Source organism: Felis catus, chromosome D1 (assembly GCF_018350175.1).
Source record: "Felis catus isolate Fca126 chromosome D1, F.catus_Fca126_mat1.0, whole genome shotgun sequence".
NCBI lineage: Eukaryota > Metazoa > Chordata > Mammalia > Carnivora > Felidae > Felis > Felis catus.
The window spans coordinates 18,711,877-19,000,234 of record NC_058377.1 but is presented as its reverse complement, the minus strand read 5'-3'; the positions used below and the strand labels follow the sequence as shown (position 1 = coordinate 19,000,234).

Below are 288,358 nucleotides of genomic sequence, written 5' to 3'. Positions count from 1 at the left end.
CACATGTTCCTTTGTTTGGCCCGGCCACGTGCTCTGTTTGCACAGCAGCATGTGGTACCACTGGAGGAAATCGAACCAACACTGAAAGTTCAAGGAACAGCCAAGCTCTGCTGGGAAGCGGCTGGGCCAGGGCCGGGTGGAGGGATGGAGCGGGAGGCAGGCCCGGCTCCCTCGCGGAGAGGCCCAGGCGGAGCGAAGGGGGGATGCGGTTGAGGAATGTTCTGGGTGAAGGGGACTGCGGGTCTCCGCAGAGCACGCGCGCGGTTGGGGGGGGGGGGGACTTTCTGCAGTCGCCGGCCAGCCCTGCCTGGGGTGGGACGTGGACTTTGATTATGATACTCATCTCTTGAATTTACAAGAGCTTCATGGCTGATAAAGGCTTCTCACAACCTCCATCTCAATCCTTACAAAAACATACGATGCTAAAGTGCCTCCCCTTCTTGGGGGGAGAGGGAGAGAGGGGAAAGGCCGCAACCCCTGAACTCTTGACCGAGTGGTCTGACCCTCCAGGCGGCCAGTGAGTCAGCCCCAACTATGATGGCAAAATGCATAAGACAGTGATCATTTGTCCCTCTCCCTCTTGCTCCCTCTCCTTCCCTCCCTCTTTCCCTCTCCCCTCTCTCCCTCTCCCTCTCCCCTCTCTCTCTCTCATTACCGAACAATATACATTTGTGGTTAAAAAACTTTTAAGCAATTCATAAATGTGTGAAACATAAGTGTACAATGTAAAAAGGGAAAGTTTTCCAAATCCAATTTCCCAAATATAGTCATGGTTAAGATTTTCAGCCATTTTCTCATTTTTCCACGCATGCCTGAACATAGTTTTGCAGTTTATAAATGCTTGCGTCTTTTTTTAAAAGAAAAAAAGGAGGGGGGATCTTACTACACATGCCATTGAGCTAAATCCGTTCGATTTAACACTGAATCAAGAAATACATCTTTCCCAAGCAGAATATATTCATCTAGACCATTGTTCTTTTTAACAGCTGCATAGTATTTCCTTATATGAATGTATCATTATTTAATTGCATAATCAGATGGTTTTCCATTTTTGTTTATTTTTAAAACGCCAAACTAGGGGCGCCTGGGTGGCGCAGTCGGTTAAGCGTCCGATTCAGCCAGGTCACGATCTCGCGGTCTGTGAGTTCGAGCCCCGCGTCGGGCTCTGGGCTGATGGCTCAGAGCTTGGAGCCTGTTTCCGATTCTGTGTCTCCCTCTCTCTCTGCCCCTCCCCCGTTCATGCTCTGTCTCTCTCTGTCCCAAAAATAAATAAACGTTGGAAAAAAAATTTAAAAAAAAAAAACGCCAAACTAAACATATGACATACATGAATATACATCTTATGTGAATATATATCCGTATATAAATATATACTGTGTATTGTCAAAGTATTATTTTAGGATGAGTTCCTAAAATTTCTAATTCAAAGCAGTGTTTTGAATCAAAGGTAAGGCACGTCTTAAATTTCAACAGATATGGCCAAATTGTTCAATAAAAATGTTACACTGATGTACAATGCATGTAACAAAGTTGACTATAAAGTGTTTGACTTTACTGTATGAAACCTAACTGCCTTCCACTCATACCTGACCTGAACATTTATACATTTTTTTCAATTCTTGCTAATTCAACAGGATAAAAATCTAATGTTTTAAAAAGTGAACTTGAGAATATTTATTATAATATGTTTACTGACTGCTTTTTTTTTCTTCTATGAGTTGTATCTTTAGCCCGTTTTTCTATTGGTTTACTTATCTTTTCTTATTGACTTGAAGAAATTCCTTTGAATGCTTTGCAAAGATTTCTCCCAGTTCATTTTTTACCTTTCGATTCTTGTAATACAGAAATGTTAAATGCTTAATGTAGTCAAATTGGTCAATCATGATGGCTTATAGGTTTCATGCTATGCTTAGAAAAACTTTTTCAAACCTCCAGAAAATGAAAATACTCTCCTATATTTTCTTTTAACATTTTTATGATTGTTTCTGTATTTTATTTAGCAGATTTTTATTCAGCAAGTCACATACACCAGAGGCTCTTTGAAGCTGGATATGTAGGGTGCCTGGGTGGCTCAGTCGATTAAGCATCCGACTCTTGGTTTGGGCTCCAGTCATGATCTCGCGGTTCATGAGTTTAAGTCCCACATTGGGCCCTATGCTGAGAGTATGGTGCCTACTTGGGATTCTCTCTCTCTCCCTCTCTCTTTCCCTCCCCTGTTCACTCTCTTTGTCTCTCTCTAAATAAATTAATTTTAAAATTTTTTAAAAAAATAGAAGCTGGACATGTACACATAGTTCCTAAATTCATGGAGTTATATTCCAGAGTTGGAGACAGACAATAAGCAAATGAATGAATAAGCAATTACAAAATTCAAAGCACTATGACAAATTAATGGAGAATAACAGAGAGCATGATTACAAAAGGCAAAATTTAAACAAGGCTCTGAAAGACGAGCAATAGCCAGTCATTGAGGTGAAGATCATTCCAGGCAGAAGAAAAGGCCCAGAGGAGGAAAAGAACTTGGACTTTTTTTAGGAACTTAAAGGAGGCCAATGTGACGTTAATACTGTGAGCAATGTAGTGAGTCAGAAGATAAAGGGCCTTATAGACCAAGATGAAGGTGAAATTAATGGGTGCGTTGAAGACCCAGGTAAGGAATCAATTTTATTCTAAGTGCAGTGGGACACCACTGAATAGATTAAGGTGAAAAAGTATCTGACGTATCTGAGTTATTTAAAAGAATGTTCAGGCTTTCTTGAGAATGATGTAAAGGAGGTAAGAGATGAAGCAGGGATCCAGGAAGGAGTCTGAGGGAAAGGATGCTGGCTTATTGGATAATGATCAGGGTAGATAGGGAGAGGGGAAGATTCAAGAACCATCTGAGAGGACATTGACATGACTTGTTGATGGAGCAGATGTGGGTGATAAGGGAGAAGTAAGAATCATCTTGACCTCTACGTTCTAGTTTGAGTGATTAGGTGGGTGGCGGTGCTATTTCTTGAGAAGTATAGATTGGAGAAAGATGGGGGGGGGCAGGGAGTCCAACAATCACTTTCAGTGATTATCATGAGTTTGAGATTATCATGAGACATTCAAGTGGATTTACCAGGTAGGTACAAGTTGACCAGCGGTGCAACATTGGAGCTGGGGAGAGAAGACTAGGTAGGAGGTAAAAATTTGGAAACTGCTGGCCGTTATGCACCTGAGTCCAGGAGCAGAGTATAGAGAGAAGAGCAGAGGCCCTGACTATGAGCCCTGAAGAACTCAAGAGTGTTTGGGAGTTGAACTAAGAAGCAGCCATCAATGTAGACCGAAGAGCATCCATTACAGTTGACAGCAAAGACCTTTACTGATGATATTGGCAAGAACGGTGTTAGGAGAAAAAGGAGGGATTTAGTGGAATAAGAAGTTGTAATCTGAGAACCATGGCAACTCCCTGAGAGAAAACTGAGAATTTCATGGGAGACTTCTGTAGATATACAGCCTTCATCAGGTGTTTCTCAAATTTTGCTGTGCATTAGACTCACCTAGTTAAACGTACAGTTGCCTGCGTCCCAACCCCAGAGCCTGACCCTGTGGTCCCAGGGCCAAAATTTTAATTCAGTTCTTCAGACGACTCTGATACATAGCAAAGTTTGAGAATCGCTGCCTGAACCCAAGGCTTCTCAAAATGGAATTTCAGATTCTACGTCTGAGGGAGAGAGGGAAGATGGAAGGACAGAAGGCCTTTCGGTATCTTTCAGATCATATCACATAAGCAAGCTGCCTACTTATACTTTTATGAAAACAGTGACCGTACAGAAAAATACATCACTTGGCCTTACATTGAGGTGTTTTAACCTGAAAATAAATTAGACTCACTGCATACAAGCTGAACTCCCTACTTCCCCTGCCTGTTTGTTATATCCAAAGATATAACAGAGTTGTTGACTCAAATAGCACTCACAGGTGAAATTCCACCACCCCCCCCTTCTTTATTTTAATCAAGACCTACCCAGAATTCAAAAATGTCTCGTATTCCATCGTTCTTCTAACCGACTAGATGGTCTAAGACTGAGACCATCTCCTTAAAGGCAAATCAGCCTCTGGTTTGGGAATTCGGTCACCTCCCTTTGATTCAGCAACCCCACTCCAGGCAAGCACTTTTACGTACATTAATGAATCCTCGGATGAACCTTTTGAGGCAATTACTTTTATTTCTAGTTTATGGATGAACAACTGTGACTAGAATAAATGGAGCTGAAATAAGTTATTAAAGATGTCTCAAAAATAGCATTCCTTGGCTCTGTGTAGACCTGACGGTCTTATCCCTATTATGGAAGGAAATATGGGTGGTTCATTGCCCATGTGATTCTGGTATTTGTCTTTCCTGCCACTCTTGGCCCTGCTGTGTAGATCAGATTATTAACAGCCCAGGCTCCACTATCAGCTGGATTTTTATTCTTTGCCAACGTGGACGAGGAACACGTTGTCATGAAGTACATGAGCATGAGCTCTAGGGTTCAAACCCTGGCTCTGCCCCTTTGTAACTCAGTATCCTTGGACAAGTCATGTAGCCTCTGCAGGCTTCATTGTCCTCATGTGAAAATCAAAGGGCTCTCAAAAAAGACGTTGTATTAAATGATATATATCTCAATATTCAGTAACGATTATTTATAACAAACCCCATTACAGCCCTCAGTCAAACCCCAATCTTGCCCAAATGCCCCATAGGATATATTCCTAAAATATTTTGGGGGGAAGGTACTGCTATTTCTTATTCCTCTCTAACCCCTGATGGTGTTATTTCAACCATGTTCTGCCTCTCTTCTGAGTTCCTCATAGCCACCCGCCTTCATAAGCTCTTCGTTTGGGTCCTGAAAGAGAAGCTGTGTTCAACCTCATTTCTTTCTAAACCCAGCATCAATATAGACCCAGTTACCCAGGAAAATTGAGGAAATGGAAGAACTTTGCCAAAATTAACCAACTTCATAATGAAAACATATTCAAACCTCTAACATCTAAAAATACAATCTTTTCCACAACATCCCTGCTCCCTTGTCGTGTCAATAATGGTTGGGTACTTCTGGAGTTGGAAAACTCCAGAACATTCCATAGCTCTAGCTAGCAGAAATGTCTTCCTAATGTCCATTAAAATCTCTGTCCTATAGTTTTCATCCTACCCTTAAGGACCATGAAGAACTTAGCCTATCAAATATCTAGCAAAAGTTGGGAGAGCCTTCTTGAGTCTTCTCTCTCCCAGTTACATATTCCCAGTTACCCCTTCCATAACAAGGTTTCTGGTTTCTCCATCATCATGTCTGCCATCCCCAAATACATTATTCATCTCTTCCCCTCGCGAAGTGGGCTACCCCAAAACTAAATGCAAAGTGGGGTCTAACCAGCACAGAAAGCAGGTTTATCCCAACTGTGTTTTTTCTTTTCTTTTCTTTTCTTTTCTTTTCTTTTCTTTTCTTTTCTTTTCTTTCTTTTCTTTTCTTTTTTTTAATATTTATTGACTTTTGAAAGAGAGACAGAGACAGAGTGTGAGCAGGGGAGGGGCGGAGACAGAGAGGGGGACACAGAATCCGAAACAGGCCCCAGGCTCTGAGCTGTCAGCACAGAGCCCGGCGTGGGGCTCCACCTCACGAACAGTGAGATCGTGACCCGAGCTGAAGTCGGATGCTCGACCGACTGAGCCACCCAGGCGCCCCTACCCCGCCTCTGTTCTAAACCCAGATTCCTTTACCCAGTTAACATGATAGGCATTTAGATACCCCCCCAAGATTCGTAAGGTGGAAGTGAGGTGAAATCCATTTTCCTACATTCTGCTGTTGCCACTAGCAAAGGACAGCAGTGGAGACTGGGATTATTCTGCAACAGAATCAAGTTTCCTGATCACCAGCTTTAAGGGTCATAGAGACAACTATGAAGACATCTGGAGCGGCTACCTGATTCCAGGGGTAGCCTCCTGATTCCTCTCTGATTGACACTCCCTGGGTGGACCAATCGCCCAGTTTTATTCCTGGAGGCCCACCCTACCGTGTGATCCTGCAGCACATCCAACAATTCCAGAGGCACCCAAGTCCTTGTATTAAATCTCTTACTGCTTAAATGGATGCAGTGCCTTCCGTTCCCTGCAATGGCGTGCTAACAATTTGGGCCAATGAAGATCTCAGAAGACAGAAAACATTATAGCAACTTAAAGTGTTGCTTTGGGAGCGCCTGGATGGCTCAGTTGGTTGAGCGTCCGACTCTTGATTTCAGCTCAGGTCATGATCCCAGGGTCATGGGATGGAACCCTGTGTTGGGCTCCATGCTGAGCGTGGAACGTGCTTAGGATTCTCTCTCTCTCTCTCTCTCTCCTCTATGCCTGCCCCCCACTCACACTCGCTTGCTCTCTCTCTCTCTCTCTCAAATTAAAAACAAATAAAATTTAAAAAAAATAAGAATAAATCAATAAAATGTCGCTTTGTACTCACATGTATGTGATCCCCATGGGACCGGAGCTGGACGGGCTGATGGTTGGACCTGTGGGTAGATGAACATGGGAAACACTATCCATGGGTTTATCCCATAAACTCACAGGGTACCAACACTGATTCCATCTATATTATTGATTGAAATATCTAGTTTGTCCACAATTCTAAACCCTGCTGTTTCGGCCAGGACTTGTGGTCACAAGGGACAGAAACACAACTCAAAACAACTTAAGCAAAAGAGGGGGGGATTAATAATAATCCAACAGCATAAAAGGCAGGGGCAGACATGGCCTTAGGGACAACTAAACCAAGGATCAAATGTTCTAAAAGGTCTCTCTGTTCATCTCTCATTTCTGCTTCCCTCCGAACATTAGATTTATTCTCTCAAACTATCTTACCTAACAGACTGGCATTTATGGCTGCTGGCTACTCCAACTTTGTATCCCAAATGCTCTAAAACCAGAGGTGTAAATAAAGGCCCTCTTCTCCCAACCGAAATTTGAAAAATCCCCCGACAAAAATTCTGAACATGGTTTTGGATCTTTTGCCCATCCCTTGGACCAATCACTGTGGTCTGTGAGTGAGGTACTAGGAACGGCCCGCCTGGACCACGTGATCACCACAATCGCCCTGTGGCCAGGGGTGCAGAGTTCATTGGCGAGGGACAGCAGGAGAATAGGCACTGATCGGACAGCAATATTCACCCCCAGTACGGAACCGATCTGAATGACTCGCCAACTGCAGCTGTTAGGCTTTTCATTTTTTTTTAAGTGTATTTATTTATTTTTGAGAGGGGTAGAGGGGCAGCGAGAGGAGAGAGAGTGAATCCCAAGCAGGCTTGCATTGCCAGCACGGAGTCTGATGCGGGGTTCGAACCCACAAAACGTGAGATCGTGACCTGAGCCAAAATCAAGAGTCGGTTGCTTATTCGACTAAACCCCAGGTGTCCCAGCTGTTGTTAGGCTTTTGGATGCTAACTCTTCTCAGAGGATTTAAAACCACCGACCTAACCACTACATTGAGAAGTCCAAGGAACACGTTTCTGAAAGATTTCGTCCATGGAGGATTTTGAAAATAAGGCACTTAGCTCAAAGTCAGTTATTTGGCTATATCAAACATTCAGAATCTAGAAATAGGAAAAAATAAATAAACAGCCTTTGAATAGTTACGAGAGATGTTTTAAAAATCAAGTTGTAGTGATGTTGGAAAGTTCTGGAAATACGACACTGGTCATGGTTATACAACATTGTGAATGTACTTAATGCCACCAAATTATAAACTTAAAAATGGCTAAAATATTAAATCTTACGCATATTTTACCACATAAAAAAATAAAGCTATGTATCGAATTCATTTATCCACTCATGAATTCGCTTAGTCACCATTTATGTTACTTTGGTCTCAGAGGATCTAGAATGTAGGGACATACCTATGGAATAATGGGATCAAAAATGGTAGGATTTGGAACGATCCTCAATGCTCTCAGCCCACCAAGAAGAAACCCTTTGTGCCACTTAATTCTTGCGTTAAAAAGTGTTAGCCCAGACCATCTAGTTAATCCTCCACTTGTCACTAAAGAGCATTTCACTCCATCCATCCAGGACACCTAATTCATCCCAGACACAGATGCTTCACCTAGTTTAGAAACATCACTGACAGTAATTGCTCTCCCCCGGCTTCATAAGCAAAACCTAGGTGTGGCCCAGACTGGAAAGAAACACTCATGTGAAGGATGTTAGTACAACGCCCCCACTCCCTGCCACGTCATAATGAGCCAGGAGGTATTTTCCTCTCAACTTATAGAAGCTCATTTAAAACAAAAATGAAGACCTTCCATACTCTTAACCTTAAGAACCTGAGACTGTGCTATAAGAACAAAAAGGAGGGCATAATGTTTTTTCTTCCCCAAATAACAGGCAATGCTGAGCTCAGAGAATGCTAAGATGAACTGATAGACCCTTCCAGGGACCATTTGAAGTTTTAGAAACAGAGATTAGAAATCAAGTACCATGTGTCCGTTTCCCTCTACCCCGGCGCTAGGCTTTCAGATAAGCATTCGTTTCTCCATGAGACAGAGGCTGTCATGGAAAAGCTACTCTGCCAGAAAGAATTTAGGACACTTGTACAGAACTGGGCTAAATCAGAGATATTCTCCGGTCAGCTGGCCATAATCTGCCATTTTCAGATCTCTTGAAACTGAAAAGATGTTGTGGTTGATGGTTGATTCACATGACAAGGAAACAAGAAAGTGGGTGGGATGAGGAATGAAGTAAAAACTCCCATTATGCATTCCTTTAATAGGTATTTATGGAAGGCTCAATACACGCCAGGCTGATGTTACAGTTAGTTATCTATTACTATGCAATAAGCTATCTCAAAATGTAGTTGCTTCGGCAGCAATTTAATTTTGCTCATGAGTTTTGAGAGTCAAGGATTTGGGAATGGTTGAGCTGGATGCACTTGGCATTTGTTGGCGTGGTGAGCTGGAGGGTTTACTTCGAAGGTGGCATCTTCCCTCAAATGTCTAGAACCTCAGGGCTCCTTGGCCATTCTCTATCTCTCTCTGCCTCTCTACATCTGTTTCTCTATCTTGCTCTCTCATTCCCCCTCCCACCTTCCCCCACAGGATGTGTCATATTCTGAGGCTTCTCCACTTTGCTTGGATTTTTCACAACATGGCTATCTCACAGTATTTGTAGTCCTTATGAGATGACTAACTTCACCGTGGCAAGTGTTCCAAGAAACCCAACTGGAAGCCTTAGAAGTCCCTGCACATCACTTCTACCACATTTTCTTAGTCAAAGTGAATCATTAAAGCCCACCCAGATTCAAAGTGAGGGAAGGAATAGGCTTCACTTTTCCACAGGGGGTGTGGCACGCAGATACAGGAAGGGAAGGACTTGATGGTGGCCATCTTGAAGAGAAACGACCACATATAGATAAGGATCTAGATACAGTCTGTCCTCCCAGAAAGAATGGATGATACAAACAAGTAAACAGGCCCTTACAATGATACAAAAGGTATACTGTGGAATAGGAATAGGAGTTGAAGGAGAACCCAGCTCAGACTTGAGAGGTCAAGAAAGGATTTCTGGAGTAGAAAATATTTAACGTGAGACCTGGGCCAAGCTTGAGGTGGTTGTGCCAAAGGGAGGACAGAAGAGACAGTGTTCTAAGTTGAGAACAATGTTCTAGAAGACCCAGGAAAAAAGAGAGAAAGAGCATTTGCGTAAAAACAACCCTGAAATACCCCCAATATGTCAGAACAGTAGGGTGAAAAGATATGAATGTTGAAAGATGAAATTGAAGAGAAAAAAGAAAAACGAACATAAATCCCCACTCTTTTCTATGTAAAGGTAGATATGCGTTAAAAATACGCTCTTAGAGCAGTGCCTGGGTAGTTCAGTCCATTAAACCTCTGACTTTTGATTTTGGCTCAGGTCATGATCTCATGGTTGTGAGATCGAGCCCTGTGTCCAGAGCCTCCTTGGGATTCCCCACCCCCCAACTCTCTCTCTCTACCTCTGCCCCTTCCCCACTCATGCTCTCTTTCTATCTCTCAAAAAAAAAATACATTTTTTAAAAAATGGGTCCATGCCATTCATAAGGTTTTGTGGTACACCTTTCATCACTTTATGTTGTTAATGTCTTTTCCTTCTCAGTAAGTACACTTCTAAGACACTGCTTTAAATCTGTGTATAATATTCATTTATTGTCTCTGTTACTTTATTTACTCAATCTCTTAATGTGGGATAATTAGGGCATTATTTCCAATTTCTTTTTACATTTCTCCTTATACTTAAATCTTCATCGTTTTGGATGATAATTTCCTAGATACACAAGTTCTGAGTCGATATATAAGAACACTTTTGGGGCGCCTGGGTGGCGCAGTCGGTTAAGCGTCCGACTTCAGCCAGGTCACGATCTCGCGGTCCGTGAGTTCAAGCCCCGCGTCAGGCTCTGGGCTGATGGCTTGGAGCCTGGAGCCTGTTTCCGATTCTGTGTCTCCCTCTCTCTCTGCCCCTCCCCCGTTCATGCTCTGTCTCTCTCTGTCCCAAAAATAAATAAATGTTGAAAAAAAAATTTTAAAAAAATAAAAGAACACTTTTTTAAGGTTTTTGATACACAGTACCAAAGAGTTTTCCAGAAATTTTTATTCATGTTTAACGTCCCACAACAAGGTGAGAAAGTGACGACTTCCCTATACACTTCCTGCCAATAGGAATAATCATTGGGTTTCTAGTTTTGATCAATTTGATACGTTTCAGTTTACATTTCTGTCATTACTAGGGAGACGGAAATTTTTGATGCCAGTAGTTCTTTTCTTATGTCAGCTTCTGAAGACGACAAACTTATCAAAACTAGATGTGAGTAGACTTCAAACCTGAAAATGCTATAAGACGTAATAGGCAAAATTTAATCCACTAGTACATTTCGATGTCTTTTGATAATACCTCTGTCTGCCTCTCTTTCCCCTTGAATGCTTCTGTGTTTGAGCTGTTCTGAAACAGCCACAGCAACTTTGTAGAGAAAGGAGGAGAGGAAGTCAAGGGTTGTGACATATCAGAGACCCGGACTAAGTTCAATTCCAGTTAAATAGGGTGAAGTGGGGTGAGTGGGGGCCTTATTTCATTCATGATAGCTCACTGGCTCCCTCCTTTAATGCATTTAATGGTCCTGTGAATTTAATGACCATTGCAATTAAAGTCACCCTGCTTAAGCATTGTGAATTACATTATGCTTGTTAGTGGCTGCCTTTGATAAAACATAATAGCAAAGTCATCTCTTTTACATCATAAGTCATTTTAAATATTGCTTTTCTGTATCTGTCCTTGCCCAATTGATTTATTACCTGGTACTCCTAAGAAGTGCAATAAAAAGAAAGTTAGGTCTTGAGTAATTCTTCCGGTGTCTGGATAAACAGGCAGCCAAGGGGGACCATGGCCTTCTGATTGGTTAGCCTAAAAATGAAGATGGAAATGAGGGTGGCAATCGGGAATTAAATTAGACGAGTTGTACAAAAGGAAAATATTAGTTTTTTGTGGCCTCTTTGCTCTTCTCCCCTTAGGATGGAAACTCAACAAAGCTCACGTCTCTACCAGGAAGACTTGAGATACAAACGTATTCAGATAAGCCAGGGAAGTGGACCAGAGAGTCAGGAATGGGGACAGGGGACAGAAATGGTGCTAGAAATACGGCATGCCTGCTTTTGTCTACTTAACTTTATGAATGAAAATTTCGACAGAGATATTTGTAACCAAAACGGAACAAGAATCTGTTGAAGTCAATGTTGATTACTGAAGCAAAAACAAACAAAAACAAAACAAAACAAAACAAACCACCTCAAAAAGCCCTCATGTTGCTGTGTCATTAAGTACCTCAACCCTAAATCATGCGAACTATTGTCATTTTCTTCTTCATTTTGCTCCAGGAAACCAGGTCTCAGCCTTTTGGTCATTCAGTCCAAATAGCTTCCTGGAGACAAGCCCACCGATGCCTAATGTTCATGTGAATCCATAACCCTTTCATCCAAAATCTTTGTCCTTACTCATAACATTCACACTGGATGCATTTGGAGAAGGTAAGGTAGCAGTTGTGTTAAATATAACAAAGCTCAATGATTCAGTGCGTGATTTCACTCTGATTAGTCCAAATGACAACGCAGAATTACCAGTGATAGAATGTCTTTTGGGGTACACCATCAGGATCTCGGAGAACAAGGGAGGATTCTCACCTGGTACATTATTTTGGTGCTTCCTTAGCTCCAACCGGCTGTTCTGTGATGTCTCCATAAATAATAGAACCAAGGGTTCTCCATTCCGCACACCCAGCCAAAGTTCTTGAGGTGACAAATATAAAGAAGAGTTCACAAATCTCCGTGCAATACCATCTGCTAACAAAATTACTTGTTGAGAGACAGAGTGGTTTTGTAGAAAATACACTACACCTGAAACAGGGAGACCTGGGTTTGAGACCCATGTCTGGACCCACCCTGCTCTCTTTCTTTAGATGAATTATTTTAACTTCAAGAGACTTCAATTTCCTCATCTATAAAAAGAAGGGTTGGACTATACTATCTCTAATTCCCTCTTGCTCCTAAGGACCGTGATTCCACTTTGCTGTCCTGATCACTTCCACTGGATTTTCTGATATAAATTCAGTGGTTTGGGGGCACCTGGGTGGTTCAGTCAGTTAAGCGTCTGACTCTTGATTCTGGCTCAGGTCATGATCTCCCGGTTCGTGGGTTCAAGCCCCACATCAGGCTCTGCACTGGCAGTGCGGAGCCTGCTTGGGATTCTCTCTCTCTCCCTCTCTCTCTGCCCCTTTCCTGCCTGCACTCTCTCATTCTCTCTCTCTCTCTCTCTCAAAAAAAAAAATAAGTAAATAAACTTCAGAAAAATTTTAAAAAATAATAAATTCAGTAACCTTTTTTTCCTCTCAAGATATTTTTTCCATGAAGATACTCATATTCATTCAGAAGGCAGTGGTCCCCTTATGACCTGGAAGAAAAGAAAATAATGACATAAAAGCTTTAGAAGAAATACAAGTAATAATAATAAATGGATACAGACACATGTAATAGTGTATATGCACACACACACACACACACACACACACACGCACACCTTCAGTTTTGAGTTGCTAATTCACCGCAGGCAAAAAACATTGCTAATATAGTTACACAATGGGCTTGAATCTCCTCTCTCATTTTTAATAAGCGCTCGATTTATCCTTCAATTTTAGTCCGCGTCCTTACATTGCTGTGTTTACCGAAGACTGTTTCCACCCTAAATTGCTGCAGTAGACATCTTCTTAGATCTGTGAGTTGCCTCAATTCTATTGTTTCTTGGGAAATAATAAGAGCCACCAGCACAAAAGGGCATACTTGCATACCACTTTAAGGTTTGTATTATTTAGAGTTAACGTCATACCCACCAGGATTGTATTAGTGGCACCGCACATCAATTCAGAAGATGACATCTATCATTTCACCAAAACAACCTTCCAGAAATAAATGACTAACATTAAATAAGTATCATGTGTTAAAACAAGATTGATCCAGGGTGCCCAGAGGGGTCTGTCCGTTGAGCGTCTGACTCAGCTCAGATCATGATCCTGGGTCGTGGGATCGAGCCCTGAGTGGCTCCACACTGAGCAAGGAATCTGCTTGGGATTCTCTCTCTCCCTCTGCCCCTCCCCCATTCGCCCTCCCTCTCTCTGTCTCTGTCTCTCTGTCTCTCTCTCTCTCTTTCAAAACAGAACAAACCACGGTTGATCCAAAACACCCTCTAAAAAAGTTGGCCAGACAGTTGAAGTAATAAAATGTAGAGTAAATACAATGAAATGGGCACTCTAAAACCCATTAATGAAAATAGATGTGATTGTTTCAGTCTTTCTGGAAAATAATTTGGGAAAATGCACCCAGAGGCTTAAAAAAAGTTTGTGCCTTAGTGATTTTAGTTCTATTCATGTATCCTAAGGAAAAATGTGAAGCACAAAGATATTTTTAAATATATTCATGTACGAGGGGCGCCTGGGTGGCTCAGTCAGTTGAGTGTCCGACTTCGGCTCAGGTCACGATCTCTCGGTCCGTGAGTTCAAGCCCCCCGCCAGGCTCTGTGCTGACAGCTCAGAGCCTAGAGCCTGTTTCACATTCTGTGTCTCCCTCTCTCTCTGCCCCTCCCCCACTCATGCTCTGCCTGTCTCTCTCTCTCTGTCAAAAATAAACATTAAAAAAACTAAAAAATACATATATTCATGTATGAATCATTTATGATAAATGAAAATTGGATCTAATCTAAATGAGCAATAGAAGGTAATGGTTTAGTAAATTATGGCCTATCCATATGATGGAACATTATGTAGTCACCAAAAATATACTTTGTTAGAATTTTTTATTTTTATTTTTTAAATTTTTTTTTCAACGTTTATTTATTTTTGGGACAGGGAGAGACAGAGCATGAACGGGGGAGGGGCAGAGAGAGAGGGAGACACAGAATCGGAAACAGGCTCCAGGCTCTGAGCCATCAGCCCAGAGCCTGACGCGGGGCTCGAACTCACGGACCGCGAGATCGTGACCTGGCTGAAGTCGGACGCTTAACCGACTGCGCCACCCAGGCGCCCCTGTTAGAATCTTTTAATGGCACAGAAAATGCGTCTGATATTCTATTAAGTGAAAAATGTCATAAAATTATATGTTAGAATTTAATCTCAAAACTTTCATACCCAGTAAAAATAGAATACAGTATCTCAATATTGTATTATTATTATTATTATTATACTCTTCTTCTTTAAGTTTTTTGTAGTCTCCAAATTTGCCAAGTTGGGCGTCTGCTTCTTTTAAAGTCAACAAAATACCCAGAGACATTAAAGATGATTTGTATTGAGAAGCCTGGAGTAGCCAGAATGCTCAGGGGAATGAACTATTTTGGTGGATTTAATGTTGTGACAAACTACAAATTAATTAAGAACCCCTTTCTGAATCTCTTTGGTGAGAAGCCCATCGTCAGCCACCAATTGTTTTCTGAATCCGTACCAAATCCTTGATTCAGGGCCCTGAAGGCTACCATGTGGCCCAGACCAGGCACCTTGCAGAGATTCCAAATCACTACCATTTGGTATTCACCAAGAAAGACTTCACAAAAAGTCTCCACTGACGACACAAGGGAGTCCTGCAGACCGGACAGGATTATAGCAGAACCTCCCCACCCCACCTCCAGGCTGAAGAACTGGGTGGACCAAAGCACAGAGGTGGAAGGAAAGTCAGGGATCAAGAAGTCAAGAAGAGATCTTCCTAGAAAGAGCCAGGGTCTTTGAGGGAGTGCCGGGGCACGGTTTCTCAAGGTCATCAGTTCCCTTTCTAAAACAGTAACTAATGGTCATAACTGAGTCTTTGCTTAATTACTGTAGATATTGTGGTTCCTGGACCATCCATGGGAACATTAAAAGCCACAACATACTTCATAAAAGCCCATGTCAAAGCCACAAGATACTGTTCTAAATAACAACTGTAATCCCTTACCTTCATATAGCGCCTTTCTGTTTACAAAGCTTATCACCATTTCACCGATAAGGAAACACAGTCACAGACATCTGATGAATCATCCCCATTACGCCGCGCACGCAAGTGACGGTTGGGTTCAAATCTTGGAACTCCTTAGCATTTCTTTCTGCCCCCAAGCTGCCTCTGACCCAGGGACACGCCCCCTCGAAGCCCACTTCTCCTCTACCTCTTCCCCAGTCTCATTTTAATCATTGTCATTGTCGGCTTTTTTCTTGGATTATAAAGTACAGGGGGTTCTGTTTAGACTGGGTCTGGATTCTTCAAAGCAGTTCTCCACTTTCAAAGTGCTTTCACACCTCATTTATCCTTACAGCTTCTCAGGTAATTCCGACAAATTGAAAACTTTACTTTCGTCTGAATACACCGAGGACAGAATGGGACGCGGTGGGGGGGGGGGGGGGGGGAGCAGGGAGGGGGGCGCTGGGGGGGGCAGGAAGGGGCGGCTAATTTACACACGCTCGGATTCCCTCTGTGCTGCACACACTGAGGCAGAAAGGGCCCTAGGTCCTTGGACCCTAGGACCCTAGGACCATGCACGTTGGTCCTTCTCAGGTTGACAGGCTCCTCCTGGAAATGTCAAAGGTATAAAATCCCCCTTTACAAATTCCATTTTTTGTTGTGCCACTTTTCTACCAAAGCCTCTTTCAACAGTCGGTTCCATAAGAAAAACCGCTCTGTCATATGGTTTCAAGTAATCTTTACACTTCTAACATCGAATATGGCTGCCAAGTATTATTGCAAGAACTAAATAGATGACATCTGGAAAGAAGAATGTAAAAACCCACTGTTTCATGACCCCCACCTGTGTCTTTCCAGGCAGCGTGAAAAGGAGAGGGAAAGCAAGCAGCCAAAACGGGATTCTCAGCAACATCCTCCGGAGGGAAACAGGGAGGAGGGACACATGGTAAAAATCGGAGCTATCATCTGTCTGTGTTGTCCTGATTTACCAAACGCATTTCAAACACTGAGGGTGAAGCAGAAGGTTGCATATTCAGCCAGTCAGTTCAGGAGATTTTCCCAGCCAGTCGTCTCTCCCAAGAACCTATCGCTTAAGACATCAGACTGGTGGCGGAACCGAGCCCGGATTTAGTGAACAGATAAATCAATGATACTGACTGAGCATCTCCGATCGCCCTGTCCCGTAGAAAATATGGGACAGTGTGACTTTGGGCGAAACATTTTATGCTTCTTAACTCCAGGCTACCCTGTCTGGGAAATGAGGAAACTAACGACACCGGCTCTTCTAAACTGACAGAATTATTGTGAGGCGCAAATAAGGTAATAGATGCGTAAGCTCTAAAGTGCCAGAGAAATGCAAAGTAACATGATTATATATACAATGAACCAGTAGGTCTGCCCCTTGCTCGCGCGGAGCTTGCAACCAATCTGGAGGAACAAAGCATCAACATATCCAATGTAAGTACCAGCATAAGGATTACATTAGAGAAGAGACAACGTGACAAGTGGTTTGGCAAGATAATATGCAATTATTTGCAAGTGAGAGGTACAGACAATGAGATTTATGAATTTTAAATAGGTGACGATCTCAGCGAGCTGGAGCGATGGGGACAGGCTGTGTGGCAGAAACAACTCGCGATCTGGCCTTGGAGGGTGAGTAGTAGGTCGGGCACGAAAAACACGTTATCGTCCCTACAGCCAACCTGAGCTCCTTGCCCAGACCCAGGTAGAGACATGCGGAGATAGAATTCGCAAACCACGTCAGCCCGTGGTCTACTGTCTGAGGCCAACTGGGTAAGACTCCACCATCATCAAGAGGCAGAGTGAGCTTCCGAAGAAGTCCCTGAACATTACCATAGAAGTTTAACTTGGAATTGTTTGGCTGCCCCATAACCAAAAACCACCCAGACCCTCATACTCTTCTTCGCCACCCCCTTCTCATTCAGATTCGTCTTGCCTGTTAAGACTGCAGGGTGTCTCGCAGGAAGACGATATAGTCAGTCACCCAGCAGTTGTGTTTCCGACGTGAGGCGGTCACAGCGTGGTTGGCTGCGGTTGGCCAAGAAATTCCAAGTAGGAAACACAGACGCAAAGATAGCAAACACAAGATGGGCCTCATTTCGAAACCATTCACTTAGCAATGACCGTGTTAGAAGTCTTTTTATCTATGAGGATGCATGAGGCCACAGGCCAAAAGGGAGTGGGGGTGGGGGGGAGGCTGTGAAGTGTATCTGAGTTGCTTGGAGCAAGGTGCTAATGCGACCAAGTGCAGAGGTTTCACCTCCCACCCATTCAGTTCACCGACCAAAAAGCAGCAGGCACACTTTGCTGGACGTAGGATGCAGTAGAATTTCATCCAGCCATCCCACTGGTGCAAAGTGTGGGTTGTGACACAGTTCAGAACAAGGTGCAAATGGCTCCATCCAACACATTTGCTATGCCTCGACACCTGGACAGCAAGTCAATGCCCAAGGCGCGATCCGGTCCCTACTTCCTTCTTCCCAAAGGCTTTCGCCACTGGTCCGGCCACCATCATCCGGTATGTCGAAAACATTTCCCGATCCACGTCTGTCCTCAAGCTGTCTCTCCTGCCCTGAGGCCTTCCATGTCCCTCCTGCACAGCATCGATTCAAACCTGCTTCCTCCACAGGGCCACTTCTGGTGCCCCGATTTTCATGGTCTTCCCACTGCCTGAATTCCTGACATAGCCACGATGCTTTTCATTTTGGCCCTTGGGCTTCAGCACGGTATTTTGTACACAGCAAGCTCTCCTTTAAATGCTTAAGTAATAAATTTCAGTTACAGACGGTAGAGTAGGGGGTGGTTCGAAAGAGCAGGAGAAAACGTCTCTGGACTTACCTGTTTGGGGTATAAATGCCTGGTCTTCCCAAATAGCACATCAGCAACAGTATCAAGGACAGCAATGGAAGTGGAAACCCAAGGAAGCAGAAGAGAGATGGTGGTAGTCCTTGACTCCTTAATAATATAAGACAAGACGAAAACGTCTGGCTCTAAATAGAGAAGAACTAACTACATGATAGAAGCCATTACCTGAGTAGTTTAAGTCAACGCACTGGACAGGGACACGTGCAGATCTGTGGGGCATCGAGATGAGACAGTCATCATCTCCCGGCCCGATCTATCCTTTTTCCTCTTCAAAATCCAGTAAGTACGTCATTGGTCTGGTTCGTTCACCCTCTAAAATGTCCCCCACATCTATCCCCACTTTTGGATCACCCTCAAGCTCTAGGAGTATCTTATCTGGGACAAGCCTGGAAAATTCTCTTGACCTGAAACTCCTGGCCATTTTTTCTGATTCATGGGCTTACTTCGTCTTCGCGATAGTACCTAGAACACTCTCTCCTTAGGTCTCCTTTAATACCACCAAAGTACCACGAAGGCAACCTAGTAAGAGGGAGGGACACTGGATGATGCGTCCGGACACATAGCTTTTAGTGCCACCTTATCCGCTAATTAATGGTGTGACTTTGGTCAAGACATGTCCTCTCTCTGGGTCTCAGTTTCCTTTCCTACTGTCAACTTGGAGGAAAAAAAGCCCTCGTCCAGAGAAGCCTCTAAGAAGAAATACCTTTTGAGCTGGTCTTCTACCAGAAGGTGGTCTCCGAGGAACTTTCTAGGTCTAACGCTCAGGCTCCAAATTTCCATCCTTCTGTCTTTCCTGCTCCCTTGTTTTCCCACCCTACTCCCCCCCCCCCCCCCCCCCCCCCGCCATGGCATGCCAGTACCACGCCTGACCAAAGCCTCAGCATTTTATCAGAAGTTATTTCCATTCTGACCTTCGCGTCAAGATCCCCAACCAGAAATAGGAAGGGTGAATACAAAAGACCTCTTTCCTTTCCATTGTGTTCCCGGCCCCCTCCACGTTCTAGTGAAAATGGCCTATTTGGAGAAGCCAAAATGCCTCGGAATTGAATTCACCCAAGTAATATACACAAGGTTTTAATTTACAGTTTGGGGGTCTCTGGGCCCCTGCATATGAGTTCTATAAATGAGATGTGTTGCTACAATGAGTCCCATTGGGAAAGGCTGGGCTGAGACTACGAACAGCTGTAGAGCTATAATCCAACAACGTCAGCTTCTGAATCAGATATGAATTATTGGTTCAGTCACAAAGCTATGGATATGCTTTCCCCCACAGGCACTCGCATATGGCCTTTGGCAGAAATGAAAACATCTTTTCCCTCCTTTACTGGGTTTGGTTAATAAGGAACCTTTATTCTGAATACTTTCTTATGTCTTAACTTCCTCTCTCTTTGTTCTCATTCCGATTTCTGCGTCAAGGCCTCCAACAGCCCCCTGCACAAGGTGAGGCCAACAAACAGCTCTTGTGAACTGTTTAGAGCTAACGGAGGCCGAGACATCCCAGAGAGTGGTTCTCAGCCTTGGTTTTAGTACTGGGAACACGTGAGGCTATTTCAAAAACCCCAGGGCGGCCCGCACCGCACCCCCAGGCCAACTAAATTACGAATTCTGGAGTGGGACCAAGGCATCGGGAATTTTTAAGCGCTGAAGTGATTCCAATATATAGTCAACATTGAAACCACTGCTTTAAAGTCCATTCTGTCTAAAACACGAACAGCCTTTCTCTCGACCCTCTAACAATGCGTAGGAAATCTGGACACAGAAGACTTTTTCCTTGAAGCGGAAATTGGTGTTCAGTTCCTAAAACCAAGACCTGTCTTCTAAACCAAGGTGGGTAGCCAAAACTTCAAACCATTTTACCCAACTGCCATACCTTCTGGAGTGTCAGCTTTCTGATCCTGAAGGCATTTGGTTGTGAAGGCTGGAGGAGAGCAGGGAACAATGAAAAACGTACAAGAGCTGAGTCGCAGGAAGGCTGGGGTGGGGGAAGTGTGTTTCTGGTACTACAGTTACTGGGGAGCAGTCCATTCAAATTTAGGGGTTCCGTTCTCTCATCTGCAAACTGAATTTGGAGGTTGGTGAAATACAGCCTCTGAGTGGCTTCCTCCACCATCCCCCTAAAGTCATCAGATTGATCAAAAATATATAAAAGACTAACCTTTGTTAAACACCGCCCATTTAGACACAGCCACATGCTCTCAGTATAAACGTAACAGTGATAAAGAAATACGTTTTGCCCTTTCCAGAACTGCCAGATATTTGGAGAGAAAACCAGAGGGAATTTGGAGGGAACCCTCACTTTAACACCGACTAGAATAACAGAATGACCACTCTGTCATTCGAGCCATGACGGGATCAGAAATCTTTCTGCCCTGGTAGGAAACCCAAATCCCTCTAAGCCCCTTCTTCTTCCTCCTTTGTGAAGGACTGAGCTCACCCAGCACAAGTTTACTGCAGACCTCCGGTTTCTACATGACCACCTTTCAGCCTCTGTTGCTACCCTGTTAGTTCTGAAGCCTTCCGACTGGCTTGGGCATGACCCACGCGTAAGCAGTTACTTTTCCCTTTTTCTGAATAACAAATAGATTGTGTTAAAGGTGGAAATATCATGCTTTCCTTCCTGAGTCACTGGGATAATTCGTGCTGGATTTTTCTCTCTACCTTGACCTTCACATACAATTGTTTCTCTTAATTCTACTTTTCAATAATCCCTTAAACCTCTTGAACCCACTCCTCCCTTTCCATCCCCTTGCCACTGACCTGGTTCAGGTCTTCCACTCTTTTTTTCTTTTGAAAGCACGGAGCCTGACTCAGGGCTCAATCTCACAAACTGTGAGATCATGACCGAAGCAGAAATCAAGAGTCAGACGTTTAATCGACTGAGCCACTCAGGTGCCCCTCAGCTCCTCCACTCTGGGGGGGAAGCTGTGCTTCAAGAGATATCTGTGGACAGGCAGGTAACAGAGGACGTGCCCACTTGACCAACCGATCAATCAATGCAGAGGGGATGGGTTTTGAGAGAGGTGAAGCCCAGATCTCCCTCTACCTCATAGTCCAGATCTTTGCCATTTCTTCCCCGGGACAACTGCAGCCTTCTCCTAATTGGTCCATTGTCCACTCCCACCCCAAAGTCTTTCTTGAATAAAGGATATGTAGGAAGCATCTTGAATAAAGGATATGTAGCTAGGACTACAGAGACAGATCCTCCTGGGCCTGGGTTCAAGCAGCTCTCAATCTAGCAGATGACATACATGTAAGAAAACCATTGCCACGATCTGGGAAGTTTCTGGCTATGGCAACAGAGAGGAGGATGTAGCAACTCTGGGCTAGAAAAATCAGCGAAGGTTTGGAGCAGAAGTGAATGAACCTGAGCTGGAAGCCATTCCCAAAAGAGAGCACGGCGTGTGCAAAGATCTGAATGTAGGAAAGATGACGATTCATTTTTGAAACCACAGCTCAATACAGCGGGCATGTCAGGAAAAGGGGCTTAAAAGGGGGCAGGGACCAAATCATGGAGACACCCATATCTGCACTGCAGTGATGAATTTGGGTTGGTCCCATAGTCTTTGAGGTGCCACTGGAGGATTTTAAGTAGGGGAGTCACAATATCATACCGTAATTTCAGAATGCTGTCTTTGATAGCAGCTTGGGGCACGTGGGTGGTTCAGTCGGTTAAGCATCTGACATCGGCTTTGAACCCCACATTGGGCTCTATGCTGACAGCTAGAAGCCTGGAGCCTGCTTTGGATTCTATATCTCCATCTTGCTCTCTGCCCCTCCCCCACTTGCGCTCCGTCTCTCTCTCTCAAAAATAAATAAACATTAAAAAGAGAGAGAGAGAGAGAGAGAGAGACAAAGCTTACAGGCAGGTGAAGTTGATAGAAAATGTTGCAAAAGTCCAGGTGAGATTGTGGGTCTAGGCTGAGGTGGTAACAGTGGGCCCAGAGAGGAAGTAAACCTTTCTGCTTTCTTTTTATGAAGACATAACCGACATATAACATCGTATTTGTTTCAGGCGTGCAACATAACGTTCCGACGTTTGTAGAGATTGCAAAAATGATCACCACAATAGGTCTCGTTGACATCTGTCGCCATACGTAGTTACAAATTTTAACATACACTGTCTTAGCAACTTTCACATATGCAACACGGTATTATTAACTATAGTCATCGTGCTGCACGTTATACCCTGAGGACTTATTTATTTTATAACTGGAAGTTTATACCTTTTGACCCCATTCGCTTATTTCATCCACCCCCCCCCCCCACCTTCCACCTCTAGGCAACCACCAATCTGTTCTCTGTATCTATGAGCTTGGGTTTTGGGGGGTTGCTTTTTTAGATTCAACATATGAACTCATATGGTATTTGTCTTTGACTTATTTCACTTAGTATGATAACCATCAAGGACCATCCTTGTTGCAAATAGCAAAATTTTCTTCTTTTTTATGGCGGAGTAATACTGTATATATTATAGATGTACCATATATCACATCTTCTTTATCCATGCATTCCTTGGTGAACACATAGGTGGTTTCCATATCTTAGCTGCTATAAATAATGCTGCAATGATTGTGGGAATGCAGATATCTCTTCGAGTTAGTGTTTCTGCATTCTTTTCTTTTTTTTTAACGTTGATTCATTTTTGAGAGACAGAGAGAGACAGAGCATGAGCAGGGGGAGGGGCAGAGAGACAGGGAGACACAGAATCTCGAAGCAGGCTCCAGGCTCCGAGCTGCCAGCACACAGCCCGATGCGGGGCTCGAACTCACGAACTGCCGGATCATGACCAGAGCCGAAGTCGGACGCTCAACCGACTGAGCCACTCAGGCGCCCCCATGGTTTTGCATTCTTTGAATAAATACCTAGAAGGAGAATTGCTGGATCACATGGCAGTTTTAAGTTTTTGAACCCGATAGTTTGGCATTTTGCAACTGGGTTGTCTGCGTTCTTTATACGTTTTATGTGTAGTAACCCCTTATCAGATATATGATTTGCAAATTCTCATTTTGTTGGTGTTCTCTTCTGCCGTGCAGAAGATTTTTAGTTTAACGTGGTCCCACTTGTTTACTTATGCTTTTGTTGCCCAGGCTTTTACTGCCAAATCCAAAAAATTATTGCCACGATGGATGTCAAGGAGCTTACCCATCTATGTTTTCTTCTGGAAGTTTTGTGGTTTCGGGTCTTACACTGACGTCTTTAATCCATGTTAATTTTCGTGGATGGTGTAAGACAGCGGCCCAGTTTCATGCCTTTGCATGTGGCTGTCCAGTTTTCCCAACACCATTTACTGAAAAGAGGAGGTAACTTTAATTTATATCAATGTTTAGGGGCACGGTTGAGCGGCCGACTTTGGCTCAGGTCAGGATCTCGCGGTTTGGGAGTTTGAGTCCCGCGTCGGGCTCTGTGCTGACAGCTCAGAGCCTGGAGCCTGCTTCGGACTCTGTGTCTCCCTCTCCCTCTCCCTCTCCCCGCGCTCTCAAAAATAAATAAACATTAAAAAAAAATTTTTGTTTTAATTATGTGAATATTTAGCCTGATTTCCTCCTGGACTTACAATCTTGTTTTTTGTTTATTGGTTTGGTTTTTATTTTTATTTAATTTATTTATTTATTTTGGGAGGTAACTTTATTTTTTTATTTTTTTATACTGTGCTATTCCATTCATTATTTTTTTCTTTTTTTTAATATGAAATGTATTGTCAAATTGGTTTCCATACAATGCCCAGTGCTCATCCCAACAGGTGCCCTCCTCGATACCCATCCCCCATCCTCCCCTCCCTCCCACCCCCCATCAACCCTCAGTTTGTTCTCAGTTTTTAAGAGTCTCTTATGTTTTGGCTCCCTCCCTCTCTAACTTTTTTTTTTTTTTAACGTGAATTAAGTAGTCCTGTGCTTTCATTTACATCAATTAAGATTCAAAACACCCCCTGAAAAATACGTATTCGTATCTCAGTTTTACCAGTGAGGAAACCAGCTCAGAGAAGTTAAGTAACCTGCCCAAAGCCACCAGCTGGCTGGTGCTCAGATTTTCTGCCAGAAGTCAAGGGCTCTCTCTCTTGCCTTTCCACTAAGTAGCCCCAGACTACTTCTTGCCCTACTTCTTTTCTAGGCCAGACTGAAGCCGGGCAATTAGACCATTTGCCTGGACATAACGTTGGAGGCTCTGAATGCCGCTGTGGCTAAGAGCCCGGCTTTGAGTCCAGGTAACCTGGGTCTGATTCCCAGCCTTGAGCAATAACTCTCAAGCCTCTCTCCCCATCTATCACCAGAGGGGCAATAACATCACCCCGCTGGGTTGTGGTACGGATGCTGTAAATGAGGTCAAAGCTGCCAGCGCTATGCCTGCTACATCGTCTGTTCTCAAGAAATGGTAACAATTTTCCCCCAGAATAGCCAGGATAGAGTCAAGCTATAACCAGAAGACATGTCCTATATTTGACTCAGACATATGCTAGCAGATGGGGCACCTGGGTGGCTCAGTCGGTTGAGCGTCCCACTTCAGCTCAGGTCATGATCTCAAGGTTCATAGGTTCGAGCCCTGCGTCAGGCTCTGTGCTGACAGCTCAGAGCCTGGAGTCTGCTTCGGATTCTGTGTCTCCTTCTCTCTCTGGCCTTCCCCCACTCCCTGTTTCGATCTCTCAAAAAATGAATAAATGTTTTTTAAAAATTAAAAAAAAAAAAGAAATATACTAGTAGAGGTGGGACACAGACATAAACCAGGATCTAAAAAAAAAAAAAGAGAGATTTGCATGGTTTTAATATCTCTCCTGTCACCTCAAAGACAATTCTTTCCATTTCCACTTATGTCACTGAGATGATGGCCAAAACACCCCCTAACACCCCTCCCAACACGCACACACATACAAGCTCAATATCAAGCCCAGGAGATCCTTGTGCTAAGCTACTTCACTGGGGTTTTCTGTTCTTCCCCCGCCCCCCCTCCTTTCACGCTAGAATTAAGAAACCTGTAACTTGCTGCTTATCTCATTATCTCCTGCCTTGCATTTTAATGTGTCTCCTCTAAAAAGACCTCATTGATATTCCGGTTATGTATGTGTTTGTTTGTGTCTCTTGGGAAAATTTGCTACCGATCTTCCAAGTGGAGCACCAGCATCCTTACAGCTCAAAGTTGGATCTCTCCTTTGTGAAGGAAAAAAAAAAAAAAAAAAAAAGGAGATGGTTTGAATATTTTGCATCGACAAGAAGCTGTAAATAGAACAGCCGAAGAGTCTCCATCCAAATCCATGCACAAAACGGCAGGTAAAGAATTGGGTGTCTTCCCGGGATGCTGGGTTCTGTCGATGAATAATTCAAGCCTAAAGGCTCTTAAAAGGACACAGTTACCTGGTTTTCCGGATAATTAGAGGCCCCCCTGACAAAAAGGTTTTAACCTAATTTAACCAGATAATTAACCAGATCATCCAGAAAAGAGCAAGCTTTTTATCCTGCCTAAATTATCCAGAGCTTTATCATTATTAGGTAACTGACAACCTTCCCCACTAACCATAACATGGAGTCTACACTGTGGGAGGAGCGGAATCAAGCCTCGAGTTAACAGGTGACACGAACAGGATAATAAGAAATCATCTTGTACAATCTAGCTGTTCTCTTTTCAAGATTGCAGATCACGGCTACCTCCATGCAAAATACACCGGGAAGCTTAGGGCATTATCTAGAACAAAACAAAAAATCCTGCTGTGAGAAAGAACAAGACGTGGTAGAGACCTGATTGTATCGACTTTTTACACACACTGAATTATTTAAATAAGAGCTTGCTTCGTATCACCGTGCTTACGTATTGATACCAGGAGATAGAAGTGGATGCATCCTTTTCCGTGTGTCCGATGTTACTGCATCTGATGAAATTCTCCCATTTTATTCATCATCATTATTTATTTATTCTACTTCCCCCAAATAATCCACTGAGATCTTTGGTGAGGTACCACTGCTCATACTAATACAACGGTCTGAGTGCCAAATATACGCCAGGTCTTTAACATCTATGATTTCCTTTAAATATAGAAAATTCCCTTCGAGGTGGATTTTTATTTATTTACTTATTTTTGAGGGGGGGAGCACATGTGCAAGTGGGAAAGGGGCAGAGGGAGAGGGCGAGGGAGAACTTTAAGCAGGCTGAGCGTGGAGCCCAACTTGGGACTCGATCTCCCGACCCCGAGATCAAGACCTGAGCTAAAATTAAGAGTCCGACGCTCAACCGACTGAGCCACCCAGGCACCCCGACACAAGCGATTCTTTAGCGATAACCAATGATTTGGATAATTTAACTTATGACGATGAACGTCAATATAGCTGGGCAGCGTTTAAAGTGCTCTGTCCACGTTAACTTGTTTAAGTCTTGCAATCACTCTCTGCGGTTAGCAACGATTATGATGCTATTTTACAGATGAGGAAGTCACTTAAACTCAGAAAAGTGGAGGGGTCAAAAATCAGGTCCAAGTTCACACGGGTAGTTTGTGACCGAGCTGGGATTCAAACCCGAGGAGTCCCACTCCAGAGTCCATATTTCAGCCGCTATACTCCACTGCTCCCCCATCTGGAGAGCAGGATTTTTACTCACGGCTACAAGTCGGTTCCACCACCCTGACCATGACTCTCTGTTAAGAATCCTGGCTTCCCTTATTTGCCAGCACTTAAGCTTCGTCCACCTTTCAGGGTGATGATATCTATGGAAATTCTGGCGGTCATTTCTTGGGATTAACTATTTTATTTTTGCTCCCTGTACCAGCTGAATCGATAGCAAGAGGCAAAAAATATTTCTACGTAACCACGGATTCTAGACATCCATGTGGTTGCTACAGGATATTAACAAGGGAATCTACTTTGCCTTGACAAGAAGTCGTGGAAGAGAGCCAGATGTCCCATTAAAAGTCCTTTCTAACCTAAATGAGTTTGTGACGATGTGTGTTTATATGTATGAGGATAAAACATACTGTGAGCGTCGCTTCTCCTAGCGGATAAGCTGTTATCGGAGAATGAGGCACTTCAGGAGGCTAATTGACCACTGGAGGCTGTCTACACAGGCAGAGCAGAGGGGCGATCTGGGGCCCTCCCCAGCCCTGTTCCCCCCCCCCCCCCCCCCCATCCACCCACCCACACTCAAGAAAAACCCTGCTAAATTATCCAGGCCGGCCAATTTCATCTGACAGCGAATCAACATAAACGTCTTTTTGCCTCTGTAGACAAAATATTTTTACGTTTTCAGGAGCCTGGGCTCTCTGATGCCCACAGAGATCTCAGCTGCCCTACCCTGTAAAATGGTCCTCACCGTCCTCCTGGGGACACTTGGGCTCTGCCCCCTGAGCCAGCTCAGACTTCACCACTGTACCCCCAGCCCCGATTTCCGGAGCCTTCCTGTGCCGGCAGCAGCCATTTTGTCACTTAAGAGCCAACGTTTGTAAGAAAAATAAATAAATAAATAAATAACGGTGAGAGAGACCCATGCTAAAAGTCACCGCCATATTTTGTATCAAGATGCTATTTCTTTTAATGGTTATTTATTACCGTTGGCCTTTTCGGATTAATTATGGCACCGTTTTTATAAGGGGCAGAAGCAATCTGTCACCCAGGATTACACAGAAGGCCACCCAGGCTCCGTGTTTCCTGTTATCCTGCTGTAAATCAGTATAACGTGCAGGAGAACAGGCCACAAGGCACCGACGGCCGGGCCGTCCTCTGGCCCGATCACGCAGCGCCCACCACCCCCTCTTGTCACTCCCCAAAGGGTCCCTGAAAGAGAGTTTGTCCAGGGACGCCGCGGCCCCGCAGCGTGCTGACTTTATAAAGAGACGAGGTGAAGTAACACTTTTCTTTTTAATACCCCGTGGTGCCGAACCGAAATTGCAGCCTGCTTCTATTTTCAGAGGCCTCCTTGGTAAGAGAATGTTTTTATCTGGAGATACAATGACCGTGGCCCATGCTCCGCAGTTCCCATGAAGGCCTTGCCAAAGTCCATGAATGCTCGCTTTATGCATCGGTTTTGCAGGTGTTCAGGGGGGTATGTAATCACTAATGAATAGTCGAAAAACACAGAAACTCTCTGCGAGCTCTGGCACCGGGAGCTGCTGGGCTTTATAATTCTGTGAGAAAACACACATGCATCTAAAGCATTCCCTAGGCTCCAGCATTGCCTGAGGCCAAATATTCGTCACAGTCCATCCCTGGGCTGGTGGTACGTTCCAGAAAAGAAGGGATTTGTAGCTGCCCTGTGGACTCAGAAGTTTGTGGCTCTTACGTGATTTTCCTGTGCTGACTTGCTACAGGCATTGCCGGGGCCAGGCTCCCGTCTTTGGCACACGCCATTTACCGTGGCATAGCAGGCCAGACCACCTGGACATTTTAGGAAGGCTTTATGGACCCAGGCCACGGACTGGCTGCCCAGGGCAAGAAGGCATTAGAAGGTCAAGACCGAATGACCTCAGATAATCCTCACGGATTCTCAAGCAGGGCAAGGACTAGAACTGTGGGGCGTCCGGGATATTTTCTCAAGCGGGCTGGTTGAAGGGAGAAGGGGACTGGGAAAGAAAAAGAGTGTTAGGGGCCCATCGAGCCAGAGGCCTTACATCTATACAGAATCTGTCTTTTCCTCTCCACCCAAGAAAAGCTACCTGAGAATCAGTGATTGTGGGAAAAGGGACACTATTCGCTAATCTACCTTATCCTTCCCAGCCGCGGTCCAGAGAGAGCAGAGATGCGGAAGGTTGTGTTTGTTGTTTTCCTCACTCCCCCCACTTCTCACTTCCCCCCTTCTCACTACCAGGGGCCCTCTCTAGCTAGGACAGGACCCCGATCAGCTCTCTAGCCCCCTTGAAGGTTGCAAAAGATCTGGAAACTTTGCTGAGATCTCCAACTTCTCTGGCACTTTGAAGGGGTAGTGAGATCTCTTTACCAGCACAGACACAGGCCATTGGAGAAAGACAGAAGCCCAGTATGGGGAAAACGGGATATTGGGCCATAACAGGTGGCACCTCCCAGCAGCCTGCATGGCCAGGAGCAACCCCAAACCGAGGCCCCACGAGCCCCCAAAGCCACCGGTGATGGCACCTTGGCCCTGGGAGGGGGACTTCTAGTCACCCAGCACATGAGACACCAACTCTACTCTCTCATCCAGAGCTAGCAAGGGTGGCCCCAGAGCAGAGCTAGAACTGGGGATCAGAAGCTGGGCTGTCACCGGGGCGCCTGGGTGGCTCAGTCAATTGGGTGTCTGACTTCAGCTCAGGTCACAAACTCACAGTTCATGGGTTTGAGCCCCACGTCGGGCTCTGTGCTGACAGCTGAGAGCTGGAGCCTACTTTAGATTCTGTGTCTCCCTCTCTCTCTGCCCCTCCCCTGCTTGTTCTCTCTCTTTCTCTCTCTCTCTCTCTCTCAAAAAAAAAATACATAAATAAAATAAACATTTAAGATAAAAAGAAGCTGGGCTGTCAAGACCACCCATAAACATCAAAAAGGTTAACTTTGTGCATTCGGAGTTGAAGGAATTTTGAGATAGGGGAGCCACAAAGATACCAGACTTTCTCACAAAAACCCACCTTCCCTGGGTTTTCAGACCTCTCCTAATACACATTCCTCTAGCATTTCCATCCCCTACCCTGACACCTAAGATGCCAGTCTACCTTTTACAGTTAAGCAGAAGGGGAAGTCTTTGAATTAGCGATATTTCAGAAACACAAGAGAAGAAATTTTATTTCCAAAAATATTTCCCAACTTGGCCTCTCACACCAAAAATTCCACAGTTAGAGACGTATTCCTTTGGTTTAAGCCAAACTTGAGCTACCACAAACATTAATCTTTTTGGAAAAATATCTCCCGAACACCTTCTTTGTACACTCCCATGTATGTACTGGGCATTTGATAAAAGGGGCAACATAGAGAATAACATAGAGAAGATTTGTGCTCTCGTGGCCCTTACATTAATCTGTATCAGATATTTAAGAATAAGTTTATCAAGTTATTTCCGGAAAACACATTTCAATAGTAGGAGGGGATTATAGTGAGTCCATTTAAAGGAGAGCAGGGTGGGGGCACCTGGGTGGCTCAGTCAGTTAAGCGTCTGACTTCAGCTCAGGTCATGATCTCACGGTCCGTGAGTTCGAGCCCCACGTCGGGCTCTGTGCTGACAGCTCAGAGCCTGGAGCCTGTTTCGGATTCTGTGTCTCCCTCTCTCTCTGCCCCTCCCCCATTCATGCTCTGTCTCTCTCTGTCTCAAAAATAAATAAAACGTTAAAAAAAATAAAAAATAAATAAATAAAGGAGAGCAGGGTGGTGATAGGTTGTCCTTGAAGGGAAAGACAGAAGGATAAAAAAGTAGTGAACTGGGGCGCCTGGGTGGCTCAGTCGGTTAAGCGTCCGACTTCGGCTCAGGTCACGATCTCACGGTCCGTGAGTTCGAGACCCGCGTCGGGCTCTGGTGCTGACAGCTCAGAGCCTGGAGCCTGCTTCAGATTCTGTGTCTCCCTCTCTCTCTGACCCTCCCCCATTCATGCTCTGTCTCTCTGTGTCTCAAAAAAAATAAAATAAACATTAAAAAAAAGTAGTGAACTGTAAGGGCCATTGAGGATAAACTTTCACCTACTTCATTCATTCATTCATTCATTCATTCATTCATCCAGCCCACAAATATGTCTCGAGCATCTCCGTAAAGCCAGATACTGTGGATATATTAGTGAACTTCTATCAGGGAGCTTATATCTAGTGTGGGGGACAGACAGGCAACTAGACAGTCACAGTTAAACATGGCCAGTGCTAGTCAAGGTGGGCACTCAAGGGGCACGCATTAGGGGCAGGCAAACTAGACTTGAGGAAAGGGGTTGATCAGGGAAGGCTTCTTGGAAGGAGTGAAATCACAGGAATGGGGGCTGAGGGGTCAGCATTCTTGAGAGTGGGAACAGTATATGCAAAGTCCCTAAAACAAGGGTGTCGTTGTGCTCCCCAGCTCCACAGTTGGCAGAGGCAGCATTAAGGCACAGTGGCGGTCAGACTACACATCACCTGTGGGTCTAAGCTGGGGGCTGGCCGACTTTTCCTGCCAAGGGTCAGAGAGTAAATATTGTAGGGTCTGTGGCCCCTGTGGCCCGTCGCAACCACTCAACTCTGCCATCGTAACAGGAACTAGTCACGACAATACGAAAACGGATGGATGCAGCCGTGTTTTGATAATACCTTATATACAAGAAACAGCAGTAGGCTGGACGTGGCCCACAGGCTGTAGTTTCCCAACCACTGGTCTAGCCGGGACTTGGAGCCAAACAGAGGAGGCTAAGCCAACCTCATCTGCTGGGGTGGGCCTCCCTAGAGAGACAGAAAACTGGGGGCAAAAGAATACCAGGAAGGGGGCTGGGAGATCTGACCTCAGATCTCTAGGATACTGTCTTGCTCTGCGGTAAAATGAAAGAGTAGAATCGGACAGTCTCTGAAGTCTCTTCTCTGAGAGTCTAGAGCAGGGGCACCTACCTAACCTACAGTACAGAGAGGCCCCAAGGAGCTGAGGATAATATTGGGCAGTCTATGAGCTTGCATGGAAAAACATGACATTTCTAGTTTCATCCATTTCCAGCTGAATTGTAGAGTTTATGTTCAATCACAAGTGCAGGCGACAAACCACAGTCATGTGAGCAGTACCTGTGACTTTGTCTCCATTACAAATCACAGATCTTTCATATCATGTTACCGCTGTGGCATATATGTTGAAATATCATCTATATTTCACTTCTTTGAATTAATGGTAGCTATGAGCCCTGCAACTAGACTGTGTTATTTAATATGTTAATAGAGACACACATACGTCTATATTGTACATTGGAGGTTTTTTGATATTTGAGAACTATATTTCAATATAATTAGTTTTCTTTGTGATCCCATGTAATTTATTCTGCCTGTTAAAAAAAACAGTGTTCTGAGAAGGAGTCCACCCCCCCCATGACTCCCAGTCTAGAGCAATAAATTATTCATTTATATCTATCATACTGGCAAGGAATTTCTTTCTTTTTTTTTTTTAATTTTTTTTCAACGTTTTTTTATTTATTTTTGGGACAGAGAGAGACAGAGCATGAACAGGGGAGGGGCAGAGAGAGAGGGAGACACAGAGTCGGAAACAGGCTCCAGGCTCCGAGCCATCAGCCCAGAGCCTGACGTGGGGCTCGAACTCACGGACCGCGAGATCGTGACCCGGCTGAAGCCGGACACTTAACCGACTGCGCCACCCAGGCGCCCCAAGGAATTTCTTTAAAAAAAAAATACCCTTCTGGAGGTATAGCAAAGGAGTACTTTCTTACACAGCTGATGAAAATGAGAACTGTTACAGTCTTTTCAGAAAGTACTGTGACAGTATTATTAAAATTTAAAAGTATTTTAATGTTAATAATTATTATAAATAAATATATTTATCAATAAATATAAAATATAAAATTATAAAAATTGTAATATTTATTAAAATTAAAAAGTACGTATATACTCTGTAATCTTCTCCTGGGAACTTAGCTAACATAAATAAAAACACCCGTACCAAAAAAAGGAGGCATAGGGACACACATTGTTCAAAAGGTCAATAACGAACAAACAAACTTGGGAACAAACAGGCATATTGCTAAGGAGAAGGTTAGGATACGATGATAGATCCACCCAATGGAATATTATATAGTCACGAAAAAGAATGATTTAGAGCTCTGTGTCTTGGTGGAATTTCTGTGCAGTACCATTGAATAAGGAAAGCGATACTATTTTATTCCATTTAGTTAAAATACACCTCGACAAAAGGAATGCTATGTGCACCTGATGTGTGTCTGTGATTATATACACACAGAGAAAAGTGAGGAAAGACCTCTGTCAGGGTATCAACACGAGTTACGTGGGAGAAGGCAGTATTAACGGACACAGTGGTTGGATGAAGAAGGACCCAAGCAACAACAGAAAGGAAAGACCATGCTACCAAGGCAAACAAAACATATATATATATATATATATATATATATATATATATATATATATATATAAAACATGATTGCATTTCCGTGTTTATATAACATTATGTTTGCATGGTAATTACGGAGAAGTAATTCCGTCCAGCCCCTCAGAAAAATCTCTGGTATCAGACACATGTAGGCTGAGTTCACCTTCTCCAGTTGCCTACCGATACATGGAGTACCTTCGGAATCCCGCTTTGCTCCAAACTGATGCCTGACATTTTCTGGCAGCTTTCTTGGGAATCGCAGAGAGAAATCACAACACCCCAAACCATTTTATTTTACAAATGAACGTGTCTATTTTGACACAAACAACCCATTCATTCGTTCATTTGCAGAGATCCACGAGTGCCAGGGACGAGGCTTGGCTCTGAGGATCAAAAGGAGGCGAAGGACAGGAAGGGAGGGAGTAGTTTACATTCGTCCCTATTTCTGGCTTCTTTATTGTTGTTGTTCACTAATATCAAACACGGGATTTTGGGGCGCCTGGGTGGCTCAGTCGGTTAAGCGGCCGACTTCGGCTCAGGTTATGATCTCACGGTCCGTGAGTTCGAGCCCCGCGTCGGGCTCTGTGCTGACAGCTCAGAGCCTGAAGCCTGTTTCAGATTCTGTGTCTCCCTCTCTCTGACCCTCCCCTGTTCATGCTCTGTCTCTCCCTGTCTCAAAAATAAATAAAATGTTGAAAAAAAAAGGTTTTTTTTAAACAAAAAGAAGAAACACGGATTTTTTTCTTCTCTTTCCTCTATTTCACTCCTCTGCTGGCTCACCAAATTCTCACAAAGATCAGATCAATGCCCAGTACATCCTAGAGAGGCAATGAATGTGAGTCCACTGGTCACACCTTTCAAGGTCAGGAGGGAGTAGCATGGCTCCGGCCAGTCGCGATCCTGCTCAATGACCTAGAAGCTCAGGAATCTGATCAGGCCACTTTGCAGAGGCCACCCTCCACCAACTGCCCATCAGTTTCAGTTCTGACGGCCAAGAACGAGAACAAAAGAAGTGAAAGGCCAGCAACCCTCGGTCTCCTTCCCCGGTTCGATGACCTTTTTGTTTTTTACTCCCCCAGTTCTACTCTGGGAACTGTGAACCCAAAGACAGTCCGGTTCTCTCAGACCGCTGTTCCTAACTCTTAGGAAGGAAAAGGCTCTCTGGCTTCTCTTTGCACGGGGTGGAAGATGAGAACTAATCCTAGACATGCTGGCTTCTCTATTATAGGTGGCAGCCGTTACCACCTTTTATTCTCATAAAAATGAGAATTCCTTACAGCCAGCGCCACACATTTCAAAGCGTTCCCTTCCCCATATAAAATTTCATGAGATGCAGGAAACACAGGCAGTATTATTAGCACGAGGTGAAGAAGTCTGAAGCTAGGTAGAGGCAAGAAACAAGTCACACAGGAACTAGAAGTGTGGGTCCAGGCCTTTCAAATGCGAACAGGGGCACTGGAGCAATCTGCATTGTAGAGAAAATAAATTGGTGCAGCTCAGCACTGCCCAACGGGAATAGAACGCCAGCCACACGGGTCAACGTTTTTCCAGTAGCCACATTAACAGAGTAAAAAGAAACAGCTGAATGTCATGGTAATTTCTGATGTAACCCGACAGAGTTTCAATATTATCATTTCATCGTAATTAATAGGAAAAAACTTAACGAGCTAGTTTACCTTCTGCTTCGTACCAAGTCTTGGAAACCCAGTGTGTTTTTTACGCACCGGAGACATCTGAATTCGGACTAGCCCCATTTCGAGGAAGCAATAACCACATGTGGCTGGCTACAGCACAGGACAGCTCACAGACAGAGAAAAAGGGAGACAGAGAAAAAGACAGAGAAAAAGGGACAATAGATTACATTTACAAATCGAGCGAAATTCGGGGAGCCTGGGTGGCTCCGTCGTCGGGTTGAGCATCCGACTTCAGCTCAGGTCTCACGGTTTGTGGGTTTGGCCCGTGTCGGGCTCTGTGCTGACAGCTCGGAGCCTGGAGCCTGCCTCGGATTCTGTGTCCTCTCCCTCTGCCCCTCCCCGGCTCCTGCTGTGTGTGTGTGTGTGTGTGTGTGTGTGTGTGTGTGTGTGCGTGTGTCTCAACTATAAATAAACATTAAACAAACAAACAAAAATACAAATCAAGTGACATTCTCTCCAAAAAGACAGTTGTGGTGTTTTAGCAGCAAGGGAGCTGAGGACAGCCAGCGCCAGCCCCAAACCGGGGAAGCCCCCAATCGAGGCCCTGATGCTGCGCGTGGCTTCACAGGTGACCCCGGAAAAGCATATCTAGCCCTCAATGACAGAAGCAAGGCTTCAGAGGTTGTGGCGAAGCAGCTCCCTCCAGGCTGGAAGCCGGAACAGACATAGCGGGGGCTTATAAAGCCTCTGTCAATAAGAAACCGGCTCCACAATAATTTTCAACCATAGTGAGCCCTGACAGGAAACTGACCTAGTAAACCAGACAAATTACCGCTGCAGCCAGGCCTGCCTGCCTGCCACTCCATCCCCCAGTGAAATTCGAGCTCTTTGCAAGCTTCTGCTCCGCTTACTGGAGGGCAAGAGAGGGAAGGCCCCAGAGAGGCTTTGAGTGAGTGTTCTGACAGCCCCAGCCACAAGCCCTGGAGTTCTAGGTCACGATCACATCCGGGCGAGAGCAAGAAGGGAGGGAGTGCACTGGGGGGTCGGGGTCAATCCTGCCCTGCATGCGTGCCCCTTTGAGCCGACTGGTCCCCCTCTCTGAGCTCTCTGTTTCCCTATCAGGAAGTGGCCATAGTGACACCTGAGCACCTGGGACCACATCCGTTCAGGTGCCGAGTTCCTCAAGTAGCAAAAGACCATTCGTTGCCGTAATATTTAAGCTACATTTGGATAAAGTGGCCCGTGGCGGTCACATTGGAATCCTTGAGACTTGGTTCCCGGCAAGGAGGCCAGAGGGACCCAGGAGAGGCCACCAGCGAGGAAACAACATAAAAGTCTGAAGCCTGGGGAAGGGATCTTGTGTGAAAACAGGTTTGGGTGCCACCAGGACCGCCCACGAGGGTAAGAACCAGCCTTTGGATTTGGAGTTTGATGCCATTTCTCCGTCCCCTTTGTAGGCAGGACGCCTGTGTTCATAAATGACAATTACAATCAGCAAACCAAACTCAGAGATGGTGTCAGATCAGCCTGTTGGTACAGGGCACCTGGGATTATTCACATCACGCTAGACTGGTGTGTGAGGAGCAAGCAGCCCGAGCCCCTCTCTGACCCCCGTTACAAAACAAGGCAAGACGCCTCCCACCAGGGATGTCATCTGAATCTGCTTCCGAACCCTCTGCCCATTCTGCATGCACCACAGGCTGTAAAGCACACACTGAATGGACAAGTCAGCACATTGCACGCAGCACAGCCAGGTAGCTCTGTTAGGATTTTCTCCCGACTCTCGCTCAAGATGCCAAGGTGCTAGAAAGCCATTCTACAGGAAGTGCCAGGGAGGCGGGTGCACGTTGAGGAAAGAGAGAGCTGAAGATCCAGGGCCTCATCATTTAGGGAGCTCCAGGGATTCGCTGCCCCAGGTATGTCGCGCCCCCCCCCCCCCCCACCGCCTGCCACGGGCACCTGTGTCCCCAGCACCAGCATTTGGGTTCCTTTCAACCCATTTGTGTCCCCTCCATCTGCGGAATTTCTCAAATGCTCCACATTTTCTGGCTGGTTTAACAGCCTTATGGAGGGGTTAAAATCTCAAATTTAAACTGTCAAAGCTGTTTAAGGTCAAACAAAGCCTCAGTGATCTAACTGAATCCAGGTTCCTTTCAAAGATGCAACTGAACGCCATCGCCATTTGGTTTTTACAAATTTCCCCTTTTCTATTGATGTTAAGAAACCCTGACATAATCCTAGAAGGCAAGTAAACATGCAATGAAAATAAAGGCAATGCAATTTCTTAGTAATGCCTCGCACTCAAATTCAAATCCATCATGGAAACTCAAGGCAGTGGTTCCGGGAAGAGGGGCTGCTCGACCATAACGTGTCGGTTCCACACTGGGAGGGGCCGTCAGCACACCTAACCTTTCTCTTGTGTCTTCACACAGATTTCTGACGTAAACTTGAACAGTCTTCTTGAATCTCTGAGTCTCAGTATCACTACCTATAAAATGGAGAAGGCGGCTTCTTTTCTACCTAACAGCCCATATGAAGAATATTGGAGGGGGCACCTGGGTGGCTCAGTAGGTTAAGCTGCCGACTTCGGCTCAGGTCATGATCTCACGGTTAGTAGGTTCAAGCCCTACGTCGGGCTCTGGGCTGATGGCTCAAAGCCTGGAGCCTGCTTCGGATTCTGTGTCTCCCTCTCTCTCAGCCCCTCCCCTGCTCATGCTCTGTCCCTCTGTCTCTCTCTCTCTCAAAAATAAATAAACATTAAAAAAGGGGGGGGCGCCTGGGTGGCTCAGTCGGTAGAGCATCTGACTTTGGCTCAGGTCATGATCTCACGGTTTGTGGTTCAAGCCCCACATCGGGCTCTGTGCTGACAGCTCAGAGCCTGGAGCCTGCTTCAGATTCTGTGTCTCCCTCTCTCTCTCTGCCCCTCCCCTGCTCATGCTCTGTCTCTGTCTCTCAAAAATAAATAAGCATTAAAAATTTTTTTTAATAAAAAAGAATATTGGAATAACTCTGATTGGGAGTATAGATTTTTTTTCTTTCCTTTATTTTCCAACAATTTTGAAATTTGACTGCATTGCTTAAAGAAAGGAAATTTAACTTATTGTAAAATTTAACATAAAGTAACTTGAAATTGATGAATTCCATATGAGGGCAAATCACAGTCAATTCTTTCTTTCTTTCTTTCTTTCTTTCTTTCTTTCTTTCTTTCTTTCTTTCTTTCTTTCTTTTTTAGAGAGAGAGAGAGAAAGAGAGAGTACGAATGAGCAGGGGAGAGGGGCAGAGGGAAGAGAGAGAAAGAGTCTCAAGTAGGCTCCACACTCAGCACAGAACCCTATAATAGGGGACTCGATTCCACAATCCTGGGAACATTTCACCTAAGCTGAAATCAAGAATCAGATGCTCAACCGACTGAGCCACCCATGTGTCCCTCACAGTCGATTCTTAACTACCTGTGTGCCACTGAATTCACACAGTGTTTTGTCTACACTCAATTTTTTAAATCCAAGTGGAACTCCCCCGGCCATTAGGAACACCTCTGAGGCCACCTCAATCAATCAAAAAATGTAAATGTACGTGTTTATTTTGAACTGTGAGTTCAGCATTGTGGGAAATGCTTGGGAGATCGGGAGCACTCTGGTCCTGCCCTGAAGAAATTCACAATGATGTTAGAAAAACAAGACCAGGAGCTCGTATTTGCTGGTACCTACTACTCAGGTATTTGCTGATACCTACTACTTGTATTTGCTGGTACCTACTGCTGTTGGGACTTCGCTTAAGTAATCTTGTTGACGTCTTACAAGCCTATGTGAGGAGCTATTCTCAGTATCCCCATTGGACAGATGAAAAAACGGAGCCTCAGTTACCATGCTATGTTCACAGGACAATGCAGGAAAGTCTCTGATTATAGTAGGACATAATGTGACATAAATTAGAATAAAGAGGGGTCAGTTGACAGAAAGCTGTACTGTTCACGGGGCGCCTGGGCGGCTCATTCAGCTAAGCATCCGACTCGGTGTCGACGCAGGTGTTGATCTCACGGTTTGTGAGTTCGAGCCCCGCATTGGGCTGACACTGCAAAGCCTGCTTGAGATTTTCTCTCTCTTTCTCTGCCCCTAATCCCCCTTACTCCCTCTCTCAAAAATAAATAAACACTAAAAAAGCAAGCAAGCGAGCTGTGTTGTTCAATACGGTAGCCACAAGCCAATATGCCCACTGACCGGAGACACATCCCGGGGAACTAAGGAACTGAAACAGAGTGAAATATTTTCCTGTTAAACGCAACCGTACCGCTTGGTAGGGCTACATTGTACTTTAGCCACTGAAAATTTAATTCCCAAACTGAGATGTGTTATGAGCACAAAATACACACTGAAATTCAAACACTTGAGTGTGAAAAGGGAATGTAAAATAATTCATGAATAATTTTTATAGAGATTAAACATCAGAATGATAATATTTTAGATGCATTCAGGTGAAATAAGATATAGCAATAAACATGTTTCAGCTCTTTCTTTTTACGTTTCTAATGCGTCTACTAGAAAATTTTAAATTACAAATGTGGTTCTCGTTATATGGACAGTGCTGGTAGAGAGCCTCAAAACCCTGGGCATCAATAAAAGATACGCCACGAGATTGTTTTTTTAATTTTTTAGTGTTAGCCTGAGCTCTTATCTCCTTAAACTAAGAATTAAAACACATTCCAAGTGATTTTATTTGGCTGCTGTTTAGAATCATCTGTAACGCTTTTATTTATACCTTACCCTTTGCAAAGCACCGTCACATGTGTTATGTAAGCTCCCACATCTTCTTTACAGACAGTGAGACAGAGCAGGGATATAATTATCCCATTTCACAGAGCAGGACACCAAGGCAAGCTACTCCCATTGCTAGTGAGGGGCAGAGAAGGCTTCGGCCACTTTCCCAGCTTCAGTCCCCCATCCTTCCTTGGCCAGAGGCTGCCTCCAACACACACTTGCCCCCATCCCTCGCACTGGCAAATCCAGAGGCCACCAGCCCAGGCGGCAAAATTGCTCAAAAGAGGAATGCCGTACCCGGATGCTTGCCTATGTGGGTCCTGATGCAGCTGCACAGCCCCTTTTCCATACTCCAGGGAGGCATTTGGGAGCCGGCCGTTTGGCTCCAACAGGCTGTTAAAGCAAGTACCTCAAGACAGCAGGAAACCACCGGCAAAACGTATGTCTTCTCTACATAAATTGGTAATAACCCCAGGCCCGCTCAGATGCGAACCATCCTCCTGACTTTACCTGGAGGCTCTGATTGCTTGCTCAGCTCTTTGCCTCCCATGGCACCCTATCCATAATCCCTTGCACAAAGGGCATGCTTAATAAAGGTCTGCTTAGACAGCCGGGGGGCGGGGGGGGGGGTGGGGAAGGGAGGGTAGATCGAAGCCAGCACCTTCTTCCTACTATAAATCCGGGGAGGCTTCCTGGCTCCGACAAGGCAAGAGAGGCCATGTTGCCTAATGCTATGCGTGTGGCTTCCAAAGCTAGAGAGAAAATTTGCGTCAAGTTTCTGATTCAGCCCCTCGGTACACGTGCGACCGGGGCAAGCTACGTAACCTTTCTGAGCTATGCTGCCCATTTTTATTTAAAAAAAAAAATTTTTTTTAACATTTATTTATTTTTGAGACAGAGAGAGACAGAGCATGAACGGGGGAGGGGCAGAGAGAGAGGGAGACACAGAATTGGAAGCAGGCTCCAGGCTCGGAGCCGTCAGCCCAGAGCCTGACGCGGGGCTCGAACTCACGGACCGCGAGATCGTGACCTGAGCTGAAGTCGGACGCTCAACCGACTGAGCCACCCAGGCGCCCCATATGCTGCCCATTTTTAAATTGAGGATGATCATAGGGGTCGGAGTTGATCCCTAGGGCCAAGGAGGTGAGGTGGGGCTGCAATGTAGCTTGTACCATCCCCAGGCCATACACCCTTCAGGGCAGGGTCCCCAGAAAAGAGGGTCCCCGTTCTCTAAACCATTCAGCGATGCTAACTGCACACCAAGCCGGCGCCCGAAAGGCCAAGCCCACCCAGATGGGGAGTCTTTCTTGTTGCAAAGACTCACCGTGATCCATAACCCATAGCGTACTTGGTCAGAAGTGACTCCTTCAGGATGCTGCCGTATAGGAGCTGATGAAGTATTTTCTGTGTTCATGGAACTTTCTCTCCCTCTCTGAGATAATGGAAAGGAGATGACAGACAGGGTTCCTATCCCGGTTCACCCTTTTCATTTGTGCCTGTTGGGCCTCAGTTCCTCATTTGTACACAGGAGCGACGGTAACACGGTAACAAGACTCTTGCGAGAATTACTGAAGGGTGTGCAACACAGTGGTGGGCACATGGCAGGCCCGCGGCAATTCTGAGTGACCTTCCCACTTCCAGAGAGAGAGGGAAGAAAGCAGCGAGGGAGGGGGGCCTGAGCATCAGACCGATTTCCCTGACTCGGCCTCCTTTACCGAATTCTCAATTCCTATCCTTACCCCCAGCTTGTGGGCAGGTGAGAGGCTTACTCCTTTGTATTTGCCTGTTGGAGAATTCAGCCACCGTTGCGGTACAGCTCCCACAGGTTTGCACACGGCACCCAGCTTCCTCTCAAGTGAGACACCCCCTCCCCGCCACGAGTTGTAGTCGCACTGCTCTGACCGCCTGTCAAATAGTTTCATTTGAGAGATCAATCAGCTCGTCAAATTCAACGCGAGCTAAACCAAAATGACCACCCTCCTTCCCAAACCCCCACCGTCCCCTCCCCCCCTCCTCTAGCCACTGATTTTGCTTTTTTTTTTTTTTTTTAATTTTTTTTTCAACATTTATTTATTTTTGGGACAGAGAGAGACAGAGCGTGAACAGGGGAGGGGCAGAGAGAGAGGGAGACACAGAATCGGAAACAGGCTCCAGGCTCTGAGCCATCAGCCCAGAGCCCGACGCGGGGCTCGAACTCACGGACCGCGAGATCGTGACCTGGCTGAAGTCGGACGCTTAACCGACTGCGCCACCCAGGCGCCCCAAGTGGTGATTTTGCTTCTTACTTCACTGCTATGGCAGCAATCAAAAGCGAACTTCTGCAAGGCCACCACCAAATTCCCACACCAAATCTATTACCATAATGAGCTGTCCCCACTCCTGCCTCCATGGCCAACCCCTTCCCTTCTCGCCCTCACTCAGCCAAACCTCCCCTTTCTCTCCCTAAAAGCCCCTTCTCAAATGGGCCATTCCCATCGGCCAAAAAGTTATGAACAAACTGGAACATCTCCCCCGCCATTAAAAAACTCCCTTGACCCCACATCACCCCATTCCTCTGCTTCCTTTTACAATGGGAGTCCTCAAAATAAGTATTGATACTTGCTGTCTCTCCTCTTCTCTCATTTGTTCCAGAACCATCTTCTGCTAGGCTTTCCGGTCACTCTCGTCCAAGCTCTTATTGTCCTATTGTTCTGGTCGCCAGTGACCTCTGTGTTGGCAAATCCAGTAGCTGCTTCCAGTCATCAGATTACTCAACTCACACACACACACACACACACACACACACACAGCCTATTTTCCCCTGAGATATCTCCATCTCAGTAAATGCCGAAAACTGGTTTGCCGGGCCAAAAATTTTAGAGACAACCTTGACACCCTCTCCATTTCTCACACTTCAAAACCAGCTCATCAGTTCTACCATCAAAAAATATCCAGCATCGGGGGTGCCTGGGTGGCACAAGCAGTTAAGCGTCCAACTTTTGATTCCGGCTCAGGTTATGATCTCACAGTTTGTGAGTTCGAGCCCTGCATCAGGCACGACACTGGTGGTGTAGAGATTGCTTGCGATTCTCTCTCTCTCTCTCTCTCTATCTGCCCCTCCCCCATTTGAACTCTCCCATTTGAAAATAAATTTTTCTTTCATTTGAAAATAAATAAAGGAACTTAAAAAACTTTCTCTCAATACCCAGAACCTAATTTTCACCATTTCTGCCATCATCACCCTCATCCAAGCCACCGCCCTCTCTGCACATCAGCCTAACAACTTCCAACAAGATCCCTGCCTCCCTTTTATATTTTATTTTCCACCCGGCAGCAGGATGACAGTGGTAAAAGAAGTCAGGTCATAGCACCCATCCAAAAATGAATATCCCCTGCCCTGTGCCCCTTGAAGATCTCACAGTTGGCATCAGCCATTTGGCATTCAGCACATCCTGTCATCATTCATTCATCCGACAAAATTTATGTTATCAGGCTTCCATCACATATTGTCAATATCTTCTTCCCATACTTGCACCTGACCTATTCAGTTACGTTATAAACCCTCTGAGAGAGAAAACCAAGACCTCAAACTTGTTTGAATGGTCTATGCAATTTTCTATGTATAGGCATAATTACCGATCAAAGAGAATGTGGCCCGTTTCATGCCCCCGCATGGTTATACATGTCGTTCCATCTACCTGAATGAGCTCCCTCTCCTCCCGCTCTTTGGATTCCCATCTGTCAGGCAAATTCTCACCTTTCTTTGGGTGAGGCTGATCTCACCCTCCGTTGGATATCCCCTAACTCCAACACACTGTCCTTGTCAGGTTTCACGGTTTTCTTGTCTGTTTTGTTTGGTGACTAATTTCCTCTCCTAACACCACTGCCAATAATATTTTATGATATATTTAAGAGTTTTACACTCTTCGCAGGAAAAGCCCTAATGAAATCCATGCAGATACCACAGTTATTGTTGGGGCATGCATCTAGGAACTTTAAACGCATATTCTTGTTAGTAGTACCTTATGTATGTAAAATGCATTTCCTCCTTTTTTACCCTCACAACGTCCACGTGGGCTGCTATGGAACCTCGCCATGTTGCATTTGAATTAACGAGTTCTGCAGTTCCTTGCTTCTGCTGTTCTACATGTCGCTCCGTTTGCCTGCAATGTCCTAAGAGTAGAAAGAGATTAAACGAATTAATCAATAAAGCATACCCGATATGCACTGAAGGTCCCCATACTATTGCTCATATTTGCCATTCCTTGGGTATCACAAGTGATATTAAGAAACAAAGAAGGATTGGGGCACCTGGGTGGCTCCGTCAGTTAAGCGTCTGACTTGGGCTCAGGTCACGATCTCACCCCTCACGAGTTCAGACCCCGCGTTGGGCTCTGTGCCGACAGTTCAGAGCCTGGAGCCTGCTTCGGATTCTGTGTCTCCCTCTCTCGCTCTTTCCCTCCCCTGTTGGTGGTCTCTCTCTCTCTCTCTCTCTCTCTCTCTCTCTTTCAAAAATAAATAAACATTAAAAAAAAAGACAGGGGCGCCTGGGTGGCGCAGTCGGTTAAGCGTCCGACTTCAGCCAGGTCACGATCTCGCGGTCCATGAGTTCGAGCCCCGCGTCAGGCTCTGGGCTGATGGCTCAGAGCCTGGAGCCTGTTTCCGATTCTGTGTCTCCCTCTCTCTCTGCCCCTCCCCCGTTCATGCTCTGTTTCTCTCTGTCCCAAAAATAAATAAATGTTGAAAAAAAAAAAAAAGACAAAAACAAAGAAGGATAAAGACGCTTTATCATGACACAAATTCTGACAATCATGAAAATTGAGAAAGGTGACAGTAAAGATAGTCTGATGGATAAACTGGCATTTTCTTTTTCTTTTTTAATTTTTTTAACATCTGCTTATTTTTGAGAGAGAGACAGAGTGCGAGCAGGGGAGGGGCAGAGAGAGAAGGAGACACAGAATCTGAAGCAGGCCCCAGGCTCTGAGCTGTCAGCACAGAGCCCGACGCGGGGCTTGAGCTCCCCAACCCTGAGATCATGACCTGAGCCGACGTCAGACGTTCAACTGACTGAGCCACCCGGGTGCCCCTAAACTGGCATTTTCTAAGTGAACCACCTTGGTTCAAACGTCAGCTTCACCTCTTTCTAGTTGTGTGTCCTCGGCGTTATTTCACATCTCTTATTCTCAGTTTCTTCATCTACTAAATGAAGATAATAGAAGAAACTAACAGTATTGTGATGATTCAAAAGGATGATGTATATAAAATACTTAGCATGCTGCCAGGAACGTAGTAAGCAAGCACTCTATACACAAATAGGGATTATTTATAAACATTGTTGTGTCAAAAGACCAGAAATAGATACATGCTTTCATACTTTAAAAAACAATTCTGGAAACAGCTTAATAGTGAACATAATATACTCTCGCAGAATCCTAGAAAATATTATTGAACAGATGACTTACGAAGAGAAAGAGGGAGTATCTTTAGGTTAGCATGGGTTCCTTGAGACTAAGTAAAATCCACTAATCTTATTTCTTATATGGAAAAGATTATGAAACGGGTGAATTAATGTGATTATACAGAGATAGTATATCTTCATTTTTGGTAATGTGTTATACTCTCTTTGGTGATTTCTTTAGGAGAAATATAAGCAAAATGAGAATTCTGTTAGGTAAGCGAGTTAAAAATATATAATGGCCGTGATGGAATAACTGATACAAGGCCTGCCTTCCTGTGGTAAATAACTAGAAAACAAGACACAAGCAATGAAACTATGATTTTTAGACATAAAACAGGCAGTGCTTGAGTGTGATCCCTGAAAATAGAGATGCAAACTAGATGAGCCTTGTGATAGGCTAGGTATTTCGTCTGAAAGTATTTCCAAAGCCATAGTACAGGGGGAAGCAGTCCAAGCACAGCATAGTGGTCTCGCTGAATTGAGGAGGCAGAGATCAAAATTTGAGCAGGTAGAGTCGGCTGGAATTTGTGGAATAGAATACCGTACAGAAGGAATCTATACAGGAAAAGAGATCCAGAAATCTGCACAGTGATCCCGTTGAGTCTTTCATTAAGTACTAAGTTTCACATGCTCGGGAAGAAACTCTGTGAGGCCAGGCAAATAACAAATACTGAGAATCTGAAATGAAACATTTCTAGAGCTCACATGGGTCTGGGAAATGGCCAAGTTCCAACCAGCCAGCATGGAGAGAGTTTGTTGAACCTTGGGGCATTTTGTAGAGAACCCAGAAGGGTCACACCTTAGAAACATGGTAAAACTACCCCAAGGGTAAATGCTCTTCTAGATCCATCTTTTAAAATTATTTAAAGTCTCTAAAGGATCAGACTGATTCACAAGCAACTTAGTGGCTGCTGAAACAATAGTCACCACTCTTTAAAGGAAGACAACAAAATCTACACACTCAACAATGTTACAATCATAATCTCCAATGCCACCGGGACACCCGACACCACAAAGTGCTGGATATGTAACCCCTAACCAGTTAAGCAAAACAAAACAAACAAACAAAAAAAACCAAACGGGAAAAACAATGGCAGAACATATAGAAAGAATGGAGGTAGCAGACAGAGGTTTTTAAATGACGAGTATACAGATGTTCGAGGATTTATTTTTTTTTAATGTTTATTTATTTTTGAGTGACAGACAGAGCACGAGTTGGGCAGGGGCAGAGAGAGAGGGAGACACAGAATCCAAAGCCGGCTCCAGGCTCTGAGCTGTAAGCACAGAGCCCGACGCGGGGCTTGAACTTGGGAACAGTGAGATCATGGCCTAGGCTGATGTCGGACACTTAACTGACTGAACCACCCAGGCGCCCCCAAATGTTTGAGGATTTAAAGGAAAACATAAAAGTAATGAGATAAATTAAAGATATAAGGGAAAAAAGCAAAATGAAACTTCCAGAGCTGAAAAATTATATCTGAAATGAAAAATTCACTAAATGGACTTCCTTAATAGCATAGTAAACACTGTAGAAAAAGAGACCAAAGAACTTTTGGACGATCAATAGAAATGATCCAAACTGAAGCCAAGAAAGAAAAGCATTGGGAAAAAAATGCTCATAACATCAGTAACTTTTAAGACAATATAAAGCAATCTAACATATGTGTAATTGGAGTCCCAGAGAGGAAGCATAAAAGAATATTAAACAAATAATAATTGAAAAATTACCAAATTTATGGAAATTATAAATTCAAAGACCCAAGACACTCAACAAAGAGCAAGAATAAAGAAAGAAAACTAGACACATCATAATGAAATTGCTGTAAGTCAAAGGTAAAGAGATTATTAGAAAAGCATCCAGAGAAAAAAGACATATTAAAAACAAAGAAGCAAAGTAACAATGCCCATATTCTTCCCTCTGAAATAATGCAAGCCAGATGGACACCTTTAAAGTCTTGAAAGAAAACCAATCAACCCAGAATTCTTTATTCATTGAGTATATTCCTCAAAAATGGAAGCAAAATAAAGACATTCTTAAAAAACAACAAAACAAAACAAAACAAAACAAAAACTAAAAGAATTTGTTGCCAGTAGATCTGCACTTAAAAAAAAAAAAAAAGCTGGGGCGCCTGGGTGGCGCGGTCGGTTAAGCGTCCGACCTCAGCCAGGTCATGATCTCGCGGTCCGTGAGTTCGAGCCCCGCGTCGGGCCCTGGGCTGACGGCTCAGAGCCTGGAGCCTGCTTCCGATTCTGTGTCTCCCTCTCTCTCTGCCCCTCCCCCGTTCATGCTCTGTCTCTCTCTGTCCCAAAAATAAAATAAACGTTGAAAAAAAAATTATAAAAAAAAAAAAAGTTAATGAAGTTGAAGCTGAAGGCAAATGAGCAGGGAAATAGTAAATGTATGAGAAACTATAAAATATATTTAAATACATTGAATTAATAAATTGAAACCTTCCCCCAAATAAACTCTAATCCCATATGGTTTCACAGGTGAGTTCTAGCCAACCTATAAGGTAGAGTGATACCTATCTCACAAAAATTTTCAGAAAAGAGAATAAAAGGGAACATTTGCTGACTCCTTTTACGGGACAGCAATACTATGATGCCAACACTAAATAACGAACTTATAAGAAAAGGAAATTTCTAGCAAATATCCTAAAACAAAAATCTTAACAAAATATTAGCAAATTAAATTCATCCACATATAAAAATGATGATGCATCATGACCAAATGGGATTCATACCGAGAATGCAATATTAGTTTAACATTTGAAGTTCAACCTCTGACATTTACCATAACAACAAAATAAAGAAGAAAACCACATGATCACCTACATACTTTGTAGAATCTGACACACTGATTTTAAAATTTATATGGACAGGGCACGCCTGGGTGGCTCAGTCGGTTAAATGTCTGACTTCGGCTCAGGTCATGATCTCACGGCTCGTGAGTTCCAGCCCCACGTCGGGCTCTGTGCTGACAGCTCAGAGCCTGAAGCCTGTCTTGGGATTCTGTGTCTCCTCTCTCTCTGTGCCCCTCCCCTGCTTGTGCTGTCTCTCCCTCTCTCAAAAATAAATAAAAAACATTAAAAAATTTTAAAAAATTAAAACTTATATGGAAATGCAAAAGACCTATAATATATATAACATAATTTTAGATAAAGAACAAGGTTGGAGGATTCATATTATCTGATTTCAGATTTATGATAAAGCTACACTAAACAACATAGGGTGTTGTTGACATAGGACAGGCATACAAGTCAGGGGAGAGCACAAAGCCTCCAGAAATAGAGCCCCATATAATTTGGTCAGTTGATTTTTGGTCAGTTTTGACATTTTGGTCAGGTAATTCACACAGTTGATTTACCAAGGTAATCCAATTGGGAAAAAAACAGTCTTTTCAAAAAATTTTCACTTTACCTTCATACACACACAAAGTAACTCAAATGGATCATGAAACAAAACCTAAAATTTACAACTGCAAAACTTCTAAAAGGAAACAGGAGAAAATCTTTATGATTTTAGGATAGCAGTGATTTCTTAGGGCAAATAAAGCATTAGAAGAGAAACTCGGTAAGTTAAACTCCACGAAAGGTTAGTATTTCCGTTCTGTTCCTTGAAAGATATGGTTAAGAAAATAAAAGAAAAAGCCACAAGCTGGGGGGAGGGGGAGGGGGAAATATACATACTTCTTGAATCAGACCATATATACAAGTTTCCCTATGTGTGTAATAAATACGTATATAAGAACTTTTACAACTGGATAAGAAGATGCACAGAAACAACCAACTTAAAAATGGACACAAAGGTAGGAGAACAAAATGAGACCACGCCTTCGAAAACTGACAGTTTCTAATGAAGTTGAACATACATTCACCTTATGGCTTCATAATTCTATTGTTAGGCATTTACCCAAGAGAAGGGAAAGATATGTCCACACAAAGACTTATAGACAAATGTTTGAGACTGGTTTAACCATAATAACTCAAGCTGGAGATAATCCAAATGTCCACCAACAGATGAATATATAAAGATATTTTTATTTATGCTTGTCATGGAATACTCCTCCTCACTAAAAAGATCAAACTACCAAAGTACTCCCATGTGCTACCATGAATGAATCTCAGAAACATACTGAGTAGGGGCGCCTGGGTGGTTCAATCGGTTGAGCGTCTGACTTCAGCTCAGGTCATGATCTCCTGGTTTGTGGGTTCAAGCCCCATGTCGGGCTCTGTGCTGACAGCTCGGAGCCTGGAGCCTGCTTCGGATTCCGTGTCTCCCTCTCTCTCTGCTCCTCCCCCGTTCACGCTGTCTCTCTCTCCTTCAAAAATAAATAAATGTTAAAAAAAAATTTTTAAAAACATACTGAGTAAACATAACCAGACAGGAATAATACATTCTGTATGATTTCTTTACACGAAATTCTAGAACAGGCAATACCATACTAATCAATATTGACAGAAACAGATTTATGGTTGCCTGGGTCCAGGGAGGGTTGCAGATTGCTTGCAAAGAAGCATGATAAGTTATGGAAATGTTCTATATCTTGATGTGGTGGTATATTTTAACATATGTAATTTAAATATAAATTATAGGGGTGCCTGGGTGGCGCAGTCGGTTAAGCGTCCGACTTCAGCCAGGTCACGATCTCGTGGTCCGTGAGGTCGAGCCCCGCGTCAGGCTCTGGGCTGATGGCTCAGAGCCTGGAGCCTGTTTCCGATTCTGTGTCTCCCTCTCTCTCTGACCCTCCCCCGTTCATGCTCTGTCTCTCTCTGTCCCAAAAATAAATAAAAACATTGAAGAAAAAAAAATTTTTTTTAAATATAAATTATAGGCACGCCTCAAAGATACTGCCCTTAGGTTCCAGACCACCGCCATATAGTGGATATAGCAATAAAGTGAGTCAGATGAGTATTTTGGTTTCCCAGTGCATATAAAAGTTATGTTTACCCTATACTGTAGTCTATAAAGTATACAATAGCATTATGTACTAAGACAATGTATATACGTTAATTTTTTTTAATTTTTTAAATTTATTCTTGAGACAGAGAGAGATAGAGCATGAGCAGGGGAGGGGCAGAGAGAGAGGGAGACACAGAATCCGAAGCAGGCTCCGGGCTCTGAGCTGTCAGCACAGAGCCCGATGCGGGGCTCGAACTCACAGACTGTGAGATCATTACCTGAGCCGAAGTCGGACGCTCAACTGGCTGAGCCACCCAGGCGCCCCTATGCCTTAATTTAAAAATATCTTATCACTAAGGTGTCTGGGTGGCTCAGTCAGTTAAGTGTCCGGCTTCGGCTCAGGTCATGATCTTATGGTTCGTGAGTTCGAGCCCCGCGTCGGGCTCTGTGCCGACAGCTCGGAGCCTGGAGGCAGCTTCGGATTCTGTGTCTGTCTCTCTCTCTGCCCCATCCCCACTTGCACTCTGTCTCTCTGTCTCTTTCTCAAAAATAAATAAACATTAAAAATAATTTTAAAAAATAAATAATGAAAAAGGTTGAAATATTGCAAGAATCACCAAAATGTGACCCAGAGACACGAAGTGAGCAAAATGCTGTTGGAAAAAAATGGTGCCAAGAGGCTTGCTCGATGAAGGGTTTGCTACAAACCTTCATTTGTAAAGAATGCAATATCTGCAAGTGAAATAAAGCAAAGTGAAATAAAACGAGGTATGTTTGTATGCCTCAATAATGTCGATTTTTAAAGAATCAAAAAGGATTACATAAATTGAACTAAAGTACAGGGCTTTGCTCTCAACCTCACTGGATTCTACATTCATATATAGCAAGAAATTATATATATCAAGTTCACGGGTGGCACATAGTTGGGAGAGTTTTTATGTATTTACCCAACAAATATTCTTTAAGCACCCACTATATGCTAGGGAGTGAAGGTTATAATGGTGAAAAAAAATGAAGTCTCTATTCTTACGGCATTACAGGCCTCGGGTGAGGCAGACACTAATCAAATAAGTGGAATGTGCAATTCGAAGCCAAAGGAAGCTGTACTGCTCTATGTGACCACAGGAAAAAGGAACGTGGCTGAGTCTAAAGCGGGCAGGGTAAGGGGTGCCTGGGTGGTTCAGTCGGTGGAGCATCCAACTTCGGCTCAGGTCATGATCTCACGGTTTGTGTGTCCGAGCCCCCACGTCAGGCTCACTGCTGTCAGCTTGTCAGCACAGAGCCTGTTTGAGAGCCTCTGTCCCCCTCTCCCAGCCCCTCTCCCACAGGTGCTCTCCCCAAAATAAATAATAAAATATTTTAAAGAAAGAGAGAGAGAGAGAGAGAGAGAGAGAGAGAGAGAGAGAGAGGAAGGAAGGAAGAGAGAAAGAGAGAGAAAGAAAGAAAGAAAGAAAGAAAGAAAGAAAGAAAGAAAAGAAAGAAGAAAGGAAGGAAGGAAAGAAGGAAGGAAGGAAGAAAGAAGAAAGAAGGAAGGAAGGAAGGAAGGAAGGAAGGAAGGAAGGAAGGAAGAAAAAGAAAGAAAGAAAGAAAGAAAGAAAGAAAGAAAGAAAGAAAGAAAGGAAGGAAGGAAGGAAGGAAGGAAGGAAGGAAGAAGAAGAAGAAGAAGAAGAAGGAAGGAAGGAAGGAAGGAAGAAGGAAGGAAGGAAGGAAGGAAGGAAGGAAGGAAGGAAGGAAGGAAGGAAGAGGGCAGGGTAAGACTCCTCGAGGCTCCCATCCAGTTGAAAGTTTAAGGACAAATGGGCAGGACTTATCTAGTTGAGGGGTGCGTTTTGTATTGTAAGGCCCCAGTGGGGGAGAAGAAAGCATTTTGAAGGAACCAAGGGAAGGTCAGTGTGGCAGGAGCCCTCAGTGCAAGGGAGAGAGTGAAACAGAAGATGAAGCCTGGAAGGTCAAATCCATGTCCTGGGAGGGGAGCAACTCAAAGGAGCCTGAGCAGGAGTGATGAAGTCAGACCTCGAATCGATCGGCGGTGGGAGGAGGACATGAGAGACATACCCAATCTCAAGCACCTGGAGGACACTCACCTGGAAAAGTCCTGAAACGTGGAAGATGTGGGCTGGAGCTGTGGTATCGCGGCCATCAGGGAGGGACAAATCATCAAAGACTCGGGGAGGATGCGATGGCATAAGCAGAGGTACCAGGGCAGAAGAGTAGGGGCCCAAGACAGAGCCCAGGGGAGAACTGACAATCGACGCCCAGCCAGAGGACACAGGTGCCACAAACCACAACGGCCAGCAGGACCTGGCAGGTGGGAAGAAAAGCAGAAAAGTGCTCCACCTCAGAAGCAAAGGAGGCGTAGAGAGCACTTCAAGGCGGATGCAACTGGGGACGGCACCCCTTCTATCTCAAGGTTCTAGATCCGTTCACGAGGCCGGTGGGTGGTGATGATAATGAACGTCTAATGTGATTGGGTACGCTCTAGAGCCTGTTCTAAGCACTTTGCGGGTGAGTCATCTGACCCGATGCTCCAACAGCAACAAGGGTCGGAGAGGGGAAGCTCTGCTCTAGATGGATCGCCCTGCCAAAGCCAGAACTCACAGGGGACACCCAACCGCCATCCCAGCATTCTTTCCCCCTACTGCCTTTTCACTGGCCTGGCTTGCCTGGCTCTCTATTTCTCCAAAATTGCCCCTCGGGGCTAGGGGATCCAAATTCTCTCTACCAGGGCATATGATATACGCTAACCTATTTCAGACTTTGGACTTCCGGGTCTCCTCCCTGGCCCGCCCTGAAGCCAGCTGACTCTCACGCCAGAGGAGGAGACAGCTGCCATGCACGCCCCCAGGGAAAGAGCATCTATTCCTGCAAATGCCTGGTACAGCTGCCCTCCTACCCCTCCCCGCCCTGTATTATTTCTTGATTATTCCACAGTTGGTCGCAGAACTTCTGCAGGAGTTATGATCCCTGCTGCAACTTGTGGAGGGGGGATGGATAAGGGGAACATCTCCAGCCCAGCCCCCTGCAAATTCTCTCCCCTCCCTTGCCATCCCATCCCTCGGGTTGGCACCCTTCTCTTTGCTTCCCGGGCCTTATATAGTCATGCGGTTTCACAAGTACCAAGGCAGACTGTCAGCCAGCACCTCTAACCGCTCCGCTGCCAAGGCGATGGCTGAGGCGAGCTGCAAACTCCCGAGTCTGAGCCAGACACCAAATATATCTATTTTCTGCTTCTCGAGCAAGGCACCCGAGACGGCCTCCGGGGCCCTGGGTCCCTTCCCACCGGTGCCACAGGCACTCCACAGACGCTTACAAGGAGACCAGGGTGCCAGGGTGCGTGGGCCTCAGCACCTAGCACTGGGGGAGTCCGGGGTACGCGGCTGGCTGTGCTCGGTGCACGCGGACGCGAGCAGGTGCTAACCACCGCCCTCTCCCTCTGCGGGCGCGCGCAAGGCTGCAGTTCTTTGTGTCTGCGCCTCACCGCTCGCTGTCTGCGCTAGACTGGGTGGGGTGGGGGAAGCCGGAAGCGGCAAATCAACGTCTGGGTCTTGAAAATTGCCTTGAAGGGTGGACATTTTCATTAGAAACCCCTGCACACTCGGAGAGAACGAGCCTGCGTGCGCGGCAGCCTTTTCCTCCCCGGCCCCCGCCCTCCCCCGCCGCCCCTCCCCGCCCCTATCGCCTCACCTCCCCCTCCTGATTCCTCCACCAACCTCCTTCCTCCCTGGTCATCTGGATCTCGTTGTTCCTGCATTTTCCCCAGCTGCCTGTCTGCATTTGCAGCCCTGCACGTGCACAGACACACACGTGCTCACGGCACTCCCACCCTGTAGCCCCTCACCGCGACAACCCAACACCTTTCAAAGATTCATAAGGCAGTTCCTAACCTGGCTCCAAGACCCCCTTAACAGAATGAGCCCTTTATTCCAAAGAGCCTTGGGTATAGTTAACCGCAGAGAGAGGAGCCACCAGGAAGGGCTGTATTTTCGTACGGGAGAGTGGGTGGGCAACTTCTGCGGCTTGGGATATTTTAGTCACTTCCCAAAGAATATACTATATGAACAATCTATTTCTCCACTCCGAGGGCTTCCCTGCAAGAGGACTGTTAAAGGGATCAGGAAACACAACTTATGAAACGTTTTCCCCTCGCTTCACCTGAAGACCTTTCAGTACATTTAATTACTGTTCATTTTATATTGTATATGTTCACCGATGTGCTGGAAACACGCACACGCACACACACACACACACACACACACACACACACACACAGGCAAAAATCCAGGACATTGTCGCTTTAAGAAACTAGACGAAAACACCTTAAATGAACTCTGCAGCAGATGAAAAAAAAAAAAAAACCAGAGAGAAAGAAAGAAAGAAAAAGAAAAAGAAAAAAAAAAAGGCCCTTCTCTGGCCCTTGCTGCTTTTGCCATTATTCATGATGTAATTTTTCAGGTGTTAGTTTGGCAGAGAAAGATTGGAACAGGGCTTGTTGCTAGGACATGAATGAAGAAAAGGAATCCCATTGGTTCTCTGGAACTCCGCAGGAGCCAATGAGAATGAAGGGGTTGGAGGGGGGGGGAAGCCACCCCCCCCCAAAAAAAAGACTCTGGCTGGACTATTATTGTATTTGCTATGTTAAAGTAGAGTGGGGTACTGTAAATTTACGGGAGGGTTGTTATTTTTTTTTTTTTTGGTCTATTTTTTTAAGTTGTAGGTGGGTAGTATTGTCCGATGGACTAATGCTGAAGAATGAGCACATTAGAGGCAGCTTTGTTCACACTGTCCTGGGTTTCACTAATAGCTCACTGTCACCGGCAGTCTGGAGCAGTATGCAAACGAGACCAGGCACATTTCAAACCCTCACCCTGCCACACACCGTTCAGGAAACGTAATTATGCTAGGGCTTCGGGGTGGGGGGAGGCTTTGATGCATCCTCTAGTCCTGATCACAATCGGGTGAACCCCAAACAACCTTTTGCAATGTAAGTGAAACGGACGCCGCGTGCGTAAACCAGGGGCTCAGCATGTTCCCTGCCTAAGGCTTGGGAGACGCCTCCCAGCACGCTGCCCTGGCATCTCTGTGGGTCACAGCCAGATCTGGCCCAGCGAAACCTCCGGTTCTGATAACAACCACGTGCGTGCGTGGAGAGGCAAAGAATGTCACCCCCGGGTTTCCAGACCCGGGCAATAAAACGTTCACCCACTTAAGCCGTTTGAGTCTCAGCCTCCAGGCTAGGAAAGTGAGCAGTTCTGTGTGCCAGTCATGCTCAGCTGCTGGGTTCTAGAAAGTTCCTTGCAAACTTGGGCAGGAAGACAAGCTTTGATCCCTGCAGGCCCCCTCTTTCCCTCCACTAACGTGTAGAGTTGACAATCATCCACCTCCCTTGCCATATTCCATTGTCTGGGCTCCGGCGGTAACCCACACCTTTTCTTTAATAAATGTGCAGGGTTTGGGCAGGGTGACTTGAAACACACATGCAATAAATTGACTTCTTATTGGGTTATAGACCTGGCCAGTTTATTTACACCCCGGAGGGGGCTCAACCTCTGCCAGATTCCTACTTCAGAGATTCCGTGGCTGGAATCCAGCAACATAAAAGGATTTCTCCTTGTAATCGGAGCACTTCCTAAGACCACAGGCAGTTTCAACCAATTAACATCTCTGATTGCAGTAGAAGATTTTAGGAGACCCAGAAGGACCAAGAGGGTTTTCAACCACAAGCCTTTATTGGATCCATGGCGAGAATTGATCCGATTATCAATTTCTTTCTTACAGATTTCTGTTGACTTCTGAGCTTATTGGACATTTGAGGGGATGGAAGGTGGGGCATGAGCAGAAAATGGGAGGAGATAAAACAAAAAGAGAGACTTTTTAATCTGCCTTTCTTTTTCTTCCTGCCAAACAAATGCCAGTCTCTGCTCACGTCCACCCCTCAGCCCTGATAGAAAACACAGCTCCCAGTGCAGACCCTAATTGCACCCTTCAGGTGACAGGTAGCGTGTGTATGCTCCAGTTCAAAGCCGAAGTCGGGGTTGAGTAAATCTGATTTCGGTCAGCATTTCAAAATAAAAGCATTCAACCTTGAGCCCCAAACAGGAGGCCTCCTTGCAGCCTTTTACCAGGAATCCTGAGAGTTGTACTTCACACAAGGTCTCCACTCAAACCTCACTTTGTCCTCAGTTCTCATAAAGCCTCACACTGCTTACAAAGCCGCCCCGCCTGAACCAAGCGGAGGCTCCAGAGAATAGTGCCGGGGAGTGCAAAATGCATGGCAATGATGTTGCAGGCAGCCAGCCCACACTGGGGAGTGGGGGGCCAAGCAGCCACCAAGGGGGACATACTGGTCCCAGGACAGATGAAGGGAGGTTACATGGTGACTTCTCTCTATATATCTTAACATAGGAACCAGTTAAGTGCCCTTCTCCATTTACTGGGGAAATGGATACAAATCATTAGGTGTCCGTTTTGTGGGGAAGAGAGAGAGAGAGAGAGAGAGGGAGAATTATGGGGCAAGTTGAAAAATCAATATTATAATACTGTCATTTAAGCGCTACAGATTGTATTCAAAGCCAGGCTCTAAATTTAAACCTCTAAATATGCAACTTATGTATTATTAACTCTGTAGAAAAGCATCGTCACTGCTTGGCGCAAAGAACTAACAAAGGTCCCCAAAGTTAGGTGATCTGCTTAGTTAACCCCAGTCAGCCTGGGGCAGGAGCCAGGAGGGGACATCCCCCACTCTCCACCCACAAACAAACTTCAGAAATGAGCACATTTTCATTGCCAGTGTGTGAACTATAGCTAATTATGTTTTCCTGCAAGGGAAGCAAATTATATTGATTGTACAATAAAAGCTATTGTCATTCCCAGTATATTCATCATGACTCAGAAAGATGCAAAAATATTGACTTGCTCTAAATAGCATTTTACTTTTGTCTCCAGACAGCAGTTTTTAAGGCACGGAATGACCAGAGATAGTTTTGTTAACCGGTCACGGTCAGGGAGCGTGACAAAAGAGACAGGAGTTTGGGGTATAATCTCACCCATCGTATGAGAATGACAGAGTGCTCTAAGCAGAAGGACGCACATCTCAGATCTCATGAAAGGGTTAACCTGTGCTATTACACGTATTATTTTTTAAATTTCTTAAAACTCCCGGCAGTACCTACAGTAACCAGAAAATAAGGAAGGAAGCCCACTGACATCTCTGAAAAGAAGGTGATTAATTAAAGTAATTAGGCTCTACTGAATTATTAAAATACAGAGTCTTCTGTAGGGACCATCAAAAAAAGGCGGAACATTTTTGCAGTTCAAAAATTAAAACCATATTCCGGTTCATTAGCCGAGACGGGAACTCACACGTTTTAGCCTACAATCTTATTCACAGATGCGTAAGTGTCTAATATTTCACACCTTTGCAACGGCTCTTGTAAAAATTAAAAAAAAAAAAAAAAAGAAAGAAAGAAAGAAAAAAAAAAGAAAACAACAACCTGACTTCAATTATTTTATGGCTTGTCGTGCAGAGATCTTTTGGAAGAATGACAATGAGACTTTCGGGTTTACTTTAAAAATGCCCCCAGGCTTTGAAATGCCAGGTGTCTTAGGGCCTGTACTAGAATCGGGCTGGGGACAGTGAAGGGCACTAGGGCTCCTCTTAACACATTCTTCGGCTGTGTCTTCAAAGCAGTCGGTGTCTCCTTCCTTCCTACTAAATGGGTCTCCTTGGCCTGACTTTCAAATCTCTCTTATTCACCATCAGTGGCCCCTGACCCAAAGGCCCTTTATTCCTCTCCGATGGGCCCTCGTCCCCTCATCTCTCAGAACTCAGCTTCGGGTACTTCTCCACAAAGCCTTCCCCCCCCTCTTCTCCAGCATCTTCACACTCGGGCCTTAGGACATTCGTGATTTCATTGCCAACCTGATTATGTCGCTGCCCTGCTTGAAACCCTTCAATTGCACCCTCTGCCTTCAAGATAAACGTTCGGGCACATTGGCCTGGTGTGCATTGCCCTCTGGGATCTGGCCCTGGCCTACTTCTCCAACCAGTGGTCAGCGGTACCCACTCTGGAGCCGGAGAGCCCAGAGGAGGACCCCAGCTCTGCCACATGCTCGTGTGGCCTTGGCCAATTTCTTCTGTCTTTGAACTTCAGTTTCAACAAAGGGTTATTGAGATGATTGAAAGAGTTAACGGATGTGACACGCTTAGAACTGGGCCTGCTATATACTTGGTGCTCAGCAAGTATTTCTTATTAACATCGTCATTAATGTTATTTTTCCTCGTCACAAATCCTGCCCTCCTGCTCACTACCCTACTTTGCTTTTCTGCGAATATCCATGGTTCTTAAAGTCCATCAACCCCGGGGGCGGGGGAGGGGGGGGGGAACCACTCTAATGCCACGTTCTCCGGAATCGTGTCCCGGATTCAGCCCCCAAAATCTACCCAGCCCCTAAACTTCGTCAGCACTCCATCGTCCTCTCTCTGATGCCGTGTGGCACTATCTGCTTTGTTGTCACAGTTTTGCACAGTGATCGAGGGTAGGGGCTCTATGTTTCCCCACCTATGGCAGAAGCTGTTAGCGGTCATCAAATATTTCATGGGTCCTGTATTTCCCAGTTTCCCTTTCATGACCTTAAGGCCATATGACTAGTTCAGATCAACAAATTATGAACAGAAGTGGCATATGTCACTTCTGGGCTGAGGGTTAAAAGCCAGTGTGCCCATCCACCCTTCTCTTCCCTTCTTTGGAAACCTCAGAGCTCACATGTCCCCAGAAAGTACAACTACAACATGGAAAGCTTCCATCCGTGTGGGCCTCCAAGCACACGACTCCTGACCACACTTGTTGGGTGTGTTTGTTACCTGAGCAACCAATGGAAACCTATGTTGTGTTAAAGTTCTGGAATTTGAAGACAGTTGTTACTTCCGTATAGCATAGCTTATCCTGACTATTATGCCTCCCCACCTTTTCAATGCTTGATAGAAGAGATTTAGCACCCAGGAGATATTTAGTACTCAATGCCGAATGAGTAACGTACGGATTCTTCTTTTTTATAAACGTGTCTAGTAGTGTCATGTGGCTCAATCCAACCTCGAGCCTTTTATTTGGACTCCTTACCTCGAATGCAAACTCCTTGTGGGCTTTCTCTGTTGGCCAAAGGACCTAGCATAACACTAGACGTGTGCTTAGGAAGACTTGGTGATTAATCAAGGGTCAGCCTCGGTTTACCCATTCACCAGAATGCACTCCGTCTGAGACCACAGTTTGGTAGTAAGGGTTCCAATGATGGCTCACTCCTCCAGAGCTATTTCTGACTCTGCGACTGGCCGGGGGACAGTGAGATGATGGCTGAGCTGTGCAGTGGCCGTCGCAGCTCCAGGACCATAGCTCTCCAGGGGAGATCGAGGACAAAGCTGGTTTCCAATGTTTTTTAACCCTAGCCTCATTAGTCAAGTTTTCATTAGGGCTTTTGCTAAGTGGTTTGTAGTGTCAGCATTCAATTTCTAAAGATGAAAGTATAATGAATATATTTCTGGAAAGTACCCCCTTTTTCCCTCCTTTGCCCACTCTAAAGATTCTGATATACACCAGATGGGCAGAGATCTAGCTGGGCGCCATTTTCCACCACCTTCATCCCAGAAGGATGAACCAGGAATCACATGTGACTCCTCCCACCCTGTGGTGGGAATGTGAAGAGCCAAGTTCAAGTCCTAGATCCACCTTGGGGGTAACTCATCATTTCTAAGTCTGAATTGCCATCTGCAAAAAAGGGGAGGAAAAAAGACTCCTCTCTCTTTCCTTCCCCCTTGGGATTGTAAGGGATACAGTGAGGAAATGCATTTTCTCGCTGGCTTCTTAATCAAGGCTCCTGTTCCCTAGCACATTCACACAAACGTGCTGGACAAATCTACCTTCCAGAGCTGTCACCCAGGGAAAGACTAACATACCTCTAGAACAGAAGCAACTCAGTTCAGAAAGACAAGGGTAAATCTGGGGGGGGGGTTCTCTATTGACTGGGATTTCAGAAAAAAAGCATTAGTTAAGAGGAGGCAAATTGGGTCACCTCGGCTGGGGAAAACTCTCCACTCTGGGATCACGCCATAAAACCAAGATGCCATAAACCCATTAGCCACCTCGCCCACTTGAAAAAGGAAAAAAAGGAAGCTGAACTCCTTTAGAGGGAAGATAGTTGAAGAATAGGCATCACTGGGGTGAGATTAATCAACTAGAGTGGGATCCCTTCCAGGATATAAGAACACTATACACAGCATCGAGGACTCAGGTAATTACCCTCATCCCGACTTGGAAAGGCCACCTGTGGTAGACTATGCCACCGGTCCCAGGCAACTCTCCACTGCCCTCTTAATTGGTTTTATCTCGTGCCAGTTACTCTCAAAGCCTCTAACTGCCAGTTTGTCCTGTGGGGGCACTGCCCGCGAGTGGACAGAACTAGCTGAGAGGTGCCAGGACCACCAGGCTGTCAGACTGCTCCGAACCCCTAAATGGGCGAATTCGGGACATCTCAGAGCAGAAGGGCTGGCTAAAAGGCAACCGAAGGCGACCTCAGCCAGGAGAGACGGGTTCATAGGGTCACAGCTTAAAATGCAACAAGGAAGCAAAGCTGGCCTCTCAAGCCAGGTGGGAGCCAAGGATGGTAATTAAGAGGTAAGTGACGCCGGAGCCAGTGGGCTGGGAATCAGCTAAGCAGATGGTGGGGGTGGACGTGCCGTTGCTTTCCCAGCCAAGTGCCCTTGTGCGCAGATGACATTGCTGCTTAAGTGTCCTACCAAGGCTCCAGCTCTCTGACATGGCAGCGCAACAGCCCTGCGTCCTGCCGAATGGAGACCTGTCCTGTCACACCCGCTCCTACACGTCGCCCAAGCGCGTTAGAAACGATGCTGATCTCCGCCATAGCGGTCTCTGCCTCCAGGGCATTTTATTCTCCTGCCTGGCCTTTGAGATTTTTTTTTTCCCATTCATTCCATTATGAGCAAGTACTGATTATGTGCCCAGCTTTGTGCTACGTATATCCTGGTGATTCTAAAAATAACTGAGACAATGGGGCTCCTGGATGGCTCAGTCAGTTAAGCGTCTGCCTCCTGATTCCAGCTCAGGTCATGATCTCGTGGTTCATGGGTTCGAAGCCCGCATTGGGCTCTGCGCTGACAGCATGGAGCCTGCCTGGGATTCTCTCTCTCCCTGTCTCTCTACCTCTTCCATTCATGCTCACTCTCTCTCTCTCTCTCTCAAAATAAATAAATAAACTTTAAACTAACTAAGACATGATTGCTGCACCTAAGAAATTCAGTCTAACCAGAGAGACAGACGGGTAAACAAGTACATTAAGGTGATGCAGTCTGTGAGAGAGAAACTTCACACGTCTGGCCACTGATTTTCTCTGAACACCATCATCTAAGCTTCGAGGATCCACATTCACCTGGTTTTCCTCCGAAATCAGTTTCTACCTACCTACGTTTCCTTTACTCCATATCTCTACATTTCGAGAAGCCCCAGGATTCTTCTGTGGTTCTCTCCCCCTCCTTGGGTGACATCTAACCTTGCGACTTTAGTACCGTCTACATACTGACAGTTCCCAAATTTATATCTCCAGCCCAGACTTTTCCCTTGAGCTCCATTTCATATATATACAACTGCTCACTGGCATCTGTATATGGATGCCTAATAGATATCTCCAGCCCACTTCCTGTTTACCTATCAATTCCCCTCTCCCCAGTTGTGCCCCCACCTCCCTCACCAAAATCGCTCCCTCAGTACATGACAGGACATCTACCCAATTGTTCCAATAGAAAACGCACGAGTATTCTGGCTTCTGCTCCGACTGCGATCGTCGTCATCCGGTCCATCAACAAATCCAGAATCAAATCCAGAATTTGCTGCCTTTTACCACGTCTTCTGCTCTGACTCTCATAGCGGTTGGGGGACCCTACCCGCAAAATGTGCACATACGCAAACTTTTCCCATACAGTTTCAGAAATGTCATAAAGAGAGACAGTTGTCAATAGGTTCCAGGCTAAGGACCCACGTCATTGACTGCTATAAATGAGTGTTTATATCTGTTTAACAGTTTTAGATGTTAAGCTACTTAGGGACAGGAATCCTTCATGTAATTATCTCAGTAGGACACCTGGCACAGTGCCTCCTACAGCTAATCCCTTTATTAAATCTTTTCGAATATAATATGGAGAACAAAATTAACCACTCATCCAATAAATATTTATTGAACACATACCATGTGCCGTGCCCTGTACTGGTTGCCATGGGAATACAAAGATTGAGACAAAATGTACGGAGAAAGGGAGTCAATAACACAGAGAAAGGAGAAGCCAGTTCTAGCTTTAGGGTCCAGCATTAGCAAAGATGCGGAGGTGGAATAGGGCAAGATGGGTTTGTTGAAAAGCAAAGCAGTCCAGTCCGGCTAGAGCAAAGGGATTGGTTCCCCCAGAGGCTTAGTGGAGCCACGGTTGGGAGGAGAAAAGTGGTAGAAACAATGCTCAAGCAATACCTTTGTATGGCTGAGTTGGCACAAAGGACAATTTGGCGCTATTCAAAACCCATTACATCATCGAAACGTGCCAGGCAGCCTTCTTTATTGCCCCATTTTTATGTTGGAAGAAGGAATGTGGGTTAGGTCAAACCCTTTAGAGAGCACTGGGCATTGAGATACTGCATAAGACCCTGGGACATTGGAGAACTTATGTGGGGCATCGGAGCATTGGGGTACTCAGGCCACTGGGCATTAGGGTACTTGTAGAGGGCACTGGACATTGGGGTGTTTACAGAGGGCATTGGGACCCTGGGGAACTTACGCATTGGGGTACTCACAGGGAGCATTGGACCTTAGGGTACTCGTCGGGGATGCGGGGCACTGGGCATTGGAAACTTTCACAGGGCACTAGGTTATCGGGTACTTACAGAGAGCACTGGGGCATTGAGAAACTTATTGGGGTACTAAAGCATTGGGGTACTTACAGGGGGCACTGGAGCATTGGGGTCCTGACAGAAAGCACTGCGACATTGAGGTGTTTAGCCATGTGCTAAGTGTAAGTGTTTCACACGTGTGTTTCATGGCCTTCTAGCATGACTGTAAGCTCTTTGAGGGTGCCTATAACAATAATGGCTATCATCAGCGCAGTAGTTAAGAATCAGGAAACACTCTAACATGCATTATCTTGCTTAAGCCTCAAAACCTCCCACCGAAAGAGCTGTTATTCTCTCTACAAACAAGCAAGTGATGCAACCAGTATTTGAGGATGGAGCCCCCTTACCTCTAGCAAGGAGTGCGATGCTTAGACACCCAGCAGATATTTAATAAATACAACTTAAATCGGTGGGACAATGGATGGCAGAATTAATAGCGGGACAAGTGGCTTTTGGGAAGCCTCTTCATTACAGCACAAAACACAGAACCTTCTAGAGTCCCAGTAACTCAAGAAAAGGCCCCCGCAGGAGAGAACTCTGGAAAACCTGAGCAAAATTAACTTCAGACTTAGCACTCCCTTTTATCTAAGGGGGCCTGAGAGCTCATAGATAAAGCTGACCTAGCATCTTCTTTTAGACACTTTGAAAACTTTCCTTGCCCAGCTCCCTTTCAGTGGGTCTTTACCCAGTGCCCACAGTTTCAACTCTCCATTCTGATGGCTGTGGACCCTTGGCACCAGAGTCGAGGGAAGAGAAATGTACTCAAATAATGAAAATGGGGGCGCCTGGGTGGCTCAGTCGGTTGGGCGGCCGACTTCGGCTCAGGTCACGATCTCGCGGTCTGTGAGCTCGAGCCCCGCGTCGGGCTCTGTGCTGACAGCTCAGGGCCTGGAGCCTGCTTCAGATTCTGGGTCTCCCTCTCTCTCTCTGCCCCTCCCCTGCTTGCTCTCTGTCTGTCTGTCTCTCTCAAATACTTCCTGGGATCTCCCTCCCCTATGCCAATTTATCTAATAGAATCTGTGGATGAAATCAGGTCTGTGGTCCTACAAGAATTGGAGTAGAGATGGGATGTGTAGATCTAGAAAGCCTTGAGGAGAAGAATCCGTGTCTAACCTATGATACCATGCCCCTGTCGCACCTGGTATAGTGTCTTATTCATGAGAGTTGCTCAATAAATAATCACTGAATTTCACTGAATTGAAATCAGCCAAAATGGTTCTATGAATAGCGCTCAGAAGAGGGTGTGGCAATGTGATTCTTTGGTCACAGACTTAGTCATTTGCCGGGGGAGGATTCTTGTGCTTCTGGTTTAAGGAGATGGAACCCAGAGTCGAGAAGCCCTCGCTATCGTAGGGCCAAGTCCCTGAGCCCAGCCAGATCGCCCGTGTCCATTCGTCGTCAGCGGAATCCGTCACCAAAGCCACTCCAAGTTTCCCTACGTGGGATTTAAGCTGCTCTTTGATTCAGCGTGAAACCTGTCTTTCCTACAAGAATCTCTTGTAGGAGCGCGGTCAGCTCGGCCCTGCAGCATGAAAGTAACTGGAGACTCATCTCCTACCCTCCAGAGAGAGGGGGTAGGGAGATAGGAGGGTGGGGACAGGGATGGAGAGAATATTTTGAAAACAGTAATCAAGGAAACACTGCCAGGACGAAACACACAAGCCAACACAATTACCCGCCATCTGTTATATGGACTAAGGATAGTTATTTAGTGATCAGAACAGACCCCATGGTTCCTGGCCTGGTCTCTTCGTGGAAACCGCTTTGTGTTCTGAAGTTGGTGCCTTTGACTCTCTACACACAGTTTACTGGCGTGTGAGACCGTGGTGACACGGCCATGCCCCTGTGGATGTGATGAGAATGCACTTCCCATACAGGCTGGACAGGAACACTGCTCTAGCAATCTGGTGATTTAATTAGTGTTTGCCGTCTATTTGCTGGATCTGCTGGTGAAAAGGGCCACATGTAGGAGCAAAGTTATTATGATTATTATGGTTTATGACTCAACTCCTTTCCCAAGCTCCGTGTTGATACATTTTGAAATCCCACTGTGATTTCAAAGGCAGAGTTGATCTCTTTTACATGCATCCGATAAACAGCTTCCCACTAGAGACTCTCACTGTCTTAGGGGGCCATATTTAAAATTCGCACTAATACAAATAAACACAGAGACGACGCTTCAATAAGGTAGACTCTCTGTGACCTATTTATGGCTGTCGGTTCCTACGCAAATCGTCAATTCTCAATTAGGCACTCAAATAAGGAACTAATGGGGCAGACGCCTGACTGGATGCGAACGAAAGATACTTCTCTTTCTGCCCATTCGTTTACCCACTCATTTTGCAGTAAGCGTTTGCTGAGCACCTACTAAGTACCAGGGAGTGTGCTAAGGCATGGAGATTCAAAGGCGACTCAGACAAGGTACTTGCCCTTCAGGAACTCGTGATCTACTAGGGGAAATGGACAAAGGAAACGCTCGCAGCACGATACGGTAAGTGCTGTGGACAGCAAAGTTACGCAGATTGGCTCTGAGAACACGGAGGACTGGCTGTTGTCGAGACTGGCCTTACGTGCTCCCCACAACAAGGGCGATGAGTGTGAGTGAGTTTCAAGAATGGGAATGGAAAAGGCCAGGGCATCTAATTCTATCCGCAGAGATTGGGGGAAAATTTTAGAGAGGAGTCATGTATGCTGGTTTTAAAGAACCCACAGGCCTCTGCTATAGAAAAATCATTAACTAGACAGCTGAGTGTCGATGGTTATACAGCAGACAGCTGTGGATGCAGAATAAAGTATATGTTCGGTTGCTCTCACTTTGAGAGAGCCATAGTTTGAATTTGTTTCCTACGTGGGATTTAAGCTGCTGTTGGATTCGGCAGGAAACTTTTCCTTCCTACAAGACTCTCTGGTAGGAACATGGTCAGCTTGAACCTGCAGTATGAAAATGGCTGGAGCTCATCTCTTATCCTTCAGAGAGAGGGGGGAGGGGGGTAGGAGGGTTGGGGGCAGGGACATTCAAGGCCACCCATCATCAGACAACAACCAATCTTTAAATCCTGGTGTATCCCTTCACCTGCCAACGATCTTCCGGTTACACCGGACTAATCCCTGTTCCCCAAACAATCTCAGGCTTGTACTTTGCTTCTATTGTCCCCTCAGCCCGAAATTCCCTTCTGGCCCTTTCCCTATGGACACAGTACATACCTCTCTATACCGAACCCAAACACTGCCCCACCTGGGAAGACATCCCTCACCACCACCACCACCCCAGGGAAGATGAGCCAGTCTTTGTTCTGAGCTTCCCAAATGTATTACTTACACCTCCACCGGCCAGCCTTTCTGTTCCGCCTTCGATTAAACACAGTGATTCACATGCCTCCTTGCCCATTCTGGCAAACAGGAAGTGGTAAGTAAAGGGCAAGCCCCTCGAGGACAGAGAGACCTCCTTTTGTGTCTTGCTTTCTTATTTTGGAAATGTCCTATCTACAGAAGAGTTGCATAACTACTCAACAAACACCAATACGCTCCAGCCTTGATTCATCAATTGCGAACACTCTGGCACACTGGTGACGCTGTTGGTGTTTTCTCCCAAGCATTTCAAGGTTAAGTAGCAAACCTGACAGTCAGCCTGACATATTTCGGCATGCCACCAATGATAAGGACTTTCTCTATAAAACCGCAATATCATGATCACATCTAAACAATCATCAGTCGTCCCAGTCTGCAGTCTACACGTAGATTTCTCCAATTGTCTCAGAAGCGTCTTTTATAGCTTTTCTCCCCTTGGATCTAGGACCCAGTCAAGGTTCACACACTGTATTTATTATAATGCTTCTTTGGTCTCTGACTGAAGATGGGAAGGTCCCAGAGAGCGGGGCCTGATTGCCACATGGAACGTCAGAGCTGGAAGAGAAGCTGAAGCTTCCTTTCAAGTTTACCTGGTCACCATGACGATATCTGGATTCTCTGTCTCTCTTGTTCCCGATGACTTAGGGGCAGTTGGCTCAACCTTCAAGCATCGAAGATCTCAAAGTATTCAAGGCAAACCTATTCTCAGAAACCCTATTTCACAGGGAGGAGCCAGTGACTGTTCCTTGCCTGGGCAGGATGGACTTACTTTGGAGGGTGCCTGTTGCCTCCCGTGAGGAAAGACCGAGAAGCAAACTGTGTGTAGTCCTGGGAAAGGGTGGCAAGAGGAAGGCTTGGAGCTCGGGGCTAAGACAGGTAGGATGTCCCACGCTCGCCTCGCCTCTGCCATTTTACCCAAACGTGTCACTGAACGTTAATAGGACCCGCTTGCCTCACCCATAAAACCAGATCATTTCGGACCCGTTGTCACCATGAGAGGCATTTGCAGGTGTGAATCCCTCTTGGAAACACAAGCGATAAATGAGGGAGATCGGTGAGGGGTGGTTCTCATTTCTAACGGAGCGTAAGCATTTATTTAAACCAGAAAAAAAAAAAAAACACCTGGAAATTCCTCAGGAAGCATTTGTTCTTTCCAAATTTCTCAGAGGCAACAGCAACACAGGTGTGTGGTTGCTGGAGAGCCACACCGAACGGGAGAAACTGCCTAGAGGAGGTGGCTCGACTCAGTCCCTAAGGATTTGGAGATTGAGGAAGCGCTCAATCACCACGGAGGAGCCAGAGGTCTTATACAGAAATTCCAGGTTTGGACTTGAACTTGTGTGACCTTGGCTGCACCCCTTAACTCTTGGGAACCTCATCTGTAAAACAAGAGAAGTTGAAATAGAATTGCAGTGATTTATTATTATTATTATTATTTTACGTCTGGACGTACCTTATAATCATCTGGTTGGGGGAACAGTGGTTTAAAATTACGATGCCCATCCCTCACCTCATTTCCATTCTGATTTCAAAAGCTCTGGAGTAGGGGCCAGGTGATTCTTAAGTAGCCAGGGTTAAGATCCTCTGAATAATAGGATCTGAGAAGCTGATACTCCAAAGTGAATGAAGTCAGTGTGGCAGCGAGAAGGAATATTGGAATTGCCTAACTGTCCCTGCTGTAAGGAGTCCGGGGTACGTATTGTGAGCACCTCGCCTGCTGGATCATTCCTCCAAAGTGAGCATCCCCTAGGATCGAGGCGCACTCCTACCACGGGCACTCAGCATTTCCCCAGCAACCTGTGGGGACACATGTATTTTTCTAGCTGGAAGGAAAACGGCAGGAGGCTTGGATCCCTAAACATTCTGGAGGTGTTTGGCCAGCTGTGCGGAGGTCCCACCACCCTTCCTACGTGTAATCCAGGCAGTGGGGTGGCCGCTGGAGGGGGGAGGAGGGGAGAGAGGGCCCAACCACATCCCCCAAGATGGCCGATCAGTCCGCCTGCCTGCCTGCCTGCCGCCAGCGCCAGCCACTGGCTCCCGACGCGCAGGACTAGAAGCATCTGCCAGACGGGTGCCGGCTTTCGATCAGGACCATGTCAAGCCAGAGACCTGCGGGGAAACGGCCAGGCTCCCTGTTGTTGGCTGGCAGGCAGCTTGCTGCAACCTTGCGAGAGGAGCTAGAAGAATTTGTGCACGGGTTCCAAAGTGGGGTGCGAGCAGGGGGAGGAGGCCTGCCCCACGGGGACTATCTCCTGACGCCAGAGTCTTCCATCTCAGCTAGAGGAGGCAAGATGCCCTTTCCTAGCTGGTCGTTGGAGCAGATTCCGGGACTGCCTCTGCCTATTTTGCTACCCCGCCCCAGGGCTCAAAGAGCCTTTCAGCCTCAGCTGACACATTTGAAAAGCCCCGAGACCACCAGAGAGGGTCCCCAGCGTCCCCAATGTCAAGCAGCAGGGCGTGGCGGTGCCTGACGGCAGCGGGGCCGTTTAGAAGACACTTGAGGATTCGGCAGGTCCACTGGCCAGGAGCCTTAAGGAGGGCCTCTGTCTTCTAACTGGGTTCCCCTGGGGCCTTAGGCTGGTGTCCTTAGGAAACCTGGTCTGCATTCTCAGCAGGGAGACTCCCGGGCACCCCTCAAAGCTGTGTGTTAAAATAGGGCTGCCCCCCACCCTCTTCCTGAGCAGCCGGGCCCAGCAGCGGACAGATAGTGTGTGTGTTATGTCTGACAATGGCAGCTACGTGACTTGAGGGGCTCTTCTCTTAGAAAGCCAAATGCCCACCAGTTTTGCTTATTTGCTCTAACGTTCAAAGAGCCCAGAGGTCCCTTCCTAGTTCAACAAATAAATCCAGTTCCACTCTAGCGGGCTCCAGCCCACAAAGTTCTATTGTTACGCCTTCCCTGAATTTCCCCTTTTCGCTCCCTCTCGGGCACCCCAGCCCCAAGCAGGCTCACCCTTCTTTCGTCGTTTTTTTTTTTTTTTTTTGGATAAATCAAGCTCTTTTTTTTTTTTTTAATTCTTTCAAAGGGTACGGAATGTTGACACCCCCTGAAACATGCCTCTGATGTCTGGTTAGACTTCAGACGGCTGTATTTGAACGTGTGCTGACGCAATCGGGCAGATTGGGTTAAACCAAATATTACAATTGCAAGAACTCATCTGGAACTAATAATTTTGAGGCCACCGAAAGTAAAAGGGCCCTGCTTTGGGGCTGGCCAGCGGCGGAGGCCAGCCCGGGCCAATGCTGCCACCTGCCGTGGGCGCAGGGAACAGGGCGCGCCGGCCCGGCCTTCCTGTTTTGTTCAGGACGCACTGGCTCCCACGCAGACGCGTTCGCCAGCCAGCCAGACCAGGGCTATTTTAAAAAGCTAGCGCCTCTCCCCAGCCCTTGGTGTAAAGATAGCTAGTCTGGCTGCCCTGGCTTTTCTCTGGAAGTGGGGGGGAAAAAAAAAAAAAGACAACCTCCCAATTACAGGGCCAAGGCGGGCTACAAAGCCGGTTGCAGTTGGGGAGCCCGATTAAACATGTGCCCCCTTGGATTAAACAGATCATGTGTCAGTGGCTCACTTAGGAGGAAGGCTCGTTGAAGCATTTTTATTTTGCGGGCGATGAGGAGAACGCACAACTCTGGGTTATGTCGGCACACTGCTGAACTGCAAGTCACATGCCAGATCCAGAAATGATGAAAACATCTGTTTTCGCTTTAGACCAGCGAGGCTCTGGCCGCGGGGAGGGGCGGGGGAGGGAAGGGAACGGCTCTGCTCACCGGCGCCATCTGCTGAGCCTGGTGTAGAAACGCGTGCGTCCCGAGCACAATGCAGGTTGCCGCTCACCCGGGGAAAGGGGGAGAGCAACAGGTGGGGGGGGGAGGGGGGGGGTCTCTGCCCCGGCGATCACTCTTCGTGGAGGACCGTCCCGATTTTGCCCCGGGGCTTGTGCACTTCCGTATTGTCTCGGGTGTTCACAACAAAGAGCTTTGTCCCTGGGGACTGCTCTGGGGCAGAGGAGGAGGAGAGAGAAGCAGCAAATGAATTCCCAGGTTGGGAAGGACGAGGTGAAGGCGGAGGGAGTAGCTCGTTGGTGGTTTGCAGACAGTAAAATTTGCTGTTCCTTCTGGCTGAAACCTACCAGAACAAAGAAACCGCACCGCGTCTCTAGGAAAACTCCCAGCTGCGCTTCCCCCAGCCATCCCTCTTTCCTGCTCCGATGCCTTTTACTCAGCATGTCTGAGAATGTTCCAGTATTCACAGAAACCATTCTGGTCAGGCAGGGCTTGGCCAACCCTTTAACGTGAGATCCACCCAGCCTCCTATGAATGGAGCGCTGGGGATGGATTCTGAATATAAGAGCCATACTGACAGCCAAGCCACAGCCTTCTTGCAACGTTCAGCAAATATTTACTGCCTGCCTGCTAGGTGCCCAGCACTCACTCAGCGCAACTATTTGTCATACAGTTTAAAAAAAAAATACAAATATGTCAGAGGAAAATGTATGTTGAATGTCAAGGGAGCGTTGGAGACAATGACAGCTGTGAGTTCAGAGGCAGAGAGAGGATTCCAGACACTGATCCGGCCCTTTCTCGGGGTTTGGGGGCATTTCTGAGAAGTCTGATTCTCCCAGCTACCCCTCCTGTAGTCTAATCCCCTAAATAACCGCTTTCAGTCAACCTGCTTCAGCCTTAGCCTCTCTCTCCCAAGACCCAACAATTCAGTCCTTCTCTCTAGTTTCTGGGGAGCTCCTTGCCAGAGGAAATCACCACTAAGGGACCATCCAAACTGTATCCTATAACCCACAACCAGAATTGGGTGGGTCCTGTACTTGACTCCCTGGGTCAGAAGCAAAATTCTGAGACAGACCCTCAGGAACAGTGCTTTCCCAAACTCACAGGCCGTGAGGGGTTAATCTAAAGGAAAAAGAACTTGGTCACATGAAAAGGTCCAGGCTGGCAGATCTCGTTAAGTCCCTTTACCTCCCTTTGCGTTCATCTGTCGAACATAGCCTGAGCTCTCTGCTGGCCACTTCTGAGGTTCTCAGAGAAGTCTACTCATTTGACCTGAAGTCAATCTGTCCACTCATTTTTGCCCACCTAACCAAAAACTCCCCAGTTCAAAGGGAAACTGAGGTTCTCTATCGGAGCCCATTTCCTTCCGTTCTCCCGTTTTACCCCCACATAAGTATAGCAAGAGCTGGCCTCTGGGTGGGTCTGGGAACCGAACTATCATCTAAAGGATGAGTCAGCAAAAAAAAAAAAAAAAAAAAAAAAAAAAAAGATTTATTCCCATTCTACAGCTGGACAAATAATATGAGACCCAGCTCAGTCCTTATGGATTTTGACATACACTAGCTGTACCCCCAGTGCCCACATCGGTTTTGATAAGACGCAAAGTTCTTCCATTGTTAGCATGTAATCTTCAAAGCTGCCTCCAGGTCCGCCCGTCACCTGCACTGCCCTGCACAAGGTTCTGGAAGATTACTAGGTCAGGGGAACCATGCAAATCAATACAATCAATTTCAGGTCTTGTTTCAGGCCCTAACGGATTAAAATAGGAGACTTCATTTTACTCCGGTCTGGTATTGATCTGCCCTGGAGAGTTTTGATGAATTTTCTTTGTTTTATAAACTGAGGAAATCTGGCCACTGACCCATATGTCTTTTCTGGATCTTTTCCCTGACCCTTTTTCCCATTTCTACCTGGTTTTGCAACAGGTCCGTATTTTGATCCCCAGGGGGCTGGAGGTGGAATTTTTCGTGCTGCATGGACATCTTTGAACTCAGAAGTTAGGGTCACTTGTCAACATTCAGCAAAATAAAATCTCTGAACTAGACTCAGACAATAGGGGAGGAAAAAACCCTGACGGCAGGAGAAAAGAGGTGGCATGAACATCAACAGTTGTGACTTTGTGCTCTAGTAGGTGGAAAGTGCCAACCTTCCACACGGTTCTTCCAGTCCGACCTCAACTCTCTTTCCCTCATTATAAAAAGAAATTCTGTGGCCCCACTTCACTCCGTATATCTTGGTGTGATTCTCTCCACGCAGAGAAGTAACCTTTGTTCAAAGCTCTGCTCTCCTAAGCTGTGCTGAATTCTGCAAGATCACTCTCCACATACAAGATTAGCACCTCCTTTCCAGCTCCAAATAGACTATAATCCGAAAGCTGCTCTTTTAAATAGAGGTTTCTTTTATGCTTAAATTCCTAAATAAAAGGGACATCAATGCTATTGCTACTCTCCCCAGTTAAATCCGATTTGCAAGAAATGCCGCGTGCTCAAAAATCTGGGTGTGAGCTGAAGCCGGGGCTCCGGAGCATATTTGGGATTCTCCAGTCATTCTCTATCTGGAGGGCCCTCCAGTGGCCAAAATAATACCTGATATAAACAAAGACCAAACAACAAACAACAAAGGCAGGGGTGGATTCTAGGCTATGTCTAAAATGCTGCGTGTAAGCCCCACGTTTTGCCCCACAGGGGTGTGTCTCATTTAAAGAAAGCCAAGACAGAATCTCTGCTCACGGAAGGGAGACGTTATTTGCATCACAAAAGGACCCTTCACTTGCTAAAAAGAGGCAGGTTTGAACTCCATTAAATGACAACTCCCTCTCATGTCTTTAAGATTCTATTGAATTTGAAAAAAAACAAAAAAAAACAACAATCAGATTGACACAGAAATTTCCAGAATGTGTCTGTGCATAAAACGTCGTATGTTTGTACTCGATCGGCACTACTCAGCCCACCCCTCCCACATTTCCATCTCAGAAAAGCTCATAAGCACTTCGACCATAAGACGCAGAGAAGGTGGATGGAGGTCAGAATGCGTGATGGTGAGATCTGAAGGCTCGGGGTCATGGTCAAGATCCTCTGAACCCAGCGTTGCCTCTCTGGACTTCTGTGAGAATAACAGGAAGTGGCTCCAACACGCTTCCCTCTGGACTTGGAGGACACTTGTGGTGTTCTAGAAGATGTCACAAGAGGGTTTTCCCCACTAGGCAAACTCCTACTGGTTCCACGTGACCCAGGTCTGACGCCAACTCCGCCCAGATGCCTCACCCAATTTCCCCAAACATAAGGCTTGTTTCAACCCCTCTAGGTTCTGTGTGCCTCTGCCCCGGTCACACGTCTTGGCAAAGTCGATGCCCTCTGGCCTGCAGATCGTGGATAACCTGGTGCCTCCTTTGTCTCAGGTCACCCTTGCTTAGTGTGGGGGCTGCTGATTAGATGCAGAATCAGAAGGGCTGCTCCTGAGAGTAGAGCTCCTCTCCCTCCATTCCCTGCCGATGGGGCCAGCGATCCCTCCCCCAAGCCCCCCACCCCGACCAGGGTCCATAGCATGCCACAGCCAGATGCCGGGAGGTGCAGAATGGGGGTCTCTCCCCCAGCAGCTCTGGGAAGCACAGAGCGGGATGGCCTCCTAGCTAATGCTGTTAGTCACGGCATTTGACGTGCATTATCTAATGCGCCCAATTACCTAATTTAATCCTCACAGCATCCCTGTGAGGTAGGTGCCAAAGGATCCTTATTTACAGGAGAGGAACTTTCAGTGCAAAAAAGAGGTTAAGACACACCCCGAATCTCCAGCTCCCCAGTCCGGATTTGAACTCAGACTGTGATCCCAGAGCCCAGAACCTTGACTACATGTGATTCTGCACAAAGACAGCGCTGAAATTCTGCGTGAAAGGCTTCCTGGTGCCCAGGAAGTGCTTGGCTGACCTTGGTCATGGGTTCCCCCTTGTGGTCCATGGTCCCGTAGCCAGAATTGCAGAAGCAGGCTGCTACCTCAGCTCATGGGCTCTCCCTCTGAGGGAGGACCTATATGACCTGCCCCTCCCCCAACCCCGTGGACTGTTGTTCTTGAATTTTTCGTTTGCTTTCCTTTTACGTACCAAAGACGCTGTGTGGCAAAGGCCCCTGTGTGGCCAACATCCACCCTCGCCTTCCTCCTTCCAACAAAAGCCCTCCGTCATTGGAAATGGCGACGAGCCAGGGACAAATGAACTACCTTTCCCAGACTCCTTGCAGAAAGGGAACATGACCGTTACTTGTTAGGTGGAGATGCGGAGAAAGTTCTCTGAATGGAGCCGGTGCAGCTCTGAGGTTCTTTTCTGTCCTCCCCTCTTCCTCCTTCTCGCTGCCCGAACCTCAGACGTGACGGCGAGAAGAGGACCCTGGGTACAGACTGCAGGCCACGAGGAGACCCAAAGAGAGAAAACCAGGCAAAGGACGGCGGCGCAGAAAGCCAGGACAACCCTAGGTCTTTCACGGCTGAAGCTTCCACGGCAGCACATGAGAACTAACAAACGTTTCACACCACGACCGTGTGGGATTTGGGCCGTTCTCTGCTGTACCTCATACTCATGGATTCATTCTTCGAGAACAGGTTGACTCATGCCTTCACTCAACCAGCAGATTGACTAAGTGTCAAGGAATGTTCAAGGCTCTGTGGACATACAACAAAGGAGGAGCCCCAGTCTCAAAGATTCGGTATTTTCTGCCTCTTCGCCTCCACGCTGCCCCACGTGTCACCAGGACCCAGGATGACGGATGATGGGGGTTTTGCTCCACAATGGCCCACCTGCTTTTTGGTGAGATCCCCGGGCCTCGCTCCGGAGCTCCCCCCTCCAGGCTGACCGCCAACAGGAGGAGGTTGACTTATGTCCCTGAAATGGAGAGTTCACGTTCTGTGCATCCTCTCCCACCTGGGGAGGGGGGGGGGCACTCCCACAGCCACTTCGGGCCTGTTTATACCTTTGTGCAAAGAGCCAACCCGCCTGAAATCGGAATGAGCGAGGCCCCAAAAGATGGCTTCCGTCTGGCCCTTATTCAGAAAGTTTGCCACATCGTGGAGATACGTCCACACTCTAACGCGCGCAGCAGCTCTAAGGAGTATCAACTTGCGTAGCTGCCTTCTCCTTCCTGTTTCCCTCCCCTCTGGGACCACTGGGGCTCTGAATACGGGAAGCGCTAAAAACCCCACTGTTGATTCCACACTTGGGACCATCCAAAAACCAGTGTAGTGGGGGGTTAAGACTCTCGGGGTCAAACAGACCTCTGCTAAAAATGGGCCTTATTTTCTTCTGTGTAAAATGAGTGGAGATTCTCTTCACTTCAAGGCGTTTTAAGATTCAATGAAATGGTGGAGTCTGGCATACAATTAGTCCTCAGCAAATGGGAGATATTATCCACTCATCCATCTGTCCACCGAGCAAGCTTTTCCAAATAATCAGAGCAGTGTGGTAAATGCGGGTAACAGAAAAGAAGTAGACAATATGGCCTTTAATTTTAGAGAACTTAATCTTGCCATCCCAGATAGAAGTTATGGGACTTTTTACCAAGTTCAGACGGCAAAATGGATTTCCTTTCAAAGGGTTCCAATGGCCAAGGATCTCTGCAAACAGAAAATTAATTGTCTAATGAATCCTGTAATGTGATTTATCTTAGCAATAAGCCGTCTCATGCCTGAGGCCACAGGTATGTGTCATTTCCTCACATAGCCCTCCCTACCTGGAGATTAGCAGAGAAGATCTGCTCTGTAAATTAAGCATTCTTAATTTAGAAGAAAATGCACATGGCAAAAGGCTAGCCTGGACCCAGGGATATATTTCTCACCCTCTATCCTGCTGGGTCCCCTGTCTCCAAAGTTGACAAACATTCAGGGAAGGAGTCCATCGTGACCCTCCCGGGGGTCCTGCGGGGAATGATGCTACATTCACAACAGGCCCCCTGGGTGTTAGGATGCGGCTGATTTCACCAATGTTTCCAGGGCGAAAAGGTGAGGTGAGGGGAAGAAATCCCACCATGGGGTTCAGACCAAAGACGAAAGGGCACCTTGTTCGTTTATGTTTTAGAGGCTAATGTTCAGTATCAGTTAGTATGAATTGTAGATTTCGGGATGAAGTGTTTAGGATAGATGTATCTGCACTCCATTATCTCTACTAAAGGAAGAGAATTGAGAAGCCCTGGGAAAATTTTAAAAGGTGGGCTATTCAAAATTTCAGTCTCTGGCTTTTGTAAATACAAAGATTGCCTACTTTTCATATGTTTTGCTGACATTATTACAATCAGCCTTCATTAAAAAAAATTTTTTTTGAAAGTTTATTTATTTTTGAGAGAGAGAGACAGAGGGCAAGCGGGAGAGGGGCAGAGAGAGGGGAGACAGAATCCGAAGCAGGCTCCAGGCTCCGAGCTGTCAGCGCAGAGCCCGACGTGGGGTTCAAACCCACAAACTGTGAGATCATGACCTGAGCCGAAGTCAAGACGATTAACTGAGCCCCCCAGGCGCCCCAGCCTTCATTTCTTGAGTATAAAAGAATAAAAAGCACAGTGTTAAGTTACAGAACAGTATCTGGGTCCTGGCGTCCTTTTTCATTCACAGTCCCTTCCATTTAAGGAAGTCTACATGTAAAAAGCAATAGCCACGAGGAAACAATGCATCACATAATTAATACAACCTAGGTAAGCCTCCCATGACACACTCTCCTACCCCCGGTAGAGTTTCTCTTAGAAGCTGAATTGGAGCCCCTGGCTGAGGCTCAGAATCAAACTGGAGCCTCCTGCCTCCCCCAGTGTCGTCATGAGATGCACAAGAACAGGCTTGACTTCAGACTTTTAGACTAAGGCTGATTAGCCAGCTGATAAACCCAACTCTGAGGCAAGTCACATCACATTCTCCGCCTCAGTGTCCTCTTGTATAAAATCACTGAGATCCTCTACACAAGACTCAGGACGGCCTCGCCACGCAGGGGCTCCATCCTACGTTGTGCCAGAGGGCAAGAATCCTATCTGCTATATTCTACACTGTTCTTCCAATGGCCAATACAGGACCTCAGACGGAGGACGGGCTCAACAAGGACTTCCTGAATGAGCGCTGCTCTAGGATCCAGGAGCCAAGGAGGTGCCTCACTGACCAGGAAGGTTTGCATCTTGCCAGCCGGGAGCTTGAGACCTGACATTAATCTTTAATTTCTTCAGGAACTGTCCCAATCCTCAGAATTCTCTGTCTTCCTCCTGCTTGAGACCTCTCTAGCCTGGAGAGGGTAGATATTTGTAAGGGATTCCAAAAGGGGACTCACGCCACATTTTTTTTTTTTTTTTTTTACCGTCTAGCTCTGCCATTATCTATACGCTGCAATTTAACACGTAACTGTCTTGCCATTTAACACATTCCCTTTCCAGTTGAGGTGGAGAAAAAGTTCACCCTCCGACACTAAATCCTTCCAGCACTGTTCCCAATTCCCTCTTTTCCTTCCCTACGCGGGTCACGCAGACACAGGCAAACCACCTAGGCTCTAGCCATCTTCAGACCATTCCCTTCTCTCTCTTAGAATCCAGACACATCCCTCTTGGCTAGCCAGATTATTCTGTACCAAACATGCTTAGTGTGACAACCATGTTTGCAAACCATTTTCTGCTATGCATCTGTCTTACGCTCTCCTATGTCGGTTCATGCTATTTCCTTTGGTGGGAGGCATCGATGGCTGTTTCTCCCATGTTTGGAAACTAAACGGTGAACGGGGAACCCTTAGTGAGCCAGAGATAATGAAGTGACAATTTGCCGGTTCCACATTTCTTCGGAGTAAGTCTCTGTCAAAACTGGTTGCAGGGACAGGGGCGCCTGGGTGGCTCAGTCAGTTAAGCATCTGACTTCAGCTCAGGTCATGATCTCGTGGTCCGAGAGTTCAAGCCCCATGCCAGGCTCTGTGCTGACAGCTCAGAGCCTGGAGCTTGCTTGGGATTCTGTGTCTCCCCCTCTCTCTGCCCCTCCCCATCTTGCACTCTCTCTCTCTCAAAAATAAACATTAAAAAATTAAAAAAAAACATTAAAAAGTATAATCCCCAATAGAGTGTTATTTAAAAAGGTAAACTAGCTGGTTAAAATAAATCCGAATGTAGACATACCCAAACTGGGCTATCAGAAGGGACACTTGGGAGTGGCTGTGTGAAATAACTAATAACACAGACTCTGGAGCCGGGCTACTTGGGTTCAAATCCCAGCTCTGCCCCTTACTAGCTGGTGTGAACTTGGGCAACTTTCTTTATCTTTCTGTGCATCAGTCTCCTTATCTGGAACATAAGAATAATAATATCCTCCTTAAACGATCGGTGTGAGGTTTAAACGAGTTAACGTATAAGAAACCCCCAGAACAATTCCCACCGGAGCGCAATTTGGCTTTGCTACTAACATTCATCGTCAAGTCCCATTGTGGCTACAGTGTATTTGGAACAGGGGCACCTGGGTGGCGCAGTCGGTTAAGCGTCCGACTTCAGCCAGGTCACGATCTCGCGGTCCCTGAGTTCGAGCCCCGTGTCAGGCTCTGGGCTGATGGCTCGGAGCCTGGAGCCTGTTTCCGATTCTGTGTCTCCCTCTCTCTCTGCCCCTCCCCCGTTCATGCTCCGTCTCTCTCTGTCCCAAAAATAAATAAACGTTGGCTACAGTGTATTTGGAACCACCTTTGGGGGCAGCGTATTCAGGGTCTTAAGCACATCCACCGGAATCACTGCAACGTGCATACGTTGGGATACAATTTCGTTCAACGGTAGTGCTGATTCTCGGGAGCAATCAAGCTATTGGGGGTTCAGAATGAGGTGTGCATGCAAAGTCAAGAGCGTGATGCTCCTGCATTGTTCACCTACCGCCTATGAAGAATTCCATAAAACCCACATGCACACACCCCCAGACAGTCCAGCTCCGTCTGAGGCTTCATCAATCCCGGGGTAACTAACAGGTTCGGCTTCTGCTAGTGAGAGGCTGAAAACGGAATTTTAATTATGAGATCTTCATTCCGTCGATGCCGAGGGCTTTCCTGACTGGTCTCCAACCAATGGGCAAGTTTCCTAAAAAGCTGATTTACATTTAAATCCAAGCCTTTTCTGGTTTTTTTTGTTTTGTTTTGTTTTTTCTCCCTCAAAGTTTGCTGATGCCAAGTTTTAAGTATGAAATGTCATTGTTTTCATACAAATATTCCCAAACATTACCAGTTGTCATTTTGGTATTAAATAAGGTTGCAGCTCTAACAATGGTACCATTAGCATTTTTAAAAGCGTTAACATCATTGTTCTTCTGTAAATTATTGCAGGCTCCAGTTACCCTACACAGAATCTTTAAAAAAAAAAAAAATGAATGGGGCACCGGAATCAAAGCCAGTTAGGGATGGATGAAAAGAATGGCAGTTACCTGTTTTTGCTGGGACCATAATGGTCTCGTGCTAGCCCGATTATCACCCCACTGGAACATGGTGCAATGGTGTGCCCCACCGTGTACCTAAATAACAGTGAAGAAGACGTACGTTAAACATTCCTTCCCCAAGATGCCTGGGATTTTGATAGAATCGCACTGGGTTGCCACAAAGGAAAAGAATTCTCTGTGGTTCTCAGCGCTGGATTCTTTACAAAAACATTTTCCAGTTTTTCTTTTCTTAAAGAAAAGGTTTCATGGATCTAGCATCTTGGGGAATATTGTGTTGCACATATATGATTTTGCAAAGAAACTGAAGTCTATCTCGTCATGTCTCCAAATGTCATCCGTAATCTTCCCGGGGGAAATCCTTTAAAATTGTATTATATGTGCCCTTAAGTTCCCTAACCACATAGTATTACTATTCTAGACCTCTAATATTGAAACCAAAAGGGCAAAGTAGCACGTGAATAAGAAAATAAATTTAAGAATGGAATAAATCCAGATTCAAATCTTGACTGTTGCCACTTACCACACGTGAGATCTCGGTTACTTCCCCTGAGACTAATGTAACTCACCTTTTAAAACACAGATTCGGGGGCGCCTGGGTGGCGCAGTCGGTTAAGCGTCCGACTTCAGCCAGGTCACGATCTCGCGGTCCAGGAGTTCGAGCCCCGCGTCGGGCTCTGGGCTGATGGCTCAGAGCCGGGAGCCTGTTTCCGATTCTGTGTCTCCCTCTCTCTCTACCCCTCCCCCATTCATGCTCTGTCTCTCTCTGTCCCAAAAATAAATAAACATTGAAAAAAAATTAAAAAAAACCCCCACAGATTCGTATCTAAATCACAGGATCACTTTTAAAATTACAAAAAGCTGTTTCTAGAGTTTAGCAGTGAGGGGCAAAGCATAGGGGTTCAGTAGAAGGGCCCTGTTATAATGCTAATCCAGTGAGCTACTTAATGTATAGGACTGGCCCTATGGGGTCTATAGGGCTTTTTGGTAAATGGCCTCGAGTTGTCGTGAGAGTTCCTCTGTAGAGGTTTTTGGGTAGTCTAACTGTAAGGTTCTTTCTTAGTTTTTCTTTTAGAGTCAGGCTATCTGCCTTTAGCAGTGCCTTTCCATTTTTAATTTGCTGTCAACTGGGGAACGAGACATAGCTGACAGATGAAGTCAGAATTTGGGGGCTACCCTGAGGTGGTCCCCCAGACTCCAAAACAACGCCCTCCCAGAGTTAAACTTTAAAACCAACATATCATAGGCAGAATAATCCTACAGGTGCAATGGCTGTCAGGCCAGGATGATTTTATTGTAACCCAGTCAGGGTTCATTAACATTAGCTATATAATGTTTTAGTGAAGGGGTGGGGGGCGGGGAACTTGCTTCACCCACAAAACCCAAAAAAAGAGGAGTCAGTGGCAGATATGGGCGGTGCCCAAGCCCTGGTGGAGGGAACCTTTGGCGAAGGGACATCAAGGATCAAGACCCCACTGGCAAGACTTTCCTCAGAAACGGACAGAGTTGCAACCCAAAGGTTTCAAATACTAAGTTCATATGGAGTACATTATTCTTGTATTGGCATGCCAATCATTTGTTCGTTCATTCAATATTTATTGGGCAACCCCTATTCTCACCTGGATCCCTCCCATTTGCTTTCTTCTGAGTCCATGTTACTAAGCAACCTTCTAGTTGTGTCTGGCTTCCCGGGCAGAGGGCCCTGGAAGGGGGAGAATGCACCGGCCACGCTAACATTCTAAGTGACAGGACTGCTTCCCGTGATGAGCTACTCAATGGGCATTATTTTGTCGCAGATCAGTCTCAGGAGCTTGGTTAAAGTGCACCTGCTCACGAGAGATGAACTCACTAACGTGTTGACAAATTATCTAAACCTGGAGACCCAAGGGCTAGGTCATGACCAGGTAAGTTCACCGTTGGGATTCCTCTGGGTGTGACGTGTTAGACTGTGTTCTGACGCTGAATGGTGACGGGGGTGGGGTGGGGTGGGGGGTGGAGAGGCAGTGTGTGGGGTCAGAAATTCTTGGCACTGGAGGCTGGTTCTGCCATTCATGCTCTGGTTTCCCGAAGCCAGTTGCTTAGCCTCTCCGAGCCTCTGTTTCCTCTTCTACACAACAGAAGGACAGTCCTTCGGGGTTCTCTTTTGGCTCAATGTTTAAACAAAAGCGACAAACCAGCAGATCTGTTGGATTAGAAACACCTGCCTCCCCTTCTCTCCCGTTCCATATTCTCCAGGCCTGACTGATGGGCCCACCTGCCATTCATTTACCCATCAGAGGGGCTGGCAGCATCCTTCGCACGACCCCACTGCCCACGGGAACCTCCTCAAAGTGCTCTTTGACAACACAGCACATCACACTGCTGTGCTTTCTTCTCGTAAGACTTGAAAACTGCCTTCTTAGCCAATGGTGTCTCAGCAAATGTAGTGACAGCTTTAAGGAAGTCACTGCCCCTGTGGAGTAATTCTATTTACTGCGAGAACAGCTGCCTTGACGTCTCCCCGCTCCTCGGCCAACACTAAGGCATCGTGTTCTTCAAGGATCCACCACGCGAGACCACCTTGGTCATAACAAGATTATCCCAGGCCTTCGTGTTCTCTCGTCTATCCAATACACATCCTTCCAAACCAGGCAAATCAAAAGGGCGTCCGGACACTGTGCAGACCATCTTTATTGCGCTCAAAAGAACAACTCAAGACACGCGTAGAGAGTGGGTTCTCATATAGGTGTCTCCTTCACCCAGTTAAATTTTTATTCAGTGAAAAAAGTTGACATTGAGACAAAAAATTATCGTAAAACTGTGCAACAATATAGTAAAATCTTCAGCATAAATTGGTGATTTGGAAACGCATCAAGGCAATCGAAATCATAAATGCCTAATGTCACCTTGGAGAGAAACAAGTATACGGTGTTTAAATGAGAGCAGAGTAGGCCTTTATTTTGCTTCCAATGCTTTCGATTTTGCGTAAAGTTTCTAATAATTTGTAACAAGAGTCTTTAGATGAGAAATGACATGGAATATCTGAGAATAATGTTCATACTTATTCCATTTGCGTTATTGTACATGAGACAAATACCATTCTTGGGTTACTTGGCTCTGAGGATTTAATTCCTAACACGGCTGCTCAAAATCGGTGGGCAGGAACATACGCACAGCCTACCCTCCCTCAACCCACGTTCAATGGTGGTTCCCATTCCGAGAACGTGCTCGTTGTCCATGTACCCGACTACGCGTACCTCTTGCTATCTATTCCATATCTCAGTCTTGCATAGAAAGTAGTCTATATGAACTTAATGCACTGGCTTTTATTACACAAAAATTGTACCTGAAAGGCAGCACACACTCCAGTTAAGAAAAATAACATGCTAGGAATGTCAAGATACAATCTCAACAAAGTGAAGATTCTGCACAGGGTTTGAGGGTCAATTTGGAAAATCAATATGGAGATGGTATTCGGTTGATTTATCTCCCGGACCCCTTGAGTGAGGGGTCTCCCAACTCTGCCGAAGGAAGAGAAAAATCTTCTCGGAGATTCACCATGATCCCCTTAGTAGGAAAGTGACCACCCAAACCTACCAAGATGAGGTTTCTGCCCTTAAGGAAGTACCGGGACTATCATCTTATAAGATGGAGTGACCACCGGGTGGATGTTTGAAGGTAAGATTCTCCCGGGGGAGGTGGGTGGTTATCTACAAGAGCCTCACCACACCATCGCCCTCCCCAGTTGCCCCAGAATGGCCGCTATCTGAGAAGGGTTACGTTCCTTGACAGGCTGAAGCGTAGCTTAATCTAGTAGGCCAGGGTGATGGGCAGGAGAGAGCATGTAGCTCTGCGTCCCACACCTGTTCCATCCAAATATCCCTACAGATACTAGCAGAGATGGAACCCCAGGAACCTCTGTCCCCAAAGTCCCAAGTTTCCACCAGTTTCCCGGCATCGTAACCATGTACCCAGTATGCCGGGGCAGCCAGGAGTTACTGGAACTTCTCACCTGTCTGGAAATGCCTGCATAGACGTGGCTTCTCCCCAGACTCCTCTGCAGAATTCTACTCTTTGTCATGTCATCCGCATGGACCCGTGTCTCCTCAGGCTCGAGGGGCATTCGATACCCATAGGGGCAAAGTCAGCTTCCGGAGAAAACTCTGTACACGGTGCCCCTGCCTGCCAAATTTTAGCAGTCCGTTCGTGGTCCGTCGTGGTCCACGTGCATGCGGGCTGCTGACATCCTAACGTCCGCGCTGGGAGAGAAGAGAACTCTTTTCCTGTACGGTGTGAACTTTTGAGGTGGCATCTCCAACGAGGTACAAAGGCCCTTCTTCACAAACAACCAGGGGCTCCAGCTGGTCACAGTGAAGACAATGATCTGGTCACGTTCAAAGGCTGCACATAGTTTGCGTTCTCATTTCCTATGGTCACTCCAACCTCTGGACTCCTGCAGACAGCGTATAGACACCACAACCCCACAAAGCTACGCGGAGGGAAGGAAGAGTGGGTGCTTCAAAAGTTCATAAAAATATACAATTTGCACATAGCTGTATCTACCTAGCTTAGTCTTCAGAAACTTAGCTCTTCTGTGTATATAAAATACTCTAGCCCTAAAAGGCTGCTTTTTCTCAAACAGCACAGTGGCGTTTTCCGAGGAGAGGGGTGATGGCCAGTCTATACAGTACTGTGCACTAAGCACTGGGAGGCGCTGGAGACGAGAATTGGAAGCTCAGGTATATATCTCAAGTTGCCAACTGGAGACACAGGCCCTGTAAACAAAGGCCTGCCTACAGAATAACTGAAAATAAAGTCTCAGAGCCTTTTATATCAGCTTTCACAAATGCCACCAAAAAGTTGGCCGAAAAAGAGAAGAAGAAAACATACTTTCTAGGGGTTCAATTAAACGACTTGCCTCCCACCAGACTGTTCATCCTTTTAGCTACTAAAAGAGCTTCACTTAAAGGGGTGGGGGTGGGGGGTAGGCCTTGGAGTTCTGAACAAAACCCCAAGACAACACGAGATAAAACCAAAGAACTTCCATTCTTTGAAAAAGTAACAAAGGAGAGAGAAAGAAGGGAGAAAATGTGGAAGGAGGCTCGTCATGACCACCACGTGTTAAAATAAAAGGGAGCCTTACCCACGCAACATGCTACATGTCTATAGTTTAAGACACTCCTCCCTGAAAATATATACATATATAAATTAAAACTTTTAGAACGAAAAAAATGGAATTGGCTCTTTGTTTTCCAGACGATCACTAGCTAGAGCGAAACTATATTATCACCCAAGAACGATACTTTTGGTTAAAAGAAAGCAAATACTTGTGAGAAGGTGATGTAAAGCATCCCAGAGGAGATGGGGTTTTTACAAAGCTCGCACGTAAAGGACACACATTCAGAAACATGACTTTGGACTATCCCCAGAGCTCACTGCTTCTCGGCTGAGAGGTTCTGCAGTGAGGTCCGTACGGTAGGAGTCACAACAACGCCGGACATTGGTGCCTACGACACTAGGTCTAAAGGGCGGCCATCAGTCCACAATGGATTCCACGTACCTATCAAGTGGCCATGAACTGAATACTAGGGTGGCATTTAAAGGCAGAAGAAGAAAAAAAAAAAAAAAAGCTCAGCTTGTTCTATCTACAGAGAGAATAAACTCTAGTCTTGTTCCACCTGCAAACTGGATAGAACGGTCTCGGATTTGTCGATCTCCTGTATCTCTGTTAAGAGCGAACAGGACTCTTTAAACTGGGCAGGGGTAAGGGGGAAGCAGGTGGAAGGAAACAAAAAAAGAGACAGAGAAAGAGAGAGAGAGAGAGAGAGAGAGAAAGAGAGAGAGAGAGAGAGAGAGAGAAGGCACTGACCCAATTCAAAATGACTGCATATATCAGTGTAGATTTTTAAAGACAGTAAGTGGCCACCTCAACACAAACACAAAATTTTACATTCGAGATTCTTCAGTGGTGAGTAAAAACAAAAAAGCCAAAAAGGACAAAGCAGGTACTATGTCTGCCAGTGTATCTATCATGGCACAGACCTAGGATTCTCCCACAACCGGGTGATTTTTTTTTTTTTTTTTTGCAAGGGCCATGACACCGGGGTGTAATAAAGCAGGGTTATCGTTTTTGTAGCTGTGAAAGGCGCATATAGTAAGACTCCCTCAGCGTCAGAGAAGAAACTGCTGTTTGACTGAAACGGAGCAACGACTCAATGCGCTCTCCTGCCAAATACCATCAGGTGACACACGAGTGACTAAAAATGGATTGCTTCCGGAATGGCGACAAAACTACTGCGGCTCCCCACCCCTCGACCCTACAAGGCGAGGGGTTCCTAACGGGCAGTGTTGGTGTCAGGTGACCGCTAAAGCCTTGCCTTATACAGAGTCCCAATAAATTAACAAAGTAACAGGAAAGAACCTTCCCCTATCACACACACACTTTCATGTAAACTGAATCTGAACGAAATTTAAAGTTCGAGCACACCTTCAAGGAGGAGGGAGGGATCCCACCCGTCACCCTCTCTTGAAGTTTTTCTATTAAATACATTTCTGTGTCTTAGAAAAATAAAAAGAACGGCCAGTTTATTGAATCAAAATGATCTCACAGACTTAAAAGCATGCCCAGCAAGCACAGCCCTGTAAGACTACATTAATATGAAATTAAAGCAATTTGGTTACTAAAATCAACCTGGTTGGAAGTTCACAGTTGATGACTACAAAGTGTACTCATTCCTTTCTTTCCTTTTTTTTTTTTGTTTTTTGTTTTTGTCTTTTGTTTTTGGCCCATATAAAAATAACATATTGCAACTCAAAGTGCATCTTTTTAAAATAAACCATCAACTATCTTTATCAAATAAAATATTTACACCATTTGGTTTCTAGTGAGGAAAAGCTCTTTCAGGCTATCACCATGGGGACGTCGTCTGAAAATCCAGTTATCATAGGAGCATCTTCGTCATCTTCCCCTAAAGGCAAAACAGTCGGTCCTTGGTAAGTTCCAGAGCACTTGCACCCAACCCCGACACCCACCCCTCCGCCCCAGCCGCCCCCAACACCGTCGCGAGCCCCAGCCTGGAAGATCGGTACCACGGCCCTCTAGGCACAGGGGTCTAAGCCGAAACCGAGCTCAGCTGACCCTTGACGCTCTTGGGTCACCTTCTCCCCGTCCATGGGTGACCAAGCTTATTTTAATGGTAGCTTGAACTTAACCAAAGAAAGAAAGGAAATCATTTAGGAAGGAGAACCTTATGACCTATCCAAAAGTCCAACGGGTGACTTAGGTTCCCTAATTGGAGTTATCCACACCCTACAACGACACTGTGAGCTTCTTTATCTGTTTTCTCCTCTGAACCCACACTGCTCTGAGGCAAAGGACCTCAGAGGGGTTGAAGCTATCTGAGGGCAGCTTCCCAGACTAAAGGATGTCCCCTCGTGGCCCCCGGTACAATCCTGTACAACCAAGTCACGATCAACCTTCAGTGATCACCGTGTGGTACCATTAACTTCTTTTGCCCCCCAGTAACGGAAGCAGAGAACCCACCCCATTCACGCAAAGCAGACCAAATACTTGTACTAAGCAAGACAGGAAACTGAGAAGAGGAGGGAGCAAAGCTAATATCAAATGATCAGTGATCGGGGAATATACAAATACCTTTATAAACAAAAAAATATTATAGCTGGTTTACAGGGAAAAAACTAGGTATGTAAAGTCACAGTCCACATGTCTGCGCTCGGGGACGACCCCAAAACACGCCTAACTTATGATATCAAGCGGTCCACCAGCTCTACAGCATTTCGTAATTATAATGAGCACGTAGACGTTTTAAAAGAGGTATTTCTTTCTTTCTTCCATACCACGTTATGGGTACGTAAAAAGCAGAATGACTGGGGAGGTGCCCCTAGCGATCGGAAAGGGGCACAGCCAGATGGAAAAGGCTTCTCTGGACGGAAGTCAGTTGGGAAGGCGTGACTCCTGATCTTGACCGGGCTCTTCAAGGACGCTGGACCTCCGGGTCCGGGAAGGATGGAGAGGGGTTGGGAATTCCTGAAAACCTGCTGACACCTCGGGGGTATCGAAAGCCCAGGGCCTATCGATCGACCCTTCCGTACTTCCTACTCAGGCCACCGGCTTGGAGGGGGTCCGCGCGGGGAGGAAGAGCCAGGGCACCCGCCCCACTCACCCAGGTCGTCCCCGGAGGAGAAGATGGCCGAGCCCAGCCTGGAGCTGTAGTGGCTGTTGGCGAAAGCGGTAAAGCTGCTCCGCAGCCTCCGATGCTTCGTGTACAGGACGGCAAACCCCACCGCCAGGCTCAGCAGTATCAGGAACAGGATGGGTACCACCACGGCGGCCACATCCGTAGACCTGGCCGCCCGGGCCGAGGACGCACCCGCACCTGCCAACGTTAAGACAGCCACGCATGAGCCCCCTCCGCAAAGGCAGCAGAGCCGCCCGCCGAGAGAGCGGGGAGTTTGCCGAACGGTTACCCGAACCGCCCGCCCGGTGTGACGAGTTCCTGCCCGTGACGGCCGGCTGGGTCCCCACGCCGTGCCACGAGCCGGGAGACCACGGGCCTCGTGCATGCAAATACGGTAATTACGTTAGACTCCTAATCACTGCCTTGTTGTTGATTTAGATAATCTCCTGGAAGGGAGACCTTTGTTGGGGTAGCAACACTGATTTCGTTAGCGTTCTCACTTAAGACCACTCGCTGGCCTTACATAAGAGGATGTGAAATCAGACCACTAATTAACGAGGTTGCAATTATTTCCCCCTACTTGGCACCGAAGTCACTCTGAACTGCAATTACCTGAAGCTCCGTCGAGTGATACAAACGAGATCCCTTAACTGCAACACTGACTTAACAGCTCATGAAGTTTTATGAGGTTTTTTTTCCTTACTTAAATAAGAGAGAGAGAGAGAACCCTTCCATATACGTTTAACATTTTAAAAATCCACTTGGCAAAGCCATTTAGGTGTCTGTAACCTGACAATGATGCCCACTTCCCACTATCTTAAACAAATTCTCACTTTATGATGATGTATAGATAGATTTGTACCAATAGGGCCCGAGGGCAAAGCCATCCCCCTGCTGGGTTAGGGCCGGTCTTAAAAATCCCTGGGGAGGGGGCGCCTGTCGGTTAAGCGTCTGTCTTCGACTCAGGTCGTGATCTCACGGTTCGTGGGTTCAAGCCCCGTGTCGGGCTCCGTGCTGACAGCTCGGATTCTGGAGCCTACTTCGGATTCTGTGTCTCCCTCTCTCTGCCCCTCCCCTGCTCGTGCTCTGTCTCTCTCAAATAAACAAACGTCAAAAAAAAAATTTTTTTTTTTAATTCCTGGGGAAAGTCTGAGTGAGGCAGGAAAATGGAACTTGGGAGTCCGTTTTAGCTAAGGAAGCAAAGTGGACCTTCCCTGTCCTATGAAGAGTTGAGGCAGTTCCCTGGTTTGGGGCAAGGTGCTGTGGCACAGGCCTGTGCCTCAGAGGGAACGCTCAGTAGCCACCCAGGGGTTCATCCCAACAAGGTGCTCAACCAGATGGGCCAGGGAACAGCCATTTCTTGCGAGCCTAATCTAACAACTCAAGACGCAGGTCTTTAAATTCTTTCGTTATTGACCTACGGGGAAAAGCCGTAGCCGAATCTTACTTCATACGTCCCAACGTAACCCCAGCTGTGAAGTGGTAAACTAGGGCAATGCTCCTGCCTGGAACGGTTAAGAGGAACCAGTGTGGCGGAGGAAACAAGAATGAGTGGGCCCTCACCTCCCCCACCCTGCTTCTGTGGTGGAAAATGGAGGCCTCACTGAGAGATTCTTTCTGCTGGACGATTTTGGTTTCATAAAGGCAACAGTTGTTTTCCCCCCAGAGTCTATTTCACAGTTGCTAATTGGTTTTGCTTAAAAAGGAGGCTCTATTTAGGAACTGCTAGGTTAACAAGACTTCTGTTGTGTGTTTTCTGTTAAGACCTTCTCAGAACCTCTAATACGCTATGATTCTCCAAAGGGGACACGGTCTGCAAGGTCGTCCTCCCTCAGGGAGGTGCCTGGGAAACATGACATGACAGAACGCACAACAACTCTAACGCGAGATTTTGGCTTAAGCATCGGCGAGCTCCTGGCTGGGAGTAAATGGAACTGAAAAGACCAGTGGCAAAACGGTGGCTGAAATGCTGACCAAGCTACTACGATACAAGCAGCATTTCTGTGCAAATGAAAGGTTCCTCTCCGCTGCCCCACCTCTGCCCTCGGCATGACCCAACACTGGTATCTGTGAGTGTTTGTAAGACAAGATGCCAGGCCAAATTCAGGTTCTGATCTGGACTGGCGGCTAAGACGAAGGGGGAGGCTATACAATCGGTCACTCTATGGGAAGGAGATTATCTACTGACTTGGAAGAATCCCAGGGAATATTAGCATACTAGAGGCTCTGAGAAGTCCTGCAAACAACAAGCAGTAGCACTCACACTAACCTAGTGTTTCCCAAGCAGAATCTCCTTTTTTTAACAATACCTACTGCTAACCTATGCCCTTTTCTAGGCTCTACATTCAGAATTTGGTCACACGGTAACTCCAGCTCCTCACCCCATGCCTGGCTTGGGAAATATTTGTTAAATAAATCAGTGCCTGATTACACGGATGCACAAATGACTTTTTTGAACTGAAAGAATATTTTAAATTTTTTTAACGTTTATTTATTTTTGAGACAGAGAGAGACAGAGCATGAACAGGGGAGGGGCAGAGAGAGACGGAGACACAGAATCTGAAACGGGCTCCAGGCTCTGGGCTGTCAGCACAGAGCCCGACGTGGGGCTCGAACTCACGGACCGTGAGATCATGACCTGAGCCGAAGTCGGACGCTTAACTGACTGAGCCACCCAGGCGCCCCTAAACCTTGAGTTACCATCTTAACAAAAGAAAGAAGAGGGGCGCCTGGGTGGCGCAGTCGGTTAAGCGTCCGACTTCAGCCAGGTCATGATCTTGCGGTCCATGAGTTCGAGCCCCGCGTCAGGCTCTGGGCTGACGGCTCAGAGCCTGGAGCCCGTTTCTGATTCTGTGTCTCCCTCTCTCTGCCCCTCCCCCGTTCATGCTCTGTCTCTCTCTGTCTCAAAAATAAATAAAACGTTGAAAAAAAAATTTAAATGTGCGTAAGAAAGACCCATATTCATCAGACCACGCCACATCCTTCATCTGTTTCCCCAGAAGTGAAGATGGAAAGTGGCCACACGAGCGACTCACCAGACCCCAGTTCGTCATACAGCAGGACAGCAGGCTCCCCACAGATCTGGCTGCCAAAAAGGCATCTTGCTTGCACAGTGAAAGTGTAATTATGACCCAATTTCAGGTTGGAAATTTTAAAGAAAGTGTCAGTAGTATTCCCAAGGTAAGCTGAGATATTCATGGCTCCATCCAACATGTGTATCTCATAGCCCTGAAAACAAAGACACGAGAGATTGTGCAGGAAGTTAAGTAAGGAACCTGACAGCTTCTATTACTGGTTCCAACTTTATGTGAGCTCCTTACTGCAGGCTTTTATAGATGCGAAAGCACTTTGGGTTTCTTACTAGATCTTTTTACATTACCACTGAGATATTGGATTCAGAAAATGGCAATTTTCCCATCCCAAATAACTACCACGCCCACTTGTGAGCTGCAAAGTGGAAAAGTATAGCCCTAATGAAAGCCATTTTAATAAATATTTTGGTACACATTCAAAGTTCTGGTCAAGCGTCCACTCATCGCAAGCAATCTGAAATGCAACAAAGAATCCGGACAATTCAGCGACAGTTTGCTGCAATGTAATGGGATTTGACTCATGATAAATCCGGGTCGTGGTGGGACTCCAGCAGCGGGGCTGGAAAAGTCAGGACATTTCTAGGGAGAACAGTGTGTGGGAACTTCCTTGTCAGCCCACAGCTCACTCCCCAGCTCCTCCCTTTCTAGCTCTTCCAGGCTGATGGTGGCCCCAGACCAACTTGGCCTTGACTAGAAAGCACCTCAACATTAGGGTGGGGGCAGAACGGACTCCTGGACTTCTCCGATAATCTCCCAATATTCCAGTGTCAAAGCTACCAACTCCCACCCCACCAGCACCAAAAAAAGACCTCCTCTCTTAGCTCTATCCACATACTGGGCCCCACTGCATACTCACGGACTCTTGGTCCCCATTCCATTGACCTGTCTATTCTCTGAACTCTAAGCCAGGGGGAGAGAAGAAGGATGCGCTATATAGGCTTATGCCAGAACCCTCCACTGGGAGTCAAATACTGACCTGTCACCTCCACCTAAAAGCTGGGCCATGAGGCGGACCACTGGCTGCCAAACTGGGCCTCCCAATACCCCCTACCTGGAATCCCGTCCCTCCATTCTTCTTTAGAAACTAGCATTGATTGCTTCTATCTAGCACGTATTTGCTGTCGAGAGCATGCAACATACATAAAGGTGTAAAGAAAAACATTCAAATGATACAAACGTCGGTCATTCACTTAATTAACTATTAAACATCCTCTTCTCTGAGACACTAAAGTTATTTCCTCTTTCTTGCTATCAGAAATAAAACAAGGCCCTCAACAGAGCCTTGTACATAAATTCTTTATGCACATCGTTTCCTGAGAATAAAATCCTGAAAGAATTGCCGGGCCAAAGGATGCGAACACTTTTTATTTCTGACATGTATCACCAAAGTGCCTTACAGAAAGGCTGAACCAATTTGTATTCCCAGCATGCTAATCTCCCCAACTACGGCTCATTCTGGTAATACTCTTCCCCCCCTGCCAAACTTAGCTGATTTAATGTTGAAAGGGTCCTATCTTTGTTGTTCAGATCACCAGTGAGATTGATCCTTTTTTCTTTTGCCCACTGCTGCTGGAGTTTTTACTGTGTTACCGGTACCTTTTCCAGAATCAGAATATTAGTCTTCTGAACTGCTTTGAAAGCTTTCTTTATATTTGAGTTTATTAACCATGTATAGGTCCCGGCGGGGAGAGTTGTGAGGATGTCCAAATTTTACTCTAGCTTGGCTTCTGGCATTACAGGGTGACCATTTACAACCCCAGCGCCCTTTACCGACGCTGTGCCGCGAAAGAGCCACAGTGGATTTGTCGTGTCTCCGTTCAGCTCGTGCTTTGCTGACAACGGGGACAAGCCAGGTCCGCTCAAGAACCTGTCCACCCTTGGGTGACAGATCGGCAGATCTACTCGCCCTCCTCCTCCCTCCCATCTCCTGTTGCGAATACAGTCATGGGTCTGCCAGTGACAAAACAAAACAAAACAAAACAAAACAAAACAAAACAAAACAAAAGTCTTTTCTGTATGTTGACGGACTATCTGCAGGTACTTCTTGCTCTCGGACATCACCGGAAAGAAACCGCGATGCCACGGCACGGATGTAGCTCAGTCCCCGGCACTGAAGCCACGGCCCTGCTCTGGGACTGTCAGAAGGCACAGGGGGGGCTTGGCCCATTCCCCTGTCTTGCGGGGCGAAAACAAGTTCAGGAATGAAAGGTGCTTAGTGCAGGGCTCTCTTGAACGGGCAGGATGAACCTCTGAGTAATTAGCGAGCCCACAGAAAATGGCCCTTTTGTTCTCAAGTTCGCTCCCGTGCCCTTTTCCTTCTCTCTCCCCCTATTGACGCGCCAGCGGGCTGGTAACGAGCCCATCTCTAAAGCTGCATTTCAATTAGACCCCCGAAGTCATTGTGGAGGAGGGAGGAACTCACCCTGCTTTCATTGAAATGCTTTTCCTTCAAAGCTAGACTCTTCCAAAACAGAAGGACGTGGTCGTTTTCTGTTATGATTTTTAAGGCATCAGGTGCGGACAATGAGACTGAAAATTAAAGATTCAGCAGGATGCGGTTAGTGGCTATGTATTGGAATCGCTGTTCTCTCTGGTCAGAGGGAGATTAAATAACGCCAACTTGAAAGGCTAGGTCAAGGAAGAAACGGAACCCATGTGTTGCTTAGTACAGAGCCTCACACAAGGTAGACGCTCCCTAAGTGGCATCTCTCTTGTTGCCGTTATAATACCTTTGGCCAAATCTGGATAGCACCTACTCTAGTGGCCCTCAGAGCCACAGATGGCCGAAAACAAATTGGGTCGGGGAGAAAGGGAGGGGGTGGGACGGACCACGGTTCCAGAGCCTTCCTGGACTTCTGCTCTGGCTGCAGTCTGCTTTCCTGTCTCCCTGGTCCCGCCCCAAGACCTGAGGAGCCTGACTGCTCAGTGAGGGGCCAGGGGCTGTACCCGACAAGAGAGCCCTGGAGTGACACTGGTGTCAGGCCCTGACCCGCTGCTCACACCGCCAGCCTAGTGGGGCCTCCGTCGCGGACGTTCTGACACTGTCTGCTGCTAGCCAGGTACCTGAGCTCGTGACCTGCTTTCTGAACTAGAGTCTGACGGCTGAGCCAGCCCTGGACTGGCAGCAAGCCCCCTTTAATACGCTGCCCAATTCTTAGTCTCCCTCCTTGGCCGCAAGAAACCACTGTGATTTCAGCCTAGGTTCCCATCCTCGGCTTTCGTGGCAAAGGCTGTTTCACTTCCTACCTCTTTGGGGCATTCCTGCCCTTGGCCCCTAAAAATGTTGAAACCAGCTAGGCAGAAGGAGAGCGAAAGCGATGCAGGATACGGAGAATGACAGCCGCCCCCCCCCCCCAGGCCACCACCCTGTAGCCCAGGCCCTGGAACCCTGCCCTGCCCGCCAGGTGTGGATACCGACACTTCCCGTGCAGTTCCTGAGAGATGTTGTGTGTCTACGGGCTTCCTAGCAGCCCTGTGGGTACCTTGCTGTGCGAGAGGGCTCCTCATCTCTCTCCTGTTTACCTGTGGTGATTTTTATACTGGAATCTTTGCTCATGTTCCCCAGTTGGACAATGACGTGGTATTTTCCTCCAGGTTCCAACTTGTTAAGGGTGTATTCCACAGTACTGTTGCGGGATCTTATTTTGTAGCTTCTATCACTCTTCCTTATCAGATCTTTAACCGCAATTGCATACAACTAGAACAGGAAAAAAGAGACCTTAAGGGTAATCAGAAACCTGGCATTTTTTAACTCTTTGCAATTCGATGGTGGATGACAGAACGTAAGCACCATCAGTGGCTGCGACCCAGAGCAGCGACGTTTTGAGCCCCACAGTCTGACTCTGCTCTTTGGAAAGCCTTTGGGGGTGGCCAGGTCCAAATCCGGAACAGGTATTTGTTCCCAGAACTGTGCACAGAATTATCAATTCAACCCAAAAAACAAGCCTAGGGAAAGTTACATTTATTGTGGCATCAGCAAATAGGTTGGAACAGGCAAAAAAAATCCAAATTGAGTGTTCAGAGCATCTCCTCAGCTGTGATAGTTTCGGGATGTTGTCAGAGGAGACAAAAGGACAAAACGCTCTGCTTATTCTCTCCCCCAGATTGCTTCTTACATATATGGAGGCAAGAGGAAAAGACAGGGCCATGTGGTAAGTGCAGGAGATTCCATCACCAGGAAGAAGCTGAGAGTCAAGGAGAGCCTTAGCAACAGAGCATCTAAAACCATCCACCCCAGGGGTGCTCAGTGGGTTAAGTGTCTGACTTCGACTCAGGTCAAGATCTCACGGTTTGTGAGTTTGAGCCCCACATCTGTGCGGACAGCTCGGAGCCTGGAGCGTGCTTCGGATTCTGTGTCTCCCTCTCTGTCCCTCCCCCACTTATGCGCCCCCCCCCCTCTCAAAAGTAAATAAGGGATGTCTGAGTGGCTCAGTCGGTTGAGCGTCCGTACGACTTTGGCTCAGATCATGATCTCATGGTCCGTGAGTTCGAGCCCCACATCGGCTCTGTGCTGACAAGTCACAGCTGGAGGCTGCTTTGGATTCTGTGTCTCCCCCTCTCTCTGCCCCTCCCCACTTGCGCTCTGCCTTTCTCTCTCTCTCAACAATAAACATTAAAAAAAATTTTTTTTAATAAATAAAACATTTTTTAAAAATTAAAAAAAATAAATAAATAAAACCACCCACCCCTGGGATGACGGAGAGGGCAGCCTGGAGCAAAGGAAAACAGAAGCTGTTTTTCAGAATTAATGCCTCTTCTTTTAGACCAGGGGCCAGCAAACTTTTTTGTAAAGGTTCAGATACAAAATACCTTTAGGCTTTGAAGGCCAAATGGGTCTCTACCAGAACTATTCAACTCTGCCACGTGTCACATGAAAGCAGCCACAGGGAAGATGTACACGAACGGTAAGAGTTTGGTTCTAATAAACTGTATTTACAAAAGCAGGCAACGACCTGGATTCGGCCTGCAGGGATTTGTCTGCCAACCCTGCTTCAGAGGATCAGGGGAGGGAAGGGGAGAAGTCAGAGAAGAAAGAGGGACCGACCAATATGGCAGCTGGAAATCATGGAGACGCAACGATTAAGAAGAGGCACCTACAAGGACCCCGTCTTTGGCCGGACAGAAACGGGGGGAGAGACCTCCTGCTGAGCTCCCGCCACCAGGGCTGGCTTTCCTGGTCCCATCACAGGACCCCCTCTCCGCTCCCAAACCATGCCAAGAGCACGCATGGCCGGCCGAATGCCCGGCCCGCTCACCAGGTCCTGGTCAGGAGAATCATACGGGGATTCCCACTTGATGACAGCCGAGGTTTTGCTGGTGCGAACCACATGCAGGTGACGAGGTGGGAGCCTGTTGTCCGGGATCATCCTTACCACAACGTAGTCGGAGGACGGCCCTAGGTAGGGCACCACCACCCGGACCTGAAACAAACACCCATGGACGCACGCAGTCTATGCTAAGACTTTTTTTTTTTTCCCTCCCCCCACAAAACAGTGACACACGTACCCAATTATGATTCAATCATGGCAAAAGAAGACACAGAATGTAAGAGAACTCCCCACCCATCCCAGATCTCTAATCCATTTTCCCAGAAGTATCGCTGGAAATGGTCTTAGGTGCTTCCTTCCCGGTGTCCCGTGCACACGTTAAGCGTAGATCTACACACGCGTGCCTCCTACACATGCGTGTCTACGTGTGTGTGCGTCTAGGTAGCCTCTTCTTCTTAATTTTTTTAGACAAATGAGAAAATGTTACACGGCTCGTTAGGCTCTTCGCTTCTTGCCATTAATAACAGAGCCCAGAGATGTCTCCCCCTCGATACAGGGCTCTCTGTCTTTTGAAGGGTTGCCCTGTAGTTCATTGCAAGGATCAGCCACGCTCTTCTTAACCAGCCTTGGCAGCCACGTGTTTCAAACCTTCTGCTGTCACCAGCAAGAGCGCACCAGACACCTTTCTCCAGAGATCTTGGCACACATGACACAAGTATGTGGGCTAAGCTCCTAGAAGTGGAGTCGGACAAAGTGGTGTGTGTTTCTGTTCCTGCTGCGACCCATTTGCCGGGTTCGCAATCCCCCACCAGCGAGCTGCGGTGGGTTAAGGGGTCATTCGTTCTGTTTTTCAAGCAGGAACTTGATGCTGCCACAGAAGAGGAACTACCCTCTCCTCACACACTCAGATCCTGGAGTCCCGCGTCCAGCTCCCCCGGTCTCGGTCGGAGCGAGGCGCCCAGGATCTAAGCCAGCCTTAAAGAACAGAAAGTCCTCTGGACCCCCTGGTACGGGAACCTTACCAGAAACAAATACTGCTCATCCCTCCTGACAATGACTGTTTTGTTGTGGAGTGAAGTAGTCAAGCTCTTCGGACTGCGATACAGGTCAAGGAAGGATGTAGCGTAGAAAATGCCATAAACCTGGTCAAGAGGATGGAAGAGGACATCAGCTCGGTGGCCAGTGACTTCATTCTCTTGAAATCCCGAGTTTATGCCCTGCTGCAGGGGAGCTTAGGAGAGAAAAGTCTTCACGTAGCATGTATTTCATCGGCATTTACAGAGCAGGCGCACTGGGGCTGGCAGCGAACCCACGGCCACCAAGACGAACACGGCGGGTGCTCTCTGTCCTCCAAGAGCTCGTTTTTTTTGAGGAAGGAGGAGCAGAGAAGAAAAACAGACACGATTATAAATGACAAGCTGCCAGTACAGAACAGGGGATGCTACAGGGAGCGACTGCGCGAGGAGCCGCGGAGAAGGGGGCGGTGGGTCCCAGAGAGCCGGGGGCATGCTACCTGAAAAGCAGGGATGGAAGAGGGGAGCTGAGCGGAAGTGCTGATTGCGGAGGAAGCGAGTGCATTTGTAGGGGGAGGCGAGGAGGGAAGGCAGCAGGGCGGACGTGGGGCGCTGCCCAGAACACACCCATTCTTCGTCTCCCCCTTAGGAGAATCCTGGTTTTTAGTGAGAATTGCCACTGGAAGAAAATCTGCACTTCCCACTTCCCCGGAAGCTGGGAGGCCAGGTGACAAAGTTCTGGCCAATGAACTTTAAGCAGAGATGTCACGTGGGGCCCGAGTGACGGGCTCATTAACATAGGGGGAGGAGCCCTTCTTTCAGCTCTCCTCCCGCCTGGAACACAGATGATGGTGCCTGGAACCCAGATGATGGTGCGGCTCCAGCCCTCCAAGACCCTGAGGTGACCTTGAAGATGGATGCCACGGGCAGCCTGGGTCCCGGCTCAAACCGTGCTGCTGCTGTACAAACCCAGGGCCGCTGAAGGACTCCACCTTCCCTGTAAAAGCCACTGTCACTTTCAGCCCTGTGATACGCAGCCACTCTGAACCCCGGCTGAGGTGGGTGGAAAACTGGGAGTTTGAAGCAGGGACGGGGGATTTGATGGGCTTGGGGTAGGGGATGGCCTCTGGGGGGGTTGTAACGGGGAAGGGGCAGTGAAGTGCCCAGGAAGCTTTCTTAGGCAGCATGCAAGCACGCATGGGCAGGTAAGACGGGGGCTTGGAGAGAGCTGTACAAGTCTGGAGAGGAGGTGGGGCCCGAGGGCATGGCCCAGGGACGTGCGCGGGGACTTCCGAGGCCCAGAGAGCTTCAGTTCTGGCGAGCCTCCTCACCCCTCTGGGCCTCAGTTTCCTCACTGGTAAACTGAGAACACGGACCCCAGGGAGCTGATGAAAGGATCGAGTGGGAGAAGGAAAAAAGGTTCTCGGGGTGTCTTACTTCCCCTTTCTTCAAGGCCGACCTTACAATTACGTGCAAACCTTGGTTCATTCCCCATCGCTCAGTCCCGCTCCAGATGCACACCGGAGACGCCCTCAGAAGACAAGACACGGGCTTCCACGCTCACCAGTCACGGTGAGGACTGAGTCTCGCCTACAGATTTAGTTCTATGGGCTTCTCCCTTTAGCAAACACAGAAACCCTTCAAGGAGCTTACAGACTAGTTAGGGAGATAATAATGCACGGAAAATGTCAACGAGGATAAAGCGGTATCTAATGAGACAGGTCTCTGAATGGCACCAACTATACACTTCTCCGGAGTTCATACGGGAAAAGCATCAAGTAGAAGACAGTGGGATTGGACTGCAGACCAGAAGGACAGAAAGACTCCAGGAGGAGAAAGAGCATAAGCCAAGGTACAGACGCAGGAGCGGGTGAAAATGTGCCAAGAACCTTGGGAAGACCCACCTAAAAGCAAAGGGGAGGTATGGGGAATGAAAGCCACATTCAAAAAGGAAGCACAAATCTGATCATAGTGAGTCAAAATGCATACATAATGACAAAAAAAAATGACCTATGTAACGTGCAGCAGGGACACTGGGATGAAGGGGGAGGGGGGAGGCACATGTGGGAGGAGCAGCCCCGGGGGCCGGGGTGCAGGGTCAGGCGGTCACATAGGTGGGGAGGAGTTGGAGGGTCTTGTTAGTGCTGCTAACATGTCACCACGCCCATGAGCCAAGGTGGGTCCCCCATGACAGGAACATGACCCCCTCTTGAAACTCACAGTCTATTCAACAGCAAAGAGCATGCGCATTTTCTCTCGGATGCCAGGTGAAGGTGTGGAAAGGGATGCTGGGGCTGGGATGGCAGGTGCCTCTAGAAGGTAATCCAGAACTGACCAAGAGAGCGGTCTGTGTTTGGGTGAGAAATGAGGAAGTGGTAACAGAGGAGAAAGCCCTCGGGCTGCTGCCTAGCCTCCCATCAGGGCAGGGTCCATCAGGGCAGGGTCCATCAGGGCAGGGTCCATACTGACGCTGCAAAGGTCACCCTGGCTGACTTACCACATTCCTGGGGCCAGTCCAGGTGCATTCCACTGCAGTCTGATTGATGGCCTTGGCTTTGAGGCTAGGAGCAGGTGGGCGGACTCCTTTGGTCGTGACATGCTCAAACGCCAGAGGGCTATCCCCTAAATCAGTCTTGGCCCAGGCAGAAATCTCATAAGATGTATGAGCGGTCAGATTGGTAACTGAAAGGGACAAGAAGACGTCAGGAGGGAGCTGGAGGTATCAGTCAAGAATCTGTGTCTTGACAAACCAAGAAAGAGACGCTTGACTACAGAGAACATACCGACATCACCAGAGGGGAGGGAGGGGGGTGCTGGGTGAAACAGGTGACGGGCATTAAGAGCACACTTATTGTCGTAAGCACTGCGTAATGCACAGAAGTGCTGAAGCACCATATTGTACGCCTGAAACTAATATAACACCGGATGTTAATGACACTGGAATTAAAATTAAAAATTTCCTTAAAAAAAAAAGAATTTGTTACTTGGTATACAACAACCTATTTTTTAAGCGTTTTTAAAAAAATCTCTACCCAGTGTGGGGCTCAAACTCATGACCCTGAGATCAAGAGTCATATGCTGTTCCGACTGAGCCAGCCAGGTGCCCCGATACCCTATTTTTTTAAGGCAATCTCTCGGTTTAAGTGAGCCCCACATGCTGTAGGATTTTCATCGTTTTGCAAGTTCATCCCAGCGTTAGTTACTGATGACTCCTACAAATAACACACTTGCATGGGCGCTAGGTAGTTTCTTTAAAGCTGACCATCTGAGGGGCGCCTGGGTGGCTCAGTCGGTTGAGCGTCTGACTTCTGCCCAGGTCATGATCTCGTGGTTGGTGGGTTCGGGCCCCACATGGGGCCCTGTGCTGAAAGCGTGGAGCCTGGAGCCTGCTTCGGATTCTGTCTCCCTCTCTCTCCGCCCCTCCCCTGCTCATGTGTCATCTCTCTCTCAAAAATATCTCCCTCTCTCTCTGCCCCTCCCCTGCTCATCTCTCAAAAATAGACATTTAAAGAAATTTTTTTAAAAAGTTGTTTCTAAGAATATTTAATGAGACTAGAAAATTCTTACAACTTTACGTTAAGTGGAAAGGGCCGGATATAAGACTACAGCTGCCCCTTGAACAACACAGGTTTGATCCTGCATGAGCCCACCTGTACATGGGTTTTTTATTTATTTATTTTTATTTTTTTTTAATATTTTTATTTATTTTTGAGAGAGACAGAGACAGAGACAGAGCACGAGTGGGGGGAGGGACCAAGAGAGAGGGAGACAGAATCCGAAGCAGGCTCCAGGCTCTGAGCTGTCAGCACAGAGCCCGACGCGGGGCTAGAACTCACAAACCATGAGATCGTGACCTGAGCCGAAGTCGGACGCTTAACCGACTGAGCCACCCAGGTGCCCCTGTACATGGGTTTTTTATAATCTGGTACTATAAATGTATGTTGGCTCTTCCCTATGATTTTCTTAAGAACACTTTTTTTCGGGGCGCCTGGGTGGCTCAGTCGGTTAAGCGTCCGACTTCAGCTCGGGTCACAATCTCGCGGTCTGTGAGTTCGAGCCCTGCGTCGGGCTCTGGGCTGATGGCTCAGAGCCTGGAGCCTGCTTCCGATTCTGTGTCTCCCTCTCTCTCTGCCCCTCCCCCATTCATGCTCTGTCTCTCTCTGTCCCAAAAATAAATAAAAACGTTAAAAAATAAATAAAAAAAATTAAAAAAAATTAAAAAAAAGAACACTTTTTTTTCTAGCTTACTTTATTGTAGAAACACAGTATATAATAGATACGGCATACAAAATGTGTGTTAATTCACTGTTCATGTTATTGGCAAGACTCCTGGTCGACAGCAGGCTGTTAGTAGTTAAGTCTTAGGGGAGTCAAAAGTTATATGCAGATTTTCAACGGGGTCAGTGCCCTCTAACCCCCGACTGTTCAGGGTCAACTGTATGCAAACGAAGTCCATTTCCTTGTTTGTAAGACAGAAAAGAACAACTACACTTACAGCAGCTACTATTCCAAGGATTCAAAAATAAAATGCTTAAAAAAAAAAAAAAGCATTCGGCAGGGTGCCTTGCATCTAGCTAGCCCTAATATATTTCAGGCAAGACGATTACTGTTTCTGATTCTGCCAATTTCTATCGGTGCGACACTGAGACAATGAGATCATAGCCTCAGAAATCAGAAAGTTGCAGGTTCTAAAGCTGCCACCTTCCGAGGGAACTACTTTATCTCTGAACCTTGGGTTCTCACCCATGAAATGAGCATACCCCATAGATTTATTACGGGGGTTGTATAAAATGCCTAGGTTACAAAGAACGCCTAGGTAAATGCCTGCGCACAGTAGGTGCACACATATAAGAGGGACTGGGGTACCTCCTTCCCTCCTCCCTTAGCTCAGGTCGCTTGTCCGTCCATTCAACAAACGTGCCCTGAATACCAACGATGCACCACGCCCTGTGGACCTCGCATTAGCAAAGCAGGAGCGAACCACGCCAGAGAAGAGGTGCAGGTAACTCACTCCCAGAACTTTCTTTTGGAGCTAAAAAATCATCGGTAGAGGGTTAATCTAGCTTCTTTCCAGTTTTTCCTCTTTGAAGCCTCCAACTTCCATTAAGAGCCAACAGAAGAGCCACCAAGCTAGAGAAGGAGGCTGACGAGCCAAGTGGACCACCCCCCACCCCAAAGCAGGGGTCATTTACAGTCTCTTCGCTCTGCCCACCCAGAACAGCAGGCAGGGGAGAGCCTCCCTTTCCAGGCGGCCCCCACACAAACTCTGCCACCAGGAAGTATCGATCTCCTTTCTCCTCCCTGCTCACGTGCCAACTAGCTCCAAGGTGTTACCTTTGTGCGACAAGATGTTCCCCCGGAAGTTCAAAGTTATCTTCTCTTGTTTGTGGGTGTCAAATGCCCAGAAGAGGTTCACCACATAGCCATTCACCTGCCGAGAATGAAGAAACAGGTTACAGGAACAGTACACAGTCAAGGGAGCACAGCAAACACAAAAGGCACCCCTTGACGATGGTTGCTTTCGGCATCTCCTTTCTCACAGCAGACAGGTTGTTTCTTTTGATCTTTAGGCTGGTTCCAAGTGTGCGATCACTGAATATTTAGTTACCTGGCACCTAGTTCTAAAACCAGGGGAGCGTGGGTGTCGCAGTCGGTTAAGCATAAGACTTCGACTCAGGTCACGATCTCATGGTTCGTGAGTTCGAGCCCCACGTCGGGCTCTGTGCTGACGGCTCGGAGCCTGGAGCTTGCATGGGATTCTGTGTCTCCCTCTCTCTCTGCTCCTGCCCTGCTCACACTCTGTGTGTGTGTGGGTGTGTGTGTGTGTGTGTGTGTGTGTGTGTGTCTCTCTCTCTCTCTCAAAATTAGATAAACATTAAAAAAAAGGAGGGGGGTGGGTGCCTGGGTGGCTCGGCCAGTAGAATGTCCGACTTTGGCTCAGGTCATGATCTCACGGTCTGTGAGTTCGAGCCCCGCGTCGGGCTCTGTGCTGACAGCTCGGAGCCTGGAGCCTACTTCGGATTCTGTGTCTCCCTCTCTCTCTGCCCCTCCCCCCACTCATGCTCGGTCTCTCTCAAAAATGACTAAACGTTAAAAAAAAAATTTAAAGGGGCGCCTGGGTGGCTCAGTCGGTTAAGCGTCTGACTTCGGCTCAGGTCGTGATCTCGCGGTCCGTGGGTTCGAGCCCCGCGTCGGGCTCTGTGCTGACGGCTCGGAGCCTGGAGCCTGCTGCAGATTCTGTGTCTCCCTCTCTCTCTGCCTCTCCCTGGCTCGGGCTCTGTCTCTCTCTCTCTCTCTCTCAAAAATGAATAAACATTTAAAAAAAAAATCCAAAAAAAAAAAAAATTTAAAAACAAACAGTAGACTATGTAGAATATAAAATATGGGCTTGATGAAATCAAAAACACTGATGCAGAATAAAAGAACAAGAGCCAATTCACAAAGGCAGAAAGAGGAAAAACTTTAAAGATAATTACGTTATGATAATTAAGGATAAATCTCAGCTCAGGCGATCCTTGCAGTCAAGGCCAAGAGGTCGCTACGAAAGGGGCTCCCTTTGAGCTCTTCTTGTCTAACAGGAGCAAACCTATCCGTGTATCAGGAAAGCCTACCTTTTCGAAGTCCTGAGCTCATAAAGGAATTTGATCTAAAGACCTTTAAATATGGGACACCAGCCAAAAAACGCGTGCAAGACCAAAAACCATCATACAGACAGGGTTTATATAAAGGCCATTTCTTACACCAACGGTCTCTGAAGCCAAGGGCATGTGCCCCCAAACTGTAGTCCCGTAAACGGCACAAGGGGCTCTGAAGGCTGTTTGTCCCACCACCGCTCCACGGACAGGGAGGGAAACGAGGCAAAACAGGCAAGAGCGCTACGGAAGGTGGACCTCAGCTTGGAAAACCACAGGCAGGCAGAGAACCCCGGGTGGAGCCGGCTTTGCAGACAGGCCTCGCAGAGCGGACGGGGGCGCTGGAAGGGGAGGGGGCGCGGTGGCTACAAGGGGGCATGTTTCTAAGGCATCCGACTCTCTCTTCCCCTGTGGGAACCTCTGCATTAGTGCTTAGCACCAGGAAATCCAATAAAGCTGAAAATTACAGGGCATACATATTCTGTTAACACCAACTCTTTATTTGCATTGTAGCTGTGAACCATTTAATTATACGGTTTAAAAAAAAAAAAAAGGGAAAAAAAGGCACCGGGCTGAGGCAGAACAATTACGTGCAAAGACTCACGTTGCTCCTCGTCGGGGTATTTTGGGTTTACTGGATCAAATCCCTCGCTTTCCTTCATCTCATTTGGCCCAGGCGGCACCAGCTCCATACAAAGGAGAGCCCCACCCGCCGCTGTTTGGAAATCCCAACGTTACCTTGACGTCACTATCCATGGTCAGGGTGAAGCTTAGAGAATTCTCACTGTAGCTGTCAATGCGGATATCTGGTGGTGGGATCACTGAAAACAAAAAGGAATTCAGAAAGAGAAAGCACGTGACGAAAAGTGAGGAGGGCAGGGCCGGACAGTTTTCAACTCGACAGACAAAGCGATCTTTTTTTAGTCGGGGAAGAAAGGGCATTTCTTGGGCTGCTTTCACTCGTCTCTTTTACCGCTGTCGTCCTGCAGCGGAGGTTGGGTCCGCGGTTGCCCGGCGAACACGTAACCCTCTCGGCTCAGCCCGCTCTCCTGGCAATCAGGTGGAGCAGGAAAGTTCCACTGTGTCAATGCCCCCACACAGCCCAGCGGCGGTCTGGTTCTGAAAGCGGGGATCACAGAAAGCGCCACCTTTATTGGCACTGAGGAGGTCTCGGCGGCCTCACGTCCTCTTCAAAAGTTGAGAGCGGGCCAGATCGTAAGGCAGAAGTCGTAAATGCACGTGTGGCAAGATGGAAACCACGTGGCCTCTGGAGTCTGGCAAACCCGAGTTCAAGTTCCCGTTTTAGACACTTAACGACTGTGTAACCGGGGGCACCTTACCTCCCTTCATACTAATGTTAACTCAACCAATGTGCCTTTTCTTTCCGTGTCCAGTAAAGTCCCACCTCGGACAGAGGAAGGAACTAGTAAGTCACTGGCATTCTCAAAAAGGCCAGAGCCCAAGCTGAGAACTGGGGGCAGGGAGGGGTGTGTGTGGGAAAAGAAAGTGGCAGAGGGAAAAGACCCCTCTCAGTGCAAGCGATGAGCATGGTCCTTGACGTTCAGAAGGCCTGCCCACAAGATGGCGGATGGTGCTCTGCCAGCCGTAATCCAAAGGGCTTAGTGGGATAACTATTATCAGAAGACAGTATTTAAATGACAGCTTGTATACTTGACTGTCCTGTGTGCTACGTCACGAGGACACAGGATCACGGACAGGACGCAACACATACTTTCTGATTCAGCACACCGTGACCTCCTGCACGTGCCTAAACCAAAACCTGATATGAGCCGAGGCTCACCAACAAAATCACACAAAAGAAGTTTAAGACACTTTCCAAAGCAGGTGTGATTTGCGTTGAGAGAATTCAAGGCACATGTTTTATTGCTGACCTTCCAGGGTCCCTCCTTTTCCATACGTACGGCCAGCATGCTTTGATGGGTTTTGTAGAGGGAAGTGACAACCCAGCAAAAACCCTAGGGGAGTGTGAACTCAGTCCGTGTTTTTCTAATTACCCAAGAGCACCCTGCTACAGAATGGCTGGCTTCACTAAGTTTGCCTTCCTCTTGCCCTGATCTCAAGGAGCCCCAATTTTAAAGGCAACCAGATAGTGACTCTCCATAAACCACAGCCTGTTTCTCACTGGCGCAGGCTCAGGTTAAAGCCCCCCAGTCGTGTCCCATAGGACGCTTCTGTCCAGAAACGAAAGCCGCGAGTGCCAAGGCTAAGATCAGGAAACCGCCGAGGAACATGAGGCTGTAATCCGCCTCCCCCAAGTATGCCAGAAGCCTTCATTTGAATCGCTTTAATTCATTCCTTCCTCAATTATTTCATTGGCTCGCCCTCAACACCAGGGACATGAGGGCGGAGGAAACCAAGCCGGGCCCCCCTGCCCTCGCGAGGACACGTGCAAGCGGGACAGGGCAGCGGGAGCACGCGTCTCGGCCCAAGGGGAACAGAGCAGCCCAGCGCCTAAAGGCACAGGCTTTGGAGCCAGGAGGATCAGGGTCTGCTCCCAACTCTCTGCGATTTACTGACCGCGTGGGAGGTGACTTTGCTTCTTTCTACTTCCTTATCTGTTCTTACATCCGTGACATGGGCTGATATATGCCGAGCAGCAGGTGCTCCCGAGTACCCGGCTCTTGGCGGGCAGTCAGCTATCACTAGGGTCAACTCTGGTGCTAGGAACTACCACCTACACACGGTTTGTCAGCGCCGCTGGGGAAGACACAAGGGTCAGCCTGGGGGGATCTTACAAACACCATAAATGGACACGGACAAAATCCTCTGTACCCTTGGCGAGAAGGAAGGAGTCCTTCCTGATTTTGGATATTGTGCATGAGTATAAGAGCTGGGCGCGATGGCCTTCGGAAATCCCTCTTGTACGTCTGCATCCTTAGAGATGCTCGGCTCAGGGGCAGGAGGACATTCAACAGGCACCCGAAGAAACTTTGTAGCTAAGGCAGTATGGAAACACCTGGAAACGTGTGCATGTTGGGCAGAAGGAGGATGCGTGAAGATTTCTCCTCTACGCTTCTCCATTTCCCAGTCATACTGTAAGTTATTTCCGAAGCGTTTCTCTCTCCTCTAAATCTGCGAACGCTGGAATCATTTACCTTTGCCTTTGACGGTGGTAATGGATTTAGAATCGCTCCAGTTTCCCACTCCACGGCTAGTCACCGCAGCCACCTTTTCAAACCAGAGCGTGAATTAGTAGAAGATAAAGGCGGTACACCATATAGCGAGGGTCCCCAGTGGGCTACGGGGCTGAGACCCTGGCAATGAGGGTGGCAAACGTTCTACACAGGGGGATCCGGGACACTCAGAGGCCCCAGCATCTGAAACAAGGGGCTAATAAGAGGAAGCTGGGCAAAGGGGGTTGTGACAGTGCAGACATGACGGCATTCGTGTGGACTGATGGACGTCAAGGGCAGGGGTGGGGGGGGTGCGTGTGCGCGTGGAGGCGTGGGGCCGTTCAGACACACAAATGAAAAAGGGTAATGGGGAAACGATCAGGGTCATGGAGTCGGTGTGCGCCCTTAAGGGTCCCAACAAACATGTTCTGCACAAAATCTCTCTCTTTTCTGCTAAAGGTATTAATAACATATTGCTTAAGATCCCTATGATATTGGCTTGTAAATGCCAGTGACCATAGCTCTGTACCACCCTGCAGCCAAGGATCGGCAGAAAGGTGGCAAGCGTAGACGTATGGGAGCTGAAACACGAGCAGAAAATCGGGGCGAAAAGCAGGTAAAGCTGCATTTACCATAAATTCTTGGTTATCTGAGGGAAGTCTGATTTCAAGTTCTCTGTGGCACTGATTTAAGAGACTGAAAAAAAATGATGCCTCCCCCCCCCCCCCCCCCCCGGAGCAAGGGGCTGGGTTTTTAGCAGACTATTCGTAAGTCGTTCATAAAGCCATGCTCTAAGGCCGCCCGGATGGCCGAAACGGGTGCTAACACTCACTCGGACGGTGTACGGAGTGTTAACCAGTAAATTCTTTATTTCCGTGAAGTTACTGGCAGCCCTCTGGGACGCCCACATCCTGGAAGCATTCCTGCTGTATTCCACCTGAAGCGAGAAGAAACAATTATCAGCAGGGCATCCAATGGTCTGGGACATCCTGATACCTGACGAGGAGGCAGGAGGAGAGAGGGAGGTGATATGTAAAATCCTCTAACAGGTGGGCCACTATTTACCAGGCTACCCCAAATCAAGTGCTCGTCACACAGAACACCCCGCTGTGCTGGCAGACCCAGAATCTCCTGTTCACACAGTCGCACGTGAAGATGCTTACAATGTACTCTCGAATGAGGCCATGCGTGTGGGCGGGAGGAATCCAGTGGGCCACAATCACGCCTTCCTCTTCCCTGTGGAGCGACAGCTGGAGATTGCGAGGGGCGTCTGGCACTAGAAGAGAGTCAACGCAGGGTTAAAGCCCATCTGCGTGTTGGGTGAATGGGAGGAACTTCCCTGAGACTGACCACAAAGACCAGAAAGAATCTGGAGCCAGCATTGGCAAGAAGCCACCAGGAAAGGCCGTGAGCTTGGCCTTGGCATCGACAAACCTTTCCTCTCTTCTGGAATGTGAGGTGTGCTGTCCACACGTGAGATCACGGCTTCGTTGGTTGTGGTGTAGGTGTGAGGCTCACACGGGCTGCAGGACAGAATCACCTGCAGGCACTGGGCGTTCAATGCTGAGATCCTAACCGCCAAGCACAGCACCTGCTGCCTCGACTTCTCATAAACCCTCGTACCACGGGCATGACCACAGAGGAGTAAGACTTTCTAACGGCGCAGAACTTCCGCACCCGAATGAATGGGATCACCTTCAAAGCAGGCTGTTTAACTACTTTCCTTTAATTACACGGGCATGGCCGGCACATTTCTGGATCTTCTCTCTTGTGACTGCCTTCAAGAGCTGGGTGAGACGCCAACATACATGAAAACCAGCTACGATACCTTCTGGGCAAACTTCATTCTGACTGCAGCGTACTTATCCACGTGGATAAGCCACAAATGTTGAATATTATGGGCCCTCCCATCCCCCCTTACACACCCACACACAGGCGGAAGATACTATCCGCAAACCAGAGGGACAGAGGCCTCAGAAGGAAAATCCCTGCCAGTACCTTGATCTCGGACTCCCAGCCTCTAGAACTGTGAGAAAATAAATTTCTGTCGTGGAAGCCACCCAGTCCACATCACTCTGTTATGGCAGCCCCAGCAAACCGATGTGGTGAGCACTCATCAACAATCGGTGGCTGGCAAGCCCTCCAAGGGCAGGACTGTGTCTCATTCACCCGAAGCTCCCGTATCTAACCTAACACCTGAGCCATACTAGGTGCTCAGCTAATTATCTGTGGAAAGAAAATCAACGAATGGGGTATTTCAAAGATCGCTCCGGGGCGCCAAGAACTTAGCCAAGGTCCTCCTCAGCAGTACCATACTGCTGCCTGAGCCTCCATTTTGTTTGGCCAAGCGGCCTGCAGACGTCTTCCACTGACACCAGCCCCTCACGCAAGCGTGTGCCCCAGAAAGCAGCCTGCAGAGCCACAAGCAAATCTGAGCTCCTGACACGACTGATCAACGTGTGATCAACGGTCTCCCTTGCCTCCCCGGACCTTCCCCTGGTGTGCTCCACAGAGCTTTACCGCCTGTTTTTGGCTTGAATGGACCGATGCGGCCTCAGCACAGGAACCCCAATGTACTGCACCCGGGAGCCCTAAAAAGGGCATGTGCCCAGGACCCGCCACTCTCTCTGCCTGCACCCTGCCTTCCCCTGCCCATGTGGCCCCTCGGGTGTGCTGTGGCTCTTCCTGGGGAACCTGCAAATGATAAACCTCTCTGTTTCGATTTTCCTTTGTGGTCTTCCGTGGACCATCTGGCACCCCAGGGGCTCTACTGAACAAACGTTAATTTAACAAAGTCATAACCCACACACGCACTTCCTTGCTTTCTGTAGGCTCATCTCCTCTCTGCCCCGCCCTAGTGCTGGAATCAACGGATTCTTCAAGGAGCCCTCCTTGAAGGTCTTCCTTTTTTGAAGAATGGCACAGAAGCCCAGGTCTTACTGACAGGTGCGCTCACTGCTACTGTGGAGTCCTCTCTCCGTCTGGGCCTTCTCAGCTGACAAAGCGTGCAAATATACGCGTGTATACCAACCCGCCTAGATACGCCTATCTGAATCTATTTCACATGTCAGCATCTGCACGGACATGAAGACCAGCGTTGAGTTCACAGTGATGTCTCCAACCATAATCTAAATGTTAGCACGGGCACTGGCAAATGAGACGTTCGCAAAACCTTGGGAAAGAGGATCACTGGAATGCGCGCACAGTCACCCAGTGTCAGCCACCGTGAGAGGGGAAGAAGCAGGGAACCCTCTAGGACACGTGAGTTTCGGCAAATTTCTTTACCACTTAGCCTCAATAGCCTTGGCGTGCCTCATGGTTTCACAATGATCTCACAATCCCGAGTACCGGGAAATACCTGGAGATGGAAGGTAGGGACGGGAACAAGATAAGAAATGCAAAGGAGGCAACGGTGGGCACAATCCGAAATTAACTTCTTAGGGTAGAAAAACATTACGTGACGTGATAAGGAGAATGCATACATGGTCAACCACTCGGGTGGGACCGTAAACTTTCGCCACAAATCTTCTGCATGTGTGAGGCACGTGTAATTATGTTCCCACGTTGCCAAGCGTCCCTGAGAAACTCTGAAAACCCCACCTAAGGGCTTGTGCGCTCCATAAAAATTAACTGCGACACTCACATCCTTCCGGCGTCCTCAGAGTCACAAAGTCGTTGGTGTTGTGCACCTTGCTCAGGCACTGCACTTGGACTTTAACCTGATACGTGGTATCTGGCTTCAAGACTTTCAATATCATGCTTGTTTTATTGCTGTGGGTCTCCACAGTCTTCCATATGCCCTCTCCAACCACCCTGGCCAAAAGAATAAAGATACCGTCACGTCAAAGCAGCATGGGGTTGCTGGGATGCCTGCCTCAGGGAGCGGGGAGCCACGCCGTGCTCGCCACAAGGGTTTACAGAACATCCAGTGGTGGTAAGGACACGGTTTTCTTCTCCCGAGGCAAAGACGGGACCCACCTGTAGTAGACGTTGTAGACACAAGAAGCGGAGGGCATCTTCTTGGGCCGTATCCAGGTCAAAGTTACATTCCCAGAGAAGTCAGCTGTCCACTGGAGATTCTGTACTTTGTATACAGTTAGTTCATCTAGAGAGATGGAGAAAAAGGGATGGAAAGTGGTATCCTTGGATTCCAAAGGACCCAAGAGGTCCTTTGATTTTTAGGCAGACCTATCATGATCCACATTGTCAAGCCACTGTCATCATCTTAAGACCTTCCAGAAAAAGAGTTCAAACCTTCCTACACAACCTCTCTCGGGGTCTCCTAAATATCCGGTCACGAAATTTTCATTATATTTCGCCTCCTTGTCTGCACTGGGGTAAGCTGTTTCTCAACAGAAAATACTGCAGGTTCAGGGACAATGTCATAGCACGATCCATTGCCGCTACAGTAGACTGAATGTTTGTGTCCCCCCCACCCCAAAATTCATATGCTGAAACTCAATCCCCAACATAATGGTATTAAGAAATGGGGCTTTTGGGAGGTGTTCAGGCCATAAGGATGGAGTCCTCGTGAATGAGATTAGTATCCTCATAAAAGCGACCCCAGAGAGCTCCCTCACCCCTTTCCCTGTGAGAAGGCACAGAGAAGGCGGCCATCTATGATCCAGGAAATGAGCCCTCACCAGACACGGAATCTGCGGGTGCTCTGATCTTGGGCTTCCCGCCTCCAGAGCTATGAGGAGGAAGTTTCTGTTGCTTATAAGCCATTCGGTCTGTGGTGTTCTGTTACGGCAGCCCAAAAGGACTAGGACGATTTCCAGACACGTTCTCTACACAGAAGGACTGAGCTCACCCCACCACGAAGCCTGAGGCTCTGGGAGCATGGTGCACCCACACGAGGTGGGACGTCCACAGAAAACAAATCCGAGACCAGTGTTTCCCTCACGGGGATGAGTTCAAACTACCACAGAGGCAGGACAAGCCTCACTTCACCGGGTGCTCCAAAACTGGGCAAAAAGCGGTTTCCTCTTCAGACTGAGGAGGCTCCCAAGGGTTCCTGCTGGAGTGGGGGAGGGGAGAGCTGAGGCTGAGCCCAAGTCCGAGGGGTGGCACTCACCGCTGCAGGCCCTCTCGTCACTCTCGTCTGAGCAGTCCAGGAAGCCGTCACAGCGCTCGGAGAGCACGATGCAGGCCTCGCCGTCCTCACACTTGAACTCCATGCTCATACAGGTCAAGGTGCTGTGTGTGGCTGCAACACAGGGGAGGGCTACGTTGTGGTAACGGTTTGTCGTGTTTCGGAAAAGGGATCTGCATTCTCCGAACTAATCAGCTTCTGATTCAAAATACGCCTCTGGGGGCGCCTGGGTGGCTCAGTCGGTTAAGCGTCCGACTTCGGCTCAGGTCATGATCTCACAGTGTGTGGGTTTGAGCCCCGCGTCGGGCTCTGTGCTGACAGCTATGAGCCGGGAGGCTGCTTCGGATTCTGTCTCTCTCTCCATCCCTCCCCTGCTCGCTCCCTCTCTCTTTTTCTCTCTCTCTCAAAAATAAATGAACGTTAAAAAAAATTTAATAAAAAAATACGCCTCCGAGATGAGGAGTGGTAACTCCCCCACAATGGCACCGTGATGCCTCTTTGACGGTAACCCCTGGACCCTGCCTTCAGGAAGAGCAAAAGCTTTGAAGTCAAGTGATCTAGAGTGCATGCAGTCATTTACAAGCTCCACAGCGATTCACTAGAATTGGCCAGGGTTGAATACTTCTGTTCCAGAACAAGGACAAGTAATCCCATTTTCTACCTGAAACACCGCATCGACCTCTGACAACCACACCTTGAGACGCAGGTAGAAAGAACGGATAAGGTTCTCACGAGAGAACCAGGATGGCAACGGGAATGGATAAGGGATCGACAGAGATGTTGCTAGAGATGAAGAGATCCAGGGGCTGAGGCGGGGTAGAATGTCGTAACAACCATCCTCAACTGGCGAATTAAAGATGGCATGTCTCTAGTGTGGAAGTATAGACTGCAATTAGCTACGCTTTCAAAAGAGCTCTCTACTAGAGTAATTCGCAATGAAAGAAAGGAAATGTGAGGTTTTTACCAACTATAATCCCCCTTCTCCTGGAAAACCACTGTATTATAGAGCTCTGTTATATGCTAAGTAGAAACTGGTTTGCTTTGGGGAAGTTGCAAGGGGGGCTTGGTTACAAATAAAACTGCATTAGAGCATTTAGAAAATGTTTGAGACCCACTAGTATAAGAAACTCAAGATGGAATTCATCCTTCCATCTATCCATCCACCTACCCACCCACCATCCATCTACTCAACATCCATCCATCCACCCACCCACCCGCCCATCTAGACACCCATGTATCCATCTACAAACCCACCCATCCACCCCTCCATTTATCCCTCTACCCAACCATCTACCCAACCGGTGAATATTCACGGAGGGCTACCATGAATCAGGCACCGTTCAAGATGCTAAGACTATGGTGATGTGTAAAACAAAGGACCTAACCTCATAGAGCTTACTTTCTATTAAGAGAAACAGCAAACAACTCTGGTATTTTAGACAGTGATTAACAACTACAAAGAAACATAAAGAGAAGAATAATAACAGAACGCTGGGCAGGGGTCATTTCATATAGAACGGTCAAGGAGAAACCCTGTGAAAGGCATTGTTTTAAGAGACTGCTAAGATCCCCAACACAGGATTATCCCACGTGGAAAAATATAATCAAACAACAGCTTATTAAACATGTCTCAACATTTTTAAAGTGGCAAAATGTAGGTTTTAGAAACTGAGAATCTAGTTGCTATTAATCTGTGAAGATTCCTAAACTGATAACTCAACAAATGATTAACAAGCACTTAGAACAGAATGCAGTGGCCTTCAGGGGCCAGCTTTTCTGAGAAGAATCATGCCATACTAATCTCATTTCCTTTTTTTTTTTTTTAAGCTTATTTATTTTGAGAGAGAGAGAGCATGAGCAGAGGAGGGGGAGAGACAGAGGGAAAGAGAGAATCTCAAGCAGGTCCTGTACCACCAGCCCAGAGCCTTGATGCAGGGCTCCAACCCACGAACCATGAGATCATGACCTGAGCTGAAACCAACCATCTCAGATGCTTAACTGACTGAGCCACCCAGGCACTCCTCCTTTCCTTTTTTGATAGGGTTCTCAAATTGATGGATTGAGGAAAATTGGAGACGAAGCACATTTTTATTTTAAGGCTCTTAACTAGGCAACATCCTTATGAATAAGGCCAATTTGGAACAGGTTAAATAAACTTATTTAAAGAATACCAACGAGGGGAGGCCTGGGTGGCTCAGTTGGTTGAGTGTCCAACTCTTGATTTTGGCTCAGGTCATGAGCTCACCATTCATGGGATTGAGCCCTGTGCTGGGCTCTGTGCTGCCAGCGCAGAGCCTGCTCGAAATTCTCTCTCTCCCTTTCTCTCTACCCTTCCACCCCCCTCCCCGACTTGCGTCAGCACTCTCTTTCTCTCAAAATAAATAAATAAACTTAAAAAGAAAAAAAAAGTATACCAATCAATGAGTTAATCTCACCCAGGAGGAAGGTCCTATTGCACTTCTCTGTTAATTATTTTCAACGTTCATCTTACCGTGTGGTTGTTTCATTTGGGCCGAAACGTTCCTGCTATCATTTGGGGGAGTGTGGGATTAATCTGCCCTGTTCTTTTCATGTCCCAAAGGCCCACCTGCATTTTACACTATTCCCTATTTAGCGTCTCCCTCTGAGACTACTCACGGCAGTTGGCCTCGTCCTGGCCGTCCTGGCAATCCTGGTGGCCATCACAGCGCTTCCAGTTGGGGATACACTTCTTTGGCTGGCGGCACTCGAATTCAAATCGGTCACAGCGCCCACGCTGAGTGGGAGTAGAGGCAGCAGTGACATTTGCTGAAAGAAGAGGTTGGTTGTTTGTTTGTTTTTTTAATTCACTTTTCAGTACCGAGGGACCCGGTCGGCAAGAGCAACCAACTCAATGTGTTAGGAAATTTAGGAAATGACAGTGCTTTGGGAATTACGATGGGGGCCTGGAGACAAAGGTGAGCTCTGGATATGGAAGGCAGATCGACCAGACGTGGGCATCTAACTTTGGAAGCTGGATGTAGACAGAGAGTGGTAAGTGACCCAAGAGACCAGATGAGGCATACCTGAACTGGGAGAGAAGAGGGAGAAAGACAACAAGGGAACAGACTAAAGATTCCCAAGTCCCCTGCTCCTACTAACCCAATGAGACAATCACCCCGTACGTCACTCCCACAGAAGACTGGAGGATTGTAATGTGCAGGGTAAAAAGGGCTGGTTAGGCCTAGCTAAGAGCAAGAATGCTGTACTGAAGAAAGGGGTTAAACTCACAGATTGCTGAAGGCGAGGACCCTGGTCCCCTTCCTCATAAACCGTGGCAGTGACACCTTTATTCTCTAGGCAGTAGGTTACTGTAAAAACTCTTCTCTAGGGCAACTGACCAGCCTCGGGGACAAACCCTCAAGTAACCCCAACTCTTGTTGGGGATCAGGAGTTCCCCAAAAAACAGCCCAAGCATGAAACTCAAAGCTGTGGGGAGTCTCTTGGCAGTGTTTTCGTCCCCAGCCTTAAACACAAGCAAACACCCCAGGATTATGTGGGCAAAACCTTTGACATGAAGGACAGAAACCAGTGCGGACCCTCTTCCCTCTTAATAAAGAAAATCTGGAGGAAACCGAGATTTTGTAAGAAGAAAACTTCAAAAAATAAATATCCTTAATACGCTCAGAATGAAAGAATATAGATTTCTGCATGAAAAAAGATGCCACGAAAAAGGAACAGTACTAGAAATTTTAAATCTCTTAAAATTAAAAACCATGGTAACTGACATGGAAAACTCAGTAGTAGAGCTGAAAGATAGGGTGAGTCTTCCAGAAAACAGAAAAAGAGAGAGAGAGAGAGAGAGAGAGAGAGAGAGAGAGAGAGATAAAGAAATTTAAAAAAATAGAAAAAGAGGACCACGTCAGTAGATCTAATGCATGAATGACACGAGTTCCCGGAAGAGAAAACAGAAAAGAAGATACCATTAATGGAATATTTCAAGGAAAACTCTCCAAACTCAAATACATAAATCTGAAGAATAAAAGAGCCTATTAGCGTCCATCCACCACTCTGGATGGAAAGGAAGCTGCATCAAAGCACATCGTTGTGAGATTGCAAAACACTGGAGCCAAAAGGAATACCTTAAAAGCTTCCAGAGAGTTAAAAAACGAACAAACAAACATGCAACATGTAAAAGATCAAAATCAAAATGACTCTGAATTTCCCAAGAGCGGTTCAACGGCAGGGGAGCCAAATCTTAAGGAGAATTACCGACAACATAAAATTCCAAACCCGGACCAACAATCGTCAACCACATCTGAAGACAGAAGAAAAACACTGTTAGATAAGCAAGACCTCAATGATACCTCCCACGTTCCCTTTCTTGAGAACGTTCTGGAAAATGTGCTCTACCAAAAAGTGGGATTGAATGGGAAAGGGAGGGGAGGGGAGAAATCTAGGATACAGAAAATAGAAGCTCCAACATGAGAGAAGTAAAACAAGTCCTTAGGATGGAGAAAACATGTCCCACAAGGCACCTGTGGCCCAGGCATCCACAGCAACAGGCACAACAAATCCAAGCAGCAAACTCAGGGGACATACACGTTGAAGGCTATCCTCTCTGTGTCCTCGGCCACTGTGCCACCACATGCATCTGGCAAAACTACCAGAGGGTGTACTCCAACAACACAAGGGAGTAAACCGAGAAAAGCAAAACACGAGACCCAGGAAGCAGCGAATCTAAACCAGGAGAAAGGCAAAGAGAATCCCAAGGAGGGCAGTGAAGGCCCAGGGGAGGGGCACGCAGGGGGCCTGGAGACGCCTGGGCCCAGAGAGGGAGATCTAGGCCATTAGAAGGGAAAACGCCCAGAGAAACTCTGGGGCTGAGAAATCACTGATACGGTGACCTTGGGGAGAGTTACCCTCAGAGGTCATGAAGAGAGAGACAGCGTTAGCAAACATCACACGATAACCTGAGCTAACAAACACAACAACAAAAACCAGGTACTAACTCTGGGATATTGGGCTCATTCCATGGTTTTAACTGGGTTTTCAAAGGGGCCTCTCCTACCCCCAGAACCACTCTGCGAAAACAGGGTGCATGAGGAAAAGCAGTAAAATATGAGGCTAGAAAGCCAGGCCAAGGCACATCACAGCACTACTGCCTGGACAGTGAGGGGGCCGCTAGAAGGTTCCAAACTGGGGAGGACAAGATCATGCATCAATATACGGCCTCTCGGAAGGTAGACCGAAAACGGGAGAGACACAAGACCCCGAGACCGGTTAGGAGACCCGCAATAAAGAAACCAGATCTGAGAGCTGGTGACAACCTGAATTAAATTTGCCCTGATGACGTACATGCAAAAGAAATTACAGAAGTTGAATGGAAAATCCAAATAGGAATCTGCTCACGGGATTAAGCAGAATTTGCTACAGTCTGTTAATACCCTGCTCAGAGTTCCGATAACCAAAAGACAATTGTGAGAGAAGGAGAATCGAGACACTCACTAACCAGATAGCTGGGTCTTGGGGGCCAAGGACAGAGATTTAAAAAATATCTTTTTTTTTTTTTTACAATTTGTTTTGAGAAACGTTTTTGGGACACTATTTGCCTATTACTGTAATAGGCAAAGTGGGGATTCCAAGCGATATGCAGCATGATCCCCAAAAATACAAGGTCCACAGAATCGCTTGGGGAGGAAAGATTCCCACACGTGAAATGACCAGGAAGCAGCACATGACAGATCACGGTGAGGGATCAAAAGGATCATCATGGGACGGATGAGTCTTACAATGGGTAAATGTGAGACTGGAAAAGAGATCAATATCAACTATATCAATTACAGGACTCGGTGAAAGCCCCATGGTGGTGGGCTTGTGACGGAAAATGATGGTGTACTTGTTCCAAGAATCTCAAACTTTAGTGAACCTACAGGTCACTTGGGGAGCTCCTGAGCTCCACACAGAAATCCTAATTCTGTATTTTTTACAAACACCCCAAGTGCAGGGCGCCTGGGTGGCTCAGTAGGTTGGACGTCTGACTTCAGCTCAGGTCATGCTCTCACACCTCTTGAGTTCGAGCCCTGTGTTGGGCTCTGTGCCGACAGCTCAGAGCCTGGAACCTGCTTCGGGTTCTGTGTCTCCCTCTCTCTCGGTCTCTCCCCTGCCCATACTCTGTCTCTCTCTATATATCTCTTAAAATTCAATAAACATTTAAAAAAATTGAAAAATATATTAAAAAAAAAAAAACACCCCAAGTGATTCCCTTACAGGTGGTCTTTGTTCCATACTTTCTTTGATAAATACGGAGGGCGTATCAAGGTCTTCTTTTAGCTGCAAAATCCATGCCTCCCTTTGCCGTGATGGATGGTGGGTTTCATGGGGGGTGGGGGGGAGTAGGAGGAGGACAAGGTCAAGGAGGACAGAGGTCTCTGGTGAGGCAGAAACCCTGCTGAAACAATATCAGCAGAGAAGAAGCAGGTCTTTCCAGAGAGGATGAGAAGGAGGAACCCAGCTTGGCAGAGGTGCGAAGAAATGGCAGGCAAGGAAGGGCCTTGAAAATAAGACTCAAGGACAATAAATTTCATATATTGAAAAATAAAAAAAATAAAAAGAAAAAAAAAGAAGACTCAAGGGTTGGGATCTATCTTCGGGACAAGAGGAAACCACTGATGATGTTAAACAGTGAAGCAATGGGACGGATGAGTCTTAAAGGAGGAAAATCAGTGTTGACCTAGAGGTTTGCTAGGAAAAGGATTTGCAAAGCATGGCGGACAACTGTCTATTTTCTTATTATAAACTGAATTTGCAACAGAATCCGGTTGAGGAAAGAACACAGCACCCTTACCTCTGTCCTGCCTGCAGTTAAGGGCATGCACTAGACAGGGGGTCTCAGGGTTTACCCCCGCCTCCAGCAACATGGTTTACTGCCCACACCTTCAGAGGCCTCTCTGCGTTGGGCCACTAGATGGCAGTGCTTACCCTCCTTTAGTAGGAGGGCCTCCAGCTAGTGGGCAGGAAAGTCGGACTCTCCCCCGGAGAGTGCTGTTAACCCACACAAATATTTTCCCTATAATTCCCATTCTAATTTCCTGTGTAGAAGGAAGCAAAGGTGGCCCAACCACAGCCAGGGTGGGAAGCAAGGTGGCTGGCCTCTTCGTGCAGGAAGATCAAAAGGCGGTTATAGGAGATGAGACACTCCAGTCACAAGTTCCACGGGTCTCCCTGCTCTGGAGGTGAGCAGCAGCCTGGCCACCGAGCACAGGGTCCCAGGAGGCAGGGGAAACCGAGCCCGGCGACGCCGCGCCCAGGGCGTACCCCTGAGGCCCTGCTCCACAGAAGCAGGTGCCCCAGGAGAGGGCAGGGCCGGCACTCACCAGGCGAGGGGCAGGCTTCCTCGTCTGAGCCATCTGCACAATCTCGGTACCCATCACATACCCAGCTGTCCATCACGCACGCCCCACTGCTGCAGCGGTAGTAATTGGGCAGACACGTGGAGGGCCCGGGCGTCGGGGAGGGAAGAACGTGTGAATCTGAGCAAAACACAAGCAAGCGAGAAAACCCAGAGTGTTACAGGAAGCCGTGACCTCAAACCGCACATTGATACTGGGGCATCAGAACGGACGGCGGTCTTTTCCCTTTGTTGAGGCCGATGCACCTATCCTATCGTGCTTGCTTTGGGCTGATATTCGAACGAGTTTGCTCTTACTCAATAGGGGCTCAGTGCCTTTGCAGGCTGACGGAGGGCAGGTGACTCGGAACGCACAGGGAGGGTGAGACAGCTCATCCCACAGAGGCTGAACGCTGTTCTGGTGAAAAGTCAACGACAGCACCCCCCTGAGACCCAGTTCGGACGTGAGAACGCCAGAAGGGAAGGTACCGAGCTCGCTTGCGTTCCACACCAGTGCTTCTCAGATGTAGTGAGGCACACTCGTCACCCGCAGGCCTTGTGAAAATGCAGATTCTGACTCAAAGGCGGCCTGGGGTGGGGTCAGACACTGCATCTCTAACAAGCCCCAAGCAGATGCGGAGGCCGCTGGTCCGAAGACCACACCTGCAGCAGCCAGGCTGCAGAGCGCTTTCCGGGGGGCCTGCAAAATACCTAGAAACCGGAGAAACCAGCCACACTGGTTTTCAAAGTGGGAGAGGACAGAAAAGAACTCAGAGAGTTATTACCCAACCCCCACCCCGGATCACTGAACCGGCCTGACAGTGAGGAGACAGAACGACATTTTGTGCAGAAAGGTGGAAGGCAGTGTGCTGGTGACTCCTGGGCATGGGGCTGCCTCAGGACCCTTACCTCCACAGTCCTTCTCATCAGACCAGTCCTCACAGTCGTTCTCCCTGTCACACTTCCACCTGTTGGGGATGCAGTGGCCATTCTCACACTGGAACTCGAAGTAGCGGGAGCAGTTTGGGGCTTCTGTGGGGTTTTCTGGGGGAGAGGAACCACACAGTCAGTCACTAGCCCGGCACCAGGTGTGGACATAAAGGCCAAACAGATACCCAGGTCCCAGGGCAGCCTGCACAACCCTACCAGATACAGCGGGGGCGGGGGGGGGGGGGGCAGCCGAAAAGATACATATCCGCAAACAGAAGCCCGTCTTCCCGGATCCCAACTCGTGCTTCTCTGAACTAGGCTTCTGTATCTTACAAATAACGCCCGACTTTTTGACACTTTACCAAAGGGATGACCTAACTAGTGACGACGCCCCAACAAGGACAAAGACTCTATTAAGTTGCAGAATCTGTTCACTTATACGTGGAACTTAAGACACACGACAGATGAACGTAGGGGAAGGGAAGGAAAAATAAGATAAAGACAGGGAGGGAGGCAAACCATAAGAGACTCTTAAATGCAGAGAACAAAACCGAGGGTCGCTGGAGGGATTGTGGGTGGGCGGATGGGCTAAATGGGTCGGGGGCATTAAGGAAGACACTTGTTGGGATGAGCACTGGGTGTCACGTGTAAGAGATGAATCACTGGGTTCTACTCCTGAAGCCAAGACTACCCTGTATGTTAACTACCTGGAAGTTAAATTTAAGGAAAAAAAAAAAAAAACCCAAAACTGTGAAATCTCTAACTTTTCCTGGGGAGAGAGAAGCGCGCTCTGAAATATTTACCATAATTCCTCTACCATATTCCTTAGACATAATGTGAACTTCCCAGCTGGGGAAAGAGAAGGAATGGGCATAAACATTCTCCCCCCAGCCCCGACCCCGATCCGGCCACCGACACTTCCTGGGGGGCAGGCTGCCCCCTCAAGACTCGATTCCTTACATGGAGACTCGCTCGCCAGCTGGCAGGAACGAGGGCTGAGGACGGAGAAGGCAGAGCCTGCGTGGGAGTGTGCTGAGCGTGGCCCTCCTTGACCACAGGAGTCGCCATGACCCGGAGGCTAGGGACAGGAGGCTGGAGGCCCGAGATCTTACCGCAGTTGGCTTCGTCAGAGTAGTCGCCGCAATCGTCCATGCCGTCGCATTTCCAAATCAAGCTGACGCACACTCCGTTTTGGCACTGGAAACTGAACTCATCGCACACCTTGTGGAACTCGGGGTCTTGGGCTAGGTAGGGAAGAAGGTTCCAGGTTACTGCCACACCGACGAGTTCGAAGGAGTGCCCCCACTTGGAAACAAGAGGGAAGGGCAAACGTCCTCCTCCAAGAGACAGACCAGCCACCGGGCGCCTTGACAGCAAAAGCCAACCGATGGCCTCGCCCCCCACCCCGCCTGCTCAGACGGTGACTGTACTCGGAAACGGGGTCTTTGAAGAGGTGACGAAGTGAGGGGCGCCTGGGTGGCTCAGTCGGTGGGGCGTCCGACGTCGGCTCAGGTCATGATCTCGCGGTTCGTGAGTTCGAGACCCGCGTCGGGCTCTGTGCTGACAGTTCAGAGCCTGGAGCCTGTTTCAGATTCTGTGTCTCCCCCTCTCTCTGTACCTCCCCCCACTCCCACTCTGTTTTCTCTCTCTCCCTCTCTCTCAAATAAATAAGTCACATTAGGAACACCTGGGTAGCTCAGTCAGTTAAGCGTTCGACTCTTGATTTCAGCTCAGGTCAGGTTATGATCTCATGGTTGGTGAGTTCGAGCCCCACGTCAGGCTCTGCACTGACAGTGTAGAATTAGAATCTGCTTGGGATTCTCACTCTCTCTCTCTCTGTCCCTCTTCCCACTCGTGCTTGCTCTCTCTCTCTCTCTCAAAAATAAATTATTAAAAAAAAAAAAAAGACGTGATGAAGTTACAGTGATATCATTAGGGTGGACCCTAATCTACTAGGACTGGTGTCCTTATAAGAAAAGGAAAGCAAGACAAGGGTAGGCACGGTGAGGAGACCACGTGAGGGAGAAGGCAGCCATCAGCAAGCCATGGAAGACAGCCTCAGAAGAACCAACCCTCCTGACATCTTGACCTCAAACTTGTGGCCTCTGGACGGTCAGAAAACACTTTCCTGTGGTTTTGAGCCACCCAGTCTGTGGGCTTCTGTGATGGTGGCCAGAGCTGACTAGAATGAGTACCTACCACGGGCAGGGCCCTGTTTTAAGAAGGGGGCTACAGGGGCACCTGGGTGGCTCAGTCAGTTGAGCGCCTGACCCTTGGTTTCGGCTCAGGTCATGATCTCACGGTTTGTGGGTTCAAGCCCCGAGTCGAGCTTGGGATTCTCTCTCTCTGCCCGCCCCCCGCCCACTCGCACTGTCTCTGTCTCTCTCAAAAGAAATACACTTAAGAAAATGGGGCTACAGCAGTGAACAAAACAAAGGCCCTGTTCTCGTGAAGCCCACATTCCGGCAGGGAGAGACAGGCAGGCAAATAAATACACAGCGTGCCAAGGGCTGACTAGTGCCGGGAAGGCCACAGGAGCAAGATAAGGACGCTACAGAGCGATGGGGCGTGGGAAAGGCCTGTCGGAGAAGGTCCCGCTTGGGCCAAGACCTCGGACCTTCGGTGTCTCCCCCTTATACGTATACCAACGACCAAGAAACAACACTTCTGAAGCCACAAAGGTAAGTCTTTCTCAGGAAGGGCAAGATTGGGCACTCGAGCAAGACCTGTAAACCTGAGTGGCCCGCTCCCCCCAGAGTGTCTCCAGTGGCTCGGGCACCTCCCCATCCAGCCCACTCACAGCATCCTGCGAACGTCGCGTCCTCGTCTGAGCCGTCGCGGCACTGGACGATCCCGTCACACACCATCGAGTGGAAGAGGCACTGCTGGCGGTTCTTGCAGACAAAGTCCATGAAGCGCGTGCACAGGGGCTCTGGAAGGGGCCCGGGGAGGGGAGAAGGCGTCAGCAGTTCAGAACTGGTGGGGCCCTCCCCGGCCCTGAGCAGATGCTCCCGGACGCGCACGCATTCGGGAAACAGTCACAAGAGGCATCATTTATTGGGCACTTCCTGTGTGCCAAGCCCTGGGTGAGAGCACCTGACACGGGAGTACATTAAACTCTGAGGACAATGTCATGAGAGATTTTACTGTCCTGTTTTCCAAACGAGACCAGAGGGGACGGCAGCATTCAACGTTCGGCCAAGAGCACACGGTTAATGAGAGTGGAGCCAAAATGGACACCCAGGCCTCTCCGACATCAATGCTCGAGATCTTCATCACCACACAGAACACGGACTCTCGGGGCGCCTGGGGGGCCCAGTCGTTTGAACGTCCGACTTCGGCTCAGGTCATGATCTCACGGTTGGTGAGTTCGAGCCCCACATCGGGCTCTGTGCTGACAGCTCAGGGTCTGGAGCCTGCTTCGGATTCTGTGTCTCCTCTCTCTCTCTCTGCCCCTCCCTGGCTTTGTTCTCTCTCTTACCAAAATAAATAAACATTAAAAAAAAAAAAAAAAAGAAAGAAAGAAAAAAGAATACGGACTCTCTACTACTTTTTCTGTAAAGGACCAGTGTTATGGATGGAATTATACCCCCGACGATGCGTATGTTAAAGCCCTAATCCCCGGTGTAACTGTATTTGGAGACAGAACCCCTTTTAATTGCCTTTAAAGAGGTCATTAAGGTCAAAGAAATTCATGTGGGTGGGGCCCTGGCCCAGTGTGGGCGGTGGCCTCCTAGGAAGAGACACCAGGGAGGCAGGAGCAGACAAAATGCCATTGAGGACACAGCAAGGAGATGGCCTTTGGACTTGAACTGCAGCATCAGCCTGTCCCTGGGTCTCCAGTCTGCCAGCCTACCCTGCAGATTTCGGAACTCACCAGCCTTCCAAGCTGCATGAGCTGATTCCTGAAAAGAAATCTCTCTGTATATGACACACACGTCCTACTGGTTCTGTTTTCCTGGAGAACGGGGAGCGGCACAACCAGGGGGCAAGCTCTCAAGGTTCTGAGAGTCATACAGTCTCTACCACAACCACTCCACTCTGCTACAGCTGCATGGAAGCAGCAGGAGTGTCTGTGTTTACAGAAAACTTCAGTTAATAGGACAGGCCACGTACGGGCTGGCTTTCCACCCCCAAGGCCCGCCTGCCACCCCTCCACTGTTACATCAGTTCTGAACCTGGACTGCCCATCACAAACACCCGGGGCACTTTTTAAAGGTCCTGATGCTTACGGGGCGCCCTGGTGGCTCGGTCGGTTAAGCGTCCCACTTCGGCTCGGGTCACGATCTCGCGGTTCGTGACTTCGAGCCCCGCGTCGGGCTCTGTGCTGACAGCTCAGAGCCTGGAGCCCGCTTCTGCGTCTCCCTCTCTCTCTGCCCCTTCCCTACTCATTCTCTCTCTCTCTCTCTCTCTCTCTCTCTCTCAAAAATAAATAAACGTTAAAAAAAAAAATCCCCACGCTCAGGCCATGCTCCAGAATTACATCAGAAATCTAGGGTTGGGAGGGATGGACCCAGGCAAAGCATACTCAGGCAGGAGCACCAGTGACCCGCGACAACCTCTACGAGTGGAAAGGAAACGGAGGGTAAGAGGGTCCCCCGACCAAAAATGGTACCCGAGCGATAGTCAGCAACAGGGGAGTAGGAGAAGTAAGCGTTCAGTTCCAAACAATGGGCCAATCCCCAAACACACTGCGAAGAAGCGACAAGGTTCGCCGAGCTACAACCTCTTCCACGATCGCCCCGCCGCTGCCGGGAGGGGACTCACCGCAGTGCTGCTCGTCGGAGCCGTCCGAGCAGTCCCGCAGACCGTCACAATGCTTGCTGGAGGGGATGCAGGTGCCGTTCGGGCAGCGGAAGCCGTTACACTTCTTCTCTGAAATGCAATCCGACAACGGAGGGAAATGACGGAGAGGAAACAGGCAGGCATGCACACCCATCGTGGTGGGGGGGGAGAAGGGGACGGGTCTGTACCACCCCTCAGGAGGGCGGGAGATGGGCAATGGCTGTCCCGATTGCAAGTGTACATGCGCCTTGAGCCGGCGATGCCGTTGGAAAAACGCCATCTGCCCACACAAGTGGAAAATCGGGTAGGTATAAGGCTATTCACCGCAACACTCTTTGCAATACCCTGAGGACCACGTACGCGTCCCTCAACAGGGGACTCTGTAAGACCTTGTTGTACGTACAACTGGAGCACCAGATTGTTACAAAGGGACTGAAGAAGTAGTTAGTACTCTGTAAAAATGTGTCCTAGATACACGGCCGTGTGAAAAAAAAACCAAGGTGAGAAACAACACACATAGCATACGACTCGTGTAAAACAGCACAAGAATACACACTATATTTAAATGTGCACATACGCACAAAAACATCCTACAAGGGTCTCCCACCAAAGTTTCCTACACGGACAGGGTGAGAGTCCGGCAGATGGGGAGAGAAATGTTTACCCCCACACCTCGTGATACTTTTTTCCATCTTGAACCTGTTACCTACTCAAAAAACGGAGTATATGTTTTCAAGAAAAGCTTCGGTGAATGAAAAAAAAAGAAAAGGAGTTGCTGAATCCTGATTATAAACCCTGGTCTTTTAAAGCTCTCATAAATCACCATCTTAATTCTTCAGGAATTCTAAGCCAAAGCCCTTTGGACAAAGTCCATCCTAGAAATGTTAAGAATCTTAGGTTTTACACTTAGCAGAGAATTCTTAGTATGAGGTAACCCTTTCTCATGAACACAGAGCTGCTGCTGGCCACTAGGCTTAAATGTAAGTTCTAGCACGTGAGTCACGGGCCACTGCAAACCCAACTCTTAGGAGAATGGCTCCGGGAGGGGCATGTGTAAGGCAAGAAAATGTGTTTTCATCCCCTAAAAAGCCATCATGCCTAGGAAATTATTCTAAGGACATCAAACAGAAACAGTGAGTGAGCACCATGAGTCAGGGAAATATTTAATGCCACTAACTATAAAAGCTTTCTATAAAAGTATAGAATTAAAATTACACGAGACAAACTCCCATTCATTATTACATTAGTGAAAACAACTAAAGAGATAAAATGTAAGATCAAGGGAGACTTGGGGAAACATACACTATGTTACTGATAGAGATGCCTCTGGCATAATCACTCGGAAATGCAATATGGCGACACTTAATGAGAATCATGAAAACACATCAGAACCCTTGACCCAGCAATTCCATACTGAGAAAACATATCATAACGAGTACCTTCAAGAAAAACTAAACCTTCGTTTCCAAAGATGTGAATAATTTCACTACGTGTAACAGTGTAAAATTAAAAACACGCTCATGCCCGACCAGGAAGCAACCAAGTAAACCACGTCAGAGAAATACAAAGTGAATATGCATCTGCCATGGAAATGCTAACTACAGAAAAATACAGATAGAGGCAAACATCTTTGTTTAATATGGTGACATGAGAGGAACAGAGCATGTGACGTGCAGACAATGACTACCATCCCATGAAGATCCGGAACGTATGGTGTAAAATAACAGGAAATATATAGATATATTGGTCTCTGCCCCTGGTTAGTGGCACAGAGCTCTTAAACCTGTATCATTTCCTAGGTGACAGGAGTGTCCTTTGCTCTAATGGGGCAACTCTGGGTAGACTCCTGTGTAGCTTTAGGATAGGGGCTGATCACCAGAAAAACCATGCCATGACCAGAGGCTTGCAACTTTGAACCCCACTCCCCATCCTCCAGGAAGGGCCGAGGGCTAGAGACAGCTAATGATCAGTCATGCCTATGCCGTAAAGCCTCCATAAACATCCACAAGTATGGGGCTCAGAGAGCTTCCAGGTTGCTGAGCACAGAGAGGCTGGAGAAGTGACAGGTCTGGACAGGGCACGGAAGTTCCACATCCCTTTCCTATACCTTGCCCTATGCGTACCTTCCATCAGGACGTTCATTCTGTCCTTTTTCAATCAAGTAGGAAATGTGCTTCCCTGAATTCTGTGAGCCATTCTAGCAAATCGATGAACCCAAGGGAGGGGACGTGGGAATGTGGATTTATGGCCGGTCGGTCAGAAGTTCAGGTGGCAATTTGAGGCTTGTGACTGGCATCTGAAGTCGGGAGGGACGGCGTTGGGGACCAAACCCTTCCCCTGTAAGGTCTCACACTATCCCAAGGAAGACAAAGTAAGGAATGAATTAACTGTGGGACACCCAGCTGGTACTGAAGAATTGCTTAGTGTGGAAAACACACATTCGGTGGCCAAGAAATGTTGAAGTATTCTGTGAGCAGAATACTGAGAGCAGAGGAGAAACACGGGGGATTGGTTTCTGACAGACATTATAGAGAAAGGATAAGGAGAGAGAACCTTAAAGATATTTGGTATAAAAGAGGATTTCATACGTTGTGTTCGTGTCATAGCTATTTTGTGAAGGTAACTGATGACCTCGGAATTCTCTTCTAAATCACTTTTGCTGAAAATGTTCTACCTTCGGGGAAGGGTCCATTTTACCAAAGGACCATAACAGAGAACTCTCAGTCATAAAATAGGCTATTTATAGAGAAACCGTTGGCTAACTTCTGGCAGAACCCTGGCAATTTCCGTCCTTGGTGACTGCAGTTAGCACTCTGGGTGCGCTCATTGGTTTCCACTGCTTTGCTTCAAAGTTGCGATGGAAAAGCAATGAGGCCAAACGGCTTGCCTGACAATCAAGACCGTATCACACACCCCTCTACGTCCTGCGCGATGCCATACGGAACCTGGGCGGGCTTCTTTGGTTGTCAGAGTGGGCACAGCAGAACGGTAGAGCGGAACTCCCCGGCCCATCTGTGGCCTCTTTTCCCGACCAGCAGATACCGGGGAAGCTCCAGGGGAAGGCTGGAGCGTTTGCATTTACCGCACTTGACGGGATCCTCATCAGAACCGTCCTGGCAATCCATGTCGCCATCACACGCCCACCGCTGGGGGATACAGTGCCCGTTGTGACACTGGAAGTTGGAGGCTTCGCAGGTGTGGTAGATGGCTGCCGGCAAAAGGGGAGAGAGAGTGCGTGAATGTCGCCCTCACTGCCGCTCCCCCACCAACCACCCAGGGGCTGACTAAAGAGACACCGCACTGGGTCAAAAGGTATGCGTGGGGAGCACCCGAGCTCCTCCCTGGCCAGGAGCTAGGCACCTGGGGCCGCCCTGAAGGTGGGGGGGCAGCCTCCTGATGAAGCAATCGCTTGGCTCTGTGGGTCTGGAAATGTTATACAAGTGCAGATGTACACGTTAAAAACAACAACCAAAAAAATCATTTGCTTTTCACAACCACCTACGATGGAAGGATTATTCCCCGTCCACAGGTGAGAAACAGCCTCAGAGAAATGAAGAAACTCACCCACGTTCACAAAGACGATTAAGTAATGGCTCCAGGGCTATCCCAGCCCACAGCCTGTGCTGCCCCTGCTCCGTCTTGCCACTTCATCTTCTCCCATAAACCCACCCACTCATGCAGATTCTGTGGGACAAGGAGGGGCGGCGGGTGCTCAGGAGACTGGCCCTAGACCCGGTCCAGCCACCGTGCGGGGGCCTCAGTCTCATCATCGATGCTGACACATAAGGACCCTGGTCAGCTCTGACAGGCTGTCATTTTAGAATTCTAAATCAACTACCCAATTTCAGATGGGGAAAACCTCAGCTCCAAAGGGCACAGAAGATTTATCCAGGCTCACAAAGAAAAGGCCCCGGGACCTCCCAGACTCGTCTAACTTTCTCGACAGTCAGGAGTGACATCCACCAGCCAACAATAAATACGTGGTGTCCCCGACACTCATTTCAAAAGAGGCAAGTAGAACAGAGCTATTGTTATAACCGAACAGCCCTAGCTGCATACGTGGGCTGAGGCCACCTGGAAGTCCTTTAGCAACTTCTCGAAGCCCCGATCAAAGGCTGGTTCAGACGCAGACTGGGTGCCTTGAACCCAACCAACACGACTAACCACCTTCTCCATGAGAGTTGCCCTTCCTCCACTGAAACAGAAAGCCGCTTGTGTCTGTTCATAGCCGAATGAAAGCCAGGCCTGGCCTTTTTGACAACTGACATAAAATAATACCACCGAGATAGATGAGCCCTCTGTTAGTTGAACTGTGTGGACAGGATGTCTGCGCAACCCAGGAGGCAAAACAAACAAAAGTGGGTTACTGAGTGCATACTGTAGTTATTTATGCAATCAAGATGGTTGGCAACTGCTACTCAAGGGTTGGGAAAATTGGCTTCCAACGCCCTCGAGAATTTCTACTGAATTTGAGGCTATTTTTTGCAGCAGTCGGAAATACAAAGAACCTGATCTTTCAAGCCACTTTAACACAAGTGGTGGTCCATTATCTGCTGTCTTCCTCTCTCTCTGAAGATCAAGGATATATGCGTAGCATGCAAACAGGTCTACAGGAAGTTTCAATATTTTACAACCTTTGGTACAAGGAATCCATTAAACATCTTTTTTTTTAAATATATTTATCTGGTAAGAGGAGTAACAGGGCACATGATTTTTTGCCCCAGTAAACAGCCATTGCCTGGAATACTTCTTGATCTGTTGGTTTTCCAAGTCTGACAGCCCTTGAAAATATTCCTCAGCAAAGCCTTGCTCACTTTCATAAAATATGCTGTTGCCTAAGCTCATTACCATACTGATCTACTTGTTATTATTCAGCTTATGCATTTCACTTTTAATTGAAAGCAATTTCAGCGTGCTAATGGAGTTTCCAAATGACCATTCTGGGAGGCATGTCTGAGATCTCCAAAATCTATCACAGGAGCTGCGCTCAGAAAGGCTCATCAGTTTGCACAATTTCATTTTAAGTGGCCAGGTATGAATGCAATGCTTAACACATTCTCTTTCTCTGAATTTTCCCACCTCCTGAGTAACTTATTAGCTCTCTGACACTAAGTGTCTAGTAAATAATACGTGTTCAATTAATACTTTTTTTTTTTTTTTAATCACAGGGATAGAAGAGATGGACTTTAATACAGACTAAAGAATTGGGGAAGAAAAATAGGAATCCTTCACACGGCAGGATTCACTGTGACTCTAAGAATGGATGGGCTAATGGGGTAAATGACCATGAAGTTAGAGCATCCTGGTTTCTAATAGAGGCCATTATCCCACACCTTACTCTCTGACTTGGACAGATCTTCTATGACTCAGCAGGACCCTCTGGAATACCCAATGGAAATTATTAACCAAATACAAGTGGGGGGCAGAAGGGATGAATGAATTAATGCGGTAGGAAAGCACTGCCACATTCAACACACAGCACTGGACTATCGGGAAGAGAACGAGGGAACACAAATGAGAATATCAATATAACTTCAATGATTAGTGAAATAAAAGTAGTAACGTAAAGCATAAAGAAAAGAGACAGAAATTCTAGATATAAAAAATATAGTCATGGGGTGCCCAGGGGTGGCTCAGTCAGTTACGTGTCCAACTTCAGCTCAGGTCATGATCTCACGGATCGTGAGTCTGAGCCCCACATTGGGCTCTTTACCGTCAGCACAGAGCCCACTTTGGATCCTCTCTCTCTGCCCCTCCCCTGTTTTCTCTCTCTCTCTCTCTCTCTCAAAAATAAGCTTAAAAAATGTATATATAGTCATGGAAATAATAATAGCTCAGTGGATTTGTGTAACAGCCCATTAGATTTAGCTGAAAAGAGAACTGTTGAACTGGAAGAGGAGTCTGAGGAAGTAACCGAGACTATAGATAGTCACAAAGAGTCATAAAGAGACAGGGGATACAAAAACAGGAACCATGAACAACAGAAGGGCACAGTCCAACAAAATGGTTTGACAGTAACTGCTGAAGACCAAAGCAGAGAAAGTAGCAAATAGAGCTGAAAAGATCATGGCTGTAGTTCCCCAGAATCGATGAAAAACAGATCCTCAGACCCGAGAAGGAAAACAAGTCTCAAGAGCAGGACAAATAAAAATAATTCCACACCTAGATGGGGGAAGCTGCACACCAACCACAAGACAAGCGAATCAACAAGAACCTACAGATAACTCGAGAGGAAAGAATGTCTGATTGTTGTTTGAACAGATCACCCGACAGGAGAAATCAAATCAACACAGAAGAGGCCAGAAGGAAACAGAATGATTTCGTCAAGATACTTGCGGAAAATTACCACAAACCCAGAAACCCAGATCCATCTGAATTCAGGATTTGAGAGCAGCAAAATAAAGACACGTTTATATAAACAAAACTTAAGAGTTTACCACTCATGGACTCCTGCTGCAAGAAATGGAGAAGGATGTACTTGGAAGGGAGGCATCAGATACAAGAAGCAGTGATAAATGGTTACTAAAATATAATAGCAATGGCTAATATTAGGATTTTTAAAATGTGAAACTAAAATACTAAGTATTTACTGAGTCTGTTAGTCTTGGGACCATGTGCAGAGACTGGAATCCAGGCATTCTGAGGAGAGGTGGATGCTACTAGAAAGACACAAGACGTCTAAGTGTAACCGCTAATACAACAGAAATCAAGTTTAAGTTCAAAATTCCATTCAGGGAGGTGGGGAGAAGGGAATAAAGGAAATTCAATCCCATGAAAGGAAAAAGCAGGGGGGGGGGGGGGGGAGAAGAGCAAAGACCTTGCACGCAAGCTGAGGCCGACAGGAAGTCAGTCGACCCCGATCTATTTTCCCTGGCTTTGCAGATGACTTAATTTGTTAGGTCAGGAAATGAAGTGACACGCCATACATCCTAACGAGCTCACAGCTGACCGCCATCGATTCGGAGATGACAGGGAAGGAGAATCATCTTTAAATAGCTTTGGAAGAACAGCCATGGGGACAGGGGAGCAGGTGAGGCGCAAACACTCTACATTTTCCCCAGACAGCCCTGCCAGAAAAAAATCACAGAGGAAAATCAGGAGTCTACGGTGAGCCCACCCATAGAAACGGGTTGGTAATTCATCCCGGAAGATCAGCACATGCTGCTGAAACACAAAATTGACTAACGCGGTTGTGCTAACAAGATGTTCAATCATTTTGCAATTTACAAACTGCAGTGCCCAAGTGCACCCCTCTAATTTATTACCCAATCATCCACCCAAACCCACAGCTTCCAGACAGCACTCGTGGTTCCTGGGCTGACGGCAATTCCTTCACGGACCTTGGTTTTTCCTCCTTCTGCGGGCCATGCTCATGTTTGGAGAGAAGCATTTTCCTGCAGTGCCCCCAGAACAGAGGTTCAGACACCGACAGATCACACCAGAAAGGACAAAGGGCAAGTTCAGGGTAAGTTTGCAAGGGGACAGAATTTGGTAACATCACAGATCATCCTGTGGGACGACAGGGCATTTGGGGAGGGCCATGTATTCCGTAAGGCCACAGGAGGTCACCTCGAAACTAAGATGACTACAGAAAAGCAGTTGTGTAAATTACCAAACTGACAAAAGTTCCCTGAACAGGCACTCTTCCCAGGGGCTGGGCAGTGGGAGAACACAAAGGGGTCAAAGATCATTTCTCCCCTACAGGAACCAAATCTAAACTAAAGCATCACGACACAAGTTGTCTCTATTTACATTTGGGATCTGATCACATAACCTTCTTTTTATTTGCTTTTACACACTCGTAGGCATGCTTCGAGCTCCCAGATGCTGGGCAGTGTAGGAACCGGTGGAGCACATGGGGGGCGAGGGAGATTAAGACAGGGGCCTTGGAAGTCCCGCCACAAGAGCCATGATCCACACCGCATGAATGACAAGTTAATGCAGTTAACAGTGAATTGAAAACCAAAGCCAAGAAGCAGATCTGCCCTCACCACGACGAAATGGGTACGTGAAACCACCTTAGCCCCATCACTGGAGAGATTTAAACGTAGAACTGAGTGAATTTCAAGAAGTTGCAGAGAAAATTTACTCATCAGACAGTGGGATCAGTCTTTGTTTTCCCCCTCCACAGCGTTCCCAATTCTTTGTTCTCCTCCACTCCACCGTAATGTAAATGGGCCCCATTCATTCATTCACTCATTCATTCATAAAAAGTAGTATAATGAACATGAGTGAACCCATCACTCAACAGAAGAATTCAAACATTCCCTCCACATCACACCGCCCAGCCTTTCTCTCATATCCTCATGCTCTTTCCAACTTTATTTTTCATAAAATCTTGCCCCAAACGGGTGCACAGTACACTGTAGGCTTTCACTGTTGGGGAATTCTCTGATGCTCCCCATTCAAAAACCTGAGCTAGGAGCGCCTGGGCGGCTCAGTTGGTTAAGCGTCTGACTTCCGCTCAGGTCGTGATCTCACAGTTCATGGGTTCGAGCCCCGCGTCGGGCTCCTGTGCTGCCAGCTCGGAGCCTGGAGCCTGCTTCGGATTCTGTGTTTCTCTCTCCCTCTCTCTCTGCCCCTCCCCCATTCATGCTCTGTCTCTCTCTCTCGCTCTCTCTCTCAAAAATAAACATTAAAAAAAAAAATCAAAACCACGAGCTAGTCCAGTGCCACCCCATGTAGGGTCCCCAGACAAGGGACCAAGTCTGTCAACTGTGTATTAACGGTCAAGAAGAAATAAGCTTGAGCCAGAATGTGAACCGACTGTATCAGGATACCCGTTTAGTCGATCCTTTTTTCACAGCAAGACCTTCTCCATGAAGAAAGCAGGATGTTGGTTTACCCGTCGGCACAAGCTCATCACAGACCAGCTCTCTGAGAAGCAGCCAATTGGCTGATGTCTACGGTCCAGTTCTCAGAGCCTAGAGTCTACGATCACGTAGGGCTGCGAGGCTAACCAGCACACATACAGACAAGTGCCGTTCAGGGAGAGCAGGAAGTACTGACCGGTGCAGTTGGCTTCATCAGACCAGTCTCTGCAGTCATTGTCCCCGTCACACACCCAGGAGGAGCGGATGCACATGCCCGAACTGCAGTTGTATTCGTCACTCCGGCACTGGTGCATTTCTGCAGGAGAGACCACAGACACACAGCCGTGGGGACAAAGCCTCGCTCATGATTCCATTCTGGCGCCAGAGCCCCTAAGGGTTAGCAGGGCACGCGTTATCCGCATTATCCCCCGTTATCCAGACACAGCACGGACTTGCACCGGGGATTTGCAAGGCCGCTGAGGATTGATTCCAGACAGCGTGCTGCAAATGGGGTACGGGTGCCCCGAGATACTCCTGTTGCTGGTTGCCTCCAGGAAAGAACAGGGTTATTCTCGGTGCACTCTGCAAATATTACCACTGTCTATGACTGCTGCGATGGGAAGGTTGGGGGTGATGCTCTAGTTGTCCAAAAAGCAGAATTCTCAAGAAACAGAAGCCTTCTAGTATCAGCCTGTGGTTTCAGAAAGGGGGTAGTGAGAACTCCAAGGGGGCTGATTAGGATGCGATGCTCAGATAGGGGAACGTGAGGTCAGTGCTGAGCTCCCGAAACACAGGAAACTGGGGAGCTTCTGTGGGCAGAGCTCCAGGGATGTTGGCCGGCCGGCTGTCTCTAGAAAGGTGGGGTCCTGAGGCAAATGAGCCCGTGCAGCCTGGCCAAGACTTGCAAGCAGGCTTCCCTGGCAACACCATTTACAGGCCCTGGGACTATCCTTTAAAACAGAACTTTCAAATGGAATTTAAAAAAAAAAATTTTTTTAAGTTTATTTGAGAGAGACAGTGAGAGCGAGTGGGGGAGGGGCAGAGAGAGAGAGGGAGAGACAGAATCCCAAGCAGGCTCTGAGCTGTCAGCGTGGAGCCCGACATGAAGCTCGAACCCACCAACCGTTGAGATCGTGACCTGAATCAAAACCAAGAGTCAGATGCTCAACTGACTGAGCCTCCCAGGCGCCCCTGAAATGGAGTTTTATTTTTTTTTAATTTAAAAAAAAAAATTTTTTTTTCAACATTTATTTATTTTTGGGACAGAGAGAGACAGAGCATGAACGGGGGAGGGGCAGAGAGAGAGGGAGACACAGAATCGGAAACAGGCTCCAGGCTCTGAGCCATCAGCCCAGAGCCCGACGCGGGGCTCGAACTCACGGACCGCGAGATCGTGACCTGGCTGAAGTCGGACGCTTAACTGACTGCGCCACCCAGGCGCCCCTGAAATGGAGTTTTAAAAATTGTACGTGGGGCGCCTGGGTGGCTCAGTGAGTTGAGCATCCGACTTCGGCTCAGGTTATGATCTCATGGTTCATGAGTTTGAGCCCCGCATTGGGCTCTGTGGTGATGGCTCAGAGCCTAGAGTCTGCTTCAGATTCTGTGTCTCCCTCCCTCTGTCCCTCCCCTGCTCACACTCTGTGTGTGTGTGTGTGTGTGTGTGTGTGTGTGTGTGTAAAGTAAATAAACATTAAGAAAAAAAAAGATTCTATGAAAACAGAGGTAGCCAAGTCTGAGTTGCCCTCATTCAGGAGACAAGTTGAGGGTGAAGTTGGGGATTCAGATATTTAAGAGGACCTGGCTCTGAGGATGTCAGGGACTGAGACCCCAGGGTGGACTCAGGAGACACTAGCATGAACAGGCTCATGAAGGGAGAATCCGGCCATCGGATGGTCACACGTGTGCCCAGTGAGTGACACCACTGGGGTCTCCTTCCTACCAAGCTGTGCCCTTCACCCCTCTGAGGGCGCTGAGGAGGAGATGGGAGAAATGCAGGGAGAACAGCACTGGATCCCAAAGACTGCTTTCCAGAACTTCCTATGTTTACAGAGATGAGGGAAAATGACGTGATCCCACAAAATTCCTCAGAGAGCCAGGCTAGGAGCATTTCCCCTGCTCTCCTCATTTTAGTCCCTGGGGTCAAACTGCCTACTGGTGAAAATAGCAGGCCCCATCTGTAAGCACAGGCACAGCCTGACCGGACCTGCCCCGTGGGTGGGCAGAGAGAACTGGCACGGCCATACCAACTCATCACGATGTCTGGGGGTCAGCGTCTGGCCTCCGTTCTCACTTCCCTCTCATGGCCAGGATCCCTCCAATCTGGTACACTGTGCGCACTGTGTAATGTCTCCTCCTTGCACAGTCAGCGACGCTGAGTTGGGTACCAGAGCCGTTCACCAAGACAGGCCTCGTGAACCGGGGCAGGGCCGGTGCCGGGCAGCAGCGGGGGCGGGGTGGGAAACAAGGCTCCGGGTTCCTACTCTGACACAAACTCATAGCGTCACCTGAAATATGTCCCTTGGGTCATTTAATTGGAAACTGAACTTGAACTAGAGAACTCCTTATCACGCCTTGCAATTCCAACACGCTAATTTTTCTAAATGTAAAAATCTCCATTCGGGAAACAGATGTTCAAACAACGTTCGTACCATCTGCTGGGCTTCTAACAGAGTTTACGGAGTTAGATTGGTTTTAAAAAACGTTGACAAAGGTATTGATCTGTGTGTTCGGGAGGCTAATCTCACAGCCGCCCAGATGTGTGGGCCAAGTCTGTTCCGCACACAGCTGTTACGAACCGCCTAAATTCATTTAGAAATCTTCCTCACCATCATATCCATGCTTACAGCGCCTCTGCAAGGCACAAGCAGCGGCTGTTATTTTTTGAATGAATCATTCCTACCACGGTGGTCATGCAGCTGGACTATCATAAACCCAGAGACGCTTTCAGAAATCCTGCATCAGGGCGCCTGGGGGGCACAATCGGTTAAGCGTCCAACTCTTGATCTCAGCTCAGGTCATGATCTCATGGTCTGTGAGTTCGAGCCCCGTGCGGGGCTCCGCGTTCGTGGCACAGAGCCTGCTTGGGATTCTGCATCTTCCTCTCTCTCTGTCCCTACACTGTTTGCACGCACACTCTTTCTTTTTCAAAATAAATAAATAAATAAACTTTTAAAAAATGTAAAGGAAAAGAAAAGAAAAAGAAAAAGAAAAGAAAGGAAAGGAAAAGAAAGGAAAAGAAAAGAAAAGAAAGGAAAAGAAAAGAAAGGAAAACAAAAAAGAAAAGAAAAGAAAAGGAAAAAGAAAAGAAAAGAAAAGAAAAGAAAAGAAAAGAAAAGAAAAGAAAAGAAAAGAAAAGAAAAGAAAAGAAAAGGAAAAGAAAGGAAATTCTGCATCTGTAACCCACAACAGCCCAGTGAGCAAAGAGAGCCACCCTGCTCAGGAATGGGGCTCCTGGACGTCGTGTCTCCTTACCACAATGACTTTCATCGCTATTGTCTCCACAGTCATCCTCGAGGTCACATTTGTAGGAGAGGGGGATGCAGGTCCCGGACTCCTGGCAACGGAACTGGGTATCCAGATCACAAACGGTAGTGGCTAAGATGGGAGACACAACATACTCGTTAGGAACAATTCATTCCCCCTGCCAAACACAAACATTTCCCTGGAAAGCCAACCAAGGGGGGGAAAAAAAAAACCCATGAGAACCTGAAATTTACAACCAAGGGAGATCAGAGCGTGTCTTTCGGTAGACAGCTTCCAGATGGGAACCGGGCTGGGAAAGAGAAACCACCATCCAGCTGGGAGAGAGACTGATGGGCTGGACTACCTCCTACGATCCGCTCCGACAGGGAGGGGTCTTCCTAAGCAAGTGGCAGAAACACCTTCATCCAGAAAAACTACCATTAAGAAGCCCGATGTCGCACAAGAAGCTGGAACCTCCTCGTCTCGATGACACAGGGAGTGCTGGGCAAGGATTCTGCAGCGGGCACGCGGTCCCCGTTGTCAGGCTTCAAGTCCTGGCTCTGCCTCTGCCTCAAGCAATTAACTTTAACCTCCTTGAGCCCGTTTCCTGCACAGCAGGAAGAGGATAAGGTGATGGGGCCAAGTGCTGTGATGACAGAAAGACTAGATACGGATCTCTCGGTTCTGTTATCTACCACTTACTTATGTAACCTAACCGTCCTGTGCCTCTGTGTTCTCCATTGTAATGTGGAAATCGTACAATACCTACCCTGTGACAGGCTTGTGAAAATAAATAAGGAAACAGGTTTGGGACCAGAGCCCATTAGACAGGCTGTAAAATAGAAGAGGCTCCCACCAGATGTCACGTCTCTTCCTTGTCCTTCCTCTGCCCGACTGCATCCGAACGGGTACAGATTCCTCTCCCTCTTTGGAACAGAACTTATTTGAAGGTGAGCACAACCCCCTGACCCCAGCCAAAGACCCTCCAGGAAAGGCTGCTCTCGGAAGCAGCTGACACACAAGGTAGGATGTGACAGAAGAGAATCCTGGGGCGGAGGGTGGGGCTGTGCCGTGAAATGAAAAGCCAGCGCTGCCGTGACACATCCCCAGCAGCTCTCATTTGAGGCTCCATTTCTTCTCTGTAATTGAGCTCATGGTGGGAGGCAGAGGATGAATGCAAAAATGACAAGGCTGCAGGGGATTCATGTCAAAACCCAGAGCGCCTGACAGCTACCCAGCACAGGAGTGTGTGTGCGCAGGAGGGAGATGAACTGACAGGATGCCTCCCTGCCACACCCCCTGGCAGCTGACGGGATGTTGCATTTAACTTCCCAGACAGGACTGCCCAGCCACAGCCTGCCCCTTTCCTGCAGCCCTGCCCTCGGCCGGGGCGCCTCCACCATCAGGATAAGCGAGGCTCTCCTCCTCCTTGATAAGGGAGCCGCTTGAGCAGGCACAGACAAGCACCACTCTCTTGGGTGCCCTGTCACCCCTCCCCTCTGCCACATCTGACTGGTCGGGACTTGGGCCAAGTGGAGTGAATGGAGAAAGAACAGAGCAGCAAGTAAGTCCCATGGTCCCGGGAAGGTCAATCCCAGCTGATGGTGACACCAAAGCAGGGCGGGTTCAGAGCCAGCTGCCAACTTGACCCAGAGGACGAGTGTGAACTCTCTGGAAGCCTGTGAGGCCCGTGCAGAGCTCACGGGCTGGGCGGGAGAGCGTCAAGTCCTAAACATGGAGGGAGGCCCTTCCCTCCTCACGCTGAACCAACACAAGACCCCGGCTTATCCGTCGAGTAGACACCAAAACCCAGGGTAGAATCCCCATCACTGGACACAAGGTCATCTAGTTTAAATCTCTCTGCTTCCACCAAGCCTAATCATATCTTGGCAAACTTCACCCAACGTGCCAACTCTAAGAAGCATCTCCTCTCCCTCCCCATTGTGTAATAAAGTCCTTTCCGAGGTAGGCTCCCCTGTTGTTCATGTGGACAGTTTTTAAGGAGCTTTGGCTCTTCCCCCACAAACACCACACCTTCCTGAGACTCTGGTAGAAAAGAAAAGAAGAAACACACAGATAGCCTAATGTTTTCCCAAATCTGCTGTTCAGTAAGCTCTTCTCCCTGGGTGTGAATGGCAACCACTGAAACCAAGGAAAAAATCATTAAGAAGAGGTTTAGTAAAAACCTCCTGTGAGCCAGGAAGGGCAATACGTAGTTTTATCAGCGAATTGACTGCTCCTGAGGTTACTTTCTGGATGGAACAGCCTGGGAACCTGGCACAGGCCCCATAGGTGGCTGGCTAAGTACGTCCACCAGAGGCCAGAAGAGTATATGGAGCCAGGAGGCACCCATCGACCTGTTCTTACAGCACAAAATGGTCAAGGAGCTTTTGGATTTCCAATGGGGAAATATTTGAAAGCGAAGCCTGCGGATTAGTTTCTGGCTTGCCTGCTCCTGGTCTGCTTCCGCTCCAGTGCATTCTTCCTAGTCCTTATCTTTCCAAAGACAAAAATCTCATCATGTCATTTCAACGGTTCCCAACTGCTCCTCTGAATTAAGCTCACAGGCCCTTGCTGCTCTGGGGACCATCCCTAGGCCAACTCTCCATTCCTGTCTCACCGATGCCCCACACCACGCACTCTGACCTCTGGGTTTTCATACCTGCGGTTCTCTTGCCTACCACGATATTCCCTCCACCTCTGCTTGGTTCACCTCTACCCACCCTTCTTCAGGGCTCTCCATAAATACCTACCCAAGTTTGACTTGTGTGCTCTTCCTGGATGCATATGGCACGTCCCCATCACAGCACTCATAGGCTCCTCTGTAACTGCCTCTCTATTTTTCCAACTCCCCTACAGACTGTAAACTCTTGATCCACCTGTCCACCTGATCACCTGAGGCCCAGCACAGAGCCAAGCACAGAGCCTAGAACAAAGGAGTCCTCAACAAATACTTGCTGACTGAATGTCTGAACGTATTACTCACTGTCAGAAGGCAAAGCACCTCCTTACAAGGTAATGTCGAAGCTACTAAAAATTAAAAACTGGAAGTAAATCAATTACCCATGATACGCAGTTATCTGTTTGTCTTTAAACCTTGCTAAACACAATCATATATTTTAGTTGTTACCCTTAGAAAGTATACACTCTTTGGAGTGGATGTTTCCATGCACACCTATCAACAGCCCTGCATTTCATTTTTTTTTTTAACGTTTACTTATTTTTGAGACAGAGAGAGACAGAGCATGAACGGGGGAGGGGCAGAGAGAGAGGGAGACACAGAATTGGAAGCAGGCTCCAGGCTCTGAGCCATCAGCCCAGAGCCCGACGCGGGGCTCGAACTCACGGACTGTGAGATCGTGACCTGAGCCGAAGTCGGACGCTCAACCGACTGAGCCACCCAGGCGCCCCAACAGCCCCGCGTTTCAAACCAAACCAGGCATCATCAGTCAATTAGGACGATCACTCTAGAGCCTGGCAGGCAGCTGATATCCGCCGATTGGAGTGGCATACAAAGTAAAACCTGTTTCCAATCTCTGAAAAGGTTGAATTTACCGATCAAGGAATGTCACCTGGTCAACAGCTTTATCACGGTAGTAGGGCCACAGTTACAGCCCAGGCCGCCCCACGCCCCAGGCAGCTCAGTTTCAGCCACGCGATGCTTCTTGGTCAACCCCTTGTAGTGAGCAGTTGGGCGCCTCACCTGTGGGCGTTGGGTGTTAAACAATAACCTGTATCTAAGTGGCGCTGGAGACATGTTCTTCTCTGTTCTCCAAGCCCCATCAGCCTAAACGGGCATCGCTGATCATGAGGGGCCATCTGGGGTGGCAGGTCCCCACCTGGGAGGAGCTGACCGGCCTCGCGAGTAACCACAAACGTGTAACATCCCAGACGCCCGGCCAAGCTAAGAGACTCACGGCAGTTTCTCTCGTCGCTCATGTCGCCACAGTCGTTGTCAAAGTCGCACCACCAAATGCTGTTGATACAGTTCCCGTTGCTGCAGCGGTACTGGTTACGGAGACAGGTGTTCTCTGGCCGCCGGCGGCAGGCAGAAGAGGAAACGAAACCAATATTATTCTTACTGCTGGACCGCAAGACTCTTCTCTTTTGAGTTCCCACTTCTCTTCCTCAAATAACAGGCCTTAAATGGCCAAGAGGGAGGGGGTGGGGGGTGCCAAGCTCACCTGCATTACGATAGAGGCCTCCTCATTTCCTCTTTCAATTACAATTACGGGGTAAGAGGGAGCTAGAGAGGTGCCGGGGGTGGTTACAATAATGAAAAAGGACAGTGATGGTGTCCAATGGGTAGATACCAGCCCATCAACGTTATAAAATATTAATCATCCAAGGAACTGCTTAAGGGACTATGACTACACAGTATGAAAACATACATAGTCAATATAGTTATAGCCATCTATATTCTGCATATACTATTATACATATTCATAGATCTTCAAGTTTTCAGTCAAGTAGGTACCAAAGGATACACAATACTCTGAGGTTTTTTTTCTACCCGTGACACACAGGAGAAAGAAAAACGCGTTGTTTGGTAAACTGAGTCTAGAACACGTGATGACTGGCCTCTTGTTTGGGTAACCAAAGGCATTCTAATGGAAAATATAGAAAAGCCTTTCCCTCTCCTCTTGGTTAACTTAGCGTTAACTTTGTTTCTTTCTAAAACAGATATAAGAGGATGTCCAGAGCCTGAAAGAGAATCTCCCGGGTCTAAGAAGGGCAGGGTCATCTTTTTTCCATTTATATATTTTTTTTTTTAACTGTATTTATTTATTTTTAGAGAGAGGGAGCAAGGAGGGTAGGGTCAGAGAGAGAAAGGGAGTGAGAGAATACCAAGCAGGCTCCATACTATGAGCACAGAGCCCAATGCGGGGCGCGAACTCACAAACCGTGAGATCGTAACCTGAGCCGAAACCAGGAGTCGGACGCTTAACTGACTGAGCCACACAAGCACCCCTCCATTTGTATTTCTTATGGAAGAGGGACCCCAGGGCCGCTTCGTGTGTTCCCCTGCCCAGGACTAAGAGGCTGCTATAAGGAGGGAGGTCGTGATTACAAAGCAAATATAACCTTGGGAATGAAAATAGCAGGGGTTCGGACGCTTCCTGGCAGGGCCCCCTTCCAGAGGTTCCCCTCACTGACAGTAATATACAGGGCCGGACTGCGGAGGTGATAAGGGCACAAATTAGACAGGAAAGCAAGACGAAGACAGGTTTTCAGAGGAAAAGTTTTAGAATCTACGTATTCACATTCAAAGAAAGAATGGATGGGGTTGTTAGAGCCAGTTGGTCACGGCATGAGGTAAAGCCTCAAGACCCTCTGCGACGTCATTCTGAACACTCTGGACGTTTCTGGGCTAGTGTTGGGGGGGGGGGGGCAGGGTGTGGGAAAGAGCTGCTGCTGAGCCCAGGTGAGCTGTGAAGGGGTCCGATCCGTCCTTTCTCCAAGTCAGGTTTGGTCCAACTGCCAGGAAGCAGGAGAAGTTGAGAACCCGGATGTGGAGGGGTGGATGAGGAAAGGAAGAGGCAGAACGAAGGGCGTCTGGGTGGCTCAGTCGGTGAAGCGTCTGACTTCGGCTCAGGTCATGATCTCACGGTTCGTGGGCTTGAGCCCCACGTGGGGCTCTGCACTGACAGTGCGGAGCCTGCTTAGGATTCTTACTCTCTCCTCTCTCCCTCTGCCCCTCCCCTACTCGCTCTCTCTTTCTCTATCTCAAAATAAGTGAAAATAAATAAATAAATAGATAAATAGATAAATAGACAAATAAATAAATAAATAAATAAATAAATAAATAAATAAATAAATAAATAAATAAATAAATAAAAATGAGGCAGAAGGAGACAAAGAGGGGACTCCCACTGAGGACTGAAGTACCACAGGCCTCAGCCCCTGAGCCGGGATGTCTGTATGCATCTAGCGGATTTGATCCTTACCCGCGGCAATTTCAATAACCCAGCAACGTGGGGAACACACAGCACTGGGAGGGGGGAGGAGGAAGGAGGGTAGAAAAGAAGAAGGGACGCACCTTCTTTGACGCAGGTGCTGTTCTCCCGCTGATAGCCCTGCGGGCAGTCGCACATCAGGTCCCCGGACGGGAGGACAGTGCTGGACACGCCCTCCGGACACCGGCAGCTCTTACTGTTGTTGGCCCTGGGCAGGCAGAGCAGGCTGCACGGCCTGGACACACAGGCGTTGCTTCCTGGAGAGAAGGCAAGCGGCGGCCACATCCGGGTTAAAAAAAACATCGAACGGGATACTGACATCAACACAACCTGCTCATACAGACACACGACGGCGCGGAGCGCAGAAAGAGAGAAAGGGGAAGGGCCGAGTGCGGGGGCTCGAACCTCGCCGACAACCCCTGCTCAGGGCCGGGCGTCCGCTGTTCCTCCTGGGAATTTGGAATTGGGGTGATGGAAAAAACAACAGAGCAACTGGGGAGCCCGAGCCGGGAGAGAAGTCACACGGCGTGGGTGTCAAAGGTGAGGCAGGACAAACCAAACCCCGTGCAGGTCAAGGCTGTGCAGAAACAGACTCCAGAGAGGCAGACGGGAGAATACGGCAGACTTCCAGAGGGGAGGGGAAGGGCCACACCAGGGTCCCAAAGGGAGAAGGAGAGAGAGAGAGACAGAAGTGGTGTCTTTACCATTTCCTGCTCCTGTCCCCACAAGGCTCACCTCTGTTTCCTCTCTTTGGGTTCCTTACAGTCTCCCTTTATGCTTTCATTAGCACTTTTTACTTGAGTTAGCTTGACTGGGTTTCTGCTCCTCTGACCCAAGAGCCCTTAATGAGAACATGCACCTGAGTAATGACAGGACCCAGACGAACACCCGGGTCTCTGCTTTTCAATTCCTCTGCGCCCGAGTGCAGCGGCCGAGCTGAATAAAAAGCCAGCCACGGTGCCCATTAGCCTCAGTGCTATCTGTCATGCAATAAATCCACACAAGGACTAGTTAACATCGATCTATCCCTATTTCCAGTCTTTTCTCTGGTTCAGCTTTCCACAGAGAGGGCCAGACGAAAGTCCACAAAATCCTTCGCTGCATTCTGGAGAGAGAACTTTTGTGGATGAACAATGATGGGAAAGGGATTTTCCTACCCTCCACATCCCTCTGGCAAGGCGGGAGAGGATGCACACACCACTGGGTAAAAGCCGGAAACACGATACAACTATGGAGCACCATAAAAGCCACATAAAGTATGAAATGTAAGCGTGTTCTTTTGGCTGTGACTGTCCATCATCAAACTCGGGGGGAAATACACATAAACGCTCTGATAAAACTCAGCTGATGACAGTCCTTCAGCTGTGCTATCTCACGGACAGACAAACCCACCACAATCACATCCAGGTAACCTGTTTCCATGCGGGAAGATTTTAGCCATGTCATTGCCTATACTGACCTGCAGGTTGGAAAACAGGGCTCGTTAATGACTGGTATTAATATGGGTGATGATATGCTCAGTGGCTTTGGATGTGCTGGCACTTCATCAGTGTTTAACTAGCACACGCATAAAAATAAAAGTCACAATGATATAGCAACAGTGTTGTTGAGACGCTAAGGACCGGAGAGTACGAAGCATTACCAAAGACACGAAATCCATTCACAGAGGAGAATCCATATGATGAAACATTCAAAAGGGTTCTACAAATATTTAACCAACTCTACAGGTAGAGTTTCCACAGCAGAATAACCGGTTGACTAGAGCAGAAATGCCAGAGATCAGTTCACCCTGATCTGTTCCATGAAGAGAGATTATTCCTTTTTCAAAATACACATGCTCTAGGCTACAGGGAAGAACACAGAGCTGTCACTAATGCAAAACAACTCCAAAACGATCTGGATGTTCTTTGTATTCAGAGGACAACACAGCATTCAGTGTTCCAAGAAATGGAACGGTAACAGAATACTTACAAAAAAAATACTCCAGGACAGGATGATGTTTTCACATGGGCTATGTCTGTAAAAGAACATGACTAACACTTGCACATGTGGAGCAAAGGTTCCTACCCAAGGAAGCAAGAGCCAGAAGCACCGAACCCAAAATGGGGTTCTAAATTTTTTTTTTTAATGTTTATTCATTTTCGAGAGAGAGCGTGAGCAGGGGAGGGGCAGAGAGAGAGGGAGACACAGAATCAGAAGCAGGCTCCAGGCTCTGAACTCTCAGCACAGAGACTGACTCAGGGCTCTAACTCGTGAACCCCGAGATCATGACCTGAAGCTGAAATCAGACATTCAACCGACTGAGCCACCCCGGCGCCCCCAAAATGGGGTTCTAGACAGAGATGTATACGGTCCGAGAGGCAGCGTCCAGAGGCAAACCCCAAACCAAGCAGACCCAGTCACTGACCCCAAGAGGTACACTGGGCAGGAGCTTATGGGGTGCTACAGAGAAGCCGGGAGAGCATGGAAGGAGTAGTCAGCAGAATTCCACGCCCAGAACATGGCCACGGACTCTATACAGGAGGCTGCAGTCTTGCATGGGCAAGGAAGACAATACAAAGACCATCAATCTGATATAAAGAGTGGACAAACGGCAGTCATCATCTCCAAAGATGTCCCCTTCAAAGACCAAACAGCCCCATGATGCCTTCATTGGGCAGATTCAGAACATATTCAGATCTCCTCTTTGGAAAATTCCTCTAGAACCAGTTTAGGACACAGAAATGCTATTATCTTGCTTAATTATCTAAACGTTTGACAATGATCGAATCAAATCCACCTCAGAGAGTGTTTGCCCTCACTACAGATATTTAAAAGCCTTAGATTACTGAGACTCCGAAGGACCATTCCAAGAGCTCCAAAGTATTTTAATCCATTGCAAAATCAACTGAAAAAAATCAACAGCCTTGTAAACTAAGCTCTTTAAAGAAAAAGCACTCAGGGCGCCTGGGTGGCTCAGTCGGTTACGCTTCTGACTTCGGCTTAGGTCATGATCTTGCAGTTCGCTGAGTTCGAGCCCCACGTCGGGCTCTGTGCTGACAGCTCAGAGCCTGGAGCCTGCTTCGGATTCTGTCTCCCCCTCTCTCTGTCCCTCCCCTGCTTGTGCTCTCTCTCTCTCTCAAAAATAAATACACATTTAAAAAAAGAAAAAGAAAAAAGCACTCTTTGTGGAGAATAAATTCCAGTAACCCTACATGAAAACTAATCAGGGACAAAGATCAAGAAAGGCGTCTGGTTATAACCAAAATCGCCCAAATGCACAAATGCTCGGAGTGAACAAATTTTTATCACGAACGACAACCAATCAACATCTAGGACTTCCATATCACCGTCATATACCAGGGCACTGCTATTCCAACAACAGATGATAGAGGGAGCAGAGCCTAACAGTTTCGTGGAAGTCAAGCTTGGAAGTGAATTAGGCCACGGTGCAAATTCTTACCACTTAACTATACGTATGATACAGAAACATGAACCTGACTTTCATGTTCTCATCTACAAAACAGAAATATTAATAGTACACAGGATTTGGGGAAGGTTAACTGAGGTCATTCAAGCCCACAAAGCACATTAGCGTGATACTGATAACACAGGAATCCCTAAATAAATGTAGGTTATCATCTCAATTATTATTTTACACTTGGCTAATAGTCCTACGTGTGCTAGGAGCTGACACTAAAAATAATAAAGATTGACTAGCACCAGGGGTCACGAATGTGCAAAACAGGGTCCAAAAAAATCAGGCAGGTTAGAGCAAACAAGTTCAAGGCCAAGAGGCACCTGCTGCATACAGGCAGTGCTGGCAGCCAGATGTCATTTCCAAAGTGCTCAGCTCAGCTAACCTAAACTAGCCCTGAGAGATCACAGACTTGCTTCTCCGGCCCTGTGTCTGTGGGCAGGAGGCCGGCTGCAAGGATCCTGCTCACACAAAGGAGAAGAAGGAAGTCCGAAAGGCAAATGGAGGAAGGACCAAAGAGAAGGCAGCGACCGGTCCTGAGGCTGCAGGCCCGAGTCTGTGTGCTACCCACCGGCACACATCTCCGTCCAGACCCCAGCCAGACTCCCGGAATTACTCTGGATGGTTTAAATGAAGAGGGCTCGTTCAGGCACAAAGGGGAAATCATGCCCAAGGTGAGGCTCACAGGCCCGTGTGCACAGCCCCAGGAGACCACCTATGCATATGCTTAGACCACAAACTCGCTCCCCCAGCACACCACCCCCACCCCCCGGGACCTGGCGGTGACTGCACATCAGCTGAAATGAAGCAAGTGACCAGCCGAGACCGGGGAGGGGAGAGCCCAAGGGTCAGCGGTTCATCTGAACGCTGCTGTGTGCTCACCAACACGTGCTTACAAGCGTCTGTCAAAAGGCAGACTTGCTTTCTAGAAGGAGTGCTAATCCAGAGGAATGCTGAGGACTCACTGGGCTTGCTACCCACGCCCATCAGCAGGGGTGGGGGTCCTCCATCAGACAAAGGCCCTGAGTTTCAGCCCCTGGAGCTGAGAAGCAGTCCTTCATCTCTCCCTGTTTTAAAACAGGCACCATGTCCGAGAAGAGAGTGACCCCTAGGTTCTGTGGCAGAACTGGAACAAAAGCCCGGCTCCTAAACCAGCGAGGGACCTTTGAGAGAGCGAATTCACAACATCTGAGATGTCGTTCCCTAATCTATGATCCATGGATCCCAGTACCGCCCCCGCCCACGTCACCGGCCAGTCGCAAAGGCAGGACAAGAATACAGACTTACATTTCCAGCATTCCGTATGGTTCCCTAAGGGTGTTCTCAATGCTATCTCCACTGATCTCCCCCAAATAACAAGGGTATCTATAACCGTATTATTTCCCTTTGACAGTCTTCTCTTAGCACAAGGCCAGCCAAAACCCACCAAACAATGTCAACATTCTAGTTCAAACCGGGAAACCTAGCAGTTTGTCACTAAAGGAGAGTCAGCAGACCCAGGGTGCCATTTAACCCTGCTGAGAAAAATAGGGTGCTTCTTAAAAGGACTGTTCTTCCCGGAGCATCCTGCCGTCTCTTCTGGAGAGCCAAGCATACGGGTGTCATACAGACAGAAAGGGCAGGAAATAAGGAAGGAGGCTTTCTCCAGGACCAGCGGGTCACAGGCACCGGAGCAGCTCTTGAAGCCTCCGCCAGCCATCTTTAAGACAGCTACGGGGGCGCCTGGGCGGCTCAGTCGGTTGGGCGTCCGACTTCAGCTCAGGTCATGATCTCATAGTCTCTGAGTTCGAGCCCCGCGTCGGGCTGTGTGCTGACAGCTCAGGGCCTGGAGCCTGCTCCGGATTCTATGTCTCCCTCTCTCTCTGCCCCTTCCCCTGCTCATGCTTTGTCTCTCTCTGTCTCAAAAATAAATAAAAACATTAGGAAAAAAAAAAAAAAAAAAGACAGCTACTGTCTCCATCCACTGGCTGGCAGCTCTTCCTTTTCCATGACCTCTTTCCACAAATACCGAGCCCTACTAAGTGCCAGGCAGTGGCAAAACTGTTGAGGCCAGAAGGGAAAAAAAAAAAAAAAAAGAAAAAAACCACAACCCCCTTCTTCATGGGCCTTAAGAGTTGCAGGCGGGACACATTCATTAATGCATCATATAGGTAGGCGCTCAATGAGCAACAGGTCATCGGGGCAACCGGAGAACAAGACGCGATCCCATCAGGAGGCAGCGACTGTCTGCACACCCAGCACGGCGCTGGGCCCTGTAAGGTTGCCAAGTGGGGATTAAGCGCCCGCTGGGACTCTCCAGCTGCAACAGAAGCCACACCACCAATCAGTCAGGGGCCAAAGGCAGGGGAGGGGGGTGTAATTACCCACCAAGTATCACACGCTAGGCAGGCAAAAACACGCTGTCTTCCAGCTGTTTGTGTACCATTAGAAAAGAAATTAAGATGTCATTAGGAAGAAATTAAATAATGTGCATGTTGTCGTGACAATAAAGATTCAGGCTGCCAGATCCCGCCTGAGCAGGGATTGCCCACACCCAGCCCCTCCTAGAGATCCACGAGAGACAGAGCGAGAGAAAGATGAAGCGGGGCACACTGCCTTACCAGTCGTCTTCCCCTTGTAGAAAATCTTCATGTCCATCAGCCCCGTGAGCTGGCTCGCCAGAATCGCCATCTGAGAGCCAGTGTATTTGGAAGCTCGGAAGATGCTGAGCTGCGACCAATCATCCCAGTAGATTTCATTCTAAAAAAAGAAAAAAGAAAGCTGTGCTCGTTAGCGTAGTTCCTTGGTCTCCTGTTCTGGACCCTCCGTGAGAACAGGGGTTCGCCCGTGCGGGGCGATGCCTGACGGTCACTGGTGAATGACCAGCCTCATCGAGATTCCGCCGAAATGCAAGGCAGCGGTTTTATCCAGACCTCACCAAAGAGCCGCACAGAAGGAACCGCCCGAAAGAAACTATCCGATGAGCAATCAAGTTTGCCCACGGTCCTGCCCTTCGGTTCGAAATCTGCTTCCCAACGTCGGGGAGAAGCGACCATTCTGTTTTCTAGAGTCGAAGCAGGAGCAACGGGCAACGCAGCTGGTACAGAGCTCATCTGAAGCCATCAGGGCACGAGGCGGACAAGCCTCACAGGAGATGACACGGAGCCCAGACTACCGGCACTCAAGGGCAAACGGGGATTTTTCTGTGAAACAACCTCAACCTTTAATCTTTTGAAATGTGAACAGTGAGCAGCCCGGCAACTGTGACATCCATAAAGGATGTCAAGGAAAGGAAACTGTAAAGGAAACTGTCTCAAATTCAGAAATGAGTCGGTTTTCTAGAAGTAGACAAGCATCTCTGTAAGACAAGAGCAGCTCTTCACCTCGGTACACTCTTCCCCAGCTCTAACAGACCGCCCAAGGTGGGAGCAAAGGAGGCCCCACCTTAAAGACGGCGATGGCGTAGGGGTGGGGGAGGTTGTCCAGGATGACGGAGCGCTGCTGGCCATCAAAGGTGATTCGCTCGATGCAGTCCAGGTAGGCGTCTGTCCAGTAGATCCACTGGTCATCCACAGCGATGCCGTTGGGCCACTTCACGTCCTCTGACACGAGACGATGCACAGCAGAACCGTCCATGTTGCTCCGATAAATTCCTGGCTTCAGGTCTCCCCAGTCAGTCCAGAACATCACCCTGGTCAAAACCGGGAAAGAATGCACATCACATCAGACCTGGGGAAAGGTGGGGGGGGGGGGTGGGGGGTGGTCACATGCTACCCCAAGGAGGTAAGAAGCCCATCGACAAACATAAGGCCAGTTCGTTCAGCATTATTGTTATAATCTGTAGTTGTGATACTTAAGATACTTAACTTCTTGACCCAGGAATTCCTTTACTGGAATTTAAACAGATATAATCAAGTTACGTGACTGCAATATACAAAGCTATTCATCACGGCATCATTCTTACTAGCAAGTGCGTATACGTATACATATGTGTACACGTATATGTGTTATGTGTGTATAGATACACACACACTTTTAGGTGGATATATATGTATACACACCAAAATGTCAATATACAGAGAAAGTGACAGACTGTGGTATACACAAAAGAGTATTACGAAGCCTGAAAAACCTACAAGTGCTCACATGAAAACGTCATCTTCAAACCACGTTAAATATTTTTAAAACATGCAGAACAGCAAATGTCCTCCGATTCTGACACACGGGCATGTACATGTGTTTTAAGGATATACGCTTGTATACAGGTAAAAGAGAATTCTGAAAGCTACACAAGAAACCACTAATCATGGCTACCCCTAGGATGCGTGAGCGAGAAGGGTTAAGAGTGAGAAAGGAGGAAACAAGTAGTTTTCATGTCATAAACTTCTGCTCTCGTAACGTTTTTAATCAGGTACATATACATTTTCTTCTCTTAAAAAGCAGATCGAATTCTGTATCATAAATATTAGAAGGACTGAAAACCTAATCCAGAATTTCCTTTCAGCTATGTTTCCTTAAGTTAAGAAATTAATAAAAAGCACCTTTGCATCTCCCAGGTGCTTACAAATTGTTAGTAAGAGAACCCACCCAAGCTTGGGGGGGGGGGCACAGGAAAAAGATGGACAGGATCAAATGTTTGCATCATGCCTCAAACTCCAGGTAAAGATCCTTACGGTATCCAACCAGGCCTGACCACGTCTAACCAAGAGACTTGCTTTCAATACCCTTCGTTGGAGAAAACACCCCACAGATGTGAGACATCTGGGTGCAGAGACTCTGATGCTCGGGCACGGAAAGGGAGTAGAGTCACCTGACCAGATGACTGAGCTCTGGCTTCAAAACTCGAAGTCAACAGGTTATTTCAACCACAATCATCAGAAACAAGTTTGTGTCCAGCAGTTTGCATTTCCACGAAAATCGGTCTGCTGTAGCATCCGACACGTGCTGACTTCCTCTGGGGCCACACTTACCCGTCTTGGGGCAGGAGGACCAGGGCCCGGGGCCGATCGAGCACAGAGGAGTTGACAATCGTGAGTCGGAAGTCACCATCTGGATTAGCTACCTGACAAAAAAAAAGGAGGGGGGGTGGTGGGAGCCGTGGGTGGAAGGCCAAGATGGATGTGAGCTCCTTGAAAGGCCCATGTCACAGTTTCCCGTGGGGCTGCTGCCTACAGAGACGCGTCTCTATGGCTGCCTGATTCCCCTGCAGGCGCCATCTGGGAAACTACCCGGCGGAATGAGCTGTTCCCTCCTCCGGTCATGGGACAATTCTCACGTGGTCTGACAGAGGAGCCACACGGCCGCCTGTGCCCCAGGTCTGGGGCGTGAAGATCTGCACAAAGCAACCCACCTACGTCACTCCAGGCTCCAAAGCCACCAGTGGCTCTACGTTGTCCACAAAACAAATCCTCAAAGTTCCCGCCTCACGATTAAGAGTCTCCACACGGGCGCCTGGGTGGCCCAGTTGGTTAAGCTCTGGCTTCAGACCGACTTTGGCTCAGGTCATGCTCTCACAGTTCGTGAGTTCAAGCCCCGTGTCGGGCTGTGCCGACAGCTCGGAGCCTGGAGCCTGCTTCGGATTCTGCGTCTCCCTCTCTGCCCCTCCCCTGCTCGTGTTCTCTCTCTCGTCTCTCGAAAGATGAATAAACATTAAAAAAAAAAATTAAAAACAAAAAAGGAGCCTCCACAGACCGTTCATTTTCTTTCCTCCATAGTCTCTCTCTTCCACGTCAGCCCCTACAACTCTGGTGGGACTGGCCTCCTCGTGGGTCTCCAAGCCTGACGTACTCCTCGTCCTCGTCTGCTCTTACCATATCCCCTCCTGGGCCTGTCCTCTGCCCCATAATCGAATCGTGTCTCTCCTTCAAAACTCACCTCCAGGCCCACTTCCTCAGCTTAACGCCTCTGACCTGCCTCGAGCAACAAGCATCCGCACTTCCTGTCGGTGACTCCCCTCACCATTCTGCACAGACGGGACCTGAGTTGTATGCTGTGTGGGGGCTTACGCTTTACTGCATCCTTCCAGCACCTGGCAAAGCGCTGACCACACATATTAAAGAAAGGAGAGGAAGGGCAAGGCAGACGCACTACTCAGTACGTCCAAGGCACTGGGCGCCTTCTTGTTCACTTCCCCCAGCCGCGCTGTGGGGTGGACGCTAATCACCCCGTCCTCAGGGCTCCGCTCAGATGTCACATCCTCAAGGCCTTCCTGCCCACCTCGTGGCATGCCGCCTGACTGTGCAGTCACACGATCACACTGCCCCCCACCCCCCGGACATTCTCTGGAGGACGCATCGCTGACGGAACTGACAGACTTCTTTCTTCATTAGTTCGCCGCCTCCACGAGAATCTAATCTCGATCACAACAGGAACCTGTGTCTCGCCTACTGCTGTCTCTCCACCACCTCAAACCATACCTGGCACATAAGCACGTGAGGAAAAAGCACCCGTCCACCCACTGAGTGGATAAATGAACCTTCGTATCGCAGACGAGGCACCCGAAGCTTCGGTGGGTAAGAAACTCGCCTGAGTCACTCAGCTTCCAGAATAAAGACCGAACCCAGGTCTGGCTCTCGACTTGGCGGGTCTCGTCTGGCAACTTCTCCCGACTCTCTGAGCCTCCCTGCCTCTACTGCACTTCCTGTGCCACCCGCGTGCCATGCTGCCACATCGGCAGTACAAAGAGGGCTGGGGACGATGGGCCGCAGCCGTGACGTCCAGGAGGTGAGCGTGCCTATGAGACCATGACTTTGGTGCTGTCGAGGCCATTCCTGACCCTCGCGTTGCCTTAGGTAGCTAAGGCACAGACAGGTAAAAATGGGATAATAAGAGTACCAGCTGTTGGGACGCCTGCGTGGCTCAGTCGGTTAAGCGTCCGACTTCAGCTCACGTCATGACCTCGCTGCTCGTGAGTTCGAGGCCGCATCGGGCGCTGTGCTGACAGCTCACGGCCCGGAGCCTGGAGCCTGCTTCAGGTTCTGTCTCCGTCTCTCTGCCCCTCCCCCACTCATGCTCTGTCTCTCTCTCTCTCTCTCTCTGTCTCAAATATAAATAAAACATTAAAAAAAAAAAGTACCCAATGTTAACAGGGTTGTTGTGGGAAGTGTATCACATAATTCATGCAAAGTGGTTCCAGTGGGGCTTGGCACCCAGGGAGTCCTCATTGCCTTTAATAATAACGATGGTGATCATGATCGTGACGTTGTCTTTATGACTCTGGTCGACAACAGTCATACTAGAGCAGTGATACTACGGCACGATAATCATGCTGTGGCGTTATTATGATTATCATTATGGTTACTCCCACATGCTGCCGTTAGCCAAAACAGAACCATTCAGGGCACCTTCGTGAAATCTCGGTCAGGTGGGTCCAGGCATCCTGTTCTCACACGGGCCCTTCATGGCAAAGGGCAAGAATGCTGAACCTTCCCCCTTTCCTTCCCTTTCCAGAGGCTCCGCTGGCCCATTCTCTGGAATTCTCGAAGAATCTCCAGAGAAGTGGGTGGGACACACTAGCTGCCACCTCGGTGTCAAACGTGACTCCAGGCCCAGGTGCACCCCCTGCTCACTTAATTACGGACAGCACGGGACACACGTACCTCAATCTTTTTAAAGCCAGAATCCACCCAGTACAATAACTGGCTGAGGGGTTCAAAAGCCAAGGCCTCTACGGTCTCCAGGCCGGAGTTGATGATCACCTCTTGCCCTGTACTCCCATTCAGACAGAGGCGCTGAAGAGAGAAAAAGGACAAAGGCTGTGAAACGCGCAGACGACCCCGCGCCAGCTCGGTCCCCCCGATGGTAACCGTTTCCTCAACTGGCTCGGCTGGCAAGGGATGCGAGGTTTTAGATGAGTCAACTTTCCACGTGAGCGAAGCCGGTTTCCGGTCAAAGTGTTCTAGAACATGTCACCGCTTCCTGTTTTCAGCAGAACACCTAAACACAACGTAATCATCTGTATGACTCTGCATTAGCGTTACGAACACTGGTTACTGAACGATGCCGTATCACAATAATGAGGTCGGAAATTACTGAGAAGCAGGATTTTGTTTGCTTTTAAAATACATGAAGCCAGACTGCTGTTATCTCTGAGTTCTTGGGTTAGTTTTCAGAGGCTCTCCTCCCTTGGGATAGCTCCACCCACCAGTCCCTCCCAATGCCCATCCCCCACCCCCCATCTCCACCCTCCTCAAAACCTGGGCACAGTAAAATTGGGTTGGAAGACCCGAGAAAGCTTGTTGGAATTGCTTTTCTAAAAAGGATTAAGTGGGCAATGAATAAAGATCAAATAGCTCTCCTTTAAAATGCATGGGTTTGAGTGTAGATGGCTATCTATCTGGCCTGTGTGGGGATCTTTAGAGCTCACTTCCCAGTTCTTGACTGTGTTCGGAATAGCTTAAGTGGATAATTACGTGGACTGCAGAGAAGTCAAGTATTACCGGGTCATGGCTTCGGCAGAAGGACGCTTAAGAGGCAGCTGGTGCGATAGTGACTAATAATCCTATGCTGCTAGTCCTAAAATCTTCCCAGCAGGAAAAGTGAGGCTTCCCTTATAAGCCAGACTGCCGACTTGGGCTCCCTCTGTCCTTCCTACAAGGACAGAAGTAGGCAGGGGGAGAAAATGCTCAAAGAGAAGACTGAAAATTCTCATCAGCCAGCCCTGAAATGAGTTACCACGTAAAACCTCTAATACCCATTTCTGATACCTGTTGGGAATTAGAAGTGGGCCATTTGGAAAGAGGCTTATCGGGACTGGGCGATCACGAGGCGTAGCCCCCTCGAGCAGACCGAAGGGTTGACGCACCTGGATGATGTCCAAGGCCAGGTCAGACCAATACAAGCAGTTCTGCTCATAGTCAAAGTCCAGGGCCACTGCGGCCCGCAAGCCAGTGAGAGGCAGCTGCTCCGTGGCTCCTGAGGCCAGGTCATAGCGGTGGATAGACTTCCGCATGGCGTACAGGATGAACTCATTCTCCTCTGCACAGACACACAAAGCAACAGAGAGGGTGGGCCTGGGGGGTGCTGAGGAGGTCTTGGCATGCCTCCCCTGTTCTCTTCTCATGCCTAAGCCTCAGAGCCACGGGCCCGTGGCGTGGATCTAGTGGCAAAGCACGGGAATCGAGATGTGGAAAGCAGAATCACCTTTCCACTTGGGACAAGCTACTTCAACCCCTATAGATCCGTTGTCTTGTCTGCAAACCGTGTCCCTCGTTACATTTGCTCTTTTTTATCTGGGTGCCCCAGTAGGCATGCTCCAACATCCACGCTTCTGAGCTCGACCTAGAAGTCTTTCAAGTTGCACATGAGAACATGATGACCCCACGCGGCATGCTCTCCCTCGTCACAGGACTGTATCACACGGCACCGGAATCATGCTGACTGGAGACCCCTCGTCACGGAGACTCGTAGCTAATCTGTTTGCTCACCCATCCAACGTTATTCACGATGACACAGGGCAATTATATCAACCTAGTGTGTTTCCAAAACAGTAAGACTACATTTGTTCTCGAATACTTAACGAAACGTCTCACCACGCGATCATTCCCGAAGATTCTATCTCTACTTAAATACTTACACAGTGTATATACCACCTTCCGGCGTTTGTTTCGTGGGCGTAACAACTGCCTGATGGAAGCATGACTGTTAGCTCGATTTTATACATGAGAAAACCGACAGCAGAGAGGTTGACGCACTCAAGGTCACCCAACTCGGAAGTAGAAGAGCCACGGCTTGAACTTGAGCAGTCTGGCTCCAGGACCTACATTTTACCCACTACACAATGCTGCCTCTTACAATGGAGATGCTCACGTGGTCGTTTTTTGAAGACACAGAAATAGAGGCCCAGAGTGTTTGAGATGACTTACTTAATGTCAGACAACCAGTCACTGGAGGAGCTGGCATTCTCTCTCTTCTACTTAGGGAACGGCCTAGAAAATATTCAGATTTTCCCACAGCGATGGACACGAGCAGCACAGCCCCGTCCACGTCTAACGTGTCCATTTGGACGGTATGCTGTGTGTGGGACCAAGAATCTCTCTGCCGCAGGCCTGCAGGGTGACCGTTTTTCGCTCTCTCTTTTTCCCTTCATTCAGTGAGTTCACGTGGACCAGCTGCCTGCTTCCCAGCTAGAAGATAGATAATGCACCCCCCCCCAAAAATCTACCTACAATTTTTTTTTTAAGATTATTTATTTCGAGAGACAGCACGCAAGCAGGTGAGGCAGAGAGAGAGGGAGAGAGAGCGTCCCAAGCCGGCTCCACACTGTCAGCACAGAGCCCAGCGTGGGGCTCGGTCTCATGAACCGTGAGATCGTGACCTGAGCCGAAATCAAGAGTTGGACACTTAACACCCAGGTGCCCCTACATGCAATTTTTAATTTTTTTTTTTTCAACGTTTTTTATTTATTTTTTGGGACAGAGAGAGACAGAGCATGAACGGGGGAGGGGCAGAGAGAGAGGGAGACACAGAATCGGAAACAGGCTCCAGGCTCCGAGCCATCAGCCCAGAGCCGGACGCGGGGCTCGAACTCCCGGACCGTGAGATCGTGACCTGGCTGAAGTCGGACGCTTAACCGACTGCGCCACCCAGGCGCCCCCTTTTTTTTTTTTTTTTAATTTTTTTTTTTCAACGTTTTTTATTTATTTTTTGGGACAAAAAAATTTTTTTTTTAACGTTTATTTATTTTTGGGACAGAGAGAGACAGAGCATGAACGGGGGAGGGGCAGAGAGAGAGGGAGACACAGAATTGGAAACAGGCTCCAGGCTCCGAGCCATCAGCCCAGAGCCGGACGCGGGGCTCGAACTCCCGGACCGCGAGATCGTGACCTGGCTGAAGTCGGACGCTTAACCGACTGCGCCACCCAGGCGCCCCTACATGCAATTTTTAATAAAGGTTAAGTTTGCCTACTTTTCCTTTGGGCTCATTTTACTTCAAAAATATCTAAGCCGCCACCACGGGGTAACTAATCTCTTCTGGTTCTCAAGGGAAGCTTCCCACTGTAATTCCCAGTGAAGGGGGCCGTTTAGACGAAAACTGCCAAGCCCGTACGTGACAGGGAAGTCAAGGACTCTCGTCGCAGCTGCCACAGGGGGTCGTGGAGGACACGTTCACAGCAGCAAGCTTTCCACCCCGCATCTCCAACATCTGCAAACCCCATGCTGGGGCTTTGGTTTTCCTTCTAACCACCCGATGCCTTTATAGCAGAGCCTGAGTCCAGAAAGACTTGGCTTAGGATTAGGGACAGAGGAACATTTCCCATTTCTGGTGTTCAGTGCTTAGGAAAGGAACAGAATTCTTGACCGATCCCAGCCTGGGAAGAGCCTAGACATCTGTGTTATTACAGTCATCACAAAGGAAGGAAGACGACTTCATTTTTAAAAAGGGTGCCCAGGGGTGCCTGGGTGGCTCAGTCAGTTGAGTGTCCGACTTCAGCTCGGGTCATGATCTAATGGCTTGTGGGTTCAAGCCCCCACGTGGGGCTCTGTGCTGACAGCTCAGAGCCTGGAGCCTCTATCAGATTCTGTCTCCTTCTCTCTCTGCCCCTTCCCCGTTCATGCTCTGTCTCTTTTTCTCTCAAAAATAAACATTAAAAAAAAAAATGATGCCCCGATGCCCAGATTACCTCAATCTTTACAAAGATGCTGTGGTTCCCATCAGCCCTAGGAGACCATCCTTTCCTTTCCTGGTATGCCCCTGCCTTCTGTGTCATGCGTCTTTTTTCTTTTTCTTTGTCTTTTCTTTTTTTTTACATTTGGGAGGTGGTCTACACTACAAACGTGCTTTTTTTCTACTTGGGTCCCTGTTCTATTTTCTCCTCTCAGCAAAGAAAACAGCTCTCTTACCAGTTCAGATGGTTTTCCACACACTGTTTTGTCCCTCACAGAAGTACCTTCAGAAACGTTTATTATGAAAGTATGCACTCCAGCCCTTGAGAGCAACCACTCCAACCCTACTAACCCAAACCCTCATCAGTAACAGCTCTCGTGAGGAGCATATTTGAATATTATCTGCTCGTTTACAGGAATCTGCTGAAGCCGTGTTCTTTTGAAGTCTCCACAGCGAGGGATGTTAATGACTCTGGTAATGATGGAAGATTAAATTAAGGGACTAATGAGCTTAGCATGAAAAACACCGGGGCAAACGCTGGCAAGCGGTGAGCAATGGAGGGGGGCGCTCTGCCCCGTCCGCGGAGGGCCATGCGCTTCTCGTGATTCAGCGGGGTGCCGATGGCTGTTCCATCAGACCCCACCCCCACCACCACCACCACCACCACCACCACGGGTCCAAGCAGCCCCAACCATCCACCTTCACCGAGAGGTAAGAGCAGGAGGAAGGGCTCACAGGGAATAAGGAAGTTCTGCAAGAACAAGAACTGGAAATAGGAGGGAAGAAAAGAGAGGCCAGGAGGTGAACTCTTTGCAAGGGGATCATCGTTTCCTGCCTGGGTTGCAAATACCTGTGCCATTACTGCTCAGTCAACGCACGTTTGGACCAGTCAACTTAACGCACGTTTGGACCACACTGTCCCCTTACAGCGCAAACACTCGCTCCAAAGAACGCTTTCCCAATGAGCATGCACAATGGTCACCTAAAATAATGCGAATGACACTCATCTGCCACTGGGGCGATGTCCAAGGAAGGGCATGGGGCTTAAGAGTCTGAATTTGAACTTTGTCCCTTACCAGATGCGTGACCTCAAACAGGTCGATTCATCCTCTCCTCTGAACATGCTTCTTCGTTAAAAAAAAAAAAAAAAAAAAAAATAGAAGCGGAGCTCATGATAGTATCTGCTTCATTGGGTGGTGATAAGGGTTAAAATGGCAACACAAGGAAAAGTACATTAAATGTGTGAAACTCCATTCAAGTATTCGTTATAATTATCATCATAAAAATTAAGATAGACCGCTTCGCTACTTCCCAAAGAGGCATAGTTTCTTTACGTTCCAACTCTGACAAACAGACCAAGGAACACACACAAGACCCTCGCCATGCCTAGGACACAAGAGACGCCGAATAAACATTTTTCAATGACCAAAAGGGATTTCCCTCAAAAAACTACTCTCTATTCCTATGCAAGCATAAGGCTATAAATAAATTTGGTTTGGATACCAAGGTTAGAGGAAAAGGGGAGGTCTGTGATGCTTGTAATTTCTATGTTTTTCCACCACTGAGTTAGAAGGGCCACAAGACTGGACCAGTGTGAGATCATAAGGACACTACAGTGACGTCTCAAGAACTCAAAGGCAAGAAACCACCTCTTACCTGCCAAGGGACACGGGACCAGTTCTCCTTCCAGCCGTGTTTCAACGTCTCCTCCACTACAAGTGTCCCCAGAAATCTTCCGATAGCTGTCACCCCCCCGCCCCAAGAGCAAGAGGTCAGACACATCCAAGAATAGCCATTAAGTCTTCATACCTGGAAACCTATTTCCTATCCACATCCATCTCTTCATTTCCCTATAGAACGAGAAGGATGTTTCATCATTCTCAATTGGTTCTGCTTATAATTACACCGGGAAGCCCAGATAACAGGGAAGACTGTCCCGGGCAAGGGTACATGTATCCCTTCCACGAAGTCCTATGACGATGTGTCCTTGCTGAAGTTTATGACTTAACATATAGCTAGAGCTACAAAGAAGCTTACGGGTTTGCATTTTTTTTCTCACAGAGGGTAGAAGCGTTTGTAAACATCCTAATTCTAAATATTGCCCAAGCTACCTGAGACCCGCTAGGAATCCAAGCAGTGGGAGTACGAAAGGAGCCCAGGTGGCTTTCTCTGCTCTCTCAAACCCGGTGCAGACGTGTCCCCAGCACGTTGGGGTACGTACCCTCTTGTTCTCCTGTATGTAGAACCCACAGGACAAGGCACAGGAGGGGAGTATGACTTCCCAGAAAACTCAGGATCCGGAACACAGACCTCTAATGCCAGATCTTCACTCATCTTGAAGCCAAAGTCACTGCAAAGGTAATCGGGGTTTGTTAGGGCCAATGGCTTGTGTACTTGGGGCATGTCAATACCAACTCTTGTGACTTCTCCCATACCGCCTACCGACTTACTGTGTTACTAAACATGTCCCTTTGAAGAACACTCCCTTTTTTATGCTAACACACGTTCAATAGAAACTTTGTATCTGAACCACGACTGGCAAACCGCGATCATATGCCAAAAACAAAGGCAATACAAATCATTACACCAGAAACAAAATAATATTACTTTTTTTTTAGCTGGATCTAGCTCCCCACCCAAAGGCCCTGGGTCTGCCCTCTCTTTGTTAAGAGGGACCAGCAAATGTTAAAGAGTTACCAGCACTCAGTGATCCTTTCTCCTTGACATGCTGACAAGCATTAGAAAGGAAATTTAAAAGAATCACCTTTTTTAAATGAATGATTCAATGTTATTTAAGATCATGTCCATGCACTACCTAAAATCACCGTGGGTGTCTCATCCTGTACTTTAGGACACAACACTTTGGCCCACGAGACCTTCCACAATTTGGGGGCCACATCTCTGCCAAAATACTCAGCTCGGGGGCAGGGGGTGGGTGGGAGGAGCTGGAGTAGGAACCAGGGACACCAGGTCTAGTCCTGACTCTGCCCTTTACCGCAGTGAACAACCCCAAGAGGAGGCAGTTACACTATATACGTCCCAAAGCCCGGCCCAAAACCGAAATTCGAATTCAAAGAGATTCTCCACGTTGACATGCTCTACTCGAAAGGCTTCCTTTACTCTATTCAGACCAATGAATTACTTATTAAACACTTTCTCCACGAGAAGTGTTAACAGGTACGGGCTGAGTGGTTTGTGGGTTCCTTACGCCACAATCGACATTTAGCAATTTGTAGGAATTTTTCAGAAGGGAAGAGTTTTATTACTGTGTGGAACACGTCTCATTCATTAAATCAGGTCATTTTTACCGAACGGCTGCATACGATCTTTTTGGGGGCTAAGTGGAGCATTACCTAATTATTTACTTGCCTCCAATGGCAAAGCACCTGTTCTTAGGCTTCTGCAATCTGTAGGTCACGGCCTAATAGGCCGTGAACATACGTTGGGAGGGTTAAGCCCAGCTTCTGAAAGAAACTAACTCTGCAATCAAGGAACATATGGGCCAGTGGCTGGGCTTCCCAGAGAGGTCAGAAAGGACCGTCAGAAGCAACCAGACTTTCACATGTAGCTGTCACTTGGCAGCTGAACTAACGCACGGAAACCGTAAGCTCACTCATTCTCATTTCCCCTCCTACAGTCCTCCCTCAGACCATCCCGTCCTCACTGCCTCGGTCCAAGGCCCCCACACGTTTCCAGGAGCCACACAGTCCAGCCAGCTCCTTTCTAGCAGATACACGATCAGAGGCCTTGAAATCAATGCATCCTTTATCATTTTCATGGGTCATCATCCTCACGATCTCATCTGGCCGAAAGCCCAACTCTGTGAGAGGCAAGACAGGTGGTTTTCCCTGTCGAAACTGAACCCTCAGCCCCTGGTGGGTTTCCACGAGTCAGCTGGGATGGGCGTGGGAGACCAGTGGGAGCTAAGCCAGTTTACCAAGAAGGCATAACAGCCTCTGTCGTGGTTTTGGTAGAAAGGGAGCAGATTTTAGAGAAAAAGCACGGCAGGGGTCTTTAAGAAAAAAAACCAAAAACAAAGGAGAGTTGTTAGGGTTTCTTACATGTTTATTACTTCCTTTTGTCTTGAAGTAGTTAGGATAAAAGAGAGAAGAGAGAGAGCCTTATAAACTTTTCCATGATTAGGGCCTCTACAGTCAGGGGACCTCAGGCCAGCAAAAGCTCTCAGATTAGAATTTACAATTGGGGGGCATCTAAGAGAGAACACAAGGTAGCAAAGGGGCACCGAACGGACAACCCTGGGAACGTCAAACAGCTCTGTGGTTTTACACTGCAAGGCTCTATGCCGTTATCTCAGAACCACACGGCTTTCAAAGAGAATGCGCGTCCTGTACGGTCTAAAACCCGGCTGTTCAAAGGATGGGCTGGCAGATTAGCGAGCTCAGATCACCCAGAGCAGGGCACCAGCTACAGAGCCCCTGAACTGGAGTCAGAACTGGCATTTTAACAAGATCCCAGGTGATTCATACGCACGCTCGAGTTTCAGAAGCATGGGTCTAGGGCAGGAGTTGGCCAGATCTGGTTAGCTGTTCTTGTAAACAGAGCTTTCTGGGACCACAGGCATGACCATCCACCCACGGCTGCTTCTGTGCTCCCACAAACAGCCGCCAAGCCACCATCATGGACCGCAGGGCTCGCAAAGCCTACGGCATTTACCCCATGTCCCTGTTCCAACCTCAGGCTAGAACGTATCAGAGGCTTCTGGCTTTCATCGAGATAAGTGTGGCTTCCTAAAGCACACTTTAGCTGTTCTGAGAATGGCAGTGGCTGAGAAGTGAGTGATGTGCTTAGTTCCATACCCACGCTCTCTACTGACAGCCCCGCCCAGCCTGGGGTGATTTCATGCCGGATTACCAGGCACCAGGGACTGCCTACGGGCTCCCAGACCCTATGTGTTTTACTGCTAGAATCATCTTCCAAAGCTAAGCTCTGATCAGCGACTCTCCTCAAAAGCCTTCAAAGACCCTCTGCTGCTTACAGAATAAGGTCCACACCCCTGTCTCTACCCTTACCTACCAGCCTCAGTTCCCCTCACTGACCCCACTTCATACCGACAAGGCCTCCAAACCAAACCACCAATGACCTCCCCACCACCCCTCCGCCTCCCCAGTGCTGCCACATCTTCTCAGAATGCTCCCATCCACAAATCCAGGCGTTTTCGTCTCTAACAGTGCCTCCTCCAGGAACTTCCTGATTTCCAAGCCCCAAATCAGTCTCCTCCTTCCTGCCAACAATCACAATAAAAGCACCCCTTCCTCCTCCAAGGTACGTGCGGCTTTCCCTCCCTGGCCACAGTTATCTGTGGGCCTGTCATTTCTTCCGCTGTCACCATTCTCAGCCCTGCCTTGGGTACATTGCTCCAGGACTGATGAATATACAAATATAGATGCACTGACATCCCCTCACTGCAGATAAAGAAGCACACTCCCAGGGGCACCTGGGTGGCTCAGTCGGTTAGGCGTCTGACTTCAGCTCAGGTCATGATCTCACGGTCTGTGAGTTCGAGCCCCGTGTCGGGCTCTGTGCTGACAGCTCGGAGCCTGGAGCCTGCTTCAGATTCTGTGTCTCCCTCTCTCTCTGCCCCTCCCCCATTCATGCTCTGTCTCTCTCTGTCTCAAAAATAAATAAACGTTAAAAAAAAAATTAAAGGGGCGCCTGGGTGGCACAGTCGGTTAAGCGTCCGACTTCAGCCAGGTCACGATCTCGCGGTCCGTGAGTTCGAGCCCCGCGTCGGGCTCTGGGCTGATGGCTCAGAGCCTGGAGTCTGTCTCCGATTCCGTGTCTCCCTCTCTCTCTGCCCCTCCCCCATTCATGCTCTGTCTCTCTCTGTCCCAAAAATAAATAAACGTTGAAAAAAAAAATTAAATTAAAAATTAAAAATTAAAAAAAAAAAAGAAAAGAAGCACACTCCCTACAGGATAGGGCTTCTAAGGAAAAGGAGTTTCTTACACAGGAACCTTCAGTGTGTTCCCTTTGGAAGCCGCCCTCCTAGAAATAAATCCCAGAGTGATCCATTCCTAAATAAACTATGGCAGCTTCCCTAGGCTGTAAATCCTCTCCCACATTTCGTAGCTATAAGAATTAAATGGAATAACCTATATAAAAAGTGCCTAGCACCATTCTTTGGCACATCAAAAATTCTTAAGAAATCTTTATATCTGGGGTGCCTGGGTGGTTCATTCAGTTAAGCGTCCAACGTCGGCTCAGGTCATGATCTCACCATTCGTCGGTTCGAGCGCTGCATCGGGCTCTGTGCTGACAACTCAGAGCCTGGAGCCTGCTTCGGATTCTGTGTCTTCCTCTCTCTCTCTGCCCCTCCCCTGCTCACACTCTGTCTCTCTCTCTCTCTCTCTCTCTCTCTCTCTCAAAAATAAACATTAAAAAAAAATTTTTTTTTTAATCTTTATTTTTGAGAGAGAGAGACAGAGTGTGAGTGGGAGGGGCAGAGAGGGAGGGAGACATAGAATCTGAAGCAGGCTCCAGGCTCTGAGCTGTCAGCACAGAACAGAGCCAGACGCGGGGCTTGAACCCACGAACTGCAAGATCATGACCTGAGTCAAAGTCGGACACTCAACCGACTGAGCCATTCAGGCGCCCCCCCAAAAAAATTTAAAAAAAAAAGGAAATATATATTTCCTATGATTGCCTTCTTTCCCTCAGGGGAAGGGACCATGCCCTAGTCTGTATGTAACACTGCTGAGGAAGACACAACCCAGTCCCCAGGCATCCAGGAAGAACCCACCATTCATAGTCCTCTCGGGTGCAGGAGCAGTTGGACACGACCACGGGCCGGTCAAAGTCCTCTCCGTTAAAGCACGTCGCGTGGGGAGTCCTCCGTTTGAACACAGTCTTGTGTCCCAGCAAACACTCGTTGCCCCGCTCATCAGACGGTGACCACAGCTTGTAGTCATTCTCCGTGCAGGGAACCCCTGAGGAAAAGGAAACGCGGCATGAAGCGTCCGAGGGACACCCACATGGGCCTTCCTGTCCTCCCCGCCCCTCAGCCCCGCCACCCACGTCCCGCTCATCCCGGTGATTCTCAGCGGGCACGCAGACCTCGGGAACTGTCCCAAGCCTCTGATCACCTTGCTCTGATGCCAGAAGGCACCCAGGCAAATGAAAACGGTACCGCCTGAAACACAGACGTTCGTCTGAGAAATCTGGGAAGAAGCAAGCCACCTTTGGCACCCTCTAAACTTCTGAAATATTTTAGCAGATTCTGCAGTGCCTTCTAGAAATGGGTATCAGAGGTGCCTATCCCCCAGGGAGTTACACCGAATCGTTGGTAGATGGTGTCACCCAGGGGTGTTGTCTCCTGCCTTTCTGGGGGGGTAGGGTGGGCACACCTGGAAGGAATGGCCCGAGAGCAACAGAGTCCGCTGTCACTGCTTGGAAGAAAGTTCGTGGAAGATTCACGGAAGGAGGGGCTGAGAAATGGTAAGACAACCTGGACGGTCACTCCATCCACCCGTACTCACTTGGAATTTAAGCAGAGTGGCTTCTATGGGAATTCCAAAGTATACCTACGTTTATACTGGTACTCTGCGTCTTTTTTATAGATGTGTCAGATTGCATGCTGCCTGAAACTGATGAACAGCCGTCAACTCAATGCCATTCAAATCAGCAACTACTTATTAATCCCTGGCCGCAAGGCTCTCCCCGCCTGTTCAGTGGGCGGAAAATACAGAATGCACAAGACACGTTCTTCTTTCTAAGACCCTTGTAATCTAGTCGATGGGGAATGATATAAACAGGGTGACAGACACAAGTTTTAATTCACAGCGTGAGGGGTGGGCTTATGTTCTGGACACGGACGAGAGGCGGCGGGGGGGGGGGTCCTCTGGCTGGGATATTAGCGGCCAAGTGCATTGGATCCTGAGACCGTGAAAAGGATCTCGACTAGGAGAAATGGAATGGGTAGCAGAGGGGATGTTCCAGATAGTTGGAATGATGTCGGCTGAGGCAGAAGGGGGAGGAAAGAGTAGGGCTGCAGAGGGAACGGGGGAGGAAGAAAGACTCTGGATTACACTTCTCCCTGCTTACTTACACATCCTGTGCCTACACTAGCAGACGGCAGATGAGATCCTAGACGGCTGAGAGGTCCCTGCATCATGGGGCACACTGCCATTCACACGGGAGTCACCCGCTGAGTCTGTCAAAGCAGAACTGCTGATGTGGAGGGATGTTTTTCATTTACTCACCTGTTCAACGCACACACACGCAGACCTACTATGCGCCAGCGACTAGACAGGAAGTGAGGATACAAGACATAACACCTGCTCCTACTAAGAACTGTCTGAGTAACTACCTCTGTATTTCCCAACTGGTTACTGCATACGTGTCCGTCTCCTTCAACGGCTACAGACTCTCTCGAGTACAGAGTGTCGAAGCCGATGCCCTGGTCAACAAATATCTCCATGAAGAGGGCCGAGGAGGCAGCGGCTTACCCAAGGCACCCGTGGCATTGACCTGCAGGATCAGCCAGCTGTGCACATTCTCCTTGTTGGAGCCAAAGATGGTGAAGACAGTGCTCTTCTCGCCGGGTTCCGTGAGGAGCCCGTACACAAACACTGGGCTCTCGGAGAAGATGAACGTTTTCCAGGTCTCCCCTTCGTTGGTACTGTATCTGCCAAGGACGAGTAAGAGGATTCTTACTTGCAGTTAAAGTCTCTAGGGCAAGGGCTTGGTTTCCAGGTAACATTCACTAGTGATAAGAGCCAGGACTCTCTGGAGGAACAGCCGGAGCAGGGAACCTTCAAGGCTGTGCCAGAAAGCAAGGACGTGCTAAGAGACTAACGGAGTCAGTGCAAAGGGACACAGCAGCCAGCCTGATGGAGCTCCTACTGGCCAATTTGGGAAAATCTGAACATAAAAACAGAAAAATGACAGTAACAGATTATATACCCAATAGAAATACGACAGGGGTCTCCGAATGATGCTGAAAGAGAAAAGGGAAGCAGGAAGATGTTTTTCTTATGTTACAATGCTACCCGATGCATATTGAAAACAATGACAGCATGAGAAAAACGACCATCCCATAACCCGCACTGTAATGACCGAGTCAGGCAAAGAAGACCACTGAATGCTACAACCACATGGTTCATGTGGGGACCACGGTGTTCGCATCAACCCACAGATGAGTCATTCGCTGCAAATGGGGAAATGCAATCTTACAATGGATTAAGAGTCACAACTGTCACCAAAGTTAGCGTCACTAACAATGGGACAACCTGACGTCACGTGCCTCCCGGATAAAGCGTTGAGAGTATCATCTACGTGCCGTTCTGTCCAACCGGACAAATCCAGAACGTGGGACGGTCTCCGTGGCCACTGGTCGGGATTCCTCCGACACAAAACTGAGGCCGTGAAAAACTTAACAAACCAACCAGGAAAGGCGGAAGGCTGGTTACAAAGAGACTAAAGAGGTGTTAACGACCACACGCCATGTGTAAACCTTGACTGCATCCCAGACCGGTGGGGGAAGGCAGCTGTAAGCAGCTTGGGACAACCGAGAAAATATAAATACAGTGTGTAAGGGACACTGAGCTCATGTGAATTTCCTTAGATGTGAGAATGGCATTCTGAGTGCATAGGAAAATACCCGTACGTATTGGTGATACATGTTTTAAATATTTAGCTGTGAAGGGGCACGATGGCTACAACTTTCTTTCAAATGGCTCAGCAAGGGGCACCTGGGTGGCTCAGTAGGTTAAGCGTCCAACTCTTGATTTCAGCCCAGGTCATGATCTCACAGCTTGTGAGTCTGAGCCCCGCATCAGGCTCTGCACTGACAGCATTGAGTCTGCTTGGGATTTACTCTGCCCCTACCCCGCTCATGTTCATGCTCTCTCTCTCAAAATAAATATTTTTTTTTAAAAAACCCACAAATGACAAAAGGATAAACACATAGACAGACAGGCAGGTAGGATGAATAGATGACAGAAGTAAAGCAAACTGGCAAATATTAGCAACTGGTGATTCTGGGCAAACTTCTGTGGGTGTCCTTTATACAATTCTTCCGCCTTTTCCCGCGGTCTGACAGATTTTTAAGGTGGAGGAAAAATATGTCCAGAGAAAAGTCTCCAAGGAGGACTTGTTCTTGCTAGAGCCGAACGAGAAAGCAAGCTCTTTAAAGAAATAGGCAGCACTGACATAACTGTGCTGATTTTTCATGATCTTTTGTATTGAGGGGGAGGGGAGGCGCAGAGGGAGATGGGGAATACCTAACACTTGCTTCGCCTCCCAGGAAGCTGGCCAAGATGCTCAACATGAGAAACCGCTCAGTTAGAGCTCTCTTCAGTGTCAGCTCTCGCTTCTCTCTTAAATCCTACGTGCAAAATTTCTCTTTCTTTCACGTTTCCTGTATTTTTGAGATTTTAGTTTTTCTTCCTCAAAGAATGCTTGACACAAATCTTTTCACAACATCATACAATCCAAACACTCTCTCCCAAATCGAGATGACGACAATGGGTACTTCTGCAAGAGGCCACGGGTTAAATGGGAGGTGGGGAGCGGTGTACAAGGCAACATAAATAAAGAAGGTCAACGAGGACCAAGTGACTCCCCTACGGATCTTCCAAAGAGGAGAAATCCTCATCTGGTTGAACTGCGTTTGGTTGAAGCTGATTTTGAAGCAGATATAGGGATAAGTTAACTCATTCACTCTCCTTGCACCAGTGTGATGAGCTAACGGCTGAGTATCACTTTTAAAGGAAAATGAATGGGAAGAGCTGGCCTATTATCCAGACAGGATGGGAGCTATCAGGGATAACGTTGGAGGTCCATCCATTTGCACACTGCCCCGTAATTCTATTTAGGAGCTCCTTGAACCCCCGATAACCTTAGGAAATGAAGCACCCCATTTCTTGAGAGGTTCCCAGATGACTGATGGGATGACACTTTGATGAGACTGATAAGCAGGTACATGGCCAAGCAGAGCCTTGTATTTGAGAATAAACTGCGCATTTAGAAAACGGTGCTTTTTCCGAGTTTCGGGGAAGAAGCAAGTCACATTACCACTGCAACAGTTAGGGGGACATCTACTCTAGACCAGGTTCTGATCCCCTAAAGAAGAAGATGTATTGATGGGGTGAAAATGACAACAGCCTTGCAAGAAAACAAACCAAGTCACCTGTGTATTCCTACAGTCAGGAAAGACCATCAGAGCCCTAACCTTCAGGACTGGAGGATTCAAAATGTTCAGATAAAACTACACACATAGGGGTGCCTGCGTGGCTCAGTAGGCTAAGCGTCCGACTTGGGCTCAGGTCATGATCTCACAGTTTGGTTTTTTTTTTTTTTTTTGTCTTTTTTGTTTTTTTTTTTTTAATTTTTTTTTAACGTTTATTTATTTTTGAGACAGAGAAAGACAGAGCATGAATGGGGGAGGGGCAGAGAGAGAGGGAGACACAGAATCAGAAACAGGCTCCAGGCTCTGAGCCATCAGCCCAGAGCCCGACGCAGGGCTCGAACTCACGGACCGTGAGATCGTGACCTGAGCTGAAGTCGGACGCTTAACCGACCGAGCCACCCAGGCGCCCCGATGAACTCAGATTTTTAAACATGTTCACAATAAGAAAAGAGCCATACAACCAAAGGCAAAAAAAAATTAAAGAGCAGTACTTATCTGCTAGTTAATTCCCGTTATAATTCTGATGGCAAGTAATCTGCAGCAACCGTGAGCAAACAAACCCAAAATAAGCCAAAGATTATGCTTCAAATTGTAACAATTAGTGATAGATTCGTGAGTCAGTGGGATGGTGGGTGGGTTGCCTAGTAAATTCTACAAAGTATTAGCAAGAAATTCTATAAAGAACCAGAAAGGGATCATCCTTTTGATGGTCACTAGTATAAATAGTAACAATAGAAAGGAGAGAAAAAAGGCAGAACCACTCAATTTCTATTTTGGTTGTATCTTTACCAAGAATGATCTTCAGACTGGACAAGGCAGGAAAAAAAAGACAGGGACGTTAAAAGAAAATGAGTACAAAAGAGAGAACGTTCTAGAGAATAGAAAAAGTTCAAAATATGATGGCAGATAAGAATCTCTAAAAGAATCACAAAGAACAGAGATTCTTGAAGCCCAGAGGAGGAAGAATAGTTTTACTTTCCTAAAGAACATAAAAATGGGGGCGCCTGGGTGGCTCAGTCGGTTGAGCATCCGACTTCAACTCACGCCATGATCTGGTGGTTCATGAGTTCAAACCCCGGCATCAGGCTCTGTGCTGACAGCTTAGAGCCTGGAGCCTGCTTCAGATTCTGTGTCTCCCTCTCTCTCTGCCCCTCCCCCACTCGTTCTCTGTCGCTGTCTCTCAAAGAATAAACAAACATTAAAAAAAAAAAGGAACTAAAAAATGGTTTCAAGAATGGAAACAGCTGATCTGAGAGACCTTAGAAAAGAAGGAAGTCAGGGCTGGGACTCACATGGTTTCACACCCAAGTCACAACACAACAATCGAATCCCACTTCTTTTTCTCAAGGTAATCCTTGATTTGAAGAAGAGGGCAATGATAGAGAACGTTCTTTTTTCATAAGGATCTCTATGGACCACACAGCTAGATAAAATTCACCGCTGGGAAAAACAAGTCCCCGTGTGCTGATTGCCGACATATGGCGTGAACCCAACCCCAAATGAGATCCCTCGTTCCCACACTGCTCCCTGCTTTAGTCAAAGACATGAATAACAATATGGAAGGTCAACCCATCAAATGTGCAAAGCCTACAAGGCTAATTGGACTGATAATGGAATTAATGCCCAAACAGGATTCAAAACACTCTTATCACATCAAAAGAATAAGCAAACATGAGAAAAAAGTTCCACATGTTGTTTCAAAAGCCTACCTGCTCAGACCCAAGATGCAGAAAATCTGGTCTTAAATACCATACAATTTCGCTTCTATGTGGAGTTTAAGAAACAAAACAGGGGCGCCTGGGTGGCGCAGTCGGTAAGCGCCCGACTTCAGCCAGGTCACGATCTTGCGGTCTGTGAGTTCGAGCCCCGCGTCGGGCTCTGGGCTGATGGCTCAGAGCCTGGAGCCTGTTTCCGATTCTGTGTCTCCCTCTTTCTCTCTGCCCCTCCCCCGTTCATGCTCTGTCTCTCTCTGTCCCAAAAATAAATAAACGTTGAAAAAAAAAATTTTTTTTTAAAAAAAGAAACAAAACAGACTGAACACAGGGGAAGGGAAGGAAAAATAAAGTAAGATAAAAACAGGGAAGCAAACCATTAGAGACTCAACTATAGAGAACAAATTGAGGGGTTGCTTGCTGGAGGGGTGGTGGGTGGGGGATGGGCCAAATGGGTGACGGGCACAAGGAGGACGCTTGTTGGGATGAGCACTGGGTGTTATACGTAAGTGATAAACCCCTAAATTCTACACCCGAAACCAACGCTATACGGAAGGAAAAAAAGTAGTGATAATAAAACTACTCTAAGTCGAGATAATGCACTCCATTATTTGCATCAATTACCTTGTGTAAATTACCACGTTAAAAATACCGTGAGGCGTTTCCACGGATGAGAAAACTGAGTCTTCATAAGATAAGTAATTTGCTGAGGTTACCCAGCTAGTGAAGGGTTATACTGCCTTTATCACGAAGTTGCAATACGATTCAAACTGGCTTGGAGGTAAAATTAATTAATTAATTAAAAGAATGCGTTATTTCATGAATGTGAGCAGTCCAACGGCACAAGTCCCCTCGGTACGGCAAAGCTGTCGCTGGGATTCAGTCTGTTTTCTCCACCCCTTGATCATTTTTCCTCTGTGGTCTTCATTCTCAGGCTGCTTTCCTACACGATAGCAAAGAAAGTCACGGGCATCCTGGGTTATGTCTGCGGAGACAGACAGCTACGTACCCCCAGAGGTGCAAGGAAAGGAAAGTATGCTGCATGTTTAACTACCCTAGTTTCCTTCTGGAGTTTCCATTAATGCTGAAGGTGGCATTTCCACCCTACACGCACCTATTCAAAATAAAATCTCATGGCGTCTGGGTGGCTCAGTCGGTTGAGGGTCCAACTCCTGATTCCAGCTCAGATCAAGATCTCACGTCTCATGAGTTCGAGCCGGGCCCCACCTTGGGCTCCACACTGACAGCACAGAGCCCGCTCCGGATTTTCTCCCTCTTTCTCCGTCTCTCTCTCTGCCCCTCCCCTGCTTGCCCGCATGCTCACTCTCTCGCTCTCAAAGTGAATAAACTTTAAAAATACCACTACTACTACGGGGGCATCGGGGTGACTCAGTCGGTTGAGCGTCTGACTGTGGCTCAATCTGTGAGCTCGAGCCCCGCGTCGGGCTCTGTGCTGACAGCTCGGAGCCCCGGAGCCTGCTTCCGATTCTGTGTCTCCCTCTCTCTGCCCCTCCCCCACTCGCGCTCTGTGTCTCTCTCTCTCTCAAAAATAAATGAACGTTAAAAAACTTTTTTAGGGGCGCCTGGGTGGCTCAGTTGGTTGAGCGTCCGACTTCGGCTCAGGTCACGATCTCACGGTCCGTGAGTTCGAGCCCCGCATCGGGCTCTGGGCTGATGGCTCAGAGCCTGGAGCCTGCTTCCAATTCTGTGTCTCCCTCTCTCTCTGCCCCTCCCCTGCTCATGCTCTCTCTGTCTCAAAAATAAATAAACGTTAAAAAAAATTTTTTTTAACTTTTTTAATAAAATAAAAGTACTACTACTAAATATAGTCTCAAGTCAATGATATTACAGTAGTGTGGTATAGTGACGAATGGTGGCTACACTTGTGAGCACAGCAGAACATACAGAGATGCTGAATCACTACGTTGCACACCTGAAACTAATGTAACATCGTAGGTCAACTATACTCAAATAAAAAAATTAAAAGAAAAAAAGAAAAAGAAAATCATGCCTTTAATAAAATCCATAAGAAAAAAAAAATAAAATCTGTAGGTTTCACGGTGAAACTGAACTTAACCTACCGGTAGAGATCACAGCACAGATAGGATCTCAAAAATATGATGCTGAATAGCAGAAGCCAGATAAGAAACACAGGAAATTCTGCTAGCGGCAGAAGTAACCTACAGTGATAAAAATATAATCGGACCATCAGTTGCCTCTAGCTGGGGTGGGGCGGTGGTATTGGAGGAAGGGGCACAGAGGGATTTTCTGGGGTGATGGAAATTTTCTGCATCTTGACGAGGCATCCTCCAGCACTGACCAAACAGTGGATTTACAATCTGAGCATCTCATGGCGTGTAAATGGATATCTCAGTTTCTACAAGATGATTTAGTAGAAGCTAGAAAGGTAGGGAGGCGGTCAGAAGTGTAAAAAGAGTCTTGGGTTCTCACTGGCAGAAACTGGGTGTCCAGAGCTGCGTTGGTGTTCATCCCTGCATGTTGGGGTCAGATCTGGGCCCCACATTTGAAAGCACTGACATCGTGAGGTGGGCTAAAGGAGACCCGGATGGTGAAGGGTCGGGACCCCACAGCATCAGAGGACAGGAACCGGAGCCACCTGCCACGGAATGGGAGACACACAGGAGGCCAGGGAGGGGCCTCAGATCCTGAAAGGTGTTCAGGGGAAGGAGGAAAGGGCCTCTGTGTGCGTCTCCTGGGGGCAGAACTAAGCCTACTCGCTAGAAACCGGAGAGAGGAGAATTGGGGCTCTCTCCGACCTGAGAACCTCCATTCGTAAAGGAATAAATGGATAAAAATGGTGAGCGAATGGAGACATGAACAAACTGTCCCAAAGTGAAATGGAAGCCCCTCGTGATCTGGTAAATTTCCCGTGACTCAAACTATTCAAGGAAACACTGGTGGACTTCCATAAAAATGCTTTCAAGCGCTGGCGGGAGGCCAACCCAGATGACGGACTACGTCCAGATTCCTGCTGGACATCTCCCCTTGGACAGCCCAGAGCAATGCAGCCCACCGTGTCCAAACCCACATTCCTCTGATGGCCTTTCAGGGCCTGCTCCCCTCACTTTCCCCTGCGCCTCTACGAAGGGTCTGATCAGCGTCCCCCGTCATCCTAGTCAAAAGCAGTCCTGCAGACGTTGTCCCCCAAAATGCTCAGTCCCCCCACCAGCTTCCTCTCTCACGTCCACTCTTGCTTCTTTAACGTTCATCCTCCTCAGCTGGCCAGAGCCATCTTTTCCATAACGTGAATCTAGCCCTGTCATTCCCCTACTGAGAACCCTCCAGGCGTTTTTAGGACCCCCGACTTTGAAAGGCAAGTCTGATCTCTCCGGGGAGGCATGGAGGTCCTGCGGCCCCCAGCCCCTACCTACACCGACCTCAATCCCCATGTCTCACGGCCCCCTCCCTGCAGTCTGCATTCTGTTACTACTCGAGCTTACACCTTCCACCCTGGTTCATGCCGGACCTTCTCTGGCCAAGGTCTTTCTAACCCTGAAATGGCACACCAACCTCGCTCAAGCTTCCTCTTCCTTCTCCTTCCTTCTCCCTGGCCCCCATTCTGTGTTCCCACAGCACCGTGTACTCCTTCTACCTTACCCCGCACTCTATTTTCATGACCTGATGTTGTGAGCATCTTCGAGCAGACTGCCCTTTGTCAGAAACGAGCCCTCCTCCTCACTTTCCCGCCCCTGGCAGCTGGCACCTTTCCTGGCACACAGAAGGGGCATTAATTAACATTTGCTAAAGGAAAGTCAATGAACTGCACTGTATTCTTTGAACCCCATCACTCAGTTTCTTAACAATTAACAGGTGATAACACGGGCTTCACTAAAACCCAAAGGCCGAAGAGACCACATGAGGGTTAAAATGAAGCAGGTAGGGATGGCGCTCTCTGCAACCGTCCCAGTAAGTGGTACCCACCCCCCACCACCCCCCCCCGCCTTAATGCTGCCACAAGTGTGCGGGCTAACTGCCATCTCCCACATTCTGGAACCAAAGGGCTGCTTCCAGAACTCAGGTCCAGAAAGACAGCTGCACTGCCGGATGTAATCTTTGCACTGTCTTTTCGGGGCTCCGGGAGGAAAGCCCTATTCAATCAAAAATCTCCTATGAGAGGGGCACCTGGGTGGCTCAGTCGGTTAAGCTTCCGACTTCGGCTCAGGTCATGATCTCACGGTCCGTGAGTTCGAGCCCCGCGTCGGGCTCTGAGCTGATGGCTCAGAGCCTGGAGCCTGCTTCAGATTCTGTGTCTCCCTCTTTCTCTCTGCCCCTCCCCCGTTCATAGTCTGTCTCTCTCTGTCTCAAAAGTAAATAAACGTTTAAAAAAAAATTTTTTTAAAAAAATCTCCTGTGAGGAAAGACGCTTTTGGGCGAGTCCAAAATATTATTAGTAAACTACCAAGAATAGCCTTTTGCTGGCAGGTAAACCTGCCTAGAAGAAATGGAAAATGATCTTGTCCTTCATGATCAAGTCAGCAAACCTGTGTTTGGGTTTTTGTTTTGTTTTGTTTTGTTTTGTTTTATCAGAGTGGAAGAACACAGCAGCCCCTTCTCTGAAAAATACACTGATTATACACAAGAAAACCGTGCATCCCCTGAGCAGGTTCACGGTGACAACGTGCTGATCGAATGAAGCTGAATCCCCAGAAGGGGTTCTTATTTATTCATTTCAGACATGCAGACACAAGAGCAAAAAATACAGGGTTCCACTTCTCGCTCTCAGTTTCAATTAACAATAACAAAGGTAACAGCCTCAGAGGAGAGTCCAGGCAGAAGCTGAACAAGTAATGGCCAACTCTTAAGTTATCTGTGCTAATCAGGGAAAGAAAGACGTGAATAGTTTAAATTTTTTTAATGTATATTTATATTTGAGAGAGAGAGAGGGAGAGAGAGACAGAGCGCAAGCAGGGAAGGGGCAGAGAGAGAGGGAGACACAGAATCTCAAGCAGGCTCCAGGCTCCCACCTGTCAGCACAGAGCCCGACGCAGGGCTCAAACCCCCTGAACCATGAGATTATGACCCCAGCCGAAGCCAGACACTTAAACGACTGAGCCACCCAGGCACCCCAGATGTGAATAATTTAAAAGAACCACCATCAAAACAAGACAAAACAAAAACCTAACTCTTACATTAAGCAATGTTCCAACCTCTGTCCCTACTGAAACTCTTACGAGAGTTCCTGTTGTTCCTGATGATGGCTTTCTTCCCTAAGGCTTTGTGTCAGGAAGCTCCCTTTCGAAACAGGTCCTTCCCCTGGCCTCTCTTTGTAGCTGGCTCAGAGACATAACAGAGCCACAGTGGGCACAGGCAGCTCCTGAATGATGCCTCACTCGCCTCTGCATCCTCCGTACCTAGAACCGCGTCTGGTTCATTGCACGTGTTCAACAAACGTTCGCGTAATTGACGTGAAATGATTATCTAACAGAAATATGCTCGAGTTCCAGCTTGGGCCCTAACTATTGACAAGTCACATTATTTCCTTATGTGAAAAGTGAGGAAGGTAGACTGGGCTAGCCCTGATGCCTCCACCCCCTGCCACTCCTACTTGAGTTCCAGCCATTGCTATTTAGGCAGAGCACTGCGGGAGCGGTCCCCTCAGAGCCGCGCACCTGCCACAGTCCTGCACCCCTTCTGGTTTTATAACTCAGTAAAGAGGGGCGCCGGAGTGGCTCAGTTGGTTAAGCGTCCAACTTCAGCTCAGATCTCACAGTTCATGGGTTCGGGCCCCGTGTCAGGCTCTGTGCTGACAGCTTGGAGCCCGGAGCCTGCTTCGGATTCTGTGCCTTCCCCTCTCCCTGCCCCTCCCCTGCTCGTGCTCTGTCTCTCAAAAACAAATAAATGCTTAAATAAATCGGTAAAGAAATAGGCAATCTTGCAAGACTAAGTGTGCATGACCTATTTATTGAACAATCAAACACTGACTAAGCACCCGCTAGCCTTTACAGAATAGAAATACTGAGCAAAAGACCTTGTTAATGAGTTGAAAAAGTCAGGCATGTAACGAAAGGGTAACTAGCGAGGGACGTCCATATGTGATCAATGCCCAAATAAATAAGACAGCCAATAAATGCTGCGAGACTCAAGGAGAGCGATCACGGTGGTCGGGGAGGCCAGACTTGAAGGGGCCCAACACATCTAGACCTGCAACAGAAATCCTCTGTTCGTGCTCAGGTATCACAGTAAGTCGACACTGCAGTCTGAGGATATGAACTAACTATAGTATCATTTCCTGCTTCTCTTCTGATGAAGCTGATGGCACAGGGTGACAGGTCAAAAGCAAAGAAACAGGAGAAGCAGAAAACAAAACAAAACCACCACTACAACAAAAAACCCAAAAACCAAACCAAACCAAAACAAAAACCTCTGAAAGCAACATCCTAAGTAAATGCCAGGTGGCTACAGAGATTTAGGCCAAGCTCAGACTCATATTCGGGACACATGCACCTGTCACTAGGAGGCCTGAAAATATTCTCGTATTTGCAAGTGCTTTATTTGAGCCACCCATACAGATGCCTCCAAACAACCCGGAGCAATACAAAGGTGCCACAGTGCCCACAAACCCTCAAGTCCACAACCCCGCGGTCACTTTTAAGTGTCTGGGGAAGGCACGGTGATTTTCTGGCAGCAGGTTTATTTTCCTGACCGTGTGCTGCTCCTGCTGGTGCAGCAATGACACTGCGTTCCCGGAGCACGGGTGCACCGACAGATGGTGTGAGAGGACCAGAGTCACGCGAACGGCTTCCGTGAAGCCAGCCCGGAATGCAAATGGAATCTGCAGAGAAGTTAACCTAGGAGAACCAGAAACTGACTCTGCGATCGGACTGCCACTCAAACAATGGCATGGGATGCACAGGAAGCCAAACTGTGTCCCCTACCATATGTCTCACACAGCAGTGCCCCAACCGTCACACCGTTTGTTGGCCTGGGGATCTTAGTCCTGGAGGATGGACTCCTTCCGAGTGAGGGGAAACATCTTATTTGTTTTTAGAGACTCAGTACCCGGCACGATTCAGGTTTGCTAAGCGCGTGAGATGCGAACTGATAATTGATGGATAAATAAATAAGTGGACGGATAGGTAAATAAATGGCAGCTCAAATGTGGGAAGCACAGCGCTCGGTGACTGTCCTCATGGGAGCAAACATCAATCGGAATGCGAAGACAGTGCTGCGCACAAACAGGGCTTCTGCCTCTTGGCTCGAGAGAAGCAGCCGACCAGGGCCATACGGACTGGAGAACAGCCAGACGCCAGGACTTGGCTTCTCTCTGCTTCTTTGAGGCCAGGCTCCTCAGCACAGGGCAAATTCACCACAGGGGAAACCAGACGCTAAGGCCTCTTTTTTCAAACCACCCACCTCTCTCTTGCCGCTGAACCCTGTTTCTAAAAGGAGCAAAGGAAAAGAAGGCTTTCTTCTTTGCATTAAACAAGATGATTAGTGAAGCCTCTCCACCTCCGTTGGTAACACATCTTGTGGGTTCAGCTCAAAACTGGGAGGGCGCCTGGGTGGCTCAGATGGTTGAGCGTCCAACTCTTCATTTTGGCCCAGGTCATGACCTCACGGTCTGTGGGTTCAAGCCCCGTGTCAGGCCCTGTGCTGACAGAGAGGAGCCTGCTTGGGATTCTCTGTCTCCCTCTCTCTCTGCCACTCCTCAATTAGCATGCGTGCATGTGCGCTCTAGCTCTCCCTCTCTCTCTCAAAATAAATAAACTTTCTTTTAATTTTTAACATTTATTTATTTTTGAGAGAGAGGGAGCATGAGCATGAGCAGGGGAGGGGCAGAGAGAGAGGGAGGCGCAGAGAGAGAGGGAGCTGTCAGCACAGAGCCCGATGCGGGGCTGGAACTCACAAACCATGAGATCATGACCTGAGCTGAAATCGGATGCTCAACCAACTGAGCCACAGGCTCATTTTTTTTTAAATAGGGAGAAGTGACAGCCCGTGTGCCCTGACGTAACGTTAACAAAACTAACTTTTGTCCCCACTCAGACAAAAATAATCCAAGTGGTTCCGATAAAAGCAGACTTACGCAGGCAGAGTTTACAGACCCTTGACATTTTTGCTTTTCGGAGCAATACATCTGCAAAGAGTACAGAATGCAATTTAACATGAGTACCAGTCCGGCCTGTCACTAACAGATGTGGGAATCCTTGGCAAGCTACCTTACCTTACTAAGCCTCAGTTTTCTCATTTATAACATGAAGCAGTTAACCCCAAATGTCCCTTCTAGGTCTGTTCCTATGAATCCCAAAACCAAACGGATCACAGCAGAAGTCAACTGATTACCACGTAGAATGCATTCTGAAATGACTAGTCAGGTACTATTATCATTTATCGACTGTTTTTATTATCACTCATTCTGTGTCACACACAGAGCAAAGAAAGACAAGTTAAAGTCCCTAGTTAATTGTTTGGTCATTATTAATTTACATTTATAGAGAGCTGTCCTTTGTAGGCTCAATAAAATTATTTCATCTGTTCCTTATGATACCCCCTTGAGATAGGAAGGGCAGATTATCATCCCCCTATTAGAAATGGGGGTTTATTACGCTGAGGTCATAAACTGTGCCGTCAACAATCTAGGGCTGTAGAGAGATAATCCGCTTATAATCACAGACTTAAATTTTGGGGAGTACAGCGTGACGTTAAAAGAAAAAGCTTCATCGGAAACACTTACTTCAGCTCATTGGTTTCCATGCCCTGGGCGATGGCCATGATGATGCCGCCATGATCTCCCCAAGTATAGTAGTGAGGTCCAGGAAGTGCCTAAAGAGGAAAAGCCAGCGCTGATGCCACCGCTGTGGAGGTGACTGGGCAGAAACCATGCACGCCACACAGGCACACACATACACGGGCACACACACTGAAAACGCAGCAGCAACACCAACCACTTGAATACAATGTTTTGGTTTTCAGGGCACATTCACATCCGTTACCTCGTTTGTTCCACGCGACCCTGGGATAGGACAGCAAGTTCTCATATCCTAATTTTTTTTTTTCGCAAATGAAGAAAGTAGGGTTCATATTAAAGGGGCTGACTATAAACAGTAGAGGCAGGAGTCAAACCCAAATCTACTCTCACCAACCAGAGATTAAAAATTAACCAACTGGAGGGGCGCCTGGGTGGCTCAGTCAGTTGAGCGTCCAACTGCGGCTCAGGTCACGATCTTGCGGTTTGTGAGTTCGAGCCCCGCGTCGGGCTCTGTGCTGACAGCTCAGGGCCTGGAGCCTGCTTCGGATTCTGTGTCTCCCTCTGTCTCTGTCCCTCCCCTGCTCACGTTCTGTCTCTCTCTTTCTCTCAAAAATAAATAAACATTTAAAAAAAATTTAACAATTAACCAACTGGAGTTTGAATTCTACCGTGATTATATAAACCCACAGCACTCCATCGTCCCTGCCAATTACAACTGAAAACTTTGAACAAGACACAAAAATCAGCTGCCCAAGGATGCTGAAAAGTAAACAAAATCAGGTGGCTTGTGTAGGGGACTTAAAAACCTGAGAAGCTACCATAAGGTTGGGGTTCCCTGGTATGGCTTTGCCCCAAGGGAAAGTGCCAGTCGTGGAATACCTCAGTCCCAGATGGATGGTTAAACCTTCAGGAGAAACTGTTTCTGCCTAAGGAATCAGGAAACGAAGCCACTACAGGCATGGGAGAATGTGGATGAAATCCCAGAGGGGAAAGTGTCAAACAAGTAAATCCTCTAATTCTGTGTATATGAACTCATGCCCAACCCCTAAACTAAACATGTGTGCAGCAGGACCTAAACCAGCACAGCAAAGGTTTAGCGAATGGAACGGAGATTTTAACTGCCACCCTCAGAATACAAAAAGGAAGCTCAAGTCTGAATCTGAGCAGATTTACTACATGCTAAAACAAAAATATCGACGTTCCTCCAGTAGATTTTATTCCACACATCTCATTCACATGTCCAGCACACAATCCAAAATTAATCAACATGCAAGCATACCGATAAAACGCGTCCAATTCTCAAGGGAAAAGACAATCAACGGGGCCAACACCAAGGTGATTCAAATGCCAGAATAACCGAAGACTTTAACGATCATAACTCTATCTCATGAGTTAAAGGAAAACACACTTGAAATGAACAAAAGACATGAATTCTTCCCAGAGAAGTGGAAACTCTTTTTTAAGGAAAGAATTTTAGAACAGAAAAATCTAACATCTGAAGTAACAAATTCACTAATGGGCTCAACAACAGAATGGAAATGACAGAGGAATTGGTGAACTTGACAATAAGTATAGAAGAGTAGAAATTATGCATCCTAAAGAGCACACCAGGGGCGCCTGGGTGGCTCAGTCGACTTCGGCTCAGGTCATGATCTCACATCTCGTGAGTTCGAGCCCTCTGGCAGGCTCTGTGCTGACAGCTCAGAACCTGGAGCCTGCTTCGGATTCTGTGCCTCCCTCTCTCTCTGCCCCTCCCAGCTCGCACTCTGTCTCTCTCTCAAAAATAAACAAACATAAAAAACATTTTCAAATTAAAAAAAAGAAAAGAACACACAAAAAAAGATTGAAAAGAAAAAAGCTTCACAGACAGGGAGGACAATAATAAAAGGTCTAAGCATGTGTAACTGGAGTCCAAGAATAACAGGAAAAAGGGACTAGAGCAGGGAAAAAAAAAATTGAGGAAATAATGGCTGAAACTTTCCCATATGTGGTGAAAAACATACATTCACATACTCAAGATCAGCATACCCACACAGGACAAACGCAAAGAAAACCACATCTAGATATATCACAAGAAAACTGCTGAAAACCAAAGATAAGGAAAAAAACATTGAAGCATTTACACAAAATGACGCATTGCATACAGGAAACTGGAAACTAAAATGACTACAGATTTCTCATAAGAAACCAGGGAGGCAAGAAGATAGTGGCACGTCTTTAAAGCACTGAGAGAAAATTACTGTCAAACCAGAATTCTATATCCAGCACACATATCCTCCAGGAAGGAAAGCGAAATATAGAGATTCTCAAATGAAGGAAAACCAAGAAAATGCGTAGCCAATAGGTCTGCTCAACAAAAAATGCTAAAGGAGTTTCTTGAGGCCGTAGGGAAACCTATCAGGGGCTTACAGGGATTCTCGGGAATGAAGAAAGGGTAAAAGAAATAACCTGGGTAAATATGAGAGACTGTTTTTTTCCCCCTTGAACTCTTTAAAACTGGTATTAAAACTGGTATTTAAAAACAACTAAAGCAAAAAGAAGCAAAAACACTGTCTTACAGTGTTTTAATGTATCTCGATGGGATACACAGAATAATAACAAAAAGGTCAGGAAAAGAGAAAGGGACTTACGTGCTTACAAGGTTTCTAAATTTTAGGTTAGGTGTAACATTATGTTAAGAGCAATGTTAATTCAAAAAAGACCATGAAAGATTAAATATGCATGTTGTCATCCTCAGAGTAACCGCTAAAAAAATACAAAGAGAGGCACCTGGGTGGCTCAGTTGGTTAAGAAACCGACTCTTGCTTTTGGCTCAGGTCATTATCTCATGGTTCCTGGGTTCAAGCCCCACGTCAGGCTCCACACTAATAGGGTGGGGCCTGCTTGGGATTCTATCTATCCCTCTCTCTCTCTGCCCCTCCCATGTTCTCTCAAAATAAATAAATTATTTAAAAAATATAAAGAAATATAATAAAAAAGACAATACCTAAATAAAAGTAGAATGCCAAAACTATCTAAATAATATTAAAAAGGCAGTAAAGGAAGAACAGAGAAATAAATAATAAAGATCATATATACATACATAAAATCCTGGACCTAAATCCAACTATATCAATAATTATGTTAAATGGTAACAGTCTTGGGCACCTGGGTGGCTCAGTCGGTTAAGCTCGGGTCTTGATCTCAGGGTCATGAGTTCAAGACCTGCATTGGGTTCCACACCCAATAAATAAAATAAGTAAATAAATAAAATGGTGAACTTTATGGTATGTGAATTACATCTCAACTTTAAAGGGGACCATTAAAAAATATTCTGAACTGAGTGACAGCAAAATTATAACATCTCTAAAATTTGTGGCCATAGCTAACAGAGTATTTAGAGGAAAACTTACAGCTTTAAATGTTTCTATTAGGAAAAACATCTAAAATCAGTGACCTAAAGTTACACCAAAAAAACTACAAGAAGAAAAGCAAAGTAAATCCAAAGTAAGTAACGTTAAAGACAATACTAAAGAGCAGAAATCAACAAAAGAAAGAACAGAGACAAAGCCAAAAGCATGTTCTTTAAAACGATCAACAATATTGACAAACCAGTAACTAAACTAATAAAAGCAAAATAGAGGGGCGCCTGGGTGGTGCAGTCGGTTAAGCGTCGGACTTCAGCCAGGTCACGATCTCGCGGTCCGTGAGTTCGAGCCCCGCGTCGGGCTCTGGGCTGATGGCTCGGAGCCTGGAGCCTGTTTCCGATTCTGTGTCTCCCTCTCTCTCTGCCCCTCCCCCGTTCATGCTCTGTCTCTCTCTCTCTGTCCCAAAAATAAATAAACGTTGAAAAAAAATTTTAAAAGCAAAATAGAAAAAACACACACACATTATCAATATCAGGAATGAAAACAGGTTATCACCACAGATCCTACAGACATTTAAAAAAATTAAAAAATACCTTGAGTCATTGTAACCCAATAAATTCAGTAACTTAGCTGAAACTCACCAAGACGGACACAAGTCGTAGAAAATCTGAATAGTTCTCTATCTGCCAGAGAAACTGAATTTCTAACCAAAACATTCCCAAGAAGTCTCCCAAGAATAAAAATGTGCTACTAAAAATAAATTTGAAAAAAATTTAAAAAATAAAAAATAATAAAAAAAAAAAAACCACAGAAGACGACTCTAGGTCGAGATACATTCACTGGTTAATTATTCAAGAAAAAACAACACCACCACTTTTACATAAAAGAGGAATCACTGCTCAACTTGTTCTATGACACCAGCCCAACCCTAATTCCAAAACTTGAAAAGACATTAAAAAAAAAAAAAAAAAAAAAACAAAGCAGACCAATCTCTCTCTCGTGAATAATGTAAAAATCTGTAACAAAGTATTAGCGACTCAAACCTAACCTTATATGATAAGGATAAAATATCGGGGCGCCTGGGTGGCTCAGTTGGTTGAGCGTCCGACTTTGGCTCAGGTCATGATCTCACGATTCATTAGTTCGAGCCCCGCGTCGGGCTCTGTGCGGGCAGCTCGGAGCCTGGAGCCTGCTTCGGATTCTGTGTCTCACTCTCTCTCTCTCTCTGCCCCTCCCCAGCTTGCACTCTGTCTCTCCCTCTCTCAAAAATAAATGAACATTAAAAAAAATTTTTAATCAGGATAATATATCATAATGAAATCGAGTTTATCCCAGTAATTCGAGATTAGTATAATACTCAAGAATCAAACAATGTAAATACCATATCATATATGTGATGGTACGATAATGAAAAAAATTATGTACTTTGGTCTTCATTCCCAGCTCCTGGTCAGAGCTCTTAAAAACCTTGTAACTTCCTGACTGATGGGAGTGATGTGTATCTTATATATCCTATATCCCTTAGAACTTCCTAGATGATAAGAGAGTCCTTTGTTCTAATAAGGTGACTCTCGGTGGACCCCTGGACAGTACAGGGGCTGGCTACCAGGAAAGCTAAACACGATTAGAAGCCTGAAACTTTCAGCCCCACCCCATCCCCTGGGGAAAGGACAGAGGGCTGGAGAGTCTAAGTTCATAATCAATCATGCCTAAATGATGAAGCCACCATTAAAAAAAACATCCCTGGGGCTCCTGGGTGGCTCAGTCAGTTGAGTATCTGACTCAGGTCATGATCTTGCAGTCCATGAGTTGGGAGCCCCACGTCGGGTTCTGTGCTCACAGCTGGGAGCCTGGGGCCTGTTTCAGATTCTGTGTCTCCCTCTCTCTCTGTCCCTCCCCCGCTCATGCTCGCTCATGCTCGCTCTCTCTCTCTCTCTCTCTCTCTCTCTCTGTTTCAAAAATAATGTTAAAAAAAAAACAATTTAAAAAAAAAAAATAAAATTTAAAAAATCCCCTAAACTGAAAGATGTGAAGAGCTCCCAGGTTGATGGAGACATCCACATGCTGGGAGGCTGGCACATCTCACCTCCATGAGGACAGAAGCTCCTAGCTCAGGACCCTTCTGGACCTTGCCCTATGCACCTTTTCATCCAGCTACTCATCTGTAGCCTTTGTAATATCCTGCATAATAAACTGATGGACGTAAGTAAATATTTCCTTGAATTCTGTCAGCCATTCTAGCAAATTATGGAACCCAAGAAGTTTGCGGGGCGGGGGGGGGGTGGTTCATAGGAACATCCTATTTATAAGCTGCTCAGTCAGGAGAATAAGTGACAACCTGTACCTTGCAATTAGCATGAGAGGTGAGGTGGGGTGGGGCTCAGTCTCAGGAGACTGAACCCTTAACCTGTGGGGTCTGTGGTGACTCCAGCTAGCTGGAGTGTAGGACTCAAGTGTAGGACATGACTCAAGTGTAGGACATACAGTTGGTGTCCAGAGAATTGGAGAATTGCTCCTTGTGAGGGGAAACTCCCCCAACGTTGGGTGTCACCAGTATTCTGAGGGGCGCCTGGGTGGCTCAGTCAGTTAAGCATCTGACTCGTGATTTTGGCTGGGTGATCTCACAGTTCATGGTTTCAAGCTCTGAGTCGGGCTCTGTGCGGACAGTGTGGAGCCTGCTTGGGATTCTCTCTTTCTCCTTCTCTCTCTGCCCTTCCCCTGCTTGTGATCTCTCTCTCTCTCTGTCTTTCTCTCTCTCTCCCTCAAAATAAATAAATAAACTTTCAAAAAATGGTCCTTCAAATCTCTTTTTAAAAAGTATTCTGGGACACCTGGATGGCTCAATCAGTTAAGCATCCGACTCTTGAATTCCGTTCAACAATTAAGTAATGGCGCCAGGGCTATCCCAGCCCAAAGCCTGTGCTGCCCCTGCTCTGTCTTGCCACTTCATCTTCTCCCATAAACCCACCCACTCATGCAGATTCTGTGGGACAAGGAGGGGCGGCGGGTGCTCAGGAGACTGGCCCTAGACCCGGTCCAGCCACTGTGCGGGGGCCTCAGTCTCATCGTCGATGCTGACACATAAGGACCCTGGTCGGCTCTGACAGGCTGTCATTTTAGAATTCTAAACCAACTACCCAATTTCAGATGGGGAAAGCCTCAGCTCCAAAGGGCACAGAAGATTTATCCAGGCTCACAAAGAAAAGGTCCCAGGACCTCCCAGACTCGTCTAACTTTCTCGACAGTCAGGAGTGACATCTATCAGCCAACAATACATGGTGTCCACTATAATCATCAAAAAAAAAAAAAAAAAAAAAGGCAAGTGGGACACGTGGGTGGCTCAGTTGGTTAAGCATCTGACTTTGGCTCGGGTCATGATCTCATGGTTCATGGAGTTCAAGCCCAGCATCGGGCTCTCTGCTGTCAGCGAAGAGCCTGCCTCAGATCCTCTGCCTCCCTCCCTCTGGCCCTCCCCAGCTCACGCATGATGATCTCTCTCTCTCTAAAAAATAACAAAAACATTTTTAAAAATTTTTTTAGGGGCACCTGGGTGGCGCAGTCGGTTAGGCGTCCGACTTCAGCCAGGTCACGATCTCGCGGTCTGTGAGTTCGAGCCCCGCGTCAGGCTCTGGGCTGATGGCTCAGAGCCTGGAGCCTGTTTCCGATTCTGCGTCTCCCTCTCTCTCTGCCCCTCCCCCGTTCATGCTCTGTCTCTCTCTCTCCCAAAAAAATAAATAAATGTTGAAAAAAAAATTTAAAAAAAATTTTTTTAATTAAAACAAACTAAAGTAAAATAGGTACAAGATGTGAACACTGCACAGCATGATTTTTAAATAGCCAATGAGCATATGAGAAGAAGCTCAGCATCATTAGTCACCAAGGAAAGGCCAATTAAGACCATGATGAGGGGGATGCCTGGGTGGCTCAGTCAGACTGAGCCTGACTCTTGATTTTGGCTCAGGTTATGATCTCATGGTTCATGGGTTCAAGCCCGCATCGGACTCTGTGCTGACAGCATGGAGACTGTTTGGGATTCTGTCTCTCCCCCTCTCTCTGCCCCTACCCTGCTCATGCTCTCTCTCTCTCTCTCAATCCCTCTCTCAAAAGTAAATAAACATTTTCCAAAAACTGTGATGAGACATCACTGCATACTCATCAAACTGTCTAAAATTAAAAAGACTGACCATACCAACTGTTGGCGTGGACCTGAAGCATTCAGAAATCTCACACACTGTTGGTCGAAATGTAAAATGGTACATCCACTTGGGAAAACAATTTGGTAATTCCTTAAAAAGTTAAACATAAGACCCACTAAGCTGTCCAGTCATTCCATTCTGAGGTATCAGCCCAGAAGAAATAGAAATATGTAGCTAAAAAAAAAAAAAAAAAAAAAAAAAAAAGCACGCGATCAAATGTTATAACCGCTATAATTTATAATCGGCAAAAACTGTAATGCCCATCAACAGACAAATGGATAAACAAATTGTAGAATATCCCTACAGTGGGACGCTAATCAACAACAAAATGGGAAAGAGCCCTTGATACATGAAACTGCATGAATACACCTCAAAATCACCATGACGAGGGACAGAAGCCAGGCAAACGGGTGGCATATTATGAATCCATTTATATAAAATTCTAGAAAACGCTAACTAATAATCTGGCAGGGACGAGGTCAAGAGAAGGATGGACTGCGAAGGGGGAAGAAAGATACTTTGGGGAGGGACAGAAACGCTTGTTGTCTTAACGGTGGGGTCGATGACGGTTTAGGGATGGTGACCAATTCTGATCAAACCGTACCCTTTCCTATGCAGAGTTTACTGTCCTCAACAAATAAAGGTAAGGAAAGACAGCACAGAAAAGAACTCGGGATCGGGGAACTTACCTACTCATGAGTACCGGGAGGGGAACGAGAAGTACGGTCACCAATTTTCTGGGCAACCTCTAACCACCGCATCTCTATCTCACACTTCCCCTGTCACCACCCATGCCCTTCAAACCCCCAGACTGTCCCATGCGAACACCGCCTGAGTGCACTCAGATGCCCACTCGCACAGACGCAGTCTCAACCCTCCTCTCCCCTCCTTCCAAAAATAAGATCCCTTGTGCAATGGCTGCTCTTGGCGGGCATGAAGCATGCCTGGCAGGAGGCACAAGAGTGGCCCCAGCATTGGCCAGATGACACTGCTTTGCTGGAGGACGAACAAGCCACTGCTTTCTACCCTGAAGGAGAGCACTCGCAGATGTTCAAATCCCAGAGGACACCGACATCAGAAGGTCCAAAACAAACCACAAGCCTATCCGCTGAGGAGAGAACACCCCGTTTGAAAAGGAAGGTCTGGCTCCCCGGAAGAGGAAAGCCAGCTGTTTAATCCTTCCCAAGGGGGCGGCGCAAGGATGCCCCCCACACTCCAAACTGTTCACGCTTTTTGACTCCTGGGCCTGAATGACATCTTTCACCCGAACACGGAGTTATGTTCTCCGCCATCCTGGATGGTTCTTTATTTACGTGCACACACGACGTCTCGGTCCCAGATCCCTCAACCTGAAGGACGGTAAGCCCTACCTCGTAGGAGAGAGGTGCTAGGTCTCTGTAAACTGTACAGAAGCCAAACAAACGTCGGGTATTATTGATGCTTCACATAGTACATATTTAAGTATAAATGTGTACAGGGCGCCTGTGTGGCTCAGACAGCTGAGTTAGGCTCAGGTCATGATCTCACGGTTTGTGAGTTCAAGTCCCACATCGAGTGAGCTCAAGCCCCCCATTGGATAAACACGAGCCCCACTTTGGGTGAGCCCTGCCTTTCTCTCTCTCACTCTCTCATTCCCTCTGCCCCTCCTGGGATTCTCTCTCTCTCTCTCTCTCTCTCTCTCTCTCTCTCTCTCTCTCTCTCACTCTGCCCCAGTCTCCCCCTGGATCACTTGCACCCTCTCTCTCTCGCTCAAAGAAAAAACAATAAAAATAAATAAAGAAGTAAATATGAACGTGTACATATCACATTCCCCAATAAGCAGCACCGTGAGGATGCTGGCTCTTCTGAGAACGCTACATCCCTCCTGACATCATGCGGGACGTACTCAGTTAAATTCCTGCCCAGTAGTCTGTTGCGATCTCCTGGTGGCTCCCCACACGGGCAGGAGAGTGCCCCTGAAAGCCACCCCTTGGCATGGGAGGCTGCTAAAAGCGTTGTTTTTCGTTTTTTTTGTTTTTTTTTTTTTAAACAGGTTTGGCAATTCTCTAATGTCCAAGGCTGGATGAACATTTTGGGACTATAAAGCGAGTCCTACTTTCAGAACTAGCATGATCAGTGCCTAAGGACCCAAAGTAGCTCTACGAACTTAAGGTAAAAACAGTCTTCTGTGGCACCTGGGTGGCTCAGTCGATTGAGCGACTCACTTCGGCTCAGGTCACGCTCTCCCAGTTCACAGGTTCGAGCCCCGCGTCGGGCTCGGTGCTGAGAGCCCAGAGTTTGGAACCTGCTTCGGATTCTGTGTCTCCCTCTCTCTCTCTGCCCCTCCCTCGCTTGCACTCTCTCTCTCTCAAAAATAAACAAACATTTTTAAAAAGTTTTAATGAAAAAAAGATACAAAAATAAATAAAACAGCCAGCTTCACACCAGATACCCACACCGTCCTTTGCTGACAGGGTCTGCAAACGTTATGCTGAGTACCCGCCCCATGCCAGGCCCTGCAAACTGGGCATTGCTTTGTCCTCTTGGGATATTTAGTTACATTTACAAGGCAGGGGGAAGAAAAGGTCTGTTTTTGATTCAAAAGGCTATCTTTCAGCAAAATCACGAGCCCACGTTACAAGGTGTGGACACAAGTCAGCGCAGCAGGCGCTCACGTGTGGCTCTGGGTTCCCCTCTTTATTTCGTAGTCATACTTGGTGCCATTGACCTCCACCTGAGGCCACAAGTGTTCCTGAAATGCTGAGGCCCAATTGTGTTCTCAGACAAACAAGAACACGGGCTGAGGCTGGGGGCAGGGTTGGGGTCGGGGGGGGGTGGGGAAGGGGAAGGGGTGGAGCTGACCTCTCGCCATCGGGCTCCGGCACTGCTGGAGATGTACACGTTCGTCTTGCTTGCCAAGTTCTTTCCCACTGACCCTGAAATGCAAGAGGAATAATGACTTGCAATTTCAAGAATATGTCAGATACCCGCCTTGCCCAGCTAGGAATCCGAAGTGGTATTTAGCGACTGAGAACGTCTCAAAACCACAAACGGCACCTGCCGCGGCAGGTGTCCGTGGTCACCGCGTATTCGGCTGCGTGTAACCAAAGAGCTCAGGGCCTAAGTGAGAAGCAGCAACGCAGACCTACCAGTGGCAATGATGAGCCCGGGAGCGGACTCCTTGGACAGGATGGGCATCCTCCGGAGCTGAAGGTTGAGCAGCTGGCTGAGCCGCTGGGCCAAGTGGAGGGAACAGCCCTGGGCGAGCTACGGGACACAAGTTCCAGACCCCATCAGCACGTGACAGGATGCCTCCCGCTCCCCCAAAACACGGAGGCCCGTGTGAGGACACTGCGGCCACACACAGCGAAAAGGGAATCTGGCCCAGAGGAAACCAGGACTCACGCCCCAGCTGTCCCCACACCGTCCCCCCTCCCACCCCAGGTGGATGCGATTATCCGAACCACACAAATGCCTCCCGCTGAAGAAAAGAGAAAAATAAAATTAAAACATTCCTTCGGAGACTCTCGGAGAATGGCAATTAGAAATCAGTGTCAACTCAAATAGATCGAAAGCTATCACTCCCTCTAGATTACCCAGAGATAACTCTCACGTGATTTGGGACCGAAGAGAAATGAAATGATTTCAGGGCACTCGTTGTTTAAGTCAGGAGAGATCAATTGCAAATAGGATTTACGCAACGCCGTCAGAGGAAACACCAAGGATCAGAAGTCATAAAGCTCCCAGATGTACAACACATGAGATCTAAAAATCCACATGAAAACAATTGTGATGCAGTCTGCATTCGTCCAAAGAACCAGCCCTGCGATGAACGTCCACTGCAAAACGAGTTACTCAAACTCGCCTCCACCCCTTCCCTTCACATTCGGATTTTAATAGTTCTGCAAACAAAGCCGTTTGCTGTGTGGTCAGGCCTGGTTCCCTTGGCCAGAATGTGATGGTCGAATGTCATTCGGCCACGTCTGGTGTTCTAGACGGGGTCACTCTTGGGTGCGCTCACGTTAATAGGTAAAAGTTGACGTGGTCTGCAAGATACGCTGGTTTTTACAAAAAAGGATCTAACACACGTCCACCTTGCTGGCATCGCAGTTTCGCAAATGAAAACTGGAGCAAGTTAGGCTGGGTCTCCAAGAAAGATGCGCCGACCAGCCTGTTCCTTCACCACCTAAACTCACAAGCAGAAGCGAAAAGCTCGACCAACTGTTGTACAACTCCTAACTAAACAGATCAGTCAGGGGAATAAGCTGAGCTTCAACACCACCATTAATTCTATACAGCTAGGGCTCAGACCCCCAGCGGACACTCAAAAGCAGCCCACCCCCATCCACACAGACTCACGAAACACTCCCCAAATCTAGAAGACGCTCCTGAATAAAGAAGCACCTGCATGTTTGTCCCTTATCTACTTCTATCCTGCCTCTTCCCCAAGTGAGACTCCATGCGGTAAGCCGAAACCTGTTGCCAAATAGGGAAGAGTAACCGAGAAGCCTGGGGAAGCAAGAGCCTCCAAAACAAATTTCCCAACGGCCACAGATACAGCATACAGTAGAGTCGACACAATCGTGGACAAACCAAATTCAAAAACCCAGAAGACCAGGTGACCGTCGAACTCTTACGGTTTTTCCGAGAACTGCTGCCACTCGAGTTTTTCTGAGTTCCTTCTGCCCACCTACTTTATATACCCCAGATCCCTTGTGCAAGGCGAAAGGGGAGGTGTGGGATGTCACATAAGGCCAAGGAACTCAAAGCCAAGAACGCACTGTTCTTCCAAGAGACAAGAAAGGAGCCACCTAGGGGAGGGGGAACCCTTTAGCGAGACCAACTAATACCTTTCATATTCTCAGCTTTTCAGATGGAGCCACTGATTGGGAAAATTGTAGAATCCTAAATTCTATTCAAGAAAGCATTTTTTTTTTTCAAGTTCCACATCAATGTGGGACTTTAAATGTCAGAGTTTCCAAAACTTTTCCGGTTCACAACATAATTCGTAGCCCCATGAATTTTTTATAGCAGCCTCAGGCCAGAAGAAATACCAACACTTGGTTTTTAAGTAGTTAAGGCCAAGCAACTTAAATAAGTATACATGTTCTAATAACTTAGTAGCAGCTCAAAAAAATATATATATATACATATGTATATATACATGTACACACACACACACATATATATATATATATATATACACAGAAAGAGAAAGAGAAAGAAGACAAAATTTCTATTACATTCTTAAATAACCACATTTGCTTAATACGGGATATGTGCACCTGATGGGTACTACGTAACTTCTCAAAGTTTAGAATCATACCAATGTCATTTCCTGCTCCACCCTGAGTTTCCCACTTGCTTTTTATCTTATCACCTGCTAGAAAATCCAGCTTCACCAAGGAACGATGCCTCCCAAAGAAATACAGCATGAAGTAATGTTGAAACTAGGAACTAACTCAAGACAGCATTTCACAGGGTGACAAACAAATACCACGTTGTCATGTGTTTCCCTTAAAAACTTAAAAACATCCCAGGTGCCCCTGGGAGTTCACCACGGCAGCCCCGGGTGCCTGGGTGCTGAGTTTGGGAACTGTAAGGGCAGATCGCCACATAAAAATTTGTATTAAAAGCCCAAACAAGATGAAAGCATCGATACCTCACAATTGATTTTTTCTCCATATCCTGTGAAGGCTGGAGCCTGAAGAAATTCCCAGGTGCCACCTTTGTCAAAGGTGATGACTGATCTCATGTTCTCCTCATTCATAGAACCGTTAATCAGAGTAGCAATGTAGACTCCTTGTAACCCTTCCACTCGGTGGAAGTCAGCGAATGGCTCATTTGCAAAATACCTGCGTAAGAGAAAATAAACAGCTGCGAACCAGAATTGACATTTCCTTGGTATGTTTTTATTGTAAATAACATAAAACTTAACTGTTTCAAAGGACAGAACTCAATGGCGTGAAGTACACTTGCAACGTTACGTTGTACCAGCATCACTATCTGGTTCCAGAGCCTTTCCAGCGTCTCAGAAAGAAACCCCATACCCATTGGCAAGCACTCCCCGTCTCCTTCCCATCCCAGGTCCTGGCAAGCCCTCGCCACTCGTTTGTTTTCCTCTCTCCAGGTCTGCCTATTCTGGATGTTTCATTATCATCGGAATCGAGCAACATGTGGCCTTTTTCATGGTTACTTTGCCATGTTTTCAACATTCGCCCACATTGTAGCACGTAACAGCACCCCGTCCCTTGTCACAGTTGAATGATCTGTTGGTTTTCTGTTTTTTTTTTTTAATGTGACTTTTTTAACCTTGAAGGCCAGGACGCTGATCCCCTCGGTAGGGAGTTCAGAATGCTGAGTACAACACAGAAAGCTGATGAAAGGGTCCCACCCAGTTCTTCACTAACAAATTCACCGCAAATCCTCCAGTGAGCCTCGGCCAACGGGAAACAATAAGCTGGTCTTGCCAGACGCCAACAGAAGAGCTGGGGCTTTACCCCAATCTGCAGGAATACGGTGTGACAGCTTACACAGCCTTACGCTTTCGACTAATTATCCAACACGCTGATCGGACAGAAGCCCATAGGGTTTCTGTCAGAAAGCAGAGCAGAATCCCTACCATATCCCTACCAGGAGGCCATATGCAGAGCGAGGATGGTTCTAGAAACTTGAGGTTCTACTTGGTAACAGCGGTGCAGAGAATAAGCCCCCCCAGGCCTGAAGTGCCATGCTAGGACATTGATTTCACTGGAAAGTAGTTCTGCACTGAAAAGGTACCACAGGATTCAAATGCGACAGATCGCGGAGAAGCGCTAACCAGACTTCACACGTGGCTTTCAAAACTGGAAGTGTGCCCTTTATTCAGAAGGGTTCTGAGCCACTGGGCTTTGTTTAAACACAAAACAAAACAAAACACGGAAGTGCTTTCTTCCATGATCTGCTGTATAAATCTTGAGCTGGTTGGGTGCTTGGCCTCCTCAGACAGAAAGAAGCACGCTCCAGGCTCTGAGGCAGACGAGGAAATTTTTGAAAAATCTTTTTTTTTTTAATTCATTTTTTTTTATTTCATTTTTGAGAGACAGAGACAGAGTGTGAGCGGGGGAGGGGCAGAGAGAGAGAGAGAGAGAGAGAGAGAGAGAATCCGAAGCAGACTCTGAGCGGTCAGCACAGAGCCCCATCCAAGACTCGAACTCCCTGGTCGTGAGATCATGACCTGAGCCCAAGTCGGACGCTTAACCGACTGAGCCACCAGGCGCCCCTGAAAAAGAACATTTTTAAAAAGCACTGACAAAGCTACCTCAGGGTGAGAGACGGAGCACAATCCTAAGATACGGGTGTTGAGACCACATATTCTGACATGTGGTTTCCTTAGGTCTACTGGAGTTATGTTTTGGTTGCTGCTTTGGAAATCGGTTCAAGATCTCTCATCTACCTGCTCTCTGTTTGCCTCAGCAATCCGGTGTTGGATTCCATCATCATGAAGCTGCCGCCGTCAGCTCCAATGGCTTCCTTCACGCATATGGGAGGTCTGGGTTTCTCTCATCAAAAGAGCCCTGCTTGTTCCCTCTGGTCATTCCCCTGGAATTTTGGGCTCTTGGATCCAAGCAGAAACCTGTCCTCTGTGCCTCACACGCTCCCCAGACTGTCCTGTCGGCTCCCCGTGGGCCCTGCGACAACTCACCTCTCCCCGAGCACCCTCTGTTCATCCATTTTCCGACATTTCTTCTCGTTAGCCCTCACAACAGCACCTGCCCCTGCTCCCCGGCCACGCACCAGGGCCACTCGACCACCCTCCCTGCAGAACCCAAGGCCGCCTCGCCCTCATCTGAGGTTCTCCTCAGTTGCCCCCCGCCAGGCCTGACATCTCCTCTCCACACCTGGTCCTCCACCCAGACATCACTTTCCATGACATTTCTGCTCTGCCCATCCCCCCAGTGCCAGGGTCACCCCGTTAGGAACTCCTTCTCCAGTTCTCAAAGCAAGTTAGGATCGGTTCTTTGGCACTTTTCCTATTGCGTTCAAAGAACAACTCATTTCAAACACCACAGAAGTGCTGTGTTTTGTTTTCCTTTGTGTTGTGCTGTTTTTCTTAATCAGCCTGCCCACCTAATCCGCTCACTCACCCTTAGCCCATTTCATCTTGCTGAGATGGAGAAGTGGGGGACAAAACTGGACTCAAAAAGCTTATCTGAAGATCTCCAGTCGTGAGATAAAATCTGAGGAGAGCGACCAGAAGGCTGAGCCTGTGTTGGTCTGTGAGTGTATACATAAATCTGTTTCCAATTTCCGAACTGGATCGTATGCTCAGGCAGGGCGGTAGTGACCTTTGTGACCAAATAAAGGACCGTGCGTGTATGTGACAGGGACATATGGTCACATAACTGAGCTTACTGCCTCCTGGGGAGCCGCTCTCCTCGGCTTCTGGCTTCAGCTCTGCCCTGAGATCTCTACCCTGATTACCTGACGAATGTGGAGGATAAGGAAACCTTCCGCAAGCTGTGATTTACCTGCTCCACAGCCAGAGGCTCTCAAAGGTGAGGGGGCAAAAAAAACCCAGAATCTATAAAAGGCCTGAGGAATAATGGCTTATAGTTTTAATTATAATAAAAGGAAGGAGGGGCGCCTGGGTGGCTCAGTCGGTTGAGCGTCCCGCTTCGGCTCAGTTTACAATCTCATGGTCCGTGAGTTCGAGCCCCACGTCGGGCTCTGTGCTGACAGCTCAGAGCCTGGAGCCTGCTTTGGATTCTGTCTCCCTCTCTCTCTGCCCCTCCCCCCACTCACTCTCTGTCTCTCAAAAATAAACATTAAGGGGCGCCTGGGTGGCGCAGTGGGTTAAGCGTCCAACTTCAGCCAGGTCACGATCTCGCGGTCCGGGAGTTCGAGCCCCGCGTCGGGCTCTGGGCTGACGGCTCGGAGCCTGGAGCCTGTTTCCGATTCTGTGTCTCCCCCTCTCTCTGCCCCTCCCCCGTTCATGCTCTGTCTCTCTCTGTCCCAAAAATAAATAAACGTTGAAAAAAATGTAATAAATAAATAAATAAATAAACATTAATATATATATCGAATATATATGTATCTGATATATATGTCAAGGGTAATACGTAAGCTAATGTTATGTGAATTCCACCTCGATAAATTATTTTAAAAAGAAAACAAAAAGGACACAGGGACCAGGCCAAAGAGCCTGCCACTGACCAAACCAGAAAAATCTGAGGCTGAATCATGGTAGGAATGGTTTCGAACACATTAACACACACTGAATAATAAATGACTCGTGAGTTTATACTGGGGGGCGGGGGGGGGAGTAAGGCATAAAATAGGACACACCTCCAAAAGAGCCGAAACAGGGAGTGGAAAAGCACTATCAGAGACCACGTAGAAAGGTCTCCCCGTGGGCATCCAACAGGCACAGCCGACCTGGTGAGTCCAAATCCGAAGTCTTGCTTTTTTCCCCCAACACCTGCCCTTCACCCAGCCCTCCCTGACTCCCTGACCCCACACCAGGCATCATTCTGCCAATGGCCCAGCCCAGGCAGCAGTGGGCCCCTGACTCTCCAGAGCCGAGCAGCAAATCTACCAGCAAAGGATCAGAATTTGCCCATTTCCCTCATCTCCGCCACTACTGCCCTGGGCCCAGCCCACAGCAATCCCCACTTGGCCTGGATTTCTCTAACACTGCTTCCCAGAATCTCCCCATTCTGCTTCCCAGAATCTTTCCAGAGTCTACGTTGCACACAGCATCCAGATGGCTTCTTTCAAAGATAAGTCACAGGAGTGTTCACCTGAAATTATTGATAACACTGTCCATTTATGTTTCGTGTGCTCTCCTCTATATAATGCAATTCACAGTGTTTAAAATGGTTTTTAAAAATATAATGGGTTACATCAGACCATGTCCATCTTCCGGACAAAACCCTCCACATTCCGCTTAGAAAGAAGAAAAAGCAAGTTCTCTGCATGCTCTCGAAGTCCTTCTACAATCTGAGCCCTGCTCTCTTAGATCCCATATCTTGGGTTCTCTCCCTCCTCCTCCAGCTATTGGATCCACTCTGGCCTTCTCACCGCTCCTAAAATAAACCAACAGCACCCAACCTCACAGCCTCTGTGCATGCTGTTCCCTCTGCCTGCAGTGCCCTTCCCCAGGTACCTGCCTCTTCCCGTCCCCCCCATAACTCAGGCACCTGCTGAAATGTCACTGTCCTAGAACAGCCTTCCATGACCAGCCTATACGAAATAACACGCTCATAATCCCGTCCTCTGAACTTACTTCACTTTGCTTCCCAGCACTCCCCATCACCCCGCAAATCACATATCCGTCTAGGTTCTGTCTTCCCCCAGTGGGAACAAAAGCTCCATGGAACAGGGGCCCTGTTTTGACTTTTCGTCACTGGTCACGTGAGCTCACTGCGGTGCCTGGAACAAGCTCTGGCCCAGAGCAGCAGTGTCCTTGTTGAGAGAAGTGGCGACTACATCAATCACCAGCCTGATGAGAGACCATGGACGGCAATCCCAAGCCCTCTGACCTGGTGGTCGTGGCCTCAGAGCCAGACCTCGCTGCCCTCCAGCCAGCTTCACCAGACGGGTCCCTTTCCATAGACACCCACAGAGTAATGTTTGCAATTACAGTAAGAAAAAAAAAAATGTCTATTAACCTGAGTCACTTGGAGGCCAGGCCCCATGGCTACCCACACCAGCCTACCCATGACAGCTTGACATTTTCCAAGTGCTTCTTCCCACTGACTCAGAGACCACAAAGCCAGACAACTGAAGGACAGGAACCCAGGGAGGGGTTGACACATGCTCAGCCTTGGCATCACATCCAAATCCCCCCGAGGGCTTTTTAACATCTTCATACCCCAGGGGCGCCTGGGTGGCTCCGTCAGTTAAACGTCTGACTCTGGCTCAGGTCGTGATCTCGCTGTTCCCGAGTTCGAGCCCCGCATCGGATTCTGTGCTGACAGCTCAGAGCCTATTTCAGATTCTGTGTCTCCCTCTCTCTCTGTCCCTCCCCCACTTGTGCTCTGTCTCTCCAAAATAAATAAACATTACCCCAAAATTGTTTTAATCTCCCTACCCCGGCCACACCCCAAAGTGGTTAAACAGCACCACAAGCCAGGCATCGGGCTTTCCAAAAACTCACCAGGTGAGTCCAAATGCTCAGGTAACGTTGAAAAACACCCAACGTGATGGTGGGGGCTGCAGCGATGTAAGAAAGCAGGGGAGGGACTCATCATCTTACCTCACCAGCGTGTCACTGCCCGCCCCTCCTGGGCTGTAATACAGCACGTTCTCCAAGGACAGGGAGAATTTCAGCCCTTCTGCCTCCGAGATGTACAAGTTGGTGCGGCTGTTACTATGACTGACGCACACAAATACCTGGTCCTCGGAGGCATCTGCGATGTAATATTCCTTTGGAATCAAGAACCAAAAAACGCACAAGTCAAAAAACACACCCGCGTGGTGGGCTTTCCTTATGGACGCTAAAGTAATGACTTCCAAATGTCCCAAGGACAGGCGTAGGCCCGGAGCCCATGGACACCTTCCAAAGCTTGGTGAAGGCTTGGCCAGCTTTCTCCGTCGAGGGGCTGAGGATGCCCTGTAGCTGGAGTAAGCCCCTTACTGGCAAATGGGGCACGAAAGAGTGGGCCGCCGGACTCCGTAAATGACCTTAGAACCTCTTTGTAGTTAATAATGTCTCCTCCCTCTTTTTCTATCATTAGTACAAAGCACGATACACATTAATGTGCATTTCCTTTCCTTGCATTGTCTCTAAGGTACCAAAGGAAGGCGGAACCCATAAAAAGCAAAGAATTGATAAGAATGTTCTCCACCTGAGCTACCAGCCTGCCACCACGCCCGCTGCTAGAGGCAAGGCCTTCAAATGCCACCTCCCGGAGCGCGTGGGCGTCTCAGTTGGTTGTGTCCCACTGGTTTCAGCTCAGGTCATGATCTCAAGGGATTGAGCCTGGCGTTGGGCTGTGCATGGAGCCTATTTGAGATTCTTTCTCTCTGCCCCTCCCCCACTCAGGCACATGCTCTCTCTCTCTCTCTTTCTCGAAATAAATAAGCATTTAAAAAAAAAAAATGCCACCTTTGGAGCCTGGGTGGCTCAGTCGGTTGGGCACCCAACTTTGGCTCAGGTCTTGATCTCATGGTCCGTGAGTTCAAGTCCCACGGTTGAATATCCGACTTTGGCTCAGGTCATGATCTCACAGCTCATGAGTTCGAGCCCTGCATCAGGCTCTGTGCTGACAGCTCAGAGCCTGGAGCCTGCTTCAGATTCTGTCTCCCTCTCTTTCTGCCCCTCCCCCGCTCATGTTCTGTCTCTCTCTCTCTCTCTCTCTCTCTCTCTCTCTCAAAAATGAATAAACGTAAAAAAAAAATTTTTTTTTAAATGCCACCTCCTGCCTGTGGTCACCTCTCTGATGACCCCAGCCGACGCTGATCATCCCTACTGATCTCTACGTGCTAACACACACATGTGGGAGTCAAGCGTTTGACTACATATGATTTCCTCCTTGGCTCGATTCTCCGCATGTTCAACCTGTGTGTTTCTAAAAGGGTGGGACCCAAATCTTATCCTGTTTTGGAACCCGGCCATCTGTAAGCAACACAGCAGGTGCCTCATCAATAACTGTGGTCACTAGCTCCCCAATCCTTCAGTACTGGCACACTGAGCCCACGGACTCCGGTCCCAAACCTCCCTGCCAATCCCTCTCCACATAAAGCAAATGAAGGCTCCCGTTGAGTTGTGCTTCAAACAGGGAAGAGGGAGAAAACAGACCAAGATGACCAAAGCACAATGGTTCTTTCTAGAGACCCATCTAGCAAGTGAATGCAGGGGGATTCCATCCAACGCCTACCCAGAAGGACATTCCTCCAACACCCTTCCCCCGAACCCTACATGGGGACGATACACTTCTTTCCACCCCCAAGCGGACCCCACTCACATTAATAGGATGTCTTGTGACAAACTGGGCCGCTCGCATGGGCTTCCGGCCAAAGGAGACCCAGAGCTGGACAGAAGACGGCTGCGGACTGCCCAGGAGATGCTGTCAAGGAAAAGGAGGGGGGAAATGTCAATTGTGCCACGTTTCAGCCTCTCAAAATAAGCGAAGAAGGAAAATGGAGAAGTCAGGCCCCTCTATTTCTACCAAAAGCACAAAACACAGTGTGACTGCAAATGCACATTTTTGCAACGTTTGTGTTCAGGCCACGGCTCAGGCTGCATGACCTTCATCCCAGACAACTGGTCTCCGACAGGTACTAGATACTCCCTAACACCAGATAAGGAGGAAGGGAAGATGGTCCCGCGGCTGAACCTAGGTTTGGGAGTGGGGGTGGAGGCTTAACCCCGACAGCTCCCCCAGTGCAGCACAGGGTGAGGTCAGCCACACACCACGCATATAAAACCTATTCCCTGGGGCGCCTGGGTGGCTCAGTTGGTTAAGCATCCAACCTCAGCTCAGGTCATGATCTCATAGTTCATGGGTTCGAGCCCCACGTCGGGCCCTGTGCTGACAGCTGAGAGCCTGGAGCCTGCTTCCGGTTCTGTGTCTCCCTCTCTCTCTGCCCCTCCCCCGCTCGCACTCTGTCTCTCTCTTAAAAATAAATACACATTGGGGCACCCGGGTGGCTCAGTCGGTTAAGTGTCCAACTTCAGCTTAGGTCATGATCTCACGGTTCGTGGGTTCGAGCCCCGTGTCGGGCTCTGTGCTGACAGCTCAGAGCCTGGAACCTGCTTCAGATTCTGTGTCTCCCTCTCTCTCTGCCCCTCCCCTACTCAGGCTCTGTCTCTCCCTCTCTCTCTCTTAAACAGTAAAAAAAAAAAATTTTTTTAACTTATTCCCTGTTCTTTCCCTATTTTCAGGTTACAGATTCTAAAGGTCAGAGGATTCATTTAGATTACCCTATTTATACCCCTATAAATATATATGAACACACAGATGTCAGTGAAACACACCCTTTTATACTTTATATGTTATTACTTCCCACTGTGGTTGTACCTTAAAAAGGAGCCACTTTTCAGGCTACCTGGGCGGCTCAGTCGGTTAAGTGTCTGACTCTTAATCTCGGCTCAGGTCGCGATCTCACGGTTCATGAGTTCAAGCCCCACATGGGGCTCTGCACTGATGGCGTAGAACCTGCTTAAGATTCTGTCTCTCCTTCTCTCTGCCTCTCACCTGCTTGTGCTCTCTCACTCTCTCTCTCAAAAGAAATGAACAAACTTTAAAAAAAAAAAAAGAAAGAAAAAAGAAAGTAACTTTTTCTCAGTGACACCTGGCTTTAACTTGCACAGAGTTGAGGAAATCTTCACTGCTCCTATTTTTCAACCTTTTAACACTTCTCACTGATGAGCGTTTTTGCCAGGATGTGTTGTCTTGGGTAGAGCACCGGGCATTTCCACAGGACATTGGCCACAACGCACTGTGTTTTAGAGACACCAAAGTGCAGCTGTGGAATCTTGAAAATGTGCATGAAATCACTATCAGGAATTCACTCAGTTTCTCCAGGTCTCAGCTTATTCATCTATGAAAATGAGAAGCTGCTCAGCATCAGGACTTCTCTGTCGACGGGATTAAATGGTCCAGGAACCTTGTAAACCCATACGCGAATAGTTTGCGTAGATGCTGTCATTTACTCTACCAGGGAGATACACGCTTTTTACCAGGTTCTCCAATGAGTCAATGATTCAAAAAAGGAGGACCACTGTAGAGGCTCAAGGTGGGTTTTTTTCCCAGCACTCAAAGCACGGGACTGAGCACTGACAGCAAATGTCGCACGTCTATCCGGACAGAAATGGAGACGTGCCCTCCGTGCGGACGTAATCACGCAGATGACGATTGAGCTCAGCGGAACGGTGGGATTCCCCAGCCAGAAGGGGTTAATTCGGCTTCGTTTACCTTTGGCTATGTTGCTACTGTTTATTACAGACTTTAAACTCCTACAGAGTAAGAAACATACCAATTACTCTTAACTGTAACAACTGAATCCCCTGTGCCAATATACGCCCAATAAACACCGCTGGAAAAGCAAGCGGCTGGACACGAAGTTATTCTTGATTCATCGGAGCCATATATACAACTCATATGTTCAAACCACACCGAACAAATGGTTGAAAATAGTTTGTTTTACAGAAGCCAGGTACGGAGGCTCAAAACACCGCCTTTCCAAAATGGCACACTGGAAACCATGTTAATGGCTTGTACTCCATATGGGGCCACAGGAAACAACAGGATCGTTAAAAGCGCAGAACATATTACCTGAACGAGGAAACAGTGCCCAGCAAAACCATTAGGCATAAATTCCAAAAGCCCTCCTTGAGTCAATAAAATTTTATAGCTATTTATAAAGGTCAGAGGATTCATTTAAGTTACCCTATATAAATCCCTATTAATATACATGAATACACAGATGTCCGTGAAACACACACTTTTATTTTATGCTTTATGTTTTACTACTTCCTCCTGTGGTTATACCTTACAAAGGAGCTACTTTTTTCAGTGACACCAGGGCCCATCATCAGGTAAGCATTTTTTTTTTAAATGTTTATTTAATTTTGAGAGAGAGGGAGACAGAGAGCGAGTGGGAGAGGGGCAGAGAGAGAGGGAGACACAGAATCTGAAACAGGCTCCAGGCTCTGAGCCGTCAGCACAGAGCTCGACGCGCGGCTCAAACCCACGAACCGTGAGATCATGACCTGAGCCGAAGTCAGATGCTTAACCAACTGAGCCACCCAGGTGCCCCCGGTAAGCGTTCTTAATGCGCGCTGTTGGTCAGCAGAATTGAGAATTCATACCAAGCCCAGTCTTACTCCATAAATGCAGTAAGTCACAGAATACAAAGGTCACAAGAAACCTCAAAACACATCTGTCCCACTTCCTTCTGGGACCATAATGATTCCTAAGCCTGGACATTCCGGCTTGCTCCTCAGGTCCTCTTAAGGAGTTACCGTAATACTTTCCTGCCACCAAGAAACACATTAACAATGAAACGGTGGCACACTATGGATTATATAGATGATCTAATACTTTCCTTAATGAACCATGGGTTTCTGTGGTTGTTGAGTTTCTCTTTACCACAATTGTAGAAGTAAAACGTGCTCCTGAGAAAGAAATATCCAACAGTACAGCCGGCTATAAGGTAAAATGCAGACACTCTCCCTCCCCTCACTCTCTCCTCCTACTCTGCTCCCCAGGGTACCCAGTGGTAACGGGCTCTCATGGGTGCTTACAGAGGTATTCTGTGCCATCATGCCTGAAAGCATATTTATATAGTGACAGACCCGGCTACACTTACCCAACACCCATGATTCCTTTCTCCTTAGCACCAGGACCTTGACTGCCACCCCAAATAAACCACTAGGGTTCTCTGCCTTTTGCGTAATCTCATGTGGCCATGTGACTGTGTGCTAATCGATGGGTATAAACAGAAATGTGGTATTGGGTTTCTCGGAAGGCTGCTTAAAGGGATGGAATCAGCTGGAAGGGGTCCTATTTTGGCCTCTCTACCTGTCCTCACTCTTCCTAACTCCCACAAAGACTTAAAGGCTACTCCAGATGTCTCGGACCAAGAGGGAACCTTGAGAATGGAAATCATTAGGCAGGTTGGTGGAAAAGGAAGAGAGAGGGCTGGGTCCCCCATGACAGCAGGGCACCGACATACCAGCCCTAGATTGCCAACCTCGAGGCAGCACTGATGCGAGAAAAAGAAGCCTCTGTCTTCATTTCTAGTCTGTTACCAGTATCCAAACACAATGCAAACTGGATACATGCAATTTTATTTTCTATATACAGAGGAGATTGTGATAGAAATACTGTTATGCAATTCAACTTTTTTTCGTTAACAGAGGCTCTTAGACATCTTCCATTTAACAGCTCACGGGCACTGGTGTTATCTCCAGAAGTACTTTTCGGTGACTATGCTTGTATATATTCCCTTTTTCAGAACTACATAAGAATATATGTAGGATGCCATTCTTAAAGCTCCTAGGTCAAAATTTTCATTTTTGACAGAAGAAATAGCCTTCCTGAAAAGCCCACAGTTAATGCATCTCCCAACACAAACACTTGCACCAGCATCCGGGGTTACTTAAATGTTTCAATTTAATGCCAATATTATAGGGTCTGAGAATTTATGATGTTTTTTCACTTAGTGTTTTCATTCTGACAAGGAAAAATAAATGTGTATCTGAATAATCTGAATTTCAGAGGGCGCACTTGCATTCATGTTCGAGATCAGGTCAAGAGCAAAAAAAGGAGGGGTGCCTCGGCAGCTCCCGACGTTGGCTCAGGTCATGATCTCGTGGTTTGTGGGTTCGAGCCCCGCGTCGGGCTCTGTGCTGACAGCTCAGAGCCTGGAGCCTGCTTTGGATTCTGTATCTCCCTCTCTTTCTGCTCCTCCCCAACTCGTTCTCTCTCTCTCTCTCTCTCTCTCTCTCTCTCTCAAAAATGAACATTAAAAAAAAGCAAAAAAAGGAAATCAGACATCAAGGAGAAAAGAGCAAGAAAAGATCTAAATAAATGATGCATTCTTGCTGAGTAAAGGCCAAAGGACGTCACAGTGAGCTATTCAATTCAAAGTTTCACAGAGAAAAGTGGCCAGAGAATGAGGGACCCCAAGGCACATGGTGAACACCAATTCAGAAGCTCTCAGGCTACAGCATTTAACGGCCACCTTCTCCTTCGGAGCAGTAACAAAGTTTCAGGGAAACATCATCGTCCACGTTAATGTTGTTTATCCTGAAATATTTACAGATAAGGGTTTATATATAGTTTATACATATATTTAAGATTTGCTTTAAAATATTCCAAGACACCCACGAAAAGAGATTAGCAAACGTAATAAAGCAAACATCGCCAAAATATAAATAATACTAAGGCCGAATGACGGCACCTGCGGAGGAGGAGATCCTATCGGTATAAACTGTTCTTTCGTGCACGTTCGAACACGCCCACAATTACAAAAAGTTTCACGAAGCTACTATGCACCAGAAGCACGTCCGGCATGGTCAGAGGAAGAACTCTCAAACTCCGCTCGTGTCCGAAAGGCAGCAGGAACGCTGACAGAAAACTCTCCACGTCAACTTTCTCAGAGTTCTAAAAATTAAATAAAGGCTCACCAAAACACAAGGGGCGCTCACTCGAGAAGCGTGACTGAAGCACAGCGATAGAGACGACTTGGTGGCCTCGGTCCCGTCCCCTTCTCTCTCTGTGGTAGCCGTGGAAACCGAACTGTGAAAACCAGCAGCCCAGCGGTCCCCGGAGAGCACAGACGCACAGAGTACTCCCATGGCTTGCTTCAAAACTGCATCCCCAGGCCTTCTGTTCATACCGCCTGACTCCACTCGCTGCACAAACACACCTCCAGCCAGGTCATTTACGGAACACAGTGACAACTGGCAAAGGTTTCACACCACAGCTGCTGGAGAAGCATGACCACTCGGAGCTACCGAAAGGCTAACTAAAAAAGCGTGGAAGGAAAAACGGGGGAAGCAGATGCCAGTAAGAGGCTCTGATAAGGTGTGAAACATCCCGGGGCATCTACGAGTTCACACGCACGCATCTGCGAGCTGTGAGTATGATGAGGGTTGAAGCGAAAAGGGCCTGATCGCTCGTGGCTGGCTAGTAACCTTGGGCTCTACGGGAACAGGAACCGAAGGCTAAGGCAGAGTTGTAGATGGCACTGAAAGCAGGCCCCCAACCCACGCTCAGAGGCCCTTGGCAAAAGCTACCAGAAAGTCCAAAGAATTTAAGAAAATCTCTAGCGGCGCCTCAGTGGCTCAGCTGGTTATGTGTCTGACTCTTGATTTCGGCTCAGGTAACGATTTCACAGTTGGTGAGTCCGAGCCCTGCATCGGGCTCTGCACTGACAGTGCTGAGCCTGCTTGGAATTCTCTCTCTCCCTCTCTCTCTCTCTCTCTCTCTCTGCCCCTCCCCTGCTCGTTCTCTCTCTCTCAAAAATAAATAAACATTAAAAAAAAATCTCTATTCAATCATTAGCAGATCGCTAAGCCTAATTATCAAACATTTCATAGACCTCCACAATGAAAAATACAAACACTACAAAATGAATGCAGGGAACTCACAAACAAAACAAAGATAGGCAAGAATAACAATAGCAAAAGACAACAACAAAAAAATCCTGCCTTGAGGGGCCGCCACATTATATCATCTAAAATGTCTTACTTTCAACCAAAAAAATGACAAGACAAGCAAATAGCAAAGTATGGCCCATACACACACACACACACACACACACACACACACAAAAAACAGTCAGTGAAAACCATTCCTGAAGAAGGCCAGATATTGGATTTAGAGACAAAAATTTAAATCCTTATTATAAATAAGTTCAAAAAAAATGAAAGGAGGGGTGCGTGGGTGGCTCAGTTCAGCATCCGACACAGGTTTCGGCAAAGGTTCATGAGCTCAAGTCCTGCATTGGGCTCCATGCTGACAATGTGAAGCCTGCTTGGGATTCTCTCTCACCCTCTCTCTCTGCCCCTGCCCTGCTTGCTCTGCCTTTCTCTCAAAAATACATAAACTTAAAAAAAAAATTTTTTTTTTCACTGCTAGGAATTTACCCAAGGGATACAGGAGTGCTGACGCATAGGGGCACTTGTACCCCAATGTTTATAGCAGCACTTTCAACAATAGCCAAATGATGGAAAGAGCCTAAATGTCCAACAACCGGCAAGTGGATAAAGAAGATGTGGTTAATATGTACCATGGAATACTACTTGGCAATAAGAATGAAATCGTGCCATTTGCAACAAGGTGGATGGAACTGAAGGGTATTATGCTAAGTGAAATAAGTCATTCAGAGAAAAACAGATACCATATGTCTTCACTCATATGTGGATCTTGAGAAACTTAACAGAGGGCCATGGGGGAGGGGAAGGGGAAAAAATAGTTTCAAACAGAGAGGGAGGGAGGCAAACCATAAGAGATTCTTGGATACTGAGAACTGAGGGTTGATGTGGGGTAGGGGAGAGGGGAAAGTGGGTGATGGGCATGGAGGAGGGTGATGGGCATGGGTGATGGGCATGGAGGAGTGGGTGATGGGCATGGAGGAGGGTTGGGATGCACACGGGGCATTGTATGGAAACCAATTTGATAATAAATTATATTAAAATTTTTTTAAAAAATTAAAGGGAACCATGTCACAAAACTTAAAGGAAAGTATGAGAATACTATCTCACCAAAGAAAGAATATCCATAAAGATATAGAAATTATATAAATGGAAATTCTTGAGTGGAAAAGTACAATAACTCACAAGAAAAAAAAAATCCCCAGAGGGGCTCAACAAGAGATTTGAACTGGCAATGAACCTAAAAACACATGAATTCTGATCATCCTCAATAAACCCGGATGAAATCTGACAATATTATACTAGGAAAGAAAACAGTTACCGAAGATCACATAGGATAAGATTCTCTTTACACAAAATGTCCAGAAGAGGCGGGGCGCCCAGTGGCTCAGTCGATTATGCACCCGACTCTTGGTTTCATGAATTCGAGCTTCAGGCTTTCCAGGGAACCTGGTCGGAGTTCTCCACCCTCCCCCACTCGCGCTGTCTCTCTCAAATAAATAAAATAAAACTTAAAAAAAAAGTTCAGGGGTGCCTGGGTGGCTCAGTCGGTTAAGTGTCTGACTTCGGCTCAGGTCGTGATCTCATGGTTCGTGGGTTCGAGCCCCGCATCGGGCTCTGTGCTGAACGCTTGCTCAGAGCCTGGAGCCTGTTTCGGATTCTGTGTCTCCTTCTCTCTGCCCCTCCTCCACTCTCACTCTGTCTCTCAAAAATAAATAAATGTAAAAAATTAAAAAAAAAAAAACAAAAGTTCAGAACAGGCAATTTTATAAGGCAGGAAATAGATATGTGGCTGCCAGAGGCTGGGAGGCAAGGAGAATAGAATGGGGGTAACAGGTGATGAAACTGTTCTGGAATCAGGTAACAATAAGCATTACCCAGCCTTGTGAATACACTGACAACCCGTACATTTTAAAAGGGGGAATTTTATGGCATAGAATTATATCTCAATAAAGGTGTTATAAAAAATTAATTTTAAACTTCTTGGCATTATAGTTTTATTTACAATCTGTAAATGTGTTTGGGTTTTACTGCCGCGCTTCAGTTAGAAGCATTAAGTGCTTATACCTAGCGTTATGTTTACGCGCACTGAAGTAATGTTATGATTAAAATAATTTGTCGATAGCTTGGTTTTGGACAGTCATCCTAAAATTCACGCCGCAACTATGGTCAGCTAACTTCTCATAGAGAAGCCCACAATCCTGGGACAATTCCTAAGTTTTCTCATTATCTCTATCATCCTTAGAGACTTTAAAGTAGCATAATGGGCATTAGAAACTGGTTTTCAATAGTGAAATTAGCGGTTGGTTGGTCAGAATAGCAAAGGTACAAATGAGCCGTCTTGGGAGATCAGCAGCATGCAAGATATTTGAATTGGCGATAATATCCTAAAGATATATACGTTGGCATGAACAGGACATAACAATTTAAGGAGGCCCGTAACCTAAACTTTTAGGGGTAATGCCTATGACTTATCAAGCTAGAGGATTCCAGTTGCCTGATGCCAACTCAAAGGGTAACAGAATCTTGCCTCCACAACAAGGGTCGGTTTTCTGTAAAGATCCATAGAGAAATATTTTAGACTTTGTGTGCCATCCATGCAACTATTCAGTTCTGCCACGGTAACATGAAAGCAGTGACAGACAACATGGGGGCAAATGAAATAGCTGTTTCAATAAAACTTTATTGACAAAAGCAAGGGAAGGGCCATAGTTTGCCAATCCCTGCTCTAGAGCATTGTGTCTGCATCACCTGTAAGAACAGAGGAAATACCATCAAGCCCATACAGAGTGGGTCTTTGCTTACTGATACACATTTGTGCCAGAAATGTCTGAACCTGGCTTGGACCATGGTAAGCTGGTGGTGAACCTACAGAGGAGCAGCTAGCTGTCACCCACCTCCGACATTCTGGCAACTGTTGATATCTACCGGCAAGAACCTAACAGCTACAGATTGCCAAGTTAACAAACCAAAGTTGGTCTGCAGAAGTATCTCGATGCTGCTTTAACGGCCTATCATTGTGAGGTGGACTATGAAGACAAGTAAGTGAACTTTGTGCCAAAAACCAAGGAATAAAAATTAAACTTAGGTTAAAAAAGATATGAAAGGAGGGGCACCTGGGTGGCTCAGTCGGGTAAGCGTCCGACTCTTGGTTTCAGCTCAGCTCACGATCTCACGGTTTCCTGAGCTGGAACCCCACATCAGGCTCTGCGCTGACAGCACAGAGCCTGCTTGGGATTTTCTCTCTCTCCCTCTCTCCCTGCCCCTCCCCTGCTCACACTGTCTCTGTCTCTCTCAAAAATAAATGAAAAAATAAAATAAATACGTAAACTATAAAAATACATACATCAAAGGGCATCAGACCAAAAGCACATATGACATAAGATCCAGGCCAACAGGGCACCAGGGGATGCTGAAGAGTCAGATACCAGCTTCAGTCCAGAATCCAGATGGCTGTCCCCACGTGTTCTAAAAAGCTAACTGGCAGAGAATTGTAATCATTCATGGTACTGGAGAAAAGCAAGAGAGTTAATCATCCAAGACCAATTTTCTGTGGTTTTCCAATTAGCTCCGTGATTTGATTTGAATCAATTTAATATTAAGGTCACTCAGAATTCCCCACACCCAGGCAGCCCGAGTGCTAAGTACACCCCAGATAAGAAGTTATACTTGCAGACCTCAACACTCCCACTGATAGGGTTATCCAACCAAGTCCAATGTTGTTTATCCTCATGGCTCAACAGTCTAATGTAATAAGAAGGAAGGAATTCAAAGGAAGAAAACACTCATTTTATCATCCACTGCCAGTTGTGTTTCTTCCCTCACCAACCCATCCAATCTACAATGTTCCTTGGACAACAGAATGGACTATTATCGAAAGCATCTGCAGACAGAAGGCCTCAGGGAAGAGCTTCTCGAATGTTGGAGATTCTTCGGCAGCCTAGGAATGCTCAGAAAATAATGCATTTGGGTCCTGCCATCTGCATTTGGAATACGTGCCCCTGTGTGACGGTGCTGTGCGGGCTCCTAAGACCGCCATTTGAGAAACGCTTCCATGGGGTGGCCGACCTCATCTGCCTCTGACCTAGAGCCTCGAGCTAACACCACTGACCTTGGAACCTGGTGGCTCACCATCAAGCCATGCAGAGAGCTGAGAGTTGACAATGAAAATACCGATCATTTAACACCCCCGACCCCACCAAAAATAAGCTACTGGCCTATGCTTTCTAAACTAGACAGGCGAAGATGGCATTCATTCAACTATTGTACGCTTGCTCTGGATCAAGCACCGAGCAGCATGCTGGGTACTACATCAGTGATGAACAAAACAGACACGGCCTCTCATCTGACCACTGGCCAGGACTAACAATAAACTTGCTGCCAGCAGTCTGCAAAGCAGCTATGTCGAGAGAGAACAGACATAGTCGTTAGGTCCGCGTGGAGGGCACAGAAAGTTCCAGCTGGGATATAACTTCAGCTCTTGGGTGTGAGATCCAGAAGTAATAGGGGTGAGAGGGACGTAAAATAGCGCTCCACCTCAGCCCCAACCCGGTCAATAGAAGGAAATTAAAATCCTATAAATAAATTCAGGCCCAAGGAACTCACACAGGAAAGATCCAGGAGCCCTGAAAGACTGGGAACAATCCGGGACCTCAGGAGGGCCAAGAACATGTCACAAGGAATCAGTTCTCAGGCCTGGTTTCTCACCCTGAGCTCCCCTCACCACACCTCTGCCCAGGACAATCCAAGGGTGCCTGCCTAGTGGCCACTGTGCGTGTGTGAGAGAAAGTGACAGGCAAGGCAGGAAAGGAAGGACCAACAAGTGACCCAATGCAAACAGCTTGACAGAAGAAAAACTGCCATAATTTTAGTGGTTTTGCAGGGGCGCCTGGGTGGCTCAGTCGGTTAAGCATCCGACTTTGGCTCAGGTCATGATCTCACACTCTGTGAGTTCGAGCCCCACGTCGGGCTCTGGGCCGACAGCTCAGAGCCTGGAGCCTGCCTTGGATTCTGTGTCTCCCTCTCTCTCTGTCCCTCCCCTGCTTGCACTGTCTCTGTCTCTCAAAAAAATGAGTCAGTGTTTAAAAACATAAAAATAAAACCATTTTGCAAAGTAGGTAATGGGGACTCTTTCTTGCCTCTAGTCACCCACATCTTCTCACCTCAACCTTTACTCTCTGCTTTCCTGGCAGGGGAAGTCCTCTCTCCACCCTGGAGTCCTCCCAAGCTGGGGTGGCCTGCTTCTGCCAGGCCAGCTACCAATCATACAAGTAAGTGAGAACCTGGAGGAAAATATTACACCTGATCTTAGTCCCTAAGGTCAAGTGTGATGGAAAGGAAAGTACCTGCCAGCGGCCATGGTCAGAGCCTGAGGTCAAGAAGGGAATGGCCGCCATTGAGAAAGTAAGCTTATTGCACTCCAGAAAGAGCAGCCCAGCCTGCTCTGGGTCAGGACAGGTTCTTCCTTTACACAAGGGCAGTACGGTTGCAACCTACAATTTGACACAGCGGCAAAGCAAGCCCTGTTAAATAATCAACTCTGCGTTTAAATGAGCAAGCCCTCCATTCCAGCATCTGGCTCCATCCAACACATCAAATCAAGGGGACGATTTTCCCAAAGGCTGAGAAGTTAAGCTACTTACTGACAGCTGGAAGCTTAATCACTGCTTTTCTTCGAGCATTAACTCCCACTAGCCAGTGACTACACATTCTATTAGCCATGGAAATTAACATGTGTCCAGAATTCCCAAAGACATCACCCTAATGTGAAAGGAATCAGGCAGCGAGAAGAAAATCACCACTGAGCCCCACCTCTCCTTTCTGTGTTCTTTTGATTGGGATGTCAAAGAAACGTGTGTTTAGGTTTGTGGTTTTTTTTTTTAATTTTCTAACTGTTTATTTTTGGGAGAGAGAGAGAAAGAGAGAGACAGAACGTGAGTGTGGGAGGGGCAGAGAGTGGGAGACACAGAATCCGAAGCAGGCTCCAGGCTCTGAGCTGTCAGCACAGAGCCCGATGCGGAGCTTGAAGTCATGAACCGCGAGATCATGACCTGAGCCTAAGTCGGATGCTTAACTGACCGAGCCACCCAGGAGCCCCATCAAAGAAGCACGTGTTTCACAAGGAGGCTTTGCTACCAGGAGACAAGTTCCAAGGTCCCACAGACACCCTGAGTGGTTGTCTAAGCGTCTCCACCTCCTCCAACCTCCCGGGACCGTCCAAGCCCCACGGGAAGGTTCATCTACGTCCAGTGCCCCTCAGTCGAGCTCCCGCGGGCGCCCCAATCCAGTCCCTGCTTGCGTAAACTCACCTGCTGGATCACAGCATGCCAAACCTCAGAAAGGAAACTCAAAGAAACTTTATTCCTTAGTGCCTTCAACTTACCACCACCTTGGTAGCAAACATGTACTTGTCCCGGAGCTGAAAGTCTCTCACTTCCTCCAGGATCACTTCCTGGTTCTCCCGGGACTGGAAGAAGTCTGTACTCCGGAACACCGTGGAGTAGCCAGAGGGCTCGTGCCGCTCGACGTAGATGGTGTTCGGCTTGTCATAGGGATCGACACCCCTAGAGGAAAAAGAGCAGTTGCTACCATCCCCATTGGAGAAATGGAGGTTCTTCTGTGCAGACAGCCAACGGGAGTTGAAGGGCATGAAGGTGGGGTCTACCCAGGATTCTTTTGTCAAGTTTTTCACTGCTCTCTTTAAGGCGCCCTGGGTTTGGTTCCAGGCAAGCCTGGGCCATGCTTGAGAAGAATGAAAACAAGAAAAAGTAAAAGGCGGGCTATTTCGGAATCAATAAGCAATGGACTGCTTGAGGCTGTCAGGGGGTTTCTGGCCCCAAGTTATGAACCCCAGAGAATGAAAGACTGTGTGTCCCCAGGACGGTACGTGCTCAGAAGAACAGCTCTAGAAGAAACCACATGAGGAACCAGTGAGTCTAGCCTTGCTAACAGACCCTGCCCTTTCTGTTTCTGTCCATCCTGTGCTGTTGTCACCCGTCCACGCAATCGGGAATCATCCAACCAGTGCAAAGTCACGTTCCGTGAGGGTCCTTCACAAACTCTTTCCCACACGTACGGATCTCGCCGAGGTCCTTCAGAAACACAGAGCTCACTGCTCCCCCACTCCCCGTGCTCTGTCAACAGAGCACCCCTCTGCAGGGATGCTCCCTGCATGCACTCTGATCTGCACTTCGAAATCCTATTCATCTTCTGAGGTCAAGTTCAAGGCACCTCCTCCAGGAAGCCCTCCCCCGCAAAGCTCTCCACCCTTCTCCCAACCCAGGCAATGTATCTGCGCAGTGTTCAATTTCAAGCCTTTCATATGAATTTTATCTGAGTTTCAAACAAAGGTACAAAGCTGCTTTGGGTGGGTGGATTTTGGAATCACTCTCGTGACTTGACACAGTGGTGCTTCTTACTCACAGTGGTGCCTTTTATTCACTGTAATCTATTGTTCACCATAACATGTCTGAGCCTCCTAGAGAAAGTACAGATGCTTTAAAGGCCACGTCTTAGATTTCTTTTTGTCCTACAGGGCTCCCAGCTGACCTGAACCTTGCTGCATGCAACCTGTGGACCACGGTACAAAGGCTATTTAAAAACTGTAACGCTGACTAGATCAAACTCCCTCGAGAAGAATCTCTGAACCGGGGTTCCCCCTCCCACCCCAAATAAGGCCCCAAACAACAGCTGGAAGGACGATGAATCTGCCCCGGGTTTCCTAACTCTCCCAAGACCCCGGGCCAGGCAGACCATTCAACATGTGGGGGAAGTAACTAGAAGAACCGGGACGAGAGCTTCACAGGGAGGACGCAGTGATGGCCAAGGAAAGGCAGGACTCGCTTCTGTACCTGTCTTTGCACAGGGCCATATTCACAATGGCTCTCAGGATAATGAAGTCTCTGATATAGACTTCCTTCAGAGACTAACTGTCAAGAGTGTGTGCTCCAAGAAAGAAAGAAAGAGGGGCGCCTGGGTGGCTCAGTCGGTTAAGCGTCCGACTTCGGCTCAGGTCACGATCTCACTGTCCGTGGGTTCGAGCCCCGCGTCGGGCTCTGTGCTGACTGCTCAGGGCCTGGAGCCTGTTTCCGATTCTGTGTCTCCCTCTCTCTCTGACCCTCCCCCGTTCATGCTCTGTCTCTCTCTGTCTCAAAAATAAATAAATGTTAAAAGAAAGCAAGCAAGCAAGCAGGGAGGAGGAAGGGAGGAAGGAGGAGATAAGCAAGAGAAAAAACAGAAGACTTGACTTTGGCCCCACAATCCAGAGTCTCAGCAGGGCACTGGAGAAGCCAGCAGCCTTGGTCCCAATGTGGGATCATCAGACGCTCTGCTCCGGGTGCGTATGTGTGGGGGTGCTGTGGCATGTTCGCTGCTTTTCCACAATTAGAAGTACTGATTAAAGTACTTCCTCTACCCCAGAGGATATGCAAATTAAAACAAAGCTGCTCGGTATTTTTAAAAAGGCAGAGAGGAAGGGACCTTGACTCAGATTATTTTGAGACAGAGCTCACCTCTATTATTCTTTCCTAAACAAAAGCAGCAGGCAGTATCTAGAGATAGAAAGAGCCGGGACTCTTCTCCCAATTCTCTTTCACAATCCATACTTGGACCTCCCGTTTCCGAAAGCCAGGCCACCTGCAAGCTTCCGCTCCTTTGCCTTCCACTACTTCCGGTTCTCTTTGCCCTCACTGGAATGAAAATGCAGAGGCTTGCTCCCATCTGTGAGCGCGGTCACCTGGCCTCACCCGGCCTCACGGAACACCCGTTAGTGATGCTCTACCGGGAACCTCTGAGTCCCTCCCCCATAGCCCTCCCACTGTCCTGTCTTGCCCGTCTCCAGCTCTGGATTACATAGATCATTGGTCTTCCTGACTCTTGCTGCTCCCAGGCTGCCACGCGTTATTGAACAAATGTATGTGCCATTATTCGCAGAGAGGTCAGATTACGCTCTCACATATTATGGGAAATCCTAGGGGGAAATCCTCCAAATAGCCTGAAATTCCCTGACACCAGACGTGTAATTATCTAAAATAAGATAAGCCGGTCCTTTCCCCTAAGATATCTGCGTATCTGCACGGAGGCAAAAGGTACAACATACAAATTCCCAAGCGTGATGTTCCTTTATTTGGTCATCCTGCTGGTTTGCCCTCTTGATATACGGTTACCTAAACAGATCAAAGGGCAATGCGTCCCTGTAAAACTCAAGCAAAGCAGGGGCGCCTGGGTGGCTCAGTGAGTTAAGTGTCCGACGCTCAATTTCGGCTCAGGTCATGATCTCACAGTTTGTGAGTTCGAGCCCCACATCGGGCACCACGCTGACAGTGTGGAGCCTGCTTGGGATTTTCTCTCTCCCTCTATCTCTGCCCTGCTCGCTCGCTCTCTCTCCCTCTTAAAATAAGTAAGTAAACCTAAATAAATAAATAAAAATAAAACTCAAAGAAAGCAAAAGAAAGCTCTAGTGGTATTCCTGGGGTAGAGGTTATACTTGGATAAGATTGTGGTTACAAGTTCACTGAGACGCCACAACTGCTGCCCAAGGAAAATAACGAAAGGACCAGAAACAGCTGCCCTCTTTGAAAAGGAAGTCCAGGGGCGCCTGAAGATACTCAGCTGGGAGACCCCTCCTTCCGTCTTGACTGACCTCCTTCGCCAAGGAAGCAATACCAACTCGAAGACATTCCTCTTCAAATAAAGAGCTAACGGGGGGTGCCTGGGTGGCGCAGTCGGTTAAGCGTCCGACTTCAGCCAGGTCACGATCTCGCGGTCCGTGAGTTCGAGCCCCGCGTCGGGCTCTGGGCTGATGGCTCAGAGCCTGGAGCCTGTTTCCGATTCTGTGTCTCCCTCTCTCTCTGCCCCTCCCCCGTTCATGCTCTGTCTCTCTCTGTCCCAAAAATAAATAAACGTTGGAAAAAAAAAAAAAAAAGAGCTAACGGAAACACAAACAGTATGTGCCACTCTGCGTTTAGTGATAACTAACACCACGTGGAGAGGTCAAAAGACAAATGATAAACCAAGAATTATAAATACAAACGAACATACATGTGTGATATGTCATTTCACAAGACTAACCTTAAGTATGTAAAGAGCACCTGGAAATCAATAAAAAGACTAATCGATCAATAGAAAAAGAGCAAAGGGCATGAACAGACACGTCGTCATAAAAAAAAGAAATAAAAATGACTCGACCAGGTTAAAAGATGTTCAAACTCATTCACAATAAAATGCAAACTAAGGGTAAGCATGTCTAACCTAACATACTGGCTGTGGAGAGAGGCACCATTCTATGTGGTTGACATGGGAGCAAAATTTGGTACTCTATAGAAGATCTGGCAATCTCTACCAAAGTCACAATCTCAATGCTTTATTCACTGGGGACACAGCTGTCCACAAAATTGACCAAAGCCTCTGCCCTTGTGGAGCTTTTTTTCTATTGAGAGAAAGACAAATGATAAGCCTAAAAATCTTGGTAAATGCTACGCAAGAAAAGAATAGAGCAGGGTACAGATAATGACAGGAGAGTAGGTGCAGTTTTAGTAGGATCCTTAAGATAGGCCTCATTTAGAAAGGATTATGTGAACAGACTTGAATGAAGTAAGGGAGTAAGCAATACGTATATCTTGAATAAGAGCTGTCTCGGCAGGGAGGAAAGTAAGTGCAAAGGCCCTGTGGTAGGAACGTACTTGGTATTAACCTGAGAGAAACGTTGGTGCATATTAAAAGGTTTAACGCAGAGAGAGGAACAAGATCAGACCTGTTTTTAGGAAGATCAACCAGGCCATATACTGAGAATTAACTGCAGAAGGACAGTAGTGGCAGCAGAAAGACCAGGTGGACAACTGATGAGTGACAATGGTGGCCTGGAGTAAAGTAGCAGCCACACAGTAGATCCTGGATATTTCCTGGTAGGTGGGATGTGACACACGAAACACACATGAAATCAGTGACGACTCAAAGTTCTTGCCCTGTACAACTAGAAAGTGAAATGGGGAAGATTACAGGAGCAGCTGACTGGGGGCAGTGAAGGTCAAGTATCTATCTGGGAAGAATCAACTTTGAACCGGTGGAGTGACCCACTGACCCAGCACATCCTTCTCTGGGAACCTTTTCTGCACATTCGCCCACACGGGGACAAATCCATGTATTCAAGGCTGCGTCCCGCATCCTGCAACTGTGAAAGATCAGGGACAAGTAGGACCAGAAACAATTGTACTTCTTGAAGGGCGGCTCTGTTGACTTCACTCTCCCTTCCCAAAACCCTACAATGGCTCTGCAACTCTTTCAGAATTCAGTCCAGGTTCCTTTACCAAGCACTGCAGATTCGGATACCCACATCCCTTCCCCCAAACTTCACCCAACATACGGTCCAAAAGTCAGACTCTGTGCTCTCCACCCGAGACCACAGTGTCTCATCTCTGCCTCGGGCCATTCTGTTCCTGCCTGGAATCCCAGCCCGCACACCTCCACGCCCTCCGGCGACCTCCAGCCTGCCGCACACACCCTCACTCAACAGCAAGCTTTTCTATGGAGCTGTGGCCTTCCCATCTGGAAAGAACTGTCTCCCTCCTCTGGCTTCTCCTGCTTCGTCCATGACTTCTGTGCTTCTTTCCAAACGTGTTCTGTGCACGAAATGTCTTTTCTTACCTCCTAAGCTGCGGTCTCCTTAGTAACTCTGGCCATAAATTATTCAACATCTACCCTAAAGCATCTAGCATGTTTTATATTCAGCAGACGCCAAAAAAAAAAAAAAAAAAAAAAGTTATGAATGAACAAGTGAATGAATTTTCTATACAGAAAAATCCACACTTCTGTTATCATGCTCGAAGAGTGAAGGTCTTTAGAAATTCTAATCCATGCAAGTGCTTGGAGATTCCCTGGGTCCCCTGATGGCTTGAAAAATGCAACAGCTCTGCCACTTTTCTCACAAATAGCCTTCCTTTCTCATCCCCCACCACCTCCCACACTGGGTGTATTATACTGGCACCTCTAATTCCCAGGTCTGGAGCGTGCATTTTCTGAACCACAGGCTTTGCATTTCAGGTGAGGGTAGGTGTGTCCTCCATGAAGGAGCCAGAACTCAAAAAAGGTGATTATGTAATTCTAACTCCTTCGATGGACGACTTACCAAGAAAAGGATTTCACGTGTTCCTGAATCAGGATCCAGGTCTGGCCAAAATCATCCGACTTCCACAGCTGTAAAGACCAAAAGGACAAGAAGGAATCAGGATCCAAGCAGCACCCACCACCCGAATGGCCTGGCCCTCACCCCACCTTAAATAACACTTTGGCTGGGAAGACAGGGACAGAGATCACCAGGGCCAGCTCGATTACTCCAAATACAAACAAGGGCAGGGAGGGAAGTTCCTCCCCATAGTTACTAAGACCTCAAGAACTACAAGAAAAAAATGACTGGGGCTTATCTTCCATTTACAGATCATCAGAAATTACAGTTTACTCAACACTAGACCTCAGGTAGAGTAAAAACAAAAGGATTACACTCCATTCTTCCCGCTTAGGAAACAGTGTCCTTAAAAACCGGTAAGGGCTGAAATGAACAAATCAGGAGACTATAGATGCTGGAGAGGATGTGGAGAAACGGGAACCCTCTTGCACTGTTGGTGGGAATGCAAGCTGGAAAGCAGTGTGGAGGTTCCTCAGAAAATTAAAAATAGACCTACCCTATGACCCAGCAATAGCACTGCTAGGAATTTACCCAAGGGATACGGGAGTGCTGATGCATAGGGGCACGTGTACCCCAATGTTTATAGCAGCACTTTCAACAATAGCCAAATGATGGAAAGAGCCTAAATGTCCATCAAGTGATGAATGGATAAAGAAGTTGTGGCTTCTATATACGATGGAATACTACTTGGCAATGAGAAAGAATGAAATCATGCCATTTGCAGCAACGTGGATGGAACTGGAAGGTATTATGCTGAGTGAAATAAGTCAGGCAGAGGACAGATATCATAGGTTTTCACTCATATGCGGATCTTGAGAAACTTAACAGAAGACCATGGGGGAAGGGAAGGGGGGAAAATAGTTACAAAGAGAGAGAGAGGGAGGCAAACCACAAGAGACTCTTAAATACAGAGAACAAACTGAGGGTTAATGGGGGGCGGAGAGGGGAAAGTGGGTGATGGGGAGTGAGGAGGGCACTTGTCAGGATGAGCACTGGGTGTTGTATGTAAGCCAATCTGACAACAAGTTATATCCATAGAAACAAACAAAGAAAACCATAAGGGGTCATGGTGACGAAAGGGGAACAGAGAGAACACTGGCTAGGCACAGAGGCAAAGAGCACCAAAGGGAAACACCTTGAATACAAACGATATGGCCATGAGTAATTAACTTGCCGATCTTGATCTTTGCCAAAGCCCGTGAACTTCCAAACACCGAACCTGAGCCCCTCTGGCCCTGGTGACCATGTATTATGAAGCAGGGGCGCCTGGGTGGCTCCATCGGATACGCATCCGACTCTTGATCTCAGCTCTGGTCACGATCTCACAGATCGTGCCAGCAGAGTAGAACCTGCTTGGGATTCTCTCTCTCTTTCTCAAAATAAATAAATAAACTTAAAAAAAGAAGAAGAAAAAGCAGCAGCAGCAGCAGGGGACCACAAAAAAACAATAATCCACCTATACTGGTAAACTGACCCAGCCTTTCTTAGGTTACTCCCTAAGGCAAGTAAGTGTAAACAGATCATGTTTTCGTTAAACAACCAGCAAAGAAAGAGAAAGGTTCCAAGGTTCCTCTGAGCAAAGCCATTCAAAAGTCATCATTAATCCAAACCCACAGGGTCTACAGGCTTCACAGGATTAGACCAGAGCAATGCTGTCGATTTGGCAAGTTTCAACCTTGAGATATAAATCCTACAGGGGCTCTCTCCCCATCTTGCTTTCCTTCAAATCCAGGTTCAACGAGGAAAAAACACACACATTTATATTTGCATATGCATATGCACGCACACGCACGAAGAGGAAAAATTTTAAATTTAATGGTCATTTCAATTAAATGGTACAAAATCAGTGTGTTTACAGTAGAAGATGGGAAAGGTGGAACAGAAATTCACTAAGGGGTCCCAGCAGAGCTCAGCCTCCACCCTTCTTTAGCTGGCTCTCTCTGGTTAATTTCTAGAGCTTCGATTTACCCCCAAAACCCACAAAGGTGCATCTACACCAAGAAAGGCACGATGTTTAACAGGGCCTGCCAAGTGCTTGGCGTCACCCCCTGGCCGGGATGCATTTTGAAAGTGCCAGGGAGATCTAGTTTTCCTTAGCCATGGGAAGTGAAATAATAGCTACAAAGGCTAAGCTTGGGGGAGGAGGGAGGGAGGGAGGGGCCGGGGGAGGTCACTCAGAGGCCACACGATCCACACGGGCAGAGCAGAAAACTCGAGAAGCCCCACCTGACTATGTTCCAGAAGCTCCCTTACCTGCTTGTTGGGGTGAGACCTGTCAAAGCCCAGGAGAAGGTTGGAGGCCTTGCTATGCAGCAGGAGGTCGGCCGCCCGGAATGGGATGGAAAAGCCTTGGAGGGTGTTGCAGAAGTCAAACGTGATCCAGAGGTACTGGGCATAAGCATCTGCAAAGATGTACTGCAAGAAGAAAAAAAAACAAACAAAAAAAGGCAAGTTCAGAGCAGACCTGGCCAGGGCCACCCACAGCCCCGCTTCTCACAGCGCGTGCGGTGCCGGGGGCCTGTGGGGCCTCCGTGCGGCTTCCTCGCCATCCCCGGGCCAGGAGATGCCGGTGCTTGCCAAGCAAGGCTCAGGGAAGGAAGGGGTGCGGCACGGGCTGGGACAGAGCCAAAGACTGCTCTCCTTTAACCAGGTAACGGTGCGAGTCAAGCCTTCCTTTCTTTTCTCTCAGCTGACTTGGCCATTCTCCCTCTCTGGCAGGTCACTCGGTCACAATCGGGGAGGGTGGCTACCGGCAGCGGGGACACAGAAGTCCTGCTCTTCAGACCTGCTGCACACAGACAGGGCTGTTTCTACTACCCCTCCGTCCTCTAAGGAGCCACGGGGCATGTCTTCCCAGGAAAATCCCTAAAGTCACACCCATCTAGGAAGATGAGCTTCTCCTTGACACGAGGCCAGGTGACAGGGCAGCTCGGAGGACCGTGCAGCCAGTGGGGCCGGCAGACTCACTGTGGGGCACGGCAGGAAACAGCCTGGGGGAGCAGGGGCGGCACCCTATTTGGCCCCTGCACAAGCCGGACTGTAGAGTGACGGCCAACCCAAAGAGTCCTCGAGGGGAGGGGCGCCTGGGCGGCTCAGCCTGTCGAGGGTCCGACCTCGGCTCAGGTCGCGATCTCACGGTTCATGAGTTCGAGCCCCGCATCGGGCTGTGCACTGGCGGTGCGGAGCCTGCTTGGGATTCTCTCTCTCTCTTTCTCTCTCTGCCCCTTCCCCACTTGCACTCACTCACACTCCTCTCTCTCTCTCAAAATAAATAAATAAATAAAGAGTTCTCGAGGGGAAGGGACGGAGGCAATTCAACCTGACAAATGTGCATTTAATGTTCACCACGGACCAGATGGTACGATGCCACGGTGAAAACACAGAATCCTTAGGGTCCGAAGTGGCAGGAAGAAAGACACGACCGTGGACAACTATAACTCGAGGGAAAATGCGATTCAGTGAGACACCATGGACAGGGTCCTACGAGGAGCGCAGAGCACAGATCAGTTCCAGTTTGGGAGACCAGAAAGGACTCCAGGGAAGAGCCGGCCCTTGTAAAAGGCGGGCAAGACTTCCACAGGGAAAGGACATCCCGAGTCTGAGGCAGTTTGCGCTTGGGTACAAGGGCGGGCGGAAAAAAAAGTCCAGCCCAGACTTGAGGGCCTGAGGGAACGGATCACGAAGCACAGACGGTGTGGCAGGCCTTGAACGCACAGGAGAGATCTGAAGGAAAGCCTCCCTGCTCCCACAAGGGCAAGGGCGGCTCAGAGGGTCACCGTGAACAGGAGCAAGAGGGACCCAGCTCCTCGGGTGCCAGCCAGTCCCCGAAATCAACAACCCAAAGGAATCCGTTCAAGCACACACCCCCTAATTGGCTGCATCTGACCCAGATCAATCTTCTGTTCAGAATCCTTTTGGTGCTAACAGCTCAGGCACGTCCTAATGCTCTGCATTCGCTTGCACGCTGCTCCTGCGCCTTTCCCTTTGGCTTTTCCCTCCCCAATTCCCAAGAACACGCTCCCTGTGTTTTTCTGTTTCCTCCACAGCATCTAATGCAAAACTCCAAAGTCTGCAGGAGCCTAATTAAATCTAACCAGAGAGGCTAGTAAACGTTTTGAAGCCAAAAACTACCATAAGCAAATGCAATGTTGTAACAACAGTCATGATCCTAAGAGGACCATCATGATTTCTGGCACGAAGGCGTTCCCTAGAAGTAACAGAGCCCATCTTCCTGCTCCGAAACCATCTTGGTTCCTAAGGTAGGGAGTGTTCTCGGTTTAAAAAGATTTCTGGGGCGCCTGGGTGGCTTGGTTGGTTAAGCATCCGACTCCTGGTTTTGGCTCAGGTCATGATCTCGTGGTTTCGCGAGTTGGAGCCCTGCATCGGGCTCTGCGCTGATAGCACTGAGCCTGCTTGGGATTCTCCCTCTCCCTCCCTCCCTCTCTCTCTCTCTCTCTCTCTGCCCCTCCCCTGTTCACACTAGCTCTGTCTCTCTCAAACATAAACTTTCAAAAACTAAAATATAATATAAAAATAAATAAAAAGACTCCTCTAGAAATCTACTCCATGGCTTCGACAGGTGTCACATTTAAAAAATCTAAAAATTTACATTATTATCTAAAATTAGCTTATTATCTAAGCTTATTAGATCATTATCTAAAAATTAGCTTATTATCGTTCCTGCTAACAGCTAAATGCGGCAAGAACAGGGATGCCTGGCTGGTGCAGATGGGGGAGCACGCAACTCTTGATCTCAGGGCCGTGAGTTCGAGCCCCACGTGGGGCGCGGGGTTTACTCTAAACAAACAATCCAACAAAAGGTGTCAGGAGCGCTCAGCGTGCGCCAGGCACTGAGTTGCAAACGTGTGCCTGCCTTACCAAATTCCATCCCTCTGGTACTCACGGCAAGTCAGGGCTTTAGCTATTTGTGTCATCTCCTTTACTGACGAGGACACTGAAGCGCAGAGAAGCTCACTGGCCAAGGTGACCCAGGAGGCAGCATCTACCTCGGTGTCTGGCTGGTTCAGAGCCCGTCCCTGAACAGTCCATCCACCAAGCCTTCCCTCTCCTGCTCCAACAGAGGCAGCATTTCCTGCATTTCATGCCGAGGTCGCACACTGTTCCCCGGGGCTCAGTCCTGCGCCTCCTCTCTTACCCCACTCCTCAAGCTTTCGCGGGCAGCTCCCTTCCCCCGTCCCGTGGCAACGCTGAATCATGCCACGCCTGCACGCCCCACACCTGACCACCCCATCCTCGACTCCCCTCCTCTGGCACGATCAGGCGTGTGGTGACCTTTAATCTACGGCCTCACCCTGACTGCTGCCCTCCTCGGCATCTCCCCTCTAACGCGCCGAGGTATTTCGCCGGGTCCAAAACCGAGCCCTCCCACACCTTCCGGCCACGTCCCCAGCTCTGTGCGTGCGACCCCGTCCCCCGGCCCGAGTTCTCACCATTACGGGTGGCACTCCACTGCCTTCCCTAGGCCCCCACTCCCAATCAGCCACCCAGCCGGCCACGTTTTCCTTTTTACACTCTCCGCTCTCCTTTTTTTTTTATCCCCGGTGCTGCCAAGCGTGGCCCACTTCCTACTGGTGGAGCCCACGAGCAAACCAGTGCCGGGCACTGGGTTTTGGTCCTTCTCATGCCTTCTAGGGCTTGGCAGGGTGCGAAACGCTCAGCGGGTGATTCGAGGTCTGGCTGAGCAACTGGGCAACTTCATGCCTGTATTACCACGACGGTTCCCTTCCCGGCCCCTCTCTAATCTTTCCCCTTCTAATGCATCCCGCGTATTGCCAGGACACACATTTCCCTATAAGACACCATTTACAGCAAGCCCCCTTACTCAGACCCTGCTATGGCTCCCTACTGTCCTCAAGGCCAAAGGCCAACATGACCATCTTCAGATGAGCACCTGCCCGATACCCCAAAGCACCGCGGTGCAAACGCTCCACCCCTGAGAAGTGAATCTCCCCACCGCCTGCACAGAAACCACATACGCCGGCCCCTTGAAGTCTCGGCCCGTGGCCTGTTCCCCCTCTTCGACTCCCGCCAACTCCACGTAGCTACTGGAATCATGCCTGTCCTCGAAGCTCCATTTCCAACCCCAAGTACCCCGTGAGGCCTTTACTTCCCTGATCCAACCTCGCTGAATCCCCAGCCCCACACACACCCGTGGGTTCCAGCCAGCACTCGGGCACGTGTGGCTTCACGTGGTTCCATAACTGTGCTGCGTGTGCACGTGACAGGAAGTACAGCACATCCTACTCTGCCTTTGGTCCCCAGCCTGCCTGGCTGTCAAGTCTGCCCGAGGCCAGCCCCACAGATCTTCCAGAAGTGCCGACCTGACCTACCAAGTGCTTCCTGGGCGATGTGATTTCAGGAGCGTCCTCAAGTATCCCCACCTTCCCCACCCTGTCGGCAGTCACTGAATATTCAGCTCTTGGCTTACAACTATGTTTCTTCGTGGAGTGCCTGGGTGATTCAGGCAGTGAAGCATCCGGATCTTGGTTTGGGCTCAGGTCGTGATCTCACGGTTCGTGAGTTCGAGCCCCGTGTCGGACTCCATGCTGACACGCGCAGAGCCTGCTTGGGATTCATTCTCTCTCTCTCTCTCTCTCTCTCTGTCCTCTCTCTCTCAAAATAAACTTTTTGAAAAATGTATTAAAACAAACACCTATGTTTTGTCTTTAAAATACAGAGTCTAGAAACATAAACTACAGAAGGGGCGCCTGGGTGACTCCGTCGCATAAGCACCTGACTCTTGATTTTGGCCCAGGTCACAATCTAACGGTTTGCGAGTTCAAGGCCTGCATCAGGCTCCTTGCAGACAGTGCGGAGTCTGCTTGGGATTCTCTCTCTCCCTCTCTCTCTGCGCCTCCTCTGCTCTCTCTTGCTCGCTCTCTCACTTTAAACTTAAAAAAAAAAAAAAAAAAGCTACAGAATTCACCTCCATGTTAGCACAAGTGATTCTCTCCAGTTCTGAGGGGAGGAACCAAGAGCACAAAGACAGGACAAAGGGCACACAGGAGGCAATGAAGGAACATAACTCCGGAAGGGAAAGAGAGAGGACCAGCTCTCGAGGCCGGGAAGCCTGGCTGCACACTCGGGGGCCTTTTGTAAGGAGCCCCAGGCGTATGCAGACACTGCGTGGCTGACCTCAGGGGCACTGTGAGGCCAGCAGCACTGGCGGGCGGCCAGGGCTGTGCACTGCTTCAGGGAGGCAGCACACAAGGCTGAGAAGAAGGAAGTGGGGCTGTTGGCAGGTACGAAAATAGACCCAGACACTCACATGACCCCCCGAGCCATTCCCTCTCCATCGTGAAGCAAAACCACTGGACCGCAGCTGCTCGCCTACCCAGCACCTCCTTTCCCCTTGCACAGGTACGCAGCCCCTCGGGCTTCCACGTGGCCCTTGTGTGACATCCTCACCTTTCCAGGCAGCTGCTGATGGTCATTTCAGCCATTTCAAACCATACTCCTTGACAGCCCCCCTAACATCTTCACACAGGGGACGTGCCTGGGCCCCGCACCCAGGACTTAACAGTAAGGCACCCAGCCTGCGTGATTTTTCTCAGGAAGTGGTGGGTCTGCTGGGGCAATCTGCCTTCCAAGGGACAAAGGCAAAAGTAACAGAAGTAACGGGTGCAACGAGAGTCACGGCTTCCTTCCTGAGAAGTCTGGGGAGGGGTGACCACCTTCTTTGGGGAACTAGAAACTCAGCAGAGAAGGCTGTGTCTCCAACCCACTCAGTCTGCTCCAGGCTCGGCCTCCACCTGTCACCAGGTTCTCCAAGAAGGCGGTTCCTCTTCTGTTTCCCCACCGACTGCAAAGCACGTCCCTCTCTCCCACGAGAAACCCAAGATGTACCACCTTCCAGGGAGGGCATGCCCCGCGGGCATGCCCCGTCCCCCTGGCACCTCAAACTCCCTGACAACCACCCCTGGAGTTCTCTTCCCGCTCGCCCCAGCGCCCTGGCCCCTGCCCTGCTCCTTCTTCAGACCTGTTGCTTCAAAAGCCCCTCTCCCCCCTGCACCAAACCATCTTCGAGAGCCCAGAACATCATCCTTCCTGTCTTCTGACTACTGAGACGTGCATGCGGGCCCGGCAGCCGCTCGCCACAACCCATGACAAGCAGGAAGGAAGTCAGAACCTGCTTGCAGACCTCTGTGCCCTTGCAGTGGGAGGTGAGGAGGGGGGCAGAGAGAGCTGAAAAGGAAGATTCCAGAGGGACAACAGGGTGGTTCCAAGGCCACAACTGCAGTGAGAGTTAGCTCTGGGGCGATGTGTAAAAAGTCATGGTAACAGGCACAGCCTGACAAAGTGAGTAATCTGAGAGTTATTTGATTCCCAGAGGCAAGGGGGGGGCATATGGATCTCTCCGTGGGAGAGGTGGCACAGCCAGCAAGCTGGACCCTGGGGCAGGGTTCCTCACCTCACGGAAGTCAAGCCCTGGGGGCAGCGGAGCCCATCCAACTGTGGGAGCCCCGAGCACCAGGGCTGCCTGGCCAAGTGCAGTGGGGAGTGTGGTGCAAAGGGCCGGCAATCTTGTCTACAGAGCCAATTCCCTCTAGCACCCCTTCCTTGTTTCTAATCGCGGAGGGAGTTAGGGAAGAGGTGAGTTTGTTCCTAACTGCTGCTTTTCTTCAAGATCAGGCAGGACTGATAGGAACCACGACGTACCGGTAATAATTATTTCAGTTTAAAAAAAAAAAATAGGGGTGCCTGGGTGGCTCAATCGGTTGAGTGTCCAACTTCGGCTCAGGTCATGATCTCGCGGTCTGTGAGTTCGAGCCCCGCGTCGGGCTCTGTGCTGACAGCTCAGAGCCTGGAGCCTGTTTCAGATTCTGTGTCTCCCTCTCTCTGACCCTCCCCCGTTCATGCTCTGTCTCTGTCTCAAAAATAAATAAACGTTAAAAAAAAAAAATTAAAAAAAAATGTTTTTAGGGGCGCCTGAGTAGCCCCGCAGGTTAAGCGTCTGACTTTGGCTCAGGTCATGATCTCGCGGTTCATGAGTTCGAACCCCGCGTCAGAAAGCTCAGAGCCTACTTCAGACTCTGGCTCCCTCTTTCTCTGCGCCTCCCCACCCCCTCTAAAAAATAAATAATTAAAAAAAATTTTTTTTCATTGTTTCTATACCCATTAGTAAACAGCTGCTTCCTTGAAACCCAGGAGTGGTCCCTCCTAAGGATCTAAGGACCCTTCCCCAGGACCTGTCCACAATCCAGCAACTAAAAGGTTAATGCCTGGCCCAGCAGCATGGCCTTCAGGACCCAGCTCCCTCCAGACCGGGTCTGTTCTGATTGGTCAGTGCCATACCACTGGCCAAATATTTTGAATACAGGCAATGGGAGAAGCCAGCGCTAGGGGGTGGGCAGGGAGGAGGTGTAACCTGGCCGAGATGCCTGTGAATCTTGTTCCTTTCCGGATGCACAAAAAAGTTCGGCTCAGGTCATGATCTCACGGTCCGTGGGTTCAAGCCCCGCGTCGGGCTGTGTGCTGACAGCTCAGAGCCTGGAGCCTGCTTCGGATTCTGTGTCTCCCTCTCTCTCTGCCCCTCCCCTGTTTATGCTCTGTCTCTGTCTCAAAAATAAATAAAACATTAAAAAAAAATTAAAAAAAAAAAAAAAGCAGCAGCTATGCTTACCTCAGAGGTTTCTGAGCATCCTTAGAAGCCGTGGTCTTAACTCTGGAAGTGAGCTAGGACTCACCAGGGTGGGGAAGAAAGCAATCAAATACAAGTCTCTGAGCTAAAGCTCCCTAACCTTGCAGGCTGCCTGATTCCTGTCCTCCCCACCTCTGCAGCCGCCTCTCTGGGACCCGGGACAATCTCAAATCAGTGCTCCCTCCAAATCTAATTGCCTGGGGTTCTGCTGCAGAAACAAAGCCCCAGGCCAGCCAGCTGGGAAAACAAATCAGGAGGCACAGCAGGTCTGCAGCCTTGGTTTTCTTTCCTCCACTGGTGCAGGTTTGGGGGGAGGGAGGGGCGCGCATAGGTAACGCGTTTGCCACCTGTGAGTAGGGCAGCTCATTAGCTGGCAGATTTTCTGCGCATTAGCCCGACAGGTTTGTCTAGAAATCCCGCCTGGCAGGCACCTGGCCCGCCTGATTATGCACAGTTCCGCCCTGACAACCGTGTTCTCCCAAGGTTGGCAGAGAAACAGTCACTGCCAAGGTGCAAACACATGACAAGGAAGTCCTTCTGCCAGCCCCCCTTTAGCAGAGCAGTCGTCCCGGATGGAATCAAGCCCCAGGAAGTCACAACGGGTGGGACAGCGCTTCCTTACACGCTTGTTGTCCGCGGGGCTGTGGTAGAACTGCGCGATCACGGCTTCGCTGCTGTTTCCCACGCCGAAGTTCAACTTCTCGGAAATTTTCTTGAATGATTTTCCATAGTCATAAGACACGTACACCTGGATTAGGGAGGAGGAGAGGGCAAAGAAGACAGAGCTGGTGAGAAACGCCGCAGAAAAGGCCCCACCTGTGAACATCCCGCCCTGGATCCCAAGTGTGGGTGAGAGGCCCCCGGTGTCACGAAACTACAGAAGCCAAGGGATGACACACACAGGAGAAGCGGGGCACCTCTCCGTCCAGTCACGTGGGGGGGCGGACGGCAGGGCAATGCCTGCTACACAGGCTCCTTTCTGCGGCCAAGACACGACCCCCCTGCAGGGGGAGACCCACGGATGGCGACGAGGCTGACCTCCTCCCCACGGCCGGGTTAAGTGTTTAACAAATTACATCCAGCGGCAGATAGAATGTGGTTGTCTGGGGAGGGGAGGGGAGGGACTGGGAACTTGTTTTGCCATCTGTCGAAATGTCCCCAAAAGGTAATCTAATCCTTCAATCCTCTGCTGGGAAGTTCTGTTCCTACAGCACCGAGGAGGATGAAAGAAAAAAAAGAAAAAAAAAAAAAAAAAAAACGCCTCCCGGGCCTCCGCAGAGTAGCCCCAGAGATGAGAAAGAAAGCGCTGAGTGATTAAATATGCAGGGAGGTTAAATGCATAGGCACCAGATCCCTGGCCCAGTTGGCCTACGCTGGCTAATGCTACATACAGCTCGGGAGAACAGCCACAGGAGCCGTGCCCGTGCCAGCGGTATTTTCTTCTCTCCTGCTTCCGGGTCTCTGGCTACCCAGTAACCACAGTAATAAAACAGAAGAAGAACTGTCGTTCGCCGTGTGCTTACGAGGTACCAGATCCTGTACCACCGTCCCGTGAAAGATCGCAGGTAGCTCTTACCACAGCCCTGCGTGGCAAACGCAATGATTAAAATCACTTTACAGATGAGGCATGGGGGGAGGGAGGGGGGGGGCTTACGTGATTAGTCACTTGCCAAAGCCACAGAGATAGTAAGCAGCAGCGTGGAATTGTGATCCAGGCTGCTTGCCTCCAAAGCCAGAAATCCCAAAGCCACTACACCTGGGGTAATAGATGGCGGAAGAGAAGCCGGCAGGTATTTGGCACCTAGACTTGCTACCTATGCAACGTGAAATTAACATAATCAGAGGATTCAAAACAAGGCCGGCTGATGAATCCAATATTAAGAATACTTAGCATTGGGGTAAGCGCTGAAGAAAAATGACAGGTGCATCCCAACGACAACAGGAAGGACTGGACTAATCCCATAAAGGGTATTGCCACCAGGCCCACTGATGCAACAGCAAACACGGTTTAAGGATCTGACAGGAGGCAAGGACTGTGCTAAGCACGAGATATACAGAGACAGGCCCTTTACACACGATGAAAGCATACAAATATTTGCAAACAATAACTCACGGAAACAATGAACTACACAAGGCAGGTACAAAGGAACGGAGAGTAGGGGCGCCTGGGTGGCGCAGTCGGTTAAGCGTCCGACTTCAGCCAGGTCACGATCTCGCGGTTCGTGAGTTCGAGCCCCGCGTCAGACTCTGGGCTGATGGCTCAGAGCCTGGAGCCTGTTTCCGATTCTGTGTCTCCCTCTCTCTCTGCCCCTCCCCCGTTCATACTCTGTCTCTCTCTGTCCCCCAAAAAAATAAACGTTGAAAAAAAAAAATTCAAAGGAACGGAGAGTATATACAGGGCATTAATATTTATTAGATGTCAAGGTTAGAAGAGCACAGATAGAGCCTGTGCCCATATCTGGGCCACCGTGGAAGAAACCCTATTACGAACACTCATGTTTACACATGTGTGCTCCCAACTACCAAGCACACAGTAAGGGGCCACCATAAAAATGGCTTCAGAAATGCAGCAGGTTGAGAACTTCGCAGACAATTTGAGCGGGTAAAAAGATAAAGTAGTTCTTTCTCACTTCCGTTCTCCTGACCCACAATGGACACTGAGACTCCCCGTTAGGTTCCCATGTCACATGTAATAAACTAATGGCTTCTCAAAAAGGGAACTCAACCCCCTCCAGCTCCAACATCCCAAAAATGGATAATCCCCTATGTGTTACCTCCTCAGAAGCACACGTTATGATAAGTCATATTAGGGTAGCATTTTTCAGTATATGATATTCTTCGATATAAATTCTCACTCAACTTTAAAAATTCTGTGGGTTAGCCTCACCTCTGCCTCCCTCGGCATACCCGAAACATCACAGGTACTCGGTAAAGATTTCTCGCATTAGTATCATTATAGACCACAGAGCGAAGTAAATGAATGGATCCCATAAATGAATAAAAAAGAATGACAGCAATGAGTCAGTGAGTGAATGAAGAATTATTTCCATTTAAGAGATCACAAAAACTAAGACTCAGAGAAGTTCACGACCAGCCCAAGGTCATACAGCTAGTAAGTGACAAAACTTAACGGGTTCCTCCAGTCCCGGTTCCAGTGGTCTTTCCACTCTTGCAAGTTACTCTTCTAAGAGAACGTTCTCTTCTACGTACTTACGTTGCTCTGTTACAGAGGAAGATCATACGCTGAATCTCCAGGCCGGGCAGTAGAAGTGCAGGAGAAGGGATAAAACACCAACTTTAACAAAATACAGGTCCTTTCTGGGATTCTCAGCCCCATTTCATACTCAGAGGTACAACAGCCCTCACTACCAAAAAGCTCTTCCTGGGGCGCCTGGGTGGCGCAGTCGGTTAAGCGTCCGACTTCAGCCAGGTCATGATCTCGCACTCCGTGAGTTCGAGCCCCGCGTCAGGCTCTGGGCTGATGGCTCAGAGCCTGGAGCCTGTTTCTGATTCTGTGTCTCCCTCTCTCTCTGCCCCTCCCCCGCTCATGCTCTGTCTCTCTCTGTCCCAAAAATAAATTAACGTTGGGAAAAAAAAAAATTAAAAAAAAAAAAATCTCTTCCTTAATACACACCTGCAAACAAACCCCATCTCTTTAGGACTTATACTTCTTAGAAGTGAAGACTAAGTATGTGAGGGTCCCTCCTACACCTCCAGGCTCCTGTAAAGGACTCATCAACCTTTCTTCCTTTCTCCAGGTTGAACAATCCCAACACGATCTTTTTATCCTTTTATCCTGTCCTTAGAATTCTTTTTTTTTTTAATATTTAATGTTTATTTATTTTTGAGAGACAGAGTGAGAGCAGGGAAGGGACAGAAAGAGAGGGAGGCACAGAATCCGAAGCAGGCTCCAGGCTCTGAGCTGTCGGCACAGAGCCTGACGCGGGCCTTGAACTCACAGACCGTGAGATCATGACCTGAGCCGAAGTCGGACGCTTAACCGACTGAGCCACCCAGGAGCCCCGATCCTGTCCTCATAATTCTTATTTCTATTGGATTAACCTAGACACTAAGCTCCATAGGGCAAAGCCCAGGCTGAGGGCTGTGCACAGCTATCCACCCTCCTCCACCCAGGAAGCCCAGAAAAGGCCTCTGCCAGCACACAGATAACGCCAAGAAGGCTGACGGCCTCATGGTCTCCGCACTGCACCCCCACCGGTACATTCTGGTTCAGTCTTGCCCCCAGGTGGTACCAGGCTGCTGACTCACTGCCCACTATGATCTCCAGGCGAATCCGGGCAAACACCCTGTGCCCACTCATCTTGTGCATCTACAGCATGGTCTTTCTCCAAGCACAGGTTTCTGCACTGATTGGTCCCCTCTGACTTCTCTAAGGCACTGCTCCCTAAGGAACAGAATACAACGTGGGGCGCCTGGGTGGCTCAGTCGGTTAAGCATCGAACTTCAGCCCAGGTCGTGATCTCACAGTTCGTGAGTTCAAGCCCCCCTGTGAGCGCACAGCCTGCTTGGGATTCTCTCTCTCTGCCCCTCCCCAACTTGCGCACACTCTCTCTCCCTCTCTCTCAAAAATAAACACACGTTAAAAAAAAAATTTCCTTTTGAAAAGAAAATACTCCTGGCTGCTGATTCACAGACCACACTTTGAGGAGCAAGGTTTTGCAAGCACTCTCTCATTGACAGATGAGAAGACCAAAAGAAGGTTAATGACTCGGCTCAAGGTCAGACTGCTCATGAACGGCAGAGCCAGGATCCAAACCCAGGCAGGCTGATTACAGAGCCAGAGCTCAGCCACACGCCAGCTCCACGGGCTACCAAGTTCTGCCCTGTGACCGAGCTAGCAAGTACTGGCCCCGCTCCTCGGACAATGCTGGGGGACACCGATCATGTCGCACCACTCTGGGCACAAGGGCAGCAAGTCCTACCATTGCTAAAACCTTAGCTGGTGGATTCTGATCTTCCCTCGGACACTATATCTGGAGAGCTCTTTGGCCAATGACGTTGCACCGAGTGCGTCGTAAACTATGTCAGGACGGGGCAGAAACAAAGAGGTGGGAAGGACGAACAGAAACAACACCTAAACATCGAGTGTTTCCTTTCGTCGACCAGACTTATCAGAGAAAAGGACGGCATTCAGCTGTCATTCCTCATGCAACTTGCTACAAGTTCATCAGGACAGTTTTTTTGTTTTGTCTTGTTTTTTTTAATCTGTTTAAAAGCAAACCTTCCGGGATTTCAGATCCAGCCCTTTTTTATATACTGAATATGTATGACTTGGCCGTCCTCCGACACACCCATCCAGTCCCTCACTTGGGCAGGCTCTTTCCCTTCTGCCCTGCTGACGGGGCCTTATGAGCCTGTTCCCAGTCTTCTTTGAAGAAAGTCTGGATCATTCCTATCCCGGCACCACCGACTCCAGCCTCTGAGTCATTATTTCTGCATTAACTTTTCACATCAGAACATCTCACTGCCAACTGCCAAGGCTTCAACGTAGCCTGTATACAGACGGGGGAAATCTCTACCACTCCTATTTATGACCTCCAAGCATTGCGTTTCCTTTCCATTGAATCTTATCACGTATTTCATTACAGAATAGTTTATCACTTGGACTGTTCAATGGCTTCTTGGGAAGATACACCCAAATATTTAGCGTGAGAACCCGGGTTTGGGCAGAGTGGCAATTCGTGGGGTGACCGGCCATCCCGGTCCACCTCGGACTGAGGAGGCTCCCAGGATGTGGGACTTTGGGGGCACAGACAAGTTGGCCATGCCAGAAACACGACACTCTCACACAGACAGCGCGTGATCGGGCCTCCTTAGCCGCCGCTCTCCTCCCACAGACATGCCGAGCGACCTCATGCAGGCCACTTAATGTCTCCAGGCTCCTGTCTGTCCAGCAAGGCCATAAACCAATGGTTGAGGGCTTTTACCTATCTTACAAAAATAATAATAATAATAATAATCTAGATAAAGAATGTTTTTAATGTGTAAAAAACCCTAACGAGGACTTCTCAACACAGTAGGGCAGAGAGCTGTTTCCTGTGAGATACATACATCCGCAGGTGCCTGTGGGCCTCACGGGACCGACGGCATCCATACGCTGCCATCTGTGTTTGCAAACCCTGATCACACTTACAAAGGGGCCGAAGCCCCTGCCCCCAAGTAAGTCCAGCTGTCCTCCAGAGCACTACACCCAACCTGGCTGTCAATACAGTGCTTTCCCACCCACCCCTGCCCAGCAGCCACCCTGGGCAAAGCGATGCATCACAGCCCTTCTGTTGCCCTCCCTGTCCATGGCTGCCTCGCTTGTACCCACTAGGAAACAGCCCCCAGTGCTTCCTCCAGTCACCCACCTCGGAGCTCATGTGACCCAGACAGCGGATACCCAGAGAGGGACCTCACTGAGACCAAATCTATACTCAAGAATTACAAGTGTATCCTTCAGGCCGATGGGACAGTACCAGCAAATTCAGCAGGAGGTTTCCTCTGGCCAAGGGGGCACCGGAAACAAAGCTCCACACTGTGTTTCTTTGTCCACAGATTTACCCTGTGGTGACACCGGTCCCTGACCCCAAGGCAGGGGCTGTTCCTCTTCCAGCACGGGGAAGTCTGGAGCGGGGACCGCACTGCTGGGACTCAAGGACGAGCTCTGGCCCTCACATACATTGTGCTTGACCCGCCCAAGTTATTTGTGAAAACCACACATGAGCTGCCAACTTGTAAGACTCAGCAGTTTTCACAGAAAAAGCCCTATCTCGGAGCTTCTCTCGGAGATCAGATCTGGCGACGCCGGGCCCTCCACGGCAACCAGAGCTGGGGCCGGTGACAGCAGGCCCCTCCAAAGCACGCAAATCCCTTCTACTTCCTCGTGTCTCTAGGACACGGAGACCAAGGATCAATCACCATGTTCAAATTAACATACGGGGGAATGCTTCTTGAACCTGTATCTCTACCGAAGTGGGAAAACGACCCACAGGGTACGAGGAGGCCACACACGTCAAGAAAAACGGGAGAGATCGTTTTTCTCGGGGGGGCTTAAGAGTGTTGTAAATGTGGAGGCCACCCACCTGGTCTCTCGTGGGCCTTTGGGTCTGTGACCCCTGGTCTCACACCTCCAAAGCACCTGGACGATTAAACGCCACCGAAAGCCAACCGTGGAAAGAATCGGAATCCACACCGCTCACCCAACCGTAAGGGGTTCCCTCGGGCTCCGCGGCAGACGCGCAGCCCCGCCCGGAATGCACTTGTGGCATTTCGTGGAGCAGACGCAACGAGCCAGATCATACCCTATCACTTCACAAAAGTAATCACACATCCCGTGGATCTCATTGCAAAACTGACCGCGCCGCCCTCTGTTCGACCAACAAGGGGGTATTTAGTACCTTCTAGAGTCTCTCCCCTGTTGTAAAACGTATCCCCATCCCTTCTCTAATTACCCGCTGTTTTTTCTAGCAGGATAACCCCACCAGATTCCAAAAGGGCGTGCTGGCGGCACAGGAGTGTGCAAAACAACACCAATACTTACATCACTGCTCCTGGGCCTCGCCAGTGCCAGGCTGTCCCGGGCTAAGGCCACGATCACGTTGCTTTTCTCTCCGGCCCAGTGCACCACCATCTGATTGTGGGAGTCATTCAGGCTAACCTGAAAGAGGTCAAACCAACAAAGGCATTAGGACCCATGAGGAGCGAAGGCCGTAACGTTCTAAAGCAAGACTCCTCCTTTGTCACTCACAAATAGCTAAGGTTCTTAGATCTGGAACACTGGGCCAGGGCGGCCTATTTTTCCACCAATGCAGATGCCACCAGACACAACTTCCCCAAAAAGAAACACGAATTCCTTGCTATTTTCGATATAAATGGATTGCAAAAAAAAAAAAAAAAAAAACAACTTCTTCTCAGGCTCTCTCTGGCATCACCAATGACTTCGCTTATTCTTGTCTTCTGCGTAATCAATCTCTGGTCACTTTCATCCCCAACCCATACACAGGACATGCACCCCCTAAGGCTTAAAACCAAAACACTGGAACATCTTTCTCATTCAGAAAAAGTGCTAAGGCCAGAAAGACCACAGGCCTTCAACTTTTTTTTTTGAATATTTTATTTATTTTTGAGAGAGAGATAGGAGTGTAAGTGGGAGAGGGGCAGAGAGAGGGGGAGACACGGAATCCAAAGCAGGCTCCAGGCGCTGAGCTGTCAGCACGGAGCCCGACGTGGGGCTCAAACCCACAAACTGTGAGATCATGACCTGAGCCGAAGTCGGACGCTTAACCGACTGAGCCACCCGGGCTCCCCGAAAGACCACGTGCTTGCAAACATCTGTGCCACCGGGTGCTCCGGCTGGCTGGCCTAGAGGGGCCACTGCTCACCCTTAGGGCCTAACAAGGAGGAACAAGAGAAAAACATCATGGCACAGTTTTATTTAATTAGTTTGAGAGTGTCCCAGGCGAGGAAATCTTTTCCAGGACTCCCCAGAAATGACCTTTGGATTATTGCCAGCAGTAGTTCCCAGACTCCTGGATTCTGTAAACCAGTAAATGAAAATAAATTAGAAAAGCCAACAGACGATTGGTTGGCCAACTCTGTTTTGCCAGGTAGGGACGTTAACAAAAACAGCAGTCAGAGCCTGACTTGCTGGTCTCTGAACCGGTTTTTTCTGCTTCCTGAGGACACCGCAGACTGTTGCCCAGGCTGCCTTGCAGTGGGGAGTGGCCTGGGACTGACTGAAGGTGGCAGTGCCAACTAGCCCCAGCCCCCTCCCAGCCTTCTGCCTCTTCCCCATCTGCAGGCTCCGTCCGGGACTCCAGAGCCCCAAAGGAGAGTGGAACCACAAGCAGGAAGGAGCCCACGTCCCCAAGGAGAAAGCCCTCCCCTAATCAGTCACACTCATTTTGAACTCCCCACAGTTGGGCAACCCAATGACACCACTGGGACTGCCGGGACTCGTCCGTTATGCAGTTAGCCCTCTTAAGCAACATAACCACCATCTACAATCACTGCCATTTTTTAAAGGAAGGACAGTTTCACACCGAAAACAGAGTAAGGATCTATCTCAGAACAAAGAACAGTTCGTCCGAGAGTCCCGCTTAATGAAAAACCAACTACGTTACTTTTATTTGTCCTACTTCACCAGACACCGATGGATCGTTCAAGGGCTGGCATCTCCCAACCCCCGAGCTAACATTTCACCCCCTCCGTGTGATGAGCAAACCAAGGATCGTACTAACAAAAATGCCGTGAGCTCGTGTTAATGGTCAGAATCAGGGCAAACCACCGCCCGCCTCCCCCACCACGAGCCCCCAACAGTCAGGAGAGTGCATGTTCCCTCTTGCGGAGCAACGTCGTGGAGAAGCCTCTTGCTTCTCCAGCCTCAGCTGTCTTGGGCACGCGTGGAAGGATCAAGATCCTGGGCTCTAGGTAATCTCTGCATAGCCCACCTATACACACACCCCACCACCCTCACCTCTCGGGCTGATGAAAAGTCCAAGCCTGAGCTGCGGTGCCCTCTGAGCTGTCTTCCTATCAAGGTTCTGCAGCAGAAATCCCTCCCCTCCCCACACCTCCTTTCTCCTTTCTGTTCCTTACCCCGCCACCGCCCTAGCTTTCCCCACCCCCTCCTTGAGGTGCTCCCAGATGTCACAGGGGAGACAGAAAACAACAGTGCCATAAACCTGGCAGACAAGATGACAAAGAAGCTAATCCTTAACTACTTTGCTTTGGCTCTTGAGCGCCTGCGTCTAATTTGATCTATTGGAACTGAGACCTCTTTCAAGAAAAGACCTTTGATATGTTTTTAGGAAAACATGTCATTCCAAAATGTCCCTTCTCATTCCCAGAGGTAAGTCCAGGCGACCATCAAGCGAGAGGTACAAATAAAAAAGGGAAAGTGGGGCGCCTGGGTGGCGCAGACGGTTGAGCGTCCGACTTCAGCCAGGTCACGATCTCGCGGTCCGGGAGTTCGAGCCCCGCGTCGGGTTCTGTGCTAATGGCTCAGAGCCTGGAGCCTGCTTGGAATTCTGTGTCTCCCTCTCTCTCTGCCCCTCCCCCGTTCATGCTCTGTCTCTCTCTGTCCCAAAAATAAATTAAAAAAACGTTGAAAAAAAAATTTTTAAAAAAAAAGGGGGGGAAAGAAGTAAATAATTTAACCCAGAATGCTAGAGGGGAAAAGAGCAGCTAAGATTGGAATCTCCACCAGCAACTCATGCCTTACCTCCAGCCTTCCTGTTCCCCCACCTCTCCCCTTCCAGCTCATGCCTCTGGGAAGAATCTAGAAGCATCTACAGATCAGAAGCCCACTAGCACAGGTGCCCTCGGAATTCAGGCTACAAGCCTTTCCCCTCCAAAAACATTCCCACCCTTAGAACCGGAGGGGAATAAACACAGAACGTATGCAAACATCGATACAATAAAGGATTCGGAACCTACGAGAATCACCCAAGTTCTCAGGGTCTGGGATGAAAGAGCCCACCAATATTTAACTTGGGCAACCTCAGCACGGTCCCCTGTGGCAGGTGACAATCAAATCACACTGGGAATAGGTGACAAAGCCTTCAGTGAGGAGAGTAGGAAAGAGGTCTCAATGCTCCTTGCTGAAGTCATTCTACTCAGAGGACGTAAGATTTATGAGGCCCCCTCCACCAGTCCTAACAGAGGTGAAGGGGTGAGAGCGGCACAAAGGACAAGCATCACAACGTCCAAGGGCTTTCTTACAAAGGAAGTCGAAGGCAAGCCTGGAGAAACACCTTAAAAAAAAAAAAAAAAAAAGACTTGATAAATGAGACACAGTTAATTGGAGCTGGAAAAGCAGCAGGGAGGGGCCGAGGTCTCCCCTCAGAAAGCAGAGAAAAATCGCACGCCAGAAAAATCTCCCCACACAGAAACAGCAACATCAACAACCAACAGCACTTGGGAGGTGCTTCAGCACCCCCCGCACCCCCGCTAGACTCACAGACAGCTCTTTCAGGCCGGAGAGGCCACCTGATCAGGGGCTCCCAAACCCAGCTGACAGCCACCACCCCAGACTCTGGGATTCAGATCCCCTGACTGGGGCCCAGGAATTCATCTTTTTAAAAGACACGCTCCAGGCATCCATAATGCAGCTTCTTTGGGGAGCAATGAATCTAGTCCATTCCCCTCCTAGTACCTGTGACCAAACTCGCTCTTTGGAGCGCCTGGGCGGCTCAGCCGCTTGAGCGGCTGACTTTGGCTTCAGGTTGTGATCTCACGGTTCCCAAGTTCAAGCCCCGCATCGGGCTCAATGCTATCAGCATACAGCCTGCTTTGGATCCCCTGTCCCCGTGTCTCTCTCTCTGCCCCTCCCTCGCTCATGCTCACTCGCAGGCACGTGAGCGCTCTCTCTCTCTCTTTCTCAAAAATGTGTAAACATTGAAAAAGAAAAAGACTCACTCTTTTTGGGAGGAGGCCGTCTTTGGGTATCTGGAGTAGTTGTTACAATTCTATGATCCTATATATGGCACAACGTGGATAAACCTCAAAAAAAGACTACACTAGTGGAAGCAGTCAGACAGAAAAGGTCACATGTGGCATGAGCCCATTTACATGAAATATGCAGAATGAGTAAATCCATACAGATACAAAGTAGACTGCAGGTTGCCAGGGGCTGGGGGGAAAGGGAAACAGGAAGTAACCATTTACTAGGTGAGGGGTTTTATTTTCGTTTAGAGCGATGGAAACGGCTTGCAATTAGACAGGAGTGGTGGCCACATAACACTGTTAATGTCCTACACACCACTGAACTACTCACTTTAAAATGGTTGATTTTGGGGTGCCTGGGTGGCTCAGTCGGTTAAGCGTCCGACTTTGGCTCAGGTCATGATCTCACGGTTCGTGGGTTCGAGCCCCACGTCGGGCTCCGTGCTGACAGCTCGGCGCCTGGAGCCTGTTTCGGATTCTGTGTCTCTCTCCCTCTCTACCCCTCCCCTGCTCATGCTCTGTCTCTCCCTGTCTCAAAAATAAATAAAAACATGGGGCACCTGGGTGGCTCAGTCAGTTAAGCAACCAGCTTCGGCTCAGGTCATGATCTCACGGTTCCTGAGTTCCAGCCCTGCGTTGGGCTCTGTGCTGGCAGCTCAGAGCCTGGAGCCTGTTTCAGATGCTGTGTCTCCCTCTCTCTCTGACCCTCCCCGTTCATACTCTGTCTCTGTCTCAAAAAATAAACAAACATTATTAAAAAAAAAATAATTAATTAATTAATTAAATAAAACCATTAAAGCATTAAAAAATAAACGTTACAAAAATTAATAATAAAATGGTTACTTTTATGTTATGTGAATTTCACCTCAATAATTTTTTATTTTATTTTATTTTTTTAATGCTTTTACTTATTCTTGACAGAGAGAGCCAGAGCACGAGCAGGGAAGGAGCAGAAAGAGACGGAGACACAGAATCCAAAGCAGGCTCCGGGCTCTGAGCGGTCAGCCCAGAGCCCGACGCAGGGCTTGGACCCACAGACCGCGAGATCATGACCCGAGCCGATGTCGGATGCTTCGCCAGCTGAGCTCCCCAGGCGCCCCCACCTCAATCATTTTTTTGTTACGCCTGTATCGGTGACCTGTGAAGAACATCATACTTCCGAAGTGCTGATCTAATACCTAGAACTCCCACTCTTAACTGCTTTTTCGACTCATCTCGTTCTTTCTTTCCTGCTACCAAAATATGCAGTCAGAATGAGTCATAGAAGAGGCAGGCTGAGGAGTGGGTCTCTGGCCAAAGCAATCCTTCAAAGGGCCGTCAGCAGCATCCGCAGAGCCGCGGCATCCCCACAGGCCTCCTGGTCCCTGCTCCCAGGATCCCCAGTCCCCTGCTGGAGAATCAGCCTCGAGCTAGCATCCACTTCCAGCTCTCAACAATCCTCAGGACCCCCGCACACCTCGGTGCAAGCCACCCCCACGTTGTCTCTCAGCCCCCTCCGCCCGGCCCCCGGGGTGCCCTGGCGTTCGGAAGAGGTTAAATGATTTGCCTCATTATTCAGAGTGAAAAAAGGAATCTGCTACCGCCCCAGCCCCAAGCTCTGGGTTGTTATAAATAGAAAGGAGGACAAATAAATTGCTTGTTGTATGGAGGCCCTGACCGCTCCGGCCTTCCCCTACTGATGAAGGCACTGGGGCCTACTAGGTGCCAGGCATTCTTTGAGGCTCGTAAATGGTTTCTTCCCCCATCAAGAGGACACACAGCCCCTCTGGGGGAAATCAGTGTTGCAAGTCTGACCGGTGCGAAGAACCGTCAAAATACATAGACTCGCTGAAGCTTATTCAGGAGGATGGGGGCTGTTAATGGAACAGGCCCCGTGTCATCTCCTTTCATTTCTTCTGCCATCGCCTCTTTCAAAGTGGTCAAAGCCAAAGATCGGGATGTCCTAGACGGACACCCACAGCCTGTGGTCCTCACCACTCCTACACAGCTTCTTTCCAGCTCGCAGGATGAGGAGGACAAACAAGGCAGTCTGGTTCACTCCTCCGCCTCAGCAGCAACGAAATGCGAAGAAGGATTTTTTAAATTCTACAATGAAGGATAAAGCAAATACCCTGTCCTTCAATTTCGAGGACAGGAGGCTGCTAAATCCCCTGGACTATAGGACAGGCCTGAGGAAACCAAAGACAGACTCCCGAGGCCCAAGAATAACAAGGTTTTGTCAAACCATCCATTTGCATGACCTAAATGCTAGGTGTGCAAATGGCCCCTCCGTGTCCTGAGTGTCCCCTTTCAGGACGGTGTCCTCACTATATTTAGCAAAGCTCATTATCCTCCCTGGGCGCTCCACCTCGGAAGGAGAGCTACGATCTAGTTTAAGAACTCCCTGCAGAGAGCCCCTGCTCAGCTCACACATTTGACTTCTCTGTTGGCTCAAGACGCTTCAGCCACAGAACTCATAAATGACTTTGCTGATAAATTCAGCTGCCCACTTTACAGATGAGCAAACAGAGAATGACTCTGGGTGAAAAAAACGCATTTCATTACCACCTCCTTCACTGGGGTCATGAGCTCGCTTTAGAAAAGAGGTAGGTATGGGGCGCCTAGGTGGCTCACTCGGTTAAGCATCCGACTTCGGCTCAGGTCATGATCTCGCGGTCCGTGAGTTCAAGCCCCGCATCGGGCTCTGTGCTGATGGCTCGGAGCCTGGAGCCTGTTTCAGATTCTGTGTCTCCCTCTCTCTCTGACCCTCCCCTGTTCATGCTCTGTCTCTCTCTGTCTCAAAAATAAATAAACGTTAAAAAAATATATAGAAAAGAGGTAGGTAGGTCGGTAGGGGGATATCTTTTGCTTTCCCTCTATCAAAAGGGTAATAATCATATTTTCAATGACTTACAATACCAGTTCAGAAAGGTTGACCTGTATTTCTGACTGATCCTTGGCTAGAAGAATCTATCCACCACTGACCTATCTGTGGCACCCCCTCCTGGTGAACCCCACTTTGTCATTTGGCCAATAGCAGCCCCGCTATTCCAGGAGGGCTCCCTATTAAAAAGAACCTGTGAGGGGCGCCTGGGTGGCTCAGCCCATTGAGTGTCTAACTCTTGATTTCAGCTTAGATCATGACCCCAGGGTCCTTGGATCGAGCCCCGTGTTGGGCTCCACACCAACCATGGAGCCTACTTAAGATTCTCTCCCTCTCTCCCTGCCCCTTCCCCTACTCTCTCTAAATAATGAATTAATTAATGAATTAATTAAAATTTATAAGAAACTATAAAAAGCCTGTCATGAAAATTAGCAGCCGCTAATTTACCAGGTGGTAAGAAAAAGAAGAAAATATCAGGCCAGAAAGAACCTCAGAGAACTAAACCAACTTGCACGTTTTGCAGATGAGGTTAAGTCCACAGACAGAGTCAGAGGTGCTGTTCCACAGGCCCCTAGAGCAGGGCATTACAGGGAGAGGCTACAGCGAGCCAGCTCAGCAGCCAGGACAGGCTGCTGACCCCCTAAGCCAGGGCTAACTGCAAATGAGGATTCACCTAGGAACCCAAGCCATTTCTAAGAGCTCTTTAGAGGGTGGCTCTACAACATGCACTTACCTTGCCCTGCCTCTTTGGTTTGGCAGCTTCACCACAAATAGCCCTCCACCTCATTCATTCATAAATGTTTATTGAGCACTTACTATATAGCAAACGCCATGCCAGGTGTTAGGAAACAGAGGACTTCTGGGAGTGGGGCGTAACCTCAGGTCAGGGAGAGGATGTGAGTGCCCAGAAGGCATGACTTACAGTGGGGACCACAAAGGTGAAGAGAGAGAAGTTAGGAGAAACGGGATGGAGGAGAAAGATCCACACCGGGGGGGAAGAGCAGAGCAAACGCCAGGAGCTGGGAGGGACACGGGAACCGTCCCATTTGAAAAGCTGGAAGCAAATGAGTGCAACCAGGAAAGCCAAGGGGAGGGGAGAGTTCTATGAATCTCTAGATTTTACAGGAGGAAAAGAGAGTTCACAGCAAACAGGCTGTGGATCCCTGGCTGCAAGCGAAGCTTTCGCTGGAGTATTTACAAGAGGCAAATGTGCCACAGTAAACTGGAGACAAGTCAGAGGCTTGGTTTTCAGTCTTGGTCTCTACGATTTTAATAGCGGCAAGATGTTTGGTACGTCGCTATATCTTTTTGAGCCTTCAAATACCCATCTGTGAAATGAGAAGAATTCTCATCTTCCTGATTTTATGGGGTTGTTAGAAGTATCAAACAGGAAAAAAAGGGGGGGGGAGGCATCAAACGAGATGTTACCCGTGAATACGCTTCATAACCTGCAAAATGCTAAAACGTTATTTCCTCTTGTTGGTACGTTATTTACACCAAAATAAGCCATTCTTCACAAAATGGCTCTGTATAAAAAAATGAACATCAGCATCACCGAGGCTGGAATCCTGAGGCCTCAAGGGCCAACGGTGACATCGTACATAGGACAATGATGAAAATGCCACTCGCCTGAGCCTAGCTCAGAGCTCGCGGCCAGGAAGCCTTCCTCACCGCAATGTGGGGTAACCCAAGCTCCCGTTCCCGAGGCTCCAGTGCAGAGGTGGCACTGATTTCTAGAACTTTCCTTGCCCCAAAGGGACCACATTCAAATCATGCATCAAGCTCTCACCTTACCAGTGGCTCCTTTACCACACTGGGGAAGCTGAGAGACAGGAGAACACATCCCATCCAGGGATGTGATCCAGGGTAATACGAGATGGCCCCTAAGCTCACAGGAGGGCAAGGCGCCCGTGGGAAGCCCCCCAGGCATCTCTCTGTGAGCTCAACGCCCCAGCTCAGAGTCAACCAGCCTTTCACCCCTGTCCGAGCCCAGGGGACTAAATATATACAGATGAGGTAAGGCATAGGTGCATCGTCTCCTGTGACGCAAAGAACTGAGCACAGGTTTCAAACGCTTCCCGTCTCCCCAAAAGCTCCCACGGTGTCACCGGCTGTTCTCCCACCTCCACTCTGTCCCCACACCCTGCTGTCAGCAGGTTCCTCTGCGGGGATCCTTAGGCAGGCCAGCACTGGCCTTTCTTCCCAGGTCCCCGGGGCAGACCCTCATGGAACTGCCTTGCACACATCCCCTGGGCTAACGAGAAACAGGGTCCTCCACTACCTGGACCACTACCCCATATACAACTCATCTCAGAGGCACTCACATGAGTGTCCACAGTGACAGTCTCCAAACCAGCCTTTCATCCAAGGCTGCCTTGACAATTTTTTTAATGTTTATTTATTTTGGGGGGGGGGGACACAATCCGAAACAGGCTCCAGGCCCTGAGCTGTCAGCACAAGCCTGACGACGCAGGGCTCGAACTCACAAACGGTGAGATCATGACCTGAGCCAAAGTCGGACATTTAACCGACTGAGCCACCCAGGCTCCCCGACCCAAGGCTGCTTTGAACCCTGGCCCTCCTGGTTCAACGAGATCATCCCAGCTTTTCCCGATTTCTTCTGGGCACAGAGGTTTCCTAAGAGTTCAAATCCATCACAACACTCCTCAGCTTCCCCCCCACCCCCACCCGCCGGCAGAGTGAAATGGATCTCACCCCAGTACCAGCTAGCGTCTTAAATTCAGGATCCACTCCTTGGCTCAAACCCACATTTATTTTACGTAAGAATCACCCTAGCCATCTTCCCCCACACTCTGATCCACAGTTATTTGGGGAAGGAAAGTTTCTACTGAACAGGCTAGTCTCTTTTCTAAAACACGGAAGCCACGTTACTTTCTTCATTTAAAAAACCAACAAGGGGGCGGGGGGAGGGGGTTGAATAAATAATAAACAGCACGTCGGCCCCCGCGCGCCGCAAAACGCCTATAAGTACATCTTTTTATTGCCCTTGTCTGCCATTCAGATTTGGGACATAATCACATCAGCCTGCCTTTCTGAGAATTCGTAGCTGTGTTTTTAATCTAATTCCGGGGACTGGAGATAAATCATCGTGAAGGGTCCCGATTTTCCGAGCCAAGAGCTTGCAGCGGCAGGAACAGCGATGGCATGCTAAGGTAAGGGGCCGGCCGGGAAGGGGGGGGGGGGGTGCCGCATGCAGTGATGAAGACCACACGCCCGTGATGTTTGTCTTCGTGCCAGCCTGCAGGGTCGCAGGGATGAAAGACAGACCCAGCTACGCGGAGGTAAATCAATAAGCACACAGGAAGCGGAGGGCAGGGGCGGGGAGGAGACGGCCCCACTGGCGAGGCACGGCTTGCATCCTGCACCGCTCAACAGACACGCATGGTGTGTGCAACACCACCCCGGCAAAGCCCGGTACGAGGGAGCTGGGTGTGCAAGGCCATGTCACAGGTGAAGGCCCAGGGGTCAGCCTTCACGACCCAAGTGGCTAATGCCCACAGGGGCCCCCCTCTCAGAGGAACGCTGTACCCACTGCACGCCCCGTGGCCGCTGATGCGTCCCAACCTGGGGAAGAGAGGCCACTGTCTCCCGACATCCAAGTTGGCAGTCGGAGGCCACCGAATCCTGGCTTTAGACTACAGCCCTCGGCTCTTGCTTTGCTCCCGCCATTTGTGGCGGAAACAAGTGCTGGCCTCTGCTGTCACCACGGCTTCTCTTCCGGGTGAGGCAGAGGTTGCCCAGTACTGCAAAAGGCAGGCCTCCCTCAATCCATTAAAGCTGTGCCTTCTAAGGGGTGCCTGGGTGGCCCGGTCGGTTGAAGGTCCGACTGTGGCTCAGGCCGTGCTCTCGCGGTTCATGGGTTCGAGACCCGCACCGGGCTCTGTGCCACCAGCTTGGAGCTCAGAGCCTGGAGCCTGCTTCAGGGTCTGTGTCTCCCCCTAAATAAACATTAAAAAATTTTTTTCTTTTTAAAGCTATGCCTTCTAAAACAGTGGCCAAGGGCCACATGTGGCCGTTTCAACCTAAACTTAAATTGACTAAAAGTACGTGAAAGAAAATAAATTCAGTTCTCAGTCCTAACGGTCCTGTGCCAGTCGACACGCTGGACCACACAGACACAGAACATCTCCGTCGCCGCAGGAAGGGCTAGCAAAGAGCACTGTGTTTGAAGACCTGTCGTGGGGCCAGGAACACAGGGTCTTCCGGCTCTTGGCTGGCAGCAGTGACATGATCATGGACGTCACCACTGTTGCTAACAATGACCCCGTGGATAACAGAATTTTGTGCTTATTTTTGACTCCCCACCGTGGTCCTGATCGTTATGAAGTCCTATTTCTAGGGGACCCGCCCCAAAATGCACAAAGCATGCCTCGCGTGACAATCGAGACCTCAAGGTCTCACAGTAACGTGAGAGACAATCCAAATCTTGATGCTGATCAGCCACCGACCCTGCCTTCTCTGATTTATAGCATCATCAGCCACTTCAATGCCAGAAGGCTGCCCATGCCACTTCTTCGAAGGCCCCAGGTCCACAGGTCGATAAACCAATCAATTAGGTCGAAATTAACTGTGGCTCATTTTAAACTGAGGGAAATTGATTTTTGCATCTACGTGGCTGGACTGAATATGCCATGTGCCAATGGATTCGGGCGTACCTAGAGAATACACGGGAAGGTTCTATGCTCAACAAAGTGAACGCCCTACCCCTAAGCAGCCCAGACCACTTATGAAGAAATACTAGCCCTCGATTATTCAAACCAAAATGTAGCGAGCTCTCCTTTACTGCCATCACAACTAACCCTTTTTTTTAAATGTTCTGAAAAGTTAACGTAATACCTCAGCTTGAAGAGATTTCTGTGCGGTTAACTCTCAATTATCGGCATCTGACTTGTTGTCGAAAATTTTATACGCCAAACTGGCTTTCTCTGAACACGTTTATGCCAGGCATTTCACAGATCAGCTACTCAAGAGAGCAAACTCATTTTAATATTCACCTAAGCAAAATTTAACCGGGAGGGTAACCTGGTGCCTTAAATGAAAATAAATAAATACATACAGAGCAAAGGTAAATCGGTTACTTTTTGGATTACCTCCTTTCCAGGTTATTAGAATGTTCCCGTGTCTGCCCATGACTGGCTCCATCTACCTCCGGCCCTGGGATTGAACGATGGCAATACAAAGATGGCTGTCACCTCTAAGGAGGAACAGACCCAAATATGACAATGAAATGCCCTGACAACATCCATCTTTGGCTGTGGGATATTAGTTTGCTCTTAGGACCTGCCTCCGGGATCCCAGGTCCCAGAGCAATTTATTAAACACACCACTGACTTCATTTTGCAGAATATAAAGAAAATAGTCTCAAAAAGAACATGAGCAAAACCAAGATCCGTGATGTCTACGTTCTGACGTTCTCGCAAACCTGGGCTCTTCCCCTCTAGGGAACGGCTCTCCAGCAGCTTGCCAAGAAACAAGAGCTACCATGCCGCTCTCCCGGCCTGCAGGAGCCCTGAGTGCAACGAGACTGTCTTTTCCTTCACCTGGCCTGGAGGAAAAGTGACAACCTATCTTACATTCTGACACTGCACGTAAGTCCCTACCTTTTAACAGTCATATACCATAAGTAACATTTTGGAGCCAGAGCGAATCTCATTACTCATGGTATCCGCGGCTATGGATAACAGAAAGCCATCGATATTGCAAGTTCCAAATTTTCTGAACATGCATGCCATACATGTGGGTAGAGTGTTTCCGGAAAGACATACAGAAAAACGAAGGACAGTGGCAGCACATAAACAGGGGACGCAAGGAGGAGGGAAATTTACTTCTCGCTATATTCTTGCACAAATCGTATCTTATAAACATGTATTACCCACTGAAGGCTAAATGAACCCACTGGAAGGCTTTTCATTTTCTCTGTTTACTTCTCCGTCTCCTCGCCCCTCCCCCATCCCTTCTTCCTCCCATTCCTTCCACCTCCCACAGCCTCCACCCACCGTGCCCCAAGATGTACAAGCCCCTAACGAACTAAAGGGCGGCCAGAGCCTCAGCAAAGAGCAGCCCGCAAGAAGAAGAGATGCCAGGGGCGCCTGGGTGGCACAGTCGGTTAAGCGTCCGACTTCAGCCAGGTCACGATCTCGCGGTCCGTGAGTTCGAGCCCCGCGTCGGGCTCTGGGCTGATGGCTCAGAGCCTGGAGCCTGTTTCCGATTCTGTGTCTCCCTCTCTCTCTGCCCCTCCCCCGTTCATGCTCTGTCTCTCTCTGTCCCAAAAATAAATAAACGTTGAAAAAAAAAATTTTTTTTTAATAAAATAAAATAAAAATAAATAAAAAAAAGAAGAAGAGATGCCAAGTGGAACCAGGAAGTTTTTCAAGGTCACGGCCTTTACCGACCCAACCCAACACCCCAGGCCAGCTCTTCACCTACATAGAAGGCCCCGTGAAACACCAAACGCTTTGCCTTCTCGTCTTTTGGAAGCAAACAGGTCAAGCATCCTAACGTCAGAATCAACCCGCCGATTCTTTCCCAAGCAAGTGTATCATGCAAGAATCTACTCCAAAGAGATCTAAAGCCACAAGTACCCCACCCCCAAAGGAGGCTCTTTGTCCCAGGGTCTTGTGCTGTAACAGACACTTTATTTTCAGTCTCAAATCAGGACACTGAATACTCCCTGGCCTCTAAAAAGCAGGAATTATGAAGAGAGAGCTCACTGGAAGGAAAATAAACCTGTAAATCCTGTTAGGCTTTGCGCTTCATTCCAAAGGATTTTTTCCCCAAAACAATACCATTAGCAATAATACCATGATAGCCCTAAAAGGGAGGCTTCTGTACAATCCCAGCTCTTTGTTCCACATAACCCCCAGGACAGCACAGCAAAATCAGGACTTCACTACCCTCACCACGGAGAGAGCCAACCCACTTTCCCTCTCCGTTTGTGGGCTCGCCGTGGTCCTCCTCCTAAATACCTTTTCTGTAACTTGGATGTGCTTCCTACCCTCTGGGCTCCTCCTCTTCCAAGCGGGCAGTCGGTCCACAGATATTCATTAAGGGCTTCCCAAGTGCCAGCCACAGAGAAGAGAAAGGCTTGGTCCATGCCCTCAAGGAGCAAACAGGGAAATGAGACAAACAAGCAATTATAACACAAGGCAGTAAGTGCTGCAACCAAGTTCAAAAGAGCTCTTCCCACTGGCGCCTGCCTGGGAATGCTTGGAGGTGTTCCCTGGATGCCGAAGAAGGGAACAGGGGCTTTGCGAGCAAAGACAGGAGTGGGAGAAGACCATCTCAGGCAGAGGAAAAGCAAGCATGACGACACAGAGGCAGGGAGCAGGCGTCAAGTCTGGAAGAAAGTCAGTGTGGCAAGAACGATGGAGGCCCCCGTCTTCGACTTGGCGCTTTTGCGGCGGGGCTCAACCTCGGAACTCTGAACTTGGGACTTCGACTTGGCCCTTTTTCGGCGGGGCTCAACCTCGGAACTCTGAACCCAGAACAGAAAAGTCCTAATATCTGACAGCAACTTGTTTTCACTGCTCTTGCCATATTTTATTATTACAAACATGCCCGCAAGGGATCACGGCAGAAACCACTCTCCCACGTTCCAGAACATGAGGAGGAATATCGTCACAGGAACCACGCCTAGTTTGCTCCGTAGGTGAGTGGAGCCGGAGAAAAAGAGAACCGGCATTGCCTCCAACACAGTGCTCTTTCTCAGCTGCAGGCCAGCTAGCTCCCTGCAGAAGCCCTCCTTCCCCTGTTCCCGAAGCCGGAGGCCTCAACGTCACCCCTACAGCTTCTCCGGTCAGACAGCTTCAGCTTCCAGCCCTAATCTGTGTTGCCAGGCATCCACTTAACCTCACTCGAAGGTCAGAGGGCAAGAAGCTGCAGTGGCTGAGCCCGATGACCCTTTATCCCTCCATCTCCCATGCCCTCCCGTATCACACAACCCACTAACATCCGACCTTAGGGTTGTAGCTGCTTTATTGTGTATTTGCTCCTGTCCAGCACGGTCACACGCCTGGATTTGCATCTGCTGTATCTACTCCCTTAAACTGAAAACTTTCTGGGGTGTGGGGGGTGAGAGATGAACAATGTCCTGCCCTCCCTCATTTGCACGCCCGTCTCGATTTAGAACTGCACTCTCTTCCACGGGCTACTGTGGGAAAATATTGCAATTCCTCAGGTTAAAAGGAAGGGGAAAAAACATAGTTACAAACAGAGAGGGAGGCAAACCATAAGACTCTCAAATACAGAGAAAAGTTTGAGGGTGGATGGGGGGGGTGGGGGAGAAGGGAAAACGGGTGATGGGCAGTGAGGAGGGCACTTGTTGGGATGAGCACTGGGTGTTGGAGGTAAGCGATGAACCACAGGAATCTACCCCCCAAAACCAAGAACAGACTTTACGCACGGTACATTAGCCAATTTGACAATAAACTATATTAAAAATAAATAGACGTTTAAAAAAAACTGAAAGGCGAGGGGAGGGGAGGAATGAAGTGAACTTGGCTTAGAGCTAGAAGCAGAAGGGACATATAATTTATAGTCCGCATCCTGACACTGGAGAGTGAAGGCAGCGCTTTCATAACCAGCACAGACAACTTACAAACTAGGTCTGTCCCAGGGAAAACAGAGGCGAATGGTCACCCTTGCTAGAAAGGTCATTCCAAACAGATGAGGGACTCCGGAGCTCCAAGAGGGACGCGCCAAAGCCCTTCAGTCACCGACTCTTGTGTTTTCAGCCTGAAGGGGCTATGCCAAACATGCTTGAGGCAGATAGCCCAGTACCGGGAAGTTCTTCCTGCTACCTAACTCAGATCCTTAAAGATTCGAGTTAATCCCACTTTTATTAACCTCGGGGCCTCAGAGAAGAGAAAAACACTGCCCTGGGCCTTCGTGGTAGGAATTCCTCATTATGAGTTCGCCTGCTAGCTCTCCATTCCTCAACTGAACCAAACTCCATCTGGTTGGCTCAGAAATACAAAAGCGGAGGGTTTGAGAGTCATTCCCAATGAGAACACAGTTCATCTTTAACTTGCCCCCCATCCCCAGGAGCCCTCACACACCAAACCCCAGCAAGAAATGGCACCTGTATGCATATTTTTGAGACGAAGAAGCTCTTTTTTTTTAATGTTTATTTATTTTTGAGAGAGAGAGAGAGAGAGAGAGAGAGAGAGAAAGAGAGAGACGCAGAATGCAAGCGGAGGAAGGGGAGAGAAAGTGAGGGAGACACAGAATCTGAAACAGGCTCCAGGCTCTGAGCTGTCAGCACAGAGCCCGACGTGGGGCTCGAACTCATGAACCGCGAGATCGTGACCTGAGAGCCCTGAAGTCAGACCCTAACCGACTAAGCCACCGGGGCGCCCCCTAGGAAGCTCTTCCCTCAGCCAAAACTATAGCTGCGGGGGACATGAGCTCCAGAAAGAATGGCTCCCACCCCTCCCCACTCCCAGCCCCCAGAGAGCTGATTCAAGACAGCAGAGCTGGGTGGCTGTTGAGACTCAATGAACAAGGCAGTATCTCTTGTTTCCCCTCCCCCGCCCCCACCCAACAGGGGGATGCTGCTGTCCCAGTTGAGAGCAAGGACCTTGCTGTTTTCTTTTCAACATACAAAAAGAAGTTTCAGATGGGGGTGGAGAGGGGAAGAAGGTCGGGACCCACAAACGAATCAAGCAGGCGGGCTCCGGCAGCCCTTGCCCGCAGCAGTTACATGCCCCCTTGGCACACACTCTTTCCCAGGGACTGACGGTTGATGGAAATCAGATGCTCCCACCCACTTGCCACCATCCCAAGCCCCTTTGGAGCCGTATTTTTTTTTTTTTTTAATTTTAGAAAGCAGTTATTTAAGAAGCCTTGTATAAAGAGAGCACAACTATTTGATCACCCAAAGGTCACCGGGACAATGCCAACAAAAAACGAAACAGCAGGCAACTCTGCCCCACGTGACCTTGGGCCAGTCACTTCACCTTTCTCAGCTTGTGTTTCTTTATCGACAAAATGGCACAATCAGTGAGGTGGTTTATAAGGTTCTTCCTGGCTTCAAGGGTTGAATATTTAACTCTCTGTATTTCCTGAAGACATGGCTAAAGAAAATCAGCGAAGGGAGGCAGAACTCGGACTCATCTTTTAACTTCTACTTTAAATGGGAACATTTTGACTCTAGAAATCGTGCAATTTGCCATCTCCTCTGGCCCCACTTTCCCCCCACCCCCACCCCCACCCCCACCCCACCACTGACCTTCCAGCTCTGATGTCAATCTTAACCACAGGGCTGGGAGTCTCATGAGGCAAAGAACATGGTCAAATTAATTTCGCCAATGCTGATACTAACCCCCACAAACTCGGTTTGCTATTCCTAGCAGTAAGTCTGGCCATAAAAGTGAAATTCATGTTACTTATGAGCTAATAAACCCATTGCCTGGATAGACATAAATCAGTTACTGAATAATGCCCACCACATTCTTGCAGTCTTTCAAACCCCTAAGTGTCATGAGTTAATATCCCTGTCCAAAAATAAAGTCAGTATCTCAAAGGGGGAGGTGGAATGGATAGACCACCCCCCCACCCCCCCGCAGCCAACAACAACAAAATTCAGCCCTTACACAAACACACAGACGCACGCACGCCCCTTGCTCTGACCACGGCAAGATAGTCAGCTTTCAGGTTTGCCCACCTTAATTGTGGTGCAGAAACCCCCTCCCCTGCCTGCTCTGTGTAAGTATCCTGCAACTGCAGGGTCCTCGCCTCCACTGCCAACTGACGATACACACTAAAGAAACCCCGTTTTTCAGCCACATGTAAAATGAAGCTGCACCCCTCCTCTACCTGCTGGAAACTACGCCGGTGTGCCCCCACCCCGGGGAAGTGTGCACAGCACCCCGCGAGTTTACCTGGCAGACGTTTGCTAAAATCGACAGGAAGAAGGAAAGATCAATGCAATTCAAGTGCTGACGGTTGTACTCGTGCGAGGGGGGGAAAACACAAATGCAAGCCGGGAAGTCCCCAGTGGTGCCTGCACCTGGGAGGCCACCGCAGAGGATGGATGCGGGGCTGAGGAAGTGCGGGGAGAGGAAAGAGCCGGAGGAAGGCGGGTGGCCAGCCGCTCACCTGTCCGTACACCTTGATGGGCTCCGGCTGCAGGGCAGCGCTCCGTCTCCTCCGGAGCGGCTTCTCGTCCGCCCCCCGGGGCCCCCCGCGCGCCCACAGCCGCAGCTCGCGCGGCTCGCCCTGCACCACGCGGAAGCCCCGGTCCTGGGGCAAGGGCGCGCGGCCGCCGTGCAGCGTCTGCGTCCACACCTCGCACAGAGCCCCGGGCGGCAGCAGCGCGACCAGGGTGAATAGGAAGGGGAGTCGGGACTCCCTCCTGCTGCTCCGTGTCGCCATGTTCGGGCGAACGCTGCCGCAGGTGGCGCCGCCGCCAGGAGAGAATGTGCAGCGCGAGGCCGGGACGGCGGCTGGGCCGGGGCCGCGCGCGCCGCTCCCGGGGCTCCAGGCCGCCCGCGCCGCTCGGGGCCGCCCCGCTGCGCCCGCCGCCGCCGCCGGGTCCCGCTCGGCTTGGCGCGGCGCCGTCACGTGTGCGGCTCGCAGCCGCGTCCCCCCTTCGCGCACTTTCTGCGCTCGGCGGCCTCGGCGCCACTCGGGCCCCTCCCCCGCGCGGGGATGGGGAAGTCAAGGCAGCGAGCGCCCGCGAGCGTGCGTCCCCTTGGCCCGCCGGCGGGCGCACCGCGTCGTCCTCCCTGCGGCGGTCGAGAGTTGTGTGGGGCTCGCTCGTCTTCCCCGGAGTTAGTTGCCTCCTCCGCAGGGTCGCGTCGAGGTCGCCCTAAACCGGTCTCCTTCCCTGACTGCACAGCCCCCGGTCCTGTCTCGCCGCACGACCACCTCCCCCGGCCCCCCGCCGCATCCCCACCTCGGAGGGAGAGCCCGGAGCCAAAGAAAACGAGCTCTGAGAAGGAAGAACACGGCAGCCGGCAAATTACGGTCCAGATGAACCCGCCCCCATTGTGAAATTCACACGGTTTCTACTACTCTGGGCATCAAAACCTATTTGAAGTGGCCACAGCCCTCCATCTAGCTCAACTGCCCAGGCCCCGAGCACAGTAAATACGCGCCCGCACAGAGGCAGTAAGAGCCAGGGACCATCCCAAAAGCGGACAAGCACACAGTTATACAGTGGTTCCTTGCACACGTGAATGCCTGTGCCTGACACTGGGCCCGGCACAGCGGCTTGCCTGTGACCCTCCAGGGTGACCAAGCACTGAGCCACCCTACCTAGGCTGCTGCCAAACGGGCACAATATGTCAGTCCTCTCAGCCTGCGGCCAACACCTGCCGCAAGCCTCTAAAGCTTGCCACTGGGGGTGGGAGGGGACAGACACTCAAAAGAGGGAGGAGGACACAGGTTACAGCTCAATTCAGCTTAAAGATCCAGACCCTCTTTGAACCAGGAGATACAGTTCCCGCTGTTGGAACTATGGAGGCACACCCAAGGTAAACATGGATTTGCGGGTTTGTGGGAGCAGTCAAGACCTAATCCGCTGTGGCCTCCTCTCTTCCATTTTATATTTCACTGTGCTCAGGTCTCAGATCCTGGGTTTTGATAAGAGTAAAGACAGAAGGAACAAGGCTAAAGATGAGGCCGCTTCTACGGTCGTCCAGTCCTTGGTTTAGAGGGAGCAGGGGGTGATCGGTTCAGTTCTCCCAAAATGCTCCTTGTTCTCAACAAACCACAGTAGCTTGATTTCTCCACCCTGCCCTAGAGTCCTCTCCAGTTAGCTTAACAGAGGGCCCCCTCCCCTGCCAAACATCACCCTTCCAAAGGAGGGACAGCCTTTCCTCACCTCCTTAAACCCAGCATTCTGCCACCCTCCCCCACCGCATGCCAGACTTGCTGGGGACCAGGCCTCAGGTTCTGCAGTCCCCTACCTCTTCCCAGCCCATTTTCTCCCCGAAGCAGGTTCTCCCCCGAACCCCATCTTTCCGTCCATCTCAATACAATCACAGAACCACCTTGTTCTCCCCACCTAGCAGATCACTTATCCTCTGGGAAAGCCACGGAACCACTGCCAGCTCCCACCCCCAATCTAGACCAATCTGATGCTTGTCAGGACCACCTTACCAGAAGCGGACCACCCTGTGGCCTCCCCGGACCAACAGCAAAGGCACTGCTACCCCCATCTAACCCCCAAGGATAAATGAGCGGGACACAGCTCAAGTCACAACACCGTGCAGATGATTCAATTATTGTTTTTTTTTCCACCTACATTTAACGAGAACTTCTCTACAAGAACAAGTGTCAGAGTCCCAGCAGCAGGAGGATGGCGGCAGAAAACAGAGACACGGGTCCCTTAAGTGTGGATTTGAAGATAAGGAGCCACTTTTCCCACACAAAACTGCCGGCTTGAGGCTCAGATGGCAATTTGCAAGGACCAGCTACTTGCCGATCTTGATTCTGATATGCAACTTGGACGAAGGAAGCCTGGCAAGAATGCTCAAACACGGTTAATGTACTCCTTGAAAGCCCTCCTCTGTGGTCGTTATCTACATTCCAGGCCGTTCTCAGGTGGATAATCGGCAAAGCCAGAGACTGTGGATGCCCCGTAACCACAGGGCAGCATGGAAAGCACACTGAATTTTGAGTTAGGAAATCTGCCTTCTAACTTGGAGGACTTGGCCGAATAAATTCCCCAAGCTTCAGTTTTCTCATCTACAAAAAAAAAGGACCTTAATCCGTATCTATCACACAAGACTGCTCAGAGTATCAGATAGAATCACATAGATAAAATAAAATAACTACGGTTGTAAAGGCCGCAGAAAGGAGTATTATGGACGAGTGGCATTAGAGGCATGCATTCTAGTCCTGGCTTTGCAACCAAGTGACCATGTGATTTTTGTTCTGGTCGTCTCGCCTGTCCGGGCGCTGGTTTCTTCATATGTCACATGAAAAGAGGTTCTGCAGCCCTGATTGTTCCCTGCCCGCTTCGGGACCCCCACCTGAGCGTGAGATGGGAGCAGCCACAGGTGAGGCCACCTACGAGGGGCTGGAGCTGAATTGTGCAATCGAGCCGGGTGTTCTGCCTGGCTTCAAAACCGGATCTGGGTTGTAAACACGCCACCACTTCCTCCGTGCCTCCAAAACAACATCAACGTTGGGGTGGGAATGTAGACAGAGGGAGGCAGTACTCTCATCACCCTCTGCCCCAACGTGTACGGCCTCGATCTCCATGCTGTGCAGGGTCACAAGGAAACTCATCAGGCGTAGGAATACTAGACTTACGGCTGCGTAACAGAGTCTTGAGCCTGTGGTCAGCCTTTAAGCTGCCCTCCTCTGTCCTGCCCGTTCTAGGCCATCCGGAGCTCCGGCTGGAGATAAAGCTAGGCGAAAACCACCCAGAGGTCTTGGCGTCCCACATTTTTATCCAGATGGAGTCACGTTTAAAATAGTAACAAGGACAGCCATGAGGAGAAGGGAAAAAAAAAAAATCCCGAAAGCCTAACTGAACTTCTTTCTGTTCTCTCTTTCTCCCCTCATTGCCTTCCCAAATGCCAGAATCTGTCTGCTCGCCCTCCCCCGCTGCCCCCGGCCTACCCAACTCCTGTCCCTCTTCCCAGCACCTGTACCCAGCATAGGTAGGTTACAAGCCCTCACACTAAGGTTCTAAGTCCCCCGCAGTCTTTGATACTTCCTCTCTGGTCACATTACCTAACCTCATCTTCCTCTCAAACTATAAGCAGCAGGAGGCCAACGATGGGCTTGTCCTGCTCATGTGTGTTCCCAGTGCCCAGCATAATCCTGGCACATAATGAACGTCCAGTGATACTTACAGAATGAATGCAAATGAATGAGGGGAGGGATGACCCCCCCCCCCCCGCCTTTGCTTGTGGCGAGGGTTTGGGGTGGTTAAAGAGCCAATGGAGCTGAATCTTAACCTTTTCTTACCACCACCACTCCCCCCACCCCCCCCACCACTTCTTTCTTCCAAAGTTGGCTTCTCTGAGTCACAAGCAGACCCCAGAAGTCGCCGAGACAGAAAAGGGACTCTCCCTGCCCAACACTTAGAGTGGTCCACTTTATCCCCTTACCCATCACGTTAGCCAAATAACTATGGTTCATCTCACCATCCAGGGTAAGACAGAAGTACCCCCCTGCTGTTGTCAGAAACTCCTTTCCTTAAGGCAAAGTCCGGGATAATTGATGGAGTTAAAAATACGGTGCACCCAGAACAAGTAACTTAGATTCTCACTCTAGAATAAATTAACTTCAAAGAGGAGGTTCTGGAAATAGGAGTAACTTTTGCAGAGCAGAAGTTTACATTTGCATAGCATGATAACAACATCATCTATCAAATGGCGTCTCCCAGCAACCCGTTGAAGTGGGCCAACGCAGGCATTACTGACATCCCCATTTCACAGATTTTGAGAATAAAGGCTCAGGAAGGAAGATTACATCACTGGCTCAAAGCCACACACTTTGTACGAGTTAGATTCAAACCGAGCCGCTCTGACTTTTTCTGCCACCATCTGATCTCCCTGAGGCAGAGAGAAGAGCCGGTGTCCCAAGTCCAGGGGTGGGCAAGGCCGTGAGAACCAGCACAAAAGACAGAACCGCTCAGGTCCTCTCCCCTCTCACGGCCCAGCCCTGCTTCGACCCCCCACAGGCGGCTTGTGGCGCTCATTTGCATTTCTCCCACCTCGGGCCCTCGATTGGGCCACGTGGGGAGTTTCGTTATGGTGCTCCCAGGTCAAATCCTGTTTTCTGTACTCCTCTAGAAAAATGTAATGAGGGATTTGCTTGTGAATTTTCAAATGGGGTATTTTGTTCCCGTGAAGGAGCGCAGGCTTTAAAGGCTGCCCTCAACCTCTGGGTCCACTGCTTACCTAGGGGTCTTGCCTTGATCTCCCCGCAACTCAACTTCTTGAACCTCTGTGACAAGAAAGTGTGTGGTGCGAAAACATAGAAAAGGTCATTATTGTTATGTAGACTCCGGGATTAAAAACTCCTGGCAGGTCTGCTGAGGGGCCCTGGGAAATTATCTCCTTCTCCATGAATATAGACTGGGACGCCCCTTCCCGGGTTTGGGCAGGATGAGAAGATCTAAAACTGGAGATTCTTTGAAAAACCTCTGAAAAATTGCATATCAAAGACTTCTATGTCCTTCCCTTGGAGCCTTTACAATAACTGAGGGGCGCCTGGGTGGCTCAGTCGGTTGAGCGTCCGACTTCGGCTCAGGTCATGCTCTCATGGTCCGTGAGTTCGAGCCCCGCGTTGGGCTCTGTGCTGACAGGTTGGAGCCTGGAGCCTGCTTCGGATTCTGTGTCTCCCTTTCTCTCTGCCCCTCCCCTGCTCACCCTCGCTCTGTCTCTTTCTGTCTCTCTCTCTCTCGAAAATAAACATTAAAAAAAAAGCTTTAAAAACAAGCAACACTGGGTGGGCATGGCTTTAGGTACTAGAGTGTAAGGAGGCATGGAAAGCCACTTGGACAGACCCAGTTTAAGTGTGTGATGACCCGAATTGCTCTTGGCATTCTCAAGACAAGAAGAGTAGACACCCGTGCTGGCTTTTTTGCCCCCCTTTGTCTAATACATTCCACTCAGACATAGAATCCCCAGAAACCCTCCTCCATTTTCCTGCGCCAGTCAAAAACGGAGATAAAAATGCCCCGCACACCCTGCCATTGATTACTCTTCAACTAAAAGTTCACTTCTTGATTCTGCCCAGATACTCCCCCAAGCACTCCAAAGCCCTACAAATCTTGATATATGCCTCTCTCCTGAGATGTTGATCATATTCTTCCTTCCATTAGACCAACAATCTTAGTGCTATTAGAAAATAAAAGTTCAGGGACACCTGGGTGGCTCAGTCGGTTGAGCATCCAACTTCGGTTCAGGTCATGATCTCACGGTTCGTGAGTTTGAGCCCCATGTGGGGCTCTGTGCTGACAGCTCAGAGCCTGGAGCCTGCTTCGGATGCTGTGTCTCCCTCTCTCTCCAAAGCCCTCCCCCACTCGCACTCTGTCTCTCTCAAAAATAAACATTAAAAAAAAGTTCAACTGAGTAAATTTTAAAGATCTCCTTGGCTTTATCTGATGATTTATGAACCAGGCAGCATCCCATCCAACAGAAAGGAGCTCCAAAGAGCTGTACAAAATAAAAGATATACAGGCAGAGGGGGCAGGAGGAGGAAGTTATTCACAAAAGCAAAGAATGGATTACTTGTGGCAAGGTCACCTTTCTTTAGGGGACAGCAGGGGTCTATCAGGCAGATACCTTAGAAGTGCTGACCAGGTAATTCCAAATTGACTGGTTTAAGAGTCCATTCCTGGAGGAGACAGAAATTATAATTAAGTCTAAATTTGGTGGCCTGGGGCTTAGCACAAGTGACTCCATTTGGGGCCTGTTGTCTTTTTTTTTTTTTTTTTTTTTTTTTAACAGTACTTACCTCCTTTTCTAACTTATAATTAGGTTTTTCGACCTATCTCCCTGTCTGGCACTTAATAGATTATAATAGGTTACAGAGTGGAAATGAATGGCTGGGGGGGATGGAATGATTACTGCTCTAGGGAGAAGGAATTTCCCCATCCCGGTGGCCACAACAAAGGATACTAGAAAGATAGCTGAGGTTCCTGTCAGCACCAAGTGAGTCAGCCTAGTGAAGAAAAGTGAGTCCTTCCGTTGTGACATACTTTTATGTGTGATCCGGTCATTGCTGACCGCCCGATGATAGGGAAGATAGGGAACAAGTATCTGGAAAGGACCCAGCCACTACCTGCCAGGAGCTTGAAGAAAGTGAAGACGCAGAAACAAAAATAGCAGAAATAATGTGCATATGGTGTTAAATTAAGTAAGGAATTAGACTGAAGTGGCTAATTCAGTCTAAGTTAAATTAGACTGAAGTGGCTCTAATGCTTTGGTGGCCGACGTGAGCAAACTGAGACCGAAGCCTGTAAATACATCAAGTTTAAGAAATCAAAACCTAGGGGCACCTGGGTGGCTCAGCCGGTTAAGCATCTGACTCTTGATTTCGGCTCAAGTCATGATCTCACAGTTTGTGGGTTTGAGTCGGGTTCCACACTATTAGTGCAGAGCCTGCTTGGGGTTCTGTCTCTCTCCCTCTCTCTCTGCCCCTCCCAGCTCATGTTCTCTCTCTCTCTCTCTCTCTCTCTCTCTCTCTCTCTCTCAAAACAAATAAACCAAAAACAGAAAAAGAAATCAAAACCTAAGGATAACCCATCATAAATAGCCAACCAGGCTTTAGGGTGGAGCCAATCAACTAATTACCTTTTTTTTTTTTTTTTCCTTCTGCACCTTCCCTATATAAGCATTTTCCCCGGCTCCCAGGAGCTCTCCTAACCACTTAACGTGTTGGTGCTGCCCAACTTGAGTTAACTTTTGTTCAAATGAACGCTTTTTTTTTTTAATTTATTTTGAATGTTTATTATTTTTGAGAAAGAGAGAGCACGGGCAAGCAGGGGAGAGGCAGAGAGAGAGGGAGACGCAGAATCTGAAGCAGGCTCTGAACTGTCAGCACAGAGCCCGAAGCGGGGTGGGGGGGAGGGGGACTCAAACCCAAGAACCGCAAGATCATGACCTGAGCTGAAGTCAGGCACACTTAACTGAGCCACCCGGGGGCCCCCATTTTGGCTCCAAAAACGCTTAAAATCTGTCCTATACCCCGGTTTATCTTTTAGCAACAGAAAAGGCTATGCTTTGAAAAAAAGAAAGATGATCAGTGGGTTTGGGGAAGGTGAACTGGGGAAGGGTTTTCACAGAACAAGCCCTTTTGAGCAGGGGAGTTTCAAGCGTGTGTCTTTGGACGTGTGGGGACTGGAGGGGGAGGCTGAAACTGCCTGTTTCCAAGAGGAGCCGGAAGTTATTTTATGCATCTGAAGAGAATGAGGAAAGGCTTCAAGGGCAAAGGGTGGCAGCGAGGCAGGGTGTGGGCTCAGATGGGAAGGGTGGTGCCACACAGGGAGGCTGGGAAGGCCAGGGGCAAGGTGTAGGGAGACCTTGAATGCAGTGCCTCACTGCCTTTTGTCAGCACCATTGTACAGGGTGGTCTGGGGGTGCCGGGCAGGCAGGGAGGCCTGAAGAGTGTCCTTCAATCACCCCTTTCACCAGGACCATGGCACATGCTCCAAACTGTCATTTGGTCCATCTACCTCCTGAGGAACCTGCTTAGCACATATGGGATCTTTCCCAAGGCACTATGGATCCTACTCCTCTCTGCCTCCCATCCCTAAATCCGTCACAATTGAAATTCTGGGTGGTGTCATCAGCTGAATTAACACCTGTTATAATGATCATTCCCACCAGACTCGAGACTGCAAGCGCTTTTAATGAGGCCCCGCATAAAAAATTTTCTCTGAACCCTTAAACAAATTATATTAAATCCTCCACACCAACTACGTTATTGAAATGGTGATTAGCGTTTGGATCATACCAACAGATCTGCTCAGAGGCAAACACCTTCTCATTTGGGGTTTGACACAATGCCAGAGTTAGAAAACTGCCTGACCACCTAAACCTGAGCGCTAAGTGAAAAATCCTCTCTCTTTCAGTGGGTATTTAAACAAGAACTCCAATGCTAAATTAGCAGTGGATTTTTTTTGTATGAATTTTCTTTGCATTCGAACATTATGTAAATGAAAACCCCAACGAAGTGCAAATTAAGACTATTCTTAATTCTAAAAGGCTGCTATTCTCTGATAATGACGCCATGGAATACCTCACAGTCTGCCAAGCACAGTGTGTGGTTTCTGCCCCCCCCCCACCTGCCTTAGTCACCTGCCAGCAGGGGGACACCCACTGTGTCCCTTTTTCCCTGCCCACTGAAGTCAGATCTGACCCTACACCTCTCCTCCTTAGGATTTTATCGTGCCGGGATCATTTAATCGCATAAAGGTAACAAGAGGTCGATGCACGCTTAACCCGCTTTGGGGAGCAGCGTGGGCAGACGTAAGGCATTGGTTTGGACATTCGGGAAAGAGCTCACCTGGCTTTAAATCCCAGCTCTTACACCAACCGGCTGGATCGTCTCAGGCACCTTCTCAGAACCTAATTTTCTTCCCTTATAAATGAACTGCCAACCTTGGCAGGTTTAAAGGATTAAATGGGTTGGGCTCAACCCTGAACAAAAGACTTGATCACTAAATGAGACCTATGGTTATTGTGAAGAATTCAGGTCAGGTATCGTTGCCAAATGAATCTGGGCCTTCGGCAATTGTCAGTGTTTTATTCGGGTTTCTGTGTGTCCCTTCGACCTCACCCCCAGGTGACACGTTGCTCTAAAGCAAGTCTCCGATCCTGCTCTCTCACATGCACGCAGGTTCTTAGCCAACACACACACACAGGTGGTCAGGCCCTGCTCTCTGGCTTCTCTTTCTTTCTGGCTTCTTCTTTTCCTGCAGGAAAACCAGGGCCCCAGGAAAACGCAGCAGTGTTCTGAGGCCAGGGAATCTACCAAACTCTTGGGCCACATCGGGCAACAGAGTTGCTCTTTAAGCAGAGGTACAAAAGACCAGACATCCCCGGGGCTGGAGTTAGCATGCCATTCGGATGCTGGATTCTTCTAGCTTGTCCGTGCAAGCCCATTCCAGCCAACCACCTTTCCGATACAGCACTGATTTCATCAGTGAAAAACTATTTCTGATATGCTAATTAGCGCATCATCTGATTCAGATTTAAATAATGATATTGCAAGTTCTTGGCGGAGGGAGCCTTCTCTGGAAGCGTGAATTCCTGCCCCGGGGCGGCGGTGAGGGGGGGTGGGGGGCTCAAACTGCTGATCGCAGAGCACGGATTCTTGACTGGGACCCTTCAAATGTTAACTATATGTCCCCCACCATGGATTAAAGTTAGTTTATATACATGTACATGACGCTGTTTGTGTTGAAGTATTTAAAAGTCAGTTACAGACAATATAGCGACTACGAGTAAGGAAAAGCTTCCAGCATCCATGGAACAGGAGAGCGATGTGAACGATTGTGATTTTATAATAAGAAATACGTATTTGGTCTTCATCCCATTTCTGGCACACAGCTCCTAAAACCCTTGGAATTTCCGAAGTGATAGGAGCAGTAAATGTGTCTTTTGTAATGCATAACAAACCCCGTTCAAGCACCCCAAGAGTTCATGTTAATGAGATGACTTTTGGAAAGCCCCTAGGTAACCTAAGGACAGGACAGGGCTGGTTGCCGGGGGAACCATCCTTCTAAAGTTACAGGGTTGGAACTCTCAGTCCCAACCAGTGTGGGGCTGAAGATCAAATCAATCCCCAATGGCTAATGATTTAATTAATCATGCCTATTTAATGAAGCTTCCATGAAAACCCAAAAGAATGGGGTTCGGCAGCTTCCAAGTCGGTGAACACATGGAGATCTGGATGCACCCAGAGAGGACAAGGAAGTTCCACACCCTTCCCCCATACTTCGCCCAACGCGTCTCTTCCATCTACCTGTTCCCGAATGGCATCCTTTTGTAATAAACCAGTAACCTAGTAAGTGCAACGTGTTCCTGAGTTCCGTGAGCCAGTTAAGCAAATCTGAGGAGGGGGATGTGGGGACCTGCAATCTACAGCCGGCTGGTCAGAAGCACAGGTGCTACAAACTAGACTTTTCGATTTGCATCTGAGGTTGGGGGTAGGGCTGTCTGAACCCTTGACCTGTGGAATCTGCTGCTGTCGCTCAAAGATAGTGTTTGGACTGAATTAAACTCCATTGAACCACTGGGCATCACAGAATTGCTCAATGTGTGGAAAACCCACATAATCTGTGTGTCGTAGCAGTGTGTAGTGTGAAGTAACATATATGAGGAGTGTTTCTCCTCTAGAACTAAAGATCCTCCTTCAAGGGCTACAGTCAGGCCTGTAATTTACTAAAGGTACTTCAGCCTAGACAATGAAATACTACTGTGTTAGTTTGAGAGCACCCTAAGGCAGTCATTTGCCCTAATCAGAAATTCATGCTAAAGGAGGGGGGGAGGGGAGGTGTCAGTTCGCATCCCAATCAGAAAGCCCATCCTGGGAGGTAGCTGTTACAAATGTTTTAGTTATTCTATTCTCAATCAATACAAGTGATTTTTTTCTCTCTCTCTCTCTTTTTTTTTTTTTTTTTTTTTTTTTTTACTAATCAGCACACACACAAAATGTTAAAAATGGATTTTCATTAGTGCCTTGCTAATTAGCTTAATGAGCATTAAAAATAGACTCTCCTGGGGCACCTGGGTGGCTCAGGTCCAACTTCGGCTCCGGTCATGATCTCACGGTTCAAGAGTCTGAGCCCTGCGTCGGACCCTGTGCTGTCAGCTCGGAGCCTGGAGCCCGCTTCAGGTTCCGTCTCCCTCTCTCTCTGCCCCTTCCCCGCTCGCTCTCTCTCTCTCTCTCTCTCTCTCTCAAAAATAAACACTTAAATTTTTTTTAAAAAAGGGGCTAACGTTAGTGAATTCAGAAGTATTCAAGAAAATGGCTTGTCACAAATATTTTATAGACACACCCATCCGTCGCATGAACAGGCGAACAGGTGCAGGGATACAAGTCCTCTCGCTCCAGAGACAGCAACAGAATCGTGTTCTGTAAATGGTCCTGTGTGCTTGCGTCTTGGGGATTCTCGTTGCCTGTTTACAGACCATAAGTTTAACTGAATGTTGCCGCCGGAATGTTGTCTCTGCACCTAGCAAAGCACATTCAAGTAAAGTATGGTGAGCTCTCCTAAAAAAAGAGGAGAGACTTCATCTGCCCTGTTTCTAATAAATGATCAATAAATGCCTGCATGCATGGGAGAATCCATCGTGAGGTTTGCTGTCATTAAAATCTGGCAATGAGGGAACTGGCAGGGTGTTAGTTTCCTTGGGCCACCTTAACAAAATACCACACACTGGGCAGCTTCAACAACAGAAATGTATTTTCTCACAGATCTGGAGACTGGAAGTCCCAGATCAAGGGGGCAGCAAGGTTGGTTTCTTCCGAGGCCTCTCTCCTTGGCTGGCAGATGGCTGCCTTCTCACTGTGTCCTCACATGGCCATCCCTCTGTGCATGGCCACCCCTGGAGTTTCTTCCTCTTCTTATAAGGATACCAGACATATTAGATGAGGGCTCACCCTAAAGGCCTTATTTGAATGTAACCATCTCTTTAAAAACTTTGTCTCCAAATATGGTCACATTCCTAAGGTACAGGGAGCTGGGACTTTAATATATAAATTTGCAGGCGGGCACAATTCAGCCCATAACAGGAAGTAACTAACCTGTATACCTGCTCTACCTTGGCAGCTACCCTTTTCTATTAAAAAGAACGGATGATGAGGCAGAACCGAACTGACTGAGGTCAGTTTTAACGTGTGGTTATAGAGTGGTCTGAAAACTAGGGTGAGGTTGGGAACAGCGGGTCACACGATGTTCTCATGAGTTGTGATAAAACGTTGGCTGCCGGCCACAGAGACCCAAAACGATGCCCTTACGCAGACAGCTGAGCTCTCACCTTAGATGGTGTGCCAGCCTTGCTCTTGCAAAGTTGTCAGGAGTTCAGGCTTCTTCTGTGTTGTGGCCCCGCCATCCTAGGGGACCTCCTTCATGTGGTCCACGATGGCTCACAGGCAGAGGCTCATTCCCGACTGTGGGAGGGAGAAAGGGCACAAAGCTGAAGTGCACACATCGCTTCTGCTCACACCCCCTTTGCCAGAGCTTGGTCATGGGGCCACACCTACCTGCAAGGGACGTCAGGAGGTAGGGGCACTGTTGGAGCATCTGGAGGCCCACCTACAAATCAGAGGTTCTCTTCGCCGAGAAGAAGGCTGAGAATCCCCGGCCAACCTCCAGTACTGATGCTGTGGTTCTAAAAACATTGAAATACTTGCATATCCATTGGCAAAGGGTCACTGCTCTAGCCTCTGAGCACCACCCCCAACCTCCACTGTCCCAGTCCCCATGGACTTCCCCTAGGATCCAGTAAATAAAAGATCGATTAATGCTTGGTCCGCCACGGGCCCTCCAGATCCTGCCCAATGGCCTGTGTCTTCTCTTCTGAGAAGTCACTGCCCTTGTCTTACTGATTTTTTAAATATTTCAAATATACCTGGCGAGAGCAATGTCTGGAAATCCTATTTTATGAAAAAGTTGAACAACTAGGGATATTTAACCTAAAATGGAGGTTTGGCAGGAACAGCTCAACCATCATCTTTAAATGTTTATAATAACAATCACTACCTTTAAACATTCTTTAGTGTCTATCATGTGCCAAGACCTGAACTGGGCTCGGTGCTTTATATGTACTTTCTCGGATTCTCAGAGCAATCCTGTAGGGTGGAAATTATTTTCATTTCACCGACCAAGGCACTGAAGATCAGAGACATTGAGTTGTTTGTGGAAGACATAAAACCAGGGTCAACAATTAAACCCCTGGATGTCTGGCTCCAAAGTGGGAAGCTTTCTCCCCGGTGCTATGCTGCCTCCTCTGTGAAACAGGAAGTGAACATATTCACACGCCTCCATAGTGGAGCAAGACTAAGACATTACAGGAGAGCTGGGAAAGTTAAGTTCACATTTAAAAAGAACTTCTAAGAATTGAGCTATTCAAAAATGAAATGTATTGATGGGTTGATCATAAATTTTTAACAGAAATGTAAAGAACCGAGAATAGCCAAAGCACTCTTGAGAAAGAACAAATTTGAAGGGCTTATACCACAGGATTTCAAGACTTTCGGTACAGCTATGGTAATTAAGACAATGTAGTGTGGGGCGCCTGGGTGGCTCAGTCAGTTAAGCGTCCGACTTCAGCTCAGGTCACAATCTCGCGGTCCGTGAATTCGAGCCCCGCGTGGGGCTCTGGGCTGATGGCTCAGAGCCTGGAGCCTGCTTCCGATTCTGTGTCTCCCCTCTCTCTCTCTGCCCCTCCCCCGTTCATGCTGTGTCTCTCTCTGTCTCAAAAATAAATAAACGTTAAAAAAAAATTAAAAAAAAAAGACAATGTAGTGTTGGCATAAATAGAAAACAATAGAGAATCGAGAACTAGAATCACATATATAAACTGAGATGATTTTTGACAAAGGCACCAATGAAATTCAGTGAAGAAGAGGAAGTCATTTTTAAGTGGTACTTGTATAATTGATATCTTATATGGAATTAATGAACCTCAGCCCCTACTTCACATCACACACAGAAATTAATTTGAGATGGGTCATAAACCTAAACGTAAAGGCTGAACTATAAACTTTCTAGAAGAAAACACAGGAGAATATATTTGCAAAGATTGGCACGGACAAAGATGTCTTAGAATACAAAAAATATATAGCAATAAGAGAAAAAATGATTTAATGTACCTCATTACAATTAAATTTTCTGATTATCGAAATAATTAAGTAAAAAGAATAGGCAAGGCACACACTGGGGGAAACACACATCTCTGACAAAGGACTCAAAAACAATAAAGAACTACAAATCCATAATGGTACAACCACTTTGGAAAAACTGGCATTTTCTTACAAGGAGTCACCTATTTTGTGATCTAGGAATTCCAAAAGAAATGAAATCTTATGTCTACAAACAGCAGTATGGGAATGTTCACTGTGGCGTTATTTCTAAAAGCCAGAATTTGGAAACCATGCCCGTGTTCAGCTGTAGCAGAATGGATACACAAATGGAAGTAATTTAATTCATATAGTGGGATACTGACCAGCAGTGAATACTATTAATATACACAGCAACATAGATGAATCTCAAAAATATTACATTATGTGGGGAAAAAAAGCCAGACAGGAGTGCACGCACTGAATAATTCTACTTATGGGAAGTCCAGGAAAGGCAAAATTAATCTGTGGGAATAGAAATCAGAATTGGGTCTCCCTGGGGGAGAAGGGAGGCAGGATGGTTAACTGGAAAAGATCATGAGGAAACTTTCTGTGTGATGGCAATTTTCTGCATTTTGATCAAGCCATTGGACACACAGGTATATTTGTCAAAATGTCTCAAACTGTATACTTAAGGTCTGTGCGTTTTACTGTATGTAATTATACCTCAGTTGAAAAATAAATTTAAAGTTAAAAAGGACAGAATTAGTTGCCTCTCCCAGGATTGTGCTCCTTGGCATTGGAGGTATTCAAGCTACGTTAAATGCTTGTTGGAAACATGGCGGAGGACTCAGATGCGAGAGTTCAGATTAAGTCATCACAGAAAAGAAAACATAAACTCAGGTTTCGGGACCCTGATGTACACGGTAATCATCTATTTCAGAAAAGACAGTATGTGTCTTCACCATCCACTTTCGGGCACTCAACGTGGGTAAAGAAATTTGTGTTCCTAAAATGCTGAAAACATCTTTCAATGTTTGCATGACCTTCTTTTCTGAAATTCTTCCTATATCTAGCCTTATCTCAACTTCCCTCCTGACACCCAAGCCTTTAGCCATTCTATGTTCCTGTACCTTAGAACATGCAGTGTTTGCACATTTCCTTTGTTAAACAACCTCCCTTCCTCCACTTACTGTCAACTTCTGACCCTCTCTGAAGATTCTATACAGACGTGAACCACACCGAGAGACTTCTCTACAAACGCTACTCCCTGCCCTTTGAGTTCTCCGCCCATCTTAGACTTAGCTGCAACGTTGCTTTTACCCTAGGCTAGATGATGCCAACGTTCCCTCCAGCTCAAAGATTTTAGCTCTTGGAACATAGATTCCAGACTCGAAGACTGAAGAGAAATAGGCAAGCTTTCAATAATAGCATCTTCATCAGGTTCTACGTGAGGGAGATCGAATGAAAGAAAGAGACATGGGGCAACTATAGCTGATCCCTGAACAACGAAGGGGCTAGGGATGCTGACACCTTGTGCAGTAAAAACTCTGTGTGCTCCTTCCAGCCCCCCCAAAACTTAACTAGTAATAGCCTACTGTTGACCGGAAGGAAGACTTACAGATAACACAGTCGATTAACACGTATTTTGTATGTTATGTGTATTCTGTACTGTGTTCTTCCAGTAAACCAAGCTAGAGAAAAGAAAATGTTATTAAGATAATGATAAGGAAAGTACATTTACAGTACTGTACTGTATTTAAAAAAATCGTGTTTAAATAAACATTTTAAAAAATCTAAAAAAAAAGGGGGGTGGCGCCTGGGTGGCTCAGTCGGTTAAGCATCTGACTTCAACTCAGGTCATGATCCCAAGGTTTGTGAGTTCAAGACCCACCTAGGGTTCTCTGCTGTCAGCGTGGAGCCCGCTTTAGATCCTCTGCCTCCCTCCCTTCGCCCCTCCCCCGCTTGCATGCACTCTTTCCGAAAAATAAACATCAAAATATTTTTTAAAAATTAAAAACATGTTTAAGAGGACATGCGTTGTTCCAACTCATGTCGTTCAAGAGTCAACTGTACAATACTTTAAATTGGGTCAGATATCGGGTCACCTGGGTGGCTCAGTTGGTTAAGTGGCGGAGATCGGCTCAGGCCGTGATTTCACGGTTCATGAGTTCAAGCCCCAGGTCGGGCTCTGAGCTTGGAGACCGCTTCAGATTCTGTCTCCCTCTCTCTCTCTCTGCCCCTCCCCTGCTCGTTCTCTGTCTCTCTCCAAAATAAAAAAACATTTTTTTAAAAATTAAAAAATAATCGAATTAGGTCAGAAGCTACAATATCAGCTGACTAGTAAGAGGTAGCTGAGACTGTGGAACTTGAGTAAAGCTGGAGACAGGCAGCTTTGGGGCTGGATACAAAAGGACTAAGCTCCATGGTTGCATGAGAATGGGTCTCTGTGCACGTGCTGGGCATGGGGGTTTGAAAGGAAAGGATTAATAAAAAACTCGAGGCTAAACACAGAAGCTAATATTTATGGAGTCCTTTCTCTGGTGCCATATTCTATCCTGAATACTGTGTTTCCGTTAATCTTATTTAATCCTCATTATAAGTCTCTGCAGAGAGGTTAAGTGCTGTGCCTGAGATTTTGCAGCCAGTAAGTCAGAGAACCAGGTCTCATTTCCGGGTCTCTTTGACTCCGAAATCTGTACTCTTCCTCACCGGGCTCTAACTGTACCCCGGAAAGAAATTGCCCAAGTCCTCTTACCCTGCCTCTTGTTCCAGGAACCTCAACCGATCCAAGCTGACCATCTCCTTCCCCGTTATTTTTTAGGTTACCTGAAAAGAAGCGTCTACAGCGTTCCCAAGTAACCTGGTCTGGGGTCTCTCACATCTTTATCCAGGGTGCTCATCTCTGTATTTAATCTGAGTCCCCTCTTCTCTTGTTTTGTCATCAGCACATGAGCTTGAGGCTCCAGTTATAATTTCAGTGGAAGAAGGGGGATGCGGAAACTGCTGGGGCGTCTGAATTCTGCCAGGTTTCCCTACCAGCGTGGTCTAGAACCACAGAAAGGTGGCCGATGAAGGGACACGACGCGTCAAAAAGAAAACGCGGATCAAGGAGACCGTGAAATGGATTCCTTCTCACTAAGGTGTAAGCACAGGAGACCATGGAGTCTATCGTTACCTGAAACTGGTCTAGCCAAGGAGAACGCAAGGCACCACATCAAGTAGTGGAAACCGTAGCAATGTGACGCTGAGGTTTTGCAATAGTCTTCTCCTCTTGGTCACTTTCGTCTAAATAAACTCAAAACCGTGTCAGATAGACTCAGCCCTTGCTGGGAACCCATTTCTCCATCCTCTCTTCTTCCTCCTCAGTAGCGCATGTGACTGTATGACAGAGTAATCTTTGCTTTCGAAAACAGTGCCCTGAGAACCCAGGATACAGGTCCCGCTTGCTCAAGAGCCTGACCTCAGTCCTCAGAGCTGCAACCCCAAATGACTCAGACCACTGAGCTGGTGAGTGGGAGGTTTTAAAGCTATGGTTTCAAGAGCTAGTCGCAGGCAGAGCGCACGTTGAAAGCCACGTCACTAACTTAGCAGCAATTAGGTTTTTCTTTTCATCTCCCCATTTTTTCAGCCAGGTGTAAGAACTGAGACTAGAGCAGATGATTTTTACAGCGACGAGACCAGAGAGAAACCAGCAACGCACAGAGTGTTAACCCAAGAGCCCAAGGCTGAGTAAGACGCAGTGGGACATCCTCGTCGAGGTGACCTGGATAAGAACACACACGAGTAAACGAGTAAAGGATGAGCCATGTGTGTGTGCAACCCCTGCGTCAAGTGGTTTCTCAGGAAGGATGAAGAAAGGAAATTGAACTGAGCCAACATGTTGACACTTTATCTCACCGGACAGCTTAAACAAACACGCTAGTTCCAACATCTCTTTTGGTTGCCTGTGCAGCAACCACACGTACTTTGCACAAGTCTAGAAACGGGAGCCAGAGTTTCTGGCTGTTGCTTAAACTTGTAACCTTTCCAAGCTTACCTCAGGGCAAGGTATCTACTGAGCAGACCGGCGGTGAAATTTCCCAAGGAAGCCTTTGGCTTGAACAACAAACGGGGCCACCCCAGAGGTTGGTTCGAGGTGCGAATGCCACGCTAGCCTTGAGCTGGGGGTGGAGGGGGACCTTCAGCACTCTGCACTCCACGGTGCCCGCCGATTAAGGAAGAACACCAAAGGAGACCAAAGCTGTAGGCTGGCCCCACTTGGGTCCGAGGCCATTTTGGACTGACACGACTGGAAGGAGGATAGAGACCAGTTACTTAGGCTGTTTCAGGGACCGACACTTGGGCAGGCTTGGAAATTCAGTTTTCTCAAGGCACATACACTGATGTGGGCCATCATCAACTTCTTGGATGTTGTCCTTTTGCCTTTCAGACAGTCCCCACCCCCTTTTCACCCTGTCCTGTGCTCCCACATGCTGGCAGATTCAACAGAATCCTTGACCCTCTGGCTTTGGGTTGGCTTTGAGGCACTGAAAGGAGATCACAGTGTAGCAAAGAAAGGCAGTCAGGGGGGGGGGGTTATTCCCCCCAGTCTCTTACTTTCCAGGTGGCTGTGGGTTAGCCACGATGCTCTGATGAAGGCCCAGCGTGGGTGGGCAGTCCTTTTCCACACAGCTCCCCTCCCTGGGTTCCAGGAACTGCTTTTTTATGTACCTTCAAGGGGACAAGAGGAGGTCTAAGGGTTTCCTGCTGTGATGAATGCAGAACACCGCACTATTCCTTGCAGATTTTCCACACTTTGTAAATCGTAGCTTTATCAAACTCTCCTTAAAATATCTCAGAACACTTGTGATATTCCATCAACCTGACTTTCGATCAACATCCGTCAACTGACAGCATGGAAATTACGATGAGAGTAACTGTCCCTAAGGGAAGCGTATATGCTGCCTATGGTTTTATCCTCTGGCTTCATTAGCTTGGATAGTTGCAAAGACAACTTTCAAAAGCTCTTAATTTTATCCTGTGTGCCTTGCCTCCAATTTGAATAAGCTGCCTTCAGACAGATGATAGTATTGGGTAGTAATCTTGTTAAATATGTATAGGTATTGGATATGCCTGATTTTGTTTTACTCTGTGAGAATATAAAACTATATTAGAACAGTAAGATAGTGAGAATAACTAAATATTAATAGTGATTCCAACTACAGGTTTTAAAGGCAGGCGGATAGGGATCCGAGTATACCACCACGTGGCTGTGTGGCCTTTTGAAAGCTACCTAACTTCTCTTGTTTGTTTGCTTGTTTTTTCGTTCATAAAATAGTCATAGTAACTGTACCTGCTTTTTGTGTTTGTCGTGAAGATTGAATGAAATATTGGACATAAAATAAAGGTACAGTGAGCACTTAAAAATGGTAGATATATATATTTTAAGTTTATGTATTTATTTTTAGAGAGAGAGAGAGAGAGAGCATGAGTGGAGGAGGGGCGGGGAGAGAGAAAGAGAGAATCTTAAGCAGGCTTGACATGGGGCACAGAGCCTGACATGGGGCTCCATCTCAACGAACCGTGAGATCGTGACCTGAGTCAAATCAAGAGTCGGATGCTTCACCGACTGAGCCACCCAGGAGCCCCCAAAATGGTAGATATTATTACCAATGGTAAAATCCTGTTAAATTATTTTCAAGTATATCATTATTTTATCTCATTGGGTTGTTATAAAGGTGAAATGAGCAAATATCTTTTAAGTGCTTGGAAGGGTACCTGGCACATAGCTAAAAGTGACAGGAGTGTTAATTAATACTTAAATAATATTTAAGTGTAAACACCTAGGTATAATTTGATTCCTTTCTCTCTGCCTTTTAATTATTCTCAATCTCCTCGCAAACTACTTTTGGATTTCCCTCCAGGCTTAAATAGAAAATAACCTTCTAAGGTTACCCTGAAATTTCTCTTGTAGTCAAAAACCTTCCTGAGCACATGACTTCTTTTTTTTTTTTTTAAGTTTATTTATTTACCTTGAGAGCAAGAGAGTATGTGCACACACATGAATGGGAGAGAGAGAGAGAGACAGAGAGAGAGAGAGAGAGAGAGAGAGAGAGAGAGAAATATCCCAGGCAGGGTCTGAACTGTCAGAGCCGGATGCGGGGCTGGAACTCATGAACAGTGAGAGCATGACCCGAGCTGAAATCAAGAGACGGATGCTTAATGTACTCAACCACCCAGGCACCCCTGAAGTTCTGATTTCTAAGCATCGGGTCTGCTTAGGATCAGAAGTGATTTCAAGCCAAATTTTGAATATTTCGTTCCTCACACTCCTGAATGAGTTCTTAGCTATCTTTTCGTCATGGACTGGCTGGATCAAGGTGGCAGGGGGGTAGGGGTGGGGTGCTGTTCCTATGACTCCCTCCTCCCGTTTGTTTAATTTCCTGGGACAGCTCACAGAACGCAGGAAAACAGTTTCCTTGCTAGATTATTGGTTTCTTCGAAGGATATTGGAGGATACAAATGAACTGCCAGATGGAGATACATAGGGTGAGATCTGGAAGGGAGGGATCTGAGCACAGGAGCTTCTGTCCCCGTGGAGTTTGGGATGCACCACCATCCCAGAACATAGATGGGTTCTTGTTCACCAACACAGAAGCTCTCCAAACCCCATCCTTTTGGGGTTTTGTGGAGGTTTCATTAGCTCAAATCATTAGCTGTTGGTGATTCAGCCTCTAACCCTCCTCTCTTCCCCGGAGGTCAGGGGGTTGGGGCTGAAAGTCCCAACCCCCTAATGACCGTGGTTGCTTCTCCTGGCAACCAACCCAAATCCTTAGGGGCTTTCCAAAATCACCTCATTAACATAAACTCAGGGATGGTTTAAAGGAGCTTGTTCGGAATACAAAATACACCTTGGCCTCTCATATTGCTTATGAAATCCCAAGGGTTTTAGGAGCTCTAGATGCCAGAAATGTGGATGAACACCAAATGTACGTTTCTTATAATAAATCACAGTATTACATTCCTCTAAGCAAGAAGGCTGAGAGGTGACCTGAGTTCGACCCCAGCCGGGTCTTGGGGTTCAAATGACAACATAAGGACCACGGTTGTCACCACCTCTTACTTCTGCAGGCAGCTAGTTCTGTTGACTCTGGACAGATTTTCTCCAGGTGACAACGAAGGTGATCTCTGGTTCTCCCTGGTTTATATCCTCCTTAGAGGTAAAGAGAAGAGAGAAAAACCTTCCCTCCCTAGCATATCATTCAGTCCATATCAGTCCCTGAAGAGGACCGTAGTGAGGTCACATGCCCGTCTGTCTATATCCAGGATTATTTAGCTGTAGAGCGATGTGCCCACCATAGTCCCATGGTGTGGAAAGAGCCCTTCTCAGAAGGAAGGCTGGGAGATCAGCGATCCACAACAGCCTCCAACTCCAGTTGGCTGGGACATTTTTTCTAAAATCTCCAAATGCAAAGCTGTTTTAACACTCACGGAGCTCGGTCTATATTTGGTTTGGGAAGGGGAGCACTGTGGGTTTGATGACCTCGAAGGCAGGTCAGAGGTCATCCCTGCCCGCCCGGTCACTCTCAGAACTTTTTGTACTTCCTGGTGGACCACTGGTTGACGGTGATAATCTACCTAGCGATTATAATCTAGATGTAAAACAATGAAACGGTCATTCCGTTGCATTGCCTCCCCAATTTACCCTCCTACCTCCACAGATAGTAGCTAAAGACGCACCTGTGAGACAGAAAAAGAAAGGGTCTTGGCACAGAATAGGTCACGAGCAACAGTCACGTTTATCTTTTCATACTCTCAGTTCCCCAATCTGCTTTTTCTTTCCGTTGGGGTAGAACCAAAAAGACAGAATGAGAAGACGTCCCCAATATCTATTCATCACTCCTCTGTGACAACTCCGCGATGCCTCCTTAGTTTTCAGTGAGGGGGCTTTTCTGACAGCTGGCTTTTGTAATTCCTTCACTAGAGAGTTTCAATTTAACGATCAATTTTTAAAAATAACTTTTGTAGGCACCCTGACATTTCAGCCATTTAAGCAGAACATAATAGAGTTTTCCAAAGAAATAAACGGTGATTTCTTTATACAGCTTCTCCCATTCAAACACATTCGCAAGAATGGTCCACCTGAAAAGCTACAACTAACCATCTTAGACATGAGGTTCTCATTTTCCTATTCCCAGAATCCCTGCCCCCCTTTATCAATACTCTTTCAAAACCTCATACAAATGATTCCCTCCAGAAAGTCGTCCTTGATTCATCACTGCCAGATCTAATTACATATTTTTTTCATCATCTGAATATTCATTATAGGTATAGTTCTAATTAGATTCACCTTCCCTTGTTTGTCTATGGATTTAAAGTTTCAAGAGTCTTGGGTTGTGAGTATAGATAGGTTCTACTTCTCCAAGTAGGTGACAATTCATGGGCAGAGGTTTGCTCTTCTGTGTCCCTATAACCATCCTTTCCCATCCCCCTGATCCACAGGACCACTTTAAGCAAAGACAATGGAGGAACTTATGTGTAGCAAATGATCCTGGAGTCTGCAAAATGCCAGAGCAGAAGGGAGATTCTAGCTCTGTTATTTACTAGCTGTATGGGGGAAAAGATCAATATGTAAAAGCTTAATTTTCTTACATGAAAAAGTGATAATAAATTCTTGAGGGTTTCTAAAAAGTGATAATTAGAAAAGTTACATATTCAAAAACATTTAAGGATGCTTGAGGATCCTTTAAGAAGTATTTGTTTCCTTAGTTGATACGATTGAAGAAGGTACTGAGTCTATGAAATAACTTTCTCATTTATTGTTGATACTTGAAATGCTTTTCTAGAAGACCAAATCCTTTCTGCCAAATTAGAAATAAGAATAAAGGGGCACCTGGGTGGCTCAGCTGGTGAAGCATCTGACTTTGGCTCAGGTCATGATCTCACCGTTTGTGAGCTCGAGCCCTGTTTTGAGTGAGCACAAGCCCCTCTTTGGGCGAGCCCCACTTCTCTCTCTCTCCCTCTCTCCCTCTGCCCCTCGTTCACATGTGCCCTCTCGAAAGAAAGAAAGAAAGAAAGAAAGAAAGAAAGAAAGAAAGAAAGAAAGAAAGAAAGAAAGAAGGAATAAAATTGCAAATGATCTTGGAGCAAGTAACAATAAACTTAAGTATGTGATAAATACATGACCACATATCCTGTCTGTTCCTTCCCTTACCCGGGCTTCACATCATGAACTAGTCAAAGTAGAATGTCTCGCTTAGCCTGTGGTACACCTCAGAATTCTCCACACAGGACTCTAGGCAGACACTAGCAATTGATTGGAGTTTGTCCCCTCATGCTAACACATACATCATTGACACTGGCTACTTTCAGAAGGGCAGAATTTGATATCAGGAAGAGGGTAAAGGAACACTCACTGCTGGATGGAGACATTAAGAAAGGGCACCCAGAGAGGAAAAAGGTGCAAGTTCTCTGGCCTGATACACTCTCTAAAATGTTACCCTTATCCAGAGAGGTATTTCCCAGGGCCCAGCTGAAAGGACGGCCCCATGGACTGTTAAATAAAATAATGAGTAATCGTAAAGTACTTGAAGTAACAAGACGGTATGATAGAATATAGCATGAGGAGACCTACTGGGTCTGTGGAATGCCTCTCTAAGGAGGTGACATTGGACTGACGTCTAAAGAATGGACTTTGTGAACCACTCATTCAAAGAAGAGCAGAAGAAGCAAGTGGGAAGAAGGTTCCAGGACAGAATAAACTTGGGATCCTCAAAAGGTTGCATGGACCCAGCAGGGCGGGAGGAAAGTGAGCAGGGGGAGGAGGGTGACAAAGGATGAGTTTACAGGGTGAGCAGGGCCAGACCACATGGAACTTGGGGGCTGATAATAGGAAATCTGGGGAGACATCCAAGGGCTTCTAGGGTACTTACCTGATCTTAGATAATTTTTGAAAGCCCTCTCTGGTTACTGTGGGCAAACTGGGTGGGGGTGGGGATGGGGGTGGGTCAGGAATTGAATAGGAGAGACAGGTTAGGAGGTTGAGTGAAACAGGATAGTGGCTTAGTCTGGGCAACCTATGTTCTGGGGGTTGACCACGTAGGACTTGCTCATGCACCCAGCGTGGGGGGACCAGGAGACGACAGGAAACGTGGCTCCCAGTTTCTGGATGGTGGTGCCATTTACCCAGATGAGGGCCAACAGGAGGAGAGCTATGGAGGGTGGGGATGATTTTCTTACAGAACACATTTGTGTGTCATTCGGTGGCCAGTCTCTCTTATCCAGTGGGAAGTCTGGGCAGGGAACTAAGAGAAAAAAAAAATCCGAGAGAGAGAACAAGAGGGAATGTATGCTTTTATTTGGGCCATTCATGAATTCATTCACCAGATGTGTATTGGGCACAATCATGGGCCAGACCCTCTTCTAGCTTTTGATTGCCAAAATTCTTGTTTTCATGGGATTTGTATCCTACTGGGGGGTAGAAGGGGGATATGTGCACAAAAATAAGTATATAAGACAGCAAGTGGTGTTACTGGTGATAAATGCTATGTATACAAGGAAGTAATGCAAAGGATAAAAAATGAAGTGTGTGTGCGCGTGTGCGTAAGGGGAATAGTTTGGCAGTTTCTATGTGGTAGCCAAAGCCTCATCGACAAAGGTGACATTGAATTGGAAAGCTGAAGGAGGCGACAAAGGAAGCTACATGGATATCTTGGGGGTGTTCCAGGTAAAGGAACAGTAAATGCAAAGGCCCTGCTTGTTGTGTTCCAGGAGCTACAAGTTGGCTTGTGTGGCCAGGGCACAGTCACAGAGGGGTAGTGCGGTGGGAGTAGAGATCAGAGAGGGGGTGGGGCCAGTTCTTAAAGGCCTCACAGGATAATTGTGAGACATCTGGATTTGACTGTCAGACGAGGAGCCCCTGGAGCATGTCTAACGTTACTGAGGACCCACCAAAGATTCTGCTTTGCATGCCTTGTTCTTAGTAAACGAGGGAACGTTTTATCCCTGGCAAGTTTATGGCGAAGGATAAAAAATAGATCAGGAATATAAAGACGTAAGTGCGCATATCGCTACTAGCAAAGATTGCCTACACAAGAAAGATATCGACATATCTCTTACCCAAGCCATTTCATCCTTGAGCAACTTGGGATACAACCTTGCGGCTGGCAAATTCTGCTACAGAAGGGTGTGCTTTAGGGGAAAAAGGAGAGTGCCATTTGTCTCTCTCAAGGGTTCTCGATGGCCAAAACGTCTTATGCAACCGTCTGCCCGACCAATCAACCAACCAACCAGTATTTATTGATCTTCAACCACATGTACAGAGCAATGGATTGGGTACTATGAATATATAGGGATGTAGAAGATTCCCCTGCTCTGTGCGTTCTTAGATTCTGTATTTGTCTTTTTGGCCTGCATCAATGACAGGGCCAAACTAGATAGCCAAAATTGTTCGCATCTTCCCTGTGATCCAGCTTCGGTAGAAACCTCAAAACCATATTACAAACCTTCCAACCAATCCTGAGGCCCTATTCCCAACCACCTCCTTACCTGACTCACACATCAAACCAGTATTTCCCCTGCCCTAAATCAACTCAGGTACTAGACAACCAGGGACAGTCCCTATGCCCCCAAGGCTCTCTGGAATTATTCAAACAAGTCAGTCCTCAGCTGTTTACCTTGTCCTCTCGTATCCTTACCGCAGAAATCCCAATAAAGGCTGTGGCCTCTATTTCCCCCCCTACTCCCCACTCCCCACTCCCCACTCCTGCTTCTGTCTCCTGGCCAAACCTGGTGCTTCACCACGTGGCCCTGGGGGGCATGGCGTGATCCCCTTCCCTTGGGAGTTGTAAGTAACAGAACGTCTTTCAAAGGCATTGACCTCTCTGTGTTGTCACTCAGTCACCTTTATAAATTAAGACCCGGTTGCAAATCATCTGCCCAAAACATTTTCCTCCCCTCTCCCTCTTCTTTCTTTGAGTCCAACATTTCCTTCCCCTTGTTCCTTCCCTAATGTTCTCCTTGTCATGACTCACATATGGTTTCTTGGCTTGTGCAGGCTGACCCATGTGTTTCAGGCTTTCGGAGCCTTGGAAAATGGATATGGGTTGGTTCTTGGTAGAACCATTTGTCTTTCTTGAAGTTCACTGGGTCTTGACACTGCACCTTGTAGATTGCAGGCTCCCTCTTATCTGCCTTTGGGCACTGGTTTGATTCTCCTTGCTTTTGATCGTCAGTCCTTAACACAAATCTAGAATATCTTCAGGCCACTGCTCAGTCTTAGAGATACATTTCCACTCTATTCAGTGCCTGGGAGAAGTCATCATGGCTAATGTCTGCACTTTAATGCTCCCTCTTGAGCTATGGTTCATCCAGCTAAGTCATGCTTTAGTGATAATTAGAAAAGAGGTGACCGACATGGGGATTAGATTCGAGGCTTAGTTTGTCTGGGAGATATTTTTTTTTTTTTACTGCTAATTTATATGACAAATCTGGGAGGCACTCTTGGCTCGCATAATTTATTTTACTGGGATGAGAGGCTGTGTTTTTCTAACTCTTCAGCTGAGCTTGCTGACCTGTATAAAAGTCAGCAAAATCCGATAATATTGTTCAAGCATCCTTGTAGAATCTACGCTAAATACTAGCAATTGAGTTCAAGAGGAGAGAGTCGGTGTCCTTTGAATATTTATATTGCAAAACGGACACAAACATGAAACAGTTTAACATAATACCATGGAATGTGCTCACGTGTGGTAATGATGCATTCACACTTGCTTCCTAGCTAAACTTTTAACAACTAAGCGCTGAGCGCCCCCTCCTACCAGACCTGCTGAAATACACTAGAATTGCCTGTTGCTCACCCAGTAACGGTGAGAATATTCAGTGACAGCTTCCCAAGTCCTAGGCTTGGTCCTCCAAATGTTTTTACCCTGGACTTCCCTCTTGGTGACTTGTAGCTTGGTGTTTTGTTTCGATATTAGGTTTCAACTGGCTAGAACGTGTTAAGGAGCTTGGTTCGCCACAGTGTACTTTAACTGAGCCTCTTCTTATCCTTCAGATATCCTTAAGAGGCCCTTCAATGACATGGAAAGGCCATCTGGTTTTGTGACACGTAGCTGCCTGCCTCCCTCAGGAGAGCTGTAGCCACAGCCTGAGCCCCTCCGTCTTTCCATAAAGCCAGTTGGAGCAGATCTTAACAACTTCATCCTGCATTTTATAGGTCAATTAGCATTTATCTGAGTAATTAACAAGGCCAGTTCCCCACTGTGCTAAACTTCTCAAAATCATACAAAACTGGACCTACAATATCCTTAATCTGACTTCCGCATCCTGGCACAGAGCTCGGTGTCATAGCCACCCCGTGTGGGTTTATCCTTCAGGGCGCAAGGGGAAAATCATTCTGACCTCCAGGAAAGAAATCTCAAGACAAGAAACCGAGGTTGGCAGAGAGAGAGATGCCATTGGTGCAACCACCAGAAAAAAATCTCAGGTTGCCAACTTCAGCTCTACAGGGAAATGGGGACTGAAGCCAAAGAGAGACAGATTTCAACCCCGTGTCAGCTGACATCTAACATGCAGTCATTCATTTGAACTAGGGCTTGAATTTATTTCTATATATTTGTGACTTTGAAGATCCAGTATCAATCATGGTGCTGTTTCTCTTGGACGTGGGGCAAAAGGACTTGAGAGGAAGGTTGCCCGTTACTACAGTAACATTTCAGGGAGGGGAGGCTGGAAAAGAGAGCAATATGTTCCCACATTTGGAGACTTTCTCTCCTCCTTGTAACTGCTTTTTCTTATTCCTGTATGTAGGGATTTTGCAAATTAGCCATGGGGGGAGGGGGGGAGCCTATTTCTTACTCAGCTATCAACTCACACTTTGAAAAGAGGGAAAAGGGGCGCCTGGGTGGCTCAGTCGGTTGAGCGTCTGACTTCAGCCAGGTCACGATCTCGCGGTCCGTGAGTTCGAGCCCTGCGTCGGGCTCTGGGCTGACGGCTCAGAGCCTGGAGCCTGCTTCCGATTCTGTGTCTCCCTCTCTCTCTGACCCTCCCCCGTTCATGCTCTGTCTCTCTCTGTCTCAAAAAGAAATAAAAAAAAAAAAAAAAAGAAAAGAGGGAAAAAAAGGGCTTTTACTAGTTTGGCATTAACGAATTTATTTTTCTTTGTTTATTGGTAGATGACAGTACTTTTATAGATCGCGTATCTCCACCGTGGATCGCAAGCTTGGGGAAAAGCATTAGCTCTGTAATGGTTATAGCCCTTCGGGAGCCGTGCTCATGAGTCTGTATGCAAATGAGAATTGACATCACCTCCCTTAGCCTGGGAGGTGATAGGCACTCATTCCCAAGGTGCTGCAATTGCTCAACTGATTTTGGAACTTTGCAAGGTGGCGGGGTGGGGGCGGGGGAGAGGGGTGGTTTCTAGCTCTCTCCATGTACTGCATTTACTTTGGATCTGGTTCCCAAGTCACCCCCACATCCGTAGGGATATTTTACCATCCTCACACTTCATTTTTAAAGTTTTTTTTTTAAAAGAATTGTTTCAAGAAATTTTTTAAAGAATTCTTTTTTAAGGAATGATTAAGGTATAATTTACATATAATAAAACTCACCCATTGTAAGTGTGCATTTTCAATGATTTTTAGTAAAGTCACAGAGTTGTGCAAAAGTCACCACCATCCAATTTTTAGGACACCGCCATCACCCATTTCCACCCTTAGCCCTGGCAACCTGTAGTTGACTTTCTGTCTCTATTGACCTGCCTTTTCTGAGTATTCCTTATAAACGGGATCATACGATGTATGATCCTTTGTGACTGGTTTATTCCACTTAGCGTGATGTTTTTAGGGTTCATCCGTGTGGTGGCCTGTATCAGGACCCCATTCTTTTTTGTGGTGGAGTTATTAGTCACCGGGTGGATATATCATAGTTGTTTCTCCATTCATCGGTGATCCACACTTGAGCTGTTTCTAGTTCAAAGCTGTCTGAGCATTCACATACTGGTCTTTGTGTGGACTTGATTTCTTCTTTATCAGACAATACATCTCTGTTTTATCTTGCCTCTACCCGCACTAGCTTTGCAACATTGAAAATATTCAAAAGAGGGGCGCCTGGGTGGCTCAGTCGGTTGGGTGACCGACTTCGGCTCAGGTCATGATCTCGCGGTTTGTGAGTTCGAGCCCTGAGTCGGGCTCTGTGCTGATTGCTCAGAGCCTGGAGCCGGCTTCGGATTCTACGTCTCTCTACCCCTCCCCTGCTCACGCTCTGTGTCTCTCTGTCTCTCGATAATAAATAAATGTTAAAAAAAAATAAAGAAAAAAGAAACTATTCAAAAGACTATACCATGGGATCTAGAGGTGATGCCCAAAGAAAAGAGTTTTCGAAAATTCTTTCTACAGACAATACAACTGGACTAAGAAGGCATTGTTCTGAAGAAGAGCATATTCATCTGATATATAGGCTCAGGCGTATTGGTTAGGAAATAGTTAATCTCATGTGTATGGCTAAATGATACCACACTCCTGTGAATTTACAGCAGGTTAGTTCACACAGTACTTTGCAGATAGTAGCTGCTTAATAAATATTGCTGATCGGTTTTTAAAAAAGCCCTCAGTAGTTCCCTTTGGAAAGTGAAGTATCAAAACCTTTTATTTTTAACTGTTTTTCCATTTTGTGTAAACAACCAAAGCCCTCTGAGAGAACAGGACAAGCTATCTGAAGAGCCCCAGGTCACGATTATCTCCTGGGCAGCCATGCTGACCTTTTTTCAGCTCAAGGAGGAAGAGGAATTGTTCTGTGGGCTTGGAGAAGCAGGACGCATTTTTGCTGGGCCAGTGGGAGCACTTGGTCAGCCAATGCGTCATGTCTCCATGAGAAACCGTCACAGGAGACAAGCTTTCTCTTGGCAAGGGTCTCCCCTGCCCCCTTGCTGGCACATTTTCTTAGAAGGTTGACTGGCTTCGATCCAACATTGGCTAACTTCCTCCCACCGGCTCTCTTGCACGCTGTTCCAGGCCCGTGTGGTCAGATCTGGGCTGTTAACTCAACAGATTCCAACCGCAAGGAAACTAGAGCCACTCCGTGGTCCTGCTCGGTGACATTTTAGCTGTCTAATTAGCTCTGGACAGCCACTAATGCATCTATGCCTTTTGGTCTGTGGGCTCTGGGGTGGCACTTAATGAAAGCCCATCTTTAATTGGACAAATGAAGTGTCCCTCTCTGGGTTTCCCCAGTGCTCAAGAAAACAGTGCATTAGAAATGCAGTGCGAATGTCTGCCCACAGCACATGCCTCTTCCCAGGGAGCACTGCCAAGGACAGGAGAATGACAGGGTCTTTCAGCCAGGTTCTCCCACCTCAGCAGTCGGCATTGGTCCACTTTCAAGTGGTCACAAGTTGTTTCCGTTTGAATTTTCAAAGCACCTTCTTACACCTATGAACTCAGCACGGGTTTTAGAACCTAACAAAAGATGTACTTACATGACTCTAATTATTTTCCACCACAAAATCCTAAATTTCATTTTAGTACGTATCAAATAAGAATTCAATACACTCAACATTTTATTTCATTACTTGTTTACCTTAAAAAAAAACGTATCTTATCAACTCTATTCTTATATCGTCGTTGTCTCTACTTTTCCTCTATTTGAATTTTTGGCTCACCCACTGTAGGGCACATCTGTTTCTGTTTGCCCAGCAACTTTCCCTTCTGGGAGGAATATTCACCTTCCTCCTGGTAACGCTCTGACCCCCTCCTCCAGCCGTGTGATCCAAGTAGAGCTTTCCTCGTCTGACCTGGACCCAGAGGTAGGCAATGACCCAATTTGACCAATCAGAGCCCTTTCCTGGAACTTTTCCAACTGGAACTTAAGGAGAAGAGAGAGGACTTATTGTTCTTTGATCAACATATGCTCATATTTGCTTAAGCTACTCTCAGTTGGGTATTCTCACTTGCAACCAAAAGCCCGACTTAGATACATACTTCTCTCCTACAATCTTAGCCAGTCTTTCTGGTCCTAGAACCTTATCACGCACTTTTTAATCAGCAAATTAAAATAAAACAAAACACACACCATGATACTTTTGTTTTGCCCTATTTCCATTTCATAACCTAAGGATTTTGTTTGTTTTTATTAGTTTTAGATTATTTTTTTTTTATGAGGCAAGAAGGGATTAGTGGGCCCTAGGTTTGTTGTGTGTGTGTGTGTGTGTGTGTGTGTGTGTATTCTCAAGTTAGTTAACATACAGCATAGTCTTGGCTTCAGGAGTAGAATCCCACTTTTCTTTTTTTAACCTTTATTTATTTTTGAGAGAGAGAGAGAGACAGAGTGCAAGCAGGGAGGAGCAGAGAGAGGAAGACACAGAATCTGAAGCAGGCTGCAGGCTCTGAGCTGTCAGCACAGAGCCCAATGCGGGGCTCGAACTCATGAACAGTGAGATCATGACCTGAGCCGAAGTTGGACCCTCAGCTGACTGAGCCAGCAGGCGCCCCTAGCATCTCACTTTTTAATGGCTCTGAGGTTAACAAGACGGAACAGATGAGGACAGGAAGGCGCTTAGAAACTGCTCACTCTGGAGCATTGCAGACGACTGGGTGTTCAACTAGAAGAAAATCCAAACCGCCTCTGGGAAAGGTGTGGTGAAAGTAAAGTTAATTGCAATTACAGTAAAACCTTGGTTTGTGAGCATAATTCGATCCAGACACATGCTTGTCATTCAAAGCACTTGTATATCAAAGCAAATTTCCCCATAAGAGATCATGGAAACTCAGATGATTCGTTCCACAGCCCCAAAATATTCACATAAAAACGATTATGATACTGTAAAATAATGAAAAATAGTAAAGAAATACAAGATATAAAGAAAAACAAACTAACCTGCACTCACCTTTGAAAACCTTCATGGCTGGTGTGAGGGAGACAAGAGAGGGGAGGGTTTAGTGTAGGACGACCTTCACTACCACTACCGCAATCACTGCTATCTACTGGCTCAACGGAATCCTTTTCTTTCCATGCAAACTTAATAAGGAATCTATCCAATGACACTTGCTATTGCCTCCTTCTGCAGATTTCCTGGAAATGCGATATTGCATTGTCATTAAACAGATTCGTCACTTGCACTGCTGCAGCCTTTATTTGGGTGGTGCTTTTCTACAAAGTTTTGCACTGTTTCCCACCTTTTACGCATCTCCCTGATCTCACTTGAAGTGAGGGTTTCCTCCGCCTTTTCCTTCTCCTCCTCGGCAGATGAGATGTACATGTAGACTTATTACAAAATCGTGCAATTTCGGCCACTCGAATACCCTCAAATACTTCTCGGTGGTTTCCTTCTCAACTTCCACCGTAATCCTCTTCTTCTTCTTACCGCCTTTCTTTTCAGTCTTTTTCTGCACGGGGGGCCATTGTATATGCTCCCATGGATGTTGACTACAGTACAGTATTAATGAACTCTTGTCGGGGGCGCCTGGGTGGCTTGGTCAGTTAAGCGTCCGACTTCGGCTCGGGTCATGATCTCACGGTCCGTGAGTTCGAGCCCCACGTCGGGCTCTGTGCTGACAGCTCAGAGCCTGGAGCCTGTTTCAGATTCTGTGTCTCCCTCTCTCTCTGCCCCTCCCCTGTTCATGCTCTGTCTCTCTCTGTCTCAAAAATAAATAAACGTTAAAAAAAAAAAACTCTTGTCATATAGTGTATTTAATGTAACTGGCAATAAGGCAGCAGAGGAAAGGGTCTATATCTGCAGGAAGCTGGACCTAGAATGAAGTGAAATATTCCTAAGCTCACTCTTGTATGGAAAAGCAAAGGACTGTCCATTGATGCTTCGAAGTGACAAAAAATACACTAGTGCCAGTTGTGGACACCCTCTGATGGTCTGAAAAATCACCAGTTTCTGCCAAATACTGCAGCCTGAGACCCAGCATCTGAGCATGGGAGATGATTACCCACAATCCCACAGAAAAATAGAGAGAGAGAGGGAGGAACCATTGGCTCAGTTGAGATCATGTGATGTTCGGCATCACGTACTACTCGTATTGTAAGAAGACATCGCTCATTTATCAAGTTAAAATTTATTAGAAATGTTTGGTCACCTTGCGGAACACTTGAAGAACAAGTTACTCACAACCCGAGGTTTTACTGTATTTGAAAAGCTGTTATGGGCAGAATGGATAAGAAAACAAGATCCATCTGTATGCTGTTTACAAGAGACCCACTTTAGACCTAAAGACACCTTCAGATTGAAAGTAAGGGGGTGGAGAACCATCTATCATGCTAATGGTCAACAAAAGAAAGCCAGAGTAGCCATATTTATATCAGACAATCTAGACTTTAAAATAAAGACTGTATCAAGGGATGCAGAAGGGCATTACATCATAATCAAGGGGTCTATAGACCAAGAAGACTTAACAACTGTAAACATTTATGCACCAAATGTGGAGGCACCCAAATATAAATCAATTAATCACAAACATAAAGAAACTCATCGATAGTAATACTTTAATAGTAGGAGACTTAAACACCCCACTCACAGCAATGGACAGATCATTTAATCAAAAAATCAACAAGGAAACAATGGCTTCGAATGACACACCGGGCCAGATGGACTTAACAGATATATTCAGAATATTTCATGCTAAAGCAGCAGAATATACATTCTTCTCCAGTGCACATGGAACATTCTCCAGAATAGACCATATACTGGGACACAAATCAGCCCTAAGTAAGTACAAAAAGATCGAGATCATACTGTGCATATTTTCAGACCACAACACTATGAAACTTGAAATCAACCACAAGAAAAAATTTGGAAATGTAACAAATACTTGGAGACTGAATAACATCCTACTAAGGAATGAATGGGCTAGCCAAGCAGTTAAAGAGGAAATTAAAGTATACGGAAGTCAATGAAAATGATAACACCACAACCCAAAACCTCTGGGATGCAGCCAAGGCAGTCATAAGAGGAAAGTATATAGCAATCTAGGCCTTCCTAAAGAAGGAAGAAAGATCTCAGATACATGACCTAACCTTACGCCTTAAGGAGCTAGAAAAAGAACAGCAAATAAAACCCCAAACCAGCAGAAGACAGGAAATAATAAAGATTAGAGCAGAAGTTAATGCTATCTAAACCAAAAAAAAAACAAAAAACAAAAAACAAACAGTAGAACAGATCAATGAAACCAGAAGCTGGTTCTTTGAAAGAATTAACAAAATTGACAAACCACTAGCCAGTTTGATCAAGAAGAAAAAGGAAAGGACCCAAATAAATAAAATCAAGAATGAAAGAGGAGAGATCACAATAAACATAGCAGAAATAAAAACAATAATAAGAGAATATTATGAGCAATTATATGCCAATAAAATGGGCAATCTGGAAGAAATGGACAAATTCCTAGAAACATATACACTACCAAAACTGAAAAAGGAAGATATTGAAAATTTGAACAGACCCATAACCAGTAAGGAAATTGAATTAGTAATCAAAAATCTGCCAAAAAACAAGAGTCCA

The 288,358-nt window shown here is 47.7% G+C and overlaps 1 protein-coding gene, 4 long non-coding RNA genes and 1 other non-coding gene across 9 annotated transcripts in view; 3 read left to right on the top strand and 3 right to left on the bottom strand.

Moving 5' to 3' along the window:
• Nucleotides 1-438, bottom strand: part of LOC109491849 — a 209,674-nt gene extending 209,236 nt beyond the window's left edge. The window contains exon 1 of the long non-coding RNA XR_002736121.2: nucleotides 1-438. This exon is cut by the window's left edge and continues 66 nt beyond it. This is a non-coding gene — a long non-coding RNA (uncharacterized LOC109491849).
• Nucleotides 439-6,378: 5,940 nt separating this feature from the next.
• On the bottom strand, nucleotides 6,379-43,969 carry LOC109491848. Its single transcript, XR_002735988.2, has 5 exons — nucleotides 43,720-43,969; nucleotides 12,888-12,961; nucleotides 12,196-12,300; nucleotides 11,314-11,422; nucleotides 6,379-6,510 (listed from the first exon to the last, which is right to left on the bottom strand). It is a non-coding gene; the product is annotated as an uncharacterized LOC109491848 (long non-coding RNA).
• A 38,257-nt stretch (nucleotides 43,970-82,226) lies between these two features.
• Nucleotides 82,227-254,525, bottom strand: SORL1 (sortilin related receptor 1). 4 transcript variants are annotated; one of them, XM_023239203.2, is made up of 49 exons: nucleotides 253,717-254,525; nucleotides 235,831-235,947; nucleotides 228,910-229,035; nucleotides 220,880-221,041; nucleotides 218,570-218,637; nucleotides 212,831-213,011; nucleotides 200,306-200,407; nucleotides 198,595-198,764; nucleotides 193,018-193,210; nucleotides 190,505-190,622; nucleotides 190,218-190,291; nucleotides 179,819-179,907; nucleotides 166,728-166,906; nucleotides 165,023-165,209; nucleotides 160,484-160,612; nucleotides 159,919-160,004; nucleotides 155,461-155,633; nucleotides 154,256-154,387; nucleotides 151,628-151,719; nucleotides 150,102-150,348; nucleotides 149,279-149,417; nucleotides 143,305-143,478; nucleotides 141,182-141,295; nucleotides 137,274-137,396; nucleotides 133,999-134,118; nucleotides 128,072-128,197; nucleotides 124,972-125,079; nucleotides 123,005-123,136; nucleotides 121,317-121,448; nucleotides 120,184-120,318; nucleotides 119,261-119,416; nucleotides 114,564-114,713; nucleotides 111,909-112,040; nucleotides 110,810-110,936; nucleotides 110,475-110,644; nucleotides 107,995-108,107; nucleotides 107,664-107,768; nucleotides 106,814-106,886; nucleotides 104,436-104,518; nucleotides 102,400-102,496; nucleotides 99,563-99,747; nucleotides 97,075-97,194; nucleotides 96,041-96,205; nucleotides 94,308-94,482; nucleotides 93,208-93,314; nucleotides 90,729-90,921; nucleotides 87,679-87,891; nucleotides 86,365-86,463; nucleotides 82,227-83,984 (listed from the first exon to the last, which is right to left on the bottom strand). In XM_023239203.2, the coding sequence occupies exons 1-48, from the start codon at nucleotides 253,990-253,992 to the stop codon at nucleotides 86,396-86,398; spliced, it is 6,636 nt and encodes a 2,211-aa protein (XP_023094971.1). In that variant the 5' UTR covers nucleotides 253,993-254,525; the 3' UTR covers nucleotides 82,227-83,984; nucleotides 86,365-86,395. The 4 variants fall into 4 exon arrangements, with proteins under 4 accessions (XP_023094971.1, XP_023094972.1, XP_023094970.1 ...); XM_023239204.2 differs by having other exon boundaries at nucleotides 82,227-83,948; XM_023239202.2 differs by having other exon boundaries at nucleotides 82,227-86,463.
• On the top strand, nucleotides 103,179-103,263 carry TRNAR-UCG. The gene has a single exon. It is a non-coding gene; the product is annotated as a tRNA-Arg (tRNA).
• Nucleotides 138,102-140,339, top strand: LOC109491846. Its single transcript, XR_002145395.3, has 2 exons — nucleotides 138,102-138,214; nucleotides 140,124-140,339. It is a non-coding gene; the product is annotated as an uncharacterized LOC109491846 (long non-coding RNA).
• On the top strand, nucleotides 245,672-248,790 carry LOC109491845. Its single transcript, XR_002145394.3, has 3 exons — nucleotides 245,672-245,771; nucleotides 248,061-248,207; nucleotides 248,605-248,790. It is a non-coding gene; the product is annotated as an uncharacterized LOC109491845 (long non-coding RNA).
• Nucleotides 254,526-288,358: the final 33,833 nt, after the last annotated feature.

Excerpts from the sequence above, each read along its gene's own strand:
- SORL1 (XM_023239202.2), bottom strand. The coding sequence starts at position 253,992 with ATGGCGACACGGAGCAGCAGGAGGGAGTCCCGACTCCCCTTCCTATTC. Across the intron at positions 166,907-179,818 it reads ATGGAAACCAATGAGCTGAA|ATACAGTACCAACGAAGGGG; the intron begins GTAAGTGTTTCC and ends CGTCCTTGGCAG. Across the intron at positions 149,418-150,101 it reads ACGCCATCGCCGTCTTTAAG|AATGAAATCTACTGGGATGA; the intron begins GTGGGGCCTCCT and ends TTCTTTTTTTAG.